General features: G+C 40.8%; 7 protein-coding genes and 3 long non-coding RNA genes across 16 annotated transcripts; 4 read left to right on the forward strand and 6 right to left on the reverse strand.

Moving 5' to 3' along the window:
- Positions 1 to 8,514: 8,514 nt before the first annotated feature.
- On the reverse strand, positions 8,515 to 9,077 carry LOC108099787. Its single transcript, XM_017203416.2, has one exon. The coding sequence runs from the start codon at positions 9,004 to 9,006 to the stop codon at positions 8,674 to 8,676; it is 333 nt and encodes a 110-aa protein (XP_017058905.1). The 5' UTR covers positions 9,007 to 9,077; the 3' UTR covers positions 8,515 to 8,673.
- Positions 9,078 to 22,452: 13,375 nt separating this feature from the next.
- LOC108099986 lies at positions 22,453 to 23,277 on the forward strand. Its single transcript, XM_017203684.2, has one exon. It carries the CDS (start codon positions 22,561 to 22,563, stop codon positions 23,188 to 23,190), a length of 630 nt encoding a protein of 209 aa, XP_017059173.1. The 5' UTR covers positions 22,453 to 22,560; the 3' UTR covers positions 23,191 to 23,277.
- A 2,140-nt stretch (positions 23,278 to 25,417) lies between these two features.
- On the reverse strand, positions 25,418 to 26,248 carry LOC108099796 (C-type lectin domain family 3 member A-like). Its single transcript, XM_017203424.2, has one exon. It carries the CDS (start codon positions 26,224 to 26,226, stop codon positions 25,441 to 25,443), a length of 786 nt encoding a protein of 261 aa, XP_017058913.1. The 5' UTR covers positions 26,227 to 26,248; the 3' UTR covers positions 25,418 to 25,440.
- Positions 26,249 to 34,572: 8,324 nt separating this feature from the next.
- On the reverse strand, positions 34,573 to 34,993 carry LOC108099803. The gene is made up of 2 exons (XR_001771950.1): positions 34,804 to 34,993; positions 34,573 to 34,711 (listed from the first exon to the last, which is right to left on the reverse strand). It is a non-coding gene; the product is annotated as an uncharacterized LOC108099803 (long non-coding RNA).
- Positions 34,994 to 35,727: 734 nt separating this feature from the next.
- LOC108099755 lies at positions 35,728 to 37,530 on the reverse strand. Its single transcript, XM_017203385.1, is given in 5 exon segments — positions 35,728 to 36,054; positions 36,522 to 36,721; positions 36,773 to 37,042; positions 37,170 to 37,274; positions 37,276 to 37,530. Coding segments are annotated over 5 exon segments (1,035 nt in total). The 5' UTR covers positions 37,447 to 37,530; the 3' UTR covers positions 35,728 to 35,765.
- Positions 37,531 to 38,314: 784 nt separating this feature from the next.
- LOC108099913 (AFG3-like protein 2) lies at positions 38,315 to 41,891 on the forward strand. The gene is given in 5 exon segments (XM_017203574.2): positions 38,315 to 38,644; positions 38,708 to 38,851; positions 38,853 to 39,211; positions 39,833 to 40,225; positions 40,284 to 41,891. Coding segments are annotated over 5 exon segments (2,478 nt in total). The 5' UTR covers positions 38,315 to 38,560; the 3' UTR covers positions 41,782 to 41,891.
- Positions 41,892 to 44,018: 2,127 nt separating this feature from the next.
- LOC108099810 (RNA-binding protein Musashi homolog Rbp6) lies at positions 44,019 to 239,989 on the forward strand. 7 transcript variants are annotated; one of them, XM_017203437.2, is made up of 14 exons: positions 46,210 to 46,885; positions 63,484 to 63,524; positions 116,457 to 116,538; positions 130,396 to 130,480; positions 132,622 to 132,663; positions 175,610 to 175,702; positions 217,090 to 217,138; positions 224,170 to 224,252; positions 225,040 to 225,124; positions 228,895 to 228,930; positions 228,998 to 229,081; positions 235,771 to 235,836; positions 236,768 to 237,009; positions 238,391 to 239,989. In XM_017203437.2, the coding sequence occupies exons 1-14, from the start codon at positions 46,797 to 46,799 to the stop codon at positions 238,430 to 238,432; spliced, it is 1,119 nt and encodes a 372-aa protein (XP_017058926.1). In that variant the 5' UTR covers positions 46,210 to 46,796; the 3' UTR covers positions 238,433 to 239,989. The 7 variants fall into 7 exon arrangements, with proteins under 7 accessions (XP_017058925.1, XP_017058924.1, XP_043064929.1 ...); XM_017203438.2 differs by lacking the exon at positions 238,391 to 239,989 and adding an exon at positions 237,297 to 237,367; XM_043208994.1 differs by lacking the exons at positions 235,771 to 235,836; positions 236,768 to 237,009; positions 238,391 to 239,989 and adding exons at positions 44,039 to 44,427; positions 230,676 to 233,473.
- Positions 70,840 to 71,756, forward strand: LOC108099813 (C-type lectin domain family 3 member A-like). Its single transcript, XM_017203442.2, has one exon. The coding sequence runs from the start codon at positions 70,909 to 70,911 to the stop codon at positions 71,716 to 71,718; it is 810 nt and encodes a 269-aa protein (XP_017058931.1). The 5' UTR covers positions 70,840 to 70,908; the 3' UTR covers positions 71,719 to 71,756.
- Positions 138,496 to 140,729, reverse strand: LOC122320733. The gene is made up of 2 exons (XR_006245786.1): positions 140,204 to 140,729; positions 138,496 to 138,975 (listed from the first exon to the last, which is right to left on the reverse strand). It is a non-coding gene; the product is annotated as an uncharacterized LOC122320733 (long non-coding RNA).
- Positions 165,913 to 166,622, reverse strand: LOC108099814. The gene is made up of 2 exons (XR_006245785.1): positions 166,156 to 166,622; positions 165,913 to 165,985 (listed from the first exon to the last, which is right to left on the reverse strand). It is a non-coding gene; the product is annotated as an uncharacterized LOC108099814 (long non-coding RNA).
- Positions 239,990 to 244,423: the final 4,434 nt, after the last annotated feature.

Below are 244,423 nucleotides of genomic sequence, written 5' to 3' on the forward strand. Positions count from 1 at the left end.
ACTTCAAAACAAGACGATGCTGACCTCCCTCGGTTCCCGGGTTCCCGACTTCCCGGGTTCCCGGGTTCTTTGGGTTTTGGGGTTTTAGATTTCTGAGGCCTTGAGTTGAGTTTAGGATGAACTGAACAACGGAAAGTCCGCCCTGAACGCTTGGCTGCCTTTTCGGGCAGTGTGCAGATGGAAGCTTGGAAGCTGGGAAGCTGTGGCCCTGACTGCATTACCATTTGATTATAGAAAACATTTATTTAAGTTGCCGGGGGGAAGGCAACTATGCCATTATGTAGCCCACAAGTACACTGGGGGAAACCAGTTTGAGATTCGTAAGCCAGCTTTGGTATACATAAATTGCTAAGTCAAATTCATCAGAATAACTATAAACGTTTAATACAATTTTTAAAGCTATTTCTATACCCAAATATTATATCATATATATTTTCAATCTCTCTACTGTTTTCTCTCTCTGCACAAACAGAGGTTGGCTAGCTGGGAAAGGCAAGGAAAAGCTGGGCGAGCCAAGCCAAGCCAACAAACTGCACCGCCAACTAACCACAATGCAAATCCGCAGAGCAAACAATGTCAGGTGACGTTCGCCGGAGCCTCCGCAGTGGTTGAGTGGGTGGTGCTCTAGGTGGACTAGCTGCTGAGCTAGGCGGTGCTCCAGGTGGTGCAGTGGGTGGTGGGGTGGCTGGGTGGCTGGTTCACTAGCTGCTCCGGAGGGCGTGGACCAGCCACCACTGACAGGCTGACAGACAGCGGCACACCTTTGGAATCAACTTTGAAGGCAGCGCTCGCCCACACAGCCCTCAAATTGGTAAGCGTTGACTCGAGCCTCCGCACGTAATTCAATCTGCAGTCTCAACTTATTCCCATCTTGGGTATCCGCAGGATGAGCAAACATCGAGCGGAAGGACCCTGAAGGAGGAGCAGAAGCATCTGGAGCAGCTTTTCTCGTCAGTCGCCGCGTCGCAAGCATGTGTTAACTGCTCACTCTCCTCTTCATCATCGTCTTGCTCAACCTTTGGCCATTTGTCTTGGCCAACTGACAGCCTACTTTGGAAGGCCGAACGGCTGAAAGGCTGAAAGGGCCGATTCGAAGTGCACATGGCCATTGGTGTACGAAAGCCCATTGCAAATGCTAATGGCAAGTCGCAGTGAGTGGCCAAGGCAACTCGCAAATTCTGGTACCAACTGGGCTGTAATTAATGCTATCAGCCGCCGACTGTGACAAGCAAAGAGGCCCTCTACTCTACGTACATTGCAAAGGAGCTAACTCGATTTCGGAACACCTTCCACTGAAAATTAGAGGGCTGAACTGCGAGTTAGAGGGTTCCTTGACCTCCGCCTTATGGCGAAAATTGCCAGTTGCGAAGGAACAATTGCAGTGGCTCGAAAATGTCTTTGCATCGTGGAATAAAATTGTACATTTATATTTGAAAAGAGGAAATTGTTTTACAAATTTGTTCGTGAAATACTAGGGGATGACTTTAAAATATAATACTGTAATAAATTGAAATAGTATAAATACTTTTTGTAAGATTTATAATGTATATTTAATATAAATGTTAATATTCCTTCATAAAACAATTAAAATGAAATAATAATAAAGTTGATTTAATTATTATTTTCTTTAATATTTTCATGAACTTTCAAAATTGAGAGTGAAAGCCATTGTTTCATATTTTCTGGTTCTTAAGAATATTTTTCTCTATGAAAAATATTTTTATAATACTTTCCATATTTAAAATTGGAAACTGTTTATACTTGAAATCAATTTATTTTAAACAAATTTTTACTGCACTATTTACATAAAAAGATTTATTAATTAGCTTTAAATAAATGGAACGCAAACACCCGTACATAAAAATGCCAGAAATGCAATTTACAAGTCCTATTTAGTGGAAAAACAATACCACAGGAGACTTCGGGGGAACACCTCTCCATTTTGCAGGCGCAACTAGACCGGATGTACTCTTTTGCAACCCTCGGCTAAAAATCCGCGCACAGGTTTTCAGTTGATTGCATTCTGGCAGGGGCAGAAATCGAGTATCGAGTCGCGGGAATCGGGAATCGGGTTGGGGGATTGTGGACTGTGGATTGGGTAATGGGTAATGGGGATTGGGGAATGGGAAAGCGGGAATCCAGGCGATGGCCTGGCTGCCGTGAGCCATTGGCGTTTTGGAGCCGCGACACTTGGCCAAAGTGCTGGTGCTCGAGAGGCGAGAAGCGGCGGAAATGGCGGCCTGAACACGCACACCTCTCGAGCTCCCGAGCTGGGGAAATCGGAAAATCGGGAAATCGGCAGCCGAGGAGCGTGCTGCGTGGGCCATAATTAATTTAAAGGCTCGCCACGCGATGGCCGTGTTTGCAAAGAGTGTCAGGTGTTTGGGTTCGCAACTATTTATCATCGGGCGAGTGGAGTGCATTTGCATGGCGCGGATAGCGATCGAGTTGATTTATTATAATTACGCTGCAGCTGACAGCCGGAGCGGTAAATGCCCTGACAGTCGCTTTAATTACACATATCAATTAGCAATGAGTGGCGGATGACAGGCGGCTTAAGCCAGTCAAAGGATACTCACCATTATCCTGTGATAAGGCTCTCCGTTAGCTCTCCGCTTAACGAACTGTCGATGCTTGTCGGCTGATGGTTGTTGGTTTGTTGCTTGCTGCTTGTTGGTTATCTGTTACTTGTGATTCGTTTCGCTTTAAAGAGGTTTCAGTCGCAACACCCACACAAACGCAGAGTCAACATATGGCAGGAGGTCCTGGCCACAGAATTTTCGCACTTTGCCCAGGACAAACGCGCTAAATGCCAGTGCAAAATGGCTGGTGGAGAAGTAAAGCAATTTGGGAGCCGAAAACAAGTCATTTGCCAGGCTGCGGGCTCTGCTCGTCCTGCTCGTTCTGCTCGTCCTGCTTCGTCCTGTTCGTCCTGCGAGTGTTTGTGTGGGCGTCCAACTTGGCTAAGCCTTGGGCGTAGCCATTGTCGCTGCCATCGGGACAATGTCTCCGCAGATCCTTATCGCACTCGCACAATAATGTCCTCAACAGTTTCGGTTTTTGTCACTTCAACCACTTCAGTAATGGTTTGGTTTTTTTTTGTTTGCTTTATTTTTATTAAGGATATTTGCACACTTAACACACTTTCAAGGCACAGGAGCTGGGTGTGTGGGTCCTGGTGGTGGATCCAAGGGACGAGCGCACACAACCACCGCTGCCGCAGGACGACAGCCAACTGTGCGATGAGCCCGAGTCCCGTTGCCAGGACGAAGCGCCCCGTCGTCCTGTCGTCCTGTCAGCTGCCAGCTCGAACTCGAACCTGTTCGGTTCGTTTGCAGCCAAAACGAGGTCTGGAAACCAACGAGCCACCCAAGCAAACCACCCACCACCCACAGGACACCCAGTTATCCCCCGAAATCCATCCCGGTATCCTTGTTTGCCGCGACACTTGTTACGGTTTTGCGAGGGTGGTCGGGCACCTCGTCCTGGCCGAAGTGTTCGGGCTTGTTTGCTCGCAGCTCCGACAGCGGCCCTCGTACAACGTGTCGTATGCGCACTTTTGCGGCATTTTTAACTGTTTATTCCGGGTGCCCCCAGCACCCAACCAAATACAAAAAGGGGCAAAACGGGTATATTTCGGGGGGAGGTTGGGTCGGTAAACAGGCCTTGTTCGAAACCAGACAAGCAACCACTTCAAATTTATCTTTTATCGATACTCATGCATTAGGAATCAGGAGAGAGCTCGCCACTCGATTGAATGTTAAATAATAGCTAATTGGAACTTTAAGTACTCGCAAGTAAAAACTTTGTTTACATAATCTTTTAGAAAATTACAACTAAGAGCTTGAAGGGTTGCAATTTATACTTTAAGTATAAAGTACTTTTAAACATATAAAAATATAAAACAAAGCAGAAGTGAGAGACTTACACTTTTTACATATAATTGGAAATATCTTGGAAGTATTATTTAGTTCACAAACTATCTATTGCTAGCTAATGACTAAAGTCATTACTTGTACTCAAAAATTCGACTTGTGGTTTTTGAGTGCAGATGTGCTTTTGCATTTCAATTAAACTAGACATTTCAAGTATGCCATCATTTTATTGCTTCGTCCCTGTAATATTTTTGCAGAAAGATAAGATTAGGTTTTGTCTGTAATTAAAAAGATTTTCAAATAAACAACAAACCAAACTAACATGCGTAAAATAAATCCTTGCAGATAGGAATTTAATTATATAATTTAAATAATAATTTTCCCGAAAGCACATTCAATGTTTAATCTGTAATAAGCACTATTAGTATTCTATTTCAAACCAACCTAGCTAATTGTTATACTAATCACTTAATATTTAAGTTAATAACACAAAAGTAAGTTACTAAAAAGGGAATATGGAAATTTTTTGCTCTCTTTTTCAATTACATGTTGAAAAGCTGTAATTATAAAGAGATACTGTGGCGTGCAGTCGATTTAAACATTAATATGCTTCGTTTTTTAATGGCCTGCGGCACGAGCAACAGCAAACAATTGACAATATCTGCTAGTGATTGGAAAAGGTCTGCCGGTGTTATTTGGCAATCTAAACGATTTCGTGCCAATCCGAGCTGCGCGACTATTTGCAAACTCCACGGACGTATTTACAATCCTGGCCAACGCACGTGAGTGTCTGGCTGTTTGGAGGAGGATGGAGATGAGGATGAGGATGTGAATGTTGATGTGGATGTGTGGAGCCCTGTGATTTGGTAATTGCAGCATCAACAATGATGTCATAGCCCATGCAAGTTTAATACGTGGCCATCGGTGTTTTTGAGTGTGTTTGCGGGCATCCAGTGGCCATAATGTGCCAGCGGGACAATTAACGACAACCGGCCGGAGAGTCGGGCTATGTAAATATGGACAACAGTCAATTAAATTCGAACTCGGGGGTGTTAAAGCGCTGAATGCTGAACGCAACGCAACGGCCCGAAGCCAGTTGGCTCACTCCTTAAACCCGGCGGATAAACACGTCTACATATGCCCGCCAATTTGATTACGTTTTTTCAATTTTTTTCGCATCCGAGCAAAATTTGTAATTCAAATTAAAAGCGCAAATAGTTTTTTCCCAGCAATCAGGGGAGGAAGCTGGGAAGGTTATAAAAAGTAGAATGCACTTCGAACAAACGAGTTGAGCTTTAAGAATTGAACACAAATGTTTACTTTTTTTCTAGTTGTATTAATATGTTAAATAGGTATTGCCTATGTTAAAAAATATTGATAAAACAAAAAATTTATTTAATTAAAAAATGAAAGAAAAAGGAAATATTTCTTTTCAATTCTTCAAAATTATTTTTGTTTTTCTTTATTTTACCAGAAAAATAAAGGCACTTAAGCATGACATAATGTGCACAATTATACAATGAAAATATATATGTAAGATAAATCGCTTATGAATTTTTTTTTTCCTGAAAGGACTTTATTTTATATAAATCTATTAAAAAAAAGGGTAAAATAAAATTGTTTTTAATCGTTTTCTTTTGTTGCATATTTGTAAACAGTTTGTATTAAAGTTTTCATCCTGTTGACCAAACACGGTACACAGTTTTTGTGTGTATGCGTGTGTTCCAAAAAGTAAAAATTATTTCCCGCTTCGGGTCGATTTCCCAGCGTTCAGGCTGATTTTGCTGCGAGTGTGGAGATGGAGAATCCCCCTTTTTGGGAACTGGGAACTGGGAGCTGGGAGCCGGACTGGGGACAGGAGGAGTGTGGCAGGCAACAAAAGGCATACCAAATTACTGGCGAAGCGTCTGTCTCGGGCGGGTCCTGTGCCCAGGAAGAGGCCGGGCCGAGTCCTTGCAAAAGGCAAATGAAACGCAGTCAGTGGAAATGACGGCGCTCGGCGCGAGAGAGAAATGAAGGCAACTAAAAAATGGCAAAACAAAAATGGGAATAGAAAATGCCGCCACATCTGAATGCTGTGGAGCAACAATGTTGCATTCCACTTGGGCACTTTGTTAGGAACTTTGTATACTATACGTATACTCTTTATATATATAGTATGTAGAAATATGTGTATGCAGCAACAGTCATATTGTGTGTGTGTGTGTGGCTGTGAGTTTAAGCCACGAGGGGCATCGGGGGGTTAAGGATGCCGAGCGGGCTCTGGGACAAAAGGGCGAAAAGTAAAAGCCACGCAGGCATTTGGCACGGAAAATATTTTAAAATTCCAGCAACGAAAGTGCAGACAAAACTCTTAAATGACGAGCAGCACGTGCCCAAATAAAATGATGCGCATAGTTTGGGGCACAAGGGAAGTCGGGGGTTTTAGCCAGTTTCCCCCTTTGGATTTTTCGGGTCTATGTGCTCCCTTTTCCACTTCCCGGTTCCTTCAACTCAATTTCGCAAACACACACACATTCGAACCCCGCTGATCCTGGCTGGCGGGTTATCCTGGTAGGCTTTCTGCTGACTTTTCAATGTGTCAAATCGTGCAGCATTAGATTGGACTTGCCAAAGCCAAGACGCTGGCACTCTGCGATGCAGATGGGTGACAAGTGCATATGCCAGCGAATCGAAAATGGCTTATTTATCCTGCTATATTGATAAACATCACTGCCACATGGCCATATGGCATTGGCCGTGGCAACAGGAAGAGCCGAAAATGGGGCGCCTCCAGGATGGAAATCGAATTGGTAATAGAACGAGTCTGGCTTTCCATTTGCCGCATTTTATATTGAATGTGATAGTTTAAAATCCATTTCTATTAATATTCACATTTTGGTCCTTCAACATTGATTGCAAGTGACTTTTATTGCTACGTTTGGTTTTTGTGTTTACTGAATCATTTTAACACGTAAATGTATATTTGCTCGATATTAGATTACACTAATTAAAACAAATTGCCGATTAAAATTAAAAACCTAATCAGTTATAGGTTCATGGATAAATGCAAAATGAAAAACATTTGAGACATAAAATCTCTTTTACTTTCTGAATATCCGCAGATACATGGCATACTGGAAAGAATTAACAAATGACTAATTCGTGCATAGAGTTTTCCTGCAAAATGTTGAACGTAATTTATTTACCCGGAGTTGCTCAACCATTTAATTCCTTGGGCTGTCGGTTAATTCAAACACCGAGCCATAAAGCGTCATCTCAAATTGACAGTCATGCAAATGAACAGATGCGTGGGTTTTTATAGCCAAAGATTATCGCCGGAGAAGCGTAAATGAAAGCTCATTATGCTGCTCGATATCATAATAAACGGCGGCTAATTAAAGTTCTGGCAATAATTTGCACATTTATACACTCGAGAGGCGTTTTTTCGCATTCGATTTAATTTAAGGAATTTGCATAAAATAAACATTGGAATTTACGAGAAATCACGCAATATTTATGCAATCTAAAATGGTCCGAACAAAAGCTAGGGCCAAAAGAAAAATACAATAAATGCAAAAAATTAAAATAACAAAAACTCGTTTGCATTGGTCGTGCGGATGTCTAGCAATAATCAATCAAACGTGAAATAAATGAAAATACTCCAAATAAATCGAACAACGAGTCATTTGTCAGGGCTTCTTTATTTCTCTTGTGCTGGTTGCTAGCATTATTTATTTATTTTTGTTCTCCTGGCTTGCTGCTCTTTAATACGACTTCCTGAGCTCTTAAATTTTAGCATAACAAACAAAATACTTGCCGACCATTTCCGCTGCCGCTTGTTTCAGTGACATTTAAGCGGCGCAAAAAGGGGAAACTGGTAGCGCAAAATAAAACAAAAAAAGTGAACACAAACTGCAAAGTGCAGTAAAAAATTTGTTGAAATATGCGACGAAACGCGGAGTATCCGCGCCATGTCCCGAAATGCCAAAAAAGCGGAGCCAAACTGCTCGCCGTTTTATTTGCACTTCAATTTTGCCCTCGACGACGACCGGCGGCGCACTTTATGGCGATTGCAATCCCAGCTGCACTCGCCTAACTGCACTGCAGTGCAGTCCTGAAGTCCTCAAGTCCCGAAGTCCTGGAGTCCAAGGAGTCCTGGCTCCCGATTCCCCACTCCCTGCCACTCGCTAGACAAGTGCTACTTACGGCTATTTTATGTTCGAAAATGTCCTTTGGAGCTTATCAGCGTTTAACATCGGACAGAAGTCAGCCCGAAAATAATGGGCGCAAAAAGCAAGCTGCAGGTGAAATGCACGCCGAGCGGAGCGGCATGGAGCAGAATAAAATCATGTGACACTTTGTGGTTAATAACGCCCGACTATGCATGCAGATATATGTATCTTTATACATATAGCAGGTAGTGGGTTCCATTGTCTCGTTGGGGAGCGAGCCCCGAAAAAGCAGGACAGCGCACACAACCAATTGGCGGGGGTGGCGGTGATTTAAATGCAAATTTATCGCCATGCAGCAGTAAAAAGGGAGCCAAAAAAAAAATCATAAACGACCCCACAAAATATAAATAAATGGACACACACGCAAAACATAAAAAAAGAAAGTGAAGAAAGCGGGGGGATGTTATAATAATATTTACAAAATGTCTGTTTGCGCGACTTCTGACGAGAGAACATTTTAATTTTTCGCATTTGCATTTACATTTTGATTAAACGATTTGCATATTGCCGTGCTACCAGCGCCCATTTAGTGCCAAACTGGTTAATTTATTGGTAGCAATTCGGGGATTAATCGGATCGCATTGCTACTTTAATTTCCCCTCCTGCTGTTTCCTGTACAAGTTGAACAGGAAGCGGCTGCGTTGCAAGGCGCGGTTGTGGATGCAGTACTGCCGCCAAACCAGACTCGTGGCCACCCAGGCGTAGTAGACCACCAGGGTGAGCATCATGGCCAGCACCCCGGCGCAGCTGTAGACCAGCGAGATCCTGCCCCAGGAGAGCTCCATCTGGTAGATCCTTTCCCTCGCCTGGTACAGCAGGAAGCAGTATCCCAGCGAGAAGAGCGACGCGTAGAAGTAGATCGAGTGGTAGAAGGCCAGAAGCCGCTGCAGCAGCCAGCTCCTGTAGTCCAGGCTCATTGTTTCCGAGATGCCGCCACTCAAAACATGCAAAACTTGATTTTATACGAAGGTCTGGAAGTCGAACGCAAGGTCAACTGGGACAGAAAGGTTGTAGATCATTCAAAAACATTTATTTAAGAGGGGATAATATATGCTTTGGTAAGTTTATTGTTCATTAATGCAAGCTTTACTTTGAGATCTGTATTGTGAAAATTAATTAAACATCAAAATATATACTGATAACTTGAACAAGCATATTAGTTCACAGAACAAATATTAATTAAAATGAAAGCAGTACCAAAAAATACCAAATAAATGTAAATCATATAGAACTTTTTATTTGAATTTGTACACCATTACTGAGTTTTTTATGTGCTAGTTTGGCAGTTAAATGTCAAGTTTAACCAGTCTGAAAAAAACGTATATTCCACACATAAAAAAGCTCTATAAAGCCGGAAATTTTTTCATTTTATGTGTAAATCCCAAATTTATTATACATTTGCTCATGCTCAACGTGGCTTCACCTCCGCCGTTCGATGCTCCGCTTTTCCTTTGGTTTTCGCTTTTCCTGAACTTGATGGCCTAACCAAATGTGAAATTTCGCACAAGGACCGCACTCTCTGCTCATCGTTAGTCATTCCCATGCTCCTCGTTCTGCGGAGCAGAATTGTTGTTTAAGTTTGCCATTTTTCAACAACTCATCAATCTGTTCGATCTCCTGTGCTGCCATAGTTTGCCATCCAGGCTCGGTTCCAGCTCCTCCTCCTGCCAGCCAGCTCGTCCTTCGTCCTTCGTCCTGCCGCCGTTAACGTTTCTAACTTATGCGAGGCACGCACTCGCACCGCAAATGCAGCAGCATCAGTCTTCGTCTGCAGCACACCGATTTTCCTCACTGAACTGGGAAAAAATAAAGTAAACTTCAGTTTCTTATTTCCATTTTTCCTATACCCAATTTCATAGAAATTATTATTGAATTTATGAAGTCCAAAAAAATGAAATAAAGATTATCCAAATATTTGTAAGTTAATCAACATTTTTTGGTTTTATTTAAATTGATTTTGCATGCTGCTTTTTAAGATTATTAAATAGTTCAAAGGATAAGCTTTCCCCAATTATGAAGTTTACTATTTATGTTTTCTGAGGGAAAAAATATTTGTTACTTAAATATATTTTTACGATCATACATGTTCTGTTGCAATAGTTTTCTCAGTGAGCTTCCATGAGCAAATATGGCTGACTGATTTCAGGCGAAAGCAGCTAGTTGATGGGCCTCGAAGTGGCAGGAAAAGCCAAACCGCCTGTCGCCAATGACGCTAAACTTTTTTATTATGTATTTGGCGCTTTTATTATTCATCTATCATCGCTGTTATAGTTTAATAGAAAGTTTAAAAGTCATCATCGTGGCATCGGCATTGCCAATGACTTGCCAAACACTCAGTGCGCCATATGCTCGCCTCCACTGCGAACTCCACTCCGAACTCCAGTTTCCGGCTCTTTCTCCGGCTCCTACTCACTCTATCTCCGGTTGTTTTTCGGGCTTTTTCCCCACATGATGCCAGCCAAAAGGCATTCAAGCGGTCCTGGCCTTCAGCCAGCGCAGACGGCAGATAAACAATTAAATTTATGCAGCGAACGTTTCATTAGCATTCGAGCATTCGAGGCATCCTCGCGGAGGAGCAATCCTTGTTTAGTTTGGACCGGGCCGTTAGTGTTAATTAACTTGGCGCGAATTCAAGTGGCCAAAACAAACGAAATGGGCATCCCGACTGCACTTTGAACTTCCTTGCTTTGGCAACAACGCTTGATCGATAAAGAATCCACAAAAAAGGAGAGAAATCTTTTCTTATAAAGACAAAGCTTTAGATTTTAGATTTCTTGGTGTCGCAAATTCAATAAAACTATTTGCAACTGGCCATGAGACGTTAATAGGGCCATCGGCTACGCATGCAAAAAACCCACACAACCACAAAGTGTTTCTAATAAATTTTGCAACAGCAACTACAACACTACAAGTGTTTAAATTTATCGCAGCTGCGATTCACTCCCCTCGTGATCCCCGTGCTTCCTTTCACTGCCAGTTTTCCCGGACTGAATAAACAATATTTTATAGAAGCCGGGAGCTCGGGGTTCGCTCGTCCAACTCGCTTAACCATTGCACTGCCCGTTGGCGCTAACTAAACGATGCTGAACATCGATTTCAGCACTTCGGGGAGTAGAAGACTCGGAACTACCCTACAGTTTTCAGAGATAATATTCTGTTTCAGAGTCATTTATAATTTGCTTTTGCTGGGTTTATAGTACAATACAATAACTAACGAGCGCTCTAACTTTTGGTTAACTGTGTGAATCAACCGAATAATTAAAGTAAAACTTCTCGGTTAAATAGGAAAATATTTATATATACAATTACAATCATAATTGCATGACTTTTTCTTGCATTTTGTATATTTCCCCTTTATATATACATATGTATATATCCATATATGGATAACTTACAAGCGGTGTATGTTTTAAATTTTTTATGTAACCTTCTTTAAAAACTCTAATATGATTAACACCCAAAGAGAATAGAGATGATTTTATTATATTATTTTACTTCTTTTTGCTAAAAGTTTATCTATTTATTTAGGAAACAAAGCTTATATTTGTACAACATATTATTATGTTTTTGCATTATTTGATTAGGCACTGACCAGCTTGTGAAACGTACTGCGTTAAAACCTTGTATGCCTTGCATTCCACGATGGAATCACGGGGTGTAAAAACCACGAAGAGCAATTATGATATCGGGCATGATTTTGTGGGCAATTGGCTTTAATGGCTACCAGGGCAGTCGAAGCCAAGTGCTGTCGCCAACAGCAACAGCCAGCCAGCATCGAGCCTTGTGTGTATTCCATATTCCGTATTCCGTATTCCGGCCATTCATTCCGCTCCTTCACAAACACCAACCGCTGGCCTCCATGTACGTGTGAAATTTATTTAAATGCTGCCAAAAGGCAACAGCAACCAGCAGGATCTCGTCCTCAGACCGAGACCAAAGGATCTCGAACTGGAACTGATGAGGTTGCCGGAGTTGGACTCGCAGTCGAGGGAGACACTCGGAGGTCCTCCGTTTTGGGGCTAAAGTGTCGTCCTTGCTGTGTGTTATTAGCGGCGGCCTGGGTCCTTGCCAGCAAGTCGGCCCGAGACTCCGATGCCTATCAGGAACAGGAGATATACGGAGAGAAATTAAACCAAAAAACCAGGAGAGCCCATAAATATTAACGTCTTTCGTGGGCGCATAACTTCTGCCTGTGGCATACTTAAATTATATTTTTAGCTGTAAAAAACAACATATTTACCTATCTTAATTGGTTTTAATAAGAGAGTATACTGAATAATTATAAGCAGGATAAACGAAATGACTTATGACTTAATTTATGGCCTTTGACCCACATATGCATAAATGTTTAAAAATGTATATACATATCTTTAAATTAATCTCTAGTTAGACAATTTTATGAATTCAATGTGCCAAAGGAAGAATTATATATTTCTCTTTGCATTTTGTTATCCTAATATAAACAATTTTGTAAGTACTTCTAAATATTTATTTCAATTAACCCAGAATTTGTTAAAAAAACTATTTATTTTGATAACTTATTGTTTAGTATATAAACGATACAGTATTATTACCTAAGTGCTAATGCCAAAGGTTCTTTCCAACTTATTATATTCGTTTAATAAATAAATTAGTATCATTTAATTAATTTAAATATAAACAAAATTTTGTTGAAAAACTGTTAATAAAAAACTCCGAAAAACAACTCATTTGAATTTTCCTCTGTGTATACTCCAAGGGAACAAATGTGGCCAGCATCCCTTCCATTTCCCATGTCCTGGCGCTATTTCTGATTTTTGCCTTTTTTTGTTGGCGGGCTGCAATTTATTTTTATATTGCCTTACATGATAATCGTTTGCATTAAAAATCGGCCGGCGTTGTCTGGCCGTCTGGCAGTTGCCTTTGCCAAAATGTCGTTGCTTGTATTTATTTATTATTCAAAGTGTTATCGGTGACAGAGCTGCGGTGGTGGTGTGGGCGGAAAAGGATATGGAGAAGGGGGTGGAGTGGGGGTCGGATCAGGATCCGGATCCGGAGGCATGGCAGCCGAAAACCCAAAGGATTAGTTATGATAAATGTGTTTTATAAGCGTGACACACATGCCGAGGAAGGGGAGTACCGAGCGAACAGAAAAGGCAAACAACCAAAGCGGTTCGTGTCCCATTTTAATGCACAGATAATGAGTTCCTTTGTTGGCAATATGTCAAATCGCTAGGCCAATATTTCAGGCCCGAAAGGATTGGGACTGGGATTGGGATCTGGTTTGCTATTTGCCGCATGGCATTTAGCATTTAGCATTCAGTATTTTGGCGTTTTGTGTATGCGCGTCGAGTCGTGTTAATTGCGAGCTGGCCCGTGGCAACTACTGGGCGAGATTAGTTGGGCAAGATTATATAAATCAGTGGCATCAATTCCGATCGGTTACGCAAGACAAGCCGCAAACGGCAGGCTGATAAATGCGATTGCGGCGAAACTTGAGAGGAGAAATCAATTAAAAACGCTTCAATTGCTTTCCCAGCCATTTTCTCTCCTCGTTGCGGCTGCCGCTCCTTCGATTGCCACAAGGATGATGATTGGTCCGCCGAGGACAGGCATATCGCAATAATCGATGCACATGCCACATTAACGTTGTGATTTGCGGTCGAGATTCTCCAAATTAAAGCTACACTTTTACGGGCCGTAATTTATGGTAGGAATAGATATTCCAAAGTATTTATAGTAGTGGATGACATACAAGATAAAAGCAATCTTAAATATATAATAGGGAATTTCAACACTTTAATAAGATGCCAAGCGTTGCGTATTTACTATCTTTAAACCACTTAAATAAAATGTTAGAAATGATAAAATAAATACAGGTAAGAGCATAAAAGTACTTCCCTTACCAGCAACTATTGTTGATTCAATTATGGGTCGATCTGCTTTTAGTTTCCATTCACAACTGCTCGAATGGGAAAAATGCAATTATGTAAGTCAGCAAGCATAATCGATTAATGCTTGGCATTGATGAAGCTGCTCCTGTTCCTCTTTAGTCCTGCGCCTCCTTCTTTTTTCGTCCTTGCTCCTTCATTATATTCCCACTCCCTTCCTTTTCCACCGCCTTTTTTTGTGGGAATCGGTTGCTGCGCATGAGTAAATGGGATTGCGATTGCGTTTATCAAGACGTACATGGGTGCTTATAAACTCGATTAAATTACGGGCCACGCCCACTCGGATAACCTCTCAGGGGGCTGCTCCTCTCTCTCGGTAATTCCAATTTAATCGCGTGCTCCGAACGCGTGACTGCGATGTGCCGGGGCTAATAAATATTTCACTTATTTCGCGATTTTCACGCCTACTATTTGCTCTCCGCGCCACCTGTGAGTGAATTGTTACAAAACGTTTTCCCCATTTTTCCTGCCTGCACTCGCACATTGTCAGCGCTTTGTGCTCTAAATGTGTGGAAAGGTGGGCGTGGCAGGAGTCCGGAATCAGCACTCTACGGTCCGCAGTTCGTATTCCGTACTCCCGGACTACCAAACTCCCGAACTCCCGAAGTGCCAAAGTGCCGGAGTGGCAAGTGGCAAGTGCCAAGTGCTGCCGGCGGCGTCTCTCGCAATGAGTTGACACTTTGCATGTCAGTGTAATTTTGAAATATTAATCATATGGCATGTGCAGCTTTGGTGACGATGACTATGCCTGCCGCCGAATGGCAATGTTTGCTCGGCATGGCACGGCATGGCTTGGCATTGCCTGGCCTGAACTATGGGGAATCGAGCTGAAAAAGGAGCCCGATCCGCAGCATGATGATGAGGCCGAAACTATTGTTGCTGCTGCATATTACGTTGCGGCACACACAAGCTCCAAACCCGGCCAGAACCATAACAAAGGAGCACTGCCTGCATAATCAAATAGAAAACGCTCGCCTAGTGTTCAACGAGCCAATTGCACTGAGAGAAAAAGAAAAGTGCAACTCTTAACACTCTTTGCTGAATATAAAAGTTATTATTATTATTTTTTCAATATATTTCAGACTCAATCATAATCTATTCAATTATAGAATTGCAATTAAAATAAAATCATAATTTGGTTGCGAATCATTAACATTTCTTGCAGCTCATGTTATTAGATATTTTTCGTATTTTTTCCCTGTAATTTTTTATATTGCCTTCTTACTCAATTTTCGGTCAGTGCATTGCCCTGCCTTGCCGAGGTGGCATGAAGCAATTAGTGTTGCATTTTATGGCCTTTAATGTGGTAATGGTTTCGGGTAATTAACAATTATGTCTAACTACAAATGCGACACGTTGCCGATTGCGTGAGTTGGCTGCCTGGTTTCGGTTTCGTCCCTTTCGCCTCCCCTTACTTTAGTCCCTGCAGTCCGCAATCTAGATCTCCTGCCACTTCCTTCTTGAGGTTATTACAAATTTTGCATATTTCAAGTGGCTACCAAACCTAGCTTTTGCCTCTGCTTCTGCTTCGGCTTCTGCCAAGCTCCAAAGCGAAGCTTCATTTCCATTTTCCAGCTGCAAAGGAGCAGCTGAACAAAGCAAATTAGCCATGGCTGTGAGAAGTAACTAAGTGGTTTGCTTATTGTTAGTTCGTTTGGCATATTAAAATTTCAGAAATTGCCGAGCAGCATACTTTTAATGGCCAGGAGGAGCGCCATCCGAGAGATCCCTCCAGATTAATTACCCATGCAAAATTCTGCTCTGCCGGCCGGTAGTGAATTGGATCGGGGGCGTAACTCCGTATCCTGGTTTTGGTCCTGGTCCTGGTGCAAATATCGCAAATGGCAAGCCGGGCGACCTAATGAGCCAAACTGCAGGGAGCATTATAATGCACATTGTGTGTGGGCTCCTTACTTTATGAGTTCCAAATGATTTACTGTTCCATTTGTGCTCGGTTTTGCGACTTAAAGTTCGATTCGGAAACGCACTCTGGTCGAAAAGAAAATCTTGGTACAATTTTCATATGGCAAAGGATATGGAATCATGTACTTATTTCGTGGCCATAAAAAAAAAACCATGACAAATTGCTATTTTCTAACTTATTTAAAATTTCGCAGAAAAAAAAAACCTTTTCTTGTAATAATAACCAATAATCTAATGAAAACACTTTTTGATTTTTCTTTTATAATTATTATTAAATTATATTTATTTCAAGCAGTTTAAATTGTCCAATGAACCCCCCCTTTAAAATTTACTTTAAGCATTATAACTTAAATTATTTTACCCAAAACATATAATTGATCTACACACTAAATTTATAATTAAAACTATCCTTCTAAATATTTTACTTAGTTTACTAAGTAACGGAAATAAAATATGTTTTTAACTGGTAATGACAATAAAGTGAGAGTAAAACCTATGCTTTCATAAAATTGTAGTCATGCCGAACTTAAGGGGTTATATACCTTTTTTTTTTCCAAAAAAACGAAAATTTTTTTTTAGCTGAATCCTAAAGTATATCCCCTAGAGAACATTTTCCCAAATTTTTGAAGAGATCCGAATAATAGTTCGATAAGAAAACAGCCTTTTGAGGCGCGGTTCGTCACTCTTTGTAACGCAACGTAAAACTTTGAATGCGATTATCTCAAAGTCGTTTTTTTCCAAAAGTGCCTTTGCTGTGACCGCGATTGCACAAGAACTATTTGATCGATCTTCTTCAATTTTTTTTTAAATATTCGTAATGATTGTGCCGAGTTCGTCATTGAATCAGTTTTTATGCGGCAATTTCGATTTTGCAGATAAGAAATTTTTAATAAAATTTTTAGAGCTCGAAAATTCAATTTTTTTAAAAAATTGTTACTGTATGCAGAAAAAAACAAAAATTCTTGAAGTAATTCAATGACGAACTAGAAATAATACTAAACTAATAAAAATTTTTTGGTTTATTGATTTTAGTTGACCCGCTGGACTTCCATCGTGGTCACCGCAAGCCGCTATAACAAAAAAAGGGTTATGAGAGAATTGCCATAACTTCGAAAGTTATTTATATTTTTTTAAGAACAAACGTTTGTTGTGTCTATAAAAACATGTACTATCAATAAATAATAACCTCAGTATCATAAAATAATTGCTACACACCTGAAAAAAAAATCCAAAGTTCCCTCATTTTTTTCGCTCAAAAAGGTATATAACCCCTTAAAATTCTGTGTTATTATGCAGGAAAGCACAAATGTCAGAAAATACCACCAGTAGATTTATTTAAGCCACTGTTAGCCGCATCAAGCGAGTTAATGTCCTATACCCGAAAATTCCGATTTAAGCGGCACAGAGCGCTCTTTTGGCCATAATTAAAAAGCCCCGACCTAATGGGGCCCAAACCACTGCCACGAGCAGACTGCCCCAGCCCGCAATGATGTGGGTGGTGGTTTTCGCCCGGGACACTGCAAAAGTCTATTAACGTACATGAAACTGTTAATTTCGCTGATGCAATTTCGGCTCAATTTATTGTGCACCCACAAAACACAATAAAAAAAAGTGAATGGGGCGAGCAAACGAGGAAAACGAGCCGAAATTGAAAAGCCAAAGTACATAACAACAAGCTGGCGGCCGACGCATGGCCCCCAAATGCCAATCCCAGGCGCGAAAATCAATATAAATATGCTCGGCACATGGCCGTGGAGCCACCGCGTCCCCTTTGGCCCCCAAAGCCCCTCCTTATCCCTTACCCCTCTTCCCCTACCCCCACTCCATTGCCCCTTCCCCTCTGGAGAGTGTCTCTTCTGCTCTCGGAACATGACAATTTATGTGCATTTTGTATGCAGGCGGCTAAATAGACAAGGCTAGGCGACGGCCATGCTCGTGTTTGCAGCTGCACTTGAAATAAAATTAAACATTTATTGTTATATATTTTATGTTTTAAAATTTTGTTTACCTAAATGCTAGAAAAAAATATATTAATTATGGCAAATTCTCTACAGCAAACATGAAAACAGTATACATATATTTAAATATAATTTTATTGATATTTTTCTTGCATTATAACATTGAAGAGTATTAAAATCTTAAGTTCGTTTGATTTATATTGCCGCTATACTTTTAAAAATTGTAATACCAACAAATGTAATTCACACAGAATGGGTTCTTCTTTTTAAGTTGAATTATAAATTAATTAAAGATTACTTTATCCCTTTAAACGACAATATAATGTTGTTTTTTTAATAATAAAATAAATAAATTAAATTCTAATATAAAATAAATCTAACTTTTCCAGAAATGTATAAAAATGTATGATCCCTTTTTAAAATAATTTTTTTTTTTAATTTTTTGGTAAATAAATAACCTTAACAATTTTAAGAGCTTGAAAAAAGTTTATATTCGTAAAAAGATGTGTAACGTTGACAAAATTACAGTTAACAATAGAAACTTTTAACAGAACCCTGTTTTTCCCCACCTGTAAACTAATTTCAGAGGTGTTTTTGATAAAAAATACGACCCCGTATTTTTGTTCAGTATATGCGTGCGGCAACTGAACGGAGGCAGCATAATACAATGGCAGAGCCAAGGACGCCGAGGAGCGAGCGAAAATGCAGACAAAAGCAGCGAAAGGCCGCTCACACGTAACGATATAACTTGAAAATGTTGTTAGCTACGAAAATGTGTTGTTGGACTTTTTGGCCGGGGGTAGGCCTAATTTGACTGCTGCCCCCATCCCCCTCCCCGGAAAAGCGCCTTTTCCCTTTTTTCCCGCCCGGCGGAAGTGCACGCACCATTGCTTCGGTATCTGTATCTGTATCTGAGCATGTATTCGTATCTGTATCTGTATGCAGTGCATCTGTGTGCGTGCAATTGCAAATTTATGCACTGCGCTGTAAACAAGGCAAACATTTCCGCCGTCGAGTGTGCGAGTGCGAAATTCGAATGCGTCGCACAATTGTGAATTATTTACAGCACACTTTGGCCGAATGGCGGTGACTTTGACTCGATTCAACCCGAATCGAATCGAATCGAATCGAATGGAATCGTTTCGTGGGACTCGATTCGATGCCATGTGGGTCTGGTCAGCGACAAACCTAATTACAGTAGCAGGCGTCCATCCATTTTGGGGGTCGGAGAGGAGGGGGCCAAAGGACGCAGGACCTGCAACCTGGAACCTGGAACCTGGAGCCTTTGTGGACTCGTTTGGCCGCGCAAATTACTGTCCATTCAGTTAGCTTTTAGAGTCCTTTGCCGCCGAATTCAACAGCCGGGCCACATAACTTTCCTTCTCCCAGCGACAACTGACTTTTCAACTCCAGCTGCTGAAAGTGCCCCTCCTCCTTCTCCTCCCCCTTTTCCTCTCCCCTTTCCTCCTCCCTTTCTCCGTGACACTGTCAAGTGGACGGAATGAAGGGAGGACCCTCCGGAAAAAGGGGGCAAAAACTGCCTGCTGCAAAATATTGTGCAATGCGCTGCCAAATAACAAAACAAAATAAAGTTGACAGAAAATAGTGCTGCCGGCGTGCGAAATAAAAACAGGATATATTAGCCAAAAGAGTAAAAAAAAAGAAAAAAAAATGCCAAAATATAAATATTTAAAAATGTTTTACCTAACTTTATAAAATTTAATAATGGAGATTGGTATTTAATATCTAACAAGAGAGAGAATTTTCCCTAAAAAATTGTAATATTTGTTAAGCAATCAAAATAATACTTCTTTTATTTTCATGTCGTAGCCAATATATATTTATTTAAATATAGACTTAACTCGACTTTGAAGAAACAGATATAATATTGTCGCTTTGAAAAGGGCCTAAAAGAGATTAGTATATCGGCCACGCATTAAAACCTGGTCTTATACACCCCAACGCTCCCTTTTTTGGCGGAGATGAGTATATCGAGTGTAAACAGCAACAACGAAAAACCTTTAACGGCAAATGTCGAATGTTGGGCGTTGGGTGTTGGGTGTTGGTAGTTTGTAGGCGGCAGTGGCTGGTTTGGGCCTGCTTTTCGCCGGGCCCAAATGCGTTTGTCTGTCTCTGTGTCTGCGCCTGTTTTATTTTACTTTTGCATATTTTTTGGCGTGTTTCAACTATACTGCGGCGCTGTCTCTACATTTTTCAAGTTGTCTGCGTTTGACGTGCACGGATGGGCGCTCCACTGCGTCGGCGGTGGCAAAATGAGGTGGCAAAAGGGGGTGGCAAAGGGGGTTGGCAGAGGAGGTGGTAAGGGGGGTGGCAGAGGAGTGGCAGAGCGGCAAGGACGGCGGCGGTTGGCGTAGTTACAGTTTTGCCCATCGACTGGTTTTCCCCGCGCCCTTGGTGCGGTTGTGGTTCGTTGCTTGGTTATCGCCAGCGCCACTACTCACACAACCAAAGACCACTGCTTGCACCACCACCAGTGCAGCGGCAACTGCGGATGCACTCAGAAAAAAATGTCTAATCAGCATTCTTTTTAAAAATATGTCTGTTAGGGCATCTACGCTTTCAAAATGTATTTATTTTTATCAAATTACTTAATTCTCGATTTCATACCTTGGATCAAATATTTAACAAAACTGAACTGTTTTACAATTTTTAAATTAAATTGCTAAATTAATTAAATATTGAACGAATAAACAATATGTATATGGTATTCTATTGTAATTCAATAAATATAAATTTCAGACTTGATACATTTTCGTTTTTAATTCAGTTTAAATTAATTTATTATTGCAGGTTTCTTCATTGGAAAAATTAATTATAATTGTTAATTTTAAACATGTGTGTTTTTATTCAGCACTTATTGAATTGCAAAGAACTAAATTGTAGTTAATAAGAAAACCCTACTTTTTTCGAGTGTATTCCAGCCGTGGCAGCAACTGCGACTTGGGTTCTGTTGGTGAGCCTGTTTTTTAGTGCCTTCCGTAACCATTAAATTTTACGTTTTTATTAGCGCGCGCACACACACACACACACATTTTCACATGCATAAGAGGGAAAGGCCAAGCGCTGCCAGATATGCTGCCCCTCCCACTATCTACTATCCACTACCCACTACCCCACCCACTACCCACCGCCCACCGACCACTGCCACCCACTCCGCCAACAATTTTTGAATATTTCCGTTTTGGCTGGCAGTTTTCGGTTTTCGGCTTGTCGTCTACAAAATGCAGTTTTGCATGCACTTTGGCCTCCGCGCAAAAAGTCAACCGAAAAGAGACAATAATAAGTGCACAGCACAAAGAACGGAACCAAAAAGTGGGAAAAACAGCAAAAAACAGCGAAAAAGGAAAGCCAAGGAACACGGAAAATGGAAAATTGCATTGCGCTCAGAAGTATGCTACGGTTTTTTTTGCCTGCCTTATCAACGTCTCAAATCGGTTAAGGGTGGTGGAAAAGGGGGTAGAAGAGGGAAAATGGGGTAAGGGGGTGTGGGGAAAAGTTAGCCGAGATAGCGAAATGTTGTCGCCCAACAAGGACTTGAATATTTTCGATATTTTCGGGGCCCTGAAGCTGAAAATAAGTAGAATAAAACGCGGTCGAAAAACTTTAAGGATGTTGCAACACAGGTTTCAACGTCAAGTTGCAGTCGTGGGCGGTTTCAATCGAGTTGTGGCAGCAAAATGCGGTTGCATGCTGCAGGAGAAGAAATAACGCTATTCGAGTGATACCCAAATCTGCTCAAACTTCTACAAAAACCCCTACAGAAGCTCAAACCTTTCCGGCAGAACAAGTTCGATCAAGCCTTTTCGAACAACCAACTTGTTTGACATCCACAAGGCTTTTGGTTGCAGGGTAAAAAGCTAAAAAAAACTCTTATACTATTGGTCAATAACAAAGCTATCAGTAAAATATAATATTTAAAAATTAAGTGTAGTTGTGGCCACTTGAAGAAATATGCAAACAATTCAATAATATTTCCACTGCCGTTATGGGATTTACTGTAGCTCTACGGAGAACCCAGAAAAAATAAAAGATAAATAATTAACAATTTTAATACAAACTACTGAAAATCATTATTTATTTGCAGAGCAAAAACCTATTAATATATGACTTTTACTTAATGTTATTGCAGTGAAGTGTATTCATTTAAAGAAGCAAAAAAAACAATGTTTGTTAACGGATTTGTACGTTATTAAAACAAACAAGTAGCGTGTGTTTCTTAAGTTATTTAAATTCAAATAACCAATCAAATATTTTATTTCGAGTTAGGTTTTTATATTATTTTCACTGTTATCTATAAAAATTTTACTCTGGAAAGTTTTGGGCAGATACGTTTCACTTTGTCATTCTTCTCCAGATTGCTTAATTAACCATTTTATCCCCAAGCCTTGCTGAACCTTCCCCTATAGAAAACTATACCTTCCTATAAAGCTCAAAACTGAAAACTCATAAAATAATTTGATTTTATTATACTCTAACGACGCTCTCAACTGAGTAGACCCGCCGGAAGACTCAAATTAGGTTTCAACCTTTCGGAACGCCGCTTCAAAATTAACGGAAACGAAACCCTTAAACTAGTCTGAGCGACCAGCCAGGAGTCCCATTGAGAGCAGGACACACGGGATACGGGACACAGGACACAATGGAGCTCTGGCATAAGTTGCGGGTGCACGTGAACGACTTCTTCTTCGTGAACTACCCGTACATAGCGCTCTACAGCGGAGTGGGCGTGGCAGTGACCGCCTACCTGCACTACCAGTGGCGGATGCACCACTACGACCTGATGACCTGGAAGAGCCTGGCGGAGGCCTTCTCGCAGGACATCGACTGCTTCCAGCTGGCGATCCTGCTGCTGATATTCGCGATCAACGCCGTCTTCGCGTTCATCATCCTGAGTGTCTACCTCCGACCGGTTCTCGACACCGGTGGGGAGATGTCCTTGCTGGAGATCAAGGATCGGTACGCGCGGTTCATCCTGCTGCGCCTGATCGCCCGGCTGGATCGCATCCAGTCGAAGATATCGGCCAAGAGGAAGAGCCTCACGTTCCAGCATTATGCGAGGGCCCACAACCAGATGGCCAAGGCGGTGGCCCTGTTCCGCAAGGATGCCCGCAAGCTGATCCTGCCGAACGAGTCCGAGATCCTGATGCCCATCGAGGACATCTACGGCGTGGCCGAGGACGAGGAGCGCCTCCTGCGGCGATCCGGCTACTACAAGCTGATCATCGACACCACCGACGAGACGGTCAAGTCCTTGTTCAACGCCAAGTGATCAGCCGATCCTGTTCCGATTCAAACTTTGAGTAAACTGCAGGCAGCCACTAATTGCCTTTATCTATCTGCTGCTGCCTCCCCGAAATCCCGGCCTTAAAGCCGTTTTATTGTTTCAATTGTTTGCTTTGCCGGCTTTTTATGGCCGCATTGTGCGCCGGGCCAACAATAACAGGGCAGTTGGAGACTGTCAGCCATCCCCCAATAACAATAATGGCAAAAGAACTGCGAACTGAGAAACAGAAACAGAAACAGACACAGACATTGAAGCAGTTGCAGTTGCAGAGCCAGAAACAAAACTCCGACCAGAAACAGAAACAGAAACTAAAACTAAAATGCCAGCCCATGTCTGCACAGCTCAAAACAATATCTAATGTTGTCTACAGCAAAATATTTTGCAAGCGTCTTTTTGTTTTGCCCGCTTTTTGTGTCCTTCAGGCTTTTGTGTTGCGGCTCGTCTTTAAAATTAGCTGAAAGCTGGTGCAATTTAAGTTGGAGTAGGGAACCGCTGGAAGCCAAAGTATCCTAGCGATGATTATCCTTTCGGATGTTCCTTGGGTTGGAAAATACGAAATTGTGCTGCTTACTTGGAAGACTGAGGAAGACATTAAGCGCCAAATATTCAATTTATAGCAGACAAAATTCGATTGCCTATTTTAACTGTTGTTTCTAAGGCGAAAAGCTTATTAAGAAAAACAAGAAAGGAAGCTAGCTTCGGCAAGCCGAGGCTTATATACATCATATGTATCATGACATCAGTCATCAAATATGTCGATCAGAATGCATTAAGGCTAAACAACATCGAAACTATGAAGATTTTTCTATTCATTTTTCATATTTTCGACTATTAATCATACGAGGTGTGTTTAAAAAGTATCGCGAATTTTGTGTTTTTTTCAAAAATTATTTATTTATTCATGAATATCTATTTTGTCCCCTTCAAAGTAATCCCCATGAGATATTATGTCCGTGTGCAGGCTTACGGACCCGAACAAGCAATGTGGAGAGCACTGCCTCAACGCTCTGATGCCGACGATCCGCCACATTTACCGCCAGCAGAGGAGCAGCACTAGCGATGCAGAGAAACTCAACGAGACCCAGGCGAAACTGGACAGGATTGTCCAAGCTCGCTGGAGGCCAGCGTGGACACTTGGAAGACATCCGTGGACAGGGAGGGAGCAACCCCGAGAAGCTGCTGGAGCAGAAGGAGGCTGCTTCAAAGGTCCTGTAGGCGAATGTGGATCGCATTGTAGGCCAGCCAAGGCCAACAAAAACCTTCAGTACAGCAAGTTCGAGCGGATCGGGGACCGGCTGCTCTGCGTGGGGAACAACAGTCGCCAGAAGTGGAGCCTGGCTGAGGAAGCCTGCCTCCAGATGGGCGGTCACCTAGCCACCATCCAGAACGAGGCGTAGCTCGCTGCCTTGGAGGGTAAGCTGAAGAGGAACACTCCCTACTGGCTGGGCCTTTCTGACCTGGCCAAGCAGGGCCAGTTCGTCTCGGTGGCCACCGGAAGGCCAGCAGGCTTCTTCAAGTGGCGAGCGACACAGCCGAACAACTTCAACAACAACGATCGCTGCGTCAGTTTGTACAACTCAGAAATGTACGACAGCGTTTGCGAGGATGCTGAACATTTCATTTCTGAAGCTTTCTAAATACACTTCCCTGAAATGTTTTATTTTTTTCAAATTTATAATGTGATTTAAATAAATAATCACAAGAGTCTATAATTCTGATACTGTACTAAGTTAATACATGAAAATCTGATTCACTTTTCAGTGCCGAAAATTCTGTGGATTGGCGACTCAGTTTTATTTGATTGAGCCAGAGCTGAAAACAAGCAAATCACTACTGCTAATTTTTAAGTTTTAAATATGGATAAAGTTTGACTAAAAATCATAGCATACGGAAAAAGAGCATGTTGTGAAGGAGTCTTCAACCGCCGAAGGCATCGGCTTTTAAAACAATGTCAGAGGGTTTATCTCAAGAATTACGATGAAACGGCAGGTATTGGTGATAAGGCTTTAGCAATCTGTGGATGTGGGTAGCGGGGTTATCAACTTGACACAGAAATTGTAGAAAGTATGCGCAATTGTCTGTTTTCACTTCCAATGAAGAAAAAACTCTCAATTACTATTTGTTTTTTTTTTAAGTTGAAGGGATTTCGTTGGTTTACATAAAATCTTAACATAACTAGAACGCTTTTTATGTTTATTCCTGGATAATCTTTTTATTATAACCACACAACTTCTTTTAATCAAAAGTCGCCTCGCAAATGAAAAGTTTATAACTCCTGCAGTCGCTGTCGTACATTTTGCCGGTACGGATAAGTACGCAGTTCTGTTTTCCGTTCCAGTTGTCGGGTTGCAAGTATTCCCACTTGAGAAAGGGAGCTGGCTTCCCGGAAGCCACGGACACAAACTCGCCCTCCTTGGCCACGTCATTGATCCCCAGCCAGTAGTCAGCGTATCCAAGCAACTTTTCACCCACGGCTCTCAGTTCGGAGTCGTTCTGGATTGTGATCAGGTGACCGTTTATCCCACGGCAGAACGCTTCAGCTTGCTCCCAATTTCGACAATTTTTGCGTTCGACGTAAATCCATTTCGAGCCAATCCGTTCGTACAGATGCGTATTTATGGGTTCCTTTTTCGCTTTGGATGGTAATTCTTGCATCGCTGACAGTTGTCTTTCAATCGCCTCCAGTTTTGTCTGCAGGTTGTCCAGCTTAGATAGCTGACCCTCCATTCTGTCCAGCTTAGATAGCTGACCCTCCATTCTGTCCAGCTTAGATAGCTGACCCTCCATTCTGTCCAGCTTAGATAGCTGACCCTCCATTCTGTCCAGCTTCGCTTGCGTCTCATTCAGCTTCCTCTGGTGAAAAGCCATGTGATCGATCATCGGTCTTAGCGCCTGCAGGCAGAATGCTCCACATTGGTTGGGCTGGTCGTGCAAAAGACACACCGAAGAGTCATTGGCCAAGGATCCGTAAGAGTTCCATGAAAGGAACAAAACTAACCAGTAAGTGATCGACATCAACATATTAATTCCGAATAACCAGAGAACCCCGCGAATGTTTAAACAGAACTGATTCTGGATCTACTTACCTAAGTCCGATGAGCATTTGGAATAAGACTGATAGGTGTTATCAATAAAAGCTCATCGAAAAAGCCACCATCAGTTCGTAAAAAAAAACAGTGAGAGCTTAAAGCATGAAAACACTCATTGTTTTAATAAAATTTGTTTGTTGGGTCCATGAGCTTTCTCATTAACCATTAACTGTGGTGGTGCCCAAATAAAATAAGCCGCACAAATTTTCGTTTAAATTTACACTTATTTATTTAACTGGCACCAAGGCCTTAAATGTACAAAGTTAATGTTTGTTTAGGGTTGGTTAGGCAGGCAGACCGATTTTTCTGTGCCTTTTTAAAAAGCGAAATTATATAAGCGAAAGGAAGAGGCAGGCGATCAGCGACCGTGCCTTCTGCAAGCGAGTACCCAATACAACAAAAAAGCCAGGCAGCGATAAGCAAAGTGCAAAAAGGAATTACCAATGACAATTAATGACAGTGTTGCCGCGCAGGGCAAATAGAAAGCCAAGGAAGGAAGCTGATTTATATATCTTGCAGTCATCTAATATGTCGAACAAAATAGATAAAGGCTAAGCAACATCGAAGCTATGCGGATCTTTCTATGCAGTTTCTACATTTTGACGATTGCTTAGATTGTGAGATCGATTAGTAATGCCCCCTGGTTCATGAGAACGAGAGATATCGAAAGAGATCTCAAAATCCCTAAGATTGGCGATGTTTGCCGAACACATGCTGAAAGCTACTTCAGACGCCTTGGCTCTCATCCCAACTCCCTGGCGAAAAGGCTAATTAGCAGACCAAGAAGAAGAAGACTTAAAAGGTTCCACCCACATGACCTAAAACATTAGAAAATTCTATGTTCCTAAAATGATGCTTGTCTGATGAAAAAGAACGATGTTATAATTTTATGTAGGTTTATTCTATATAGATTTTTTGATCTTTCCCATGGTAGCTTTTAGATATAGTTGTCCGATTTTATGAAATTGTTTTCTCGATGTAAGGGTAGTAAAAAAACAACGACGTTATAAATTTGTATACCCTTGCAGAGCAAAGGGTATTATAATTTCAGTCAGAAGTTTGCAACGCAGTGAAGGAGTGCCTCAGACCCTATAAAGTATATCTATTCTTGATCAGCATCACGATCTGAATCGAAATCCGTCTGTACGTCTGTCCTTCTGTTCTATGTAAACTGTTTCTGTTTCTATGTAAACTAGTCTCTCAGATTTGAAGACTTTCCCAAAAGGTGTGTAGTTATTGCACGCAGTAAATAAGTCGGAACGAGCCGGATCGGCCGACTATATCGGTTAGCTCCCATACGAGAGAATGAAAAAAAAAATTCTCACTCCGTTGTTTTTGATCGGTCGACTTGATTTCTTCCTTGCTCTGCAAGGGTATAAAAATATATAGCAAAAGAGTTATACAATGTTGGGAACGCAGATATCTTCGGTACGCAAAATTATCTTGTTGTCATTTCCAACAAGTAATTAATTTAAATAATGGTAGCTTATAAATATAATAAACCAACATAAATACGCTTATCTCAGGGTTGCAAATATTTTAAAAACATATTATTTTTCTTTCTTATTAAAGTCTTTTATATTTCAAAAGATTTGATTATTTGTTAAAAGTTAATTGAATGTCATTGGTCGTTTCTTGTTTTTATTTTTTTATAGTCGTTTCGTTTAAAATTTAATTTCGGTTAGCCAAACCTCCTTTCATTTACGATTTATTCTGCATTTGGAACATGTGTGTGCCTCGTATCCTTGCTGAATCCTAAGGACTTCAAAGCATCGCACGGTTCGCTGCGCCACAAAAAGTAGGCAACAAAATTCTTGATAATGAAAAGAAGCGAAAACACGCACTTTTAACTTCATTTTTTGGGGCTAATGCGCGAATGGCCAAAAAGTGACAGCCTAATTTCGGTTAATGTGCCGTGTCCCTTGCTTTTGGCCATAAATACTCGACGCACGTGTGTGCTGGCTCCCCGAAATGTGGCAAACTGCATTACTTCATTCACGATGCGCACTTTTTTCCGCGGTGGCGGTGGCGGTGGACACGCCCACCTCCCGGCGAAAAAGACATTAAGTAGATTATGGTCTGATTGCATATTTGCGGATATCCGCGCCATAAACACGTTCAGACGTGCTGCAACCGCAACAACACGGCGCTCGGCTAAAAACACGGCAGCGCAACAGCCGAAAGCCAGCGCTTGTGGAAAAAATTCTCGTGGCTGTAACAAAACAAAAATCAAAAGGAGAATATACAAAATAAAAGTGAGCAGGAGCATAAAGCGCGGCAAGTGAAGGGGAAAGAAATGCGAACAAAACATGAAAACGTACGCGCATCTAACCGCAGACAAAATGACGCCTCCCCTGCTTATAAACCAACCGCCGCCCTCTTCAGACTCTTACACAGAGAGAAAATAGGGTACAAGCTAAGATGCCTCAGAAATACTAAATGAATCAATATTGGACATAAGTATTTAGAGATAGGAATTAGTTAAAATGACAAAATAATATAGAAATATATTAAACAAAATGAAGTATCCAATATACCAACAACAATTGAAAACAAATTTTAAAATCACTTCACACTTTGATTTAAGAAAGGAAATTATTAAGATTCTTTTCTATTCTTATTTGTTAGGTGTAACAAAATATGTTTACTGATACGACATGGCATTTATATCCATTTTATAATCATTTATGAAGAAAGACAATTATCTAGTAATTCAGTAATCTTACGAATCCGTTGTAAAATTAATTTGTGGTTAAATATTTATTGAGCTGTTGAGTCTTTGTGGTTGATCTATATAAACTTTTTGTTTAAGTTTTCCAAATAGTGCACAAATTTTTACATCCAGTACAAACCCTAAGTTATGGCATTAAAATGGTTAATCGAAACGTGTATCGCTTCGCCTTTCTCGTAACTTCTGCTCTTCGAAACCCTAATCGATATTAGTTGCCCTTCTAGTTTCTCATAAATAATACTAACCCAAAAAAAAAACAACATTTTGTCCCTGTGCATCCATCTGCAACTTGCCTTTGGCCGCGGCTTCTGCTTTTGGCTTGGCGGAAAAGAACAACAAAGGCAACTCGGCGTCTGAGTTTCTGTCTATGGATGCGGCTTTGTGTGTATTTGTGCATGCCGGAAGCAGAGAAAATTTTCCAAAAACACATGTAGCTTCCCCGTGAGTCCGAGTGTGTCTCTGTGTGTGTGAGCCATAAACCCAAATAGCAGCTATTACTTTATCGCCGAGGCAACACCACAAAATGGCTGTCTATTGCAGCTAAATGCTGCCAGCGGATTTGCTTTGCATGTGTGGGTGAGTGGGCTTCGCTGGTGATGGAGGTGGTGGTTGCTATTGTGTTCGTGGAGTGGGGCAAGGTGGGGTGTTAATTCGCTCAGGTGGAAAGCGGCAAACGACCCGCAAGCAATAAACAAATAATCATAAATAATGTTGCCTTTTTAACATCGCCTCTAAATTAGCTATTAATTGCACCGCCGTCACCACTAATGCCCACCCGCATTGTGGGTCAGCCTCCCAATCTCCACCACCCACCCCGCCATCCCCCACCACTCACACTCACACTCACGTGCGGTGGGGCCTTCCAATCACAGCTGGTTCAATTAGGCTTACGCCTTTGTATGCAAATGTTGAGCCATATTAGCATACTGCCGCTCTGAATTTCGCCAAAATATAATACGAACTATGGGTTGGATTGGGATGAAGATTGAAGACAGTTGATGGATAGAGGAGGACCCTCTTTATGGTACAAGCCCTGTTCTCCGTCTTTTATTATGATAAATTATGTTTCAAGCCAATGTATTATCTCATTGAGGAACTCCTTCACCCCTATCAAAAAAATTTGTCTATAGTTAAAAATGCAGTGAAACAAGTCTGAGGTACTTCTAGTGTAAAAAAAATAGAGTTTGAAATACATTTTAACAATAAATTATAGAACAGTACCCGTTCACATCCAGTTCATTTAAAAGCATTAAATCACCTAACAAAATCATATAAAATGATTTACATTTTTGAATATTTACCTAAGCGTCGAAATTGAATAGAAATAGAAGATTCGTATAGTAAAAAGGAAATAATAAACAAACTAAATAAAAACTTTTGCTTGCGCATTTAAATTTTGTTTATGCATTTCGTCAACCGCATTATGGTTATCAAATAAAAATGTTTTTACCTTATTTATCACACACTTGCATAGATTTTATAAACATTTGAAAACTTAGAAAATTTTGGAGTACTGCGTTCCAAGCGAGTAGGCTTTCTTAGACTTTATAATGGTTTTACATACATTGTAAAATATAATAAGTAAATGCGTTTATTAATTTAATACATTTTAAAACAAACATATAATGTTTAAAAGAAATCTTGCTAAACTTAACATTTTACGCTTTTTTCTCCAAGCCAGCTAATCGCGTACTGGAAATTCTTTATTATTAGTTCAAAAAATACATTTAAAATTAACTAGGTGATGAGTTTCTGCTCAAAAGAATAACTTTTAATGGCTTCCCGTGCAATTGGGAAGTATCTTAGTTTCAGAAGAAACCATCAATTATTAAGGCCAGCTGAGCTGTTGGCCTTAAAGCTATGCCACATTCAAGCGATTCGCCCACTGTGCCTTACGAGGGGCACTTTAAATTTGATTTGATATGATTGCCATGCAGAGGATAATTTCACAGCATGAGTTACAGGACGAAGGACTAGAAGGGGGCGGTGGGGAAGCGGGTTTAGCATATGCACACGGACTTCAATCAGCTATGTAAAATCTATGTAAAATATTTATATTGCACTGATGCATCCTGGGGGAGCCCGGGTCGATCTGGCTGCGTGCGTATCCGTAATCAGGAGCACGGCATGGCCCCAAGGATCTCAAGGAGTGGCTGCACGGAATTTGCATAAACATTGCAGATACAAGCCGGTCTGAGATGAGATGCCCTCCCCCTCCTCCTCCTCCTCCTCCTCCTCGCACGCCACTTGTTATGACATTTTGATTATTTATTTAGACAAAAGAGTTGGCCAGCTCCGGTCCGTTTGGTCCGGTTTGCCCGGTCTGTAACTCGTTACGTGGCTCGGGCTTCGGACTTTCCCCAGAAAGGCCAGCGCAAATAGTTTGTTTTGGAAGAAACCCCTGGAATTATTATCAAATAAATAAGTGCTCGAGTAAACAGAACGAGGCAGAACGGCAGGCCCAAGTCGATTCTGAAAACTTTCAAGTGCTGCAATGCTGTTGCAGTTGTTGTTGTTGTTGTTCTTGTTGTTCTTGTTGTTCTTGTTGTTCTTGTTGTTCTTGTTGTTCTTGTTGTTCTTGTTGTTTGGCCACACAAGCTGATAGCCCGTGTGCGTCTTTATGGCAAATCCAGCTGGCTGGCAACTTTGTCTGGAGCTGCCTTTGAGTTGGCCGAAAACCGAATACCGAAAACCGACTTGCCTCAAATGCAGCATAAGTAAATGTTGGCAAATAAATATGCATGCCCGAATGAATGGAGAGATACCCGCCCACCCAAACACTATGTGCTCTGCATTTTTCATAGCTCTCGGTGCGTTCAACGTATTTATTGGGCAGCCCAATTGCGGCCAGCATAAATCACTTAAAATTTGTGCCAAACAAATACGGCAGAAGCCACAGGATGCTGGATTTTCATGTTAAAAGTCAGAGGCAAAAATGCTTAGGCAAGCTAAGCTAGTTTAAATATTTATGCAAATCAACTGCAAGTGAAACATTTTTAAACTTTAATGGCCATAAATGCCTTAAACGGTAAGAGCAGAACGTTTGAAATTAAAGAAAACTAAATAATTGAGGCAATCTAAACGACGAAAAATTGGGCACAACTGCAGACAAATTGTAAGTGATATTGTGTGGAATAAATTAAAAGATACAAAGGATGGGCTTAAATTAAACTACATGAAGTTATTGTCTGAAATAGAGAGATGTATTATGAAGTTAAGTTATACAGAAACAAAACTTGTACATAAGTTTCCATTCATAAAATAACAAGTGAATTAAGAGACAAACAAAATTTAACTTTTGTTAGGTAAGAAGAACTTAAAATGAAATACTGAAGTGATTTGTTAAATTTGTTAAGGGGCATAATACATCTGGCGCTGATATTCATTCCTATTCATGTTTGTAAAATTAAGTGCCTATGAATGTCTTATCAGAAATGGAATTCCGAATAATAAAGTCTAAAGAAAATAAAAACGAACTCAAATGAAGCCAGGCGAGTGTGTGCCCCAATCTGGCGGCAAATCCACAGACAAAAGAGTTTGATTTAAAAAGTAGTTTATGTGTGCAGGAATAAAACGGGGGGATTAAGGCCCCCCGATCCGAGTTTCGGTAGTGAAATTATAGGAGCCTCGAGGCGCATATGCAAAATGAAAACTTTGCTGCTGCCGCAGGCCACTCAGCCAACTGCAGATCCGAGACCAATGTGTCGTATGCGCAACGCAGAACTTGGCCATGCGAAAATGGATGCATCTTGGCAGCAGGCGTAAGTGCCACTAACACACACACACACATACACTTACACCACACACTTACAGATTACAGACACACACACGCAGAGGAAGAGCGAGAGGCAGCAACGCTCAAACAAAACATGATAACAATTAAAACTTTGTACACTTGGCGTATTTACATTATTCATTTTGGTGTTGGATTCTCTTGTCACATTTCCCACCACCTCTCCCCTCCTGCGCTCCTTTTTTACGCTCCTCCTTTTGTTGCAAGCCACATTTATCTGCAAACGTATAGTATCTGCATGTGTCCATGGATTCGCAGCCATCAGTGATGGGAAAGGTATAGGAACTATCCACGAAGAGCCAAGTAATACTTACATGTAAGTCATAAAATGTGGATAAATTTGCGTTCTTAAAATATGCTTTACAAACTACTATCATAACTTGAAGCTCTTTTATGTAACCATAAAAAACCATAAATTCTATACAAAAAATTGTATTATATATGCTGCATATAAAAACTCTCAAAATCAAGTAAAATCATGTAACAAGTGTGCCTCACAATGATAAAAATATTTCCTATCAATTAAGACTTAACTTGAAATGTGAGGTTAGATATAAATTATTAAAAAAAAAGGGGGTTCCCATCACTGTTAGCATGTGTGCATTTGTTAGCCCGTTCTTTTTGGCCACTTGAATGATGCCGAGCCATCAAGAAAGTATGTAACCGAATGCTAAAAAAAAAGAGAGAATAAAAGGAAGGGGAAAACGAGACAGGAACGGCACGTTAAGCACTTAATGACATTTTAAAATAAATGTTAAATTTATGACAAAACGTAATTACCGAGCAGACCGAGCCTTGGACTCCTGGACAACAGCTACAGCTACAGGTTCGCGCCGCATGAAATATGAAACCATAATTACTTTAATTAAGCAAATATTTTGTGCCCGCAATTCTTTTCATTATTTTCGAGGGGCGTGAATGGGTGTGAAGGCGGGCGAGGCATTGATTGAGAGTATTTATTAAATGGCTATTATTGCTCGCAACATCGCGCGGTGCACAGCAATAAATTGATGCATTTTAATTATCGTTTAAAAGGCCGACACTCGTTGTCGACACCCCACCCAAGTCGCCCATTTTCCATTTCGCTGTCACATGCAAATTAAAGGCCTTTCCGCGGCCAGTGAGTGTGGATACCAACTTTTCGATTGCATTGCGATGAAGAACAAAGGTTCATCCACATACAAATATTACTCATCAATCAAATGCTGAGTAAACCCTTTCCGAAATTGGCCTTGAATTCCAGTTGCTTACGATGATCGAATTGCGGAAGTTTCTTCAACTTTTACAGAAGTGTTCAATTCGTTTGTTTATTATTAGATCTCGAAAGCAAAATGTCGAATAATAAAAAGTTATTGGATGCTAAAGCAGCTGATTTGACACCCTTAAAATTGTTGTAAGCCATTGAGAAAAGATGTTTGTTTATTTTGTGTTCAATAACATTCATAAACTAGAAAAGTAGTTCAAATAATATGGTTTCTTTTCCGAGTCTCAACATTTAAAGCCAATTTTAGTTCTTTAAAAACCTGCAAGATCTTTAAAGGTAAATAAACTATTACCTATTGTAAACTAAAAAGATAAAACACAATCACACTTCTTAATGCATTTCTAAAGTAACTCAATAGTTTTTACTGTCAAAATATTGTTTATTGATATAAAAACTTGTTTATTTTCTCTAGCAAGACCTTTCCCAATGATCCACTTGTCAATGCTCGCGAATAAAGAAACCGCAGAGTATTGAGAAAGCACAAGCGCGATTGTTGTTATTCAATACATTTTATTCGTAACTCGATCATATTATATTTCTATGCTATAACAATGAATTCAGTGGCATGTAATTTGTAATTGCTGTCCACCGATGTGTGATTGACTTTGTAAGGAACACAAAGACAGGCACTAAATCAATAAAACAAATATGCATTTATTAACATTCATAGTCATAAGTTCTCGAGCTTCAGATACAGCTGGTCGACACAACGATCACTTACTTTTCAGTTATTTTTATAGGTACCATCTTTATTGTTGCAGTGGTAGATAATTAACAAGATTATTCCGGCGATAAGTACGAACGAATTGACTGCAATTATTAATGGCTTACTGTTCGCGTATGACATCATATTGAATAGAATGTTTGGCCACAAACGATACAGTTATGAAAAGCACGTTGTGTCGTCTCGAGAAAACCAGACCGAATAATCGAGTGCCCAGAAAGCCGAGCCAAGAAAACCTTTTCAGTTTCTCTCGGTATCGAATTCCATGATTTTTCAGCATTACGTACGCTCGTGGAGAGTCTGGTTCAAACCGAACAGCCTCAAAGAGAAAGTATTTACTATAATTTCTCTTAGGTAAAACTGCAGCAAATAAATAAATAAAGTGGTGATCGGTTATTTGGCTCGAAGCCTAAAAATTGCCAAGCTTGCCTTTGGCCAATTAGAAAATGTTTTACTATCGTTTTTATCAACACAGACAATATATATGTATAATCTAACCAAACTATAAAATTAAAGTACATTTATAAGATTGATACAAAATAAACATGGTCTTATGGTTAAAAAAAAAAGAAACATTTCAAAGAACATTTCTCACTTGGAGTTTAAAAGATTTTATTATTTATATATTAGCTGCTAAAATTAATGATTATTAAAGGGCAATCCCCGGATACATAAATATGTGTTCAGCTACTTCAATCGGATTACATTATGTGATAAGCAGGCAGATTTACATATTTATTTCTTTCTTTTCATTTCTTTTTATCTTTCCACATGTAACAAAATTACTTCTTTTTGTTATCTTTGAGATTACTTAATCTGAAAACAATCGTTGAAGTCTAATAGGTTATTTGCCTGGAGTTTGCCATGCTTCGGTTTAAGCGATTCACTGAGTGATAAATAAAACTCTTTACTAACAGTAACTAATTTTTTTCTAGAGTAAAATTTAATTGCATTTTAGTTTAGCTGAGCTCACTTAACTTTAGAATGTTAATGTCCATGGTGTCTTGTATCGTGTATCGGGGACCCCGAACACACTTGAGCTCGATTCGTGCGATAAAATTCGAATTTGGTGGCAAGTGGAAGGGTCTGCTCTGATCGTCCACTCCGGTGATGATATCCTGCATCTGATCGACAACTCTCCTCGGGGCCTGCAACACGAACTTGAGCACAATCTTCTGTCTGGTTTTAGTTCTTGCCTCTGGGAAAATACCATAGGTGAATACGTCCCCCTCACTCTCCCGATGGCCACTGCATTTTGGGATTGTAAGTATAAAACAATTATAAACCTACATATATGTACTAATAAACACAATAATGAAAGCTAGCTTCGGACATGCCGACTCTAAATTACCTTTGCAGTTAAAACTAAAATGTTTAGATACACTTGTGGTAATTACATTTACATAAAACTTCAGCTGTTTTCTGTTTTGTGGAATAATTCTCGAGTAGATATGTTTCAACAAATATTGTTTGTCAAATAAGCTGTTTTAATTTTTCTGGTCACTTTATTATATTTTTATGACTGCTGCATAAATACTGCCTGTAGTTTTAGTGAGAGACTTTTGCGTAGAAGCAGACAAACTAACATGCAAACAAAACGTTTTAAGAATTATTTAAATGTGATAGGAATGAATGGACACATTAAAATGCTCTCTGCAAGGGTTTAACAAAAAAAACACTAAGCTAACTATGTATTTAAAAACCCAAATGCTTACCAATAGTTTTGGTTGAGCCTTTCGAAAAAAAGTAGTTCAGCGATAACGCACATGAGGTAGACTCTTCGCTTTGAGTCAGAAGTGCGTGAGTTTTCCCTGCGCTCTTCGATCATTCCGAAGAAGGTGTCGGGCAGCTCCAACTGCAGTTGCCACTGCAACAGGCACATGCCCATTCCCACGATTCGAAGGTTTTTGAATTGCTGCAGGGGGAAGGATCACCTTTTGGTCACCTAAAAGAACTTGTTACCCACTCGCAGAAGGTTCAACATTGCCATCGTATATTGGAGGCGTTTTTCCTGAAGTTGTAAGGGGTCCTCAACACTGGATGGCTTTTTTGGCGGTCGCAGTCTTAGTCCAAGGAATTTGACTATGAATCTGCTTAACATTTCAGGATTTGGGTGATCATCGAAGTCTATCTGGGGCCACTCGAAGGCCAGCTCCCCATCAAATTGCAGTAAGCTGCTTGCGAGGTCCGTCCTGAAGCCCGTTTCGGTGAAATATGTGAACGATTGCCGCAGCACCTAATAAATAATAAAATTGGAACAAAGAAAACAAATTATTACTCATTGTTAAATCTCTACAAAGCTGAAATATATTTAATAATCGGAACTAAAGGGAAGAAAAGTAAAAAGTTGAAAACAAACTCACCTCCAGCATGATCCTAACACTCCGCTCCTTGGCACTTTCGTTTGGCTTTTCCTGATGGGATTGCTCAATGCACTTGTGATAATGCAATATATACGAATCGTTTTTTTTGTTTCAACTCTTCCGATAATTCACGCAATAATTTATGGTGGACAACGTCCAAGTGAGACATGATCATCTCCAAAATGTTGGGCGGCAGGTCCTCCAAGCGATTTGGCTTCATTTCTTGAGGCTTCGCAAATTTAAAATCCGCAGATTCAGAATGGTTTATATTAAACATTTTAATTTAGAAATATCTGTGTTGGTAAAAAATGAACTATAAAAGTGTATGCTTGTTAAAACAATGACATCGTAGTCATAGCAGGAAAGTATTAAACTGAGTTTTAGTCTCCTGGGTTACTAGATTTAAAAATTACAATTGTAGTACTATTTTATTTAAACAAATTTTACGGACATTCGATTGGATGCGTAATTTTGGATGTTGAAATTAACTGCGAAATGAATGGTGAATTGAAATTCAAAATATAACTTATTGAAAGGGACACTTTACCTTACCTTGGTAAGAAAATTGTGTACAGTTTTACCTAAGCTGGAAAAATGTTTTTTGAACACTTATAAAATACACTAATGGTTTCCTTGTATAATATTAAATATAAGTAGATATAATTGCCGAATTTAATTTTAAATTAATTTTTTTAACTTAACTAGATATATTAATACTACAGCGGGTGCCTAATGCCATTTTACTAATACCACTGTATCTGTTTTAGTAGCAAGAAACTAGTACTATAATTATTATTATTATTAGTACCCCCGGCCAAAAGTGGGAACAGTTTTTAGTGAAGACGCGTTTGCTATTTCTTCTTATGAGTTAGGACACAACTTAGCAAACTTCAGAACCAAGCGATTCGCTTCTAACACGATTTTCATTTTTTAAGAACATAATCAATTCTTGGCCAACTGTATTTAAAATTGGGAACTAACCATATCTGCGTAATATTTAATTATTCTGATCGAAAAACTTTGCCCTTAAAATACACACATGCTGGAAAACCGGAAAAGCGGAGGCACCCACCATAAATTCGTGGTCGATGACAAAGTATACGAGGGATGGGAAAAACATCGATGTATTCAAACAACTTTATAAATCGATGTTTTCATCTCTATTTCACAATCGCGCACCTCGTAATAATAACCCATTTTATTTGCGGAAAATAAAAGAAAATTCCAAACGAGACACGGTGTGCGCGGCGACTTTCGGTTCCATCTGGAGAAGCACAGTATTTCCGGTCCAAAATTGTGACAGTGTGAAGGGCTTTGAGGCGGTGGCCACGCAATCCGGGCGACCGATCGTTGGGTAACCTAGCGAGCAGCGTACAAAAAGCGCCGTAGTCATGGCGTTCCGGCTGTTTGGCACGGCCAAAACGATGGCCGGGATGATGCGGCGCAACTATACGGCGGGCTCGATGCCGGGAAAGGTGAGTTTGCAGCGGAAGTAAAAGGGAATCTTTAGCTAAATATATTTTCTGTCATTCTTGCAGGGACAGCGCTCTTTCCTAGGAGCCACTGGTGCCGGGGTCTACATCATGCCCGCGGAACTCTCGCCCTTGCTGCGATACATAGTCAAACAGATCCAACTGCTGTGCAAAAAGCCGCCAAAGGGCTTCGAAAAGTACTTCGAGGCGGGGGGGCAAGTCGTCTGGCCAACCAAAGGGAACCGCCGGCGACAAGAAGCCCCCTTCGGGATCCGGAAAATCCGCCTCGGAGAAGCCCAGCACATCCGCACCCGCCTCGGCCAAGCCCAGCAGATCCCAGGCTGACTCGAAGTCGGACTGGAACTTCGGCATGTTCAGCAACAGCACGAGGGGACCGGTCGGAAGGACTGGCAACACGCCGGGCGGAAGGCCTTTGGGCGAGGGAGGTGGCGGCGGCGACCGGGAGCGGTGGATCCTCCTCGGCGCCATCGGAGCCGTCCTCCTCGTGGGATCCTTCGCCTTTTTCGAGATGGGTTACAAGGAGATCTCATGGAAGGAGTTCGTCAACAGGTGCGGTCAACGTTAAGATTATCCCTTCTTTTTGTTAGGCATTCAATTTTGTTCCCCTAGTCATAAAATTGAGATAATGAGTAGTTAAAACCCTTTTAGTCATGTCCCCATATTAAATTTACTGCCATAAGACTGACATAACCCAAAAATAACCATGATGTAGCATAAATCATAACTTTGATCATTTTCTTTCTGGAAAAATAATAATTTTATTAGCAAATGCATATTAATGAAGGTTTTAACTATTTATCGTTTCAAAATCAATTCTAACTTGAGACATTTTAATCTCATAAATGTATTTAATTTAATGTTTAGGGCAATGAATGCCTAAAATAGTTTAACAAAGTCAGGCAGTTAGTAAGTCGTACGATTTAATTAAAATAACAACTATTTATATATACACATATTCTATAATCTTCTGTTTTTAGTTTTATAAATATTCGCAGATAGTGATATGTATTTTTATTTTCAAAATTTATCCAAAATTGTAAGTGATTTCATGAGCCACATCAAAACAATGTTTAACACCTTTATTATATGGTCCATAAATTTGTGATTAGTGATGAAACTATTTTTATTAATAAATTAATGATATTCTTTATTTTTCCCGCCAAAACACAGCTACCTGAGCAAGGGCGTGGTGGAGAAGCTGGAGGTGGTGAACAAGAAGTGGGTGCGCGTGCGTCTGCAGCAGAACAGCAACAGCGGCGGCGGCGTCTTGTGGTTCAACATCGGCAGCGTGGACAGCTTCGAGCGGAATCTGGAGACGGCGCAGACGGAGCAGGGAACGGAGTCCATCAACTTTGTGCCCGTGATCTACCGCAACGAAGTGGAGGCTGCCAGTCTGACGGGTCTGCTGCCCACGCTGCTCATCATCGGCTTCCTGGTCTACATGATGCGCAAGTCGGCGGACATGATGGGCGGCCAAGGTCGCAAGGGTGGCGGCCTCTTCGGAGGCGTCATGCAGTCCACCGCCAAGCTAACCAATCCCACCGAGATTGGCGTGGGTTTCAAGTGAGTGAATGGTACTCCCTGTGATTGGGATTCTAAACCCAAAGTACTTTCTTTATAGGGACGTTGCCGGCTGTGAGGAGGCCAAGATCGAGATCATGGAGTTCGTGAACTTCCTGAAGAATCCGCAGCAGTACATCGATCTGGGCGCCAAGATACCAAAGGGAGCCATGCTGACCGGTCCACCCGGAACGGGTAAAACGCTTTTAGCCAAAGCTACCGCTGGAGAGGCGAATGTGCCTTTTATCACCGTGTCCGGATCGGAGTTCCTCGAGATGTTCGTGGGCGTGGGTCCTTCGCGCGTGCGCGACATGTTCGCGATGGCCCGCAAACACGCCCCCTGCATCCTCTTCATCGACGAGATCGACGCCGTGGGTCGCAAGCGAGGCGGCAAGACCTTCGGCGGCCATTCGGAGCAGGAGAACACCCTGAACCAGCTGCTGGTGGAGATGGATGGCTTTAATACGACCACGAATGTGGTGGTGCTGGCCGCCACCAACCGCGTGGATATTCTCGACAAGGCGCTCATGCGACCGGGTCGCTTCGACCGGCAGATCTATGTCCCGGCGCCCGATATCAAGGGCAGGGCGAGCATCTTCAAGGTGCATCTGGGCAACCTAAAGACGGCGCTGGACAAAAACGACCTGAGCAGGAAGATGGCGGCGCTTACGCCGGGCTTCACCGGCGCCGACATCGCCAACGTGTGCAACGAAGCCGCTTTGATCGCCGCCCGCGACTCCAAGGACTCGATCGTGCTCAAGCACTTCGAGCAGGCCATCGAGCGCGTGATTGCTGGAATGGAGAAGAAGACGAATGTCCTGGCGCCGGAGGAGAAGCGAACGGTGGCGCACCACGAGGCTGGGCACGCGGTGGCCGGCTGGTTCCTCGAGCACGCCGATCCCCTGCTCAAGGTCTCGATCATCCCGCGCGGCAAGGGCTTGGGCTACGCCCAGTACCTGCCGAAGGACCACTACCTGCTGTCCAAGGAGCAGCTGTTCGATCGCATGTGCATGACCCTCGGCGGCCGAGTGGCCGAGGAGCTGTTCTTCAACCGGATCACCACGGGTGCCCAGGACGATCTGAAGAAGATCACCGACATCGCCTACTCGCAGGTGGTGCGCTTCGGCATGAACGAGAAGGTCGGACAGGTCAGCTTCGATGTGGGCCAGGCCGGCGATCCCGTGTTCAGCAAGCCCTACTCCGAGGACACCGCCCAGCTGATCGACGGCGAGGTGCGCTCGATCATCAAGTGCGCCCACGAGGCGACCACCAGTCTGCTGACCAAGCACAAGGCGGACGTGCAGAAGGTGGCTGAGCGCCTGCTGCAGAACGAGGTGCTCAGTCGCGACGACATGATCGAGCTGCTGGGCCCGCGTCCCTTCAAGGAGAAGTCCACCTACGAGGAGTTCGTCGAGGGCACCGGCTCCTTCGAGGAGGACACCACCCTGCCCGAGGGCCTCAAGAGCTGGAACAAGGAGAAGGAGCGAGCGGAGCCCCTGGACGCCGGCAGCACGCCCTCCTCGCCGCCCACCAAGCCCGTGACTGCCCAGAGCAGCTAGGCCTTCGCCTTCGATTGCTCGGTGGATGGGAATGGGGAGTGGTGGTTTTGGAGAGGCCCCTCTTTGTTTTCGTTGTAATCCCCCATCGCGGACCGGAGAAAAGCCCTGACCCACGTGGCACATTGCGAGGGCTCAAGGAGTTCCTGGACCTTCTGGAGTTCCACTTCTCCACGACGCGTTCATCATTGTTTTTGCATATTTTTAAGAGAATCCCATGGATACTTCGTTCGAGTGTTGTAGCCTGTACTAAATTTTCCGTACGCCGTATTTTCAGATTGCAATAAAAACCTGTCAGTATGGGAAAACGAAATTAAACGATGCTTTCAAGTCGAAAAAATAATTGAGAAAGTCATTATTATGGTGAATAGTGGGTCCATTAGCAGGGGTTTGAGTTTCTCGAAATCGGAACAGCTGTTATAAGGTTGCAGAAGTTAAGGTTTTAATGGAATATACTTATAAAATTTCTGATATTGTGCGAACAAATTATATTAAAGTCAAATAATCATTTAACGAGAGTTCTAGTCCAAATTGATCCTTTCGCCTATATTACTTTTTGTAATATTGTATTATCAACAGAAGTGTTAAACTAAGCTTAAGCTTTTTACACTAAATAAAACGTTGAAATTAACAGAAAGTTTTGAGTTTTTTTTATATTTTCGACAAAAGAAAGTATACGTATTGCAATTTGATTGTTATTCATCATGACAATAAATTATATTCGCCTTATTTTTTCCTAACTATGTATCCACAAGTTTGTATGAGGATTATCGTAAACTTGTGTTGATTAACTCAGATTTATTTATTTAAATATTTAGGTCTAGTCACCTAAAATGTTAAGTGTTTGTATACAATGTATTAATATAATCGAAACCAATAAAAATTAAATATTTACCAAAAGTTGCTTATTCTTAATTACCGGGTTTTTTTAAATGTTTTGTATTAAACGTTACTTAATCCGACTTTTGGCAATAGTGGTCTTAGGAATGCATACATATGTTGGCTTCAGCGATAACCTCTTTAAATGCACTTTGATAGATAAGGTCAACAAGATAGATTTTGAATTCGATAACTCTCAAAAAGAGTGCAAGAAGACTTTTACTTAGGCCACGTAAAATTAACGATAGCGTTTAATGACGTTCCCTTTGGTCTTGATCCTAAAATTCAATTGATACCGAGAAGTGATCCTAGCTATAAGACTAGAGTCTAACAACGCTTAGGGTGTTGCTAGGAAATTGGTTACAATGACTTTTTTTTTTTTTTTGAACGCATCTTTAAAACTATGATTTTCCTTTTGCGTTTGGTCTTAAAAGTGCTGCCCATCTTCTTTCTTTGAGCGAATGCTTCTTTAACGATTTCTATTAATAATTTGTTAATTTGAGTAAGTAATCCCTGACCTCAGTTTGGTTTTTGCAGTATGCGTAATGCTTACAAGAAGGTCCATCACATTCTAAAATCCTTTGCGATGAAAAAGTATAACATAGGATTATTATTTAAAATTTTTTTTATTATTTCTCGATTTAATTTTTTTTGCCCGGTTAAAAAAAGGGTAGGTGCAACAAATCAAAGAATTAAAGGTAATTCTTTCGTTTTTTAAAAAAGAATAATAATTTTTTGTAAAGGAATAAATATTACGTATACGCCACCAATAAACATCCGCAAAGCAGCTGTTCGTATGAGTAATATCGCTTAATGTTTCGGAACTGAACTCTTCTGCAAGTAAAATGCTCTAACGACCAAGTAGTTACAGTTAAATTTGAAAATCGCCAATAGAGCCATTTAAAGATTTTATTGTTTCTACAAATTTGCTTGTATGCAACATACAAGGCTTAAAAATACATTTTTATTCAACATTTTTTTTGACATCAAAATGTGAAGCACTTTCCCCCTCTTTTTCAGTGTAAGCTTTCGAAGCTGCCTAGCACTTAAGAGAACGACGCTCTCTTTGTTGAGCTTTCTCCGCGTACTTTCTTCGGCTCTCTTTGGCTCTCTTGCCAATACTCGCTCTTCGCTGCGGCTTATCACTTATCAGCTGTGCGATGCTTGAAGTACATGCGCCATGTGCAGCCGGTAAATAGTGCAACTGCCTCTGCCGCCGCCTCTGCCGGCGCAAAGCTCCGTTGGGGCAGCAGGAGCAACAACAAGAACGGGCACAAAAACAAAAACAACCGTGGGGCAGAGAGTGCAGCAGTGCAGTCGACGTCGCTGCCGCCGGTCGTTTGGGGCCGTCAGTTGGGTTTTGGGGTCTCGCCGCTCAGTGTCGTCTTGTTGGTTGTCGCGTTCGTGTGCGCGCACTGAGAGAAAACGGAACGCCACGGTTGCACTTTCGTTTGCAATTTCAATATTCCTCGAGTCGAGTCCCCCGAGTTCTGAGATTTCCCCCTTCTGTTGTGAAGTGCGTGCGTTCTGAGCCCAAAACATCTACCAAAACGCGTACAAGAAATCACAAGATACAACCAATTATTGGGGGAGGAGGAAAAACGCCTGCTGTGGAGGGCATTTGCATTTTGTTTACCTCGATGGCTGTGTGGAGTGCAATTTGACGATTATATAATATAAAACAAAAAATCAAATAGGCAAAACAAATAAAAGTGCGCGGCATTTGATTTTAATTGCAAGCAACTACAAAATAACCACTGAGGAAGAAGAGTTAATGCGCAACCCTCTCTTTCGCACCGCCACCCCCTCCCTCTTCCAACCCTCTCTCTATCTCTTTCTCCATGGCTTGTGTTGATCTTTCCTGCAAAATGGCTGCCGGCCGGCAAATAATGGCAATTTAGATATTTGATCGATTTAGAAAGATTGACAGATTCATCGTTACAAATATGGGGAGACATTTACAATTAATTTTTCTTTTTGATCACATTTAAATGTGTCTGTTCTCGGTTTCTTAACACATTAAAATCATGTTGATTTTAGCCAAACCAAATAGGTTTTCTACAATTAAAAATATTTATTTTTAACAATTTTTACAACATAACAAACTATAATATTAATTAAGTATTCAAATAAATCTATGAATAATTTGCAGTATGGAAATAAGAAATTACTTTTCATATTTTTTTAAGAATTGTTTATTACCGCGCAAAAGCACAAAAGGGATAGTTATGAACCCTTACAACAAAAAATCTTTTTATTTTGTAGAAAAATTGTTTCACTTCCTTTAATTATTTTGCAACCCTTTGTTTTAGCCTTTTTTTTTGATCAGTCAAACAAGATGGCTGTTGTCAGGCAAAATAACGGGTACATTGATTACTGATCGATAGATCCCTCACCCCCCAACCTGCGATCACTGGCCACACATGTGTTATTTTAGTTCTGTTTTAGTTTTTCGCTTATTTTGTTTTTATTTTGTGCTGCCAATTGTCGCAATTGTCGGGTCACGTGTTTGTTGCTGCCGCCAGTTAACTTCTGCTCTCGTTGTAACGGTGCATGTTCCCAGTATTTGTGTGTGAGTGTGTGGGTGTACGAGTATGTGTGTGTGAGTGTCTGTTTGTGAAAGCTTGCATGCTGCGCGTTATTATATTGTTGTTGTTTTTGTTTTTGTTTTTGTTGAGGGAGTCACTGCATGCTATGTTCTTTTCTCCCCGTCTCTTCCCATCTCTCTCTATCATTTGTTTTTGTTTTTATTTTTGTTGTGGGTGTGGGAAAGATCAAGGCGCGTAATAAACACAGAAAATGCAAAAAAAATGAATTCAAAATATAGGAAAAACGATAAAAAAGAGTGGGAAAAATAAACGGCGAGTAATGGCATTTACAACAAAAGCTATAAAAATTAGATGCCTGCATTTTTTCGTTAAACGAAAAAAGGTTGTCGAATTTCCAGCTGGTTCTTACTTAAATCAAGAAAAAGTTAGGGACCAAAAAAAAGTCCATTTGATTATAAATTAATCGAACCTAACTTTAGTTTGCACATTATATACCAATTTTAATTATAACGCTGAACAAATTTATTCTAAAAAGAATCATTTTTGTTGTTCAAGAATTGAAAACAGCTTTCCTTAGTCGCCCGTTTTGTCAAAGGTTTTTGATGCTTTTCTCATTCTAGGAGATTAATTTGATGGCTGGTGCCATATAAAGTGAGGCGAATTCATTTCAAACAAAGATCTTTTGCACTCGCAGTACCGCATCCCAATTGTCACTCAGCCGTCACTTTGCCCACCCCCTTTTTCCGCCCGTTCCTCACCTGGCTTTTCCACTGTTTTTTCATTCTCTCGGTTGCACTTTTTTGCATTTTACGATTGTTCGTTGCGAATCATTGCATTTTACGGGGGGCCGGCGGTGGTACAGTAGCTGTGGGTGGGTGGAAAGGAGAGGGGGTGGGAGTGGTGGGGGAAATTGCCTTTTCAAAAGTTTCCCCGGGAAAAGTTTAAAATTGCAATTTAATTAATTTTCACGCAACACAACCGAAAACAAAACACAACCAAACAGATCTTTTTCAGTAATATGTTGCCTTTAAATCAATTGGGAAACCAACAACCGAAGTTAACGCAACGTTTCTAAAACTTAAAGTCTATATACCAAATTAACCAATTACAAATACAAAATACACAATAAAATTGAAACCAAACCAAAAGTGGCCTGCAAAGCGAAGCAACTAAAACAACCAAGAAATGTGATTCACAGTGTGCAATGTAACCAAATTATTAGTAAAAAGCAAAACAAAAACCAGAAAAATCAGCGGGAGAAGCACAGCCAGGCCAAATGGAAATCAAGGAATCCGGAAGCCAATTGAACAGCCAACTAGCAGCCAACGTGGCCAATGATTAAGGGAACACTCTGTTAGCCAATTCGTAGTAGCAGCATCCCCCGTCCATACATCACACCCCAAAAAAAAACACAGCCACACAGAACCACTCGACCTCCCCTCGCAAAGCTCCATGCACGCAGGAAGGGCGTTGGAGCAACAATTATAGAATAGACAGCCAGACAACCGCATCGCTCAGCTCCAAACGGCAAGCTCCAAGCTCCCAACTCCAGCTCCAAGTCAATCTCAATCCCGAGCGAAAACCCCCAACATGGACATCAAGATTGAGCAGCAGCAGCAGCAACAGCAGCAAGTGGAGCTGGGACCCTGTTCCCCCTCGGAGGTGCCCAATGATCCCGGGTAAGCGTGTTGGCTGGCACTTGTATTTTACACCCGAAACACCCATATAAACAGGTACTCTGTACTGGAAAAGGGCAAAACAACTTCTTAGCCAATTGAATCCACTTTAAGGTACCCAATTGATTTTTAAAACAATTAAACTCAAATAAATAACTATTTGAAGTAAATATAAACGAGTTACTTAAAGTTTTTGATCTCTTGAAATCAAAAGCAGTACGTAATTTAAGGATATGCAAATCGAAATTCTTTTTTTTTTTAACTTATGAAAAAGACAGGGTCGAGTTGATATTCAGAGGCTTAAATTATAAATGCCTTAAATATTTTTAACCATTTACCTCTAAACAATTTAACGTTCACTGATTGAAAAAATTTGATTAAAGGTAAAGTAAAAAATATTTTCTGATATAGGAATTGTGACATAGTTAAAAACTTAAAAATATTTCTTGAATGAAAAGGTTACATTAATATTGAAAGAATTGGAATTAAAATTTTTTCATTTTCTTTATAAAATTCTTAAAAATATAGTGATCTATATAGCGGAAGAAATATTTATTCTCTTTAAAATAAAAATAAAGCAGATGTTACATTACAACTCCACGAGATTTTCAAATGTTTTCCTGCAGAAGGGCATACAAACTTCCAAGTGGCAAAGTGAGCGGCAACTTTTTTATTTAGTTTGGGGTCGTGGACGTGGCATTAATTGTTTAAGTTTTAAGTTTGTCATTATTGAAGCGCAGGGCGGCGGAAGAGAATGGAGCGTGGCTTGGGAGCGGTGTCAAGGCAGTTAGAGTTGTTGACAGAAAGTTTTCTATGTCAACTAGGGCCGGAACTGGTCGAAACTGGCCAGAAATGGACGCAGGCCCAGCTGGGAATCCAAGTCTGCGAAACTAATTAGAAAACAATTTGCCAAGGACATCAAAATTCAATTAAAGCCATTCGGCTTAGTGCTTTAGTGCAATGCAGTCACTGTTCCCGGGTTAGCTTTCATCCTTCCGGCTACAGTTTATTATCAGCCCGATTCCCCCCCCTCATCCAACATTTATATTTGTGCCGAAATGGGTTAAGTTGTGATTGCGGTGTCATATGCAGCAGATTAATTGCGAGCTGCATTGCTGATAATTTGCATCGGTTTGCAAGTTGCAGTTGGATTTTGGGCGAACGGGGTGTCGTCGGTTGCTGTCAGAAAGTCAGACTAACAAATGAATGATCCAGTGATTGGCAGCCGAGTGGACTGATTGAGAGTACGGGTGAAACGGACTTTTGACGCAGCCCATAAAGTGAACACATTATAGCAAGCCACTGGTTTGTTAGAACAGTGAAAAAAAAATTATTTTTTGTGCGATTAAACTTTAAAAAAAACATGTAATAACATGTAAGCACAATGTTAAATTTCTAAACAAAAATCGGTGAGGTTAAAATATCAACAATGTAATGAAATAATTGGTCAAAATGTAGTTTCATTTCAATAAATCAATTTGCGTTTTAAATGGAATTCAACTGCATTCTTTGTAATGCAAAAACCGAATGACTATGATAAGCAATTTAACTATGATAAGCAATTAATTATACTAACAATATGGTTGAAATCCTTATGTAACGTTGTTGAAAATATAAAATATGTAAACATAACATAAAGGTTATTTCTTATTATGAAAAATGTACGCTCTGCCTGAAGTAAAATTTTATGACGGTCGTCTAGAAGGGACTACGACTGTTTTAAACCAAATTAGACCATCTAAGCCCTTTTTCATTAGAGTTACCAGAGAGAAAAGCCGAAAGAGATCTGGGGGAAAGACAGGCCAAAAGTACAGCCATATGGCCCGGACAGCCGTCGCAATCCATTGAACACGCAATGCCCATAAATTATGCAGTTCATGCATATACATCCACATAGATGTACGGTTATAAATATATCTATTATCGAAATGCTGCAAATTGTATAACCCAAGTGAATTTCAGCGCTCCACGAAGGGGGCGCGGATGCTGATTGCAGCTCATCTTGTCTATTTGCATTAGTTTGCCAAACTCGCGGCAACACACAGCAGGCAAAAATAGGCTGGGCCGACCCGCTTCTCCCTCCAAATCCCTTGCCATATTTCCCGAGGCGGGAAAGCGGAGGCCACCGGATAAAAGAAATGGATCACCTGCTGCTCGCTGAGCTCCGACGATGCTGGCAGGTGCAACAACTGCAACTGCAACACCAGCCACTGTGCAACTGTTGCAACTGCAGTCAGTGATGAAGAATGGTTGTACCTAAGGTACCAGAGTTTTAACTCTACTAGGAATACAGTAGTCAATATCTGAAAATGTTCATATAATATGTTTTTTTCTCCAAAGATGTGTTCATAATTTTATGGTTTTTTTAACTAGTGACTAAGATCGCCTTTCAATTATTTTAATGACATTTAATCACTTGTATCTCTATGCTTACAACATGGAATCATTTTTGATCAATTTTGAAAACCTATTCAGTTCATGTTTTATTTTAATATTCTTTGAACTTCTAAAACTTCTGTAATCTTTTTACTGTACTAATTCTTACTTTGCACTCCTGTAAGATTTTGTAACATATATTTTGTATGCACCTTTGTAACTTGGAAGGTAAATCTAATACCTTTCCCATCACTGACTGCAAGATGAAGTTGGGTAAAAGTTTTGTGGCGATGCGAATGGGAAATGTGGCACCTAGCGAATGTTGAATGCATAAATCTTGAATTAATTCAAAATACCTTTTGATGACGCTGCCCAGATACACAGATACAAATGCATCCGCATCTCTGCACTTGTATCTGAGTCTCTGTATCTTTCTCTATTTTCGTTGTGCAACTTGGCGAATATCGTTGAAAACATGCGAATACAATTCCATTCACAGTTTCGTTGACTGGCGCGGCGATCGCCACGGCTCAGTAATTTTGAACGCTCCCACCCCCCGCTCACGCCCCTCCCCCCACTCCGCCCCCACTCTTTTGGCAAACTTTATAAATCTTTTGAAGGGCCAACCGAAAATTAAAGAAGAAGACCGGTCTGCTCGGCGCAAAATGGCAAAGTAAATAAACACAAAGGCGAAAGAAAATGAAAATAAAACAAGGCAAACCAAAAAACAACACACAAAACTTTGAAATAACTAAATAAATGCCCTGCTATTAATACAATTCACTTTGCCAATGTATTTTTAGTGCAAATGCAGCAAACATCAAGTGAGAGCGATCGTTTTGCGGATGATCGATCAGGGTGCTACCTTGTGTAGATAACTTTTCTAAATTGCTTAACAATAGAAGGCTATTTAGCATAAATCATCATCGATTAGCAGAGCAATATTTTAATAACTCTAATTTACTTTCTAAACAGTGGCTTTTTTTGCATCCTCAAATAAATCATGAAATCAGCAAGCACACAACTGAGTGAGATATGATGTGATATGTTAGATATTATTATTTGGCAACATAAAAAGCTATATAAATTATATTAATAACGTTTTAAGTTCACAATGTTAATGTGATTTTCCCAAATAATTTACAGAAAAATTTTTATCATTTAAATTTTAATAATTTTTAAAAGGCATTTAATTTTATATAAAGATGTTAAATTAGCATAAAAATGGTTGCATTACGTGTAAATTTCTATTAACCTTTTTGCGTGAAGATAGAACTTGATGTCGATGTAGCAAATTATACATTAGACCTTCCTTTCACTCTTGTCACGTTGCTGCATTGTTGAATCCTCTTGGGGAATCAACAAGTGCGGCTGAGCGATTCCCACACCTCGGAGTCGCTAATCCCGCCGCTGCTACCCTTTCGATCCGTCCAAGAATGCCTCTCATCGGCATGCGAGTCCGACAATTATCCATTAGAGGCGGCACGCGGGACCCAAGTTGGGGCAGAGCAACAAGAAATGCAAACACAAAAAATGGTCCAGGCCCCTGCGTCATTTAACGTGGCCCCAAAAATTGTGCATTGCATCCATCGACAGACGGCTGTCGGTGGAATTGCTATTGCGATTGCGATTGCAATTGCACTCGCTGCTCTTTTCATAATTGTCGTTTTGTTTCTCGTCCCTGTCGCTCTCCCGGCGCTTGTAATTGCGGCTTTGTTACGTACCGTAAATTGATTCATTGTACGCCGTGCTTTGAGCACGGACTGACCCATTCTCAGTACCCAGTACCCCGTACCGCCCGATTCCCGTCGAATCCCCCCACTCCCCAATGTTTGTCTGATATAATTGCTTTCAAATGATTTTGTGTCGTTGTGTGCGCACTTTCATATTGCCCGTAGTTTTGTTTGTTTGCCCGTAACGCAAACGCAACTGTCATTGTCCCTAGTCCGTAGTCCGCAGCCCGCTGTCCGCTGTCCGTTGTCCGTTGCCCGTGCTCCGTATGTTGTACGGCTGTTTGTGCCGCCTGTCCGGCCAATAAGCTTCCATTTTGTATGCATAATGAGGCCTGCGGCAATTTGACTCTAGGACAGCCATTAGCTTAAAGTGCCAGCTTTGTTGGTTAGCATCTCTCCCAGGCGAATTTGTTTTACGGCCAAAACACTCACTCTAAAACAATTTTCTCAACAGAGCGCTGCATTTTTGTTTGTTTGAAAATTAACCTATTTCCTACTGCCTTAAATAGCACAAAAGATGAAAAACCCGAATCACATGCCTTTCGTTCGCTGCTTTCAGGCTAAAGGGAAAATCATTTTTATAATTCTTGTTTGTTGAAAAACAGTTGTTATTATCAATTATAAATTATGAGTTAAAATAATAACGTGATGATTTAAAAAAATGTACTAACTTTTTAATCCAAATAATTCTTATACAATTTATCTGATAAAAGATTAATTTTAAAATAACTATAATGACTAAGTATTTAATTCTATTGCCAATTAGCATTGTTTAAGACAACCGTTTATCATTGTTTGTATAAAAAATCATCAGTTATCTGATTGCTGCCATTAAAGTGTTTTTAACATGTTAACAAATCGCAAAATATTGGCTGCCGAAGGGAATTAAATGTTTGTTTGCGGGTGAATTGTGTTTGGGCTTATGTTCCAGGTCGTGCATATGTAAATTGGCTATTTGTCTGCACCAACAGTTACTTGTTATGGTATTTGTGGCTGGATAATATCCAGTGGATGTATGAAAATCGGTGGTCGGGGGATTATCCACTTAAACCGCAAGAATGGCAAAAACTTTTGTGCCGTCCCACGATTGACATTATCAAAATTCAATTTACAATCTCCTCGGAGTCTGACACTCCGAATAAGAAACTTTTCATTTGCCTTAGTTGCACTTTTAAGTAAACAGTTCGATTAAAATGGAGTGACTTGCGGAAGAAGACGGGAAGTGGGGGTATTTCGAGCACAATACTTGGCCTAAAAGTACACTTCCCCCCACCACCCATGTGTGTACATATATTTTCTCTCTTTTGAAATCATTGCAAGGCTAAGAAAGTTTTCCCTCTGCTAAATGCAGTCATAACTTTTGGCAGCGGAATAAAACGTAAACTCTTTTCGGTTAGGAAGTATAAGCCGCCATTAGAAAATGACTTTAGTGGGTGGAGTGATAGGTGCATGCAGTGGGAAAAATCTGGGGATTATTGCTAATGTTTTAAAACAAATTTGCTCAAATTTCTAAACAAAGGAACACCTTTTGGAAATTATTTTTAGTACATGCATTTAAATGTGGTAATTATACAATCCAGTGGCACTAAACATTTCAACAGTTCGTAAACTATAAACACTTTATCATAAGTTAACTTCTTCATTATTTAAAACAAATTTGTAAACATAAAAACACTTATAAGAAAAAACACAAAATTGAAATAAAATAAAGAACTAAAGTGCCTAATGAGTTAAGCCAGTTTTGAGTTGTGCGGCAGTTCCTCCCATTATAAAAGATCTGTTAGTTTTTTTTTCTGTGTAGCAAACATCACATTGGTCGCCTGTTTGTCGACCCACGCCCCCTACTGCCTCCGCCCCTTTTTACAACGAGGCGTATGTTATGCAATATAAGACGATAAACGGGTGAAAGAAATGTGAAAGAAGAACCGAGTGGAACGGAGGAAAGGCAGCGCAAAAGTTTTCCTATCTGTATCGCAGACGGTCCACAATGCATCCTTTGAACCGCAAAGTGCAGCGGGTTACGGCCTCCCACCCACAGCCCCTCCCCCTCCACCTCCCTCGCCACCACCCCTGCGCACTTTTTTCGCCGCCCATGGCTCACAATTCATTATAAATTGCATGTACTGGTAATTGTGTTTGTGTTTTGCAGCAGTAGAATTGCTTTAAATGAGCCGAGCCGAACGAAGCGTATCCCAATTTAGGCTGTTCCACTGCCCCGCCCCCTTTTTGACCCACTGCCACCCAACCCCCCATTCGCCGCCCACTGCCCACCGCCCATCGATGCTCCAGACGCAGTTTTCCGCCATTTCCCCGCTATCTTTCCTCCTTCATATTTAGCTTTCCGCACGATTAAATCGATGCAACTGTAAAGTTCTTTTTCTATTACGCTTTTTCGTGCACATTCGCATTACGCACACCATCAAGCCAGGCGAACACACACTCACGTGCACACCCACCGAATCACAAACACACACACCCGCACTCACAGTGGAATAATATGTAAATCGGTCTTCGAGCATTTCCATTGTTTAATATTATTTTTTAGATTCCTTTAAACTTCAGTTTTTTAAGCTATTAAATCCTTTAAAACCACTTAAATGGTCTGCAGTAAAACTCTGAATCTTAGAGCTTTTCTGCTTCGCTAATCCTTAAAGCTTCTTTAGTATCCGAAAGTGGGTTAAATCTCGAGTTCTTTTTTCGCACATGATCTATTTAAGTTGGAGACACATAAAGCTTGACATAAAATATATGTAGGTATCTTATGATTTTGGTAATAAGAATTTATTTAGAGGATATTCTGTATCCAATCGTGTTACCAAATTTAAAGTATATTTCTAAACAAAACTATCTATAGGTATATGTACAATTAAGTTGGAATATCCGAACCTACTTTTATTTGTGGTTATCTTATTGTTTAAATTTAGATCATGTTATTTATTTATTTATTTATTTTACACTGTATAGGGGAGAGTGGGGTAATGTCGTCAGTGGGGCAAAGTCGTCACTCGCTATTATTTTAAAAAATAAAAGGACTACCAACCCAATTTTTTTAGCGTAAGTGTATTGCACTATTCCTACATTACCGACGGAGTTTGGTAGAATTATAGGTTATGCATAATTATTTATTCATCAGAAAGTGTTTCGGAGCCTCAAAAGTAATTTTTCTCCGGCGCAGAACTTTTTTTCTTCCAAGTACATTTTCGATCAAAGAAGTATAAAGGTGAGTTATTATTGTTGAGAAATGTTTGGCGAACACGATATGGTAGGTTGTGTAACAGCAGATTCGAGTTTCGATTTGTTATTCATGTTTTTATCAAAAAATGTCGCGTGGGGCATTGTCGTCACTCAACGGGTGGGGCAAAGTCGTCGCTGTATTATCTCAGTCTGAAATACAAACTCGTATCAATTTATTATTGTTTTGTGATTGTTTATGTAAAGAATTAAATATAAAATATAATTTCTCCAAAATGTTCTTCAAACAAAAATAAAATTCTAAAAAAGAGGTCGCCCAAAGAAAAATCTTTAAGAAATTCTGATTTTTGCCTTCTATCCTTCACTTATATCTGAATGTGTCAAATTTTTGCAAAAAATAGGTATAGTGTTCCACTTTTTTATATGTATGAATATCAATAAATGTGTGTTTGACAAGTTGAAATAGTTTTGTGCACATGGGTACCTATATTTGCATTCATTATTCTATGTGACGACTTTGCCCCAGGGGGGTGACGACTTTGCCCCACGATTTTTCAATTTTCCAATTTTGCCTTCTTTCAGATAACAGTTTCGTATTAATAAACAAATGAGAGGATGTCCGAAATACTTACTGCATTTTATAGCCAGATCTTTTCCGAATCCAACCATGTATATTACATGATAAAAATAAGTTATTTTATCAACAAATTTCGCAATTAAAAAAAAAGTGACGACAATGCCCCACTCTCCCCTACCTATGTTAAAACTTAGGCTACAGGGAAGGGGAAACAGCCATAGCTGCTGGGGCTTTCGGCTGGCTACTTATTTAAATAAACAAAAAGTATTTTACATCTTAATATTAGTTTAGTTATAAGCAAGTAAATTCATTATTATATTATAGAAATTGATTGACTTCATTACTTCAAAATTCGGGCACAGTTTGTTTGCTTATGAGTTTCTAAATAAGATTAAATAATTTCGATTTCTTAAGGTAATTAAGGATTAGGCTCAAATTCATGGGTGATGGATTAGCAAGGAGCGGAAGGAAATCGGAATTTGGTATATTAAGGCGAAGATTATTTTGTTGGATCTGTCTGTGAAATAATTCATTTTTTATCTTAAAGAGATCTTTGATAAGTTGGTATGGACTTAAAATTTAACCACTGTGTTCACATCTCCCATGGCTATCTCTCAGTGGGTGCTACATAAAACATTTCCCTCCGCTTGGCCAACATTTTTAGCCGCCGTTGGCTGGCTTTGTCTGAGGCTCGCTTACCGCTCCCCCTTCCCTTTCCTCCCGCTTTCCCCCTCCCCCTCTTTCGTCCACATATTTCTGCTCTGTTTTGCGTGTTCTGGCTCCCTCATATGAGCGCCCGAGTCACCCACTGTGGGAAAACCCCAATGGAGCCCCCTCTGGATCCCCCTTTAACCCCCCAGTGCCCCGTGTCGCTTTCACACATTTACCGTAGGCTGTGCCTCCGAATGTCTCAGACAATTGTCGGCAGCATATTTATGCGTTGGCCCAGCTTTCCACAGTTCTCCAGCTCGAGTTTTAGCCATAGCTCTCCAACTATGCGTCGCTACCTGCTCAAGTATAGTTCTGCACAGGAAAAATCATTCAAGGTTTCAATTGCAGGTTTTACTTTTTAGTAAGGGTGCTATACTAATCACATCATTGGATAATCCATTTAAAACTCAATTCTCTTAGCTTTTTAAAGGTCTCTGAAATCTAAGCCTCATTAGTTTCAATGTTCTTAAGGTAAATTATTTTATTGCCTCTATATTCAAAAAATAAAATTCTTTTTATTTTATTATTATGCATAATATTCAGAATTTATTTTATCATCTCTTACTATACCTTAACATCACAGTTTATAGGGGTTGGTTTTTTGTGCTTTAAAAGTTCTTATTTTTCAAGCTTTAAAAGAAGGATTTCAAAACACAAAGAAGAAGTATTTAAGACCAGTGTGAATTTCGGTAGTGTCGCTTTTCTCGGTGCGTTTTAGTTTTTAGTCGCAACTCTGTGTCCAACGTTTTCCGCTTTCCCCTTCGATTTCATAGTGAAAAGGTTGAAACCACGGAGCTATTGCAGTGGTTCTTCCCCCTTTTCCTTCTGTTGCTGCCGCTGGATGTTGCTGCATTTTGATGATGTTGTTGATAGCCGCACATGATAGTCATCAGGATGGGGAAGGAGATGGGATTTGCTGTTGTAACTGCTGCCCCATTGGTTGTCAACGCTACTATTGCTTTTTGGCTTGGCCGGAGTCAAATTGTCCAGGGGTTTTCCAGGATACTCCCCCATATGCGGATGCGATGAGGATTGCGAGCGATGTGGGTGTTGGGGTAAATAATGAAATGTGCACATTGGTTTGTGCTCCTGGGTCTTAGCGGCTTGAATAAATCGTTTTATAAAAGGGTAAAACTATTACGAGCTGTTAAGGATGTGGGGCAGTTAGTTGTCGTTTGCAAAGTGCGGCAGGTATTTACAAATTAAAGGATTGAGTGCTTCTCAGAGCGTTTGAATTGCATGGAAATGGCAGGAATTAAAAGGGAAATTCATAAGTGGAGAGTTGGTGTTCAAAACTATTCAGCTCGGTGGTTAAAAACCAGCCATTTCTTGACACTTAAAATCAGAAACGTATTTTATTAAGCGTAATAAATGTATAATGATACTATAATTCTTGCATTTTTGTTTAAGGCTTCGTTTAATGTAGGAATTAATCAGCTTTGTAGATTACTCTTACTACACATTTTACTAAAATGTTATGATTTTCTATTTTATACTGACGACATTGCTTTAGATAAAAAACTACACATTATTTTGTTGGTTTGATTTATAATCTTTTATATTATAACATTTGTGCAAGTTCAGACATTATAAATTTCTTATTTATTCTTTATTTCAAATTTCCAAATGAAAAGGATAATAAACTATTAATTTAGGTATACAAATTTAGAACTGTTTGCCCACTTTATAAAAGATATCACTGATCCAATAACGAAATTATGTTTGCTAGTTTAATTACAAATGCAAATATTTGAAATGTTTAAGCAGTGATAGACACAAGATCTGTAGCATCTTTGCTTCAACACATAAATCAAACTTGATGTTTAAGCCATTTAAATAAGAAACTCCATGACAGATTTATGAGCTATTAGGAAAATGCAAGAACCTCATCTTTAATGTTACTTAATTTAATAGTCTCAATGCTGGGCGCCACATTGTTGCATAATGCGGACTGCCCGCTTTCAAAATGCCACAACTCGGCACCTTTTGGATAGACTCTCTTCTCGGGCCCTCGAGTATCTGTGTGTGCGACTGCCTTTGTATGGGTGTGTGTATCTTCATGCATGCCCCTTTGTTGGCCTCTCGACACACACTCACCCCACACCCCCTCCCCATCCCCCTCCCCTCTGCCACCTCCCCACGACACCCACTTCCCGCTTTGTCGCTGCTCACATAATTTGTCATGTGAAAAATTACTAAAGTTACAAGATCTGCACTTTTATTTCCATGTAAGCGGCAAGTCCACGCAGCGGAGATGGTGATGGTGATGGGGATGCACGCAAACAAATTAATAATTAAAATAACGTTAAAAATTAATATCAACACCCAACCTAAACACTTATTTAGACCTGAGTTTATACGACAGCCATCATTTAACTTATTTAGTTAATTGGGCAAACTACTCATCAAAGGTTTCAACAAATTTATTTTTTAAATTAAGGATTAGCTTATTTGTTTATTTACTATATGTTACATTGGAAATGTACTTTAATGGTTCCAAAATTTGGAAAAAAATACAACTTTTGATGGAAATTTTAAAGAAAATGTTTCAGACTAAGTTTCATTAAAACAGGCATTACAAAGTTTCTTATAAAAATCTTTAAAATGAAAATCTAATCTAAGTTAGGCAACTTTATAACTGTAATAGTTTTAAACATAACATTTAAGTTTTTTCTTTATTTTCTTTGTGAGTTTGGGGATCGGTTAATAGTATTAACTTGATACTGCTTTTTAAAAGGCCTTTTTCATATTCGAGCCAAGTGTGTGATACTTCTTTTCTCTGTGTAGACAGGGAAGGGCAGTTTTAGGGGAGTTGCAAGCCGAACAAGAGGCATGCGTGTGGCATAGAGAGGGGGTAGCAAAGGGAAGGGGGAGGGGTGGATGAAAGGAGGGCAGGGGTAGCTGTTTTGCTATTTTCTTTTTTCGTTACTATTTTGCACATTTTTCTATTCAACAATGAAGCCACAATAGAAAACGTCAACTAGTGCACAGCGAGAAAAGATGAAGGGATGGGATGGGCTTGCACGGGGGGCGTGGCGGCGGGCGGGAGGCGGCGAAAGAAAAGGCGGACAGAGATAGTATTATATGCAAATGTAATGCAGGAGCGAGAAGGCAACACTTGATGTGCACACAAAGTCTGAACGGATTTTGAATGGCAAACAAGCGGCAAAGCGAGCGCGGCTGCAACTGCAACTGCGGCAGAGGCAGAGGCAAAAGCAGAGGCAGCGGCAGCGGCAGCGGCGGGCACAAATATAAAGCCCAGCCCAGGGTAATGCCAAACCGAGCTAGCCAAGCCGGGTCCGGGTCCGGGAAATGGGTCCCGGCGAACGGGTCCGGGTGAACGGGTCTACTGCAACTAAGTAAGCACACTGAGAACCCATTGAAAAATTAAAAAGTATTCTTTGAAACCATGCAAAACACTCCAAGAACCGTATAAGCCAAAGGAGTAGTCACAGTTTGAAACCCAAATATTTCGAAACCTTTTTTTACTTTCGGTGAGAAACATTTTATAAGTGTCTGTGCTTAGAATGGTATTTCAGTTCTTAAGATTTTGTTTTGAGTTTTTTCACGATGCATAATAATATTGATTTAGACTTAAGATCAGCTTCAAATTCCACAAGATTAATATATAGTATTATTGTTTGGCCTATTTGTTGGATTGCAAACCACTTAATTTTAGATTTAAGTGTTTGTGTTGCATCCAATTTCTGCCAATATAATAAACTTTTTTTTATAATTAGATTTTAAATAGCACCAAATTAAGCGAGTGTCCGACTCTAAAGATAATTTCGAAAGAAATTTCCCTTAAAAGAACATTTTCAAACCATTTCTCGCAATGTAAGCTTTAAAAAGTAGACCATCTCCAATGAAGCGTTTTAATCTTGATGTTTGACGGCTCTTTTTCGCCCAGTGTGTGACTGGGATAGACCGTGAATGGGCGCTGACGACTTGCGCATGAATGGCCCAAGTGTGCTGGGGATTCAAGGGGGGCTTAGGAGGGGGTTCAGGGGGTTGGGCCGGGGATATACTATATAGAGAGCGAGCGGATAGACAGACGAAGGCCTATAGAAAAGTGACGTGCGCTTTACAATTATTTCGTAATGCAAGCAAATGTGACCGAGCTGAGCAGAGTATAGAAAAACGAAAAGCGGCAATAGAAGCTCGGTACACTAAAAAAAAGGGGTTCCGATTAAAGTGGATTTTCTTTGATTGATTGGTTGGCGAAATATGCCAAGAAAACATTGTTATATCATCTGATATCTGAAAATAAAATTCTTCTCCCACAATTTCATTTCATTTCAAAATTTTACTGGTTATTTAGGTTTTTTTTTAAAGCACTAGTTTATAATCCTGTTCAATTTTATAATTAAATGAGCCAGCTTAATTAAAAGCAGCATTTTCCTGAGTTAAAGGAATATTACCATTTTAGAGATAAACCTCAAACCTCCCATTAGTATCAACTGAAAATCAGTGAATATCTACAGTGAAAATACTCCCATTCTATTCACAAATGATGTGGGCTGCCAGAAACTAAGGATTTATATGCGTAATTCCAGAACATTCTGCTTGCAAATTTACGCATTCGCATTATTGTTCCGTTCCGACGAGGATCAGCACACAGATTTATTTCTCGGAGTGCAGATTAGAGTTGCGTCTTAGGCTCCGAGTGTGCGGGAGACAAATGTCAGTCGGTGGTTGCTCTACTAATCGGACATGTTGCGTTGACTTGTTTATGACTCTGGGCTTAGCAGCCGCACACTAAACCACTCAGCCATCCAACCACCCAACCACCCAACCACCTAAACACCCAACCACCCACCAAGAATGAATTGTCTGAGGGGGCGAACTTGTGGGAAATCTGTAAATAGCTGCGAAAACTGCATAAGCCGGCTGGTGGAGGCCCAAAGCCTGGGGATATGGATAGACAAAGGCAAATGTCATCAAAGTTGGCACCCGCGGGAAACCGAATGAGAAGCCCGAGGAACATAAAACAATTGACGAGGGACACCACTGCGTATGCGTAATCTTGTGCAATTTGTTCAGCTGAACTCTTTAAACTGCGTACTACAACGTTCATCGCTCGTCGTTCAGCGTTGACTTTGACACTTTCCCAACGACCCGATCCCCCTCCCCGCGACGGCTTTCCATTCGGGTTTCCCTGACTTGGTTTCTAGTTTTCTATTTTGTTCGCAATTACGCGTCACACAGCTGGACGACACAGCCAATGCAAAACCAGAGCCTCACTGCACAGATTTGCAGTGTGGGACAAGGTCGCATTTATTTGGTGCACTTGCAATTGGCCAGAGGTGTGGCAGAGGGGGGTTGCAAGGGGGGACTGTGTCGTGCTGCGACCGAAGGTCACCTGCCGTGCGCCCCATGCCCACAGACAATGTTGCCAGTTCGAAATTATTATGAAATGAATACAAATATTTGCGGATCGGTCAGCGGCGTCATCCTTCAATTGATGTGAGGCAGGGGGCCTTTTCAACGGGTGCAGTGGGTTGCGTTGGGTGGCAGGGAGGCGACCAGGTTGACAAAGTGCAAGGCGAAATGTGATGGATGATCTCAGCGGTGAATTCGAACGGAAACCTCAAGTTGCAACGATGCTAATAATGTGTTTGCTACTTTGCTGCATGATTTCGCAGGAACTTATTCAAGTTGCATGATTTCTTACGAATTTCATTTCATCCAGGTTGCGGGATTTCTTGAAAGTCTTGAGATTTTGAACATATATATAATCTTTTTTTAAAAGCAATAAATTAAAGGAGGATAAAAGTGGTAACATAAATACATAAAATGCTTTTGTCACCTTTTTTAAATAAAACCAGATAACTTATTCACTTCTACCAATGATTATGACTAAAGATAACTTCTCTGAATCAAATAAAATTATATGATATACGGACTCTCGAATTCGAAAGAAACTTTTAACTTTCGTTTAAATCTGAGCGACGTTTAGATTTAAATGAAATCTCTTGAAATTGTTACGTTACTGCTCAAAAAATATCCCAGCCATTTATCAGATATTTTTTATTGTCTCTACTTTTCCATGAAGATTGATTATTTGCAAAAGGCAAAGGCCTAAATCGAAGCCAAGCGGAGAAACAGGAAAATTCCAAACATTGATTAATGACAAATTTTTTGGCATCGTCTAACGTGCAAAAAGTTTTGGATTTCCTGTCGAGCTGCAATTCGAGGCCTATTTTCAACGGGAAAACTGTGCAAGCCCAGGTCGAAACGGTTCTGCAGTGCTGTTACTTTGTGTCTTTTTGCCCCACCTTACCCAACACCCACCCGCCAGCCACCACCCACCCATCCATCCATTTCCCGCCCAACCGCCAACCAGGCCGCTTTCCAGCTGTTGTTGTTGACGCTTCTTCCGTTCTTTGGTTTAGTTTTTCTTTCAGCTTACTTTACGCTTTTGTTGCTGCCGCTGTTGCATTTGTTGCTGCACATTTTATTAACATTTTCATTTAGTTGTGCTCTCTATCTCTCTCTCCCTCTCTGTCGCTCTCTCTCTGCCTGCGCCTTGTTTTATTTCGCTTTTCATTGCAATTTGTGTTCCTATGCATTTTTGTGTGTGTTTTACATTCGTTTTCGTGTCGCCAGCAACATAGCCTCCAACTGCATTTGCCACGCCCCCTTTCCTCCCGGCGGACGACCACCCAATGACCCACCACCCACTATCCAGCACCCACCACCCCCCTCTTGGCCCGGTCCACTTCCCTTTATGCCACTGTTGCGCTCTTTTTGCAGTTTGTTGAAGTTTTCATAATCATTGTCGTCGTCGTCGGCGCTTTTCCTACTGCCGCTCTTACTGCCACTGCCACTGCAACTGTTACTGTATCCACACCGCCTACTTTCGTTTCGGGCACAGCCTTTGCCTTTTGTTTTCCACACGCTTTCCCTGGGGAAAAGCCTATTTCCATTCGGCGCTCAGCTTGCCGGCAAGAAAAGTTCATAAGTTCATGTTAAGATGGTTTATTGCCTAATTTTCTTTATTTACTATTTTAATTCCTTAAGAGTTCTTTGCGAAACATGTAAGAAAAAGTTTGCTTCCACTGGGCTTTTTGCAAATCGCAATCCAATCTTATTGTTCTTAAATACAAATTTTTGATAAAAATTAAAAGATTTTTTTACAAATAATGTTATATAAGTAACTTTATCGAACATAGTAATCCCTTTTAAATTTAAAGCAACACCTAGCTTAATCTAATTTAAAGTAACTTAAGGAATTGTTTATAGGTTGTATGCTAAAGGCTAAAGCCAATTAAAAACCCTTTACAAATTAATTAAGAACTGAAATATGCGTAACTACACTCAAAACATTGGCTCAGGTAAAACCTTTATTAAAAGGAGTTTTAGGTTTCTTCAAATTAATTTTTAAACATGACAAGAAGTGCATCGCAGCAGTCTCCTAATTAGGGCCATGTTACTACCGTCTTTTTTGTTGTTATATAAGCCGGTGCAGCGGCGGGCTGGAAAGTGGGTGAGGTGGGTGAAGCGGGTGAAGTGGGTGAGGTGGAGGGGGGAGGAACAAACGAGACAGGGTGGAGAAAAACGGGAGTGGGTGGGTGAGATTTCCAGCATGAAAACAATGCCGGGAAAGCGGCTTATTTTCTATGATTTAAATAATGATGAAGACGGCAGACGGCAGACAACAGGCAGTGGCGGCGGCGGCCACCGCAACTGGAACTGCAAGTGCCACCGCTGATGATGATTGAGATAATGGTAATAATGATGAGGGCGGGAATAATGGGCTAACTGGCAGACCTGCGACAATGCAAGCCACCTTGGCTTGGCCAAAGTAAAGAAGGCATCTGAGCCAGCTTGCCGGACGTTGGAGCTGATAAAAGATCGCTCAGCTCCCCGTTTGTTTGTTAGTTTGTTGCTTTTGGCTTTGCCTTCGGCCAGCCCATAACATTTATCTAATTTTTTGCTCGTGCCTCGTACATATAGCTAATGCCTCATTTATCTTATACTTCCCTTCTCTCGACTCTTTCTCGTTGCAGAAAAATGTTCATTGGCGGCCTCAGTTGGCAGACAAGTCCAGGTGAGTGAAAAACGAGATAAGTGAAAATTAGTGGATCTCTGCTAAAAATTGACTCGTCTCTCTGATAAAAGAGGTCAATTAGCAGACGAGTTAAGTGGCAATCCTGCGCTAACAAGCGACCAGGAAATGTGGAAATCAAAAACAAACTTGCGGTGGAGGTGGAAAAAAATGTCTAAAGTTAAGAATTATTAATAGAAAAATGGGTTATGAAAAGGTTAACATAAAATGTTAGCATAAAATGTTAATTAAAAATTCAAAAAACTTATATTCTTCGAAACGAAATTAAATATATGAAAGGAATTAAAAATGTGATTCTTAGGTAAAATATTTTCATACATCTTTTTTATACCAAAGTCAGACAGTTATCTCTACTTTGTTTATTTTGTTTTTATAAATGTTAATTTTAATGCTCATCTTAAGAAATGTAGTTACCCTAAAATCTTTTTGTGATACAAGGACTTCAACGATTCTTTATATTTCCTAAAGAACTTACAATGACTTCTTAAACATTTTGTTTTTGTTAATTAACTGATTGCTACTTTGTCTGCTTTGAAACATAGTTACCCCAAACAAATTCCCTCTCCCACTCCCTTTCGATTTCTCAGCAGATTTCTCAACATCTGGAGATGTGTGTACATCTGTGTGTAACTGAATTTTGTATCTCAATTTGAATGGCCTAGGAATCGAATCGGTTTCAGTTTGTGTTTTATGTGATTTCACATCGACAACAATGTACCGAAAGGCGGGGCTTTGTTTAAATTGGAAATTGTAATTGATCGAATGCTTGAGATTTGCTCCCTTTTTCGAATTTGAATTTGACGTCAATTGCGGAACGACTTGAGATGCGAGAACTGCGGGCCGGGAACTGATTCTCGGGGAGATTCCCCCCACTGCCAGCCGCATAGTTTCATTAGGCTAATCAAAAGGCAACTTGCCATCAAAGCCCGGCATGCATATTAACCGAATTTGGATGGCACTCGAAAAAAGGTCGGCAAAGTAGAGATTGCAACCGTCTGGCAAGATGCGCTTGCCTTTTGGGAGCCCTTATACGAGTATGTAGTATCTGCAGTGCTTACAAAAAGCCAAAAACAAAAAAAAAAAGAAGAAAAAAGTCAGGAAAATAGAAGGAAAACCCCATATAGCACACACATACCATATATCGCCGCTTTGTGTTGTTGCTTGGGCGCGCTTGTTTTTTGTTTAGCGAAATTGTTGGCTCCGCCCATCATCAGAGTGCCACTCGGCATTACGCTAACATATTATAACCTATAGTGCATATCCACACACAGCCATGTCGGATATTCACGTACACTGCCGCTCAACTGAATAGGTTCATGATCTCAGAGGAAGTAATTTGTCTATAATTCCTAAACCAGTGAACCGATTTCCATAATTTTTTTTTTCTTTAACTCTTGAATCAATTTATAATAAAATGCTGAAGAAGGTTTTTCAAAAACATATTATTTATTCCTTATATAATTTTTCTTCTGAAAGGTTAACCAAATTCATGATTTTTTTTTGGGTCATCTGAATAGGTTCAACCTAAAACAATTAACATTATTTAGGTAACCAAGGATAATATTCATATTTTTTGAACTTAGCTGATACTAATGAACATTTTTGAAGTACATTTTACTAATTTTAATCAAAAGTGAACCCTCCGTTGTCCGATATAACATCAAATACACGATCGGGAAGCGAGCTATACAAATTGTGCAGTATTTGCAGTGAAATGGTTGTCCAGGCTATTTTAATTGCCTTAACTAAAGTTGTTTTGCAAGAAAATTACCTGCCTCCTTCATATATCTTGCGCGATAGCAACCCCCATACGATTTCGATTATATTAAGGTCAGGTGAATATGGGGGCCATTCAAGTAAGTCCACATTTTGAGCCTTAATCCACTCTTTTACCACCCTAGCTGTATGATGGGAGCGTTATCCTGCTGGTAAGACCATTTGATAAAGTGAAAAGTATTTAAAAAATCAGGAAACGCAGCCTTTATGATAGATTTTTAGGTTTCCGCGCTCATTTTGCAAGTAACAAATTAAAGGTCGCAAGTGCCAAAGACTGATACCGACCCCCACACCATTACCCCACCCTCACAGCTATGTCGACGGCTATGGAAATGCTCTTCCTTTCGAAGATCGTGATAATAATAGTTGTAGCTATTGATTTACGCTTCTAAATTAAATTGATTTTGGTGTGGGGGTCGGTATCAGTCTTTGGCACTTGCGACCTTTAATTTGTTACTTGCAAAATGAGCGCGGAAACCTAAAAATCTATCATAAAGGCTGCGTTTCCTGATTTTTTAAATACTTTTCACTTTATCAAATGGTCTTACCAGCAGGATAACGCTCCCATCATACAGCTAGGGTGGTAAAAGAGTGGATTAAGGCTCAAAATGTGGACTTACTTGAATGGCCCCCATATTCACCTGACCTTAATATAATCGAAATCGTATGGGGGTTGCTATCGCGCAAGATATATGAAGGAGGCAGGTAATTTTCTTGCAAAACAACTTTAGTTAAGGCAATTAAAATAGCCTGGACAACCATTTCACTGCAAATACTGCACAATTTGTATAGCTCGCTTCCCGATCGTGTATTTGATGTTATATCGGACAACGGAGGGTTCACTTTTGATTAAAATTAGTAAAATGTACTTCAAAAATGTTCATTAGTATCAGCTAAGTTCAAAAATATGAATATTATCCTTGGTTACCTAAATAATGTTAATTGTTTTAGGTTGAACCTATTCAGATGACCCAAAAAAAATCATGAATTTGGTTAACCTTTCAGAAGAAAAATTATATAAGGAATAAATAATATGTTTTTGAAAAACCTTCTTCAGCATTTTATTATAAATTGATTCAAGAGTTAAAGAAAAAAAATTATGGAAATCGGTTCACTGGTTTAGGAATTATAGACAAATTACTTCCTCTGAGATCATGAACCTATTCAGTTGAGCGGCAGTGTATATAGTTGAAGAGTCAATGCGGTCTTTGGTTTGTCTCTTTATTTTAGCCTTTCTCAATGCTTGCCTCGTTCTCGTGTTTTTCCCCCCTCCCTCGATTTTTTTTTTGATTTTTTTTCGGGGGGCGGAAGGGGGCCAGTTTCCTGTACCTGTGCCAAAAAATTTTCAAATTTTCAAATGGCTTCTTCAATACGAATGCCCCCCTCCTCGTTGGCCATTCGGTATGAGTGTGTTTTTGCTCGGCTCTTTTGTTATCTTTGCCATTTGGGTGTCCGATGTGTGTGTCTTATTTCTTTTTTAATTTTTATTTTCGCTTCTTGGCAGCCGCCAGTTGGCCCCATGGAGCTGGTAAATTAGGCAAAAGCCAAAGGCCCACAGAAACTCTGCAAAGGGCCAAAAACGAATCGCTTCGAGTGTAAAAAATTGTCTTTCGTGGAATTCGAGACGGAGCAGAAGTCAATTGCAATGGAAATTGCCCCGAAGGGTCAATGAGTGGCACGTGAGTCGATCAAAAAACTCAAGGATGGCTTAAATTGTTTTTAAATTTCTAGTTTATCGTTTGTGGCTTTACTTCGGCTTGTAAAGGTATATTTGTTTAAATAAAATAATAGCTTCCTTTAACTATTTAAAAAACACTCCTTTTGTAGTACTCAATTATTAAATGTTTCTTGTACACATTATTATCATTGTTATTAAATTGATAAGGAAATACAAACCATGCCTTTTCGTGGGTATGCAAAGAAAGTTTACTTTAGAACAATTACCATTTGTAAATCCGAGATTCATGTGTACAGTAAAGTAAACCAATAAAAGCCAGTGAAGAACGTCCGAAAATGAAGCGTCTTTGCTTTATTTTGTGTCCAGAAGAAAGCAAACAATTCAATTAGCTGCCATTTGAGCGCAAGGAAGCAAGCTTTTGCCCCAGTCCGAGCTTGTCTATTTCTTTCTTGGCCTCTTCATCTCACCTCCCCAACTTTTAGGCACTACTAGACGTATTATTGTTAGTGTTGTTGTGCGGCTGTTGAGCGGCCAAGTTGCAGCTCTGAAGCTGAAGGAAGAGGCCGGAACACCAGAGCACCAGAACAGAGCGCCCGGCTCAAGTAGCTTCCACTTCCACTCGCAGGAGAAGCTTATGCTTTGGATTTTTCGCAGCTATCGCCACTCGAGCACACAATCGCACACACAGCAGAGGTCCGATTACTAGTACTGGAAAGGCAGTAAATATTTAGGAATAATTTATGGAGATTACAATTTTAAATATTATTGGAAACTAAAGCTATAATGCATAATTATCAAATTTCATATTTAATTAAAATCATTTCCAAAAGTATTAAGTATTTTAAGTAAAAAAATGTTCAAAAGTTTTTTTTATTGATTTTAGACAATTTACAATATCACTTTTATAAAAACTAAAATTGGCTATTTATATATAAGACTTTTTAGTTCAATTTTATACCTATTTATTTTTTTTATAAATTTCGATTTGAAAATTATGAGTGGCTCCTCGTCCAGCAAGGCGTTTATAATTTGCTGCTATTCCAGTGACCCCTGCTGTTTCTACACATGCCCAGCGTCTCCTCCCGCACAGTACACACTCGAAATGTGCTGACAAAGACCTAATCTAGGGCGTCTATAAACATGCGCTCGGGTCTAGCGCATAACGTATAAAGTACAGCGAACAGGGTCTAACGGCATAGTTAGGCTGCTTTGGACAGGTCCGACTTTCGGCCGGGATATGAAGCCGAAGCCGAAGCCAAAGCCCAAGCAGAAGCTGAGTCTGAGTCTGCCGACTGTCGACTGCGTACGTGTTGATAACTGCAGAGATGACGTGGAAAAAGAAGGGGTTTTAAGGGGGAGGAGGGAAGGGGGGGGATTGTGGAAGGGGGCGCATCCGCATTGCAGTTGGAGGGGAACACTCACGAGCGTTTGACTCTAGCTGGGCCGAGATTTTTAATGATTGGCACGATTGTCTTAGCTACTTAATGACATTCTCGAGTGCTGCGAACCGCCCCCGATAGGTGGCGCCTTTGTGCCGCTTTCGTGTCAACTAGCAAGTCGTACAAACGCTCGTATAACTTAATGAACTCTGCCGTCTGCCGTCTGCTGTGGGCCGTCTGCTGTCGTTCTAGTCCAGGCCAGCCTTCTCCTCCTTCCAAGGAAATCATCCAGCAAGGCGGCGTAATTTAATTTTAATTTCGCAAGCAGTTTGCTGGAAGTAATTGTATGCATTGAAAAGCGTATTTGCTGCTATCGCCTGGAAACACTCGTCGTCGCCCGATTCGAACTCGACTTGGCATCCCGCAGCAAAGTCGCAGTCAGAGTAACCCATTCATCTACTATATATGTGCATATGGATATGGATGGATATATGGATGTGTCTGGATGAAAGGCCGTCGCTGGCTTTTTGTTTCTCCGCGTCTCCTCCTCGTGATTTGTGTCAACTTTAACAACATTTTTGAAACACAATACGCGACCCGCTCCGCGTTTTGCTATTTTCGCTGTGCGTTCGACTGAAATACTATTTATATATGCACCAAAGATACAGCCAAAGATACAGCAACAGCTACGGCTACAGATACATTTGCATCTGCCGAACGGTAGGGTAAGGCACATTACTTATGCAACAAATAACCAAATAAAGGGGCAGCAAAAACATCCAGGAAAGTGAATTGATCCAAAAAAGCGTGGAAGACAAAAAGCAAGTAGAATCCATGCATGCATATCGCTCACATTTCGATGCCGCTTAGCGATAAAAAGCGCCACCAGACTCTCCCCGAGATACTTTGAGCAAATAAATATGCATTTCTCGATTTACCCCTCCCCTGGCCTCCTATTATTACTATTATTGTTTGTCTGTCTGTTTGTTTGTTTGTTTGCCAGCTTGTGTCATGCAAATGAAAATGAAGCCAGCTCCAAGCTGCAAGCTCCGAGCTCCAAGGAGCGCTTCTGTTTGCGCCGAGCATTATGGCTGTGTGCACATCCGGGCTTATTTCTCTCGCAGCGCTTCTCCTTTGACGCCGCCAAATTGTCCAGGTAGAGTCAATAGATGGCTGAAAAGAGCTCAAAAGGCTGGGCCAAACAGCGCCGGGGATTGTCTATCATGTGTCGAGGGTCATGGAAACGGGGCCAAGCGAACCTTTTTTTGCGAGTGGGTCTAGGATACATATTCAAAATTAAGACCCTTTTTCAAAAAAAAAAAAAAACAGTTTTACAATTCAAAATGCTTGGGAATTAATTGATCTTTTATATAACTTTTAAAGACATTTTTATACCATTGCAGAGCAAACGGTATTATAATTTCAGTCAGAAGTTTGCAAAAGGAGACACCTCAGACCCCATGAATTATATACAATATATTCTTGATCAGCATCACCATCTGAATCGGGATACGTCTGTATGTCTATCCGTCTGTCTGATTATCTTCAAACTTGTCTCTCAGTTTTAAAGCTATCTTGCTGAAACTTTCCCAAAAGTTGTGTAGTATATAAGTCGGAACTATATTCGATAGCTCCCATACGAGAGATTGATATCTGATTTCTTGTAGATGGGGTTCTTCAACAACTATCGAATTTCGAATTAAATTTTATGAAAATCGGATAACTATACCATATAGATTACTATAGATTATAGATTACTATACCATTAGATTTCATAAAAATCAACTATATCATATAGCTGTCATGTAAGCAATCGTCAAAATGTAGAAACTGCAGAGAAAGATCGGCATAGCTTCGATGTTGCTATGCCTTTATCTATTTTGTTCGACATATTAGATGACTGCAAGGGTATATAAATCAGCTTCCTTCCTTGGCTTTCTATTTGCCCTGCGCGGCAACACTGTCATTAATTGCCATTGGTAACTCCTTTTTGCACTTTGCTTATCGCTGCCTGGCTTTTTTGTTGGATTGGGTACTCGCTTGCAGAAGGCACGGTCGCTGATCGCCTGCCTGTTCCTTTCGCTTATATACTTTCGCTTTTTAAAAAGGCACAGAAAAATCGGTCTCCCTGCCCAACTTACTTTTACTTGTTCAAAAGGCACAGACAAATCGGTCTGCCTGCCTAACCAACCCTAAAAAAACATTAACTTTGTACATTTAAGGCCTTGGTGCCAGTTAAATAAATAAGTGTACATTTAAACGAAATTTGTGCGGCTTATTTTATTTGGGCAACACCACAGTTAATGGTTAATGAAAAAGCTCATTGACCCAACATATTTTATAAAATCAATGAGTGTTATCATGCTTTAAGCTCTGATTGTTTTTTTTTACGAACTAATGGTGGCTTTTTCGATGAGCTTTTGTTGATAACACCTATCAGTCTTATTCCAAATGCTCATCGGACTTAGGTAAATAGATCCAGAATCAGTTCTGTTTAAACTTTCGCGTGGTTCTCTGGTTATTCGGAATTAATATGTTGAAGTCGACCACTTACTGGTTAGTTTTGTTCCTTTCTTGGCACTCTTACGGATCCTTGGCCAAGGACTCTTCGGTGTGTCTTTTGCACGACCAGCCAAACCAATGTGGAGCATTCTGCCTGCAGGCGCTAAGGCCGATGATCGATCACATGGCTTTTCACCAGAGGAAGCTGAATGAGACCCAAGCGAAGCTGGACAGAGTGGAGGGTCAGCTATCTAAGCTGGACAGAATGGAGGGTCAGCTATCTAAGCTGGACAAAATGGAGGGTCAGCTATCTAAGCTGGACAACCTGCAGACAAAACTGGAGGCGATTGAAAGACAACTGTCAGCGATGCAAGAATTACCATCCAAAGCGAAAAAGGAACCCATAAGACAACTGTCAGCGATGCAAGAATTACCATCCAAAGCGAAAAAGGAACCCATAAATACGCATCCGTACGTTCGGATTGGCTCGAAATGGATTTACGTCGAACGCGAAAATCGTCGAAATTGGGAGGAAGCTGAAGCGTTCTGCCGTGGGATAAACGGTCACCTGATCACAATCCAGAACAACTCCGAGCTGAGCGCTCTGTATGAAAAGTTGGATAAATACACTGACTACTGGCTGGGGATCAATGACGTGGCCAAGGAGGGCGAGTTTGTGTCCGTGGCTTCCGGCAAGCCAGCTCCCTTTCTCAATTGGGAACACAACCAACCCGATAACCGGAACGGAAATGAAAACTGCGTGACTATTCGTCTCGGCCAAATGTGCGACCTCGACTGTAGTTATATATTTTTTTTCATTTGCGAGGCGACATTTTATTAAAAGAAATTGTGTGGTTATAATAAAAAGATTATCCAGGAATAAACATAAAAAGCGTTCTAGTTATGTTAAAATTTTATGGAAACCAACGAAATCCCTTAAACTTAAAAAACAACAAATAGTAATTGAGAGTTTTTTCTTCATTGGAAGTGAAAACAGACAATTGCACATACTTTCTACAATTCCTGTGTCAAGTTGATAACCCCGCTACCCAAAGCTACAGATTTCTAAAGCCTTATCACCAATACCTGCCGTTTCATCGTAATTCTTGAGATAAACCCTCTGACATTGTTTTAAAAGCAGTTGCCTTCGGCGGTTGAAGACTCATTCGCAACATGCTATTTTTCCATATGCTATGATTTTTAATCAAACTTAATCCATATTTAAAACATAAAAATTAGCAGTAGTGATTTGCTTGTTTTCAGCTCCCGCTCAAGCAATTTAATCTGAGTCGCCAATCCACAGAATTTTCGGCACTGAAAAGTGATTCAGATTTTCAAGTATTAACTTATTACAGTATCAGAATTTTAGACTCGTGTGATTATTTATTTATATAAAACATATTACAAATTTGCAGAAAATAAAACAAATGAAATGTTCAGCATCCTCGCAAACGCTGTCGTGCATTTCTGAGCTGTACAAACTGACGCAGCGATCGTTGTTGTTGAAGTTGTTCGGCTGTGTCGCTCGCCACTTGAAGTGGCCTTCCGGTGGCCACCGAGACGAACTGGCCCTGCTCGGCCAGGTCAGAAAGGCCCAGCCAGTAGGGAGTGTTCCTCTTCAGTTTACCCTCCAAGGCAGCGAGCTCCGCCTCGTTCTGGATGGTGGCCAGGTGACCGCCCATCTGGAGGCAGGCTTCCTCAGCCAGGCTCCACTTCTGGCGACTGTTGTTCCCCACGTAGAGCAGCCGGTCCGCGATCCGCTCGAACTTGCTGTACTGAAGGTTTTTGTTGGCCTTGGACAGGGCTTCCGCAATGCCTGCCAGCTGGCCTCCAATGCGATCCAATTTCGCCTGCAGGACCTTCGAAGCAGCCTCCTTCTGCTTCAGCAACTTCTCGAAGTTCGCCAGGCCAGCCGGCTCCCTGACTGTGCACGGATGTCTTCCAAGTATCCACACTGGCCTCCAGCGAGGACTCGAGCTTGGACAGGGCTTCCTGCACCGCCGAAAATTGAAATGAAAAAAATTTCATTAAAATCCGACAACGTTATCGTATAGCTGTCATAGGAAAAATCGAAATAACTCCGTTGTTTTTAGTCCCACGAGCATGGTTTTCGGAATATAGATTTTCTAACGACTCTTGAATTACGAATTAAATTTCATCAAAATCGGACGACTATATTATATAGCTGCCATATGAACAAAAGTCAAAAATGTGGAAAATTAATAGAAAAATCGTCATAGCTTCGATGTTGTTTTGCCTTTATGTATTTTGTTCGACATATTTGATTACTGCAAGGGTATATACATAAGCTTCGGCTTGCCGAAGCTAGCTTCCTTTCTTGTTTTGACTTAAAGATCTTAAATTTTTTCAAAACAGTTAAATTCAAATATGTTAAAATGAATATCAATTGCATTTATTAGTTTATTTTTCAGACTAGTAGCTTATTGGATTTATTAACTTTATTTATTATGTTTTTGATTTATAGCAATTGTTTGTATGTCGCGATTAGAATGTAATTAGAAATATGTATACTTAGCTCTTTTTAAATTGTAAAAAGTTGTAATAAATTATAGTGCCTGGTTTTGGTTATAACACATCTTTAAATTCGTGCCAAAAACTGGCTTAAAGGTAGTTGCATTTTTTGGCCCATCAATCACACCGACCGGTAATAGAGCACTTAAGAAACGGTTTAGTGCGAAAACCATTTACGCGCAGCAATTAAAGTTTCAGCAAACACTCCAAACTAGATTTGCGCCACTCTATAACTCTTCGATTCGACAACTAATACTGGCAGTCGATTGCCACCCTCCAGTTGCAATTCAATCAGGAAACAAACGATGATGAAAAATATTTTTGCCACTGGTTTTAAAATCTAAAATTTGTGGAATTTTGGGGCACACTCCCCTTTGGGGCGACCTCAGGATGCAGACAAAGGGGCGTGGCGGGGGCGTGTCACCTTCGCCGTCATCATCGCTGTCGTTGCCTCGTTCGATTTCCTGATTAATTTATGCCACTCGACGACGAAGGCAGTTAGCAACAATTTGCCGCAAGCAGAAGCGTCAAATTGAAATGGCCGAGCTTGGCAAGCGAAAAAACGGACGAGAAGAAATAAAATTGTCAATAAAATAAGTGCCGGACGGTTGCTCGCTGCTGCCCCTTTTCCTCCCCTTTCTTCAAAATACCCCCCCATTTCTACTATCCCAATCGCAATCCCACACCCAATCGCATTCCCATTCCCATTCCCATTCCGATTCCGAATCCCATGCCCTTTCCCTATTTCGCAGGCAGTCACTCAGTGCGTCCATCAGTCAAAGTTCAGTGCTTCCCTTTCTTCACATTGAATTTGCCGTGCAACATTTCCTGTTTCTTTCGCAGCCGCTGACTGTCACCCTCTTGCTCTTTTCCCTACACAATGCGAAATAATGATCAATTACTACAGCTGAAATAATTCAGAAAAGCCTGATTGTTAATAAACAAATACCATAATGAAAAGATTATAAAAAGTTTCTTTATTATGTCAAAGAAATCTATTTCTCTTACATTCGATTGTATATGAATTTTAAGCTCTATATGATTCTAAATAAAATTGTGTGTCTTATGATAAGCAATTCAAAGTATCGTATATATATTACATATGGGTGATTCCATATCAGATTTACAGTCGATATTGGGAAATTCGATGAGATATTTTTTTCATGCTCTTTATTGAAAATAAATCGACACGTATTTTTTTATTTGGCTCAGAAAATTTTTTGACAAAGTTATGATTTTTTGAATTTTTGATGAACTGCCTTTTTTGATGACAGTCGCGTTTTCCAGCCCCAATAACTCGAAAACCGTACGTCGCAGAAAAAAAATGAATAGGAAGTAAAAATTTCATCCTTCCTTCTTCTTTGCAAAACTTTCGTGAAAAAATTTTTTAAACAATTTTTCACCACAAAAAGTTCAAATGTTTATAACAAATTCATTTTTCTCCAACTTGGACATTTTTGATTTTTTTTTTTTCACAATAAATCCTTCAATTTCTTCTGATGAACATACTAAAATTTCAGAATGGGATCAAAATTAGTTTTTAAGTTATAGAATTTTAAAGATTATCATGCACGGTCCGCGCGTCAATTCGCTTTGCGCGCGCATAGTAAGGGTCAATAAAATGAATTTTTAATGCTATTTAATTCTATAACTCAAAAACTAATTTTGATCCCATTCTGAAATTTTAGTATGTTCATCAGAAGAAATTGAAGGATTTATTGTGAAAAAAAAAAAAAATCAAAAATGTCCAAGTTGGAGAAAAATGAATTTGTTATAAACATTTGAACTTTTTGTGGTGAAAAATTGTTTAAAAAATTTTTTCACGAAAGTTTTGCAAAGAAGAAGGAAGGATGAAATTTTTACTTCCTATTCATTTTTTTTCTGCGACGTACGGTTTTCGAGTTATTGGGGCTGGAAAACGCGACTGTCATCAAAAAAAGGGCAGTTCATCAAAAATTCAAAAAATCATAACTTTGTCAAAAAAATTTTCTGAGCCAAATAAAAAAATACGTGTCGATTTATTTTCAATAAAGAGCATGAAAAAAAATATCTCATCGAATTTCCCGATATCGACTGTAAATCTGATATGGAATCACCCATATGCTTTTGCTATTGTAAAGAAACTTATTTAAAATGCATTCCATCAATTTTTCAATTTTGTAAAGTTTCTTCAACATTTAGTTTTTCCTGGTATGGACCGATTTGCAATACACCTACTTTTTATTTCGGTGTGCATTCGTTTTTTAACCACAACCCCCGCTGTATCTGCGCTGATGTTTTTGCAGCTCGCTTCATATTCTTTTGAATGTGATTATCCTGAGGCTGTGGCCACCGCATCTTGGCTCCGATAGAATGGTTTGTCGCACTCCGACCATCCGCCTGCGTTCGCTTTTGCATCGCATTTAATGTCCTGCCAGTTGGCCAATGGCTTCTCATCCCTGCGCTTCTATTCCATCCCCCCTTTCCCCTCCCCCCTTTCTGCTTTCTCCTTCCCCTGTCCTGTCTACAGTTTCGCTGTTTTGTTGACTTTGGCACGAGTTTGGTTAAAAAGTTCACACATGCCGCACACTCTGTCTCGTTTTTCAGCTGCACAGCTGCGGTCAGAATAACAGCAGTGCAGGCCAAGTTTTCGAGGTTCCCTCGAATGTTTTTATTTAAGAGTTTAAGTACAATATTGTGCTTAATTAAACTGAATTTACTTTTGCTTGAAATAATTTCATTTTATTGTGGTAAAGTAAATTATAAATATGTACCTACAAAACAAAAGGCATCAAATAATGTATGCAAATAATAATGCATCTGGAATTTTGTTTTTAAATATGAAGAAATCTGTGACAGAAAAAAAGTATTTTGTACTACAAATAAAATCAATTTAAATCTCTAAAATCTTTATTTTTAATAAATAATAAATAATAATGTATCTCGAATTTTGTTTTTAAATATGAAGAAATCTGTGACAGAAAAATAGTATTTGTACCACAAATAAAATAATTTAAATCGCTAAAATCTTTATTTTTATTATGGTTATATAGAATTCAATGATATCTCACTAAAAGTATTAATTGGTTTTTAATTTTTTATTACACTTTGTATGATATATTCGTTGACTTAAAGAACTGATCCTGGTTGTGCGTGCGAGTGTCCTGGGCTTCCTTCCATGATGTTGCGCCTTTGGCTTTAGCCGTAGACACGTTGTTGTTTCATCTTTCCGCCGCTTTCCCGTGTTGGCTATCAACTTTGGGGGGCGTTGCTGGTTTGAATATTTACACAAGTGACACTGAATATATAGTATATGTGTGTATATATAGACCGACTGGGGCTGCAGGTCTGCAGGACCGCTTCTTGCTTCCCGCTCCTCGCTCTCTGGTCCTGCCAACAATTAATTAACTTGTACGAAGTATCAAAATGTCGTGTAGCCTTTGGGCCCCTAAAACCGTTTTGGATGCGGAGATTTTGAGCCTTCGGCAGGGAAAAGTTTGGGGGGGAAAACGAGGGGGTTCTTGCAATTTCAAGCCGGCGCCTAAGTGCATGCTACGTAAATTTTAAATTAATAAGCATCCAGCCTTATCCTGTACGTAGCATCTAGCGTCCAGGATCTCCGCCCCGCCAGCTTTCTCCTTCAATTGCAGCCGCATGTGGCGCTTGTCATATGCCATTATTATGGAATGTTCATTCTGGCCCAACTAATAGACAATTTTTTGGCAGCCAAAAACGGAACACGACAATGCAGACAGTGGATGGGCAGAGGGGGAGGGGGAGGGGGTGGGGGCTATGGGCCAGTGGATGGGGGCAGGAAGACGAAGTAGGTGGAAGGATACAAGACGAGGCCATGTCGTGACGTTGCCAAGGATTCGCCTCGTGCTCCGTGTGCAGCGGAAGCATTTAAATTAAGGACGACACATTAAAATTATGCAATAACAACAAACTATTATTATTATTATTACGGTAAGAAGAAGGCGGGGATACTGGGAGATGCTAAAATATAGATTAAAGCCCGGCATGCCGCCATGCTTGGCTTTTCAATTTGCTAAATCCTAACAAGAACATTGTGAGTCGGGCAAATACTAAGAGCCCGGCTAACTGAACTCTAACAACTTTTAGTTGCAAAAGATTGAGATTGCTTGGCTGCAGAACATTTAATGAGCGCCGTGAATGTCAACACCAAACTTGTGGGAGTCTCGTCCTTGTGTGTGAACCGCCCCCTTTTCCCTTATTTTTTTTGGGGGTGGTCTCTTGGTTCTTTTGGCTTTTTGTCGGCTCGGGAAGTCATAAGTCGCAAGTTCTGTGAAAATAGGCAAAGCAGACGAGCAAATATGCAGTCAGACAGTCGGGCACAAAAGTCGGGCCACTGCAGCACACAGCACAGTGGCTCCTGGAGCTCCTCCTCCATACTATACCATATATCCTCCGCCGATCCACGTCACACACACTCGCCATCCTGGCCGGGTTATCGACTTTATGTGTTTGTTGTTCGGGCCATGCCTTCGCTGTGTCTTTGGGCCCAATTCAATTGCAGAGCCACGTCTCCCACACGGAGAAAATTGACGCCTTAATTCAGGCCGGACCTTGAATTATATTGAAGAGATTTTTAAATCCCAATACCTAATGCTTGAATACGCATGCTTAATGCATTTATTCATTAAGCAAATCAGTATTTAAGCTGTTAGTTTTAAATTTAATAATTCGACTTCAAATTTCAGAGTTCCAAACCTTTTATTAGTTTGAAAATGTCTAAAAAGCATTAGTTTAGTATTGGAAGAAATTGTAAATAACAAAGGAAAGTATATTTAAAGTAATTTTCATTCAACATTACCCTTATTGTACATTTTGTATCCTTACAATTTAACAATTTTTGGTTGATAAAAGCCAAACACAATATAGGAAGATAAAACAATATGATATTACCTTTTTTCCTGTGCACTTTGCACCACCTTTATATTGGTTCTGGGGCTCTGATTTTCTTTGAACAACCGAAAGTTTTTCGTCTGTTCGTGGCCAGTTTGTTTGGTGCCAGGCAATTTTGACACGGCAAAGGTAAATATTCTTATCCTCGAGTGTCCGAGTTCAATAATGAAAGCCACTTCGATATCTTTGCTTCCAGCCGAGTCTCATTAGAAGTTCCAGCAAACCGAACTTCGCACCGAAAACCACTGAACAGCGACAACTTTTGCCTTCATTGTTTCCAGCTCGTTGCTCCTGTTTTTCCCCCGACTTTTCCCCGCAGCCGCTTTCCCTTCTATTTCTGAGACTCTGCCGGCTGCAGTGGCTCTAAGTGACATTTTCCCCAACGGTTGTTAACCGCTCAGCACGGCCTGCCCTTCCCATTTTCCCACTTTCCCCATTTTCCCCACTTTCCCACTTTCCCGCTTACCCGCTTCTGCCGCCTTTCCCCATTAGGAGGCAAGTCACCGCACCATTGTCAGGGGCCTTAGCTGCGCTTCCGTTCGCAGAGCAGTCAAATATATTGCCAACTTCCTGCCTGCTACCAAAGTCGAGCTCCTACTTGATAGGCTCCTCTCGCACACACTTACACACACCCCCCAACACTCGCACACACACGGCGGAAAAATGAAGGAAATGCCGGCAGAAGACGGCCAGGAAGAATTGAACATCCAATACCCTAACCGCGTGGCGGCAGGAATTTTCATTAAACTTAATCAAGTTTGATTGCATTCTTTCTTTATATTAGCCTCTCTCGAATGCTTTTGATTTTGGATCTCCCATTCAGACATGATTTCTTGATAGGGATGAGTTATAAAGAATGCTTTGTTTGTTTTTAAATTTATGGTAACATTTCCTTAGAGTATAATGTATAGTATTCCTGGTGTTTCTAGATTTACCTATGTTCTTATGATTAAAGTTAATCCCAATAACGTGGTATAGATTTTAGAAATTATTGAATTTTTTTTTATTATTTCTAAAAAATTTAATATATCATTTTATTTATGATGCAAAAGTTTAGTCATAGTTTTTTTAGCTCTCAATAAAGTTTAAAAATTTAATTTTTTGACCAGACAGGGATATCTTGTAACCAATTTTCCTTTCTTTAACCTTTTCTTGAATGAATTATTCATTTTATTGAAGCTAACGAACTCAAAATCCCATCAAGGGTATGCGGCACAAAAAAATATCGAAGAGATGGTAAAAATCCTCGCAGAGTCGACATCGATTAAGTTATTACGAAATTGTGCGCTACGTGTCTTCCTAGCTGATTCCACTACCACTTCTTACTCGACTTCCTGAACTTCCTTTGGCTATATATATACAGCCGTATATATATTTATATGTACGTGGATCCTAGTCTAGCCGAAAGCCACCCGCAATCCGCAATCCGCCAGGACCTCACGTAATTCGCTGTCTGTGTGAGTGAGCCTTCCATTTAGCTGGTGGCCTTAAACTGGGTCAGACCAAAAATGCTTGTAGCTCCTTTGCATAACCGAAAATTGTTTCGGTTGTTGCAGACAACGCGGATGGTTGTTGCTTGTTGTTGCCGCTGTCGCTGCCTCATGTTGCCGCCGCTAGCCGTTGCAAGTTGTTGCTGCATTGTTACTGAATTCTCCTTGGTTTTTGCCTGGCTTTCTGCTATAATGTCGGCTGGCTCTGATTGACATGCGTTTATGGCTCTAGACTGGCTGGTGTTGCTGCTGCAGATGTTGCTGCGGCTCTTGTTGTTGCTGCTATTGCTGCTCCTATTGTTGTTGTTGCTGTTGCTGCTGCTGCTGCTGCTGCTGAGGTCAAGTCAAAGAGTGTCACAACATGTCTGCTTCCGGTAGACGCACACACACACTCGCACACCGACACACAGACGGAGGGGCGGAGGTGTTGTTTACATATTAAAGTTGCATGACCCCGTAGCAGCAGCAACAACAACAGCAGCAGCAGCAATCATTGCATCCACGAAGTTGCAGCCACGAAGTTGCAACTCGTTAGTCGTGCGAAATGGTCCTTTAATGTGGCATCATCCTGTGTGATTTGAAGCCTTGCACGTGACTAAAACTAAAACACGGCAGCAACGTGCAACGTGCAACGCGCAACCTGCAACACCAGTCAGCTGCTGCTGCCAAGCTCTCTCTCTCTCTCCCTCTCTCACCGCTTTCCTTTGGCTCTCTTACTTTCGCCGATTCTCTTAGATTCGCTCTTCAAGCTTTGACGCGTGGAAAGCGCTTTTCATTCATAAAAATGGCGTCAAGCTTTTTGCCGAGTTGTGGAAAAGCGTCGCCAGCTGGCGCCACTGGGGCGACGTCTTCGAGGAAATGCCATCGCAGGAATTGGCAAAAAAGGCTGCAGACAGCGCAGAATGCATGTCTGCCTGCACATCCTTTCTTCCATGTCCAGAGCTCCGTGTCCGTGTCCCTGTCCGTATCCGTGTCCGTGTCCATTCACCAAGTCCGTGTTCGTGTCCGCCCCTAAATGTCAGCGCTTGTTTTGATGCTAGCTCACGCGCCGTAAACAACTTATTATTATTGCAACTGCTCCTTCGACTTTCGGCCGCTTTATCGCTGTCCCTTTTTGCCAGCCCCACCTCCCCCCCGCGCCCCATTTTCCCATTTCCCTGCTTTCCCGCCTTGGCCGCCTTTCAAATTTCGTTTTTGTGTGCCGCAAACATGGCCGCACATACATTTGTACCTCTGGGAAACGGAAACGCAAACGCAGGCAGTTCTATTTAGCTTAAGTTATTGATACCCTGCGGAAAGGTGAGACTGGGAATGGTAAGCCTGGGTTGTCAAGTCAATCAAATAGAGGGCATAATAAAAGATTAAGGCTATTGAATTATATTTTTTTTATCCTACTATTTTTAAACTTATTTGGTATCAGAACTGTGATTAAACATTTTTAAACGATGCTATTAAATTCCTTTAAATCTCATATTAACCAAAGATTATTTTTTTAATTGTATTTATTAAATGTAACGAAAGATAGATTAATTGTATAATATTAAAGACATTCAAAATACTGTACGTAGTATTAATTTTAACAATCCCTAATCAATTGTGTCATTGAATGATTTATCAATTTGAACTTTTAAATTTCAAATTGTAGATAATACAATCAAAAACAATAAATGATATCCAATACAATTATACAATAATTTTATATCACTTTACCCAGAACCAGACTCCCACTTGGGATCATTGAAACATTTGATTCGACGTTTCCCCAGGGTATCGTTGGTGTGTCTACCCATTACTTACTCGCTTTTTGCTACCTTTGTGTCCGCCGTGTCCTGACGTTGGCAATCTACTCCGGCGGATCAGTTGGAGGAACGGATTGGAAGGACGAATTGGGAAGGGGAAGGGGGAACCGGCAGGAGGTTGCTTAAGTGGCTCCTGCTTGGCCTCCGTCCATGTCAAAATCTATCTCATTGGCGTTGCCAACTTTTTGACTGCGCGCCCGAAACTCTTTCGCTTGCATTGCAATGCAACTACGCCCCCGACCACGCCCCCGATGCTGTCAAACTTTTATCTACGAGGTTGTCTTGCACAATATATATTTGTACTTTTTTTTAAGCTGGCCTCCCTTTTTCTGTGTTGTTTTTTTTTTTGGTTTTTGTGTGCGCTTATAAATCATAAATACATATTTTACGAGCTCGTTTGTGGTCGGGACTCACATTTCATTTGAAATAATTTGTGGCATATTGGCAATTATTCATTCTGCTCTTTATTTTTTCCCTGGCATTTTCGCAGTTCCTTCTCGGAACGGCTTAAGAGCCTCGGCAAATTGTTGTGATGTGGATTTCGCCCTGGATTTGGCTTGGCTTTATCTCTCGTCCTGGCAGAATACTGCTGGTGACATCGCACAAAAGGTGGGGCATCTGGGGGTTATCTGGGATAGGTAACAACTGCGCCCTTCTTTGGGGAGTGTGCGGTTAATAGGGCACCGAGGCAGAAGTTGATTTAGTGCCTCGGTCGGTGATAAGCCGCGTGGACCGCCTGCTCCACGGAGCCATCATAATAACTGCTATAGGGAAATTGAGTTACGGCCAATACATGCGGAAATGGCTGAGAACGCAGAGATGGAGATATTAGTTTTTGGGGCTGTGACTGCAAACGAAAGTTATTTCTGTAGTTCAGCCATGAATAATGGTGTATGAAGTGTACTAAAGATTACTTTTATTTGTTATTGATTTGTTTAACTTCTGTATCCTAGGGTAATTATCCGTTATAAAAACATTTTCTTATAATGCAATTAATATCCTATAATTGACATTACCACCTATGACGTTTAGAATGAGTTTACCCAGTTAACCATTTGTTTGCATGTCTTGAAATTGATGTGGCATTTAAAAGCGTTATCCAATTTTTCTTTCAAAACCAATTAAAGCAAACGAATCCAGTCCAAGTTTGTGCTAATTTATTCAGACATTTGATGCAATAGAGAAGTGATGGCAACAACGGGGGAAGGAGGTTAACTATCACTACAAATTTGACTCGATTAACCTTTTCAATTTAACACACACACACTCGGGAAAATACAAAACGAGTCATCAAGTTCACGAGAAGCCAAATCAAAAGGCTAAAGGGATCGCCCAAAAGGGGCGTGGCAAGCACTAAACCACTCTTTATCTGTACCGTTATCGTTTTCCCCTGCTCTTTCCGTTTTCGTTTCATTGTGTGCACTCGAAAAGATAATGCAGTATTTCCCCGTTCTCAGACTTTAAATACATTTATCTTTTAAATACACTACATATTATTGAAACACATTATTTAATGATTACAATTTATTTAAGAGCCCAACACTTTTTCCTAAGATAAAAATCAAGTCTCAAAGTTTTTTTCTCTCTGTATGAATTTTCAATTGCTCTTTGGGGCAGGTGTTAATGTATCTTTCAAATGCTGCCATTGAATTGAATTGAAAGTTAATTTGCCAATTGGTCCCACAGCTCCCAGCACAAAAGGGGGTGCAAAAAGGGGGCTCAGAAGGGGCGGAGGGCGGCAAATTCGAGGAGGGGTAGCTGCAAGCTTGCATTTTCAACTAGTTGTGCAAAGTGTGATTAAATGTTTTGTGTGTTGCAGCTTTCAGCTTTTGTTGCGTGTTTTTATTGCCACCCCTCAAACAAAGCGAAGGGCGGCGAGGTGAAGGGGCGGGGGAATGGTTTAGGGGGTATTCGGGTTGGAGTGCACATGACATTAGGCAACACTGTCCCACTGGCGAGGACATTTTCAAAATGTGCTGCCACAGACAAAGCCTTCTCAATCCCCCCTTATTCATCGTGCCTTCTTTTTCTGCTGAGTTGCTAAAAAACTTCTTTTCAGCAAACGTTTTGTGGTTAAGGGAGGGGGTGGTGCGGGGTCGGGTGTTGTGTTTGCCGCAAACAAGCAACAAGAAGGGGCAGAGGGAGGGGCGCTGGATGAAGGGGGGTGACTGGATGGGAGCCACAACATCCCCAATGAAAGTGAAAAAAATCTGTTTGCATATTACATAGCCGGGCGAAGCGATGTTGAGGATGTTGGTAGGAGGACAGTGGGTCGCAGGACCTTCCTGCCCCACCAACTACCTCCCTTCTGCCCCCTCTCGACGAATTTCTCGTCCTGCCACCGAATGCAGCTTCCAGCTGTGCACGCTAGGTGTCGCCTGCGTTGAAGGCGAGGCAACCAAGGCGTTCGAGCATCTTCAAAGTTGAAGTAATGCGGCCTCAAGTGGCAGCCACCAAAAGAGGGGAAGCCCCTTTGCATTCGCCTACCCCCTCAACAGCCACCACAGATATTACACTCAGCAAATAATAGTCTGAAAATACATTAAGTCACTTAGATAAATAAAATATACATGTTCGATTGATTTTGGTGTTAAGAATTTGAATAAGTTGTAAATAGTAATGTTTACCATTTAATAAACTCAAAACATTTACTAATTTTGTAGGTCCCAGAAAACATACACTTGAAAAAATTTGAATATTATTTACAGGAAATATCACTGAACGATAACTTGTTAAGCCATTTGTTTCAGTGACTTTGGCGTTCTGCCGCCATTTAAAATTGCTTGTCCTCACCTGAGTTTGGGTGTGTGGGCGGGTGTGTGTATCTGTGTGTGTTATGTTTGAATGAACGCCTGCGTCTTTTATCTTTTCATAAATTTTCCTGCTTTTGTGCCTCTTTCTCTGGCATTTTCCATACCCCCACCCTCCCCTCTGTTTCACTTTCCCCCGCAGCTGCTGGCACTTACAATCACTTTTATTTCGCGTCGCTTTCTGCGACTTTCCTTCGGCGAGTTTTCCAAGTTTTCTGCAGTCAGGCCAACAACAATTTTTAATGCTTACGAAATTTGAATTGAATTTGCCAACAGCACAAGGATGCTCTCTAAACTGCCGGAGCGCTTTCTCCGCTTTCTTCGCTGTTTATGTGTTTTCTGTTTTTTCCTTTTATTTTCTACTCCCTTTTCCCAATTTGCATCCGCCTGCTGCCTTCAATTTGAGGACAACTTCAGCTTCAAATTTAACTTCAACTTCAGATTCAGCATTTCGCCGTGGCACGTCACCTGCCTTTGAGCCAGCTTTCGGCATCCTTTTTGCCTAGTTTCACGCTTTGGTTTTCCTTAATCGCTTATCCCTGCTAGACTTACATACACCATGCAGTGTAAAAATGCCTTTAAGCTTGGGCTTTTTATTTATTAAAAATTTATTGCCTAAGTGGTTTATTCATTTTACAACTTCAAGAGGCTTTATTGTTGTAAATTAAATTATTTTCGGACACATAGATCAACTTTTACAAATCGATTAAATGCGAAAGGCTTACAGCACAACATTAGTGTATAAACTTATACTGTTTTACCTATACATTTTTAGAAATTGAAAACCACAACGTTGCATTGCTTTTAAGAATACCAAAATTAAATAAATAGTTTATAAATTAAAATACTTGTCAAGAAACTTAAATTACTCTTACCTAGAATGTTTAAAAAATAATTTATTCTAGAAGCTCTATAAAATGAATTACAATTTGTTAGCACAAGTTAAATTTTTTGTTTATTTTAATTCAAATTAATGCAAAATAAAATCAGTTAATAGTTTAAATTATGTTTCATATTGTTTGTCATTATTGTTATTCTATAAATAAAGGTCAGATATTCCAAATAAGTCGTTATTTAAATGATAAAATCAGTATTGAACTCTTAATACACATATTATTACTAAAATCAGTAGTTGTCAACTTTAAATACTCCTTTTGGTTCTTGTGGCTCAACACTTTTTTCTCGCTCTGCACGAGCGTATTGCCACAATGTGACGTAACAATGCCCAGAGCGACCAAGTGCAATGCAACCGCCCAAGGGGCTGCAGCTCCCAGTAATTGGAGTAGCATGATATTTCGTAGGGGGCGGGGGAGGTGCAAATGTGCATTTAATTCGTGCGAAAATTGCGGCTCCAGGGGGAGGGAAGGGGGCGTGGTAAAGGGAAGGGGCGCAAAGGCAAGCTGCGAGCCGGATGATGGATGGAGTTGCAAAAGCTTTTGATTTATATTGCCATCGTCTGGCAAGGCCATAAATATATGCTGCTTGTTGATTATGCATTGGACGCACCGAAAACCTTTTAGTTTGTGGTGTGCCATGTGTGTGAGCTCCCAGTTTGCGTGTGTGGATACCCGTGTGCGTGTATGTGTGTGTCTGTGTGCGACAAGGTTGTGGTTCCAGTTCCAGTTCCGGATATTGTGGTAAACAACAGGAGGAAGTGCTGTCGATGCCGGGACGGAGAATCAATTAGAAAGACCAAAAACAAGCAGTCTAAATAAAACCCAAAGAAATCAATAAACTCAGCTTAACCACCCGAACAAAGCTTAAAGATCGAGAATGAAGGGAAATGTGTTTATTGTTGGCTAAAAAGATTACAGATGCAGAGCAGATACACACTCCTAAATGGTAATTATTTAAAAGGATATTTTCGGAAAATTGTGAAAACAAACGGAATGTGTTTAGATAACAGCAATCAAGAAAATTAGAAAATGATTTTTAAATAAAGAAATAAAAAGGAGTAAGCGAGCAGATAAATGCCAGTGAAAATAAATAAAAGGAAATGGAAGTTAAAGGATTTTTAATTTATTATGAGAAGTTAATCCATGAAAATAATTATAAAAAATTGAAAAAATTAAAAAACAATCTACAGATATCGAATTGAATTAGTATTGCCTACTGTTTTTAAATGTTAATAATTTAATTACCGAAGTGGATTTAATAATGTCACCCCAAATTGACTCACCCATAAGCGACATATTTAAAATAGCCTTGCTCTGAATTAAAATTTTTTCATTTTGACAAGTTGTGTGGGCTTCTAATGGATTGGCGGCTGCTCCTTTACATCCCTTCAAAATGTGCCCTGCCCGCCACAAGCATTCATCATAACCATTCAAAGTTGCTCAATCCTTTTCCATATCCATTTCACAAATATGAAACTTTTTCATTGCCAACTTTAAAGGGACGAACTCGCTTCATCATTTAAGCATTCCCAATGCCAACTCCCTCTCTTCCTCTTCCTTTATTTTTATACCCTTGCAGAGCAAAGGGTATTATAATTTTGGCCAGAAGTTTGCAACGCAGTGAAGGAGACACCTCAGACCCCATAAAGTATATATATTCTTGATCAGCATCACGAGTAGAATCGGAATACGTCTGTACGTCTGTCCGGCTGTCCGTCTGTCCGTCTGTCCGTCTGTCCGTCTGTCCGTTTCTGCCTAAACTAGTCTCTCAGTTTTAAAGCTATCTCGCTGAAACTTTCCCAAAATGTGTGTAGTTATTGCACGCAGTATATAAGTCGGAACGGGCCGGATCGGCCGACTATATCGGATAGCTCCCATACGAGAGAATGAAATAAAAAATTCTTACTCCGTTGTTTTTGATCAGATTGACTTGAACTCTTCAAGATGGCGCTTTCTAACTGTTATTGAATTTCGGATTAAATTTGATCAAAATCGGATAACTCTATCATATAGCTGCCATAGGAGAGATCGAAAATTATATATAGAATTAATGGAAATAAATTGATAACATCGTTGTTTTTTATCCCACGAGCATGATTTTTTGAATATAAAGTTTTTTAACAACGTTTATTTTGAGAAAAAAGTTTCATAAAAATCGGTCATCTATATCTTATAGCTGCCATAGGAAAGATCGAAAAATCTATATAGAAATAATGGAAATAAAATTATAACATCGTTGTTTTTCATCAGACAAGTATGATTTTTGGAATATAGAGTTTTCTTACGACTCTTGAATTACGAATTAAATTTGATCAAAATCGGACAACTATATCGTATAGCTCCCATATGATCTATAGTCAAAAATATGGAAAACGAATAGAAAAATCGTCTTAGCTTCGATGTTGTCTAGCCTTTATGAGTTTTGTTCGACATATTTGATGACTGCAAGGGTATATAAGCTTCGGCTTGCCGAAGCTAGCTTCCTTTCTTGTTTTAAATACTTTTAAGTTAGCTCTGGAAGTCAGGACTGGTTTTCAAAACCAAAAAAATTAAAAAACAGACTGTACCCTGTTTTTTATCTCAGTTTAGTGAAGTTGTAAACAAAAAGCTTAATAAAATTGCATAAGCATATTGCGGAAAGGCCAAATAATTACTATATAAATAGAGTTTCTGTAGCTTGACTTTTAAAATTGTAACACTTTACTACGCTAAATAAAAAAAGAAAACCTGACCAGTTCTTATATAGAAGTATACATTCGATACAGGATATATATAAGTATTTTAGGATATGCCATGAAAATAAAATATAATTCTCCAAGAGTATGCCAGTCAGCGGTTCCCAAAACTCGCCAGCCTTTATTCTTGTTTTTTTAGGGTGTTTGTCTTACACATTCCCGTTGCTTGTGTTATTTATTTGTTAGTTTTGTGATTCAAATGTATTCCAGACCGCCTCCCCCTTTACCGTCCACACGGCATCTTCTTCAACTGATTCTCTAGTCTATATGTAGCTTGTTTTTCTTTTTCATTCTTCTCCAAGTGCCGCTTATTATGCACATTTTAAATCATCTACGCAGCGACAAAGAGCAGGGGAAACGGAAAGGAGGCGAAACTCTGGCAGCAGTTAAATTAAGCACATTTTCATACGATGCAATTCATATTTCAGAGATAAAGTAGCTCGCACATTTCCCAGAATATAATTCCTCTTCTCGCACTGGCACTCGCACTTTCGAGTCGCTTTGACTGCATATTGAAAATAATTTATATGTGGGAAAAGAGATTATGAAAAATTGGTTTGGCCACAAAAATTGCTTGAGGCTTATGGCGAGATGAAAAGTGTGTGGCATAATCTCCTAAATGCATCTAATTGCTGTCTTTGCGAGCGGAAATAATCTGTGAGTTCCACACGCCTCAAAATAAATATTCAAAGAAATATAATTCGACAGCAGAAGTTTATCCATTACGAAAAGTCTCTCATGAATACTGCACTTTACTCAATGAAATCTATTTTTAATTTAATTTTAAGCCATCCAATCTGTGTAAATCATTTCAGCTGAAAAACTGTGTATTTCAACTAATTTATAAGAATGGCTTTAGTCATAGATTTTTATTGGGCGAAAAATCAATCACTTATGGGAAGTTGGCTTTGACGATAAACGTCAATCTAAAACCATGTGCTAAATCATAATATTAAATTAAACGCCTAATTAAAAAAAATTAAACTAAAAAAGTATAAGAAAAATTAATTAAGAGTGCGGTCTTAATAAACTAGACAAGATAAAAATGTTTAAAAAATCTTTATGCAGATAACGAAGTTCTAAATCTTTCTCTATTTAAAGTGTTTCGTACCCCATATTGAAAAATGTGTACAAACAATTCCCGAATTTCCAGAACAGGGCAGTCAAAGGTATTTACCATAGATGCAAACACATTTTGTGGCTATAAACACTTTCTTTGCTTTAATTTCGGAGGGACACGCAATATGCTTGCTGTCTTCTAGTAAATCGGAAAACATACAGGCCTAACCGCAATTGAGTTTCTTTTTGATTTTGAGCAAATACACTTCACCTGCCACACAGTTGCAGTTGCAGTGGCATAACGGTAATTACGGGCCAAATGTCAGGCAGTATTCGACCGATTTCCGCTCTAACTAACAACCATTGATTGCAGTTATTGTTGCTGCACTTTGATTGCTCCCCTCGCCGCATTTCCCATTTCCCGTTTCCCCCATTTTCCCACTCTGTAAACTCAGCTTACTGCTGGTTGTTTTGTTCACCCACGTTTGAGCCAATTATCATAAGAAATAATTTATAGACCCAGTGCTGCGTGACAAACGAATAAAAAAGTGCACTTCAACTTTGATATTTTTACCTTGGAACTGTTTCCAAGTTGCTACTGCATATGTGTGTAAGTGTGTGTGTTGGTATGTGTGTATCTGTGTCTTTGGCAGCACGAGTGTATGTGTGCCGTACCCTAATGCATGCCAAATGGCTATGGGCATCAATAAAGCGTACGTCACTCTAATTGCACATGCCCCCATGTACTGCACGAAATTCAAGATAAGTCTTTATCAAAAAAATCTTTAAAATATAAAAAGGTAGTGAAAGTAACAAATTTTATATACAAGCAACAGCACTACATTTTTTTTTTCATTAATGCATGTTTAATATTTCATTTTTGTTTAAAACTTTGTAACCTTACTTTTTTAAAGTAAGGCTGTAAAATTAGACAACTATCTATTTCTATTGATTAAACAAAAACTGTTCCAGAAGTCAGCTATTTTGGGGGTAGAGATACATTTCTAAAATATTAATATTGGGACCAACAATACTTTTTGCAAGCTAGTTTAAGCATAGCATAAAATGTTTTTAACGATCAATTTTCTAAAACATTATTTTAAAAACCGCGAAGGAGATTTAAGCTTTTAATACTGATTATTTTCTTTAACTCAAACTTTTATGATCCGAAGTCTGGACTTCTTAAGGCTTCTTAAACGTATTCAAAAACTCGAAGAAAGATTAATCTGTGATAGCAAATTTTATGTATATCCCTGAGCAATCTTACCAATCTTTCCAGCAGTGTAAACAGACTGGACACACATTGCAGTTACACTTTGCTATTTCGCACGCTCCCTCTCGTTCTCGGCCTTTGTATGCAGTCAAAGGGGTGAAGGGGGAGGGGATGGGCAGTGGGGGAGGGGTGGGGGGGTTGGAAAACGATGGACCCATGATTGGGGGCTAGGAAGGGGATAGTCCTGGCTAGAACAGGGCGAACTGTAATGCCATTAGCTGGCAGCGGCGCGCAAAGCCATTTGAAAGTTCAACACGTTCAAAGGTCCCAACATGCTTCACACTCTTTCAGACTCGTTCACCCATTTTTATGGCCATCTCTTTCTGCTTCTGCTGCTCCTTCTGGCCTCCGTGTCTCTCTGACTCTTTCGCCTGTGTCTTGGCCGTGTCCTTTTTGCGCAACTTTCACTGTTTATTCTGCTAAAAGCGCTGGCCAACACTCATGCACTCGAAAGACTTACCAGCGCACACACACATTTGTAAAGTCTGAAAGAGCACGCCGAAAAAATAATAGGCACTAGGATTAGATTCTCCTTTGAGAAACTATTCGTTTACCCTAACGTATATACTTTAATAAACTAACAAGATAGCCATTTGGGATTTTAATAAATATCAAAACTTTTCTGATACTTTTATCCTATAATCCTTCCGATTTAAGCTGAAAACGCATATTATATTTCATAAACGAGGTATTGTTTCTTTAGTTTTATTAAAGTAAAATACTTTCATTACAAAAACTCAATAATATTTTTTAATATTGTAATAATTGATTGTAAAATATTCTAATAACTGATAATTGCTTAATCCCTTTACTTCACTTCAACGAAAAACTAATATTTTTCTGAGTGGAACTGGGCGGAAAAAGCGGGCCACGAAAAGTGGGCGTGGGGCAGACACTCAGACAGCTGGGAGTACAAATACAAAAACTCAAACCGAAGCGCAGCTGCAAAAGCAACTGCCACTGCCTCTTTTAATTGACTTTTTATGCGCTCTGCCCGCCTCTTTCCCCGAAGCAGTTGAATTTAACGCGCTTTAAGTTCGCCAATTGCATTCGTATTGGTTGGGTTTTCCCGCCCCCTTCGACCCCTTTGCCAATTTCCATTGCCTATCCACAGGCGCTCAGCCACTGTGACACTTTGCAAGCCATTAAGCATTTTCATTACCTGCCTGCTGCTTTGCATTTTGATAGTCCCTAACCTTAGTATCGTCATTGTCGTAACCCCGGCCCCGCCCCCCGGCTGCAGGACCTCTTTTCCCGCCCCTTTTCCCGTTTCCATCCTTGGACTCTGGTGTGTTTTGTTTACGTGTGCGCTATTAATTGCCAGAGCGTCCAAAATGCAAATTGCAAATGCAACTGCAATAGTAACTGCAACTTCACTGAGAACAAATCAGGTTAATAAATAAATACATATTTCTTATCATGACCAAAATATTTTTAAAAAACTGTAAGGGTTTCAACCTCTTGTGATTTAATTAAATTAAGCATGCATCACGAAATTGTTCACAAAAATGTATTCAATTTTAAACTTCAATAAATTATTATTGAATTATCAAAAATGATTGATTTTCAAGTAGAAAAAATGCTGACAATTCATTCTAAACAAATGAATTTTGTGATATTGTCTGGTTTTAAATACCACTAGCTAATGTCTTAAATATTATGGTAAATTCTGAATATTTTTTCGTGTGCAACTGCAATGGTAAGCTCTATTTCTGAGGAAGGAGGGACAGATCAGTTAGTGGCTTTGTGCCCAGGGACAATGTGAATTATTGTCCTGGTTTGCATATTATGCCCAAGTTTCGTTGCCTTTCGTTTCGTTTGGTGGGTAATTAAAACGCTTAAAGACGCATCAGTGCGTGACAAATCTAGCTTTTCACTTTTCCCCTGGTTTGGGGTTTGGGTTGGGGAAAACTGCCAGTGGAAGTGGAAGTGCAGTCAAGTGGCTAAGTAGCCTGGGCCGTGTCCATTGTTTGCCTTCGGTGGAGCTAAGTTTCTTATACGTTTTCGACTGGGACTGGCTTTATTCGAGTTAACTTTCAGCCTGTTGAAGATAAGGGAAAAAGGAATTTCTAGGTTTCCTTTTTCAGCAACCAAGCGATTTGTAACTGCTTCAGAGCCAGAGCTTTTTGTCAAACTTTTAAGTGAAAATCATTGCTTCTGTCAACATTTGCTTAGCTGTTTTTTAATCAATAAAATGTTAACAGCTATAAATCAGCAAGAACACAAGCTGTTGCCACTGAAATTAGCTTTTTTACCACTTGACAATCAATTCAGTTTTTCAACTGGCATTTTATATAAAAAAGCTTGATGGTTTTTATCATATGTATTCAACACATTCATTCATTGCTAGAAATATTTAAATGAAATAGTATTTGTTGTGGAATTGTTCTGAACATTTTTTCCCCCGTTTTTATTTTATAGATTTTCGTGTTTCCTTGCATTTTCGATTTTAAATTTTAATAAAAATCACCGGAGAGCATGAGTTTCCTTTTCACGAAAATGTCTTCAACCACTTCTTATTGATTTCCATAGAGTTTTGAGTGGCCATTGAGCACATCACTCCATGCCATCCACTGCATTCATCCCATCTTGTCTTGTCATTGTTACGGGCGACTTTTCCACCCAAGCCACATTCTGGTTTTCCCTTCCTCCCCACAGATTTTCCGGCTGCCCATCGACTGACGTTTGACGTCGTCTGGTTCACTCGAAACTCTGCACAATTCATTCAAGTAAATTCTTATGAAAGAGTTGAAGTTGTGTGGCCAAGAGAAGCAACATCAGCTGCTTCGATTCTGTCTACGCCAGCGGAAAACACTTGACCAACCGATGATGGAGAGCTGATGCTGCTGCTGCTGCTGCTTCTGCTTCTGCAGTGAAAAACTGTCCCGAAAAACTGTTGAATTTCCATTCGGTGTCGCCGCCACAAGATTCTGGGCAATTAGTGGACGCAAGCCGGCCCGGGAATTTGTCGCAAATCTAAAAAGCCAAAAAATGACTTAATAGCCAGAAGTTGGGCATGCGACAAAGTAAGCGTTCGTGCGTGGCATCAACGTAAAATGCCACCCAAGGGGGCGGGGTCTCCGAGGGTTTCGAGGGGATTTCGGGTGGTTGGGGTTGGATATTTGCGGCGCGTATGAGTGACGCAGCCAGGCTGACTTGTCGTCACCAAAAGGGCGGTTCTGGGAGCTCGCAAAATTCAGGAAGCAGGCAGCGCGTGCCGTTGGGAAAGTTGCCAGCCTTCAGCCATTCAGCCAGCCAAACAGCCAACGCCAAAAGCCGGGCCAACAAGAACCGCTCGCCAGTTAGCCAGGCCGCAAGAGAATGCGTGCCTGTGGACAAAACATGTCAGCAGCCTCGTCCCATCCACATCTATATATATTTGTATATATATATACTATGCACTTGCCTCGATTCATAACGCTCTATGAATGAAGTGAAGTGTGGCAGGTCCGCGTTGCAAACTTTGCTCAGTCTAAAGCAAATGCTCAGCTGGCAATTATAATTTCCCATTTCGTCGCTGTTAAAAATATGATTCAATTTGTTCTGCCTGCCCCGACGAACGAGGCGAGAAAGAAATATAATTCATAATTTTTTTACGGCCACAGGGTGTTTCAGGGGAGATGAGTTTAATGAAATTTCGAATTTTAAAACAGAAGTTTTTTTAGGGGGAAGCACTAAAAGTTTGGGGAAAATATTAAAAGCTTTTCGATAATTACTTTTGTAAATATTACTTTGAAATTTATGAAAAATAAGTAAATCTACCAAAAAGAATGTTACTATTTTCGGTAATAAATTAAAATAGTTCAAATGATAATTTAGAAAGCACAAATGTGTTTTCTTTTAATTTATAAACAATTCTTATTTGTAAAGACTTTTAGGATCTGAAGTTCTGTGTTTTTTTTTTTTTTGGTTTTGGAACGTTTTTTAGTAGAATCGTTAATGTTTGTACTTATTGAACTAATTTTCCAGGATACTTCCCAGCCTTCCCTTTTGATCTGAAATATTTATCAGCTTTTCCTTTGGCGCTCCACGAAAATCCGAGCAACAAATGCGGCATTAAAATTGATTCGCTTACCCACATCACAGGGGGCCGGGAGGAAACAATGGAAAAGCGGAGAGGGAAGGGGATACCCATAGAAAGAGACGGGTAGAGATGTTCCGAGGGAGATAGCTAACCCTCGACTGATGGCTGTCTGGGCTGATTAGACTTAGAGACGAGGATAGACGACGGCGTGTAAATGGCGCCTGGCAAAAGGTGTTGATGATGATGTACATAAAGTGCCGCTGGCTGAAATGTCAGGGGATCGGGGGCGGGCGTAGGGGAAAAGGGGGCGGGGCCGGGGCCGGAGGAACTGGCTAAAACTTGTCGCCGCGCACGGAAGCACAAAAATTGAATTGACATGACAGTCGGTTGTCCCTTCTCCAGCGGGCGGCAGCTCCTGCCACCGGGCCACATCCTTCTGCTCCTGCCACGGATCCCCAGAAACTGACAACAGTTTATGTTGGGCACGACAGTTCGGAGCACGCTTCATAAAATTCATTTCCGCGCCGCCGCCGCCGCCGCCGCCGCCGCTGCTCCTGCTTCGCTCCTGCTGCTGCAAAAGTGATTAAAATTATAATTAAACTGTGATGGTTGTTCCTCGATCTCTCTTTTGCCAACTCTCCTGCTCTGTCATGCACAGGGAAAACAAGTGGCACGTCCTTAAAGCAGATACTCTTATCGAATGATATTTAAATATTTACTATTCCTATTGAAAGCATTAATATTGTATTATAATAAAGCAATTAATATTTTGTTTTTCTTAGAAATGCGTATTGCTGTTTAAAGAATTAAAAAACAACGTATGATATAACGTTTTTCTTAGAAATGCGAACATAAAGTTTGAGTATTATATAATAAGCAATTGTGGATATTCGTTCCATCAACATTTTGATAGTTTGAAGGATAATTTCGAAAACATTAATATTACCTAATACATAGCTATACTTATAATTCGCTCTGTTTAAAATACACTTTACTGTACTTTAATCACGAAAGTCTTCATAAGTGGGGGCTCCCAATAAGAGGCTGTGATTTTAGCCTCAGTGTGGTGCAGACAGCCCCGGGAATATTCAATTTAAACTAAGCCCAACTCTCAAGTACACGCGGCGTATGAGCTATGTCCGAGGCATGGCCAAGGGGAAGGGGAGAAAGTGGGGAAAGTGGAGAACGGCGGTGAAAGGGGGATACTTTCCAGAGAGGCGTTTTATGCATTCAACATCCTATCCTGCAGTCTGTCCATGCATTCCACGGTTCATTGGTTGCTATAAATATATAATACGTGACAAATACGTGCCGAGTTCTTTTCAATCCGACCCTGGCACACCATCACACCATTACTCCACACACACACACACCAACACCCACACACACATCCTGCAAACGTGTGTAGAGCGTACAAATGTATGTACAAATCCTTGCCAGAACATTCGCCGTTCCTCACACAAAAAAAAAGTGGGAAAAAGAAAGAAATGGTTAGCAATAAAAGTGTTCAGCGTACTGTTGCATGTGGGGGTGCAGAAAAGGGGGAGGGAAAGTGGAGGGGGAAGGGGTGCTGGGGATATTCCGCACAGGTTGAGTCCAAGACGGAACGCACTTGTTGATTGGCACTCAATGTTGCGTCTTAAAGGATTGATGTACTGCCGTCGAAGGACCGAGAAGGGGCTTGTGGAGAAGGCGGAATGGAAAAGGAGAAAGTGGGTGGGGAAGTGGGAGTGGGTGAAAGTGGTGGCAGTTGCCCGTGGCAACAAATGCAGCGGTGCACGTGCACTGGCTGCCGCCATCCACATCGCCACTGCAAAGGCATTGTGCTCCTCTCACTTTTTCCGGCCAGGTCCCATCACAAAACTGTGCGATTCGAGCTGCCAAAGAAGTGGAAATTTTTAGTGGCCAACATGAATACTTCGAGTGTTGCAGGGGATACTTCCTATGTGGAATAGTTGTGTGGTAAGTGCCTGCCATGAATAGTATAGTATTATAAAAGCTTTGAAGTGTAATTATTTTATTTGATATAAAATTCTGCCTTTCATTTTAAACCGTTACTAAATAAAACAAATTGGTTTCTTTAAAAACCTTTTTTTCAATAACAAGATTTTTGCTTTATCACCATCTTCTCAATGTTAAAAACTATTAAAAGTAAGGAAATAAATGAGTGCAAGAAAGTGCATTGGTAAAAGAAAACATTTAATATAAAAATAAGTAGAAGTAGGCTTTATATAATAGATGATTTACTAATAACAAAATATACATAGTTTTACAAAATATTTCTACTGCTTTCCAAATGAAAATCCAAAATGTTTCTTGATATCTGTTTACTTTTGTCTTTAAACATAACTAAAAAGGTGAAGACTTTCGCTTTTAACCTTTTGACCCCTAGTCGCAACCCCTTCGAAGGGCATGCCCTATGTTGCCATAGTTTCACGCGGGGAGTCATCAATCCGTCCGTGCACCGTCCATCCGATTGCTCCCCCTGCCCCCGTGTCATCCATCCATCGAACCATCCATCTATCCATCGGCAACAAGCCCGAGCAATGAGCGCGCTTATTCCATTTGCTTAGACATGAACAAAACGGGAGGAAAAAAATTCGGAGAGAGGGGGAAATGGGTGGGGGGTGAACCAATCCCAATCCCAATCCGAGTCGCAGTCGCAGTCCCAGGAGCACAGATCAAAGGGGAGCGGGCGGGATGTCGGGACTGGAAAAGCGCAAAAAAGGAAACGGAAATTGAAAATCTGAAGCTTTTGGAGAGCGAGTGAGCTGTGAATCCTATTTCAAGTGCAATCTTCAGTCGCAGGTTGAAAGTAATTCAATAGTTGGCGGCTCTGCGTGGGCTGTGGATTGTGCCCCAATCCCCCTTCCCCTCATCATCACTCATCCGTCGCCCCAATGCCGAGGATTCCCGTCCTAAAGCTGGATCCTGCTGCTCCTGGCATTGAATGGCAATCGAGAGTGGCACGTAATGCCAACAATTGCACACCAATGCAAACACAGACGCTGGTGCTGCAATAGGACCAAGGATACTGCTAGTGGGATCGTAATGCGCAGGAGGGCTTCCACAGGGGAGTGGGGGTGGTAAATCGAGGGCCAGCTCATTGGTTGCATGTTGCACATCGCACGTTGCACGTGTGTAGATAACGTTTACTGTTGCGGCAGCAGCTGCTTAGGGCTTAGGTGCCTCGGCTCCTACTGCTCAACCACTCAACCCGCCGGCGCCCTTTGACCCCCCTCTACAAAAGGGGGAGAAGTGGGGGAGGAATGAGGGGTCTCCAGCCTCCCATGCGTACACGAAATTCATTTATGTGCACGCAAATCCCTAATCCCTAGTTTTTGCTGCCCGTTTGTCTCCTGCCTCCGGAATCCACAATCCTCGGAGCGAGGATGCGACACCGACAACGATGCCGACAACATTTGCGGAAATGACTTTTGAGCGGTTCCTCCACGGCATCTGCCACCGCCATTGCCACTGCCACTGCCACAGTCGCTTATGCCGCTTCCCTGGCACAGCGAAAAAATCTCGAGCCTTCGAGAAAGCGGTTTACCCCACTTTCTTGAAATTTTAAAATTGCTTAGCAAAGATCGGCAGCAAACAAGACTTGCACTATTGATAACTAATTGCGGGTTTCTAATTGTTTATGTTATTTTAAACTCTGTGGCTCAAAGACTCTTAAATAAAATTACTGTTACATAAGTCCTTTTCAACATCCCGGTGCTATTAAAATACAGATCTCAAGACTTCTCTGCGAAAACAATCTTTTCTTGAGCCTAAAAAGTGTGAAGTTATGTAATCATAATAATATGCCTTAAATGTACATTAAATTAAAGCGGAAAAATGTATCACAAACAACATAGGCTTAGTATAATTTGTACGAGCATTAATATTCTAACGAAACATGAACGCTAAAAATGTAAAATTTCTCATTGTGTACCTTTCACCGCCATTTGCTCTTGGAAAAACCACGCTGGCCGGGCTTAGTAACAAAATTAAAGTTGCGCCTGCCAGCAGCTCGTTGTCGCTGGATCGCTCGTGCATCCTGCATCCTTTTCGGCGGATGGTTGATGGCTCTTGGCTGCGCTGGCTCCCCAGCTCCATGGGATCCTCCTCACCTCACGCACCTGGCGACGCATCATCCACTGCCACCGCCGCCGCCTGCGCCCGACACAAGATTGATGTAGCATTCATTTGATGCGGATTAGTATTTTATAGCTGCACTTCACTGCCACGTGGGGCAGCCAACCAACTCGCAAAAAGCGAACAGGTCCTGCACAGTTCCTGCTTCGAGCTTTTCCTTAGTCATGTCCATTTTCTTTGTCACCCTTTCTTTTTCGGAGGGTACGATAGTTTAGGAGAGTAAATTTAACTTTACAATTTGTTGCAATTGAAATCTATTTTTGTTAATATAAGCTGACTATAGATTCTTTATTGCCTTTTCTACATTTTTGGTTGGCCATTTTCTAATTGATTTTTGACTAAGAAGATTAATAAATACCATGCAAATGCAATGACCACTTATTTCAATAAATTCATAAATTTAAAATGGTTGCACAAAATTGCCATCGCATTAGCACAGTGTTTGTGTACTGAAAATTAAGTGTCGACCACTGTTTCTATTATTTGTTTCGGAAATATTTATGAAATCAATAAAATCCAATAATCAACTGGGGGCTTGCCTCACCTTAAACCAAAAATATATTAAAATATGGCAAATAGCTATGGGGAGAACAGAACCACGACATCTTGAGGGTAGTGGAGTGTTCGGCCTTTGAAGACAGGTTTCGACCACGACCCCTGCTGCTTTTGTTCCTGTTCCGCATTTTTTGTTGCTCCCACATTCCTTGCAATTGATTGCTCCCCCCTTCGTCCACGTCCATGTCCGTGTTCCGTTTCTCCGTGTTCGTGTTTGTGTGCGTGCCTCGCCCCCTCTGATTGGGGTCAGCTATTGACAGGGACGTTGGACGAGGGGGTTGCCACGGTGGTTGTGCCCCGGGCTGATATTGTTGTTGTTGTTGTTGTTGTTTAGCTGCTAAGTTGCTTACTTGATTTGTAGCACAAATTCAATTCAATTGGCTCGCACTTTGGTAATCAATAGCATCTGACCCCCGGATTTGATTTCACTCCACAACAAAGTTTTCAATACCAATCTAAGCGTTATACATATAACGCCCAGCTTTTGTTATGAAATTGCTTTGTAGCTCAAAAGTAGATCGTTAGATTTGCTGCAAAAAGAAATGTGTTTCCAAATAGAGAGAGCCATGTTATAAAACTTTTCTTTAAGAAACTAAACAGATGTTTAAGAAAAAGAATGTTAGTTTTGCTCTACACAAATAAGATTTAACACAATTGTTGTTAAACATCTAAGTTAACTTACATTAAATAAAACTACGTGTTACAATCTCCAAGTAAATATATATTTACAATACCCAAGGCATTTAATTAATAAGACAAGAACTTGTTGAAAAATGAAGAAACAAGTTAAAGGTTTAATTATTCCTACAATTGGCTAAGAAAAGTCCTAAACTTTATTCCCCATTCCAGTTGACTCGTTTCTAGACCGCAATTTTTCTCAGTGGCCCCGGACCGTCAATCATCTTGTTGGACAGTGTAAATCGTTTGCTGCCTGCTCGATTTGATTTGTGGACTGTGCGTGGGTGGGGAAGTGGGGATCTTGGGGTTCGCAGTTCGGTGGTTCAGAGGTTCGGGAGGGGCCTTCTAAGGCACAACCGCAGGATAGATGGAATGCGAGGCTAAGTCTGCCGTCGGCCGACGTCGCCGCTGCTGCAGCACCGCTGCAAATTAATTAATTTTGACGAGACCAAGGAAATGGCAACCATTTTTCCTGACTGACTGACTGCCTGTCTGCCTTGAAGCCCCTCGATGCCCCGATGCCTCTATCCCCGAGCATCAGCGTCAGCGGCAGCTTTGGCAAATATAAATTGTGTTCCCTGGGTATGCAAAGGCCCTGCCACGCCCCCTTTTCGTCATTCGCCTAACAGCCCCTAATTCCCAACCCCCTTCTTCGATGGCTGCTGATGATGGGTGTGAGTGTAATTACTTGCACACCTGTCGACAGCTACACACATTTACCCACTCATTTGATGGAGCGGCGGTGGGGGGTGTGGAGTTACACAAGGAAAAAACGGATTAAAATTTGTTCATTAACAGAACAGGTTTAGCATACACCACAAATGTATTATAATTATACATGCTCGCAAGCAGCTGTTAACAAATTTGATTGCATTAACACCAAAACATCCTGTTACTAAAGTAAAAGGAACATAATTTGGTTTAAAAACTTATGTTATTGTTTTCAGAAATATAACAATAAAATTTGTTATTCATCTACCAAAATAAAATTATATAAATAAATGATAAATAAATGGATAACTGATTTAAGCAATAAACATTTTTTTACTAGCATGTTAAGAAAAGTGTTGCAGACAGAAACTGCAAAGCAATGTTTTGGCTTGTCAGCTTTTTATGTTTTCAAATACAAATTACAAGTAGTTTTTTCACTTTTGGCATGATAAAATACAGGTCATACACATGTGCCAGCTGGAAACGCGTCAGTCACTCTTTTAAACTGCAACTTTAATGAATTTTTCGCCGTGCAAAAACCAGAGAGCGAAGTTAGTTGCGGACCCAGCTGGCGGGTTAAAGTAATTTCGACCGCTCTACGAAGCCATTACAAGTCGCCGACTGCCAACTGCCAACTGCCACAATTGCAAATGATTTTCACTTTCAGATCGAAATGAATACTCCACTAGTCTGAGGAGTTGCCACTCCCTCAGCCCCTCAACCCCTGAAACCCGGACAGCCTCCCAGTGGAGACGGAGCGCATAAATTTCCTTGCCACACAGACATACGGGTACATACACACATACAAATACAGGTATATTTAGACACACCTCCACATCCTGCCACCTATGAATGAAGGGGGCTCGAAGGCAGCGCTAAATGTTGCCGCTCTGCCTGATAAATGACCCTTGAACACCTTTAAGTCTTCGCCCGTTTCCCTCGCAATCCCAGTGCAAAAACTTTGGCCTGACCGCCCTCGAGGCATATAAATTGAAAGCTATTTATCATACACATGCCACACACACTTTCACCGGGGAAAGTGAGCCCCCTTCAAGTGTGTGTGTGCGTGCGTATGTTAACTAAGTTTTTGGTTGCGCTTGGTTAGGCCCGGGATTCGTTTGGGAGCAGCATTCGTCTCAGAGAATAATTCTCGAGCAGCATTGGAACAACATGGAGTGAAAATCTGAAGCTGGGCTTCACCCATTGAACTCTAAAAGGGTTAGACGCAAGGTTACTGTGTAGTAATGCCAATATAAGTAAAGAATAACTCCTCAATTACAAGTAAGTTGGATTTTCTTTTCAGAGTAGAATTTTCAAATTTAAATATAATAATAATTTAATAATTCTTAAAGTAACATAACATGGTTTTTATCTGATACGGTTTTCAAATTCATTGAGAGTAATTTCCTATAACCTATAAGTACATAAAAATCCCTATTTTTCATAAATTTGTAAAATTTTATGGAAAGAGAAATTGTTCTTTTTCGCATAGTAGGGGGATGAGTTAGTGTTTACAATCGTTTTTTAAAGATTTCGCTGAATTTCGTCGACTAAAAGCATTGCCATTAACTCTAAGATTAGAAGCAACATAAAAAGATAAAAATAACCAAAATCAGGCTGCAAACATTATTTGAAAGCCAGTTTAAATTGTTAACCTCTTGTTTAAAAATGGTTGTTATGTTCTTCCTAAGATTTTGCCTTGTCTTTGTCCCTTGTCATCAAAGTTGCTGCCAATAACTCATTTTGATCACGTTTATTTTAGAAATAAGTCCCCATTTGGTCGCATTCTGCACGACGAAACCTTGATACCCCACTTCATCATGGGCATGTCAGAAACAAAAGCCCAAACGCACTTATTACCTCCAAATGGGGACGCTTCATTTCCGGCCACACTTCAAGCTAGATGCGGCTGAAGGATTTCTTTTCGGGCCTGGGCTCCTTTTTCATTTTCATTCTCCTTTTCAGTTTTATTTTTGGTCCTGCCTGCCTGGATGTTTTTTATATTTCTTGTTTTCTGTTTTTTTTTTATTAACTCAAGCATTTCACTGTACATTTAATGCAACACTGAGCCGCATAAATTGCCACTGGCCTCGGCTCGTTTCTTGGCATGCGCCAGCTGCTCCAGCTCCTCCACATTCTCCATATCCTCCAGCTGCTCCAGCATTCCTCCCCTCTCACAATCTCTATTAGTCTCATATGTGCCATAAAAAATTCGTATAATCGTAGAAAGCCTGCTGCTCCATCTCGTTCTCCGTCGCTGTTTTCTGTCTCTTGTCGTTTGTCTCGTTGGTGAATCCGCATTCGCATTCGCATCCGCAGAATCGTTTTCGTCTGCCATCCGCCTGAAATGGCAGCTGGATGCAATCCAAGGCCATTGTTTTCCATAGTTAGCCACTGCCTCTGTCGCCTGTGGTGCTCCAGAAATAACCATAATTGCACAGCACAAAAATTGGGAAATACTGGGAATGATAGGGCAATAAATACAGCTTTATTGGGTAGAAAAACTATTTTGAAGAACCCAAAAATCCAAAAAAGTCTTTAATATTATTTTATAATGGGTTTTGTAAACTTGACAACTAAATTCAGGGAAAGTTTTGAATAAGATTTCTGGTTTTATCAGGGTAACTAAAGATTCATTTTGGTCTTAATCTGCAAAGAAATAAAAAATAAATATGAATTTAGATTCTCAAACTTAAACTTGTCCGTCTCATGTTTTAAGTGATCGTTTCATGCATTTTCTGTATTAAATAATAAATTGAAAATTAAAAGTCAATTAAGTTTTGTAAATACAACCAACCAGAAAATAATTGAAAATGCCTTTTAATTTTTTGTTTGCGTAAACAGACAGAGATAAATGATGCTTATAAATTCAAGCCTTAAATTGTTTGGCTTACTGTATAATTGTATACATCAATATTAAATAAAAATTTTTATTAAATTTATGTTTTAAATATTAGTTCATATTAATCAAATTATTGAATGTTATGTTAATCTTGTAGACATTGCAATCTCCGCCAGAGGAAACATGAAAACGAAGAGCTACTTGGCTCAAGTGCTTCGATCATATTGTGACAATTTCTGAACTAATTTAAAAGTCACTTCCAGGCCATTACTTCTGTGATCCCGACTCCTTTCGAGTTTCCCTTGGCTGAGAGCCTCTTCATCTCGCAGGCTTAACTTCTTAGCCCGAACTCCTCGGAGTCTCGCATGTTTCCGGCATCAGTTGGCAAACTTCAAAGTGCATTCGCACAGCATGAGCCCCGACTGAACGAAAATAGCAGAAATGGCAAGCACAACAAATGACAACAGATTTACGGCTACAAAGTCTAATTAGCGATAAAGACTCCTCTAATATTTGTCACTTGAGACCGAAAAATGGCAGTAGCAATTGCGGTGGGCTTTTGGGAGTTGGCAGCGCGGCGGGGAAATCAGCGCCGCAAAACGCTGCCAAATTGCAGCTGGAAGTTGTTGTTTTCCTCGCTGGCAGCCAAAACAGATTTTCCCATTTTGTTTATGAAAAGCGAAGATAACAGGGGGCAGGAAGGTGGCGAATTCAGGCGTTTCTTGGGCCAAAAATTTCCATAGACATAGGCGAAAGCGACGGTGGAGGTGGCGGTTTTTCCCAGCCACGGATTAATTGCAAAAGGTGAGCTCTTCGCACACACAGAGAAAAGCCAGAGTTTTCCCGCCCAGCGAGAGGCGTGGGTTGGCCATTAGGCGAACGGTGGGCGGGGCCAACTCAGCTCATTTGGCATTTCGAGTGCTTTTTGACTGGTTTTATTGTTGTTTTGGTTTTCGGTTTGCCTTCGGTCTGCCTGCCAACAGCGATAAAATAAAATACACGGCAAACGAGCGAAACTCCCAACAAACAAACAAGCGAACTCGGTCTGAAACAGCAGGAGATTATTTTTGGTCTAGATCCAAAAAGTCGTTGGCCATAAAAACTTAACGCTTTTGCCATTTTGACCACAGAATGATGCATTATCCCCAGTTACCAGAACTTCCCTGCACAACCTGAGCCTGATTAGCTCAATTTGACACTAGGGACAGTCCTAAAACAAACTATTGGTACTTTATCTATTCGGGTGGGACGATTTTGAAAAACAAAAAGAAAAAGCGTTCGAAGAAAACTCATTTGCTTGCCTGGCCTTATTGAAATTTTATGCAAAAACTCAAAGTCGAATGAAAACTCACGTCATGACTGGGCAATAATTTGTTGTCCTGCCCTTTCCTGCTTTTCCCTTCTTTTCCGGTCCTGCGGAAAATGTTCATCTAATATCGCCATGGGCCCTCGTGCAATTGCCGTTTCAAAATTTATTTCACTTTGCACAGCCAAATGAAAATGAGAAAATCGGGCAGTCCCTAGGCGCAAATCGAATTTTTGTTACTCTAATAAAGAAAGTTTGAGGTCAGATAAATGTTATGGGGCCTTAAAATTAAAACAGCAGTTTGTTTATATTTTGTTAAGCCGACAAGGTACTGATGCTTCTGGCAAAAGAAAAAATATATAGTTTATATAGATTAATATATTTATTTTAAACAATTTTAATTTGCTGAATATCGTTTTTAATCATGACTTTTTAACTTAATATTTGACTTCTTCCCCTTTAATTTGTTCTCCTCTTTGAGATAAAAATTATTTTAATTAGTGGACTATCTTTGGTAAAAACTCCTTCTTTACTTTGAAAACTTCACAAAGAAATCTATTCAGCATTTTCTATTGACTTTTCCTTTATCTCGGTACTCGCTTTTTACCATAATCATAATTTCCTGTGTAAAGTTTTTCTTACCCAAGTGCTTGATTTTTATTCAATAATCTCCTCCGCACTTTAGTCGGTACCCACTTCACTTCACAGTGTTATTCTTTATCAGCTTCTTATGGTATTCATAAGACTCTTCTCCGAGGATGTACCATATAATAAAGAACCAAAACACTAAGAGAGAGGAACAGGGAAAAAAACGAGCTCGCGTAACAATGAAATTGATACTTTTTTAAATGGAGGAAAGTGCGGGGGATTTTCGAGGGGGCGGAGGAGGGTTGATTCCGGGGTTCCCAGAGGGGGTGAGAGGGTGGGGGGTTATGCCTCGAGAGCTGTTTGCTCGTCAAGTGGGGGGCCGAGTGATGAGAGGGATTGGAGATTGGGGGTGGGAATCATGTGGTACGTGCTGGGAATGCGTGAGAGATTTTTATTTGCAAGGCTATCGATATAGTCCCGAAAAAAGGAAGAAAATAACGCAGACACACACACACACAGATAAATATGTATGTATTCAAAAAACAAATGGAAAATGTAATGATTATTTGCTTAGCTAATGCCGCACAAAGTGGACCGAAGTGAGCTATGATCTGTGGCCACTTTTCCGACCGGCCTCCCCAATATTGCGCATACACCCCGTGGCACATTTGATTGCTCCGCATCAATATTTCCCCTCGGCCCCCACTCTCCTGTTGCTCCTATTTTTTCAGCTTAGCAAATTAGCAGCTGTGCAGATGTGCAGAATTTGCATATTTGTTGCTTCCATTTGGCCAGGGATCTGGCCTCCTCGAGAACTCGAGAACTTCTCCGCTGGCATTCCTCTTCCACTGGCTGGCATTTGTTTACCATTTCGATTTGGCACAATTTGTCACTGGCAGGCTGTCATCTTATGGCTTGTTAGTTGGGTTTGTTTGCCTGTTTGCCCAGCCAGCTTATGGACACCAACAAGTGCCCGGGTCGACTTTAAAGGATCTCTCGCCGGCTTTCGGGCTCCCAGGCTTCCAACTACCCAGCTTCCCAGGCTCCCAGGCTCTCTGTCTCCGCTTCTGTTCGTGTCTCTGTCTCATCGCTCTGACTGATATGTGGCAGGCTTTGTCGCTGTCGTTTTCCCATCCTGCATTTTCCTTTCCCATCGTGCACTACAAAAAAATTTAAGAATTTCACAGGGTAATCAACAATTTTGTATAAATTTATTTAATATTATTGAAGGCTCCTAAATATGTTGGAATTTAGGGTAAGATGGGTATTGCGAAAATGCTTTTAACTCTTATAAGCTTAGTACGGGATATTAAAAAAATTACAAAAATACTTTTAACTTTAATAAACAGAAATGTCTTTTTTATATTATTAAAATCTAAAACATGACAAAAAGTATGCAGTGCTTTATTATATCATTTAATGTTTTATAGTGCAGAATAAATTAAATAAACGAAATAAATCCAGATCGTTTCCAAGCACCACCAATGTTAATTTTAAATAAAATTTATTTTACGTACCTTATGCATCATTAAAGCGAAAAAACATAAACGGCTCTGCTGCTTATTACATAAATAAATGTTGTGTTTGTAAGTGATTTGTACGGCAATATTTTCAACTATAAAAAAGCTTTTATAGGTACTCAATTTTATTTTCTCTGTCTACTGTATAATAAAATGTTTAAGAACTTTTTTTTAAATACTATTTTCATTATCAGCGAATTATAATATATTGGTAAGAATTTTGTAAAACTTAGGGTCGACTTCACAGGAGTGCTCCCATTTTCTTTGCAGTGCACGAGTGTGTGTGAGGGCTGATGCCTTGTCCTCGACGCCGTCGTTTTTGTTTACACAGTTGGTAATGCTGTTGTTCCTGCTGCTCCTGCAGCTCCCATCCTTGGACCCGCTTTCCATTGCCCATTTCCCATTTCCCAGTTGCCACTCGGCAATGCCCCATCCACTCGGCTGGTCAACGTGTGGCTGCTTATTGTTGCCTTCCTGTTTTGCACCCCGCCTCGCCTCGCCTCGTCGGTTAAGTGTCAATTTGATGCTGCTGCTTTTTCATGTTTCATGTTGCCACCACTTCGGGGCTCTGTTCAGTTCTGTTTGCCATAAGTGCCACACATTTTGTATAGCAAGTTAAGCCACTAATGAGGCGGCCACCTGCCGCTGCCAATGCCAATCAACTGGGCAAGCAGCCAGCGAGTGTAAACACAAAACTAAATTGCTTGGTAATTAGTATGAAAAATTGCGTGTAACAACAAAAAATGAAACCGGCGAGGGAAAATCCAGTTGCAAACTGAAATGAAAAGTGGTTAAGAGGATGTATCTCGTTATGGAGTAGGCTTGGCTTAAAGCTTTAAAGAGCTGTTGAATTTCTCGCCTGTATGAGAAATTAATTAAACTGATCAGATTCAGAAAATATAACTTAGTTAGAGAGCCAAATATAAATTATTATTCTTATCATTGCTTCGATTTGTGCTAATTGAATTCATAACTCAAACATCGAATTAAAAATGTAAGGCAATGGAATATTATTTACGTTCGCACACATCGAATTAAAACGAATTTGAATTTAATATAAAGTATAATTGATGTTTGAAATATACTATACCAAAAGAGCATCTACATTTTGATTTCACGTATTAAGAATACTCTTTGCTGGTTAATATGCTCGCTTTATTATTAACCAATAAGTGTAAAATACTTTATTGCAAATGGCTGACTTCCTCATTAAATGCATTTTAATGGCATAATTGTCTGGTGAATATTTGTTTATGGCTCAATTCAAGTTTACCAATATTGGAATTAAAAGGCAAGATATGAAATCAACTTTTCATTTCTCACTGTATACGCACTTTAAAATAGTTAATTGTATTGTTGTGTTGAGAAATGTAATTGGCACTAAAAATGCTCAATTTTTTAATCTGAATACATTTCATAAATTTCTGAACTTAAATTGTTGTTTTTTTAGAGAAAAAATGTAAACGAAAATGGCTTGGACTTTTAATTAGACATTTATTGTGTTCTTATGACATGGCAAACACTTTAAGGGCTCAACTCTGATGAAATCATTTAATGCCAGGCCCAATGTATTTCTTGAAAAATGTATCTGCCAAAATACCAACTCTATTATCATCCGCTGGCCAAATAACTCCCCTTTCCTTTTCGGTCAAGTCCGCTTTCTGATTATTCGCTCGGTGGAATGTCAAATTTGTAACCTCTAATCTGTCCCTCATCAACATTTCAACAGCTGAAATGTGATTTGAGAAATCTATGCCGACTCGGGCCCAAAGCGACCTGGGAGATTCAATTATTGCCGGGGATCCTTGAGCAGGACCCTCTGCAACCCTTGCGCTGCATTCCAAGTTTTGGGATAAGCTCGAGCACACTTTCCACTTTCTACTTTCTCCAGCGCCGAGCAGCCACGAAACCCACTTCAATTTTTAATGAATCCAATTTCGGGCTGCTGTTCTGGCTGAGCTGCGCTGCTGTGCGTTTTTTCTCGCTCCTTGTTGTTTTGCATTAATTTCATAATTTTCTGCTATTAATTATAATAGAATTTTTCAGTCCGTCTCCGTTGCCGGGGCGCCAAAAGTTTTTCCAACGTTTCGTTTGGATCGGTTTGGTTTGGTTTGGTTTCGTTTCGTGAGCTCGCCCGCCGTTATTATTATTATTATTATTATCGGCCACCATCATATGCCCGTAATTAAAACTTATTTCGGGGTTTTTGTGTAGCCAACAAACCAAGAACTTAACTCGCCTTACCCTTGGCAATCAGCGGTAGAGATTTTCCCGGCTGGATGGCGTTTACTTTTCGGGGAAATGGGAGGAAGGGGTTGCCAACACTTTAATACGTCGAAATCTTGGACGCACGTTCTTAAGTAATGGATTCAATTATAAAGTTAAAATCCTCGACGGCTTCACCGCTCCTCCTGGTTTTCCCGCTCCATCGAAGCTGCGTCATCGCCATCGCCATCGCGGCGGCAATCCAACTGGAAATGATTCGCATAAATTCACAATAATTTATAAGGAAATCCTTTAGAGCTCCCCCATCTTTCCGGGCACCGCCTTCTTTTGGACCGATAGTCGCATTTTGGTTTATTGCGTCGAACGCTTGACCCTTTTGTTCCTCTATCCCCATCATCCTTATTGACTCTGTCTCTCTATATAGAAAATATATCATAGGGCACTGAAAGGAAAGTTCAGAAAGTTTGTCTCTTTAATACATTTTATACATTATGTACTTAATCTTCAATGAAGTAATATATTTAATATATAAAACGATTCTCCAACCATTCTGATATATTTATAAAATGAATGATTTTAATTTTAACCAATGAATGTTATCTTTATATTGGTATCTTATTATTCGATTTATTAGATAGTATGTTATTACCCTTATTAAAATTAAATAAAAAGTTCACTGTTAATAACGCTGAATTTCCAATAAAATGGTGCCATATAAACTTCTTGTTTTGTTCAGTGATTGAGTGAGTGGTGGCATATCTATCTACATACTTCACCTGACTTTGGTCATCCTTTGGCCCATTCTCCTGGCTGTTACTTTTTAATTTGCTTTCAGTGATTTCCACGACGATTTACCTTGACTGCTGGAAATTTATTCCACTTGGCTGCATTGGCAACAAAAAAGTCCGAGCGCAGAGACGGAATAGGAAACGAGCTGGGACTTTGCATTCAGTGGGGGAGCGAGACCTTTCATCCTGGTTTGGTTCGTCCTCGCGCCGCACTTTCCCAAATCAATTGATTCGTATGCGTTCGCAGTCGTCCTCGTCCTCGTCCTCGTAGTCGTCGCATATCCTGCGTGGAGATGGAGATAGAGATGGAGGAGGCTTCTCCGGCGGAGGACTCGGTTCCCCCTTCAGACCATCTTGACCCTTTTTCGTGCTTGACTTCTCGGCTCTTGTCTGAGTCCTTGTCTCTTCTGGTTCCCACATTTTTGCCCCCTTTTTGGCCCCCTTTTTGTTTACGTGGTGGGCGTACTGCGGCCAGGGCTGGACATTAGCATGCTTTTGATGCTGCCCTGGGTCCCGTGTCTTCCAGAGATAAGAACTCTCGTCCCCACCAAAGACAGCCCACTTTCTTTCTTTCTGGTCGGAAAGTTTGGGCTTTGTGTGCGTGGAAAGTTTTCACCGCCTTTTGTTTAACCACCGCTTCTTCAACTTGCCTACTTTCTGGCCTTTGTCTTCCATCGAGTTTGGACTTTGATTTTTGACATTCTGTTTAGTTTGGAGTTTACCTTGTGTTGGTGACCCATTGTCCGTATTTAAATGACTTGACCCGAACAAAGCCGGATCCAGATACGGAACACTCGTGCCCCGGCCATTCATCAATCATTTGGTGCGTTGATTTTAATTTGTGCGTCTCAACTTTGAACGCAGCTCACATAAATTATTCAAAGTTGCCGCCGACTACTACTCGCCCAGACCCCGAAAATCTCCAATATCCAATGCAATTATGGTAAGTGCCGTTTGCGAGTTATAGCAATCCATAAGTCTATGACTTGCCAATGCCATAAATCGCAGCAACTTGGGCAAACACTTTCCGCAGATCAGGTGAAAATGTTGACGCATGTAAACAAGTTTTCCATTCTTGAACCTCTGAGTAGGGTTAAGGGATTTTGCGTGGGATACGGATTTTCCAGAGGGGCGTGTGGCCATGTGAAAGTTTTTGCCATATATTTATCTATCCCAAATCAGAGAGCTTAGTTTCATATGCACGGAGCTGTTTACCGCGAAAGTTTCAAAGGAACTTGAAACTCCTCTACGCATATCATAATTAAAACAGTTGCTCCTTATACGGGCCCAGATTGGGTTAAGAGATCAAAGGGGGTCTTATCTGGGAGTAATTGTTTGGCCGGCTTTTCTCGGTTTAAGCCGTAAAGTTTGTTTCAAATAACATTCTATTGTTTCTAATGGAGCTGAAGAAGATCAAAGTTTATTTTGATCTGGTAAAGTATTCATATTTAAGGAAGTAAGGAAAAGCTTGAAGTATTTTAATCAACCAATATTAATATCAACCTGCAGTTAAGTGAGATATTTGTATGTTATGTAAGAATTGTGCCTCTTTGATACTGTATAATTTATATTTCTAGATTTAAATAATTTTAAAATTCCTCCATAATTTTACTTTTAAGTACCAAACATTTTTTATTTACTTAACACATTCTTAGAGCATTCGATTTTCGATCTTTTCTTACCCTGGAAACTTGTCCAAATATTATTATTTACGGCTTAGGGCGAAGAGCAAACAGCGACAACTGTTACCCGTAGCCCTGGGGGGCTGAACCTTAACCCCTTAAAGCCGGCGTAATTCACTAAGCGAAAGGCAGGCTCTCGCAGGACGAAGCTGCCAGGAGGTTGGAAAGGGGGTGGTGGAGGGGGGGGGGGATTAAGGGGGACTGGAACGGAACGTGCGTTGTCTTGTCGCAAAGTTTTTAAGACTTGCTTGACCGACCTTTGTCAAAAGTTGTTGGAGCGCATGAAAAATGATGCTACGACCGGGATGTGTTACAACAGCCACTACTGGTAGATATCCCCGTCTCTTTCTTTGCCTGTTCTATGCATCCCTTTCTTCCAGTGAATTGCCATCTCGTTTGCCGTTCAGACAAAATGGCAATTTGCGTTTTCCAACAAAACGATGCGCTGAGGAAAAAATACAATTTTTTAAATCGTGGTATTTAATTAAGAAATAAAAGATTGGTCTTTTGGTTAAACTAGTTGGTTAAACCTCAAGTCCTGAAGGTATTTAAAAACAGTTATTTGAATGATTAGAGGCTTTAAAAATTAATTCAACTCGGATCTTGGCTGAAATTTAAAATAATTGTTAGATTCATCTTTGAAAAAACAATTCTAAATTTATATCGAAATTTAAATATATACTTGTAATACAAGAATATGTATGTTAAGCAAACATTTTTCCAATTTTGGGAATATTAAAATCTAAGAGGCTTTCATAAACGAAATAAAATAGTCATAGAAATGTGATACAAAAGGGTTTTTTTTTCAAAATTCTCTATTACGTGGGCAGGTTATTAATCCAATTAACAATCCTTTATTTAAGTTTTGTTAACTGTTCTGCGTCCCATACTTTTATTTCAGTGTAGGTCAGGGCAGCGCCAAAGCGAACGGAACTGAAGCTGAGCTTTAGTTTTTGTTGCTCTGGCTGCCAGTTGCCTCAGTTCGCCTCACAATTGATTGAAATCCCTTTGCGCACACCTTTTTCACTCATTCTGGTTTTTGTTGCCGTTTTGCTGCTGTGTAGTTTTCCCCCCTTTTCCAGCCCACTCCCCCCTCGGCCCCTTAGCCCCCAGCTCACCGCAGAGAGCACACAACTTCCGCTTTCTTTGGCAAAAACAATAGAAAGCACATAAATTTATGGTTTCAGCATTGTGCTTTTGACAACATGTGCGGTGGCCTATTGGGGACCTTTTGGGGTACGGTGGGGGAACGGAGGGGTTAAGGGCTAGCAGGACGTTAAGGGGTTAATATGCCTGCAACCGCAAAACGGATTGCCTTGGGTGGAATGGAGACGGCCTAGACTTTTCTTATAAATAATCCCACTAAATGGATTCGGGATAAATTCGCTTTGGGTGAGTGTGTTTATGTGTATGTGTGTGTGTGTGTGCCTGCTTGAACTAATTACCTGCAAATCCATTTTCCTCCCAGATTGAAGCTATTTTGTTTATCGTTTATTGTTTTCACCCCAAACCAAAAATGCAACAATCAAAATTTCCACTTTTGCGTTAGTATGGTGTGGTAACTTTAATGTTTTTGGCATTTTCTTGCAGCTGTTTCGCTCTGCGGTCCCGACCCTCGCCCTCTCTCACTCGCACACGCTTTCCTCTTCAAAATTTATGTTTGCTGGCTATGAAAATGAAATGACTGTGGTAAACATTTTAATTAAATCCAAGTTTGGCTTTTGGCCCGTTACAATATATTTCGCTCTTGTCGCTGCTCCTTTCGTCCTTCTCTTCTCTTCCCCGCTCTTTCCCTCTCCTCCTCCTTTTTTTTTTGTTATGTGTATTTTATTTTTATATTTTTTCCCAGCCGTTGGGTAGAAAATAAATTTAATTTTATTTTTATTTTGCGCGTTTTAATTTGTTGACCATTTACATTTTTTTGCCAGTTTTTTGCTTCTTCACATTTACACATTTATTTTGTTTGCCAGCTTTTCTATTGGCCATGTTGGTTTTTCGGGGCGGGGGCGTGGCAGGGGGCGGGCTTTGGCCGGTCAAGTGACAGTTGGCACTGAGCTCCACTGAAATGTGGGTAATGGAGGTTCGAGGGGGTTTGAGGGGTTTGCGGGGGTCGCAGACGAGCTCGCAAATATGAAATGCAAAACAAACTTTGCAGCTGTCACTCAAAACTGAACGTCGCATTGGATGACAGGAGGGGGGTTCGCCGAAAAGGGGTGGGGGAGCTGCACTGCGAGAAACGGCGAAGAGGTTAATTGGGCGGAAAGGTATGCCCCGTGTTTGAAATATTGTGTGCGGCGAAAGTGAGATATGGCACACTGATTGACACGTTGATGATGACTTCATTTTGGCATTTCACTCGGAATCTTGTTATCTGGGAGAGTGCGGCTCTATGTAAATCAAAAATAAATCGGGATTGCAATGCCAAAGGGCAGCTTACAAATTAAAGTTGATTGAAAGAACTCTAAAACATTGCAATTAATGAATACAATTGGGGCCGATAGAATGGTTATGTTGATTAATAGATCGAACGGAGAACGAAGGGTTTTCAAACATAAATTAAATTATAATGTTATCAACAATGTAAAGAACATTATTTGAAAAAGTTGATTAAACAATTATTAACTGAATTTTTAACAAAAGTAGTTATATATAATAAATGGATATAATGTATAAAGAATTATAATGAACATAGTTTTAGAAAATATAACGTATTTATTATGAAATTCCCACCATTTTATACCTTGCGACCGTAACAAATGACCTGCGAATTCTCATTTCCGGCGAGCCACTCAATCACAGCTGTGGAATGTGGGTAACTCCAACTGGTTTATTTACACCTCAACTCGAACTAATGGCCAAGTCATGCCGTAGAATAGTGGCCCCTGCCCCCAAGGACAGTGAGGGGCAATCGACCATTAAAACTTAAAGTGTAGCATACTTCGCAGCGCCACATACGCAACGAACGTAACGAAATGGAACGAACCCCTTTGGCTGCCCCATCAATTTGCATGCCACACACGCATACAAGCTTGCCACCGCTTTCCCATTTCCCGCTTTACATCTCCCCTTTTCCACATCCACACGCCACTCGAGCCGCTGCGCCAGTTGCTGTTGTTATTTATGGTTCCAAAACTGTCATAAGCAAACAAATTGTTTTTTATTGTTCATAATTATTGTGCATACTTATGTAAATCACGCGACGAGCTTCGCGTTTTGCGTTGCATTGCCCCCACTTGACGGTCTGTATGTGTGTGGAACCAGCCACCCCATTTCCACCCCGTTTTCTACTCCCCTTTTCGAACCCTTTCTTTGCACACATTTTCTATGCACTCTTAAAAAAGTTGGCAAGGAATTGATATGCTTAACTGATGTTTTGAGAAAAGTTCGGTACTGAAATTTAAGTAAATATTTTTGAGTTCTCTTTTTAACTGAATCAGACTTAAGGTAAATAATAAAAAATATTATTAAAGATTAATTTCTTTACTTTTGCTCTTCTTGAGTTTCCCTTTTCTAAAGAAGCCTTTCAATAAATTAAAGAAAATAAATCTTTTAATGGAGATATATTTCACATAGTTTTTCAATATGTCATGAATCCATCGTTTTTAAAAATTAAATTTATAAAATATTTTCTTTATTGTTGAGCAATAACAACATATTTTATACAAGTGCCCCGTTTTTGCATCGACACAAGGCGCAACTAGTTGCTCTAGCTTTGTTTTTGGTGCGTGTGTGTTGGGAGTGGGTGGGTTTAGTGGTGCGATGGTGGCGCTGGTTCCCTGGTGCGATTTCTCGCACCACATTTATGGCCAGAGCGTCTTGGCCACGCGGCGTTAGCGGCAAAATCGTTTGTTTTATTGAATTTTTATTGTAGTTTGAATTTATGACGCCAGCGTCGACACTCGACTGGATTAGGGTTCCTCCGCCGGCGAGAGATGACTTTATCGGTTTTATTTTGCTTGTTTTGCTGCATTAAATCGCAGCCAACGAGCCTTGGTATCTGTCGTGCGACCCCCCTTTCCCCATTCCCCTTCTCCATCGGAATCCCCATCCGCCGCCACTGGTCCCGCTTGTCTGGCAATTTTGTTGAAATAACTTCAGTGTTGCGTTTGTGTGCGTACGTGCCGCTGAAGTGCTTCCAGCCGGGAGGAGTCCTGTGCCCCCACTCCCCGTTCTATATCCTTCTCCCTTCATCCTCCATTCGCATCCACCACTCGCATCCTCCATCCGCATCCGCATCCTTCGGCCGGAGTCAGAGTCAGATTAGCTCGCAAAACCGCAGACAACAGCTGCCGCTGGCAACCAAAGCAGCGAGTCTGAAGTGGTCTGTGTACTTTGTGTGTGTTTACAGTCGGAGAAATATTAACATATTTTAAAATCATGACAAATACAAATATTTACCTGCTCCAAATAAAAAGTTCAACTTATGCTCCCAAGGTAAATAAATTCAATTAAATACTTACTCACTTACAGTTGGCAGATGACAATTGTTAATTTATTTTAAGTAAACTTGGGAAGCATTTGTTGATTTTACTTAAAAATGTTGAGCATGAATAAGATTTATTTAAATAAATAGGTAAATTCAATCAAGAAATGTGCTAATTAAAAAAAATCAATTTGATTATTATTGATTATTAATTGTGTTAATATTACTTTCTAAATCCAAATGTAATGTATTTCCTTCGCATATGGTTCCAAATAATTTATAATAATAAATCTGAGTGTATCCTGCGAGTATGCATGTGAATAATGTCCAGTTGCGAATGCAAAGGGTATGGAGGGGAGATGTTTTGGGGAGACCCTCTGCCAGCAGAGAAAACCAGTTTGTTTATTTGGGCATCGCGCGAAATTCTTTTTTCTGCCTTTTACTTTTTGTTTCGGGTTTATTTTTATTAAGCGCGTAACGAAATTAGTAACTTTGGCGTCGTGATTTTGATGGCCGCACTTGAGTGTAACCCCAGGACATTCCATAAACCTGCTTTGATTGATTATTCACTGCATTTCTTTATCTCACTTTCAGAGAGTTTACGCGATTACTTCGGACGTTATGGTGATATCTCAGAGGCTATGGTCATGAAGGATCCCACGACGCGCAGATCCAGGTGAGTAATTTATTATGGAACTTTGAGGAAAAAGGGTTGTTCTCTCCTGGTCAATTATGAAGATGTATTTGGTGTCTGGAGGAAAACAAAAAGTTTTAGGGGCTAAATATTTTATGAGATTAGTAAAGGCCAAAAGGGGATTCTTAATAATAAGAAATAGGAAAATGTGTAATAATAATGTTTATTTTTGTACAATTTTCTGAACAATCGTTATTATAGAAAAATAAAGTTGTTATATTTCTCCACACTTTTTCTTTAATTGGTTCCCCCTTTGCAAATCATTCAACTGCGTTCTTTGATTTATCAATCAAATAGTGCTTCCTCGTTCTCAGAATTGGTGTCCGCATTCGAACTGATTTTAATTATTTCCTATTTTCGTGCAATAAATTTGTAACCCCGGCAACCTTTTACCTTTCAGCCCGCCTGCTGTTGACCTCTCTATCACTCATCTGCCGTCCTTCTCCGTTTCTGCCGTCTTTGTTGCCGTTGTTGTTTATGGCCATGCACGGCTGCATCCATTTCCAAATTTGAACAGTTTGGTTAACCGCTAATTGGTTTTCATTTTCATTGATTTTACTTTTTTTTTTTTTTGCTCTGCGTTACTCCTCTACCTATTACTCCGTTTTCCCCACTTTTCCGAACGTATGTGTGTGTGTGTGTGCCTGGTTCTGTGTTGTGTATTTTTCCCCGTAACGTTTGTCATTTGTTGCGGTTTCGATCAACTTTCAGTTGGCTGAACGTGGCCAATACCCTCACATCGGCCACGCCCCCTTCACCGCCACCCCTGCACTTTGACCTTATTTAAAAATGCTTAACGTAAATTAGCTGGTTTTTGCGGACAGTATGAATAATGAGATGGCTTTTAAACGAGTCAATTTCAATTTCAATATACACCAAATAAAATTTAAGACCACTCGACGGGGAATTAATTATGCACAGTTTTCTTATTGAACTTATGGGGCTGTTTATTCTGCGGATATTTGATTGATAAAGCGATTTCTAATTGAAATAATTAAATTAAAGCTTACAATCAACGATTACTTTCCGCAACCTGAAACCCTGAGAACTCTTCAACAAGGAAAATTAAAGACCGAGCAACTAGAAAGTATTTATGTGCCGTTTTCTTTTTGCACTAATTAAGCGTTTTATGGGGCGTATACACAATGTGCGGAAGTTCCCGTTTTTAAGAGCATTTTTTCACCCGACTTAAACAACTCCTGCTGGAATTTGTCCAACGAAATATATCTTTGTTTTAATTGAATTTCATCTAATGTCAGTGGAGTGGCGGCGAAGCTCTCAGGTTAACAAGCGACGAAAGTTTATGCCACCTTCATTCCACCTCTGCTCTTCACTCTTTTCCACTCTTTTTCACTCTTTTCCACTCGCAGGATCTGAAGCCGTGTGTCCTTTCGCCTTTGTGCATGTCATGTTGGCTGGCAAAATTTTTATGAACTGCGTGCAGCAGAAGCTGGAGCAGTATCTCGTACTGCCAACAGTAAAACAGTTGGCACTTCTCGTCCCCCCAGTTTTCCCCCGCCCTGGTTTCCTCCAGCCAAACACGCCCACCCTTGGAAAAGTATCTGGAAAAGCGGCAGCTCGGGGTGGCAGGTGTTCTGCCCTCTGGTAGTTGTAAATTCCGCAGCTCTATTTGTTGCCGTTGCCGTTGCCGTTGTTGCCTGATATCATCGTGTCAGGGATTTCTAGCAAAATTTAATAAAAACTTTATGTCGCTTAAAAGAATGTTTATGGAAATTTTTCACTTAAACTTGCGCAAAGTAATAAATGTAAACAGAATTCCTGAGAAGGTGCGACAAAAAAATTCAAAACCGGAAGAGTGAGATGGATGAGGAGGAGCAAAAGGGGCAGGGCAACGACGAGCAACAAGCTGCACGCAAAGTTGCCGCAGCGAGAGTCAACAGTGTGGTTAATAAATATGCGCCCCAGTCCCGAAACAGGAAACAAGGATACACCGCTAGGATCAGCATTCAGCAGGCATTGCATACTTATAGGACACCCCGCTAACTCGTTACACCGAGATAAAAAGTTTCTCCAGGAAATAGCAGGCAATAACATAACAGGGAGATAGAAAACATCAACACAACCATTGACGTTGATGTTGTTTTCGATGTCATCGAAGAACTGTTGGTTAACTTTAACCAGGGATATTAGAGCCTAAAATATTTTTTGTATACGAATATTTAAAGTAAAATTCTCAGAAATATTAACTTATAAAGAGTTTATCTGGTAGTATATATGTATATTAGTTCATTTAATTCATTTTGTATTCGAATATTTAAAGTAAATTCTTTTGAAATAATCAGAATAAGTTTATATGGTAGAGGTATTAAATGTACCTACAATTAAAATACAATTAATTTCGCTCTCTGCAGCCATCCCTTTCCCCTTTGTACTCGGGCTTTTCTCCGTGAGATAGATGTCCTGAGATATCTCACTTCAAATGAGATTGTATATTACAATAAAATGGAGTGAAGTACAAATTAGAAAACTTGCAAATAAATTTTAAGAGCACCAAATGAACAACAGCGCCAGAAGGGGGAAAATTCGAGAGAAAAAAGGCAATAGCCGCGAAAAACAAAATGAAAGCAAATGGCAAACAAAACACATTCACAGAAAAAGTAAAAGAATGAGAGGGAAAATAGCGAAAAACTTTTGCAAGTTGAGCGGGAATTTTCTTGCGGGTGAGAAGACAAAGCGGGGTCGCTCAAGTGCAGCAACAATAAAAAATTGAGTAAAATGGGAAATGGCAGCGCCGACTAAGGAAAACTCGGCACCCAGTCAACCCCCCTTCTCCCCACCCCCTTTCCCTTCCCCTTCCCCTTGGCATAAGTAAATCCAAACAATTTATTGTTGTACTTTTAGCATTCTTCTTGTGCGCGTTGTTGTTTGTGTTGTTGTTGTTGTTGTTGCTGCTGCCATTGAAGCAAACATAAGCGACTTTTCAATGAGTTTCGAAAGTTATTGAAACATAAATTATATCGCACGGCGCACGCACGCCAAGAGCAGAAAGGTCCGCCCCCTTTTCCGACCCCCGGAAAGCCCCCCGCGGAAAACACAACCACAGCAACAACGCAACCCAACACCCTTTTGTGGGCGTCTCACTGTGTGTGTGTGTGTTCGTCTGTGTGTGTGTGTGTGTGTGTTTGGCAATTAAGTTAAATTTTTTTCGCCGCCGCTTGTTAATGTTTTTCGGTTTTTATTTCGCGCTACACGCGCCAGCAGAAAATTTTCGCTTTTATTTATTTGCCGGACACACACGGCGAATGTTTACCTGAATCTGTATCGAATGAGAAATCGCATTTGCCACCCGCGCGCAATGTTGCATAATAAATTTAACGGGTTTTTAGATAAGAGCCGGGCCAACATACTACTCGTAAAAAGCGCAAATAAAACGCTGGCTGGTTGGTCCAAAGGGATAAGCGAAAAATAGAAATAAAAAAATGGTGGAAACATTTTGCACAACCATTAAATGTTTTGGCTTTGATAAACTTTGATAGAAGTTCGATTTCGTAAGGCAAATTTTCGCGACATAACTCAATCGAAATGGCAATTCACTGCGCGCTGCCAAATGCTTTTTAAATGAGAAATATTTTTGGCAACCGAAAATAAGAAAGAAACAAACCACTTTAGAAAGACTTAAGGGGTTATATACCTTTTTTTTTTCAAAAAAACGAAAAATTTTTTTTTGCTGAATCCTAAAGTATATCCCCTAGAGAACATTTTCCCAAATTTTTGAAGAGATCCGAATAATAGTTCGATAGAAAAACAGCGTTTTGAGGGGCGGTTCGTCACTCTTTGTAACGCAACGTAAAACTTTGAATGCGATTATCTCAAAGTCGTTTTTTTCCAAAAGTGCCTTTGCTGTGACCGCGATTGCACAAGAACTATTTGATCGATCTTCTTCAATTTTTTTTTTAATATTCGTAATGATTGTGCCGAGTTCGTCATTGAATCAGTTTTTATGCGCCAATTTCGATTTTGCAGATAAGAAATTTTTAATAAAATTTTTAGAGCTCGAAAAATCAATTTTTTGAAAAAATTGTTACTGTATGCAGAAAAAACCAAATATTCTTGAAGTAATTCAATGACGAACTAGAAATAATACTAAACTAATAAAATTTTTTTGGTTTATTGATTTTAGTTGACCCGCTGGACTTCCATCGTGGTCACCGCAAGCCGCTATAAAAAAAAAGGGTTATGAGAGAATTGCCATAACTTCGAAAGTTATATATATTTTTTTAAGATTAAACGTTTATTGTGTCTATAAAAACATGTACTATCAATAAATAATAACCTCAGTATCATAAAATAATTGCTTCACACCTGAAAAAAAATCCAAAGTTCCCTCTTTTTTTCGCTCAAAAAGGTATATAACCCCTTAACAAAGACAAAGCGTTTTTTGTAATGAAGATTAAGGGCTGATTAAAGCAATTTCGCGCAGGCCGAATGTTTTATATCTGGCATTTAACGGCCTTTGATAATATGCACTTAATACTTGGGTAATCCCCACGTTTTGTGCGCCGCATTTAATATCCTTGTAATAATTTATGTACAACTTCAAACTCTTATTTGTCTTGCTCCAACACACTCTCTCTCGGTGGACATAATTAACTCAATTTAATCACTTTGCCGAGCTCGCAGCTTTAGTGCGCCACTTTATGTGTTTTAGTGGGGTTTTTTTTTCGGAGGGTTTTTTCTTGTTTCCCGGCGACCTTCTGGCATTGACCACTCTTGGTGGAGGGAAAGGGGAAGGGGAAGGGGGATAAGGGGATTTTCGGGTGGCCTCTGGACCAATCTCACATATTCGGCCAAACGCGAATGGCAGCTGCGCTTTGCCCTTTTCATGTTAATTTCCAGCGTACAAACCCAAATGGCTTTATATTTTCCCCCTCCCTTCTCACTCTTTTCCTCCTGCTGTTGCATATGTTGTGTGTCCGAGTGTGTGTGTTCGAGTGTGTGTGTTCGAGTGTGTGTGCCGGGTCTGGTGTGTGTGGGTAGCAATTTTTCATCATTAATTATGGCGTCGCTGGCCGAGTGTGAGTGTGTGGCAGTGTGTGTGCCAAACATCAGTCAGTTACAGGAGGCAAAAGACCATTAGGACATCCCAGTCATCGGCCAAGCTGGTTGAGATGTCACTCACACACGCACACGGCGAAAAATGCGGATAATTCCCAGGATCGACTTTAGAAATTTCATTACCCAATGAACCTATTGCTGAGGAAGGTCTAAAAAAAAGCGTATTCTAAAGTTACAATTCATAACCAACTAATTATCGTTTTCTGGCATCAAACGATATAAACCTTAACATATTTTTAATGCTAAGATGCAAAAAACAAGCCAAAATAAGCCGAAAATAAATTTAAGATGTTTGTTCCCCAACATACTTTAAAATATTGTCCATCCATAAATACGTTTCCTTCTTGTGTTATCAAAATAGTTACTGAAAAGTCATGAACGAGAATCTTATCAACAGAAAATACAAATAAAAAGAATGTAGTACGAAGGTCATTTTTTTAATTTTAAAGAGCTTACACCATTGAACAAGTGATTAAAAAACTTTGATACAAAAATTAAAGGATATGGTAGCGTTGATTTTTATCAAAGGATTAATATTAATTAAAAGAACAATATTGGCAAAAAATTGCAAGCCTGCAGAGTGGTCCACAAGGATGATTTATTTCCAGTGCACGCACACTTGGATGTTGTCAACTCGTGTGGCAGCAACGCCGTCCCCGTTTTTTCACTTTTCCCCGCCATTGTTACTGTTGATTATTTCATGCGCTTTCTCCGCCCGCGCATTTTTATGCGCATTTTATGTTTGTATTTGTATGAAAAGAAAAACCCAGACTCCCGAAAAAAACAGCAGCAGCAGCGGAGAATAAAGGAGGGAATATTTTTATGATCCCCACAGACTCCCCTAATCACTCACTCCCTTGTAATTGCTTCGCACACCGCACTCTTACATAATAATAATAAAATGAATTATAAAATAAAGTCACCTTTCTGCACCGACTCGAGACATTTTGTTAGCCAGCTGCCGCAGAATTTAATGTGGCAACGACACTCAAAAATTGACATTAGCAGCAGGCATACGACGAAACCATAAAAACATAACAAATGGCCGGCCATAATGTGTGTCCTTAAACTGTCACTAAATCGATAAATTTTCATAATGGCCGGGCCATTTAAATATTTAGCCGAAATGTTGGGGCGAAACCCCTTTTCGGAACTCCTTGCCTCGCCAGCGCCTTCTTATTGTGTCAGGATTAATAAAATTACCCAGGACCAGCGCATAGATAGCGAAAGGGGCGGGGTTTTTTAAGTGGGGTGGTGGGGGGTGGCTAGGAGTGGGGTGGGGGCTTTACATCAACGCAAGGGCACGCACACACACAACTCGAGGTGGACTCGACATCGTTGACGGGGTGGCGACATAGTCGTCTTAAATGTCTCCATGCCAGGCTTGAGTAGCCTCAGCGAGCTGAAAAGGAAAACAGGACAAGAAACATGCATGCCGAGAAAAATAGTGACACTTTAAAACCATAAACATAATATATGACCATATCGTTTTGGGTACTTAACCATATAAATCAAATGACCTGAGAAACAAGAACAGACATTGCCGTTTTAAAATCTAGAGGTTGTATGATTAAGAAACATTCTGGCTTTTTATTCATTATTTAATCTTGTAATAAAATTAATTTGATTTAGTTGTCGACATATACTTAAATCGATTTAAATTGTGTTTTTAATTAATTAAAAGTAAGCTCTTCAGAGAGATCAACAAAGTATTTTTATCTTGAAAAACATCCCAGTGTTTGGCTCTTGATTAAATTATGTTTTGAATAACATTTGTAATGTTCAAATTGAATGATATATAGAGAAGCCTCCCCTAAAAAAGTAGAGTAGTACTATAGGCCCGAATTTTTTTCTGGGTGTAGAAGAGGGGTAGCAGGCCCGAGAAGACCAAGGGGGTGGGGACGGCGGGTGGAAAGAGGTTGCCACTCACGCAGGCCCAGTTAAGTGTGCGTGTTCAAGGATGCATTTTTGTGCCCAGGAAAACGACACGACACAAAACGAAACGAAACAAAGACAAAGGCATAAAAACGTGCAAAATGGGCGTGGGCGGCGCCTCTACTTTGTCCTTACCCTCCGCCACCCTCTTTCCGCCCCTCCCCTCCCCTCCATTCTCCTCCCCGCAACGCCACGCCTTCGCTGACATCCCAATTTCTCCCCCTCGAAAGAGAAGTCCCTCCGCCCGTCTTCTATAGGCTTATAAAGTGCGAGGCGAGCCAAGGCAGGAAGCCACTTGTGAAAGTTTCATGCACGCGGCCCCACTTCACACGACAGCAGTCAGCCAGGGACGGCGGGAAGGGGGGTTGGGGAGGGGTCCTCCAAGGGGGGCTGGCTAAGAAAAATACAAGAAAGCAAGCCGTCAAGGATCGAATGGAACGTTCCACGCACTCAAAGAAAGAGCGGTTTTTTGGGAAGACATTTTTACTCATTGAGGTATCTATTTAATTTTATTTTTGGAAAAGAAAGTAATAAATGTCGATGTCCACATTCACATTAAACTCGCATTCATTTTTTTTGAATCTTTAACACTAAATTTCAAAATAAAACGTTGTATTGCACACCTTATATAAGTATTATAATTATATATAATTTAATTTAAGTTTTAGTTGTAAAAAAGACTCATTTGCAATCATTGACCCGTTTGAATCATTAGCTGAATCATAATGTTATTAATTTTAAAAGTTATCAATTAACTTTTAGAAATTCTGTTGATATTTTAACGTTTTATTTTTCCCAACTCTAATATCTTAATGAAATACTGTTCTTGTAAATAAAAATTATACTCTGTTTATTAACATTGTATTTGTGATCCCTTTGACGTTAATGGTTCCAGCATTTACGCTTAATAAACGAATTACAATAAAGCCAAACTATGAAAGGAAAACTTTTTAAACGCCGTACAAAATTTAAGTTATTTTCCTTCTGGACGTCTATGAGGTATCCTGCCAACTTAACACTTGGCCAGGACGAACCGCACAAAGGCGGCGTCTTGGTCCGCCTGCAAGTGCTTGTTAGTGCGCTCGGGATTTGACGTTTCGCTGTAGCCGGGACTTAGAAGAGCCAGCTCTCTTGCAGCTCCAGCCTCAGTCGCTGAAACGGCCTCTTCATGCTGCCACGCCCCCTCGCATCCTTGCCCCCTCGTATACTTGCCCCTTATCCTGCCACCCGCGACACTCCACTGTCGTCTTAAGTTGCATTCCTTTTCGCAATTGTTCGTTCGAGGCGCTTTTGTTTTGTTGTTTCGAAATTTTTACACGAAAAAGTCATTTGAATATGCGTTGCCTACCTCCTAGGATTGAAAGTTTTGTTAGCCGTCAGCCACTTTCGCCCCCTTTGGTGAAATTGCGCCCCCTCTCGCAAAGGTTGAGGGCATGGCTTGCGGCTCCTCAGCTTTTTAGCCGAGCGCATAGACAATATAATGTTCGCCTCCATTTCCAGCCTTGACTGCAACTTGTGTATTAACAATACCGAGGGAAAACTGTAACTGAAACAGGGGCGGGGTTAACAGGAGGGGTCACGGGAGCATGGGCGGGGTTAACAGGGGGATGCAGGAGACACAGAGACAATTGTTTTCTTACTTCCGCTGACTTCAAGAGCAATTCACAGTAGTTTGTCATTCTGTCTGGCACTGAGGTCAGTTGAGGTTGAGGCAATTAAGAGATATAAGAAAGTGGGCTGGGCGAAGGGAAAGGTTAGCATTTCCATATCCTTAAGGTGACTAACTAAAGGCATCCATTTTATGTAAATATTAAGGAGTGCACGTGGCATAAAATTAGTTAAATTGGATTTGCTTTGAATTGAAGTACTTCTATGCAAGAAAGGTACTTTAAATAAAAGGTGTTCTCTCTTGGTTTTGAATTAAATATTATATATATTTTTTTCATTTTCATATTTATTTTTGTTATGTTGCATTTCTTAAGCTCCCTGACTATTGGTTTTCACTATCTGGTTTTTAACATAAAACACATATTTACATGGCCAATACAGATAGTTATTTAAATGAAGTTTCCCCGTGTGCGGTGAACCCAACCTCCTGTTGAAAAATTTTCCCATTTAGTGCAGCTGAACCTTACTCAATTTCGAGTAATCTTTGGCCTGGATATCCTGGATTCTATTTACTCTGTCCGCAACCGCAACCGAACCCTTCTCCCCGCCAGTTGGCCATTAAATGAGCTTTCGGTTACAGTTTTGGCAATTGCCTCGGGGGCGGAATGTCCTCATCATCGCCGGGCACCTGATCACTGGACATATGCTGGGACTTCTAATATTGTTATCTGCTCCCATTACAAACACACACACATGCACACACATGGGGAAACACCTTGATGTGAACTTTGACCGTTTTGGTAACTCATTTAGTTAGATTATTTACGGTAATCCAAGACGCCAGCCACAAGCCAACCGCCAACTTAACTGCAGACACTCTCCGGATGGCCAGGATGGCTCCTTTATTTTGCCGCTGCTGCTTCTGCTGCCCCTTCGGGGTAAACTACTTTCATGCCACCAGGATGAGTATCTACGGGCTAAATACATGCAAGTTGTTTTGCTAAATTGTGCGTAAGCTCAGGAGCATCCAGCAACAAGGATCTTCGGGAAAGTTTCTCAAGCTCTGCCATGCCAATTCAAATAACACTTTTATTTTGCTCTCAGTTGCCCCGCTCCCGTTGTTCCATCGCTACGGTCCTGTTTGGTACGTGTCTGCGGTGTTTGTATATGTTACACGACTGCCACGCCCCCGCCCCCGCCACCTTTCCGTGGGCTCACCTGTCGCACCTGCTCCACCCTTCCCCGATTTTTCTGCGCGGGGGAGCCTTATCCACACAGCATCATCCTTGGCTGCTGGCAGCTTGTGTGCGTGCGCTCATTAGCATTCTGAAACGGCTTTATAAAATTCAACAAGCAACCCAAGTTGCATGTTCTTTGGCCGGAGAAGGGGTTGCAGGAGGGGAGGGGGTGGATTACGGCCTCACCGCCACCCACTCTGCGGGATCCGCCACAAAACCCCCATTTCTTGTCGGATCCTGCATGTCTCTGCTGTTGCCCTTGCTGTTGCCTAGTTTCTCCTTCTTTGTCTAAGTTTAAGCACAGCGGAAAACTATCGGTCGAAATGTGTATTTATAAAATGTAAGATGTACCAAATCACCCCCAAATGGAGCCTAATAAACGACTTTAATAGAACATATAGTAAACTTCCTTGAAATTTAAGTTGTAAATCTATATTTTGGTAATTTTCTGTATAAGGGAAATTCAACTTTCTTTTATTATTTATAATGGTTCTAAGTGTCATTATAGTTTAGGGTCAATTTAAATGTTACACCTGACAATCAAAGTAGTTAAGCTTAACAAAATCAATGGATAAGGGTCAATAAACAGTTAAATCATTTTAAGCAACTTGCATTATAAAATCAAAATATAATGTAAATAAAAAGTATAATGGAAGATCGAAGAATACCTTGGTCAATTTTTGCCTGTGTATTTGTGTGTGCGTTTTTTCATTGTTGTTGCCTGCACACATTCTGTTGTTATCCTGAGCACTCCTTCCCCTTACCCCTCCCCCTTTCCCATCCCCCCTATTTCCCGTTATCTGTCTCGCTCTGCGGCTATCCTTTGCTCTGTCTTTCGTGCGGATGCCGGTCTGCCCCGAGTTGCATAAATTGAATCTGAATTTGTGAGTAAATTGCACACAGGAGACACATTATTTTTGAGTTTTGCCTTTTAAATTTGTGGCTTTTCACTTTGAGTTGCCACCCCCTTCCACCCCCCTGAACCCCCAAACGCTCCACCCCTCCGTTGAAGCTCCACAGAAATTGCAACAATCTCTGTCCTCAACTTTGTGGCACTCTCGCCCTCCGATTCGCTCGGCAATTTTGTGTGACCCACTTGAACATTGGATTGAAGTTACGCCTACCGAGGCACTCGAAGCAGCTCTCAGCCACCTCAGTGCCCCCATTGGCCACCCCTCCCACTCCCACCCACAAGAGAAGACCCCAAAGTCGCCCCCAAAGAACCCCCCAAATCACCCGTTTAAATCAATATTAATAGGTGCAGGCCTCTTTTTCGCAAATTGCACATTGCACAAATTGTTCGTCTATAAATACGATAAAATGTTTATTTAATATGTACCAGACCGTGCCAGCTGTACGAGAATCCAGAAAGCCAATGCCAGGACAACAGCAAATAATGACTTATCCATAGCACGTAGATGGGCAGGCAGCAGGCAGCAGGCAGCAGGAGCGAGGAAAACGGAAAATCAAAGACACACAGTCATAGTCACACAGGCCCGGCCAATCCTTTTCCATATGCAAATTGTTTTTATAAATTTGCAACAAGCAATTGTTTGTTACCATCGTTGTTGAATAGCAATTTGTTTGGCCAAATACCGATACAATGTCGGCAAAACAATGTCAAATGGGAAAGAAGGCAACAATTTAAGGGGATTATGAATTGCAGGGTAATCCCCTCAGAAAAAACTTTGATTTTCTCTCTCTCTCAAATTTAATACAAGCCGAAATTTAATCCTTGCTTATAAATAATTGCCCTTCGGTAAGCAATAAAATTTCAATGCAACAATTGCACGTCCGCATTATCTGTTTAACTTTCAATTACAAATGATTTAACTGACAAGTAAATTGTATGGAAAAACGCTAACAATAAAACTGTATATCAAAAGTGGGGCAGAAGGGTTGAGCACGGTTAACCAGATATGTAAATAGGGTAAGGGAAGTGGCAAGGGGTGAGTGGAAATTACTGAGAATTTCCAGGACACGCATGCACTATTCGAATCGAGTTAACTGGCTTGATATTTTAGGATCCGAGAGCATAGCATTTGCGAAGGCGATGGGCTAACATTTGTGGCTTTAATTTGGCAAATGCCTTTCAGCGTTTGCTTTGTATAATGCCATAATTAAGTTTATATTGAAATTATTACATATGAACAAATACAAAAAAGCTAACTTCTATCTGAGAAATTCACATTGCATTCATTTCTGGTTCGAAGCATTTGAGAGCAGCTAAACTAAAACTAGGAACTGAGTTTAGTATATATCCAGCTGCAAATTAATTGCTCCGCACTTGTTCCACCATTAATGACAGAGTGTTGCTTTTAGGTAGTAATTTATTTTAAGTATAGTACGTATATAGTTTCTATAAATTATCGCAAGGTCAGCGCAAAAAGGAAATTGCAAATGCAAAGGAAAATCATTTAAGGGCAACATATTCTCTTTAAAGCCCATTTCAGTTTTTCATGCTTAATATACACTTTATTTTAAATTGTATACATTTTAAATCTCAGTTTGATGTTGGCAAATGTGAAAAGGATACTTTTATATATTTCAATTATAAAATACCATATATTTAAACCATAAATTCAGTTATTTCAAACTATTATTATTTGTAACCTTATTATCCACAACTGATGAATATTTTTTCATAGCAAAATAGCATGTTGCTTTTTAATGATATAATATTTAAATTTTTAACTTGCTATGTGCCAGTAATTGAAGGCCACACAACTAATACATTCCACACTTGAGTTTTTAATATTGATTTCCATACTCGTATCTCTGCACTTTCAAATTCAGCTCAGTCATTCGAGTCGAGTAATCATTCCTGCATTAAACATTTCTATCTTGACCGTGACACACCTGAAACCGACGATATGTGTATGCAGCGAGGGTTGTTTAGCTTTCAGTTGCCGCCAGTTGACCATTGGGAGCTGGAAATGTTGGCTGGGCTTCCGTTTCTGGGCCACACGGAGTGGAATCAGGACCGTAACAATTGCCACAATTGCAATAGAATCGTCGTTAATTACTGTCTGTGCTTGCGGTTCTCGTTGGGCTCGGATTGAGTGGGTTGCTGATGGGTGGTGCAGGGTGCTACAGGGTGGGTTATGGGTGGTGTTTCGCCAGTGGTGGGCTTAAAAGAGCAAGACAAATACGAGCATGTGTCTGGGCCCGACTGAAAGAAGTTGTGAGTTGCGTTGCGAGGAGGCGAAGCATCGTTAAGCGTTGCTGCCAAGTGGCAAAACTCAAATAAACATAAACGTGCACACACAGAGGCGCCGCTTTCCAGAAGAGATGAGGGGTGACGAGGGGGTTAAAGGGGGGCAGGGGGTTCAAAGGGGGCTCTGCCACAGCCCAAAATCTCTGAGCTGGTTTGTGTTGTCTTTGGCTGTCTCGTTTCGTTTCGTTTCGTTTCGTTCGGTTGCCTTGGCATGGGAGACTCATTAAAATGCAGTGCGAGATAATAAGCATTTTAATTAAATATTTAACAAGAATAAGTTTATCACAACACGAACGAAGGGAACAGAAAGAGAGGGCAATAGCGTTGGCCAGAAAGAGACGGCGATGGCGTGTAATGGCTTGTAAGCGTCTGCCTTCGAACAGTTCGGAAAAGGGGCATTTGTGGATGGAGTGGAAATGGAAATGGAGCTGGGGAGCTGGAGAGCTGGGAAACCGGGGAACTGGGGCCTTAGACTGCTCATTTGCCCCCCGCTTTCCCCGCTCTCTCCGCTTTTCTGGCAATATTTTGATGTAATTTGAGCGCCTAATTGGCGCACGTGCTAAACTGACGATGGCAGGTTCAACTTTTCCGGGGCCAGGGCTCCGGTTTCCCTACTCCTTCCGCATTCTGCTCCTCTTTTGCTCCTCCTGTGCTTTTTTGGTCCTCGGTTCAGGTTCAGTTACTTGGCTCCTGGCTGGGGTAAATATTTGCAGAACTTCTCGCTAACCGTCTCCTGTTTACATCTCCTTCCAAATCTACTTGCAGAGGCTTCGGCTTTGTCACATTCAGCGATCCAAATAGCGTAGATAAGGTACTCACCCAAGGCACACACGAGCTGGATGGCAAAAAGGTAAATGTTACACACGAACTCTTCGCTTTTTTCGCCCCTTTTCCTCGTTACCCATTTCCCATTTTCCATTTCCCATTTCCCAAACAGAAAACTCCACTTTAACTATGCTAAATATTTGCCCAAAAGCATCATATCCCCAATATCTCCCCTCCCCTTTATTGACAGCAATTAGAAAGTCAAAGCATAACAGTGCAGCTAAAAAAGGCATACAAAACTTTTCAAAAACACCAAAAAAAAAGCAATGAGGGTCGAAACGCCAAACAATTTTTAATTAGCTGATATGACAAGCGCGATGAACATCAAATGAGCTGCAATTTTTTCCAGCTGCCTTTTGTTCAAATATCGCTTTTAATGACGTTCAACAAAGTCGATATTTAGAATTTGTATTTTGATTTTTAAAATATGCTAATAAAACACAAATAAGATAAATCCTTTTTTTTTATTTTTTCAAATAGTCATAGAGTAGACGTTTTATTTAAAAATTGTAACGTAACAATATTGAAAATTATTTATATAATTTTGCAACTTTGTGCAAAGTAAAATCATCATGCTAACAAGTCAAATGTACTCTTAACAATTATCTATAAAAAGTTATCTATAAAGTATTTTATTATCTAGTGCACACTTTCCAATCCACGTTATTAGTCAATTTTCCGCCAAGATGTCGTATCGCCATTTTATCCATTTAATTAATCAGCTTCGGCAAGCGCTGTTCATTCCCCTGCATAAATACATTTCCGAAAGCGGCTTCCTTCCGCAGTTTGTATAGGTGGAAATCGCATTTGATTAGCTCTCGACTGAGTACAGTGGACACCCCGTAATGATATACCGCACGCATTACGCATACGCCGCATTGGCATTAGCCTAATTGACTGAAGCTGGACTGTTTTGACCAGTCCGTCGGTCCGGCGGTCCAAAGTACGTCCGATCATCCTTTTATGCTTGCCAACTGTAAATAAAATGCGCAGCCAGCATTTATGTGGAATTTTTTTGAGCCGGTACCGCCAACGTTTTTGTTTTGTTTGCTCCGCCAGTGCATTTATATGCGAGGACGTGTAGTGTTTGTATCTATATGGCCACTATATACACGTCTTCCTGACTTTCGGCTGGTCAGGGATTTTCGTGTTTCCGTTTGGCTGCACAGCGACGCAAAACGAAACGAATTCATTTCATTTCGTTACGGTTTTTCGGCCTGATGTATTTCAAAAAGCCAAAAGCATCGACATCCTCCAAACCGTTCGCCAATTCGCTCGTTCGTTGGTCGCTCGGCACTCAGCGCTGATTAGTTTTAATTTTAATCTAAAAATCAATTTCCCGCCGTGCGGCTTCTCTTGTTTTTCGTCCTGCACACAGGAAATCAACACGGCAAACGGCGCAAAACAACAAAAACAACATTGAAAACAACAACCAGCCGCATGTCCTGCCTATCCTGTGACAGATTTTCCGTACCTATATATGTGCGAATTATTATCGCCAGAGGATATTGCGTTGCTTCCTTGCTCCTTCATTGGCTTAAGATACCCGGATAAATGCAACAGCAGCACTTCAGCTGCCAGGATTTAGTGCCAGCACCCTCGCTCCCTGATTTTTTTTTTTTATTTCAGCTGTCAAGTCGAGCTGTGTCCTTGCACTAATATGAAAAAGCCACAGACCGACCGGCAGGAACCGGCAGGAGCAGGAAAATCAGGGAAAGCGTGGGCGAAAGCTGCAAGATAGACCAGGCAAAAAATGCTTAAAATTGAATTTTTATGATTTTTAATTATTTTTAATGACGCTGCTTATTGGGTAGAAGCTGCTCGCCTTTTTTCTCCTTACGCCCGCTGGCCGAGCAATTTGTTACGCGTTAATTCGTGCGTGCTCAGCTTGAAGTCACCCACTAGCACCAGACACCACCCATCCACAACACCACCACCGCTACACCACCCAACCACCCAACCCACCCCCCTTGGGGCAATTTCATTTAATGTGCAGTGCAGGCTTATGCAAGATTTATGCGCAGCTATTAATATGAAGAGTTGTGCGAAATGTTCTTTTCATTTAAATGTCATTAAGCATACGATTTCCTTCGGATCTTCCATCGACTGATGCTATGTTTTCTCTCTTTTTCTTTCTCTCTCTCTCCGTCTCGCTCTCGCCCGCAGGTCGATCCCAAAGTAGCTTTTCCGCGCCGTGCACATCCAAAGGTAAGTCCCAGAGAAAAACCAAAAATATTGCTTCGTACATAAAGTAAGAAAATAAGCCAACCAGTACAAAAAATACTTTGAAGAGGATGACTAGGTTGGAAAAACCAAGCTGAAAATGTACTCTGTTGCAATTAATATTGCGGAATATAATAAATAATATATTAATAACTATCTTTATATTTGTAAGAAACACTTGATCTTTGCCTAAACTTTAATTATTCAACATTTTTTTGTTTTTATGTTTAAAGTTGTATATTAACACTTTTAACTGAAACTTTGTCAATGCTTATTATGTTATGTATTTTATTGGCAAGGTAATTAGGTATTAATTTAAATTGGCTATTCTGTGAAGGTTTTCTGCATATGTCTTTATCGAAGTATCTCATTCAAAAGGGTATAAAAATACCAAGAAAAAATCAGCAAGCCTGCGAAAAAAAACAAGAAAAAGTACCGAAAAATATCCTCGCTTTTTCGTGGTTTTCGCTGTGTGTGGTTCGAGGTGGGCTGGCAAAAGGATGTGTCATAAGTAGCAGTAAATGGCAGATGAAATTAAAAACGGAAGATGACAACAACAACAAGCCGAGCTGCCAAGACTGGGCGAAGATAACTTTGTGTCTGACAGGCGTCGGTTGCTTTGGTTGCTGCCTCCACCCACCAAACACCACCCACCGCCCACTTGAGCCACCCGCAATGCCACCTTAACACCAGCAACTCTTAAAGTGATGATGACAACAAAATTTCGGCAAAAGGCAAAGGCATAAGGGGAGCCACTGCGAAATGCTGCTGTCTGCAGCCATCGCATCCACCGCCACCTCCTCCCCTCTATTTCCCCCGCCGATTTCCCCTCTCTTTCGCCACTTGCCACACGCACATTTTCTACCGGTTAGACAGCGCGTTACAAATGTGCCTCTGTTTTTTCTGTTTTTGGGTTTTTTCTGTCCCCGTTTATGCTGGTATACTCTTTATGCAGCCAGAAATCTATTCGAATTTCTTGAGAGTTGATCGAAAAGGAAATGCGGAACGCAATGCTTATGTTTAATACCTTATGAGCAACTATTTTGATCCAATCTATTGAATCAATGGAATGGATTGTTATTACTAGTATACGTGAATTGTTTATTAAATTAAAGGTGAATAAGCTAAGCTTAAATAGTGAGGATTTTATATTATATATTATTTACCTAAAACCAAACGACTTCTTCAAGCAAATAAATTTAATGCTATAAAATTTCTATATATTTTACATCTTATGAAGTGCACAAAAATAATTGATGAATTATGTTTTTAATCCCTTTTCCCAGTTAATTTGTATATTGAAAGGTTCTCAAATAAAGAGAAAGAGATTCTTGATTAGTTCTAGAACTAAAAGCCCTAATAACAAATTAAGTGAAATACAACTAATGAGTTTATGTAATATTTTATATAATTTTGTAGCTTGTCGGCACTTATGAAGACACCCAAATATTTTTGGTGGAGTGCTGACAATTTATCGTCTGTAAAATGTTTAGAATTTCATATTTTTATCCTCCCAACAGACCCAGTATATATACCTATTCGACTAGCCTAGTTGGGTAATTTTTCCCGATTCGGCTAAACGACAAACCGCAAAGCACACCAAAAATACGCACGCAAATGGCACCCACACTCACACACACATACTGTTTCAAAGTAGACCCTCACACACACACACACACGTAAGACAAGGAAACGCAGTCGAAGGCAGCGCCTCCTGTTTCCTGCCCCCTTCTCCCCCTGCTCCTCTTCTAGATTCCTCGCCTGGCGGCAACTCTCCTTGGAGCTATATGCGTGCTTATCAACACGCAGCTGATTTCCGTTGCCATTCCAGAGGCGCGTGCTTCCCGAACACTGCCCCACCCCCTCGGAATTACCACCCAAGCACCACCCACCACCCGCCCCCTCGAGCAGCAGCCAACAATTATTTACGTAATGTTATTATTATAATATTTTTTTAAACGCATTCTCACTGGATTTGCGCGGCGTTACCAAGAAGTAGACAGCCACAAGGAAGAAGCCAAAAAGGATGTTTGAGGGCTGGTGGTTTAAGGTTTTTAAGAAGAAAAGAGGCTAAAAGGGGGCGGGGCAGGGAGAGGAGGGAAGAAGGAGGTGGGGTTGCGTGGCTAGGACTTTGGCTATGCGGCATTTGCGAGTGGCTTTGTGTTTTGCTGGGGATCTGCTGCTACGCGCGAATATCCTCTCGCATATTAAAAGGCGTTTAAAAACATAAATCCAACGTCTAACGGCTGCTTATGAAAATTACGAGGAAAAAATGACTGACAGAGCGGGACGGCAAATGGGGTATAGAAAGAGATGGCAGCAGGCTTAGTGCGAGGCAAATGGCAGGGACACCCAAAGGAGTTTTCCTACGCAGTACGACAAAAAAACGAGGAGCTATCTGTGGGGCAAAAAAACTTGCAGGCGACATCAAAAGCAACAAAAAAATGGGAGAAACCCCCCGAAAAAAGAATGGGGGTGGGGAAAAGGAGAAGGAAGGAAGAGGCTGAATGATAGGGAGGACAATTTCTCGCACCGTTTGCCAGGACCAAAAACGAGGAGCTGGCAGGAGAAGGAAGGATTGCCCCACAAAATGCGGCCCAAAATGCTTGCGGTTGCAGCGAAAGTTAAGAGTTTTAAAAAAGGAGCATAGACGTAGGCAGTTGGGGGGATTTTCTGAATCTGGGTGGGGGAACCTAACGGTGGGGAACGGGAAGAAACATAATGAAATGAAGCATACTAAATGACGCTGCTAAGTTTTCGCTGGGACTCACAAATACACCCAAGGATAGACACTCAGAGAAAAGCCAGCTACTTCGAATTAAAATTAATTGGCTCTGCTCCAGAATAAACTGTTAAAAATATTTCTTTAGAAATACAGAGTTCATATGAGAAGTAAAAAATAAATAATTCAATTTAATATGAATTAAATGAACTAATGAAATTATAAATTTAAATACATATGTATATATGATATAAAAACATACATTTACTTTACTTTTTACAATAAACCAGAAAGAGCCTATTTGAACTTTCAGTTTAACAGGGGGTTGTTTCAAAAGCGTTTACTTCTGCTGTATTTTTTTGATATTTTAAAATATTAACTATAGGAGGCCTTTAATAATATTCCTCTCAGTGTACCGCCACACACACGCATAGAGTGCCATAATGAAATGCGAAAAAATGATGATGATATTTTTGGACCATAAAATGCAGATGAGCCGACTAAGCAGAAAATAGTGTGGCAGCCGGAGAAAAGGGGACTTTTCCGCAAGGGAGGAAAAGTGGGGGAGGGAAGGGAGGTGCTAAGTAGGCCTCCACTTACTCCGCATTGCCAACTTTCACCCCCCAACCGCAGCACTTTCTCTTCAGCTTTTTTACACATGTCGCACAAACTCTTCCCCCAACTTTAGCAGGAGTTAATTTCTTCGCTTTTTGAGCGCCCCTCCCCGTCATGAATATGAAATGTATATTTGTGTTAGTTATATTTTTGGGGCGACTGTGAAGAATAGGACGTTGGGGGGACAGAGGGGGAGTGGCATACATATGTCATGTAAAAAAGTTCGCTTTTAATGTGCAAAATGGCTGGCGGACTAGGGCCATAAAAGTGCACGGGAATAAGTGAAATGGATTTTTGGGCTACGCTGTCCTGTCCCATATAAGTGCGCCATAAAAAAATGAATTTCCAGAACGGTCCGGGGCAGCAGATATAGTTTGAACTTGGCTAGGATTTATGGCTGTTTGTTCGGAACAAAAGAAAAGCGGAATCTCTTGCCTTTTTCCTCCCAAGTGCGTGTGTGCAAAAAATATCCCGAAATCGTTGAGTTGGGTAAATCCTTTAATGTTGAGTTGAGGTGCGTACACGAACAGGTCGTATAAGTGGATTATATGCACAGATCGGATTTCGGGGTTCGACGCTGCTTAGATTAAGTTATTTTATCAACCTGAACCCCATAGTTATGGACCAAATAATAGCTTAAGATATCCGGAGAAAATCTCTTTCCCATAAAATAAATTTATTCGGGTTTGCAATGTGGCTACTGTTAGTGAGGTAATATAATATACTTTATATCAACCTGGCTTTAAAATTAGCAAAGCCTGATCAATATTTTTGAAAGTTAACAAAATCAGGAGTTACAGGTATTATCTTTTACAATATTCGACTTCTGTTAAATCAAAAACATCAGTCGTAAATCTTTCTTTTACTATAGATATACTATATATATAATTTGGTTTTTTACAACAATAATAAAAAATTTTCAATAATATTTATTTCAGTTCACAAAAACTTCTTATTAATTTCACAACAAATTACTCATGGGAATATATAATATAAATTGAAAATTTATATATCCACATGCACACTCAATCAAAAATTTTAGGAATTCCGCACGACATTTGTGACACTTTGTGCTCTTTTGTGCTATTGACAGCTGCTAAAGTATGCTGGCCCACAAAATGCTGCTAGGTAAATTAGACGTAAACAGTTGTTCGGCTCATAGGTTTGCCTACGAATAATACTTTCTGGCCCATCCTCAAATGTCTCGTTGTGTGACAAATTCCTGACCAGGCGCAGACATCTCTTTCATTGGGGAGCCCATCAATGGGAAACGCTGTGTCCTGGCATCGTTTTTTCCATTAAATTAACACGCTCGAAGTGCCGCTCATGTGTGTGTGTCTCTCCATCTGTGTGTGTGTGAGCTGGCTGTACGTGTGTGGGTGAGGGAGTGAGGGGGAGTTGTACACTTACATTGTGCAAACTTTTCTAATTTAAACCGGCAGTTTCAGTCAATTGCCACAGCTTACCGCTTTCGACATGAGTTTTACTTTTTTAGTACCTTCGGGTGTGCGACGGATGCGATGTTGGCGCATTTCAGACGGAGATGGAGAGTTGGAGCAATTGGGGAAGTAGAGAAATGGAGAAGGGGAGAAATGGGGAGACAGAGAAATTTCCAATACATTAAAAGTTGTGTGAATACACTTGGCAGAATCCATTATAACCCAGCCAAACTGAGTTGAACTGAACAGAACAGAACAGACATGAAAGCCAGGCCATAAATCTAATAAATACGTGTGTTTCTCACCCCTTTTACTTTCCCCCCTTTCCCCCCTTTCACTCACTTTCCCCCCTTTCACTCACTTTCCCCCTGTTCATTCCCGCACTTCCGGTTCCGTTTGCCGCCCTGTGCAATAACTTGTGAAATATGTAATCAATCAAGATGGAACAGTCGTCGAGGCAGCCAAACTATGTGGCAAGTATGCGTCTGACTGCAGTTTTGCGGAAGGTTCGGAGGGGGAAAGAAAGTTCATGGGGCGGTCGGGTCGATTAATTCAACTTTCTGCTGCAGACAATGGCATGTGAAAAAGTCAAAAAGTTGAAAGTGCAATTTTGTCGTTATTATTTTACATTTACAACAAAAGATAGCAGCAGGAGCAGTCGAAAAGCCAACCGAACAGGGCGAAAAAAAAAAAAAACGAACGGCAAAATATAAAACGCAAAGTTACTCAACTATTTTATGCGACGGGCGGCACGCTGTGAGTCTGTCTCGCTCACTCATATCGCCATCTCACTTGCCCTAGCACCCACACTATCCCGCAGTGTGTGTAATTGTCAGTTAGTTGGCGCTGTCAGTCCGAATGTTGAAATTAATTTATTTCAATTGAAGTTGAACTTTTGCGGCGTTATTACTTTGCAAACTTTCTCCGAGCTACGCATAATAAACGAGTGTGTGAGCGAGAGGGCGCACAGCTGTGCGAGCGAGACGAGTGCAGCTGCCAGGTGCCGAATGACCTACGCCCAGAAAATAAAGCCACCCACAGCCCACTTTGCATAAATATTTATTTAGCCTTTGCCAAAACAATCAAATTGCAAAATTGCAAGTGTTGCCATCAACGTCAACAGAATATCATCTGCTCTTTGTCCCACTCTCAATTCATTTTTTCTCCATCTCCATCTCCTGCCCTACCATATATATATATATATCTACCTCTTTCTACCCCACAACTCCCCGTCTCTTTCGAATTTTATTTTTGATTTTCTATGCCAATATTCGTTGTCTGCTTTCTTTATTTTTCCCAACTTTCGGACAGACGGGGGAGTATTGAAGGTGAGTTTTCGGAGATTCCAGAGGGTGATATCTCGAGGGGGCGGGTATATATATTACCAAGGGGGCGTGGCACAGGACACGACAGGTGCCGCTGACGTTTGCGCTGATAATTTGTTGCGAGACTTCAGCATTTGCAAGTGGCAGGCCTTGGACGTCATTGATAGTTATTTGATATGCATATTCCAAATGTTCGCTAAAAAATAAATACGAGTAAATGAATACAAGCATGGAAATCAGCAAAAACTTATTGATTGAAAAAACGGCGCTAATGAAGCTGGTAAAAGTCAGGTGGAGTGCGCAGGAAATCAAAATGCCCACAAATTTATTCAACATGTTGTCGTTTTTCCTACAAATTAAACAGAATTATAAATTTTTTAATTGATTGGTAAATTGTTAATTGATTCTCCAATAATTAGAATACTCTTTATTAGATTTCTTGGACTTTTAATATAGCAAAAATACTTTCCGTTTTATTTATGTATTTTGAATTTCTATAAACATTTTTGCCTTCAGGTAACAAATACGTTTGATAACATATTGTTATTGTTTAATTTATATTGACTTTTGAGTATCTCAGTATCAAAGGATTATACTTTGCAAAAAGGGAATCAAAAAATAAACATTAAAAATATCTATTCGTTTTTATTTCCCCCTACTGCCTGTTTTCTTCTCCAGTTTTCCATTCAATTTCGAAAAGAATGTACATATTCACGCAAACCTCTGCTCTAAGTTTTCTTAAAGTGTGCCATGGAAATTTTTGCCAGAGCTTATGAACTTCCCAACTGTTATTGGTTTGGTTGTTGTTTCCGTTGTTGTTGTAATGCTGCCTTTTAAACTCGAATCAAAAATCAAAATCCGCACCAGCTACAAATGTTAAATCCGCAAATAATTGACAAAGTTTAGGCATAAACGTGGCTCTGTCTCTGCGAAATTGCTGAGGGTGTGGAACTTGTGGGCGAGGCGCTGGAAAATTGTGGGAATGAGGCTGAGGATTGGTTGGTTGGTTGGTGGGTGGGTCGGCTAACAAGAATGCTGTGTGCGGGCCAACTTCAAAATATGTTGGCCACAAATGGCAAAAGTTTGACAGGTAAACGGAATTCGGATAGAATATCTATGTACACGGTGGACTCTCGTGTGTGTGTTTGTGTATGGGGAAAATCCAGGGGTATTCTGCAATCCCTTTACCAACTGCGGAAACCGCTGAAACAGCTGCGACCATCGAATTTATGGATTTGGATTTGGATTTGGATTTTCGGCAGGGTAGAGTACTTCAAAAATGTAGCTATACTTTGTCTATCTATGCGGTTCTAGTTGAGCGGGCGGCCATTTATGTTTAATGAGATACTTTTTAACAGCCTCATAAATGGCTATGATAACCACTTAATGTCGAAAGCAACGAAAGCCGAGTGAAAACAATTTACATATTAAACTTGCGCCGCCGAGTTGCCAGCCTGTTATCCTCGTCGCACATCCTGCCTCTTGCCTCTCTTCCCTCTCTTTCGCTCGCCCTGTTGCCGTCTCTTTCGTTCGGCGTGCGAAATATGTTCGCCTGCGGCGCATTCACTTTAATTTGATTAAATTTTGAACATTTTCACGTAAAAGTTGCTCCTTTGGCTCGGCCGTCGACGGAGGCTTCAGTGCATCGCTTTTCCCGCTTTTCTCGCTTTTCCGTGCTCTCTCATCTGTGCTGGATGGATTGGATGGTCCGGTCTATCCTGTGCCGTTCTGCTCGGATCGGATCGGTGGCTCTTGGTCTGGCCTGGTCTGGTTTGGTCTCGTTACGCTCGTTTCGGTTTGGCTTGGTTTGGTTTGGTTTGGTTTGCTTGGGCTCGGTCTTTTCGGTCGGACCCCCTGGTGTCTCGAAAAAGCTGATACCACCTTCACGCTCAGCTGTTGTCTGCCTGAATTTATCCCTCTGTGTGGCAGATAAATAGTTTGTGTACCCTGTAAAAGCAGATGAGTTATAACAGGCAGAATTCTACGAAACAAAACAATACGTACTTCAAATAAATTGCATAAATACAAATATGTTTCATAGATGACTAAAACATTTTTTTAAGTTTTATATATGGAGATTTTACTCTATAAAACATTTAAAGATTTTTTAAATCAAGTACGTTAAAACGCTCAAATCATTAAAAGTTGCAGTTAGGTAGATATAATGCCTTATTGTTTAACATCGTCTGATATACTGTTTAATAGTTCACATATCTATGATTAATTTAAATACCTTGTTTTATTAAAGAATGCCTTATTATACTTATTGCCTGATACAATTTGGCATAGCTTTTTTACATGCTTTCCACATTAAATATTTTAATACCTATTTAAAAATGATTACTCACCTTTTATATGTTAAAGCTCCCCACGGGTCATCAAATAATCCTGACTTCTTTCACGCTCTTCTTGCTTATTTCATTTGAGTATTTTGTAGTTTCTGTTTTTTATAATAAATAGTTGTTTAAACTTTCGCCCACTCGGGCCCCGCTGCACCTCACCGCCCCCTCCTTTCACCCACTTGCCACTGGGTTGCAACACCACCACCCAAAAAGAGATGTTTCCCACCAATGCGGTGGGCTCTTGTTGCCGCTGTTTTTGTTGCGATTTGCTGTTTTTGTTGCTACTGCTTTTGCTGTTTTTGTTGCTGTTGCTGCTGCTGCTGTCCGGCTCTTCAACTATTTTTTATGCAATCTGCTGTGGCTCTGCGAAATACCCCCCTTCACACATCGAAAGGCCCCCAGTTGCATTGTTTTGTTTCGGGGCGCTTCCTTTTGTTTCTCGCATCCACTTTTTGCTGTGTTTTTATTTTTTGTCTGTTTGCCATTTCCTTCTCTGGTAGCCGCACATAGTTATGGCCACGATTTTGGCTTTCGGTTATGTGCACTGAGATTTTCCTTGGCCTTGTTTTTCTCCCAGCCAGGCAATTGTTTTCCCTGCCCGCTCGCCTCCGCTTTATCCTCTTCTCCATTGTTGCACAGGTTGCCGATGTCTGAAATTTTTGGGGGGGAGAGCGAGATGGAGTTGAGAATTCTCCAAATTAATTCGCATCATTTAAATCACAGTGAGTCCTGGGAGTTGTGAGGGTTTTGGATGTGGGTGTGGAGGCTTTAACATTGGAACACTTCTGTGGCAGTTGGGGTTAAATCGAACCGAGAAAAAGGAGGTGAAAGATTCGGGCTGGTTAAATTATGGCCCACATTGAGCCGGGGCAAACGAACAGATAAACAATAAGTAACTGTGAATTATGGTGGCCATTACTTTTGTCTTTTTCCCTTGGCTCCTTGGTCCTTTTGTGTTGTTTATGGCAGGACAATAATTAGGACAAAACAGCGGGGTCCTTGGAACGTGTGAACTTTTCCCTTCGCCTCGTTGGCGCTGCAAAATTGGTTAATTAGGGGGCCACTCAATTTCCCTTTCCCCGCCGCCGCCGCCGAAAAGTATTTCATCCTCAACAGTTGGCAAATCGAATGGGATTCACCTCGATGTCCTTCGCTCCCCTCGCTGTCTGCGTAAATTGCTTATGAAATTGACATCGAATCCTCGCCCGTTTGCCGGAAATGGAAACAGCGGTAATGACGAGGCTCATACAGACACACACACACTCACGCACAACCCTCTAATGCACACCAATATACGCACACCGCTTGACACACACACACACACACACCCGAAAACGTTGGCAGTATAACCCACATAATTGGCAAATCACACACATTGATTTCGCCGTGTGCTGGCGTCCTCGTCATCATCCTTATTGCCGCTGTCCTTGTTTTTGTTGTTGTTTGCTGGTTCAATCGCTCACTGCACCCCGCCCACTTCCCACCCACTCCCCAGGCACCCGAACTCCACCCCCGACCACCCACCACATCCGACATCTGCCTAAACAAGACGAGCGATGTGGGGAGCGGGCAACTACACCGGAAAACATGGCTATTAATGCAGAGGAATGTTTTCGGGGAAATGTGATTGTTGATTTAGCAGTGTAAATTCAACATTTTAAACTTAGGAAACTAATATAATTTTTCAGGCCACAATCTGCATTAATACATAAAAATCTTAGAATAACTGTATCTAAAAAAATGTTAATTAGGTTTACATATTTACAGGTTTTTTAGGTTTCTAGTTTTTTGCGGAATTCTGTATACGTACTAAAAAGCTTCAAAGGAATTCTGAGGTTATTAAAGATGATTTAAGCACTATTTCCACAAAAAAATATTTTTATTTAAATTATCCTTTTTTTTAAAATAAATTTAAAAGCTTTTACAAAATCAATTTAACATGCAATTCTGTTTTTGCAATCAATCCGAAATCATGCAATTCTAGCAAAGCATTGTGCAACTGTCGGGAATTTATGGGTAACACGTTTAGATATATAGCATAGAATTTAAAGAGGTTTTTTATTGATATATTTTACTCAGTTTCCCTCAGTGCAGCGAGCTTGAGAGCGCCAGCAGAAAATATGGCGTATACGTAATTTAAAGGCAACGATACGATACCCAAAACTCCAACTCAGCCAGAGGCGGCAGAAGGTGTGTTTGTTGTGCGCGGTGTGTTTGTCCTTGCAATAACTTGTGTGTATGTGAGTGTGTGTGTGTGTGTGGGAGGGGAGTGTGTCATATAGGGCATCATTAATAACATCGAGGCGCAGAACAGGCCAAGACAACATCATTAGATCGGAGCCAGAGCTGCGACTTTGTCTACGGCTTTGGCCTTAATTTTCATTGTTTGGCGCTGGCATTGGCATTTCCCAGCCAGCTTGATCTTAAATAATTAGGCAGGCTCGGTGTCTCCGGCATATACAACCCATCAACCATCCGCATCAACCATCCGCACCATCATCCTCATCATCGTCATTGTGAATGGTGGGTGGTGGGTGGTGGGTGGTTGATGGTGGGTTGTATATGAAAAAAAAAAAAACACATTTCTCCATTGCTGTAATTTATAACGTTCACTTGTCATTAACAGCCATTTTAATCGTCTAGCGGGCAGGCACATACGTATACAAGCCCATAATGTGTATAATATGTATTCCCGTATCCTGTGCGCTTGTTGCGGCATTTAAAGCGTGAAAATATTAATTTATGAGCCTTTTAAATGAGCCCCCGTATTGGGGAGCTGCGCAACAAATTGGCAATGAAAGTGGGGCCTTAACGGAAAAGCGGGAAAGCAATGAGATTTATATGAGAGTAAATACTGCGTAAATACCAAATGAAAACCGGTGTAAATACTAAGCGGCCGGATAAATGCATTGATTGAGGGCACGCTCAAACGGATTTCGTTCGTGGGAAATCTATTAAACACAACCGATCGGTGGCCCAAAAACTAGTAGTGTACTTAACGGCTGGGGCAGAAATTCACGTTGGCCCGCGATGCCTTTGAAAGCGGGAAACCCGAAATCTATTTATGCCCCAGCTTAAGCCCATAAACCACAGCCAAAATCCAGTGGTCGTCGCATTTAAGTGTCTTGGAGGGTTTCTGGGGGGTAATAGTGCCAAAGGGGGTGGTTTCGGGTGGTTCTGGGTGGATCCGGCTGGTTTTCGGGTGGTGGGAGTCTGCTGAACAGCAGCGGAGGAACCACAGAGCAAATTCGCCAGCCTTAATCTGCACTTGGTGTGCGTATCTTAATAAACTATTAAATCAAACGCAAGCCTCACTGCACGCAACCATCAGAATTCCCTTTACATATTTATTGGGGAGTGTTTAGTATTTTGAAGCTCCTTCCCTTTAAAGCACTCGAATTCCCGCATTTAATATTTCAGAGGGATTTTATTTTCTTCTCTGTGCTCCTTGCACACAACTTCTGCTATGGCAAATAAATAAATGAGTTATATGCGCGTTCACATTCACATTTTGGGGGGATTTATCCTTATCCTTCCCCACCCACTTTTCTGCCTTTGTCCGGTTGGCCACTCCGTTGTTTTTGTTCTGGCTCACAGGAAACCGATAGGACATGGCGATTAAGGATATACCAGGAAGCCAAGCCGGACCGGGCCGAAAGCGTTTTCCATTTCAATTGAACGGTCACCGGAACGGGGAATATTTTGCTGATGAATGAAACAGATCTTAAGCGAGGTATTGTTGCATTTTTCTGTTGTTTTAAGTTCTTACTTTAACTTTTTGCTGAACACAACCAATATTGAAAGGGCTCTTAATTACCTGGACTGGATAAATAAACAAACTTAAAATGGGATGGGTAACTGAAACCAATATGTTGTTTTTGTGATATGCTACATATCTTCATAACATCTTTAATATTTTAAATATTTTTATTTTGTTGATTCAAGTCCCTTGAGTTCGGCTTAGTAGAAAATCTTCTTGACCGGTGAGGGGTTATACTTTCCACCACAAGTTCTTTATTGGTGAAAACATTTCGAGCAAGCTTTCCTACATGTGGCTTAAAGACTGCAGATCTCAATCAAAGCAATTGAATTAAATTCCCAGGCACAAGGGTGCTGGTGGTGAATACGGTTTTGTGTGGATCTCCGGCGATCTGCTGTTGGCCACAAGGTGCCGCTGCCCTTGGGCGACTCGAGCCAGATAGCCGGATATATAGAATATATATTCTCGTTCTCCCCAGCATCCTTGGCTGACTCGGCTGTCGTTATTATTTATGTTTTGTTATCCGTTGACCAGAGCGTTGGCGCTTGTTTTTTCCACACTCGCCAGCGCACACACACACACACTCACACACACACAAATACACATTCGCATGGCTCACCTATTTTACGATAGAATGAATATCTCGTGCTCTCCTGTTTTCAGTTCCCTCTGCGATGTGTTGTAGTTTTTGCCACAGTATTTTTCTCTAAGCTTGTGGCGATGAGTGTGTAAGTGTGTGTGTTGGCCTGCTTTTCCCCTGGCTTTCCCACCGCCTTTCCTCCTTTTCGGCTGTTCCTATGGTTCTATGTACTTCCGTTTTGTAGTGAAAAGAGCTTTGCGTGTTGCGGCATCTCCTGCTCCATTCCCCTCTTTATATTTTTGTGCGTGTGTTTGTTTGTTGCTCAGAGAATTGATGGTAAAAGGATGTGTGTGATTTTGCTATTTCTTCTGTGTGCGTGTGTGTGTGTGTTGGCCACAAATATCAGCTGAATGAAGTGGCATTTGTTGGCGGGGTTTAAAGCCAAGTGCGCGGAGTAAGCTCTTAACAAGTAGAATGCTTAAATGCAACCGGACATCCAGCGGGGATTTCCCAGTAGCTTGGTCATAACTTATTCATATTCAGCTGAGAAATGCATTCGGGATTCCGAATCGGAGCAATCAACTGGCAATTCAAAAATAGAAATTGAGAGAAACAGATAGTTTACTCGCTGAGATTTTTAGGTCACATGAGGCAGACTCTTTTATCTGAGTTCAGTAATTAATATGTATTAAAGATTTACAAAGTTAACTAATTGAAAAATCGTTGACCTAGTTAATAAATGTATCTTGAATAGTTTTTGCTAAACCCTAAGCCATTTTTACGAATATAATATTTCGTTAGCTATACATTCCCTCTTCATTAGATAAGCGATTTTTGAAGGAGTATTATTCGCAATTTCCCCGTTAACTCACAGATTCCCTTCACATTCATCATTTCTGTTTATCTATGACTGCTTTTCTAAGTGATTTTAGTATGCCCGTCGACGCTTAACTCTCCCTTGCACACATGCATATAAAAGTAATGTTTTTATAAGTCTGTTTGGAGCTGCTCGATAGCGCAATTTGAGGAGCACCCCCCGCCATCCCCGAACGTGCGCCCCCTCGGCGCCTCCATGTGGCATTGTTTGATCTGGCTTCGGTGGCTGTGGAAAAGGGCAAGCAAAACGTCCCAGCGGAGTCGTCAATAAATGCGATAAAGCCAAACATGTTTCATTTGCAACGGCCAATGGCTGCCTCCTCAGCTTACCCCCTCCATTTTGGCCATTTCTTACTCGCCTTCTTTCATCTCGCACACATCTTGCTGCTATATCGAGCAAAAAACGAAATTAGGAATTGTATTATATATTTTTTTGATTTCTACGACTGCATGATACCCGTTGGTAGCGCCCTTCCTGTCAATATCAATATCCACAAGCAGGTCAAAATCAATTCATGGTAGCAGTTGTGAAGGACTCACTGATGGCAATATAGTTTGCAGAGATTATGAATGAAAATGAAATGAAAAACCTAAAAAAAAATACAATTAGATATCAAAATCTACATTTTTTATAATTATTCTGTTAACAAATTATTACGAAAAAGCAAATATAAAATGTGTCCATCAGCAAAATCGCAATTTCAGCTTACAGCAAAAAGAGTGTGTTTAATCTTTTTACCTTTGTTTCTGAGGTGAATAAAATATCCGAAAGAGATTCATGAATCTAATATGGTTCACTTTGTTGCTTTTACTACCCAAAGTTCCTGGAATTAGCAAAAAGTGTGTGGTCCTTACACACCTTATATACCCGACCGTTGTCCTCAAGCCGAGCATAAAACGGAGTGCAGCCAAAGACTCATAAAAATGAGCGTTGAGCAGTCGAAGTCGAATCTTAAGCTATGGCACAAAAAAACAAACTCGAGGAAAGTAAAGAAAAGCGAAGAAAATCAGGAAAAGCATCGACATTGGCATTGGCGTCATCTTCAAGTGTTTGCCACTCAGCTCAGTTGGGTTCGATTCGCCCGGAGTCCTGTGTGGATTTTGACCCATAATTGACTTGTACACATGCCAATTCCCCAGCTGATGGCCGCTCAATCCCTCACCGCTCCCCACTCCACCACCCAATCCCTCACCCAATCCCTCCCCCTTTGCTCCCATTTTTGCTGCGTGCCTTGGCGGCGTTATGCGGCCAAGTTTACAATTTATCCCTGGCCATGCACCTGCCACTTGATCCACTTCCTTTATATACGCTTTCAGCTTTCGGCTTTCGGCTAGTTGCAAACAAAAACTATTGTGTATGACATTTTTAATGCCCCCATAGCTATCATTAGATGGCGAACAAAGCGACGAGCGGCGAACAAAGGCAATAGAAATAATCAATACAAATTTTATACTCCTCCCCGATATCGCACACACACACACACATACTCTACTTACCCACACACATCCATACACACAACAATGAAATACATTACAAATCAATTGCAATCGCTCGAAAATCGGCATGCGAATTTCCATAGACGATGTCTGGTGTGGCCGTGCGATTGGATTGGATTGGCATGGGATGGAGTTGGGGTCTGGGTTTGGGTTCGAGTTCGGGTTTGGGTTTGGGTTTGGGTTTGCTATTGGGACCAAGAGTGGGTTGAGTTGGCTTGGGCTCCGTTCGATTGGTGCACTGAGAAAAACACTATCCTTGAGAGAGTATCCTTAGTATCACAAAATATACAAAAGCTAAACTTTCTGAGCTTGCAACCAAATAGTCTACTTATCTTACAAATCCTTAAAGTTTAAGGTTTCAGCACTGCCTAATAATTATAATTACCTAAGAACTTAGAACTTAGATTTCAGGAAAACGTTAAAAACAACTTGTATACATTTTTTCAGAATGACTTAAATCCTTACATAGTGTTCTTGGCTTTAGGATTCTTCTTAGACACTATCAATAAACATAAAAGAAATTTAACTAGTTGAAGATCAAAGTAAAGGTTTTGATGTAAAAGGTGCAGGCTCTATATAGCTTAGTCAGCATTTGTTTAATCGAATTAATATTATTGCCTGGAACGTAAAAACTAGCGATATATTTCCTACTGAAATAATTCTGTCCTGATTGATTAGGCTTTATTGTGAGATTTTTTCTCAGTGCGGCTGGCAAGGGGCAACATTATTATCATCATCAAGCGTACAAAGTTAGTGCCGGCGGGCTTTTCGGCGCGGGGAGATCGGATGAGGAGCGAAAGAGGACGGTGCTCCAAATCGGCAAATGAAACAAACCAGGATTTACATGTACACAGTTATTGCTGCTGCTGGTTGCACACACACTCACACATGTGTGAGCTCCGCCGTGGGGGTGTGTGTGTGTGTGTGTGCAGCATTTCCTTTGGGTTATTTTCCGGGAACAACATTTCATGGCACTGATAAAGCTGCCATGGCAGCAGCCTCTGTCGCCGCCGACTGCGCTGTCGCTTTTCCTTTGGAGCCCAAAGGGGAAATGCTTTCACCGAGTCTGCGCCAAGAGCGAGAGAGCGAGGAGAGCGACTGAAGCGAGTCCTTTTTTTGGCGAGAGCAAAATTCCCAGCTGCGAGCATTATTCGCATGTCAGCGAGGAGCAACAACAATTGCCCCGGGGCAACAAAATATTTGACGCAAGCGGATTGTAAGGATGTAGCTGTCGCTCTATGTGTGTGTGTGTGCGGGTGTCCTGGAGAGGACCCGTGTGTGTGTGTGCTTGTAAGTTTGCGTGTGTCTGCGAGAGAGAGAGCGGTGGCGCGTGCACTCCAGGCAATGTCAAGTTGACACTTTCACCAACGCACGAGACACACGGCGAACAACAATGGAGGAGAATGGGAAAGACGAGGACGATGGTGGTCATGATGATGATTCCGATGATTACGATGAAGATGATAGTGATACTGATGATGAAGACTCGGCCAGGATGAAGATTATAATGAGCTTGTTCTCAAGAGATTGGCAATCCTTTGATGTTCGTTCGATGGAGTATAGAATAAGGGACAATGATAACGAGATAGTTATAAGGACAATTTTTAATTTGATAAAGGGTTTAACTTTTATGCAGGTTAATAATTCTGAAAATAATTGTTATGGTGAAAAAACACTTTAGACCAGTATATTCCTAAGTGTGGGTCGCGGGTAGATTTTGGGTGGGTACTATGTGCTATATAGATCTTGCAATTTTTTGTGTAGATGGGTCGCGGTCCCGACAAGTTTGGGAACCCTGCTTTAGACTTAATATAATCTGGGGTGAAGCAATAGGGATCGCTAAATTTTACCTGAGATGTACATTTTATTACTCCAATTAGTTCTTGTATTATTAAAAATAATAATGAAAGTGCACTTAAAAGAGGTAATTTAATTTTAATTTTGATTCCTAGTTTTACCAGTATTTAAATGATTTTGTCTATGGAAAAAATATATATTTTTTCTTGTGATTTAAGTTTTAAGTAGGTAAGGATAAATCTCATACCACTAATAAATGATAAATAAATAATAAATCAATTAAACGTGTTATGAGAGGGGATATACATATATGATAAGCATTCTTACTTCAACATCGTACATTCTTGATGTTAAGGGTTAGGGCTCACCTGGCTACATCGGCTACATTATCCTTATTCATCAACATAATCATCGGGACATCAGCGACACCCTCTGCAGAGGTTACATGTATATTCTGCCGACTTGAATCGCTATTGTTGTTTGTTTGCGCCGTCGTCTCCCCATCTCTCTTGCTCCCTTTGCTCCCTATTCTTGGATCCTTTCCTTGCTCCCTTTCCTCGTCCTTCCCCCTTTTCTGCCCTTTTTCTACGAGTGCGGGCCACCCACGAAAACAAACATAAAGGTGCAACAATGACGCGCGTGGAGCACCGAGCTCTCTCTCTCAGATCTGCTCCCTTTCTCTCTCACGAGAGAGATGAAAAGCCCTCTCGCTATGCGGGCTCTCTCCTGTAATTGTAATCAGAAAGTTTACTCTCTCTCTCTCTCTCAAGCTGTTAACACATTTCTCCTGCTGCTGAAAGTGAATGTTTGGTGAATGTATAATTTTTGTTGTTTGTTTGTTTTCGATTGCAACATAGTCGGCAAAAGTTTTGGGGAAAGGGGAAAGTAAATGTTCGGGCCTACAAAATGGTAATGTGTTGCATTTGTTTGTGACAAGAAGCTAGAGGGCAAATCAATCGATTTTGAACTTTATGTTGATGTTTGGTTCGATACTCCAGAAATAAAACTTAAACAGGTGTCAGAGAGTATCAAATAGGAAATATGAAGGTTATCCTGCTTATGATTTTGTCTTAACGATAAATATTATTTTGAGATTTCATTCCGCAATATAAGTTGGCACCCCTTAAGGGTAAAAAAACTACTTTCACCATAGCAAGGAAGGCTAGTACAAACAATTTTTTTCCCTGAAGCTACGCAAAAAACATTTATTATAAATACTAAGACTAGTGAAAATGGCATTAAATGAAACATAATTTTTTTTGTTTTAACAGTGGACATAGAGATTTTAAGTCTCTTCTTAAAAGTGCCTAGAAGTGTGCAATTTTGTTCCCTTTTCCGCTGCATTTGTGTCGTTTATTTCCCCTCGGAAAACTTGTAAGGATTCCGCTCGAGCTGCCTACTATCCAGGCTAACACTGGCCGACTCGACAACCCTGGCTGCTATGCGGGCTGGCAGTTAACAGAGCTCCAAGTCGTGTGGGGGTGCATCCTGGTGCTCTCGCGTGGGCACGCTCTCTCACTCGCTCGCTCTCCGCGAGCCCATTGTCCCGCTCGCTCTCTCTGTTAGCCACTTCCGCTGTTGTAATGCTTCTGCGCCGGCCGTCCGCCGACGGAATGGAAAGGAAAGGCAAGGAACGGCAAGGAAATCGGCGGCAAGGCAATGGCAACACAGCAACACAGCAACAGCAAGTGACGGCGACTGCGACGCCGGCAGCGACGCTGAGGGAGAATCCCGCTGCGCTCGGCTGTTGCTAAAAATCCTACGCAATTCGCGAGAGTCCTTCAGTCGTTATCAGACAAGCGAGTCCAGCAGTCGTTGCGTTCTGTTCCTCAACAAATTGAAACCGTGCAAGTAGCCTAGTGTGAAACCAAGAAATCTACAGCCGAAAGCCAAAGGGAAATCGAATCCGAAATCGCAATCGCAATCGAGTCATCGAGCCAGGCAATTAATCCACGAAAGTAATCTCCACAAAGTCAAACCGCCCTCGAAATCCAAAGCCAAGTAAACTCTCTCTCTCGCACGAAAGCGGCAATCGCGTCCTGAGATTTTTGTCACCGTGTGTTTTTGGCAACCAACGCGTTCAAGTGCAATCACAAACAACAATCCTTAAAACTCAAATCCGAAAATCAAGAGCAGGACATTTGTCGCGCTGTCTAACGTTGAGCTTTAGTAGTGTTTAAAAAAAAAAAAGATTAACCAAAATTTTAACAAATACTGAATACTGAATAAACAAAAATCCGAAACTAGAGCTTCTCGAAAAGTTGTGAACGAACCTACGAAACAGGGAAAATCCGCTACAGCTGACAGTCACTGAGATAACCAGCCAGAAACATCATATAGCCAAGATCAGCCAGACAGCCGATCTTAGTCCTTCGAGCCGACGCAGCTAAGTCGGCCCACACACACCCATTTCCTGTCGAAGGTGTTGCTATAAAACCCATCAAGATTTCACACTTTGGAGTAAATCTGTTCTACGTGAAGCAGCCAGCGGAGTTATTTCAGCAGCCGCCGCTTCCGCAGGCGACAATTAAAGCGATTAGTCCGCCCGTGACCGCCGTCGCAGCGCCGCCGCCGCCGCCGCAGTCGACGTTTACGCCGCTGTCGACGACAGCAGCCGCCACAATTCCAACAAAGAAGCTAGTTGTAAGTGCTCCCAAAAGCTAATGAATCTTAATTTAAATCTTATTTTAAATCAATTTAAAGAAGGTCTATTTCAAATAAACACACAAAAGGAATTTAAATTCATTAAAATCCCTTCAAAATTGTGATTCATATTGTTAATACTGTCTTGTCCTTGGATAAATATTTTTAACATTTATACGAACCTATATAAAGTTCTCCAATAGACATCCAAAAAAAAATCCAGTAGCTTGAATACTGCGTTTTAATAATCACAACAAAATAACTCAAAAGAAATCTTATATTTTTGTAATGCCAAAGAAATACCAAAAAACAAGATAAATGACTTTCCCTTTTGTATGCTTTGCACATTTTAATGTCATTATTAAATGACTTATATAATATTTAGCTCATTTCGAGACCCCTAAATATCTAAATACCCCCTAAATGCCACCCTCATCTCTTAATTATTAATGCTATTTAATGAAAGTTTTGGGTCTCGTCCCAACGAAAAAGTATGCAATGAATTATTTTTATGCTGGCAGCTCAAACAATTCAACGAATCGCGCCGTTTGTTTTTGTTTCCTTCCTTCTTCATTTCTTTTTTTTGTTTTTGTTCTTAGCCATTTTTTCTGTATTTTTTTCTTTTTTTTGTTTTCCTTGGCCAGGCGCGCACGCAATAAATTAATTTATGTCCAACGTCAGGCACGTTTCGCACCCTCCGCAGGACTTCTGGTCCTCGGGCACGTTTCTCACCTTGCCTGCCATCCATTACCAAGATTTGCAAGTAAATCGCTTTAAGTGGCATTGCCCGAGTGAAAAGCACAACACAGAAATTAAAATTCCAACGACCATCATCAGCGATGGGGGGAATCCGGCCAAGTCCTCCGGCAGGACTCTAAAATGTAGTTTCTGTCCTTGCCGCCTGATAATATCGTTTCGTTTCGTTTCGTTTCATTTTCGTTGCTTCGTTATAATTTGCTTTTAATTTGTTTGGCAAACGCCAACACTTCAACACGGGCGCTGGACAAAAGGACCTCGGACCATGTAGCCTATGGTCCTGGCTATCTAACCCACACCTTCGCCACTGGAAAAGGCAGGGAAAAATGTCATAAAAATAATTACGCACCGGGAAAATAAACGCGGCATCGGAATTCGCGTGTCTCGCTGTCCCGATCCTCGACTTTTGGCCCGCGGGCCCATAAATTTTACAGCCCAGCTGTAAACGCGAATAAACCCTCATCGGAAAGTGGTCATAAATAAGTTGAAATATATTTATAGTGCGGTTTCAACTTGGTTAGAAGTTCTGATGAGCAGTCCGTGCCGCCATCAACTTTTCGCTGATGAATGTTTCAATAGGCCAATGACTCTATTTGGGCGGAGGAGAGTGAGATGATGATAGCTACCCAGAAATACTTATTTTTTCATGGGAACGGATATTCGGATAGTTGCCAATTGAATTTAAGAATCGGAGAAAAATAATTTTCTGTTTAAGATAATTTCGCCATAAATCTTAAACAGTGATTTATAATTAAAATACGTTAAATTAACTTCTGATTATGGGCTACTCTTAACGGAATGTTTGCTTTAAAATGGCATCCCGTATATTAAATACTATCCCACTTTTGATGAGTTTACGACTTCGACGCACTGAGGAAAGTCTGCCAGGGCAGTAAAAACCACAAGCGCCTTTCATCAGCCTGACAATAAATTCGCCATCAAGCGACCAAATTGCTCGGCTCGAAGCACTTAGCCCCGAGATCGAGGAGCTGGCAGGAGGACTCAGGACTCGGCTCACCTAGGAGCTGCAAGCCCATCCTGGCAACTGGTAACTGGTAACCACATTAGCCGCTGTCCCACATCGCTCCAGTTGTCTAACTGCCATTTTAGATTTGTGTCTAGTGACTCGGCTTGTGGTAAACACTTGAGTTTAATGGTTTGTTGACTGCCTCAAGCGCCAGAGCCCAAAGACGGTTTCTATAATAAAATTTTCGTCTATTGCCGTTGGCCATAAAAGCGGCAAGCGGCAAGTGGCAAGTGGCAAGCGGAAAGGCGGCAGCCTAAGCGGGCATTAAAAGTCCCTATTCCACTCGAAAATCCTCGAAAACCCCGAATTCGAATCCGAATCCAGTGCTCGGCTGGCTGTTTTATTATTTACTAACTATTTTATTTGATTTCATTTCGGGCAACGCGCTTAGGGCTTCGACCAGAAGAGCCTTTCTCCGCTTTCCGAATCGTCCGATGCCGCAAAGCCAATTTCGGAGACAGCTACATGGATTACAAATGTCTGGCTTTCGCCTGACACGGAAGCCAGTTGGCTTTTTGAAAAGGGCTTAAAGTTGCAGCCGGGCTGTGGTAGTTTTGCTCTTGCAAAACGGCCCCCTCAAAAGGCCACCTCCCCTCCGAATCTCCGCAGCAATTAGCCGTCATTCATGCGGGAAAACCGAAAAAAGCAATTGTCAACCAAATTGGCATTGGCATTGACTGCGCCGGGCTGGGATTTGATTTATCAACATGTTTCACGGGGGGGCGGCCAAAAGAAATCATTGCTGTCAGCCAGCTGGGACCAAAGTGTTCGAGAGTGTGTATATATACGTATATATATATGGCAATTCCAGCATTATGGCGTTTTCGTTTTTCGTCTCGCCGCCGCATGAAAATGTGCGTTGTGCCAAACCAATTGGGAACTCCAGGGCGAAAAGCGCGGGGGAAAATGTAAGCGCGCCCAACTGACGCGTTTCCGTCAAGTGCAACAAGCTGGGAAAAGCGCGGAAAACGGCGGGGAATCAACAAAAATTTGAGAAGGAGAAGCAGCAGAAGGAGTAGTAGCTGTAGATGGAGATGGAGATGGAGCTGCTCAAAAGCGAGGACCAGCTGAAGATTCCCCCAGTCAACGTGCTGGGGTTTATTAAAATTTTAATATCAACGCGAATGTCGACAGTCAGCCAAGTAAAAAATGTGTAGCGCAAACTTTTCCGCTGGAAAACTGAGCAGGAGCCAAAACAGGACGAATGTCAATGCATACACATTGAAAAATATATTCTTTTGAGCTAAATATGTGTATAAACTAGATTTGCGAAATTCAATTTTAAGTCAATCAACCTGCCTAGATTTTTGTTTTGAAATATAATAAATGGAATATTTATTAAAAGTTTCATTTGCATTTTCTAAAAAGACCAAAACGTTGTTCTTAGAATTCTTTTTTAATGAAATTTATGTAATACAGAGATTGTATATTTTTTAAATGAACGTTACAATTTGCTTAAAATTTAAGAAGTAGTTATTACAGTCTCAGAACTTACCTTTTAGAAACTCTTTTCACAAGAAGCTGATATTTTTCTGTGTGTAGTAGAGGGAGAGGTGCAGAAGGCAAAGGAAAGAAAAAGCGGGAGAGCAATCAACCCCGTCGCAGGATGCCAGAATGCCAGGATGCTCGAGAGCTCGAATGCCAGGACGGCAGGATGGCAAGATGCTGCTTGAGGACTTGTTCGGTGTGTGCGTAAGCAAAATAAGTCATTTTCCCTTATGGGCCATGCGGCGAAGAAGCTGCAGAAATTCATCGATTGAATACAATACAAATATGTCAACGAGTCGCTTGAGATGTCGCTGCTGCTGCTGCTCCTGCTGAAATCTCAAAGTGTGGAAAATGCGAGGAGGAAAACTTGAGCGGCAGCCTTTGGTTTAACTCATTTCAATGCGCCCTGGGGGAGTTTGTTTTGCAGGCGAAAGCAATCAGTCAGTGGAGTGGCATATTCATCTCCATCCGTGGGGTGTTGAATTACGGGTATTTTGTGTGAATTGAATTTGGCACGCCCCTCAGGGAGGCGAAGGAGGAAAAGCGGCAGCCTGACTTTCCACCATCGGATTTGGTGAATCCTGTCGCATGCCGAGCCCACACCTTGCCAGCTATTTACGAACGCATTCCATTCCACTCGTCGAATGCTGCGGAAAAGCCAGGAAAAGCGACAACCGCCGGCGGCAATCAGGGCGCCAATAACAAGGATGAAAGATGCCAAGGCGCTGGCGAATTGTTATTTTATGAAATTGCAAACACAATCAAGCTGAATTCCTGCGCTTCCACCCCGCCACTCAACATCCACTTCCACTTTTGTCTTTGGCAATGTCACAGGGGTTTTTCGCTCGCTTCCCGGGAAAATTGTTGTTTTCCCTCCTCCTTCGCCTTCTCCAGACAAATAAATTGAACTAATAGAGCTGTTAACATTGGCAGGCTGCAAACTTATAACTGGAATCGGGAAATTCCTCAAGTAAAATATTTGAATTGCCAGCGAACAATGCGCAAAGTGTGTGGAGTGGCAAAGAAAAACCGCCGAAGCACTCGAGCAACTTGCAAAACAAAATCCGCTTTTCAACAAGCTTTTGGCCAAAAAATGCAGAGCATTGTTTTTCCTTCCCGTCTCTGTGTATGTGTGTGTTTTAGTTTGTCTTGGTGTGTGTATGTGTGTGTGTGTGGGCCAAGTTATTAGATTCATTTCAAGTTGGCCGGGCAAAGTGCACTCCAAACATTGAGACTCCGTGGCGAGAGTCAGTCAAAGTAAAATAAGCCAAAGAGATGCGAATACGAAAAAGTTCAAAAAAGACAAGAAGGGCGGAAAAAACAAAGGGCGGGGAGGGGAGGGGGTGAAGTATTCTGGGGGAAAAACAGGGGAAACTTGGGGCTGCGGCTGGCGTTGACAACCAGCTGAGGAAAAGGGAAAAGCTTCGACCACAACACTATAAATGTGGGTAGTTTCCAAAGGCGGCACAAAAGAAACCGCAACATCAGCAACAAGATAGAGCAAACTGGGGACTTTGGGGGCGGAAAAGCGGAGGGGGTTGAGGGGGGTTGGGGGCTGGTTGGAAAAGCGGTGGGTGGGCCAACACTTATTTCAAACAATTAACTTGATATTGTAACGGGGCTCGGGATGCTGCTGCTGCTGTTTTCCAACCTGCTCAACCTCTCGAAAGGTCGCCGGGGCCAAGTCAAATATAACCAAAGAAAACTCTTGGCAGCATGTGGCCAAGGGAAATGGGGGCGGGGGCGGGGAAGCAAAGAGCAGGGCGGGGCCAGCGGGTCGGAAAATGGGGGCCAGTGCGGTCCCAAAGAAAAACATAATAAAATCAAACCAAAGTGAAGATGCCGACGCCGCCACGGCACACGAAAGTAAAATAAACTAAAAGAAAAACAAAAACTCACGAAAAGCAAAGAGCTGCTCAGGAGTTTCCTCGGCGCCCGTTGTTGTCTCTTGGAATTGCTATCAGTGTTACAGCTGGCGGCGGCTTTCCCCCTCCCCCTCCCCCTTATCCTACTCTATTTTCCACCCATCCCCTCCCCGTTTTCCCCCTCTCCGTCCAGATGGCTGGCCATCAACAGCAGCCGTCGCAGTTTTTGGCTGCGAGGCGTCAACTCTTGTGCTACAACTTGAACACGAAGTTCATCAACTAACTTGAGGGGGCGTTAGATTGCTGATGAGGAGAGGGAAAAGGGGGAGGAACATCGGTGGGCGGGGGCGTGCCACAAATGGCAGCGTCCGAGGCGTTAGTCAGCGTGTTGTTGTCTCTTGCAGTGAGCAAAAAACCGAGGATTTCTTCGTAAAAACTTGTTATTCTCAGAAGAAAAGTCCAGCCAGATTGAACTTACAAAAGTTACGTTGAAAGAAAGTCATTCCGGGAAAAAGTGAACTTCACAAAACCAATATCTACTTGTGTGGCTTATTACTTAGATTTTAAAAGTATAGATTTATCAGAAAAAATATCATTCTATTTGTTTTCCAATATCTGATATTTCATATGAAGTGTTTTCAAAGCTTCAAATAATACACTTACAGTTTAAACCTGTTCAATAATTCCAAAGTAGAATTAATGTTATTTCTTTGTTTCTGTACTCATCAACTCAATTAATTAAACATCTGCATGCATTCGCCAGTACAATTTAAAATTCCTTTAATTAGGTTTCTAAATTAGTCACAAAGTCTATTAACAGCTTTAATCGAATTCCAAGACTTTTAGGTCCCGAAAAGTTATTTAATTCGATGTGTATGTACTTTTCTCGCCGTGTGCTGTTGCTGTTTGGCCATTGTTGCTGCTGCGTGTTTGCTTGCCACCGGAATGAATATTGCCCCGGACCAGAGGCTCCTCTCCCATTCATTTTTCTCTGTCTTTCTCTGGTGCCCGGAGCTGTTTGGCTTGACTTGGCTTTCGGAACCTGAGGAGCTGGGGAGCTAAAGGAGCTCGGTAGATGCCCCTGATGAGCGAACCAGGCCAGACGAGGACTCTCCTCGGGGCACCTGTCCACCTGTCCACCTGCAGCTGCCCACTCCACTCGAAAGAGCTTCAGCCAACCAACCTGCTGGCATCGTCAACAGCAGGTCTCTGATTTTCTTGTCCCCCTGTTTGTTTGTCTTACAAATTTACTTACGCTTATTTGAGCTGGAAATGAGCTGGGGCTCTGGCTCAAGCTCGGGATAAAACCTCGGTTTGACGTTTTTATTTCGCGTTGACAAACACACGCGGCGTATGCGCAATAATTTACGAAATTATTGTGCCAAAGCTGCTTGGTCAACTTTTGGCTCTTTGAAGGGGCGGGGGAAATGCTTTCTGTATGATTAGTTTACAGAGCGAAACGAATGCAATTTCACTCGAGCGATGAAAAAACGCCAAAAGGTTGAGATAGTAAGGTAAATGTTTACCCAAATACGGGGAAATTAGAAAATGGGAAGTAGAAGGAGTGCGATAAACAAAATAACAAATTGAAAAAGCTGGTTAAAAAAAAAAACACTTCCTCTTTAATCCCCGATGTTCACAGTAATTGCATAATTTACCCTGATTTACTCCCGGGCAAACGCTCTCTGTGCATTTCAATTGCCAATCAATCGGCAACCATCATTCCAAACTGGCGCACACACAATAAACTATTTAGTCAATTGTTACAACCAGGCCAAAAAGACCCCGTGAACCGATGCGAACTGAGCCGAACGGGACCGGAAATGTTAAATGATAATGCGCGGCACGCATAAAATGCAGTCACTCCCTCGTGCGTCACACACAAACACACGCACACACACACACGGCGTATACGTAATTTTTATTGCGTATACGTAATGCATTTTGATGGCAGACAACGCTCGGCCGGCCACAGCGTAACAATTTAAATCGTCGGCGGTCATTTACGTGCACACCATGCAAAATGCATTTATTGCATGTCGTGTGCGGAAATCGTTGGAGAAAGCGGGGAAAGTGCCGTCTGTGTGTATGTGTGTGTGAGGAAAATGTGTTGCCTACTTTACGGCGCGTGGCTGTTATTTCCGCCATTGCCCTCCACTAATAAAAAACGTTTAAAAAACCGCATGACAGCAGCAGGAGCAGCAGCCACAATAACAGCATTAAATAATAACAAGCGTGTGTAAATTTGGCCCGTGCACTTTGATAGATTTATGCGTCCCGCCGACACAACTTCAAACTGCAACGCGGCGCAATAAATCTGGCAAAGATTTCGCCAGCAGTCCTTGCCTCCTCCTTATCATTCGTACTTGCCTCGCGATGCTGCATTGCTGGCTAAGCTTATTTGTCGCTCGGCATCTTCGTCGTCTGCCATTGTCTTCCATTACTAAAATTAAAATCCAGGCAAAACGCGCTGCGATTCTATTACCAAAGTGACTCACACCACCGACCAACCATCGCGAGAAGGAAAAACTCGCGACTGTTTCCTTCGGCTGCTGGCTTCTCTATTTTTTTTTTCTTTTTTCTTGACGGCTTTTACACTTTTAAACGGCGCTGCGGAGCGTGTTATTTCCGCTGCTTTTAGTCTGTCTGGCAGCAGGACTTCCACTCCGACTTCTGTGTTCCTGCCGCTGATTGTGTGACTCTGGATCCGAATCTCCGAGGCAGAGTCCTGCTTTCCAATTCTACCCCCACTCCGCACTTTCCCCTCCTCCTTTTTTTTTGCAGACCTGCCATCTGTTGTTTTTGTCGCGCTTGACTGTGTGTGTTTGTGTGTGACTTTGTGTGTGATTCGCGTCTTGTCTTTTGGCAACGAAAAATACGTTAAATTAAATTATGATTTCAGTTCTCTGGCTCCTCTCCCCCCAAACCGCCCAACTCCCTTTGCCCTCGTTGCTTGTCTCGCCCCGCGTCTGCCTTCATATTCGTTAAATTCATTTTTGTGGGAATTTTTTATTTATTTTCCACGTTCGTCCTTGCAAAATATTTGACTGCCTGTGCACGTTCATCAGACGAGGCCCAAAGAACACTGAGCAAAATACTTTCAGTTAACAATAAAAGAAAGTTTGATGTGCTAGGAAATAAAATAACAAATTAGATACAAATGAAACGATGCATGAATTCGCTGCTTATTTAAAAAAGTAATAAATCAAAATGCTTACTACTTATTTTTAAATAAGTGACTACTACAAATAGTTCTTTTTGAATTTAAATGTTAATTTGATTAATTTATATAAATTGAATTCCTTTATGATACTTGTACCTTTTGAGAGGCATTTCCTCTGTCCTTTGAAATAATTTATGCATTAAATTCTGAAAAATCATTTCAAATGCATTAATTGGCGTTACAAAATTTCACATTGCCAAATTACTTATTAAGGAATTCCAAAAAAATATCAATAAAGCATTAATCGTGCTTTGCTAATAATAAAATATTTTAAAACTGCTGTATTTCAGTAATACAAATTTCCCAAATCAAAATGGCTTTCTGTGATTATAAATATATATTTTTATTCGAGTGCAGGACAGACAGCAGAGCGAGTCAGTCAGTCAGTCACTTAGCCAGTCAGTTAGTCAACAACAGCAGCAAAAGAAGAAGAAGAAGCTGAAGCTGAAGCGGCCGTGTAACGGGAAAGCAGCGAGGCGTGCGTGCCGCAATCCCAGCACCACCCCATACCGCTCCCCCTCCCCCTTCCCCTCTCCCTTGGCGCTATGACATTCCCTTTACCGCTCCCATTTTCCATTTCCATTCCGGTTCCCGTTTAGTTGTGCGGGCTGCAAATCTTCAACAATTGCCCTGATTTATAATTTCTGCTTAGCAATGCAAAATACTTGAGCCGCGTTGGGCTGACTCTCTGGAAACGGGGGCGGCGTCTGGTGGCAGCTGAAAGGGGAGAGAGGAGGTGGGAGGTAGGCACTCGGCGGAAAGGGGGCGTGGCATTGTGGGGCTTCGCCGTCGCATGTGTTTGGCTTAGCATACAAATATTTTGCTGTTTGTTTGCCTTGGTGCGCATAAACGGCACGATGGGTGGTTTTGTTGAGTTGAGTTTGGTTGGGTTTGGATTGGGGCTTGGGTTGGGTTCGGTGATTTCGTTTCGTTTGGCCGGGAAGAAATGTGATGAGCACGTTGACAAGTGAGTTGCCAGCCCCCGCACCTTACCGCCCCCTCCCCTTTTGGCCCCCTTTGCCCCACCGAACCACTCATACATAATCCAGGCAGCTGCGTTCTGCATCAGACGTCCGCCTGCCTCGTCATAATGTGGCTGGTAGTGCGCTTATGCATAATTTACCCACTCAGCATTTGGTAGGAAAGCCAGAAAAAGGGGCGTACACCGAGAAAAAAACACACAAAGACAGGAGCTAGTTGTCTATTTTAACTGTTTGAATTAAAATAATCTAGCAATATTGTGTCAAGGAAGTGGAAAGTATCTTGAAAAACTACGGGAAATTCAAATAACCAATAATGTATTTAATTCTTTACTTTAAAAGGGATTTTAAATATATTGCAAAACCAAATTAGCGAGAGAAATGTTGAAAAGTTGTTTATTCCTTGGCTTCTTACAATAACATCAGTAACTTACTTATAATAACATCAGCAATGATTTAAAAGAAAATACTTTTAAAAACTAGTTTCATTCGACATTTTTAAAGCAGCAAGAAACTACGCAGTTAGCTGATACATTTACTATTGAATGTTATTTGTTTCTCGAATTCAATTCTTTTTTTCAATATAAAGTTTTAGGAACATATTTGAGTTTGTTGATAATTTTCACTGTGCACAATGCCACTGAAAGGGTGCAACTGACTGCAGCGAAGGGAATCCCAGTGACTGGCGATATCGCTTTGACTTTGTAAAGCGACAGAGCCGCCCGAAAAATAAAAGAAGCTGTCGGGCCGCCAGAGCTCTCCAATTATCTTCTGATTTATGATTTCTCATTAATTCCCCAGCCGAATCTCAGCCACGTACGCTGATAGCCGACTGGGTCATAACATACACATGTGGATATGCTGGATTCAACTTACAAATTTGATGGAAGAAACTGGGAACAGCACTCGTCTCGAGATGCCTTTGAATTGGCGTGTTTTTCTTTGCGGGGGCCAAAAGGGACTTATTAGAAAGAGATGGCGGGCGGGCGAGCGAATCCTTTGAAAGAGCGAGACTGAGGGCAGGACTCAAAGCCGTGTTGTTTGCTGACTGATTGCTTTGGCCTCCGACCTCGGAAGCCCCAGTCCGTAAACCTCTTTCATGAATAGTAACGGAAATGAAGGGAAAAGGGGCTGAGCTAAACGCAGAAATGCGTGCGCCATAAATTAAAGTAGTTTTAAGTATTTCTCTGCTTCTGCTGGCCATTGTTCACCTCCCCGCCCCGAATTTTCTGTATCTTTCGCTTTCGGCTGGGAGTTTCGTATCCGTATTCGTATTCGGGATTCGGATTCGGATTTGGTTTCGTTTTGGTTTTGGTTTTGGTTTAGTTGGTTTTTGTGTGTGTTGGTTTTTTGGGTTCCCGGGGTTCCCGGGGTTCTGCGGCATTCGCGGACCGCCCGTCGCTCTGAAGTTTGAGGTTGAGCCTGTTTCGCCCCAAAAATAGATATACAAATGTGTTTTAATGGTCGCATTTTTTTCGTTTCTCGTTTCTCGTCCTTTGTTGTATTACGTTGGCTCATCCTGCGGCTCCGTCCTTAGCTCCGTCCGAATCTCTGCGCTTTGTTATGCCGCTTGTCGTTTTTCTATGCGACCGAATTTATTCGCTGCTCCTCCCCCCAAACCTCCTCCTCCTCCTTTTCCTTTTAGCCAAAACCAAACTCTTGGCCCTGTGCGTGCCTGGCCGCCATTCGCCATTCGGCATTCGGCGAAAGTTTCCTTTTTTCGCCGGCGCTATTCCTCTTTGTCTGGGTCGCTTTTTCTTGGCTAGGCCTAAGCCCGGGGTGGCAAATGGTTTTGATTTGATTAATGAATGTTCTAATTAAGCAAAACCGTCACCTAGCCCGCCCCGAGTGGCCCGCTTTTGACCTTGGCCAAAAACAATCCACACACACCGAAGGAAAGTTTCGCCTCATTCCCTTCCATTTAACGGAAATAGAAAGACAAATTATTTGGCTCTAACCGAGTTTCGAGTTGGCTGTGTGTGACTGCGAGTGATTAGCGTTAAATGGAAGCCAGTACTATGCTATATATACGTACGAATCGGAATCGGAATCGAGGGAAAACTTTATCGAAATTGACTCCAAATGGACACCACACACAATTTCAATTACCTGCAAGTTGTGATTGCGATAATTATGTAATGACCGAGCGCCTAATGATGATTGGTCCTGGAGTTTATGAGACTGGCAATTACGTAAGACAGAATGCGAGAGCGAGAGGGACAGATAGAGGGAGAGAAAGAGAAGTAGAATGTCCTAGGCTGACCCTCCTTGACTCCTTGCTACTTTGCTGCTTTGCTCCCTGCTGTGTTATGCAAATTTAAAACTTTAAGCACAAGTTGCGGCCGTCCAGGGTGTCCCATCCGTGTCCTCAAACTTCTGAGTATGTGTGTGTGTGTGCCCGCCTGTCTGCCATATAAATTTAAACAATGTTGAAAACATGCTGCGTTGGCACTTTTTAACCACGCTCCACACACACACACACACACAAACTCGCACAGAAACACACACACGAATGCTCAAGCAGACCCAGCGGGAAAAACCTGTGGAAAATATGCTATTTTCCAGTGCCCAGCGGGAAAAAACCTGTGGAAAATATGCTATTTTCCAGTGGTTTCTTCATACAAGCGGAATGTGGAAAATCCCCTTTACCCCTTACAAATCTGCCGTCTCTCCTTTCAAAATACACGGGGGTGACACACAAAAGTAAGGGGTAAAGGGAAAAATCCAGTGGACCCAAAGCTGCTCAATGCAGGACAAAATCCACTGGACCTACAGCTGCTAAATGCAGGACAAAATCCAGTGGACCTACAGCTGCTGAATGCAGGGCAAAATCCAATGGTTTTTGTACTGAAAAAACCAGTGGAAATCTGGCTGCTTAACGCAGGACAAAATCCACTGGTTTTTGACCTTCCCGCTTTACAGAATTTCCACAATAAAAAATAATACTTTTTAATTTGGTATATGCATTTATTAATCTATTTACAGTCCAAGGGCCTTTATCATAAATATTGTTGTATGTTTTATTTTTTTGCCTTAGTGAACGGTGAACGCAGATCATCTTGATATTGAGGAAGTCTGTAATTGTCGTTTCTGAGTGACTCTGAAAATAAAAACCATAATACATTAATATATTACATATTAATACAAATATTAAATATATATAAAGTAATGGGAAAAAATAGAGAAATTTTGAAAAATAAGTAATAAACATAGTAAAAAGCATGGGAACACAGGACTGTTGAAACTTATTAAAAATGTAGTGAGTACTTACAAATGCTTCTGGATTGGCTTCGCCATCGGAGTCTAAATGGCCGAGTTCTTCAAATGACGAAATCGAATTGTCCGCTTGCGCCTGTTCAGATTTGCCGTTAATATTAACACAAGGGCCAGAATCTTTGAAGTCGAATCTATTACAAACTCTAAAAAAAACATTGTTTGTTCTTTTAAGATTGAAAAATAAATTTAAATGAAAAACTTACATACTTACTTGACAAACGCCTCCGGCGGCTAAAATGTAGTTTTTGGAAAAAAGCCTATGTTCACCATATCCGTAACGCTGAAATAAGGATATACAAACAAAAATATTTATGTTATAACTTACCTTTATCTTGTTTTTTAAGATTAACACAACATTCTTTCACTTTTTACACTTTTTGCACGAAATTTTATACTGATGTGACCGGGCATCATATAACAAAATCCCGAAGAAAGACAATATTTAGTCACAACTTCGTTGTAACTTATGGTCATATTCAGAAACCCACCCCATTTAGCGGTCCGAAATTATTTACCCCTTCCCAACGCCTGCCAAAAGAAGTAGGTTTTCAACTATCCCTACCCCTACGCCTGCTAAAAGAAGGAGGTTTTCCACTCAAATAAAAAACCTACTTCTCACTTTCCCGCTGGGTGGTTTCTTCATACAAGCGGAATGTGGAAAATCCCCTTTACCCCTTACAAATCTGCCGTCTCTCCTTTCAAAATACACGGGGGTGACACACAAAAGTAAGGGGTAAAGGGAAAAATCCAGTGGACCTAAAGCTGCTGAATGCAGGACAAAATCCACTGGACCTACAGCTGCTGAATGCAGGGCAAAATCCACTGGACCTACAGCTGCTAAATGCAGGACAAAATCCAGTGGATCTGTAACTGCTGAATGCAGGGCAAAATCCACTGGTTTTTGGCCTTCCCGCTTTACAGAATTTTCACAATAAAAAATAATACTTTTTAATTTGGTATATGCATTTATTAATCTATTTACAGTCCAAGGGCTTTTATCATAAGTATTGTTGTATGTTATTATTTGCCTTAGTGAACGGTGAACGCAGATCATCTTGATATTGGGTAAGACTGTAATTGTCGTTTCTGAGTGACTCTGAAAATAAAAACCATAATACATTAATATATTACATATTAATACAAATAATAAATATATAAAAAGTAATGGGAAAATTAGAGAAATTTAGAAAAGTAAGTAATAAACATAGTAAAAAGCATGGGAACACAGGGCTGTTGAAACTTATTAAAAATTTAGCGAGTACTTACAAATGCTTCTGGATTGGCTTCGGCATCGGAGTCCAAATGGCCGAGTTCTTCATATGACGAAATCGGAATGTCCGCTTGCGCACGTTCAGTTTTGCCGTTAATATTAACACAAGGGCCAGAATCTTTGAAGTCGAATCTATTACAAATTCTAGAAAAAACATTGTTTGTTCTTGAAAAACTGAAAAATAAATTTAAATAAAAAACTTACCTACTTGACAACCGCCTCTGGCGGCTTATATTTAGTTTTAGTAAAAATGCCTATGCTCACCATATCCGTAACGCTGAAATAAGGAAATACAAACAAAAATATTTATGTTATAACTTACCTTTATCTTGTTTTTTAAGATTAACACAACTTTTTTTCACTTTTTACACTTTTTGCACGAAATTTTATGCTGATGTGACCGTGCATCACAAAGACAAAGACAATAATTAGTCACAACTTCGTTGTAACTTATGGTCATATTCAGAAACCCACCCCATTTAGCGGTCCGAAATTTTCTATCCCTTACCTACGCCTGCTAAAAGAAGTAGATTTTCAACTATCCCTACCCCTACGCCTGCTAAAAGAAGGAGGTTTTCCACTCAAATAAAAAACCTACTTCTCACTTTCCCGCTGGGGAGGCAAGCATTTATGCTCTGCTCGCCAAGCCAAAAGTGTTGCATACATCGAGGGGCCTGCCGCACAATTTACATGTACGCCCTCACACACACGCACACAGAGGCATACGTACACTTACCCACTGAGCAGCAGCTTTAGTTAGTATGGACGACAATTTTAATGACAATTCAACTTAACATTAGAACGACAGGGGCAGCAACATGCGACCAGCATCTGAACGACTTTGTTGGTCGTTAGTCGTTAGTCGCTGCAGCAACGTGGCAATAAAGGGTGTCTGTGGAGCCAACTCGCACATTATATACCCTTAGAAAATATAACCAAATATTGAAAGGAATAAACATGGAAATAAATACTTCAAAAGAAAACAATTCTGCAAAAAAAATAAGATTGCATAGAATTAAAATATCCAAATTAAAAAAAAATGTAAAATACAATTTCTTATAATATATACACTAACTATTATATTTAATAGAACATTTTTTGAAGCACTTTTATCTAAACTAAACTTTTTTCTGGGAAAGTCCTTAAATATTCATCGATGACTTGCTATTAATTGTTTGTATAAAATATACACCAGAAAAGGTGAATGTTTAGTAAAATAAATAATAAATTAATTTTGAGAATGCAACTTTAGGTGCATTTAAACACACTAGATAAATGCAATTAATCAATGCAATTTTATGAGGTAATTAAACTCAAATGCAATGTTTCTTCCGAGTAAGAGCTATCATTCCTCCTAAGACTTTGCAATAACATAATTTATTTGAAACGTCAGCCGAAAAGGGTGCTCGGCAGTGCACATTTGACTAGGTTTAAAACCAATCAAGCCATAAATAGCAGCAATTAATGGGTAAGCCTGGCATCGGCAACAACAATGGCCGGGGCTTCTCTATGGCATCGGCATCAACGGCAGCAAAACAGTTTCCGTATCCGCCAGCCGCCATTGTGCCAGGATGCCAATGCCAAGCACACACTCACTAACACACACACACATAATCGCGCTGTAAAGGAGTGAAAGAGGGTAGAGAGGCAGAAGGAGAGGGGGAGGTACACACACACACATGTGTGTTGGTCCTGCTTTCGCCTGTGCTCCTGCTGTCGACGACAATGCGTGTGAGTTAAATGTATGCGCATAAATTAATAATTAATTACACAGAATTACATTTCGGGCTTGTTGTATAATATTCATTATTGTTATGCATAAATAAGGTGACTTGCCAGGACTCTCTTGTGCCATCGCAGCCATCCTTTTGAGCCAGCCACCCACTCGCAACCAATTTGTGAGCGATGCGCCATTTTAGTTTTTGTTGCCCCGTCGCATTATGGAGCTCATTAAAATGCCAACTCAGCTCAGTCCGGATCGCTTTCTCTCTGCTGGGAAGCTCGAAACTATTTGGCATCAATCTCCGAAAATGTATTTATGTGCCGGCCATATATTTCATTTGATTTACAGGCTTACAAGCTGCTCAAAAAAAATAAAGCACGGCTTCACTCCGAATTTGCATTGCCTCTTTGAAGGGCGGCCCCAAAAACTCTCGGTTTTTCCCTCCCCGGGGCATATTCAAATGCTGATTTCTCTATGAACCAGGCCCATTATCCCTTGTCAGTGACAGCAGGAACGTGTTTATTGGCCACGTTTGCAGGGACATTTGCCGCATAAATATCAACGAAATTAAGGAGCGACCGGAGGATGGGACTTCCTTCTGTCCGGGCAATAAATCAACAAGGAAGACGAGCCAAAGGACCAACAGACCACCGAACGAACGCTTTTTGTCCTGCCAGTTCGACTGGCCAAGCAAATTTCGAAGGAAATTGACCAAAAAGTATTAGTAACGGAAATTGCACAAATTTTGTTTGGGCTCAACGCACTGGGATCAGGACCACATGTGTGTGTGTGTTGGCCAGGACGAAAATGGAGATGGAAATGGAAATGGGGGTGCGTTATGTCCTGTCTGTGGCTGTGTGATTATGGTCATTTTAATTGAAAGCCAGACAAAAACAGAAAACCTAGAACGGAGAACGGAGAACGGACAATGCGGCATTGATGGAGCATATCGAATTATGCATAACTGAGAGCCCCAAACGAACACTGAAAAAACATAACTTATATGTCCTTTAGAATGAATCGAAAACAACTTGGATTATGTAACATAACAATATATACAAAGGAAACAAAACTTTAAAGCAATTTAAAGTTATGTTTGACTTTTCCTGCTTTAAAATGATAATTAACGCTTTCCTTACTTAATTGCTATTAAAATAGTTTTTTTTAAACTCATCAGTGACGAAATAAATATAAAGATCCCTTTTTATATGGCTAGTTTTTTTTCCAACAACATAAATTTATGCACACACGATTTGATTGAAATTAATCAAAGCTGAACACCCTTTTATGGAACATATAAAAAGTCATTGAATTCTAATGGCTGATTATTAAAAAAGTATTTAAGTATCAATAATCATAAACAAATCAATTTAAGCGTCAATAATTTACACTTTATTAAGTGTTTAGCTTCAAAAGCTTAAAAAGTGTATTTATTTCCCGTTTTTTTCGGGAAGTGTAAAAGGAAATGAACAAAGATAATGCTTGAGTAAGCAGGCCCATATATATTCCCCCATCCGCCTTCCTGTTCTTATCCTGAAATGGCATCCTTTGGCATTTGTCAAACTTTCTATCAATGCTCATATTTCAGGCCGGAGCTCTTCACCAGCACTCATAAGTATGCAACACTTTTTCCCACGGCGGCTGTCGTTGTGTTGGTGCTCCCCTTTATTTTGTATAAAATTTGCATGGATAATTTGTCACTTTGAATGATGTCGGAGCTCTTTTTTCGAGTGGGTTACAACCAATCCTGTTTTCCCGAAATGCCGCTTTCTTTTTTTTTCTGCCGCCTTGCCCCCCGGCGGTCGAAAATTCTTGCGGGAAGTGCGGCAAATGTTACAAATTGTTGTCGTTGAAAAACTCACCCCTTAACCCTTTGCCGCCCCGGCGCGAAATTCGGGCAACGCATCAGGAATTTCGGAGGCGAACTTTAATAAACCCGCTTTTGCCGACTAATTTCACAATAAAACCAAATGGCAGCTATGGAAAAAGGACATCCTAGGGAGGCCCGAAAGAAAAACCCTTTTAACCTCACATTTTATGGCACACATGCGCTAACAGGTTTAAAAATTACATTTAATGACAATTGGCAAAGTGCCCCATTCCTTTGGCCCCAAACCCCCCGCACTTTCCCGCTTTCCCACTTGCCCGCTTTACGGGTTTTCCGCTTTTCCGCTGAACATGTGTCGCCGATTCGAGACATCTCCGCAGTTCCGCGCGCAATTTCCAGGCAAGTTGCTCCCATTAGCCACATAATTTTAAGTGTGTGCGTTGCCCGAATTTCCACTGCTTTCCCTGCTCCGCCCTTTCCCATCGCTTTTCCCACCGCTTTGCTGGGTAGTCAGGGCTGTCGCGTAGAACGAGCTCATTTAATATTAAAAGGATTTATGAGACATTTTCCTTTCATTTTGACAACGAACGACGACGGCGGCGGCGGGTTTTCGGGCAGGTTGCGCGAGCGTCTGAATGGCGAATGAAAATTCTGTCCCGTTGATGAAATTTTCGCTTAACAGAATTTGCGACGCTTGGCGGACGTCGGCGGAGCCTACGCACGGTTAAAGGGTTTTCCATTTTCTCGAGCCAGAAAACCTCATCCCGCCTCCTGCTCCAAAAAAACAACCCCACCAATTTCATTGCCTTACAGCGAAAAACCCCATCCCCAATTTCCGTTTGCCATTGTTGTGAGCTCTCGGCAACTTTGCGCTGGTTTAGCTTACGCCCGGGAATTATTTGAGTGCTTTTTAGAAAGCGCCCCCTAATGCCACGCCCCCTCCCCCGTTTCCATTCCGGAGCGTGTGAAAGTGCAGACGCGTCGAGAATCCTTTGTATCTGCGGGTGTGCGAGTACATTTTTGACAGATTTGAAAATTATTATGCAAAATGAATAATTTAGTTGAAAGTGTTAAATTGATTTGGCCTTTCCCACTAACATAACAGACATCGGGGTTTCTCCCCTTCAGATGATGGAGCAGATGATGGCCATGTCGGCATCGCTTTCTCCTCCATTCATATATGCAAGGATGCGATCCAAAGCAGGATGAGCGAACTAAGGATAAAGTCGGGTTATCGATAGCAACTCCGTCGGAATGAAATATGCATGCCACTTGTCAACCGCCTTGCCATTCGATGAGAGCCCGTGATAAAGTGTCGATTTTATTGTGTTTTCCTACTTATATGCTATGCCTCATTAAAATCCTTAATGCCTTGGGAAAGGCGTAAATCTGTATATTAAATAAACAGACTAGGTGTTGAATTGATTGATGCTTTTTGGGGGCATTTTTGTCTTCCTTATCTGTTGGAGACAATGTAATTCAATAGAGTGATTAATAATCTAAAGCAACAAGAGTAAATTGAGCTCCAAAAACAATATTGTAATAATGGCAAAGTTAAATATTCTTAGTGTCTTTTTTGGATTAATCGTAGTATGATTTTTTTTTCAATCAGCTGGTTAATTAAGTCAGATTCAATGGATCTACAAATTTTACACCTAAATGATTTAATGAACAAACGAAATCACCTTAATAAAGGAAATTTACCAAGTCTTTCAAATAGTTGTTTAGAAAGTACTTTCTGCTTAAATCCAATTACTTTACGGCATTACGTTTTCTTATTAAAAGCTGTAAACCCTTTTTCTCTTAAATATAAACCTGCAAGTCAGAAACGTTTTTATTTATTTAGGTTTCATTTAGGGAACAAAACATTTGCGAGTTACCGAAAATTGTGTGCTTTAATGGTAACTTTTATTTTGATTACAGAGAAGCTGAGCTATTTGTTTAACCCTTTTTCGTGAACAAAAGTTCCATTGTCGCGTCGATTAAACATTAGACATCCAGCTGGGGGGCGACTTTCTTGTCAACTGCATTGTAACAGGTCCGCCTTCTTGCGCTTTCGCGTGTCCTTTTCCCCCGCTTGTCCTTTCGTTCCGCTGGCACGCCCACCGCTTGATAACGCCCACTCGTGACGTCATTTGTCAAATTTTCGGCATTAGCCGACCAAAAAGACATGGCCATGGCCAAACATTGTGCCAGTTGTCGGCTCCACCCACTTGACCCCCTCTCTTCCCCATCCCCTCTCCATGATCCTTCCTCCCCCGCAGGACATCCGGCAGCTCATCGCAGTCCTTGTGGCTAATATTGACATTCCTAATCTGTGCTCCGCTGCGGTGGCCGTTAAAATGCCGTGTCACTTCGTTAGTATGCGTGTGCGTTGCCATTTGTATCTGAGTATCTAAGTATCTGTATCTGCGTAACACCGTATCTCCATATCCTCGTATCCTCGTACCCACGTATCCTTGTATCGGGATATCCGTGTTTCCCCTTAGCCGCGTGTGTATTTGTCTTGAGGTCGCGTTCAGTTCGGTTCGGTTCGGTTCTGGGTGTGTTTTGTTTTTGATTCATGGCCCACTATCAGCTATCACTGGGCGTGTTCCCAAACTGGTTCATTTATATTTGATGATGACATTGCCAACGTTGGCCGAGCAATCAAACTCCCGGCCAAACTCCAGTTTATTAGTTTAAGTAGCTCCATTTTGGGAGTGATTAGAGCCGGCTGGCATTAGTGCATTGTGGTCGCCTGCTGAAAGGGAGCCTGCAATCGCACAGAGAAAAAAATGGGAGTAAACCTCTTTAAATGTTATTCTATCCTAAATACTTCTCTACAATTGATTACTCAATATAAAAAAGTTGTTTTCTCATATTAAGCTTTTAAAGCAACTAACTCTTTAATATTGACAACAGCCACAAATTAATACAATTTGCCCAATAAACATTATTTGAGGTTTTTTTAGATGAAACAATAAAACGTCTTTTTTATGGGGAAGGTATGTTAATTTTATATATTTTTTTTGCTTTTCGGATACAAAAAATACAATGATATGGAAACAATCAGTTTTAAATCGTTACAATTTACCATAATTAATAAATTTAATTATTTTAAATTGTATTAAGGTGTTAATGAACTCCACTAAAAAATCTGTTTTTTTCGCTTGCTAATAGGTATAATTTCAAATGACTATAATTACAAGAAATTTGTATACATTTGTATAATATGTGGTGTTTGCATTTACTTATGCTTAAATAAAAGAAGATAATTCATTTTGAATTTAGAATTTTAATACTCAGTGAAGGATACATTTTAATGTTATTGGGTGATTACTAATCACTCGAGATTTGCTCATAAAATTTTTTGGAAAGTGCACAGAAACACTCAAAGTGCTGGCCACTGCAGTTTGAATCGCTTTTTAACAACGCTGCAATTTCTGTACCCATTTTGTGGCTGGTGATGATGAGCCACCCGGGTGGTGCATCTGGGGCGGTGCTTGTGTGGTGTTGCAATGGGTGGGTGTGATGGGGTTCAACGTTGTCTCGGACGTCATGTTGTTACAGTTACTTTCTTGCAGCGCACTCTCAACTTGATTTCTGCTCGGTTTTTGCCTTTGCAAATTGTTAGAGGGAACGCCCGCGGAGAGCTGCAACCAACCGACGGACGGACCACAAGCTCTGCTGCTAACTCAACCTGGCTAAAGTGCAGCACAGACACAAAAAAAAAAGAAAGGGGTGAAGAGGGAGGGGGAGGGGAAAAAAAGAAAAACACGGGAGGAGGAAAAACTAAGAGCGACAGGAAGAAGGAGACCAAAAACAGAAGCCAGGCGCTGAGCAAGTAGACAGGACTCTGGGCCAAAGCGATTTGCCTTGCCAAAAGCTGCACGACCAACTTTGTAGTAACATCTAAACCTACCCCCCACCCCTGCTTCCCCCTTTTCTATATCTATGGCAGAATCTATGTGTTTGTGTGTGTGTGTGTGCGACGGCACAAGTGTTTTAATTTTACGACATTGTATGAATTTTACTGCTGGCACTGCAGAAACATCAGCACCGCTGTTACATATCGTTAGCTTCCTTAACGGACATATCCCACATCGCCTCTAGAAAAGTGGGTGGGCTTTTTCCATCCCCTCCCTCTCCCCCTCCCCCCTCCATCTCATCCCCCTTCTCCCATCTTCGTTGTCTGTGCCGTGCTCATAAATTGCAGCTTGCAAGCGTCAGTGCAATCAGCGTCATCAGCTTCATCCGGTTTATTCGAGGGACCCTCGAACCCCGAACCAGAAACCGTGGGCTCCGCACCTCCCTTTCCTCCCCTTTGGGTCCTGGGATCCTGGGATCCTTGCACCCTTGGATCCCGGCACGCCCACACCCCCTCGGATTCAACCATCCAAGCATGCCAGCCTCTGAACTTAGCCGAGGTCTCCGGGGTTTACTTAGCTTGTGGGTAATTTTTTAAAAATTATACAAATTAAAATTGGTGGGGCTCGGCGATGGGCCCACTGTGCCTTAACTGCCGTCACTTAACGTTAACAGTTTACGCTTGCCTGCAGGCTAAAAAGGCTGGCGTTGCACTACACACATGCACTACACACACAGCACAGCACGCACACCCCGACGAAAAGGCGGCCAACACACACACACATAAGTGCACTGCGCCAAAATTTTTGATAGGCGATAACTTTCGCGTATCCTGTGCTTTCTTAATTTTAGATATTGCTACTAAATAATGATTAAAAACATAACTGTAAAGGGTGCCATGCATATTTAAAATTTGTTTGGAAAAGGTTATCTTTACAGAGATTCGTTAGCAAGTTATAAAAAATCAGTTTTATAAGATGAATTGCTTCAATTTTAAAATTAATCATTTTAAAACATCGAGTAGAGTAACAAAGAATTATTACCAAGTGTAGAAATAGTAAAAAGTTAAATGAACATTTATTTTTAATAAACATTTATTACATGTTTCATACTTATGGGTTTACACTTTTCCTTAACGATATTTGTATTGCTAATTGAAAGGAATCCTTCCAAGCTTTTTACAGTAATTGAAATAAAAAGGCTTACCTCTCATATATCTAAAATTCTAACGCTGAGACTCCACAGATTTCTATAAAACATAATATTAGAAAGAAAACCAAAGAAAAAATGTAGCATTTATTTCAACGCTATTTGGTTTAGTTAAGAGCTTTTAATAATTTAAAAAAAACCTTAAGCTTACTTAGTAGTATACTATTTCACCTACAGAACAAACGTGTATCTATGAAGTCGAGCTTCATAGCTTAATAGTTTTTTGGAATCAAATTTTTAGTTACATATAAAGTGCATAGAATATTTTTCGAGTGCATCTTCATATGCAAGCCTGAGGCTGCCTGCTCGTCCTTGTCTCGCCATCATTTTCGGTGCTCGACGGCTGCTGCTGCTGCTTCTGCTTCTGCAGCGCTAACTGCGTAAAGTTGGCACTTGAAACTGTCAGCTTAAAAATGCCAGCTGCACACACACACCCTCAGAGACACACTCACACACTTACACACACACACACTCAAACAAACTGGCAGTGAAGAGTAAGAGAATAAGGGCCATGCATGTAGTACATAAAATGCACAAAATGGTCGAACGACTCATGGCGAAAGTTGGTGGCCATAAGTTACAGGAGATGGGAGGGAAGAAAGGGATTGGAGGGAAAGGTTTGGGGTCGAAGGTCGAAGCCTCAGGTCCCCGGGCTCCCCGACTTGCAGCCCCCTGCCGTTGAAAAGGTCATAACTTTGGGAGTAACCCGCGTAAAGTCTCGTATAAAATGCATATTTAAATACCGCCCACCGCTGCCAGTTGCGACTTAACCTTTCCGCTCATTACTCGCCTGCCATTCATATATTAACCCGTTTTCTCGCTTTTCTTGGCCCCGTTGCAGATGGTGACGAGAACGAAGAAAATCTTTGTGGGCGGCCTCTCGGCGCCCACCACACTGGAGGATGTCAAAAGTTACTTCGAACAGTTCGGTCCGGTAAGTGGAGAACTCCTACATCACATGGCCATTACTATTACTATTACTATATTGCTGTAAGGAGAAAGGAAGCCAGTCACATGCCAAAATGCTAAACGAAATGAAGCAAAATAATAATCATAAAAAATCAGAATGACAGGCAGTGGAGCAAATCATGCAATCTATTCGCACTGCGCGTGTTTCCCCTACAATGTTCGCCTGAATTTCTGTATATATTTCTCTTTTTTCTTGCCGTAAGCAGTGACACCTTCACTGGCTGCCACTTGCTACGTTTTGTTTGATCAATAAAAACGCCAAAAAAAAAAAAAAAAACAAAAACGGAAAACAGAAAAAATAAATGGGAAGCCGGCGAATGAAAGAGAAAAACCTCTAAAAAAAATTCGAACCAAATTCAATCTTGACAAGTACTGCAAAGCCCAGAACTCCACTTCCCGTCCCCCTCCAAAAAAACTCCACTTAAGCGCACACACACACATATGCATATCGAGTGTGCCACCGTATGTGTGTGTGTCTGTGTGTGTGTGTGTTTGCGGCTGAGTGCCGTTCGAGTGCTCTTTAAGTTCTCCATTCAGCCATGTTGGGCAAAAGGCCGAAACCGGGGGCTTTGCCAGACTTGTTATAGCGCAAAAAACAAATTTTTAGCACGAGCACAAAAATCCCGTGTTGTTGATTACGATACTAAACGAAAATCGATTTGTTAGACGCTCTTCGCTGCCTTCCCGCCGCCGATTTTAATGAGCGACTCTCTTGATCCTGTCGAAGCGCAAAAAAAAAAAGCCCCAAACACGGATTTTCATTAACGATGTGCTATCGGATGGTAAGGGGATTTCTGAAGAGGATAGCACATGTCGAGAAGAGTTTAAGAATTAAATGGTTGGTGTTTTTGCAGATGTGAAAAGCGGGGAGCTTAATAGGGATCAAGAAAAGGAAAACAAATATTGAAGGGATTAAAAATAAAAGGTGAAAGATGAGCTTTGAGCAATGTACAAAATTAGAACTTTTGTTATTTGTTAATAATATTAAAACCAGCTCTAAGCAGAGAGCTTCTTCTTCTAATTATAGAATTTCATTATTTATAATAATTTATGAGTAAAATGTATTACCAAGAATAAGAAAAATAAATTTCACACAAATTTTGTTTAGTTAAATTTTAAAAAGTCATGTATCTTCTTTACCTTTTCTTTTATCCACCGATAACCTTTGTTAAATTCCTCAAAGTCAATTTTGCCAACAAACAGGAAACACTATAAATAGATTTCTTAAAAAAAACAACGGATAACAGATAGCAAAAAAGGACTCAGAGAATTGCCCTCAAACCAGTTTGGAAATTCAATTCCCACCCAATATTTAATCCCAATAACTCGACCTTCGGTTCAATATCGCCAGCTGAGAAAAAATAGAAAAGGATGCCAGCTTCCCTTGAACATTATCAAATTTCCCAGTCACCCAGTGACAAATTTGAATGATAAAAAACTGGCTGTATCGGGTAACAGCTAAAAATGCCATTATTTGTTTTCCCCCAGCAAATTACCCAGCCTGCTGCTCTCAAGGGGATTTTCGAAGATTTTTTTTTCGATTTTCCGCAACCCATCCGAATTGCCCCCGAAAACGAAATTCAACTCCGCAGGTGAAGCTTCCGATAATTGACATAAATTGGCGCAACTTTTTGTCAGCTCCTCGCCACAAGACGTCAACTGCCATTTGCAATGCCCCATTGCTCCTCCACCCACCAAATATATATATTTATATAGCTATATACAGCTAAAGCACTTGATAATGCGAATATAATGACGAGTGGGGGCGAAGCATCCATAAACGGCCATCAATCAAATCAGCGCTGGGTAACGAAATGCTTTTAAGTAATTTTCATCATGCCCGGCGAAACTGTCAAAATCCATAACGATCAAATGGTTAAGATACTGCATCGCACGCAAATTCCGATGTATATATATTCGGGCAGCCCTGCATATTATATGACGAAAGGTAAAACAAAGGACGGTTGGCGATTTAACCAAGCGCGAATTCTTAATGGAAAACTTTTCAATTAATCCGCATTGGCGAAGGAAATTATAATAATAACTTGACTGCGAGTGTATAAGCCCGGCCATAAGCTGTGCGGAGAAACTTTCGACAGGCAAACACAACAGAAGCCCAAGACCGGTTTTCCCTCCCATTTTGGCCAAGTTATTGATTACAACTAATCCCCTTTGGCTTTTGCCTGCCGCCTCATTGGGCAGCTGGGAGTAAACTGGGTGGGGAAAATCCGGTGGAAAGGGAGGGGCCAGGATTTTCGCCAGGGCCATAAACAAAATAGCAAAATGGCAACCGGCGGCTTAGTTTACCTCCTGGATTTCCCCTCGATTTTCCCCTGTTCTTGGCGGCAGGTGACCAGCGAGGCGTTAATGACTTTAGCGGCCATTTTTCTTCCGATTTAGATGAGATGAACGCGGAGAGATTTCGCCGGCAAGATTGATTAGCCGGACAAGTCAGGGCGCGCCATCCAATATGATTAATAGTTGCATGCGTGGCACCCACAACAATAGATCCCTGTTTCTATACAATATACGTAGGTATATATATATTTATAACAGATAGAAATTTATGAGGCAGCTCTGCCAGCCAATTCCATGTTACCAGGGTAATATTTTTTACAGCTTTTTGCAGCAAAAGCAATTTAGTGTTTATTGTGTCTTTTTCAAGTGCCATTTTCAAATGTTTTCATACTTGTTTGGCTGCACTTTTATATTGCAATGCAGAAATAACTCTTTTCTAAATAATACAACTAGTGGTAATAACATTTCATATTTGTTTCTTTTTTTGATTTTGATTTCGTTTAAAAGAATTCAAAAGTTATTTTCAATAAACATACTAAACATACTAAAAATCTATTGGTTTTTCAAAAAGGTCAAAGTTGTTTTTAGTCCCCATTCATAGGGACTTAATAACTTTCTAAAAAAAAAAGAATATTTTCCAAACAAAGCTATCCATACTTTGCTTATCTAACATACAACACCCTCTAACATCCAATAAATGCATTTGTATCTGTAGGCCGACTAGGGCCCTTAAAGCACCACCAAAAAGTCCCTTTTAAATGCAAATCAGAAAACTATTTTCCAAATGCTAAAACAAATCAAAATGACTAAGAACTAGGCAACAAAAAAAAAGCCAACAGGATAAACAAAACACAACGGGCGAATTTCAAAATTTTCCTGCGCAGGTTTTCCGAGCAAATGTTCTATTTAACAAGCACACACACACACACACACATACACATATGCAAAGGGCTGGGAGGCGGAAAAGTGGAAAAGTGCCACCCAGCTGACCTCAGATGCTGCAACCTTTGGCCACTGATTTTATTGCAACTGATGCAACTGATGCAGCTGCTGCTGCTGCAAGCTCTGCGATAACGAAAATTCCACATTCGGAGAGGTTGGATGGCCAAAAGGGGAGTGGGAATCAAAACAGAAACGTAAAGCTCGTTGGCTAAAAAATTGCAAATAAACTACACATTTTGCAAAGTCCCCCCGCATGGAAATTGCCCGGTCAACTATCTGAATCTGGCAGCCAAGTCCGGTCGGTCTCCTTTTGGACTGGCTTTTAAAGGTGTTTACGGTGTTTGCATTTGCAGATTTTCCCTCGCTCACCGCGCTCCCCTCGCTTTCCCCGAAAGGTTACTAAATTTAAGCGCTTTCCATAAGCATTTTATGGGTGCCAGGACCCCGAACCTCGACGGGCAAATGGCCAAAAGTGCACCGTCTCCCGAGGAATGGCCAAAAAGCGTTGGCCAGGCCACTCAAATGTCAGATAACTCTCTTTTACCCCCCGGGGAACCGCCCACATCGGTATTAATTATGACAAATCATGCAAGGCAAAGCCAAAACGAAAACAAAAGCACAGAAAAAACCCACAGCTAATTTCATTAAAAAACAATTTTTTATGATTTAATTATGGAAAGGCAAGCGAACGAGAGATAAAATACACTGGCGCGAAAGGGAGCAAAAAACGTTTGCAGATATTGTGAGAAGAATAATATTGTTGCAACACTTGTCGCATAACAATAAAAAATGTTTGCTAAAAAAGCATTTTATGATGTTAGCGCCCCTTAAATGTCTCTAAAGAATATGAAAAAACCCAGAGTATTTTTACATTTGCATTCATATGTTTTAAATAAAAAGCGCTTTTTTAACGTGGGGCGAGGCCCCAGATGTATGAGATATATGCAAATTTCATAATCGGTCTTATTATTTTGTGTTATTTTTATTAAAAAAGCGGAATAAAAAATTTGGGCTTAGAAAAAGATAATTTAGTCCTAAGCCTCGTGGTTTATTATTGAGAGTTTATTAATTTACTCATAAAAAAAAGGCAACAAAATATACGTTCCCAACATGGATTGACTGATGGCATACAAATTTGACCAAATATCTTGTGTTCTAATTGTATAAAATATCTTGTATTTTAAAAGTATATTCCATCGATAATATGCTTATGTATTTAAAAAATGTTTCTATTTAAAATTCATTTTTAAAACCTAAATCGTAGATAGTATTTTTCGCAGTGGCAAACTCTGGACGAGAATAACAATCCTGGGCTGCTGCTGCTCCTGATTCTCTGATTCAGATTCTGTCAGAGTTCACCTGACTGTCATAACTGTGGGCAATTTTTGAGGCGTTCTGAATGAAGTGTCTCTCGCCCCGTCCCTTTCCCACCCTACAGCTAGCTGTCTCTTTCTGGGAAATGCGAAGCTTGAGGGGCATAAATTATGATGCGCAAATCTTCAGCTAGCTGAATGTAAATGTAAATGAAGGCACGACAGTACAGTGTTTCTATGTGCGTGTGTATGTGCCAGTGTATGTGTGTGTGCTTTTGAGCTGGCTGTGTATGAGTGAGTGCACGATGAGTGGCAGATTTGCATAATCCTTAGCAAAAGGTTTCATGACAACGCTGCTCGAAATGTCAATGTGGGCGGTTGTTGTGCCACCGCCCCGCCCCCTTGATAACAACGTGCCCAAACCCAAAACTGAGAGCCACCCTAGAACCTTTCGAGCCACTCTAAAGCGGCCCAATCATCTATAAGCTGCGGTTGCCTCTGTTCGTAATTAACAGCATACATATGTGTAGGTGCACAAACACCACACACACACACACACACCACCAACACACAACAAACACATGACAAACACACACGGCAAACACTCAGCTGCCATTTACATAGCCAATTAGTTATACATAAACACAGACAGCAGTGGCAATAACAACAAACAGCAACAGCAACAACAACAACATCGAATGATGGCAATTTCCACCTTAATCCCTTGGCCGCAACTAATTTAATTGTGTTCAATTTGGCATAAAGGCGTTTAATGCAAAAGGCATTTGGCAAACAAGTACTATCCCCCCACTCCCATTTCCCCCGCAGAAACCCCATCCTAAACAATGCAATACACATTTTTCATAGCTGTCATTTGAGGTCTGTGAGATCGGAATACCCTTTCATAAGGCCTTATCTTGGTCTGAGCCCAAAACCGATGGGAAATCAATACGATGCACCCCCGCTTTTCGCTTTTCAGGCGATTAGGGTATGCGAAAAACTCTATTTCGAAACGAAGACGTTTCCCTTTGGTTTCGCCTCCACATTTCGCCTTCGTTCGTTGGCCGGGCTCGTTGTTAATGCTTTGATAGACACATTACTTCCGTCTCAGTGGTTAGGCTCAGCTACAACTACAACTATAACTTGGCCGGGCCATCGGGAGATGGGCGATGGGCGATGGGCGACGGGAGATTCGGAGGCGTGGCGAAGGGAAACCTAATATGTCTTGCAAGCGAGCGACTCGGCAGGGATAACCGTTTGTTTACACAGACCAGACTATTTGCCCGGACTGAGCTTAGCCACAGCCACAGAATGCCACTGAGAATAAAGTATGGGTTGATTTAAAAACTAAAAAAAAAACGAGCTATACTAACCCAAGGTAGGAAATATACTTCAAAAACAATTGTTTCAATTAGTTACTAAACCACAAAATCAGTTTATATCCCTTTCCTTCCTAGCTTTACCAACGATTTAAGAAATATCTTTTCAATACCATTATTACATTTAATAAAGCAGAGCAAGATTAAAAGTTATAAAACTTAATTTCTGAGATCTTAAGTTATTTCTTTTAATTAGTTTAATACATTCTTGAGTAGCAATATCACTTCCTAATAACTTTTCATTATAAATTCCATTAAATAATTTCAATGCCTTACAACCTTTCAACATTTAACACTAATACCTAGATTGTATTAGTAGCTATTCCTATTTTCCGAGTGCATCCGCAGTCGTGGTCGGATTCGAATTCGGATTTGGAGTCGGAGCGTGAGCTGCAGCTCGTCCTGTTCGGTGGCTTCCTTCTGGCGGCTCCGAGCTGCTCTGCATATCTGCTTCGTGCCTGGCATGGCTTTGGCAAATTGCGCAAAAAACATTGCAGCAGTAAGCAGGAATAAGAAGGACGCAGGATGCAGGATGATAGGAACGGGGAATGGGGAATGGGGAGCCAGCAGAAGGAGCAGAAGAAGCGAAAGCAGCAGCAGATTTCATGCACAACAAATTGTCATGCGGACAGGCAGGCAGCCCGCACAGACAGGCTCTCAACCACACTCACACATAGATACACACGCGCACACACACACACATATGCAGAGAAGGGGGAGCTCTGCGGTTGGTCCTGCTCGGGATGATCTCCCTCTGGAAAGGCCCTCTGGAAAAACCCCGTTCCTTCGGCGGCTCAAGCATATGAAATCCTTACCCGGGCGCAAGTCAAGCAAACAAACAAACCGCAATGACATGCAGGCAACTCTGACGAAGGGGAGAAAACTCTGCAAAATAATGGAAGGGGGAGGGGGAGAAATGGGGGGAGAGGGGGAAGGGGTTGGGGGTTGGGGGTTGGCTGAAGGAAAAGCGTTGCGGCACAGGAAAAATCTCCTGCTGCTACCCGCAAGACATTGGCATTGCCACAGTTGTAACCGGAAACTGTCGCACTTATTTGGCTACGCGCTAGTTTCGCATATTTCACTGTCAACTTGCGGTAAATAGACTTTAAACAAATATGAAAATAACTCGCAAGAAACTGGCTCACACAAACACACCCACAGAGGCATCAGATATCCTGCCTGGCAAGTGGGCAAGAAAAATGCAAAAAAAAAAAAAAAGGAAAAAATGCGGAGGGAAAATGTGCAAGTAAACGGTGGCTAAGCAAATGGCAAGTTGTTAAGTCTCCTCCGGCTTCCCAGCTCCAATTTCCCAACGGGGTAATGGAAATCAATTGTTTACTTTACATGAGCTTTTCAAGTGCTTATTCAATATCATTAGATGCAGATGAGGTGGCATCATGGCCAGATTTCCCTCGCCGAGCTACGAGATGCATTCAGGCCAAGTAATAACATAATCTGGCTTTGAGTAGTTTTCCCCGCAACGAAGGCATCTGCGTAATCATTCGAAATTAGAATCCCCTCCTGCCGTAAAACCCATATTTACCAGTCTAGAAAAGTTCTGCGGGCCAAAAACTCTCGGCAAACAACTCTCCAAGATGGAGAAATTTGCAAGCGGCCAGCCAGCTGAAAACTTCGCTCGCCAACAGGGCAACTTTTCTCATTTCCAGCTGCTGAAATTGTACAAGAGCACCCAGAAAGCTGGTTGGCTGGCTGGCTGGATGGCTGGCTGGCAGGCGAAATCTTAATTTAAAAGCCAGCTGTTGAATCAAAGGTTAACCCACCGGTGCCCCCAGTTGTCCCTTTTCGCCAGGCAAAAAAAAAAAAGGAAAATAACTGAAAAACTCATTTTGTCAGCCTTCAGCCAGCCACCCAACTGCCATCAATCCGCAGTCGCACATGCACACTCTTTGGAAAAACAGCAGCTGAGACTCATTTGCCTGTGTGGACAGGGAGAAAAAGGTTTTCCAGCTCGAGCTTGATTTAATATATCAAGGGGTTTCCACCGTTTTAAGATTTTCTGTATTTTTGCGGTCCCCCTGAAACCTGACAAAATGCGATAGATAACTTTTTGTAAAGTGGAATAAAAATAAAAAATGGCTAACCTTTACGTACTTTCGGAAGTAATAATACTGAAATAAAAAGGCCATTTTATTAAAAGCTTTATTCTTAGTTTTAGCTTTTAGTCTGACTTTTACAATCTCTCTAAAAAAAAGTAAAACAAAGCGGAGTAAAATAATTCTGCACGACTAATTTCTAAAATCATTTATTCAAATACAAATGTTGTATTAAATTTCAAGGATTTTTCAAATATTTAAACTTGCTGTTTAAAATATTAAAGCAAAAATCTTATTTCAGTTATAAAAAGTTTTTCTTTTTCCGACTTTTGTTAAATTTAATGGAAATTGTTTTAAACGTCTCGGCTGATTCAAACTTTGCTTAATGACTGAATGTGCAAACTTTGAGGACACTTGAATCTAGATTAAAGTACATTTTCCCCCAGTGCATATGTGTGTGGTGTGTGGTGGGCTGTTAAGGGGGTGGGGGTATCTTTTACCACCTCCAGAGAGATGCAAATAAGCGAATATTCATTTGATGATACGAATACGAGTGTGCTACACGTGCGATGTGGTTGCTTCCCCCTCCCTCCCCCACCCCCAAATCTCTCGCTCAATCCCCGCCCCCTTTTGCCCCTGCCCCGCCCCCTTAGCGACAATTTAAATGTACGTTTTATCGCAGCACAGCCACACTTTCGCGGAGGCGGGGGAGGGGGAGGGGGCGTGGCAGCGGCAGCGGTGGATCGACAGCTTAAGATAGTCACGTACGCTCCTTTGTTTTTCTGGCTTTTTATTTCGTGCCAATTGTGCGCCTAATTAGCCTCGAATCGCGATGCCGAACGCGGCGGCATCTTTGCAATTAAAACGCACTTTTCCCCCGCGCCAGGGAAAGCGTGTGCGAGCGAGAGGGAAGGAGAGGAGAAGGAGGGGAAGGGGGAGGGGGAGGAGTGCCACAAAATGGCGCACGTTGGCTCGCCTACAAAATTAATTTGATTTATGTTCGCCGCTCCATCTGAATGTTGCTTGTTCGCAGTTGCCTTTTGCACCTGCCATGTCGTGTTACCTGTTCTGTTTTCTGTTTTCTGCTGTTTTGCTGCTCTGCTCTCCTCTTTTCAGTTCGGCTCGTTTCAGCTCGTTTCAGCCGTTCTGTCCTGGCAGGTAACGAATTTCTGGCAAAACAACGAAAATAAAAATAAATTATTGCCATGGCAAATGTAAAGTGTCGAGTTTTGCGTGGCATATGTGTTCACGTCGCTCCTATAAAACAAGCAGATACACTGGACAGAATGAAATATAGACCTATTGGGGTGAACATATAATATATAATTCCTTAACTTCTTAAAGCAAAAGACACAGCACTCAGATTTATAAAGTCATCATCATCAAACAAATAATTTCTCGTTTATATTTAATATTCAGCCTGCTGGCGGGAAAACTATTATGTACTTTAAAATACCTTTTTACAGGTTTCATACAAATCTTATACAATTTATATTAAAAGAGCATTTAAAACCTATTAAACAAGCTCTAACCGAATGTGGCTTCAATTATAAAAAAGATTTTCTGAAAGCATTGGGTTTCTTTTATTCTCAATCGTTACATTCTTTTTAAGAACTATGTATTTTGCAGATTATATTTCAGACAAAATACTTAGTTATTTGAAAATTTTCTCTCTCTGCCCGAAAGCGATTGCCATGTGTATGTTGCATTCGCCTCAATTTTCGGGGGGTGTTGATCAACTAGGCAACGAAACAGCAACAAGCGACAGCCTTAGCCATATATATGCACACACACTCGTACAATCCAACATATGTGGCAATGCAAATAAAAAGCCATAAACTTTCATTTAAGTTTAAAATGGCATTTAAATGAATGAGTGCTGGCTGTGCTTCGAGCTAACTGCTTTTTGCTACCATTGCTGTTGCTGTTGCTGTTGCCATTGCTTTGGCTTTTGGGCGACTGGAGTCGCAAACACATGTATCATAATTCATTGCCATGTTTTATTCTGCACCGACTCCCCGTTTCATTTTGCCTCCTTTCGCATTGTTTGCTTCAGCTCGGTTCAGTTTAGTTCAGTTGGTTTATTTGCCTTTGGCTGCTGCGTGAAAACATAAATATTCAACACGGAGGACAACAACATTTTCGCTAGCCAAGGGCAGCAACATTTACAACTGTATCGTTTTGGGCTTGTTAGGCATTTTGTTATGTTCGATCCGATGGGGAACACATTACACGAATGCCTATAAAGCAATAACCATCGATTTGCCATTGATAAGCCCAGAAAACGGACTGATGGCCCACGCGGCGTATGCGTAATGGCCTGAGGCCCAAAACATAAAAAAGATAAAGAAGCCCGTGTTCGAAAAGGTACGACACTGAACAAAAATTCCTACTGCATAAGTAGTTAAAATCCTTTAAAAGGGTTACAAAATAAAGAAGTTAAAATTTAGAAAATCATATCATATTTGTAGAAGTTTTAAACTTTGAACTAAGTTCCTTTTCTTTTTATAAATTTCCTGATCTTTACATCCTTTTCTCTGTGCACGCGTGATAAGAAAACGTTGGCCGCATTTTAAAGGACCTTTATGTGGTGCTCCAGCTGCTTATTTATGCTGGCGTTTTTTATGGCTAACTTCCCATTTAGCTGGCTTATAAATATTAAATAAATTAAAATGCCGGCTAATTGTTAATCTGACCGGCTTGCGGCTTTTGCATATGTGCTTTTGTCAACGCCGTCGACCATCATCCGACTGTCCACTAACAAGCTCCATCTAGGCTGAAAGTCTCCGTCTCTCTCTCTCTCTCCTTCTCTCTCTCTCTTTCCTTTTGGCCCCTTCTCTGTCGCACTTTTGCCATTTGCCGTGTTTTAAATGTAAAGCACTTGCTGTGGTCGCTTTGAGCGACCCGAAAGTTAATCTCTGCCAACCGCTTCAAAACCCCCTAGTTCCCCCTTCCCCCTCTCTTCCCTTGGTTAGATATTTTTCTATTATTTTTTACAGCCTTCTCTTTCACTCCGGCATTGGCCGTCTCTTTTTGGCCCTGGGTTTCGTTTTGATGCAACCGCAACTTACATTTTCACAGAGAGTGAAGCAAAAACTCGTTTGTTTGTTTATTTTGCTGCCACTTTTTATGCTTTCTCCCTTCTATATCCTTCTCTTTCCCTCCATGTGAGTGTGTGTCTGTGTGTGTGTATGTGTATTTGATTTGTGGACGGAGTGGGCGATGTGCAGGGGTGTTGGGAGTCATCTAGCCAGGCAATCACCCAACCAAGTCCAAGATAAATCGTCTTTCAACGCAACTCACTGTGTGTGTGGCATAAAAAATCACACGATCAGTCATTACAAACACACACCCACACACACACACTAACGCAGAGAGAACGCTTATATCTGATATATATAAGCACTTATGTTGTGTGTGCCCCAAAGCCATTTTGACTCCTGCATCCTGCTGCAGGAGCAGCTCCTTTTTATCGCCACTTCTGCTGCGCTTTTACAATTTTTTTATGCATGCTGCGCTGCTGATTTGGCGATAGTGTCGTCGTCATGGTTTTAACTCCTGCAGAGAAAGAAAATATGTGGCCTAAATTGACCATTAAGTCGCTGTTTAAATATTTTAAAAACGAGTTGATCTTTGGGTCGACCTTTAAATATGAGTAATTCTGAATGTAGATGAAATAGCTTGCTGACATTTACAAACAATTATTGTGTTACTGGCAGTGACCTTTAATACCAAAGTTTATTGCATTAAAGGACATGAAAGCTTTGAATATCACAGTCTAAGAACAGTTTTTAAGTTTATAAAAAGAACTGCATTTATAAATTGCAAAACAGCATTTACAAACTGTAAATGTACTAATAGTATAAGATGTTGTAAACTACATAAAAATCCCCTAACAGATTTCAATACTAAACACCACTTTAAAGAAAGCTGATTGCAGTGATAATGCCAAAGAGTATAGCTCGAAGAGTCACCACATTTTCGCTGCGTGTATCCATGCATCCAGCGTCCCATGTCCTGCATCCTGCATCCTGCTTCCTGGGTCCTGCGTCCTGCAAGCTGCATGCCACATCCTGCCTGTCGAGTGCTGAGTGCTAGCCCATAGCACATAAGTCATTTGGTGGCGGCGAAGCAGCGGCGCACTTGGAGGAATTTCCACTTGCTGGCTGCTGCTGCTGCTGCGGCCTTCAATCGTCGCCACCCAACGAGAACCCCTCATAAGGACCGCCCGAAGGACACCCACCCACCATAAACCACCCACCATCATCCACCCACCGATATAGCCGCTTTGCGTCTCAATAGTCTGTTACTAATACGTTTTCCTCGTCCCAGCCATCGACGCCTTCACTGTCGACATTTTAATGCCTTTTCTTGCCGAACAGATTCCTTCGAGTGCATAAAAAGGAGGAGAGTCTTTTGCTGCAGCTCCCGATTCTACAGCTGCCCCATTATCCTCTTTCCCTGCCCCTTTCCCCTTTCCTCACTCCCCACTCTCCTCTCATCCAGTGAAAGCCAAGTCGAAAGTCCGGAGCAAGCTGCTGCGTCACTGCAGCCAAGCCGTTGCAATTGCTGACGGCACAGGATATTACCGCCGTCATTCATCGACATCGCATTCATATTCCCCGCCTCCTTGGCATCACGCACATACGCCAGTCGAAAGTCCTTCTGCTGGGTGCTGGGAAGGGGGATCCTTTAAGGAGCCGAACCCAGCCGGAGATATGGGGGTGATAGTGCCTCAATACCCCGACGCTTCCGGTATTTATGACGCAAGTAATCAAATTGAATGGCGCGCTGCAGTTTCGCTCGCCTTTTATTTGCCCAAGGAGCCGGCAGCCAGCATCCGGCTTCTTGCAGTGATAAATTTTTGCGTTTTGCGTTTGCCACTCCCCCCTAGATCCACCCACTCCCTCCCCCTTCCCATTACTACACCCCAAACCCCGCTCGTTGGCATAAAAAATTGTGCGAAACTTTCAGCTTTCTGCACATTTTCGTCGCTTATCATCAACGGCTGGTGCAGCTTAACATTGGGCGAACAAAAAGGGGCGGGGGCTTGAGAAATTGCCAGGGAAATGGCTGGAGAAAGGGGGTTGGAAAAATCAGCAGAGGAAAGAGATTGGTGGGGGGGTCGAGCAATGATAGTAATGAACGTGCCTGAAAAATGCAAGTTGAGTGAAAGGCGAAAGCGCAACGCAACGTTCACCTAAGGCGCAATAAATAATAAGTGGCCGCAAGTAACCAAGGAAAGCTGTGCTGTGTATGTGTGTGTGTGGGATGGAAAAGCGGATGGAAAAGTCCTGAAGAATGAGCCCATAATGAACGACATCTTGAGCAGTTCTCGACTTGACATAATGGTAAATTAGTGGCCAAGGTGGCCTGCTCCTTAAGTGCAATGATTTACGCAGGATTAGAGGCCAATTGCAACTAGTTCCGGCTGGCTTAAGGCAACTGTCTTGCTAATGTACAGAAAAATAGGAAAATAGAATGGAAAACTTTAAGCGGAGCGCACAAAGGCGCAACGGATTCGCCGCAGATAATCCATGGAAAATCCGTTCTTTTCACGAAAACTGCAAATGCCAGCTAAGCTAAAAAATAGCAAACGCTATACCGAAATTATCCCGGAACGCTCTTGATTTATAGTTTTGTTATTGTGTTCTATAAACCCGAAAAGGAAAATATGAATGGAGTGAAAAGTACAAAATTGAAAGAAAAATGGAGGAGAAGGAAAGCTGGAGAGACAGCTGTCGTCTGAAGATAACTGCCATTTCCCTTTTCTAAAGCTTATTGAGAATTTACAATGGGAAAAACGGCCATGAAGCAGAGAATTGAAGATTATTAAATTGGAAAATTAAGTTGGCTATATTCCTAATTTAATTAATAGATAAACCTGCGTAAACTTTGAGTTAAGCAAACATGGTAAAATAAGCTACTGATTTATAATTGTTTGGTAAAACCAGGAAACGTTCTATTTTTGTTTACCAACAACTTTACATAATTTCTCTAAAAAATGCAATCTGCAAAAACTTTAGCAAAGCAAAGCAACCCATTTGCAATTTTGATTTTGTTTCGGTTCCCAGAAATCCAATTTTTTGGCCCAAAATAAAATTAAGTTTAGTTTGGTTTGGATTTTCCAAGAACCAGAAAAGGTCACAGTCGAGATAGAAAAAAATTCAAAGCAAGGCTGAAAAAGAGCAAAAGACAGCTGCTGTCTGAAGATAAGTGCAATTCCTTTTAAAGGACTCAATCAAGAGGGTCCTGGATCCTGGATCCAGGATGCTGCGTGAGTGTGTTGCCTTTGGCAATAAATGAGCAAATTAATTAACAAAACGCAGCCGTGAATTGTGGCACGATTCTCTGCGGACACGGAAATAAATTAATGCAGTCGAAGGACACGGGACACAGGACACAGGACACTGTGTACGGGAAACAGGACACAAAGGCGACAGGCTACGTTAACGCTCCAATGGCTCAGTCCTCCATCGTCCAACGGCGAATCCTGGAAAGAAGCTTAGCCCGCAGGTGATGCCAGGACGCAAAATCAATCGAGAAGCTCTGGTCATGCATAGATACGCGATGGGATATAGGATCTGGGGCATCGGAGGGGATCAAAGAGGGAGGAGGAGGAACAGGAGGAGGAACTGCCATCGCCATCTATCCTGGGGACATGTGTGGGAACGTGCTGGTCAAAAAAAAAAAAAAAAAAGAATGGAGAAGGGAGAGAGGATGGAGTAGCTGAGCAGCAGCAGCACCAATAACGACGTAATCTGTTTATATCCCCTTTTCCTCTCCTTTTAGCCCATTGTGCTGCGCACTTTTTCCATTTGGCCATATAGCTGGAGCTATAGCTTTTCCCCTGCTCAACCCGCTTTCCCGCTTTTCCCACTGCTGCTGCTACTTCAATTTTCTGGCCGGCAGTTTTTGTCGTTTGTCGTCCGTTCCGTTCCATCCATGGATTGAGTTGTTATTTTTCGCTTAGTGCAATTTATTTTGGCCAAGTGGCAGCCATCGGGCCAGCAGCGCTTAATTTATTATGCCAGCTAGTGGCTGTCCTTCTCCTTCTCCGACTCGAGCTCCTTCTTTTCCCAGCTATTGCCTTTTTTTTTTGCTCGTCGATTTTGCTCCGCCACCGAAATTGCCTGGCCATTGTTCAATGGCAGATAAAAGAAAAATTAAAGGCAAGCTGAATGAAGCGGGCGAGAAAAAATCGTTATTAATTTCAAGTTTGAAAAATTGTTGAGCAGCTTAGCGCCCCGGCTATTGGATAGGAATCGAATGAATCCGTCGGGCGATCCATTTATTAGCAGCTTGATAAATACTTTCAATTTCCCCCGCCAAATAAATGATAACGAACGTAATGCGCCAGCATTAAAATAGATCAAAGCCGGAAAATAATCAACGAGCGCCGGTGGACGGGGGCAAAAACTATCTGCTTTCTCTCCTTTCTCCTTTCTCCTTTTGGATTGTTGTTTGGGCCCCCAACGGAGTGCGGCCCGCATAGAAATCCATTATGTCGGGGCCATCAATGAATGTGGAGCAGATTCCCATACAATTATGGCCATCATTTGTTATGTGCACCCACTCCACTCGAAAGACTCCCCCGAAATCGAATCGAACTGACTGTCAAAGCCGCACACGCGTCAATTGTTGTGATTAGCATGGAAATCATTACAAACACAAAATGAATGGCAAATCGGAGAATCAACAACGGCCAACAAAAATAAATGGCAGGAGCGACACAACCAACGACAAAAAAAAAAAAAAAAAAAACCAAAAAGAAAAAAAGATGACAGAGGCGAGTTCCAAAAATTTCAACAGGTTGTTGATACCTCCGCTTGAATAGTGTTTTCTTTTCACCCAGTGTACATACTTTGTCAAATGTGTTTTTGTGTGTCGTCTCAGATGTGTCAGTGCCAGGGAAAATGCCTGGCCGGGAAAAATCAGCGGAAGGGGGTGAGGCACGAAAAGCGGGGGGTGGAGCAGCCAAGCAGACAAAAGGCAACCAGTGAAAAATCGAGTTAGGCAAAACAAATAGCAAAATAGTTTTGGACGGAACGTCGCCAGCAACATCGGCATAAACAACAACAACTAAACGGAAAAAACATAAAATAAAAGTAGCTGCATGGGGGAAAGGGAGTGGGCCGAGTTTTCCGAGCGAGGAGGGCGAAGGGGAAAAACCTCTCGATGCCTGGGCCGTTGTAAAAGTCAAGCGAAATAATATTTTCCGGGTGCCAGGCAAAGGCAGCTGACGAGAGGAGGAAAAACGAGGCTGTGGCATTACTTCGAGCGTAACATTGAAAAAAAGGACGAAGGATGGGGAAAATGATGGCAGGACGAGAAGACAGGACGCGAACTTGTGGCCATCATTGTAGGCAATTTGCAAAAATAGCAACGATTTCTCTCCATTTCTCCGTGTCTCCTTCGCTCTCTTTCTCTCTGTGCGGCTGTCTCGCTCTCTCCGTGAAGTTAGTTTAAAGGAAATCAAAATAAAAATCATAAAAATGCAGAGCGTGGCGCGTGGTAAGCCAGCGAAAGAGACGGCTTTCCACGGGGAAAAGACGAAAAGACAAAGACGGAGAACGCTGCTTGGCACAAAAGATGAAAAGTTGTTGCTGTTTATGGCGGAAGTAGATAATGCCAAAGATGAACAAGGCGAAGGATGTCGCTGCCAGTCACAGGACGAAGGACTGGATGAGGGGAGCCGCTCTTTTCGGAGTGAAATGAAGCTTAAGGGTCGCTGGGGTCTATAATTTCGCCATTACAAAACAATAGTAAAAACAAACTGCAACAAAGTTTTAGCCGGCGCAAAGAAGTCAGAAGCCAGTGAGGCGTGTGTAAGCCAAACAAGTGGGGAAAAGTGGAGGGAACCCAGAGAAGCGGAGAACTAGAGAATCAGAGAATCGGAGAACTGGAGCTGAAGAGAATGCTTTGTCGCATTATGTCCAATTACTGTCGCAATTACAGCCAAAGGACCAGCACATAAATAGAAAGCCAGTTTGGAATGGGCGATTGTTAGTTGCCAAATCGCATGTGGATATCGCATATTGTTGACACTGCGGCCATCGCCGAATCATTAATAACCCACTGGCTAATCAAGAGCAGATACACAGATACTCAGATACACAGATACTCAGATGCCCAGCTACTCCCCCGATCCGACTGGCCATCCAGTCAACTGCGGCTAATGGGATAAACCCTTACGTGCGATAAGACAAAGTCACCCCTGGGGAGCCAAACGCACCACCAGTCGCACTTTCCCCCGCCCCTTCTACACTTAGGGAAAAGTCTACTTAGATAAGGTCCTGCAAACAAATTAGGTTGAGTTCTATAAAGTCAATTAGAACAGAAAATATATTTAAGAATTTATACTTATATTATAATTTCCTTGTTAGTTGAAATTTGGTCATTGGTTAGAAAATAAATTAAATTGAGTTCTTTAAATTATATTCTTAACTTTAACTTTACATAAGTGATTTAAAATGTAAAGAACTTGAGAGTTTTATGAAGAAAAAAAATTCAAGAACTGGTTTTATCTATTATTTATAGAACTAATTAAAAAAATAAATTGAACATTATAGAAAAATTTAAACTATAACTACAAAATAAAGTATTAAAATCTTAGGAAATATAAAAATTTCTTCGAATGCCTTTGGCTTCGCAAGTGCAGTTGTGTTCAAATTCAGTTAATTTAGCACATACTAAGCAGAAGTAATATTTTTTGTGTAATGCCCCATCCCCCCTCGATTTCGGCACGCGTCGTCGATAAAGTTCCATGACCAGAAGCACAAACCGGAGGCGGAGGAGGCCTATGCCCGTCCCGGGTTCAGCTGTTTTGTCACTTATTCACAGCACATTAAACAATTTGCTTTTTACGCCGGCCAACATCATCATCGTGGCCCAGAGACCCCACAACCACCCATTCCACACCGAAAAGAGCTCTCCGCTGCCAAGCCAACCGCACATTTTAATTGTTCTCGTCATGAACATGTCATAAAGCAAATCAGATTAAATGCGTCACTTATTATTGTGCCCCAGCTAGGCTCCTGGTTTGTATCGGTCTATATAGACTGTGCCTGCGACTGGGCACGTGATACAGCCACTCTGCATCTGTGTGGGTGAATGGGTGTGTGTTTGTATCCGTGTGTTTGTATCCGTGTGGCAGTCTTTGTTAACTGCGGTCAAATGTGGCAACGCACCACGCAACCAACGCAGGATCGGGGTATCGTTTTTATTGCATATTACCTTGTCAAACACGAAGACACACAACCCCACATACACACACACACACACACACTCGCACACACACATGCAGAGAGACAGTGGAACAAGGGTTATTGGAATTGCGGTTGTGGTTGTGCGGATAATGAGCGAATTAATGTCCGTTGCTTGCATAATGCTGCCATTAGTGCACATCGCATATCCATCACAGCGGAGATTCAGCCACAATTGTGCACTCTAAAATTAAGCGGAGAGCATTGGGATTGGTATTAAACAGTAAACCAAATTAAATTGATCCTACAACTCATTTACAAAAAAAAACAACTTAACAAACTTACAATTTGAAAATCTTCTGAAGAAAAACAACTCTAAGAAATATTTGTTTATTTTCTAATTTTCTAAAGCTTGATACGCTGATTATTTAAAAACCTTTTATAAATTAGTCAAATTTTGTTTGTTATTATTATTTGTTGTTATAACAAACAATATCTTAAATATTAAAATTTGCTTTGAGAGGAAAGACATAGAAGCTCTAAAGTTTTTAGTGATTTGAACTTGCACTAATAATATTCACTAATAAGTTTTTTTTGCTTGATTTCTTAAAATTAAAAAAAGTAGATTTTGCATTCCCATTTAACTGGTAGTTCTAACAAACTTTAAAAATCGATTGCGTGGTTGCACAATGTTTCGAATTTCCCCCAAGTGTAAATTAGAGTACCGTTTCAATTCCCATTTCCATTTCCGCATCCGCTGTCCAATTCACCCGTCCGTGTTGCACTGTGCCGAGGAAAACTTTGTTGTTGTTGCTGTTGTTGTTGGCAGTGCCTCTTGCCGGCCGGGTGTTAACTTGCATGTTAGATTGTGCGTGCAGCTTAATTAGTTGCAAACTGTTTTTCATCATCGTCGGGTCAAGGGAGCTGCTGCATGTTTAGCACACGTTCAAGTGGCAGAATGGAAAAGCGTTTTGGGGTGCGGGGTGCGAATAAGGAAAACTTTGCGCGCTCTTCTTATCAACGGGACATTAAGCAAATTGACAAGGAAAGCATTTAGTCAAGTAAGAGGTCATTTGAAAGCTTATCCTTTAATCGACTCGGCTTAATTCATCACCATAGCACACACATAGAGTATACACCTCCACAAATACAGGAGCATGCAGACAGAGGGAATCGAGACCAATATTGATTTCTAATATTTATGCAATTCCATTTTACAAATTTGCATACCAAATCCTGATTGCTAGGGGACTTTGAGCCACTCACATTCACATTCCCACACATCCTGTGAGCTGCCGGTAAAAGTCATGGGTTTTTTCCCTTATTTCTCAATATCTATGGCTCTCGCTCTCGCTTTCCCTTTGACTATTTGCCAGCCGCAAACACAATGAGTTAAAAGGCGGAGGAAGGGAAGGGGGTGGTAAAGGTGGAAAAGCTGGGAAAGCTGGGAAACCCGAAGAACCCGGGCACTTGACGCGATCCGACAACAGTCGATTAGTTAGCCAGACAGACAACCGGATAGACAGTCGGACATTATGGACAGATAGTGCTTTTTGTTCACTGTAATCACAGCCGAAGTAGCAACAATGGTGCAGCGACTGGCAATTTTCAAAATGAAAACATCAAATAATAAATACGATTTGACAGCGCTCTGGATCTTTGCAGCCGTATTGTGTAACCAATAGATACTAGTAGTTTTTACCGAATCTCTGTGTGGGTGGCCATGTCCGCCCGCCCAGCTTCCGCTTCCTGTGTGCGATAGTGTGTGTGTGAGCATCGAGCATCGAGCATTGAGCATCTACATAATCATATTATGCTTGACTGACACGACAAACCAAGCGCACAAATGTGGGTCCAACTGCATCGAGTTCGCCGAGCTGGGAGGCGACTGCAGAGCAGAGATTCAAGTAATTTGACAGGCGACATACATTTTCGGCTGCACACACATGCACAGTTACTGCCACACGCGCATACCCATATAGATGCACTGGGGAAAAAGTCTAGGGATGTCTGATTACAAGTTTGTTACTTTGTTGAATTTGTTGAAATTTAAAAACGCTGAATAGTAAATCATAAAAAGTGTTTGAAACATTACACTGGCTTTAAAAAAAATTTTTATCCAGTTACTTGATAATTTACAAAGATCTGATAATATAAAATTAGCATTGACTGTTAAAATAAAACCTATAAAAAAAAGGAACATCATGATATCATAATATAAAGATAGTCTTTAATTTAATTTGCATTCTTTATAAAAGCTTTTTCAATTTGTAAAAAAAGGTGGTTTGTATCTTATCAAGGCTTATGTATCTTGTTTTTATGAACTATAAAACTAATACTACTGTTTTGAAACTCGAAATATTTTTTAGAAGTTTTTCTTGCAGTGCTTGCTCTGGGAAAGAGAAAGGGCGAGCGAAACAGCTGCGCAAATCTGTTAGCCAGTGAATTGATGAGGGGCAAAAGCGATAAAAAGGCTTTTGCATTGGTCTGAGCCTCGGAATGGGAAATGGGAAAGCTGCCTGCCTGCCTGCCATGATATGGGAAACTGCCCGTCCGTCCTTCCATCCGACAGTCAGACAGACAGACAGAGAGGCAGTCATTCAGAAAGAGAGAGAGCGAGACAGCAGCTAGAAGGAAAGGGATGGTAGACAGTTGGAGAGACAGCGCCACCTGGCAGCTGCCAAAATTGCAAAATTGAAATTGAAATGCGACTGCTGCTGTTTCTGCTGCTCCACATACACACATACACTCACACATACATACGAATACAGATGCAGATACGCCGAGGATGCAGCTCGCTCCACACACACACACACACACTTGCATGCATAATACGCATACGCACCGTGTGCACTGCAATCGTCTGTGGCTGTCGCAAAGACAAGCCAAAGCAATTAATGTAATGAGCAGCAGCATGTCAGAGTAACGCCAACGTCGACGTCGACATTTTTGCACAAGAATTTTCAATCAGCAGACAACATTCATTCACACCGAACGGTGAAAGTGGTGGTGATGGTGATGGTAGTGTTGGTGGGGAAAGGTGAAAGCAGATAGAGCATAATGTGCAAAGGCGTCCAATGTAATTGTTTAAAACCCAGCTACTTAAGTGCACACCGAGCGTATGGCAGCCATTCCGCCATCCGGCTGCCCCTTCCAAACAAAAAGTCCAATCAGGCCTGCATTAATGAGGCTCTAAAGGGGGTTTTTTCGGGAGGAGAGAGGGAAAAGAGGAGTTGAAAGGGTAAAATGCATGCATTCATTTGCATTTATGTTTTGTGCCAACTAATTTGAAGGCTCTTTGGGCTGGGCAACAAAACAAAATCAGCGACGACGGAGAAGCCCCTCTTGACGAGACATGCCACCTGGGCACCAAGTGCATCTAGAGTTGTTGCAACAAAGGCGGCAAAGCTACCCCTTTTTTGCCACTTGCATACAATATGTGCATACTCATTAGTTTGGAGTGCTTCCATCAACACGCCAAGACACCGAGATGAAGAAGACATGTCTTCTCCAAAAACCCTCCAACCCCTCTTCGAACCAACCCCCTTTTCCTATTCCTTTATCTTTTTTCCTCCTTTTTTTTCTTCTTCTGCCAACCCCCTTTGAATAAACAAACCTTTTGCGCCGTCGCTTTTAAGTTGCAGCTAATTGTTGTTGCTGCTGACTGGAGTTGCAGGCGTTGTTTTTTCAAGCCTTTTTCCAGCTCATAAATTTTTTTTCACATACTGCGTTCTTTTATCATCTCGTCATCTGCAAAAGCGAACTGAGCTGAACTGAACGGAACGGAACGGCATGGAAGCCTCATCTTTCCGTCAGTCGACTTCCAATGTCAACCGGCGGCGGCTTTTGTTTGACGTCGCCCCGTCTCATGAATAACTGATTAAAACCATTTTCGGTTTGAGTTTTTCTTTTATTTTCGCTCCTCTATTTTTTCTGTTTTCCTCCGCTAGCTGAGGGCGGGATTGAATAGGGTTTGGATAGCCGGCTGCGCTTTCATTTATAATGACTCGGCTGGCGGAGCCAAAATGGACAGGAGAGTGCAGTGTCACCACTGCAGTGGTGCGTTGCTGTCGGTGGTGCAGCTTTGGCCTTTGAAAACGCCTCGCTCGCCGATGATAAATAGCCGCAGCGTGAGTGGGTTCCGCTGAGCCAAGGAAAAATGATGCGGCTGTCAATTATGTTCTTGCGAAAACCCTCCGAGTTTGGCTTTCTGAAGCATCTGCTTTTGCACGAAAAACCCTCGGGAAATTGACGGCTACTGGTAACTTTAATATATTGTGTGCAGACCCCATTCGAACCAGTCACCGCTGGCTTTATGAGGAAAGCACTTAAAATAGTGTCATTTAAACCTTAAATTAAATTTCCTTACAAACTATGATAGCCAATAAAATTATATCGCAAAAATCATTCTTATTGCTGCCATCTTTTTCCGAGCTTTTTTTAAAATATTACAACGTAATGAATCTTCCACCGTTTTCCTTTATGATTTGTTACTACTCTTCTTCAACAAAAGTTGAGTAAAATAAATAAAGTTTTTAGTTGATCAATAAACAGCTTTAAATGACTTGCATTAAGTTAATGTAGCCCGAAAATTCTTTTTTGACTATTATTCAAGGAAAAGCATTGCTCGTTATTTATTTTACATCAATTTAAAAATAAATTCTCTGAAAGACACCTAAATGTAAGTATGACTGCAGGCTGATTGGCCAGTTGAACGTGAAAATATCGTTTTACCAGCACTTTATGCGAGTAAATATTTCATATTTCCCCCCGCTTTGTGAACCTCAAACGTTCACTTAAAGTTTCCACCGCCTAGCTGCATCAATTGTGCTGCCATAAAACTCTTTAGCCAACTATTCTGGCTCATAAATACAACATTATTTCGCCGACGTAAATCGCAGCGGCAGCAGTCGTCGACGCTTGTCTGCGAACGTCTCAATTCACTGCACATTTTGCAAATAACAATCGCATTTTTTGAATAATTCAAATCCACTTTGTTGCCCGTCTATCTGCCCATGCCTTCCACTCCCCAAACTCCTCTTCTTGTCTGTTTTCCATCTCGCTTTTCCAGTGTCTTTGAATCGAGGAAAACGGTCGTTGTGGCATAAGAAAAGCGCTGAGCATTTTCCGTATGTTTTTGCTTTTGTTATGGCCGCATGAAAAATGTATAGCGCACTTTTGTGCGTTCGCATACACGCGCACTCACCAACACCAGTGCACAATTAGAGCACCACCACCACCAACGCAGGGGCATTCAAATATTTAAGCCGTGCATTATTAATGGCAATTTTTTAGTTTCTTTATCTGCCCGCTATTTGTTCGCGTCTTTTTATGCGATTGCGAGATTTAAATTTATATTTAAATTTGGCATTTAAATTAAAAACCGAATTGCACATCGCAACCAGAAATATATATTCTTTGTATGAGGTGCACACAGCAAAAAAGGGATTGTTGTAACATATTTGTATTACTTTTTAACATATACGAATAGTTGAAGTGTTTAGTGAAGTATGAATTCCGAACCAAAAGTCGTATTTAAATTTAGGGAGAAAAAAGTAACATTTCGTTAATATGCATCTTAAATACGCTTTCAAACAAATTTTCTTTATCACATCTGAGCGAAGAATTTTTTATCTCACAGCTGTTTACAAACCTTTTAAGCAAAGAGATAAATGCATTGCTTACCAATCAAAGAAAAGGACAGTTCGGGAGTCACTATTATTTCCTGTGTAGATCGACTTTTTTGCGAACTGCCATTTGTTGCCGTGTCCAGTCGCTGATTTCATTTAGTTGCTTGCCGGAGTGATAGAGCTCCGGAAGCTGCAGCCCGGGAAAAGGTTCAGCGGGACTGGCCACCCACAATTCAAAAATCAATTTTCATTTGCAAAACGATTACATTCACATTCATTCAATGTTCGTTGGTTCGCTCGCAGTTTCCTTTTTTTTTGCCTGCAATTTTTTTTTTCGCAACCCAACGAGGGTTTTGCACGTGTGTGTGTGTGTATGGGTGTAAGGGTGTATGGATGTATGGGTGTGCTATCGGTTGCCTTACACTCGAATGAACTTTTATTCAATTTGCAAAGCAACCACAAGCTGCACAATAGCCGTTTTAAACACTCGAACAACCAGTCAGCGAGCGAACGGGCATTTCGTCATTCCAGCAAAAGCGCCAGCCAGAAGCCCCACTGGAAAACCCCGCCCGGAAAAGCCACCCACCCAATCTTTTTCGGAGGAGAGCACCTACATCTCGTCACTGCCATTTGCATGTCCAACTGTCTGCATTTCGCAGTCGTTCATTTAAATGCAACGCTCGTTCTTTTGCAATTTTTCGGCTCTTGTCTTGCAGTTGTTGTTTTTTTTCCTTTTTGTTGTTGCGTGTTTTTTATTTATTTTTGTTTCGGAAATTTAAAATCTATTTATTCATGCGTTGTCTGCAATTTTAGAACGTCAAAGCGTCATAAAAAGTATACGGCGAGCAATCATGTTTAATATATTTGCATTGATTTTCACATTGTTCCGGGAGGCCCAGCCATAATGGGCCAACTAAAGACTGACGTTGGCAAAAGTATGTAAAAAATAAAACAAATAATAAACAAAACAATGGCAATGGCGATGGCGATGGCGAAGGACGTCAGAGGAAACAATGGAATGCGCTCGTAAAACCGAGATTTAGGCCCGGCCACATTTGTGACCAAAATATATACAGAAAATACACACAGGAAGTGTGCGGGCCCCAAAAAAGGAAGAGGAAGAAGAACGAGAGGAAGAAGAAGATGAAAAGGGAAAGTTGGTGATGGTGGAGATGGGAATGGAGGTGGAGATGGCGGTGGATAGAGCCTGTGCTCATTTTATGCGCTAACTGAATCAGCCCGACAACCATTAACTGAGGCCATTTTATTCAATTTGGCTGGCCCCGAAATAAAAAAAAAGGGAAACAAGGGGAAGGGGAAGGGGGAGGGTAAAGGGAGCGGTACGGAAACGGAAGTATGTACGCAGGTTACACAACAACAGAAGGAGGAGGACCTGCAAAATGGCCAGGAGAGGAATGGTGCAGATGGAGGATGGAACCAAGTTGGGACAGGAACTGCTGGCTTCACTGCTACTACACTCTGCTACGTGTGACAACAATAAAAGTTTTTATTGCCGCCGCACACAGATGCGACTGGGCGCACAAATACATTCGCAGCCACGAAAAAGGAGGAAAAGTGGGGAGGGAGGAGGAGGGAGAACCGGAGACAAAGAGAAATTAGCCCCCGTTTCGGGTGCGACTGCCGCATTATGCATAGGAAAATCTCTCATACTCAACCTTATCTCCGCCATAAACTTTTCGAATTCAAAACACAACGGACGAATCTCCGAAATTCAACTACCGCCGCTGACAACAATAAGTCCGCTGGGTTTTGGCCACACAGCGTTGGCTCCAAAGGACATTTATCCATCACGAGCAGGATAGCACGAGAGTCTCCTGCGAGAAGGGCTCCTGGCAGTCAGGTGCCAACACTTTTGGCCTCTACCTAACTGCTGGCCAATGATCGATGGCACAGAGTATTTTGCAACAATGAAGGCGACTCTTCCAAATGAAAACGTAGAAAAATAGTGTGCGATTTTCAGGGGTATCTTTATTTTCACTTAAGTCGTTTATAATGGTAAAGTCCAGAAAACCAAAAACAAAGGATGCTGTGAATTGGAACTTAGATTTACAATACAACTTAAAATTACTTACATTGTGAACGACCCAACTAAACCTTTTTGCCAGAGTTTTTGCATTAGGAAATTTTATAATTAATTTTATTATCATCATTTTTATAAAGCTGAAAGCTTTGTTATCAGATTGTTGATAATCTCAATCACATCAGCTACCTAAACCGTTTTCCTTTTGAGCTGCAAGTGCAACTCGAAAAGAACATGCAAACTTTTTACTGATGCAACAGTTTTGTTGATATTTAAGTTGTAGGTATTATAAACTACGTTTGTTCTGTATAAATGTTTCTGGGCATAATTGTGCATTTACTGCAATTGCAAACAAACACCTTAATTCTCAGAAAATACGCTCTTAAGCCGGTTTACACTTCAATAACATTTCTAAAATTACGTTTTATTTTCTTGATTGCCTAGCATGTAAATTTAGATCCATCAAAACAACAATGAGTAATATTATGTAAATCAAAAACTAAACACTTCCATTTCACTTGCCATACATTATTAACAATGATTTGGAGGAATACAAGCATTTATACATTTTGAATTTCCACTAAAGATTATTGAATTGTAATCGTACATTTTCTTGTAATAAACACACAATTACAAGTGAAATGAGTTAATTACAATTGTAGCTTTCAAATTTGTAAAAACGCCTTTGTGGCTTACAATTGTAATAAGATATGAAAAATATAATTGCAAGAAACTTACTATGGCTAATATTCATTTAACATTTGTGCACGTAATTCATTAGATGAGTTTGATGATTTTGTATAATTGAATAATGGCATTATTGGCTTTAATTACCTCTGCATTAATTAAATAAAATTAATTCCACCAGCATCAAAATTCTTATATTTCAATTTCTAAAATTATAAAATTACCCAAATATTCGAACAATAATATTTTGCGCAACAATGGTCACTGAAATATAAAGCTCTTTGGGGGATCCCCCAATCTTTTTTGATCTGTGCCAAATGGCCCGTCGCTGTTTTTACCGCTTTTCCTCAGCTTTTCCAGCTGCTGCTTGCTGCTTGCTGCCTGCTGATGACGCTTACAAATGATGAGAATTTGAGCAGCGTTTTGTCCATCGGACTTGGCCGCTCTCAAGTGGCCGCCTACGTGTGCCACATGCACAATGGAACGGAAGTCCTGCCCCAAAATCCACCATCCCTCATTCCCCTCGAAAATCCTTCGAGTTGCGGCGTCTTTGTTTTTGAAAAATTGTCTACTTCATTTGGGTCGCTCCAAACGAGAATGGCCATGAAATATAACAGTACTCATTATGTTGGGATTACGATGCAATCAACGCAGAAAAAAGTGTCAGTCAAATAAATCACTCGCCAAACATGAGGAATGGAGCGTCTGCAGGGGCGGGGTCTTAGTCAAAGGAGAGGGGGTTGCTCTGTGGGTCTGGCTCTTATTTTCGGCCTCCTTGACAGGCCAAGAAAAAAAATAAAAGAAAGAAGAATATATATTTCGGGTATTCCAGGCCAGGCGCAATGTCAACATCAACAGTTTCAACATTCTGCGTTTCTCTGTGTGTGTGTTTGTGTGTGTTTCAGGGGGTTCATTTCAGGGGCGGGACAACCGAAGGAAGAGGGGGGTAGGGGGGTTGGCATAAAAACGAAAGCGTAGTTGAAACTGACAGCAGCGATGACGCCGGGAAAGTGGGAAAAGCGGGAAAAGCCAGCGGTTGAAGCTGTCACACTGTTTGCTCCCCAGAAAGCAGAAACCCATACCATCCATCGACCGACTTTTTCCCGGGTGAGGTTTGAGCCAACTGAGTGGCAAATTTTTTTAATTATTCAGTGGCTAGCGGAGAGGTTAGATTTCTGAAAACGGACACAAAAAGAAAAAAAACCCAAGTGGCATTGACAGACCGGCGGAGCGGGACACTAAAATGGAGTGGAGTTTAATCGATTTGCATGACTGAATCTTGAGAAACCAATTTAAATATTAAATTAGATACTCTTCGAGATCAGGCGAAATCACCCATCAATCATTGTCTAGCCGTAAAAGTTTGGATACCCGTCTTAGTGTATTTCAAATGCTCAGACTTAGATGAAAGCGATTTTAAGAGCCTAAATAATGAATTAAAAAAGCATAAGTGCCATTTAATTAAAAATGGTTTTTTTTATGCTAGAAAGATTATAACAGAAATGTTGGTGTTCAAATGTCTTATAATGTTTATATTGATTGGTATTTCTATAATAATCATGTAATAACTAAAGCACATCTTTTGAATTAGGACAATACCAGAAAAACTTATACTGAAATCTGAACATATAAAGTTATTTCAGTTAGATTAGAAAGTTTATTACGTTTCTTTCTGCATTTCCATTTTCAAATACTTATTTTAAGTAAACTCTCCTCTTCTTACAGTTTTGTATTTGATTTAAAATTGCATTCAAGCCAAAAGCCCTAAGCGCTGGCTTTGAAACTCTGTTGAGTTTGGCATATTTCATTGCTGCGTAAGCTAACCCTAAGCGCCATTTATAATGCTCCTCGCAGTCTGTAATCCGTGACCGCGATAATCGCCTCTGGTCCGGCATAAAACTCTATTCGCAACAATTTGCCCCGTCGACCAGCAACAATGGGACAACAAATGAGCAAGCGATTTGCTTGTGTCAGCGGAGGTCCAGCTGCTCGGTACAGTGGAGCCCCGCAGCACGGCCATCAGTCGCAACTGGCAACTGGCGGGGATTCTCCGCTTGGTTGGTTGAATGCTCGGTTTGGTTTGGTTGGCCAGAGCTTATCTCGGTTTTATTACAGTTATTGTCGTTGTCATCAGTTTGCCATGTGCCACAATGTTGCACAGAAGCCAACTTCAGTTGCAACTGCAATACAGAAACAGCGCCCCCCAGTTTTCCCAGGGCTTTCCTTCAGTTTTCCTCGAAACCCTCAAACCCTTTCCGCGCCAGCTTCCACTTCTTAGCTGAGCAACAACAAGGGCCACACTTCCGCTGGCTGCTTGAAATAAAAACTTGCTTGATTCACACAAAAGGGGGGAAAGTGCTGCCTTGGTTTGGGTTGAGAAAATTGCACTGCACCGCAACAAAAGCTCCACACACACACCCATACACCCACCCATCCACACGCATACAGATACAGCACACAAGTACAACATCTAAATGCAATGCCATAGAAAAAATGCAAAAACGCAGTTTCCGTGCAAAACAAAAATAGCGAGAGAGAGAAAAAAAAGCTGCTACACACAAAAAAGAAATCGTCGTACATAATATAAGTGTAAGCGTCGATTTGGAGGCGTACTGCGGGAGGCGTGGCACTGCCAGCTTCACACTTGAACACGTACAGAGCCCGCGGCATTCGACGTCTTCGACTTGCCAATGCCAAAGCCACCCAACCACCCACGAAAGAGCCACCCAGCAACCTTCGCCTCACATTAAGCGAGCGCTTAAAAGTATGCTACAGGATTTCGCATTTGCTTAAAAGCTGTTTCGACCGATTCGTAGGGATTATTTGATTGCAAGGCGTTTGCATAAATTGATTCCATGGCAAGGCAATGGCAACAGCAACAGCAACAGCAAGCAGCAACTGCAACAGCAAAAGCAACAGCAACAGCAAGCAGCACCAGCTGCACTTCTAAATTCTTCTGGTCCTGCTGCCAGTTGGGACTGATTTATTACACTTGTTTCAAACACTGCGGTTGCTGGCCGGCCGACCGACCGACTGGCAGAATGGACAATGCCCTGTGCCGCCTGCCTAATGCGAAATACGTTAAATAATAAATAAATATAATGAAATATATGTGTGGGCTCTGTGCATGTCTGGCTGTCTCCTGGTTAGGCATAAATTCGTTTTATCTGGAGCCGCAAAACGAAAATTGCATCACAACAAAGGTTGCCTACACAAGGCAAAATTTGGAATTCAGGACTTTGGAAAACTAAGTGCTGTCAGAAAAATATATGCAAAATTAAATTAATTTAGCAAATGTATTCGTTTAAATTGATTTTTTTATAGAAGCGTGATTTATTTAGGAAATAACAAATATGAATGTTAATTGCATATCATAATTATTAATCACTTTCAAACATAATAACCCAACCCTCTATTGAAGGGAAATCAATTTTATTATGAAATAAATCAGAATGCACCACTTTTTACCACAACGTAGAACTCCTTTGATATTTATTCAATTTGAAACTTTTAAAATAACCTTTAGGGTAAAATATATATTTTTAAGATTGTGAAGGCCACATTGTTGTGTTTTTTTCTGTGTATTTACCCCCCGCACAACACCCCCTCGCACCGCTGGGTCAACAGTTTCGGTAGCTGTTTGGCGGTGACGTTTTTGTATAATTAATTTTTCTTGTTCAGTGGTTTTGTACAATCAACATTCGATGTAAAAACATTGCAAACAACTGCCACGCATACAGGCGCACTTAAAGCGGCCACCCACACAGGCACAGCCACCCACCATCACACACACACACATGCACGAATTCTCATACATATATGGAATGCCACCGCAGGACAACGAGCAACGGCAAACGGCTGCACTCTTGGGCTCTGGACCAGGTCCTCCGCCATGTCCTCCTCGACGTCCTCGTCCTCGTCCTCGTCCTCGATTTCGTCCTGGCTGCTTGCATATGCATGCGAAAATGTTAAAGCAAATAAGAAAGAGTGTGAAAACGAGCAGCTTGCCATGTAAACAAGTAAACCAATAAGTGCATTGGTGTGTATAAAAAGGATATACACGAGAACACCGAACCCTTCGAGTGTGTGGCTTTAAAAACTGACCAACTAAATCCCAGGGTCTCAGTTGCAGCTTCACTTTGGCTAAGCTCTCGGCAGCCATCGGCCATCAGCCAGAAAGTCCGACCACCACCGCCCACAAAATCCAGAAGCCCTGCGATTGCGAATATATAATAAAAAACCCAAATTGTTTAATGAATTACGCGCTCGTGTTGCCTTTTCTTGTTGTTATTTGCACAATTTGTTTACGCAACGCGTGACGCTTAAATGCTAAATAATGCAAATGTAAATGCGCTGGCATTGTTTGAGTTCGCATTTATTTGTCCTTCCCGTTCGCTGCTTTCTGCTTGCTGGATCCCTGCAATCCCTTTTTTCCTTATAAGCTGGTAATTATGGCCGGGCTTCGGTGAATCCTAACGAAGTTTGCACAGCACGCTAATAAATTCTCTATAAACCAGCGGAGATTTTGTTTTCCATTCAAAGGCATTTCCAACTTAATTGCTACGCTTCTCTAAAAATTTATTTGCTTTATTGCTTCCTTTGATCGAACATTTCAAATGTTTTAATTTGAAGTTCTTTGTCAGTTAAGTTCGTATTGAAAATTCTCGAATATCTTTTAGGGCATTCCTTCTTCGTCTATTGTTCTAAACAAATTTTCCCCGCCGATTTCGTATTAATTTTCTTCGTCATCGTTCCGCAATAAACATGAACCGAAATTAACATATTTTCGCTGTGTTTCTGGGCCTTTTCTTCGCTTTTTGTTTGCACTCTGATCGATTTGTGCCGCGTAACTAACGAGGAAAAGCCGCCGCCTTTTGCCATTTCACCATTTTCGGGAAAACTTCACTTTACAATTGGTCAGGCCTTAAGACCGGGAACATTTTCAAGCAAATCCCCTCACCCGAATTACGCCTCTAACTTATGATTCGCGAAAAAATTACATTAGAATTGCAAATTGGCGGCGGTGGCATTCAACATGGCTAAATAAAAGTTGTGTCTCTCTGCCATGGGTGTAGCAATGTGGGAGGAGGGGGCGTGGCAGGGGGAGGAGATGTGGAGCTCTGCCGACAACAAACAAACTCAAACATTTATGACAATAACTTCTTAAATGCTTTGTTCTTGGCGCTGTCGTCGCAATCCACCCCAAAGACCAAATCTGCCCAACCCTCGAAGAAGAAAGTCGGGGAAAAGAAGAAAAAAGTTACATAAGAACCGGCGGGATCCTTGGCTTTTTGGGGTCCAGCATCTCGGCGTTGAATTGAATTACTTTTGCGCCAGTTGAAATTTCAATTGGCAGCGGAGGAAGCCGGGGTCGTGCCACATGTGCAGCCATATGCAATGCACTGGCCGGAAACGGAAATGCACGCTGCCATTTTAGCATGCCGCCCGCACACATACATACATTCACAAACACAGAGGAGAAAATGAAAGAGAGAGCAAGAGGAAGCGGGGCATACAAATGAGGCGTTGAATAATTGAAGACATAAATTCGCACTTGCACATACCAAAAAAAAAAAAATAATAAGAAATGAAAAAAACAAGAAGATGGGGAAAAAGGAAAGCTTTTTATTGTTGCCAGCTCTCTTGGCTGTTGGCTTCCGCTGGCTTCCGCTGGATATTTTCCCCTATTTTCCCAGCCTGCACAATTCACTTTTTATTCTTATGTATTTTGCATTGCTCGCTCCCTGGCAGCCTGTTTAATTCCCAATCTCGGGCCCGGCTCGGCGACCTGGCCACCTTTGCACTCGAGAGCGCAGTGGGTGGCCAAAAACCCCCACCCCCTTCTCCCCTTTTACCCACCTCAAAAACTCAGTGACCCTCGGAAGGAGCAGATTCAGATTCAGGAGCAGGAGCAGCAGCAGGAGCAAAAGCAGGAGCACCAGCAGCAGCAGCAGTGGAGAGTTGCTCGTTTAACTTTCATGAAATTATAATTTGCTTTGTAATTCGAGCATCCTTAGCAGCGATGACGGGCCAGCCAGGAGCAAAGGGAGCTGCAGGACCTCTCCTCGCATACCGCATCCCGCATCCCTTGCCCGAAAAAGCCAGGACCCCAAAAGCATATAACTACACATTGAAAATATTTTAATTAACGAAAATTGTTCTGCAAGTTGTTTTATATGGCCGTGGAGCAAGTTTAACTGCTGGCCGAAAAGGGCAGGAATATACGTAGGATTGGAATAGAAAGAAAGGTCCCTCGCTGAGAAAACCAATCCCATTAGAAATCTCAATCCCACTCGCAAGACTCTGTGAAAATATTGAGCAGCTGCTTCCATTCTTGGAATGGCAAACAAACACACTCACACACACACTCACACATACAGACTGGAGTACATATATCTTACTTATGCTCGCAAAGATTAAAAGTTTTTCAGTGCAAGTTCTTGCCTAAGCTGTAACATCTTTATATGGCCCCAATAGACCCCCTTTAACCCAACTCCTCTCCCTTTTTTTCTGCTGCCTTTTTGTGTATAACCCGCTCAAGTTGTTTGGCCTGCCGCAAAATGTGTGCGAGTGTGCGAGTGTGTGTGTGTGTTGGTGGGTGCCTTTTGGGTCGAACGGGCGAACCTTTTCAAATCCGAAATCGATATTAATTAAATTTTAGTAGCTCACACGAAGAGCTCAAGAAATCTCCGCTTCTGGTCGACAGGCAGCAAAAAAAAAAATGTGGAAAAGAGGAGGAAAGTGACAAAGTTTTTGCGGCCAGCTTATTAAAAGTGATGACAAGCTGTGGCCGAAAAGAAAACTGTGTGCGAAAACTGCTTTCATTAGGGTTATAATGGAGATTGACGCCGCTTAAAATGCAAGTTTATCTTTCGGCATGGCCAAAGCAAACTTTGCTTGTCCGGCAAATTGATAAGTGGGATAATCCCCGGGCCGAAACTAATTTGAAAATGCTTAAAACACTCAACCGAAGGCAGGGCTACCTCGCATCGGTGTGATGTAATGATCTGGGGAATATTAGATTTTCGGTCAATCCAATCAAATTAAAAAGCAGCCGGCTGACAAAGGAAATTTATGTAAATATTAACTCTTTTGTCCTGTGCCCTGACCTTTTGGCCTCCCAGTCAGTCAGAGGTGTCCTTTCCGGAGTGTAAGAGTGCAAGAGTATGTGTGTGTGTGTGTGTGCGTGACAACCCTTGACCCCGTGTCACAGTGCGTGCCATCAGATTTCAGCCGTTTCATTTGCTTTTTTCCATTAATAGTTGATCTACTAAGCCCGAGGCATCAGCTATGCAAAATCGTTTTTCATCATCGGCCATTTGCCATTCTCTCTCTCTATTTGGATTTGTATGTGTATCCCTATCTGCATCTGTTTCTATATCTTTCGCCCCGGCTCATCCTCCGATTTCACAACTCCCTACACAACAATTTAATATTCATACTTGCGTTCCAGACGTGCAGCTAATGTCAGGGTTTGGTTTTGGTTTCGGTTTTGCCACTGCTGCTCCTGCTGCTGCTGCTTTGGCATAGCAAATCAAGTTGCGGATTATGAATGGAATCCTTTTTTAATTGAAATATATATCCTGTGCCCCGACTCGCACGAGTGCGCCTCATTAATGTGCCACTTGCCCAGCCCTTCCCTTTCCCTTCCCTTTTGTCCCTGCCCCTCTTTTGTCTGCGAACGGCTTCGATTGATGCGTTTTTGATTGCAAGTTTACCACAAACAGATCGTCCCTATGCAAGGTTAAATTAAGGCACAGTTGCGGTCGGAATTATTACATTTTCCGCTTCAAGTTACATGACAAATGGCTTTGTTTAGAACATTCACGCTTTAACGATTGGTATTTATTTGGTAATTATTATCGGGGAATATGATAGCTCAATATAAATCAATGTTATTATTATATTTGCATATTTAAGTAACATGATAATCTTTGAACTTTTACTACTGGGGTTTTATTGCTACATATTCTCTATAAGTATGATAGTTTTATTTTATTTACTGCTTCAATTTTCATTTGTTGAATAACAAACTGTTGTTAATTGAGACTTCCCAAAAAGTATTCAATTTTTGTTATTAAAAATTATAATTTAATTGCTTACTATAAAAAGTAAGTTTCCAATAATTAATTTAAGATACTTTTATAATGTACATAGCTTTAAATCTTTTTACAAGTTCTGCAAATATTAAATGTTATTTAAATGATTAGTTTTCCTTAGGTTATTATAAAATATTTTGTTTTACATAATTATTTAAACGAACTGCAAGTACTTTGTAAATTGTTCTCCAGAACTTCCACTTCAACCGCAGCAGTGTGCTCGTATTATGTGTAAGCAAACGAATTGAGTGGCTCGGGGATGGACATTACTCATACGCAGCGTGTGTCGGTAGCAAAAAGCAACTTAAATTCTACTTACAGCCAAATATGTAATAAATACGAGCTTAAAAAAGTTTATCTATATTTCAACCGCACGCAGTCATGTGCTCACAAACACACACATACACTCACACACGCACACACACAGACACACGCGCTTTGCACATGCATGTTTATTTGGTAGTCGGTGGGTTTTTGTACATAAGAACTCGATGATGTTTTTTTGCTGTCGCCTGGCGAAAGTTTTTTGAAAGATGTCCCACCCCCGGGAAGTCGCCGGGAGCACACGTCCAGCTAGGAAAAGTTTACTTTTTCTATCCCCCCAACTGCTGCTCCACATCTAGTGGGGATTTTTTTTTTTGTGTTGCTCCGGCACAAACGAGAAATAAGTAAGTGCCGAGTGCTGGGGACAGACTATCATTAGATGTATGACTATTCAGTTGCAGCTTTAAATCGCGCGGAGTGTGTGTCCCCCACTCCCCCTGCGCAGCATTTTTGAAGAGAGCTCCGGCTGCCGGGATTTTTCCCTTTTTTCTTATTTCAATTTCACAGGCAGCCACAGCCACTGCCACCAAAAACCAAATCCTGACAAGCCCGACGCCGTATAAATTGTCGCAATCAAGCAGGCATACAAAAGCGGGAAACCCAAAAAACCCGGGCGAACGAAAAAAAAAATTCCGACGGAGAATCGAGAAAACCGCCGGCAAGATGAATTACTGCAAATTATCCAGTTAGAACTTCGGGGACTTTGAAACAAAACCAAAGGCGTGGAAGGGCAGGATAAAGGATAAAGAGGGTGGGAATTGCTGACGATTTAACGAGTGGCCGGGCAGAGTCCATCCGTCCATCTTTCCAACTGTCCCCGCACTCATATATAGCCGGGGTGTATATAGAATGTGCATTCCGGGAATCTGAAAGCGGCCGCTGACAAAGTACAGCATTCCCGGAATCGCTAACAAATGCAATTGTTCGCGTAAACCTTACTTCTTCGCTTTAACTAACGAAATAAAAGGATATTTATATGCATTTCTTGGTTTCATAACGTTTATTGCTTACGTTATGAAACCAAGAAATGCATATAAATATCCTTTTATTTAATATATATTCTTGGTTAATGTTCCAGTTAATACGAACTTGCTTTCAACTCTTCTCAATTGTATATTAACAATGTGTATTCCTTGTACAAGTTTCTGTTCTCTTGTTATAGTTAATAAAAAACTTGTACTCATTATTTCTCAATTTTATTTTTAGAATTCTTCTACCTCCGAACTTGAACACCAGATAAAAAGTTTTCTAATGAAGTTATCACCTTTAAATTCTATTATTAATAAATATATATAGCCTTTCCTTTATTAATAATTGAACTGTAAAGTCGCCTTTTGATAAGCCAACCATTTCCAAACTAAACATTATTCCTTTGACTTCCTTTATCATTACAAAAAGATTCGATCAAGAAAATGATTATGCTCTTTGTGTTTGTGCGGCCTTGAATTATATAGGTCGAAAAATAGCTATAAGAATAAAAAAATAATGTTGTTAAACGAGCAATAAAGCAAGTTGTAACAACATTTTAATTTAATAAAAACCCAGAAGCTCATTGACTTAAAGTCCTTTTTCTCCAATATTCAAAAAGGAAACTGATTCCTTTGACTATCAGGCACTTTAACCTTTCCGCTTTTTAACCAGCTTTAATTTTTTTTCGGCTGGCTACTGCCTAATTTCTCAGGAGGCGGGAACTCAAATAAAAATCACCCGCAGCACTCTTTGTCGGCCACATTCATTAATGTCAACAGCAGTGGCCTCGTCTAGGACTCACTGTAAGCACATAATGTGCCGCCGAACGCATAAAATACATACAGACAGACACATATACAGATGTCTGACACTGTAGTCATCGTCATCGTCTGAATTCCGTAGTCTGCCCGCTGTTTTATATAACGATTACGATAATGAAGCGTCGCCGTTTCCACTGAGCGCAGCATTTTTGTACACAAAATGAGCCAAATGAATGGCCTGGCTTTTGGGCGGTTCGATGGGTTACTGAATAGTGGGTGGTGGGTGGTTGGTGGTGGAAGGGGAGGCAGAAAGGGAGGGAGGAGCTGCTGGGAGAAGATGAGGGGAGCTGGCGGTACAGCATCAACGTCTGTCGTTGATGGCTTTTTGAAGTTCTCCTCGCTGGCAGGCGGCGCAATGATTGGGGATTATGACGAATTAATGAATTCAGATTTAAATAAAATTACGCGCGCCTGCTTGTTAGTGGCACACACATTTATATACATTTGCGGCCAAGATAATAGCACTTTTAGCTGCTTTTAATTGCTTAAGTTACTTGAAGCTATCTATGAATTAGGTTATAATGTGGCTTCAAGCAATGTGGCTTTAAGGTGTGCAACAACTTTAAATAAGTCATTAACTGAACAAATTAAAAAAAAAAAAAAAAAACAGCATAAATATTTAATTCAGTACTTTATTCGAAAAAAATAATTCAAATAAAAAAAACGTTAAAAACCATTCCATTTATATTAAAATTACAAAAACAAAACTTAAATATCATCGTTGGGGATCTTAAAATATTTATCATGTTACTTTTGGTATACAAATTACATGATTAGACAACAAAGCTATAAATATATCTTTTGAACAATTTGGAAATAATACAAACAATTCCCAATGTCTGTTGAATTTCTATTATTTCAAAGGCAACTGTAAACCAAATTATATACATATCGGGAACAACCTCCGCTTTTTGTTGCTGTTCATTTAACGTTTGCTAATAGAATTAAAGTTTGCGGTTGCTCGATGAGAAATGGGAATGGAAGTGGGGGGAAATCGGAAAATGGGTGGCATAATGAGCTGGCCACCGATCCGGGGGCAGTGTAATTATGACAGCTATCGGTGGGGCAAGTGGGGCAAAACGGGGGCCATTCGGGCATCGATGGGCGGACATTAACAACAGGCCGCAATTCGAGCGCAGTGTTCGCTTTTCCAGTCTTGCCCGCTTAATTAACAACAACAATTGCGATTGTGCTGCCCCGCCTGCCATGCCTCCTTCCCCGTCCGTAGTCCGTAGTCCGCAGTCCGTAGTCCTGTGGCCCACCGCCCTTATCCTTGCAACACCTGAGCTGGCAATTTTTGTGTCATTTGGCGCGTGTAACCTTCGCCGTTCGTTTGTATTGTGTTGCGGCATTGTTGTTGATTGTTAATTGAAAAACAATGTTGTAGTTGCCTGCATCGACGGCTGCACTTGAAGAGCTGCGAATCGTGATGCGCGAACAGCAGCTATATTACACGGGAAAAACACAATTAACAAAATGAGGGAGGCAGCATTAAATCAAACACCATAATCCCCTCATTCAAGTGGCATTAAAATGATAGAGATTTATGAAAGTCTAATGGCAAGGGTAACCACAAAATGAAGATTTGTTTTCAAAAGATATAAAGTGTGTAAAATATAAATAATAATTAAGAAAATATTCTATGAATATGAAGTCACACAGGAATTACATTTAATGAACAAAAAAAAAAATGCATTTTGGAGAGTTTACTGTTAGCAATCAATACATTTACGAATTGAATGAGATACAAACGTTTAAAATGGAAGTAAATAAATTATTTGCGACACCCAAGGGACTGATATTTAATAACATTTTTCGCCGTGCAGCTACTGCTGTAGAATTTTCCAGCGATGGAGGGGGATGTAAGGGAAAACTGCGGCGCAAGCTTAATTAATTTTTATAAGGCCGCCTTCGCTGGCACCATGGCTGCATTTTAATTACAGTGCACAGGAGTTGCGAGTTGCCTTAAGCGCATTGATTAAGTTTAATCAATGGCCCATAAGCAGGCAGTCGGGCAGGAGGGGATTGGCCAGAGGCGTCGCGAGTCGGAGGTGGGGGATCGGGGGATCTTGGGGTCTTGGGGTCAGCTTGCAGCTCATTAAAGGCCGCATCGCAACTTTGACAAGAAATGTGCAATTAGCAGTTGAGCGAGCGAGCAGCGGGATGATGGCAAAGTTGTCACATTATTATAATGTTGAATGGCAGGCAGGACGACCCTTGGGAGAAAGCCAAAGGAGCCAAAGTAGTCAAAGAAGCCAAAGGAAATTGAGTGCCATACCATCACAACTGCCTTACTTCAGAACTTAAGAGGGAATTTTCAAAAGATCGCACGAAAATCAGTTTAAAATTGTCGTTAAATTGTTAGTTCAATTGCCTGAAATTAATACGCTTGTTGATTGGACTAATTGATCAAATCTACAAATGCTCAATTAAAAGCTTGCATTTCAAATGGCTGTGAAACTAATGCAATTTAAGTCAAAACTGAAGAAAATGTTCATGCACAAACATTGTCCTGACAAAAAATAAAATATGGTTGATAAACAATAAACTAGTAAAATGTACACGTTTTAAGATAAGGTTTGAATCAATATTTCCATATTTACCTCTTCGTACCTTTCCTTGGTAATTTAAAATTTTGAACTCTGCTTAAGGGGTTATATACCTTTTTGACCAGAGAAATACAGGGTTTTTATTTATTTTTTTTTAGCATGTTGCCATTGTTTTATTTAAATTCAATATATATTATATCAAAGTACGTGTCCTTAACTTAATTCGTCTGAAATTTTGAGTGAAATTTTTAAGAATTGTGGAAGTTATAGTCCTTGCCGCAGAAGTCCTTTTTTCATTAGAGGCTTGCGGTGAGCAAGAAAACAAGAAAACGGCTCAACGAAAAAAAAAAAAACAAAAAAACTACGTTAGTATATAGTGTTACCTAGTTCGTGAACGAAGGATTTTACGAAAAAAATTTTTTTACAGTTACAGTGATTATTTTTTCAAAAAAACCGATTTTTCGAGGTCTAATAATTTAGTTTTTCGCCCCAAAAAAATAGAAAAATTTATCGAAAATAAAATTCCTTCGTTCACGAACTAGCTATTGTATCTACAAACAATCCCCCAAAATTTCAAATCGATCGATGTAGTGGTTACCGAGATATCGTGCTCACCGCAACGACCTTTTCTCAAAAATGCGATTCCGAGATAATCGCGGTTAAAGTTTTAGGTGGACATTAGGTAGTCATGCACACCGTGCGCTATGAACGGCTGTATCTTAGGTTCTAGTGCCCCGATCTCTAAAAAAATTTTGCAGAAAAATTGTTGAAAGTATGTACATCAAAAAAAAATCATAAAATTTTTTTCGATTTTTTGATTCTGAAAAAGGTATATAACCCCTTAAGGCCTTTCATATCAATTAAATTTCCATTGCGACACATAAAATGCTTTACGAAATTAAATCCAACTGTCAAAGTGATTTTAATAATGCGCCTAATCTGTTGGATTAATTAGTTAACTGGCCGTAAACTGTTGTTTAATTTGAACACAAGCTGTTAGGGACAACAAAGAAATTTGGTAAATTCCAAATTCCACATTCCAGTATCAATGTCAATGGGTGAATTCCAGCTTTACAGTATCAATATAATACCTTAATTAAGACCCAACAAAATATTATGAAAATAAATATCTGTCGTCGGAATTCCAAAATTATTTGATATCTGTCGTCCATCATTTATGCCTCAATTTAACAAGTGCACAATTGCCGTTGACCAATGCAATTGAGTCTCAATCTGATTGTGATGGCCAATTTGGCAGCACATTCGCTGCATTCATTGGCCACGCCAATTAAAATATCAAATGACATTTAGTCATCCAGTCGGTCAGTCAGTCAGTCAGTCATTTGGGCAGTTCATCATTCCCTCGTGTCCAGTTAGCGGGTCTGTAATGAGCCAGTCAGCCAGTGAGTAGAAAGTCAGCGCAGTTAGTTAGTTAGTTAGTGCGCTGGTTTGACAGTCAACTATCATTATAAGTTCTTTTGCGCCATAATGGCTAAAAGTTTTGCGCCCTTTTCAAAGCGGTGGGCGGTCGAAGGGGCGTATTTCAGGGTGGGTCACTACTCTCAATGTATGTGTATGTGTGTGTATGTGTGTGTGTGTGTTGGCCATTGTGCGCACTCACTTTGCAATTAGCAGCAGTTTTGTCTGCTGCGAACATTTATTCAGGCCATTAATTGAGTTGCTCGCACCGAGGAGGCGAACTTCGAATGCTTATGCACCAACTGAAACAAAGAAGCGAACAAGTGCAGGCGAAGTCGCGGGAAATGGGTTGGGAAATGAAAAATGGCCACTGCTTGCTGATGGGAAAAGTATGCGAATGCGAACTCTAAGAAATACATAATGCTTTACTTAACTTTTTTAACGATTTAAAGTTCAGACAACAGAGTGAAATAAATATTAACCAATTCATAACTATTCAGTTGGGATGGCTTAATAAACCTATGGAAATATAAATTCTATATGTATATTCAATTATATCTATTTAATTATAATATATAAATTCAATTATCTAACGAACACGTTTCCTCTTAACTATTTACAGATCGAGGATGCCATGTTGATGTTTGACAAGCAGACCAATCGGCACAGAGGTGAGTTTTCTCTATCGTCTGTCGTTATCGCAATCGCTATCGCTATCGCTGGTGGTGCGCAACAATGCCACAAAACATTTGCTGGCCCGTTTCCGGTCTTCAACGAGCCGGAAGTGCGAGAGCTTAGCAAATGCACACACACACTCGCACACAGAAATGCAGTGAAACACACTTAAACACTTACACAACGGCCAATGTATCATGCATGGCAGGATGCTCATAAGCAAAGGGCTAATACAGTTTTAAAACGTTGTCGGGGCATTAAAATTGCCGGGCAACAGGATGTAGAAGGACCCGAAAAGATTACCTGCCAATGCAACCGGATATAAGGGCCATAAGAGACGGGCCATCCTCTTACGCTGGTGAATGCCTGATGCTCGCTGCAAAAGTGGGTGGCCAGTGTTTGGTGGTAGGTGGGCGGTGGTTCATAGGTGGCAAATGGGCGGTGGGCGGTGGGCGGTGGGCGGTGGGCGGTGCTGGCGAGCGAGGTCAGCAGCTGAGGTGCGCTGGCCGGCAGAAGGCTTAAATCTCCAGAGTACATCCGCTACACGAACTTGTAGCGCACGACTGCGTCCGTTGCGTTTGTCCAGCTGTCCGTTCAACATCCGACCGGCTGTCAGAATGTCCGGCTTGCCGTGCACCGTCAGAAAAATCGCGTTAAATTAAATATCCATCTTCGCCAAGCCAAAGAAAAGAGATTACCAATCAGCCAGCTAATGCAGTTTTTATTACTTGAAACTTTTAATTTCCCATAACCGAAATATTGACTCACTAAATATTTCTGCGTTAAATATTTATTTTAAAACTACTGGAGGACAAGGTATATTATATTTAAAATTTAACATTGATTGTAACCTTCTAAAGTTTACAAATTATTGCTTTTATCTTGTTTAAATTATGAATATTGAAAGACATCACGAACAATTAATTTCAAAACAATTTCAATCAACTATTAGCAGATCAAAATATTTATTCGAACATGTTCTCAACTTATTGATTAAGAAAAGGATATGCGGGACAAGCTTCAGGGGTAAAATCTTCTTTTAATTAATACTTAAATATATAATCCTGAAATCAGAGCTTTTGGTCTGGCGTTTTTTTTTTTTTGTGGTTTTTCCCCAGTGCGTGTCCATTTTGAGTCCTGGTGTGTCCTCCGAAACCTTGTCGTTGTCAATTTTGCTTATTAAAGTTTTAAATGACGCCCCGAATTTCGCATTGCGACCGGGTCTCGAGTCCCATTGACATGTCCCTCTGGCAGGAGAGAGGTCCTATCGGGGATCCGACTACAACCTGAGACACGGCGCATTAAGATTGATGTGCCCAATTTTGCACAAACCAAAATACACATGGAACCTCCTTCCCCCTTCTCCCTTTCCCATGCCGATCCCCATTCCGATTCCCATCCACATCCACAGAGGTCCTTGCCGCTGCTCAAAAGTAATTAGCTCACATGGTTACGAACAGCCGCATGCATCAATAGTTGTTGGTGCACAATCATTCCGCCACTTGCCCCTCATCCACACCCCCCACACCCCCATTCCACCCACACCACCGGACATTGTTAACTTTTGCGCCCTTCAAATTACGCACACGGGAATAAGAAAACATGATTTTTGCTTGTGCGCGGCCCATAAAAAATTGTAGCATACTTCTGTGCGCCGCATCGCAGATAAGCGCAAAAAAGAGTGGGCGTCGAAAAGGGGGCCGTTGTGGAAAGTAAACTGGGGAGAGGAGAATGGGGAGGGGAGCTGCAGAGATAGAGCCGTGGGCCCACAGAACATTTCGCTTAATTGGACGCTGGAGTACGCTGAAACTGCATGATGATGCAGTCATACATACTATACATAAAAAAAAAGGGGGAAGGCTTGAAAGTGGGAAGGCTGCAGGGTCGGCAGCCAATAAAAACAAATATGAGGCATTATAAAAATAATGCGAAGGACGCCCGGCCATCGCATCAAAGATTTAGACACTCGGGGACCATGTGAGCATAATGAGTAAAATAAATGAGAGTCACACAATTTTTAAGAATTTTCTTCTTGCTTTTTGGTTTTCCAACTAAAATACGCTGACGAAGATTGCTTGCGGGAAAGCAAATCATTTTCATTTCATTTTCATCAACACGATTTGAGAAATTTCCAATACAATTTGTGTATGATAACGCAGAATTATAGCAACGAATAAGTAATATAAATTTTGTCTTAGTCGTCATTTAAAATTTGTCAGTCGGTAACAAAAGAAATATAACAAACTAAACAGGTAAATCAAAATGTAGTATACCATTTAATGGCTCCAAATTAAAAGAAAGTTCACTGAAACTATACATAATGCAATACGAAATCGACTTTTTGCAAATAAATATTAAATTTGCTAAACGCTCTAAAATAAGAACAAACACGAAAGCCTCATTAAGTCAAACATATCGAACCAGAAACCATAATGACCCTGGGAAACCACTTGAGGAAATTTCCACGAATTAACTGCTTTCGCCGATTTTGTGATTTGCCAATTTTCCAATTAAAAATGCATTGGTTGGACAGTTTGGCCACTGGCAGGACTCATTGGCTAAGCAATTCATTTTGGCCGGGACATGTCAGCCTTGCAAATTACAATTGCGTGCATCGATCGCCGGATGAAATATGCAGGCATTTCTTTTTTTTGTTGCTTTTATTTGCTTTTTTTTTTTTTTTTTGTTTTTGCTGCTGCTGCTGTTGGTGGTAAAAGTAAGTAACGGTAAAGGCCAACTGCCCAACTTCACAGGCGACCAGCGGCCAAGTCAATAGAAAATGTGTGTCGTTAATCAAAGGGTATTAGTTGTAGCAGGAGCCTTCATTGCCACGAAAGGAGAAAGGGGGGCATCAGTTGGGGGAGCAGAAGGGGTAGAAGAAGGGGTAGCAGAAACAGGAGGAGCATGAGCACCAGGACGAGGGGAACGAGGACAACGATGGCGACTTTTTGTACAGTCGGACGATGTACGATGTACGATGTACGACCTTATTGCCATGAGGAGTCGGAGTCCGTTGCCTACTGGCACTTGCGATATGCCTGTAATTGCATTTTATCGATCCGATCCGAGAGCCCCTTCTATATAAATGAACGTGTATGTGTATGTGTGGCAATTGCCACGTACACACATACACACTCACACACCCGCCAACTATAATAAAGAAGGGGCAACAAGAAAAAAAAAAAAGAAAAGTAGGAAAAGAAAAGTGGAAAAGACGTCGTTGGTTGCTCCGGCTACACGGCAGCAAGTTTGTTACTCATTCATAAATCATGTGTGCAGCCCAGCGACACACACACCAACGGGCAGACAAACGGACAGACAAACGGACAGACAAACGGACAGACATACGGACGGACAGACATATAGACAGATAGACAAATAGACAGACATTCTAACATGGTGGCACAAAACACCCAAAGTGAAACACACTCACACACACACACACATAGATATTTACCCCTGAGCCTGGTCACTGAAAATTGCAGCGGCGTTTTCCAGCTAACAAGAGCGGTGGCAGTTGGCCCAGAACTACCGCTACAACTACAACTACAACTAATACAACAAAAAACCGTTTTATATGGCTAAAAAAATAACAAGATATAGGAAGCGATATATGAATATGCCATAAAACAATATAGGCAGGCCCGAAAAGCAATAACAACAAACGGGATGACAACAACGCGGGCGAAGGCAATTGCAATTACAGTGGATATGCTCTACAGCGAATTCAATTTAAAGTCCGGCAATGCAATAAAGGGGAATTTAACACAGGCTTAAATGAAAATTGGATAGATTCTTCTGTGAAAGTTATTTCACATCGCTAGAGTTTTTAGAAATTATACTATATAAAGTAAAGATGATTCTCAATTCTCTAGTTGATATATTTAAACCCTATTATCACATACATGTACATAGTATAGTATAAAATTGAATTCAATTATCTGTATGTGTAAAGTTAAATTTAATAAAATAAAAGTCAATTTTCCTCATTTTCAACTAAAGATACATGGTATCCCCACTACATTTAATTAATTTGATTAATGAATGCCATAGAGTCTAGGGACAAATAAAATTAATCTAAAACGAAATCTCCAAAATATATATCTTTTGTGAAACTTTTTAAACCAAGTAAAATTAGGTACAACTTTTATATAAATTAAACACTTTTTTATAAAGTACTTTCTAGAAATGATTTCCAAGTTTGCACAGTTTTAAAGTCCTTATTAAATTCCGTCGCAAGCAATCTTGCCTGTACAAATATAGAGTTCACAACAGCCGAGCTGCGACCGAAACTATGCTATGAATTTCATTTGGCAAGCCAAGGACATGCCCAACGTGCGCCTAAGCAGCCCGTTGTGGGTGGTGGTGGGTGTATGGGTAGTTTTGGGTGGAAGGTTGGATAGTGGTTGGGCGGGTGGTGCAGAGGATCGGGCAACTTTTGGGGGCCCGCTTGGCAGTTGGCGTCGCCAGCCGCCACTAATATTAAAATTGAAATTTTGTAATTTTTCTTTTTTGGGAAGCCGGCGCAGCGCAGTCATAACAGCAGCTGGCTTTGGGTCCTTCCCCCTCCCCCTTTCCCTTCCCCACCCCCTTTTCCCCCAAAACAACCGCCCTTCGCCTAGAGCATATATCTGTGTCCGCTTCTTGGCAATAACATGCATGAGTGTGCAATTTTTGCAGTTGCCAAGACCATCGTCAGCTCCTATCGCTCCCATCGCCGTCCTGCGGGAAATTTTCGACAGGTAAAAATGGCGGCCGGGCTCAAAACTCAGACCCAGACCTCAGAGCCATAAGCCTCAAGCCTCAAGCCACGGAATTAACTGGGCAACGAGCATTGCCTCATTCCTCATGCCAGCCGGGCGCATTTGTATCCAGCAGATACATTTTTGATTGAGTTACGTGTGGAGCGCGGAGCACACCGAAAATAGGTAGCTTCATTTGTTCTACGGCTGATTTATGAACTTGCAGCAGAATAAAAGTTTCCAACAAGCCCAGGAGGCACTGAGAAATAGGGCTCGAAGCTACACATTAAATAATAATAACAATGATAGAGGCGATCTGAGAAATAAAGCTTTCGAAAATCTTTACACATTTTAAATCAAACATAAATATAAAATGAATCAAAAATAAATATAAATATTTAGCGCAAAAATGTATCTTACCATTTTCCAAATATATTTATTTATTTTACATTTTTATTTAAAAACTTCATCTAAGTTGTACTTGAAAATATTATTTAATGTTCAGTTTGATTACGAGCTTCACTTGATGATTACCACAGATATTTCTGCAGTGAGTATCAAGTGGCGGGATGTTTGTTATACCGTGTAGCTCAACGTGCAACATTGCAACGTGCGCTAATTTTATATAATTAAAACAAATACAAACACACTCCAAGCAGCCCGCACGTTGCCTCAAGGAAAAGGACCTCGGAGCTTCTCCGGCTCGGCACATGTCGCTAATAAGCCTGCGTGTTTACTGTTACTTGTTTCAACTAATTTGTCAGTTACGCCCAGCTTGGCCACGCCCCCTCATCCCGCCCATCCCGACCATCCGACCAGCCGCCCATCCGCCCGCACGACAAGGCAAACACACGTAGACAAACAAAATGCGGGCAACATGGCATCAGGCATCAGGTGTCTGCACTTGGCCTTGCTAATTGCACAGAGCGAGCCCTTCTTTTTCGGCCATGTGAAATCTCAGACAATTGCGCTAATTGAAAAGCCCCGATAAGACCGAAGTGCTGAAATCGGAGGGAAGCGAAACCGGAGAAAAGGAGCGAGCGAGGAGCATTAAGAGGATAGCGAGAGCCGGAAAGGGAATTTTATAGAACCCAATCTGATGGCAACTTGCTTCTTACTTTCGGCTTCTACTTACAAGGAGTTACCAACAAGCGATTTTCAAGGAAATTTCCATTCCAGGAATTATAATTAAGCCATTGCAACTTCTTTCTCCGTTTAAGTTTGGCCTCTGAATTGGTTGTGTACTTTAATTGCATTGATATCATTCGATTTACAAGTAAATTATTTCTAAATGGTAAACAGAGTAGCTTGCCAAAGCCAACTTAACATTACTTAAATTCAAAAACATTGATTTAATAAGATTCTTTTTCATAAACGAAGTGATTAGAAAATCCGATAATAGTTATATGTTTAATTTTATTATCCATATATCTTATAACCCAAAAATTCCTAGTTTTATTATTGAACATGTAAATAACCCTTTAAAAAAGCCTTGCCTTGCCTTTATAAAACTTAAATAAAATAAACCCAATTAATTGCATACAATAACTAAACTACTGCACTTTGGAATGAAAAGACTGCAAGCCCTGAATAAATTCAAAAAATGGCCAAGCACTATCATGGATCCCACTCCTGAAAAAACTCCTTTTCGGAAAGAAAATAAAGCAACCTAAACTTTTGCAGGCACAAACTGCAGCGGCAACAAATGGAAGAAATTTAATTAAGCCATAATAAATCCTTTCCCAATTCGGGCCGTAAAAACCCCCCGAATGACTTGACATTCCAGGAATTTAAGTTCTCCGTCAGCCTCCAATTGGAAGATATCAAAAATAGCTCCACTGGCCGGCCATTAGGACAAAGTTATTATGCCCGATCCCAAGGCGGTCGTCGGGGGTTGAAGGGGGCGTGGCTGAAGAAGAAGAGGGGAAGGGGAAGAGGCCCTGAGCTGTGTCCGCTGGCAAAGTTTATTATGTAAACTCGGAGCGGCCAGTGTTTGAATTACTCGCCCAGCCGCCACTTGAAAACCCTGCAGGGGATGCATATTGAGGTCAGCCGGAGGACAGCAATCCTGGCCAGAAACGGCAGGGGGTTAAGAGGGGCGATGGCATGGGGGTAAAATGGGGGTTAAGGGCCGGGGAACCACCGCCTCTGTCTCGGTCCCGACACTTGAGTAAATTATTTAGCCGCTCGCTCACACAAAAGCATATTTCGTTCAATTTTTGCAGCCCTTAAACTTTTTTGCCCACTCTCACTCACTCACTCACTTTGGTTCTTTTCTCTTGCAGGTTTTGGCTTCGTTACATTTCAAAGCGAAGATGTGGTAGACAAAGTTTGCGAAATTCATTTCCACGAGATAAACAACAAAATGGTAAGTGAAGCGTGGCGGTCTGAATCGCAGCCCAGGAGGCCTTGCCCCTCCACTTCGACCCCACACTTGGCTCTTAGTTTTTATTCGGCCATACAGAGAAAAATACTGCCCTAAATTGGCCATCAATTTGGGGTTTTATTACAGCGAAATTGCTCATGTATCAAATTTTTGGAAAACATGTTTAAAAAAAAGAAAGAAAAGGAGCGAACACAACCTAGATTTGCATGGTCTGAATTTCTTTACCAAATGAAAAATAGGGTAAAATGTTTGCCTAAATAATTTACCATAAAGTCAAAATATGTGTTAAGATTTTGTATAGCTAGTTAGTATTATTGAATTAATCATTTCTATAAAAAGAAATGCTTTTAATAACTTTTGAATTGAGTGTAAAAAAAAAACAAAACAACGCAATTTTTGTATAAGCCTACATAGAAAACCAATAGCCTACATTTAAAGCCAAATATTAAACTTTCAAAGGCAAAAAATGAACTCAACAATATGAAACCAACAAATGATAAAAACTGAATTCTGTTATATTCCAAAATATATTTTAAATAACTATGGATTTAACTTAAGAAAACCCACATTTTAAGTTTGGATTGGAATAAAAGTTTCAGTTAAAAGAGGTAGCAAGTAAAACCAATTTAATTAATTAAACAAATTAAAAGTTAAACGCTTGGCTTTTAAAAAACTTACCAAGTAATAAAATTTTTGTTTTCGAAAAGTCTTAAAAAGACTATTTGTAGTATTTGTAATACTCATATACATATTTTCGGTATCCTTTCAGGTCGAGTGCAAGAAGGCGCAGCCGAAGGAGGTGATGCTGCCGGCCAACCTGGCCAAGACGCGGGCTGCCGGTCGCTCCGCTTACGGTGAGTTGGTAGTCTGGGGCAGCAGCCACGCCCATTCGACGGCGGCCACGTCCGCCGCCGCCGCCGCCGGTCTGCTGCCGAGTAGTTTAGCCGCTGCCGCCTCCGTGCTGCAGCAGCACCAGCAGCAGCAGCAGCAACAGCAGCAGCAGCAGCAGCAACAGCAGCAGCAGCACCACCACCAGCAGCTGCACCACACACACCCACAGTCGCCCGCCCACAGCCACGCCCCCCACCACCCACACGCCCACACACACAGCCAGTTGTTGGGTTCGCTCCGCTACACGCCCTATCCGCTGCCCGCCCACCTTTCGGCGGCAGCAGTGGTTGCCGCCCAGCAGCAACACCACCAGCAGCAACAGCAGCAGCAGCAGCAACAACAAGCAGTTGCTGTCCAGCAGCAGCAGCAACAGCAGCAGCAGCAGAGTTTGGCCCAAGTGGTGGCGGCTGCCGCAGGTGCTGCGCCCGGTTTGCTGCCACTCGCCAATCCCGCTCCGCCTGCCACGCCCTCTCTGCTGCAGTTCGCAGCGGGCCAGAGCAACGCCGCCCTGGCCAACTCCCTTTATGCCGATGCAGCTGCAGTTGTTGGCTATAAGCGTCTTTTGGCAGCGGCGGCTGTTAGCAGCGGTCTTCGTGCCCCGGCGACCACCGCTCTGGGCGCCCTTCAAGCGGCCGCTGCCAGCGGTCCCGCTGCTGCCGCCGCCGCCCAACTGCAGCAGGCGCAACTGCGGCAAAATGCCGCCCTGGCCGCCGCCCATTATCCGCTAAGCGAATTGCTGGCCATGCAGGGCGGCATGGAGGCCCCGATTTCCAATTCAGCGGCGGCTGCGGCGGCCTCACTGTACCAGCTGCCCGGGATCTGACCGCCCAGGCCACAGTGAGCCCTCTAAGCAGTGTCCCGCTGGTTTTCGAGCATCCAAAAGGGTCCTCAAAATAACTACTCCGAACTCCAAAGCTCTTTCCATTTCACAGTTCTTTGGTTTATCAAGGACTGCCAGCTAAATTTCCACTACTTGAAAGCATTTTCGCTTAATAATAGCCTTCTTTGTTTTTAAATTCAGTAAAGTTAAAGCATTCACGGGGTTGTGTTTTAAAAATAATTAGAAATAGAATAAGTTTTCTTAAAAAAAAACAGGAATTGGTAGAAAATGTTTTTAATGCGTCTCCAATGGTTTAAAGAACTCTTTCAAAGGGTTTTTACCATTTTTTAAAATAATTGGTAACAAAATAAATTAATCAAATAATTAATATTGAGTTTAAGGAGGCTTTTGTTTTTGAAGCAAATATTAGTTATTAACAAGGCAAAAAATTAAATTTTGGCCATGAGTAATGAATGAAACTTTAGTACATTGCAATTAATATTATATTTTAAACTAAAAGCGGGCATTTGTATCGTGAGTTAGTAATTTTTCCCAAAATGCGTTTATATTTGATTAGGTAAATTATAATACTGTGAGCTAAATTGAAGGGTGTTGTGCACCATTAAATTAAATTCTGTTGACCAAACACAACCTATTGAATCTGCTGAGGACTTCAGAGCTTTCCCAAACTTCCACTATCTGATGATAGTTAAAACTGGCAAACCTTTAAACCCACACAAAACAAACAATCATAAGACACGCTCAAATCACACACTATGCTACACCTATATATAAAGACTCTCATTCCGTCTCAATGTCCAAAAAATATGATAAGCGGCTAGGCCTAGGATTACGTGTACTTCTACTTACAATTAGCCATGTACTTACTTATGCCATATGTACTATATATATACCGTAACTTATTTTTGTGACTGTCTAAGCTGCGTTTAGGCCACGCGGCGTATGCGTTATTTAACTAAATTACTCGAATAGCGGCGCATTCGTTTTCTTTCCTTAGCGTTTAAGCGAACTTGACTTACTTAAGATATATATTATATTATCTAGGCTAAGTGCAGGTCCTAGAGGGCTGCTTAGATTTTTATCGAGGCCATCGATAACCTTAGACCTTAGACGGCGATCGTAATATGTCTTAGACAAGCTGGCATTGCGACTTTTCTAGAACTTAAGAATGTAACGAATACAAAACTAATGTTTCGAATTAAACAAACAAGTCATCAGCTCCATAGGAAACACTCATTTATGTTTTTAAACGGATTCTCTTGTATATCGAACATTTTTCTTAAAAAAAAACCTATACGTAAACTCTCATATCAATAGCTATTTAAAAGGCGTATTTATCTAGAGCGGCGGCCAAATCGAATCGGATTGGAAACTAGTATCGAATGTATCGAATTAGCGATTAAGTTGGATTAAGTAAACCAGCCGAAGGAGGCCGAGCAAGTATTAGAAATGCGATGTGTGTAACGAAGTTTAGTTTTTGAAAAATTGATGACCGGACTGGGCAGATGCCAGCGTTGCGGCCGGACAGCTGTCGGAGTGTAATTTTCCGAAATGGATCATGGATAATGGATGTGTGCAGTGCATTCGGGCCAATTACAGGGCCCTGGCAAATTACGGCTCAGACAGCTGATGGCCGGTATGGGCCAACTCCCCCAGTTGCCCGCCGTCTCCCAGTTCGAGTTGCCATGCATAACATACAAACACATATTGTTTGCCCATAGCCATTAATATTTGACTAAACTCGAAACTAGCTATTTATTATACATGCATAAATAACCACATACAATACACACATCTATTGCATTACGATAAGCGCATTAAGCGCTCAAATTCAAACTCAAACTCAAACTCGAATTCGAAACGGAATCAAAATCAAAATCCGAATCAAGCTCAAATTCTCTAGTTAAATGCAGTGTAACATTAGCCTAAGTTGCATCATTCGAAGGATGATAAGTACAGGAAACGAGACGATGTCGACCCTTCGATGCCCAAGATGAACGAACGAGCCAGAGAAAGTGATGTGAATGGGCAGAGAAATGGCGGAGAAAGTGGAGGAAATTGATGCTGAGAAAGCGGAACGGAAGTGACCCTCGACCGATGCAAAATTTATACAAATTCCTTAATTACCATCTAATAGCTGTCAACCTTCCTATATTCTCCCCTTGAGTTGTAGTGATTATCTAGCCCACATACTTATAGTTTTGTGTGTTTAGTTTTGACTTACTTTTTTAGGTTTTCCTAATTTACTAGTTGCAGTGCGGGGCAATGGCCTGAAGACATGGAGCATTTTTGTAGAAATGCACAACGACAGGCCTTAGAATTGCCCCCACTCGAAGATTAATATTAAAAACAAATATAACTAGACAAATTTATACTCCTAGCCTAGATACTAAATGTCTTAGAATATAACTGCGTACATATCTAATAAGTGTTTAGAATTGTGTCATATCTGCGGTATATCGAACAAGTGTAACTCTACATATAACTCTATATAAACATAGCTCAAATCAAGGCTGTTAATGCAGAAAATAACAAAAATGGGCGCGGAACTTATTCCCCCCACTAGTTATGCACTGGAAAAAAGAATCGAGTGCAGTCGCAGAACATTTCTTAGAACCAGAACTTATATAATATATAACTAGTATATAGCGGCAGTTCCTTAGTTGCCAACTCACACTTGACTAGAACTCTAAGTACACATTACGATTAAATATAGTAGAGCAGTCGCTCATATTTACACTATCTATAACAATTAGTCCCGATATAATCTCGATACTCTTTTGTTTGAATATGAACTCATTAGCTATGATATAATCGTGTGAGTGTCAGTAATTATCTGTTTTATGCCTTTCTTTTCTGTGCTCTCTCTTGTTTTCCATGCGACTCCCTTAGATAACATCATGTGGGGACTGGGGACATTGCCCGAAGGTGAGCTATGCACTCCATATAATCTGAATAATCGCTAATATGTATTTTATATTTTTATTTTGAACAGGTTTTCCGGCAGCTGCCTATGCTGCATATGCCGCTGGTCGCGGATATTCGGGCTATCCCAGTTTTGGACTGCCCTATCCAACTGGTAAGTGCGGCTCACACCCACAAGAAAACATCCACAAATACACCCACATCCACACCCACACGTACACACGCACACCTGAGACCTGCACACATACATGCGCACATACTCAGACCCCTCTGTTCATTATTTGTATGTGAGTGAGAGTGCGAAGCAATCCCAGTGACTAAAACCGAAACCAAAACCAATACCAAAATCCGAAAAACACAACCCATCGAAACCCACCGAACAACCGAACAACAATCTGTGCCACTTGATATGACGAAAGGCGTCCGATAACCGATAACCGATAACCGATAACCGATAACCCCCATTAGCATTACTAACTCAACTAGATCTTGTGACGATTCGCTAGCCCTCGATGTTCTCGCCCGATTCGTATCTTCAATTCATATCCAGATACAATCAGACATCTGTGTTCCTCACTCTTTATTATTTTGATTTCTTCTGTCTTGTGTTTTTGCTTTGCAGCGGGTGTGATGGGCGTGGTGCCGGAGAATCGGATACTGATCGGCGACTATATGGCTTAGGACGATCCCCAGCCCAATGACTATCTGTCGAGTATTACTCAGAGATCATGATCATATACGAAATAAATCACTGTTTTCTAAAAACGAAAAAAAAAATATCCAAGCGTTCGTCATATCAATGCACAAATAGCTGAAGATCGGAACCAATCGAAATCACTCTAAATCATATGCCACCACATACGACATCTAGAACCCCCTAGAATTGAGTCCTGCGCATCCTGCAGATGTATGTCATTGAAGCTGCTTGGCCTTGAGTTTATCATTTGCCCACCACTGAACACACTTTACCAACACTGGCTACTAGGGCTTCTAGCTGATCTGAATTAACCCCCCGACCCCTTAAAGCCATATGTCCGAGCTGGAACTGTTGAACAATCGATTTCGCAGGACATTAACACTTTTTTTTCGGTTATATACTAGATTATATGTGTGTATATTTTACCAGAGTTTGATCTTTGAAACATTTGTTACGTTTTCCGAACTCAAAAAGTATGTGTTAACAAAAATTATTTATTTTTAATCCCTTCACTTTTCATTGAAATTAAAATTTGGCTTGTTGACATTAAAAAGGCTTAAATACATATTTGAAAATTTTTTTTTTTTTTTTTTTTTGTGTTAGAAAGATTTCAATTTTATTTCTTAAGTAATAAAAAGTATTGTTAATTTGTTTTTGTACAAAATCGTTGAGCTCTTTTTAATTTAAATTAAATGTTACGAATCAAAAAGCCAAATCAATTTGGTTTTTTATTTCGGGACAATATTTCTGCATAAGTTTTGATATTATGCCATATGCTACTTTTGCAAAATAAATTGATCAAGATATTTCTAAGGAATACTTTTTACCTCCTACCTTACAATGAGCATTAAATATTGTTTGTAACGGTAATATTTACTTTCTTTTGCAAGTAGATTTCAAATTTACTTGCTAATGCTTACGATATCAACCCCATCCCCAATCGATAGTTCTACAGCTCTAGGCTCATGGACAGGCTATATCTTTCTGTTTGCCCCCTCTCTTTCTATCTCTCTCTCTCTTCATCTATATTGTATCTCGTATGATTTTGTAGGCTTGACAATTTGCGGCATCGGTAGAAGTTACGGTACCGCTTGTGGCGCTGCCCCGGGCCGCAGCAGAGCTGCCCCCGCTGGCGGCGCCTCGGCCGTTGCGGCGGGGGGCGTTGCCCCCACTGGTGGCGCCCCCGGCCACGCCCAGTCGGCGTACCACCAACAGGCGTTGACCTTGCCGCTGGCCACGGCGCTGACGGCTCGAACCGCGGCCATCAAATCGCAGTTTCTGGGCAACATTAATTTCTAAGCGAGAACCCAAGCCAAAAACCGAACCGAATCGAATCGAATCGCACAAGTCTGAGATTGAGAAATGAGAATGCTAATGAGAATGAGAATGAAAATGTGGGATCCAGAGTTCCGTTTTCATTGCCGCCCTTTTTCTGAGTCAAGTAACTATATATGATATCATTCGAGCGGTGACAAGTAGGTACAGCCATTACTCCAACTCCAACTCCAACTCCAATGCCACCAGCAGCTGGAAGAGCTGGAAGCGATGCAATGTGCAACCCAGAGCGTTAGTTTAGCTTGTGACTACGGTAAATGGTAACCACTGCAACAAACAGATTAAAAAGCCACTGTTCAAACCACGGAAAAACACACATAAAGTGTCGCGAAAAGAGCGGAGAAGCCAACGAGAGATTTGAAGAGAACTACATAGAAAATGTAACTTCGACACACGCTCACACACACACACTTAGAGCTACACACATACAAGCGAAAGCAACGTACTAGAATCTCCCGAGAAAGTATTCCCCATATATAGTATTGTTGGAGCAGTTAACCAATTACCGCAGCAGTATTCAGTAGTGACTAGCGGCATCCCCCAGTTAAACAACCTATAATTATATAGCATATCTATAGAGCAGCTAGCACCCGTAATAATCGATCCTAGCGCAGTTCCGTAATCGGATGTAATCGAGTACTTAGAATCGTTAGAATCGTTAGAATCGTAGGCCAGCATAATCACTCAAATACTCACGGACACACTCTACTATCTGTCTCTAGAACCCTAATTAGCAATGTGACACAATATCTGTACTGTAACGAAACTCTATAGCGAACTATACTCGATCATCATACAAGCTCCTCCACCCACTCAAAAATATACGTATACGAGTATATATCTTTCGCTTTTTCACACCCCTCGACCTGCGACCATTTGTTTCCCGGTTCAGGGACGCATATCTATTATTTATAAAACTATTTTACCGTAGCATTTAAATGCAAATTTCATTTGTAGTCCCTGTATGCATAAATTAGTTGATACCCACACACACATACACACACACACACACACACACCCAGACGCACACACAACAAACGGCGAAAGTGCACATGGAAAAACATTTAGATAACAACAAATTTTAGCAGGCCTGTCACATGTAGTGCCATTATTATCCTTTAATTAATTTGCTGCACATTATGTATGCAATTTTTCCTTTTTTCCACAGCGCTTTCCATATCCATTTCCCCCAGTTCCCATTTCCCCAGTCCGTTTTTGTTTTCGCTTCCGTTGTTGTCGGTGGTCCCATGAGTTTTTAGATAATTAGCAAACGTGCAGAGATTTTTGCCATAGCTAAAGTTCATTAATTAGTAGATTTGCCCATTATCTGTAGCTGTGTTATTCCGTTTCATATGTATTAGCAAACTGCATTTGGCCCACAAACGAATTGAAGCCTTGAAGCATTCAAAACTATATAAATTCCTTCCTTCATCGGTGCATCGCAAGAATTCCAAAATGGCTAAACAGCAAAACAAAACGAGCGAAATTTTTCGACATTTCTATTTAAAGTACATATAGACATTACTATATACATACCTATATACTATACCTTATATACATAAATATTTATATATACATATTTAATATACGACGTTTACAAGCTAAGTTAAATATTCATTTTATACGAAGCGTGAATCGATTTGATTTGTACAATAACGAAAAATACAATATTAATGTCCATCCATTTTCGAAGAGCAACGTAGCAGCGCCAAAACAAGAAAAACGAATGAAAAACCAAAAACCAAAAATCAAAATCAACAAATCTCTCTCTTAAGTTGATGAAAAATGCAATTTTTCTATAACCCCTCCATGTAAGTCTCGCCCACACATACACACTCCTAGCTATTTAAACACAAACACTCTTGAAACCTATACGAAAAAAGATCGGTCAATAACTCTATATAGATGGTTAAGCTGTTACTTAGTTAATTGAATGCAACTATCGCAATTCTGCGGCATCCGGATGCCCGGGAAACTGCTTTGAGGTATTTTGCAACTATTTAAATTGACAATTACCAAACGCTTGCGAGTTATTTACAAAACCTATATAGCAAACACAGACACGAACACCCACACACACACACACCTGCGCATATTCCAATATGTATTTTACACGTATATACTGTGATTTATAAGAAAACGCTTCAAACGAGAACAAGAAAACCATTTGCTTGCGCAGAAACGAAATCGAAATTAAAATCGAAATCAAGAAAACCAAATGGAAAACGAAAAGTTATTAACTAAATAAATGCACAAAACTAAGATAAATAAAGAGAAAATCAAATAAATGCGGATGCAAACCGAAACCGAAAAACCCAAGCAAAAGTCTATCCTTTTGGGAAGGCCATTTTCCGATCCCCCTCAATTATTAGCGATTCAGAGGAAAGTGGAATTGACGGGGTGAAGTGAGTGACAAAGTGGCCATCGGGGCGTATGCGTAATTTTGTGACAGCAACTTGGCAAGGACATCGTGGCAACAACGGACGACAGCAGCAACGAAAACAACAACGACAACCACAACAAGAACAACAAGAACAGCAAATCAGTCAACAAGGTCAGCTAATGGTCGTCTTATTGTTCCAATGCATATTCGTACAAGCATTATACTCTTTTTATATACGTATACTCATCTTTATATTGAACCTATAACCGTTTTTGGCTCCATAACCGAATAAATTTTCACATTTACGATTATTAACTGTATGTAAACTGTTAGCTGATAGAAAAAGTTTTAGCAAAGAGCGCAATAAAACCACACAAAATTGTAAACTGAATGTCCCGCGTTGGGCGCCAGTCGTAGTTGAAAACCATATATATATATATTTATATAAATTTCTGTGTAGTGTTCTTTTGTTTGAGAAAGTTTGTTTTATACAACATTTAACACACATCGAAAACTAACAATACCGACATTAGCTCAAGCGTCAGACGCTGATGTAGCGCGAAATAGTGTTTAATTTACAAAAAAATGTATCATGTAACACATTCATTAGTAGCGAACAGCTGTAACCATACGACGTGTACTCGTATAACCCCTCACATATCTAAGTACCTACCTATTTTTATGTAAACGGTAGTTTAAATATAACTCCTTCCCCCGAAACAAAAAAGAACTTTATCTGAAACTGTGTAGTATCATGTAAATGTCTTCTGTTGACCGATTTTGTTCGTGGAAATGTCTCAATTTAACCTTTTATTGTAGCCGTAACAGGGTTGCCAGGTCGACAGCTGGTAACAGTTGTTTTTCCGCAACCGCAAGACTGACAATTGCAATTTTGCCACAAACCCACAACCAATCCAGAGAACATTTTTCCCTCCCAGATTCCAGCGGAAACGCATTTCATGCAATGGCAAACCGGGGAAAAAAACCCCGGCTAAATAAGTTATTTATTTACAAAAGGCAACCGTTGGTGCTATTTCAACTGCTACTGCTTTTACGGGCTCTTTATTTCGGTTTTCGGTTTTTCGGGCGCTTCTTTGTGCCAGAGTTCCCAGACTCAACACTAATGAAAACAACATGGCGCACCGAGATTTCGCACAAAAACGTAAACTAAACGTAAGCCAAAGTTGATTGGCGCCATAAAACGCACAACGGCGGTGACGAAGGTCGTCGTCGGGGGGAGTTGGAGGTTGGGGGGTGGTGAACGGGTTGGGTGTAAAATGGTCGGCGGATGGGGGTGGCAACAATAACCGAACGACTGCCAGAGACATGCCTCGTTACGTTACGTCACGTTACGTTACATCAATTTTTGTGTTTCCGCAGGAAATGCAACTGCTACGTTTCCGCCCATGCCCCAGATTTCCCCACTATATCCCTATTCCGATTCCCAGGACCAGAAACCGAATCAGAATCAGAATCAGAACGAGAACGAGAACCCATAACCCATAACCCGTTACCCATTTTTTCGCTTGCCTTCATTCACATTCGCATTCTGTTGTCATTTCAATATTGGCGCTGGCGTATTTTTACTTGCTGCTGCAGCTGTGGCCATAACAAGGGAAAACAGCCACAACAAAAAACGACGACGATAACAATGATAACGGGCGAAAAAAAGAGGCAGTCACAGAGGGGTGGTGGGTGGTGGGGTTGGGTTTGGAAATCTGGTTGGATCTGGGGAAAAAGCGAGGAGGAGCGCCCAAAGGAAAGTGCACATCAGTGGGCAAACCAAGCGTAGTAACTGAGTTTGGATGGGTTCGGATTGGTTTGGTTGGGTTTAGTTTGGCTTTGGCTTTGTTTTGTCACCGTAGCGTCAACATCAACCCCCTCTCACCCCCCTTGCAACCCCCCTGGCTTCCCCTTTTCCCGAAATCCCGTTTAATAACCGAGCACTTTGTGTTTTCATAACCTGCGTTCCAGTTAGCGCTTCCTCCCCCTCTCACATCCATTTATACTTTCTGTACGTAGGTACTTCCTTTCGCTCTTTGGTTCGTCCTTTGTGTTTGCGTTTGGCATCGTAGTTGTTCTGGGACTAGTTAGAGTTGTTTACTTTCGCTTTTGATTGTTTGCTTCCTCGGCACACCGATATAACAGAGCTATAGCCACATGTATAACAATCGCATACTCGAATACTCTCTCACTCCATATAATCTATATACTATATATATACTCGATTCGCAAGACCTTCTCCTATCGTACATGTACCCCTACCCATATATCCTTAGAGCTCAGCCTTGATTACTTTCGTATACTCTTGTGTCGCGGTCACCTCCTAAAAGTGCCCGACTTTTACTCGCCTAGTTGTGATCCGCCCCCTTATTTTAGCCCGCCCCCACTAATCACACCCCTTTTCGCCCTCTTTTGCCACTTACAGTTGATCTAACCAACGGGCAGCTGACACCCAACAACAACACACCGCTGCTGACCCAGGCGCTTTCAGGTGAGTCTCCTCTTTTTCAAGGATTATTTGTTTAAGAAAAACATTGAGTAGTTTAAAAGATAACTAATCTGGTAAAAAGAATCCCCACAAATCGCTTCATACAAGTCATCATTTACGATTATTTACTGCCACCAAATAGCATTCCAGTAACAAACAAATGTCTGTCAATCGTTTTTAAAATCATGGGAATATACATCATAAAATTATTAGATCAGAAATGTTTCCCCAAGAATTTAAAAATATTTGACTAATGAATTTGGTCTACTAATGTTGATGTGCATAATTAACTTAGCTTCAGATTTTTATTCTATAAATAAAACAACAGACAACTAATTTTAGCATGCTTTTTTTCTACGAAATGCTTGACATTTTATGATCAGTATGATATAATAAACTGCATAGAGCGTTTTGCAAAAGAATTGTTTCACAGCCATAAAATTTTTTTTTTATTTAAGATCATATTACTTGATTTTTCAATAAAACAGTGTTAACTTGAATCATACCTTTATTGTGAAAATATTTTCTCAATTAAGCAATTTATGTTAACAAATGTATTTCCATCAAACAAACTGTATTTCAACCACTTCTGTTACAACATTTGTTTTTTATTTTATTTGCTTATCAAATAATAATTATTATAGAAATGATTGTTCAAACGAATGTAATAACTTCTGTGAACATTTAAAAAGGTTGAGTTTTATTTGTCTAGCATTTTACTCATGTTTCTGGTAATACTGTAAACATGTTTATGATTTGTTGCCATTTTTACAATTTAGAGGCCTGAAAAAAATATTTTGATATTTAAATACTTAAATACCCTGTTATCGGCCCTACTTTAACAAAGTAACTTCCATTTTTTTCTAACAAAAGTTAGTCTTTTTTTTTTTTTGGTTATTTTTAACTAACCAAGTATTCCTTACCCTTTTTCCAGTGATGAACAACTATCAGGCGGCTGCTGCGGCTGCCCACAGCTACGGTCCGTCGGCATCGCCGCACGCCGCCGCCGCCAACACGGCCACCCGGCAGGGATTCCCCTCGACCAACTCCCCCGGCCCGACCATCGACATGTACAGCTCGGCGGCCGGCGACAACGTGGGCTACGTGCAGGCCACCAGTCCGCAGCCGTCCGGCTTCCCCATCGCCGTCAGCCGCGCCCCGTTGAACTACAGCCCGGTGAGTCGTCCTTTTGGTCCTGCGAGCAGGATCCTCAAGTTCCGGGATCCCCGGATCCTGGGACTTGGGTCTAGAGTTAGATACTAAGCGAGCGATACGAAACATCCACATGAGACTCTCGAGTGTCGAGAGCCTCGAGATTAGCGATTCGATCCCGAATCCTTCACCATTGAAAACACACCCATACACACTCATACCGTAGAGATAAGGAGAGACTGCCGATGTAGAGCTAAACTATTGCGTTATCCTTCTATATATTGTATGTATTTCTCTTTCATTTCGTACAGATTTATTCGTTGAACTTTGCGATGGCTAATATATAAAAGACTGATAACCCAAAAATATAAATGCAAGAGAACAAAAAACAAAACAAAAGATATGCAAAAAGTAAAAGAAACCCATTATATATTTAAATCGAAAAAATATATGAAAAAAATACAAATAAAATAAAGCTAAACGAAAGCAAACAAAAGAAATAAGAGTATAAAACAAACGCAGTTGCACAAGGTAGGCACACCAACAAACTACAGCGTGTTCTCTTCTTTTTTCAACTAAACGATTTCAATTATTAACAATCAAATTCTTTTAACTACAACTAGTCAAACAAAAAATTACAAAAAAAAAAAATAATAATAATAAACAAACGTAAAAATATGTATGCACGTCACAAGCACAGTTTTCTAGGCCGTTTCAATTAAACTATTATTATTTATTTAAATTGTATACACCATATATGTATTATATATGAATATTTTCGTACTTCAATATTTCAATACTCCCATGCCTCGCTGCAAACTAAAATGAATCATATCAAAACATATTTATTATCCATGGCTGTCGGCGAGGTTTGATAAAGGACATGACAATCAGGAGAAGCCTCTGGGGAAATGCATTTTTATTTAATTATTTTATGTGCATAGTTAAATGTTTTTGTTTGATCGAAAAACAGTATTGTCAAAAACAAGCTTAAATTTCAGTTCCCTGTTTCAGTTCTTCAACATTTTCTTTTTTATAAAATGTTCAGTTTATTTAATTTATTGAGCAATTTAGAAATTAATGTCAAAATACCTGTTTCCTCTTTATCAAACCTGGCCAGAGTTCTGTGAAAATTCTTAAATAATTTTATTTGCTAGTAACGAAATAAAAGTTTTTCAATTTCCGATTTATCTTCTTTCGACAACTTGCCACTTCTATCTCTATATTCAGTACATATATGTGTACCTCTTAATGTTTACTTTCTATATATCGATAATTATATACCTATACTTATATAAATACATACATATATGTGTGTGCGTAGATATGCAACTAGAAATTGCATTTTATTTAAATAATTTTTGGTGTTTGCTTGTTTTGTTCTCCACGAAACGTTTATTTACAGGGACCACTAATTCCTGCGGCATTTACAAATGGATACCATTAAAAGGTGGCGCCGACAACCGCAATGACAACAACAACAACAACAAATACAAAAATAACAGCAACAACGGCAGCAGCGACAGCAGCAGTATAAAAAAACAACAGCAACAGGAGCAACAAATGCAACAGCAACTTTAGCAACAAATGACAGAGACACATACACTCACACAAACACACACACACACACTGCAGTGCTGCAACCACAGAGCGCAAAAAAGAAATAATTTAAAAGTATATATACCTGCATATATATATAAATATAAATCAAATAAAGTACATATTACATATTTGTGTATTTCCACATGGCAAAATGAAATCCGTTAAGCAAGAAAAACCGAGACAACTGCAAGAGCAACAAACAATAAACCAAACACACATATTATAATTAATTAATTAACGTATATTACAAATACGTACATATAAACGCATGGCAAACAAAAAAAGAACACGAAAAAAAGTAACACAAAAAAAAATGATGAGGACGAACTACGGGCGAACACAAACAAAAAAAAATTAATTTTAATTTAACAACCACTACAACAACTTCGGCAAGAACAACGCTCGGCCCCAAAAGATGCAACGTGTGCAGCAAAAATCGTTTAAAATGCAAATTAAACGGAAACTGTGCGTCCAACTGGAGTGGAGTGCCATCGCGGTGGGCGGCCGTGGCGGTGGGTGGGCGTGGCCCTGCTCACACAGCAAAAAATCGGAGGCCTCCACCCACAGCCCCAACGAAAAAAAAACGCCCATAGCCCATCGCCCATCGCCCACCGCCCACAGATGACAACCAGGCCAAAAGGGGCGTAACCACTTTTAAGTAATGAGAAACCAACAAACGAAAGCAAAAAAAATGGAAGAAAATCACAAAAAAACGAGGGGTTACTAATAAAACGATGAAGTTGAAAAAAGATAAAGCGAAAATGTTGCAATAATAGCGAAAATGTTATTATTTAATTGCGTATTATTAAAGGCAAATTATTATTACCATTATTATTGCTATTCTTAACGTATCTAAGTTGTAACTTTTAAAGTTAATGTCGATATATATATACAAATATATATATATATGTATATATATCTATATATATATATACATATATATACAAGAATATACACTCTTATACACATAAAGTAAACTGCAATATATACAAAGGGAATTACTTGAATCAAAACGCAAAAACCAAACACAAGTTATTGTATTTTCAACGATAATCGACTTAAGGACACTGGCGTGTAAGAGTTTTTGAAAATGTTAGGAATCGGTTGGGCTTAGTTTTCATTTCTCGACTGGGTTGGGAGTGAATCAAATCAAAATTGTGCTTACAATTATATTTATGAATTTATTTTAAAGTACAACAAATCCTTTATTGGCCAAAGTAAACAACAAAGAAACAAAAGCGAATGTGAGCAAAAGTCGAAGGCAATTTGTTATTAACTATGTTGAAGTTCTCTTTCTCATTATTTCAATCGAATCAGGGGAACGTAGAGGCAAAAAAAAAACCTAACTTTTGTGTTCACATTGAAAGCAAAATGGTAAATAATGCTAATTAAACAGTGGATAGTTAGACAAATATGTTAAAGCATTAAATATGACAATGAAAGCGAAGTGAGAGAGTGAATTTCCGTAGCTCGAGGCATAAATCAATTTATTTGCTAAAAACAATGGAGAATCCAAACAATGAAAATTGCAAAAAGCAACTCCCTAAATATGTAAGGACACACGATTTTTGAGACACAAGATACACAACACACCCACACAGACAGAAACACAGACACACATACAGAACAGACAGGACACAGATCTTACGGATAAATCAAAAAGAAACACTTAAACAAATTACTTGGTAAGAGCATATGCAAATATAACAATGAACTATTATACATACAACATATAGTACGATTAAGTAAATAAAATATTTATAAAACAAACGCGCAAAATCGCAAATGTTTGAACACTTAACTAAATATATCTGTAAACAAGCGTGTAAAAAGGATCACAGACGAGCCATAAAAATGGGCGAGGAAAATTGGAGAAGAAGTGAAATGAAAATGAAAATGAAAAAGAAAATGAGAATCATGATGACGATGAAATGCAGGCCACGCAATGTGCAATTAATTTTTTTCTAGTCGCTCCGTCCGGCAAAATCGCCCGGACGATGGATGTACTAGACGTATTTGAGGATTATGACGATAACGACGACGATGCAATCGGGGGCGTAATAGAAAAATATATTTATATACAACTATATGGAGTATTAAATTATTGGAAATGCAAACCAAACAAAACCTATCAGCTAGATAAGTAAACAACATTTGTTACACACAGCAAGTGGGGGAAAATTGCGAACAACAAAATACCAAGAGTAAACCAAAATAGCAGAGGGAAGGAAATATTCTATAATTGTCAGAACAACAATACGTTGCGCTTTTTGTCTGTCTGAGAAATTTTTTGCATTAGGCGACGTAAAAACCAGAAAAAAACAAACACCTAAACACACAACTAAAACAAAAGCAGAGACAGCCAACAGACAAAAAATGAAAGCAGAGAAAAGCCAGTGAAAAAAAAAAAACAAAAATAGAAGCAAATGCCGAAACAGTGAAAATGTTCCTTTCATAACTTTTTTGCCAAATTGTCAAACCAACGCTCTCCAGGACTTTGTCGAGTCTCGGACCAACAAACTTACACATAACCTATATAGTAGAGGGAAATCGTGGGAATCGAACCCAAAAGCCGAACAAGCAGACATATACGATATTTAATGAAGGACAAACAAACAGTTGCAGTGTACCATAAACTACATTTAACGTTTAGAGTGTTGAACACAAAACACACCGATCATTTCAGATTTTCCAAGGATCGCGAGTCGCGACTTTGTCATGTGCATCACACTTATAAATAATCAAAAAAAAATAAATAAGAGAAGCTAACAAATTAAGGAAGCGAAAATACAGAAATCTTCAATTTTAGATAGACAAAGATCAGACCACTGGACAGTCTGGCATATCGGGAGTTTGGACGGAAGACGACCTTAGCCAGGAGCCGATTACTTTAGCGGGTCAGAGGTCATTGGGGAGAATTCCAGCTGCAGCTTCTCCCTGCGGGAAGATATTTTTAAACGGGGAAGCTAGCGAGTGGCAGCGACGGCAAACATGTTATATTTGCATAATATATATAGATATATATATTAAACCTACTTCTAAGGCATATATAAATATATAAATAAATATATTTTTAAGACATGTTCTAAAAGCAATAATTCAAAACAACAAGAAGCGCGACGGAGGCGGGCGCAAATTGAACAAAACCCAAAAGGAATACATAAAATATACACCAATATATAAATATACATAAAGATATATACACCTACACGTAAATATATATACATGCATACCAGATAAATGTATTAAAGCAAGCGATTAGCTGAAACACCAGACTAAAACCCTCGACTGTCTTAGTCAGAGTCTGGAGAAATCATTTCGCAGGCAGCTAAGCCTGAATTGCTACACTTCTTTAACTAGAGCCCCATGATCCATGATCCATGATCCATGATCGGTGGGCCGGCAATCGTTTGTACTCGTATTATTTGTGGTGTAGGTGGGACGAGGGAGTCCTGGATCTGCTTAGTCTCAGGATTCCAAGTCCAAGTTTACGTTGTAAGTCGATGCAGCTTTAGGTGTAATGTTGAGTCTTTCCTAGAAGTTTCCCCAGCATTTCCCCGCTAACGATCGACTCTAGGCTTTCCGTTTGTGTTTCGTAGTGCTCTATATTCTATAAGGATCTTCTGCGGAAGCTTTAGCCGATCAGAGACATATAACTACTATTGGTATACCGGATCAACTGCAGCGTAATAAATAGCGAAACAACAAGCAATGCGTCCTTGTAACAAAATCAATTTCAGTCAATTAGAGAATTTCCAACACCAACAAAGCACAGAGACATAAAGACAACATTTAACAACAAGCAACAAAAACATTTTTTAAAAAGCAAACAACAAAAAGCAAACAAACAAACAAAGACAAAGAACAAACAGTTTTCATTATTTTTTTACTGATGCGCCGTCAGAGCGAAAAGAAAGTAGGAGAAAGTACGAGATAGAGGTGACTTGACGGCGCAGGCGCAAAAGCTTTAAATTGAACAAAATATAAATAACACGAACAAGGAGAACAATTTATAGAATTCGACAAGTGAGCTCTCTTTTTTATATCGAGAACGGAGAATTGTGTGTATAGAAAGTATGCCGTGACGATTTTTTAAAAATAATGTACCCCATACTTTAAGCTATACGCAACTTTCGGTCAAAAAGTCAATTGGAGGTCGAGGCTGGGTAGGAAGCCAAAAGTTGAATATAAATACGCGGCACGAAAAGACATAAAGTGTAATGTAAAATAGTTTTAAATTGGCGAAACACCAGATGAAGATAAAGGTGATGACGATGAGGAATGGGTGTAGGCGGAGTTACGTAGTTACATATACGAATTGCTTTCCGTTTTTCTCTTATTATTGACTTACAAACATATCAGTTCTTTTTATGTGTATGAGTATAGCAACAACATCAACAAATACGATTACAATTACGATAACGATTACGATAATGAAATACAATTTAACTAATACCTAGCGCTAACGAGAGGAAATCTTTCTGTTTACCAAAACCAAAACCAAACCACACAGACGAGTAGGACAAGAAGCCCAGCTGGCCTTTTTGAGAAGCGCGGAGAGCGGCGTAAAAAAGGCTCTTGGTACGATACGACTTGTGGGCCTTCTACACTTTGACGTGCTTTTATACGATAGCAATCCTTTACTCACACGAGACATTTCTATCCTCAGTTCTTTTTTATAGACATGTGTACATACACCTCACGGCACCCACATAAACGATACACACACACATTCACCCATACCGATACACACTCAGCCACAGACACAGACACAGACACAGACACAGATACAGACACTGGCACAGACGCATATATACGATGGAGATCACATACAAAAGAACCTTCATACGAACGATCACTTGACTATTTTTGCTATAAGTAAGAAATTCCCCCCAGGAATGTGTCAGTCGGAAGTGGCAGAACTCCTGCTGACAAAACACCTTTACTATATTGACAATATCTCTTATATATTTTACACTATACTATATGGAAAATTATATATTAATATATACAAGAAAAATGAGGAAAACCAAAACCAAAAACAAATAATACATAATTGAGGCAAGGCGAACGTGAAGCGTGAGTGGCGTTAAAATTGTATTTACAAGAAATGCGTAACCAAGCAAGATGAAATCATTTTAATACTTTATACACATAAAAGTCAAAGGAATCTTTAGAGACAAAAACCAGGCGGCAGATGAATACGCAACTACAAGACAGACAACAAGACGATGAAGATACATTTATAAAATGCGCCATAGCAGGGCGTCCAGTTTGTAAGTATTCTAACTATGTAAGTAAAGTAATTAAGGAGCGCAGGACGAGAATCAATTAAACATACATACATACTGTCTACGGAGCCGTGGAGTCGAGTGCTCCGGCCACTTTCAGTGCGAATACTTTAACACAAATAAAAGCGGATGGAATGAAGGATGTAGGCGATGAGTTCGGGTGATTCGAAATCGGACACATTGGGATGGATGGGTTGATGATGGATGTTGGGTGCGAAATGCAGGATGCAGGATGCGGGATGCGAAATTGCCAATGTGTGTACATATGCGTAACAAAATAACATAAACTGGTACAGTACTACACTTACAGCAAACTATACAAGGTAAAAACATAATATTTAATGGCAGAACAGCGGGAGACCCATACACATAAATAGAGGCATAACGAGAATTTAATAAACAGTTTTTCATTTCTATATAAAGAAATCCGGTAACGAATTTGTATATTTACTACGAGAAAACGCGAAAAACAAGACAAGAAAATTCGAAATATATACAAAAAGATATATATTAAACGGAGGACGGACCTCAAGGAGGCCGAAGAG

This window comes from Drosophila ficusphila, unplaced genomic scaffold, assembly GCF_018152265.1.
Source record: "Drosophila ficusphila isolate 14025-0441.05 unplaced genomic scaffold, ASM1815226v1 contig_106, whole genome shotgun sequence".
Lineage (NCBI taxonomy): Eukaryota > Metazoa > Arthropoda > Insecta > Diptera > Drosophilidae > Drosophila > Drosophila ficusphila.

Excerpts from the sequence above, each read along its gene's own strand:
- LOC108099787 (XM_017203416.2), bottom strand. The coding sequence starts at position 9,006 with ATGAGCCTGGACTACAGGAGCTGGCTGCTGCAGCGGCTTCTGGCCTTC.
- LOC108099986 (XM_017203684.2), top strand. The coding sequence starts at position 22,561 with ATGGAGCTCTGGCATAAGTTGCGGGTGCACGTGAACGACTTCTTCTTC.
- LOC108099796 (XM_017203424.2), bottom strand. The coding sequence starts at position 26,226 with ATGTTGATGTCGATCACTTACTGGTTAGTTTTGTTCCTTTCATGGAAC.
- LOC108099810 (XM_017203436.2), top strand. The coding sequence starts at position 46,797 with ATGGACATCAAGATTGAGCAGCAGCAGCAGCAACAGCAGCAAGTGGAG. Across the intron at positions 132,664-175,609 it reads CGCGCCGTGCACATCCAAAG|ATGGTGACGAGAACGAAGAA; the intron begins GTAAGTCCCAGA and ends GCCCCGTTGCAG. Across the intron at positions 175,703-217,089 it reads ACTTCGAACAGTTCGGTCCG|ATCGAGGATGCCATGTTGAT; the intron begins GTAAGTGGAGAA and ends AACTATTTACAG.
- LOC108099813 (XM_017203442.2), top strand. The coding sequence starts at position 70,909 with ATGTTGAAGTCGACCACTTACTGGTTAGTTTTGTTCCTTTCTTGGCAC.